The sequence below is a fragment of the Pipistrellus hanaki genome (genome assembly GCF_964339955.1).
Source record: "Pipistrellus hanaki genome assembly, chromosome: 4".
Lineage (NCBI taxonomy): Eukaryota > Metazoa > Chordata > Mammalia > Chiroptera > Vespertilionidae > Pipistrellus > Pipistrellus hanaki.
In genome coordinates, this window is record NC_140506.1 from 60,733,918 (window position 1) to 61,012,286 (window position 278,369).

General features: G+C 39.3%; 3 protein-coding genes across 6 annotated transcripts; all 3 read left to right on the top strand.

The window, feature by feature from the left end:
- Positions 1-12,658: 12,658 nt before the first annotated feature.
- Positions 12,659-71,021, top strand: LVRN (laeverin). Its single transcript, XM_084882818.1, has 20 exons — positions 12,659-13,677; positions 28,961-29,103; positions 29,784-29,920; positions 33,035-33,161; positions 37,867-38,021; positions 40,048-40,161; positions 43,000-43,143; positions 43,680-43,745; positions 43,836-43,901; positions 44,308-44,480; positions 46,358-46,434; positions 46,774-46,913; positions 49,291-49,346; positions 52,892-53,048; positions 54,664-54,758; positions 56,956-57,063; positions 58,014-58,181; positions 58,396-58,533; positions 64,290-64,365; positions 69,403-71,021. Exons 1-20 carry the CDS (start codon positions 13,013-13,015, stop codon positions 69,541-69,543), a joined length of 2,946 nt encoding a protein of 981 aa, XP_084738944.1. The 5' UTR covers positions 12,659-13,012; the 3' UTR covers positions 69,544-71,021.
- A 19,758-nt stretch (positions 71,022-90,779) lies between these two features.
- Positions 90,780-94,457, top strand: ARL14EPL (ARF like GTPase 14 effector protein like). The gene is made up of 3 exons (XM_084883130.1): positions 90,780-90,976; positions 92,808-92,947; positions 93,852-94,457. The coding sequence occupies exons 1-3, from the start codon at positions 90,881-90,883 to the stop codon at positions 94,072-94,074; spliced, it is 459 nt and encodes a 152-aa protein (XP_084739256.1). The 5' UTR covers positions 90,780-90,880; the 3' UTR covers positions 94,075-94,457.
- A 13,281-nt stretch (positions 94,458-107,738) lies between these two features.
- Positions 107,739-212,055, top strand: COMMD10 (COMM domain containing 10). 4 transcript variants are annotated; one of them, XM_084882853.1, is made up of 7 exons: positions 107,739-107,841; positions 109,367-109,457; positions 111,233-111,343; positions 114,433-114,588; positions 120,351-120,461; positions 209,694-209,753; positions 210,826-212,055. In XM_084882853.1, the coding sequence occupies exons 1-7, from the start codon at positions 107,801-107,803 to the stop codon at positions 210,862-210,864; spliced, it is 609 nt and encodes a 202-aa protein (XP_084738979.1). In that variant the 5' UTR covers positions 107,739-107,800; the 3' UTR covers positions 210,865-212,055. The 4 variants fall into 4 exon arrangements, with proteins under 4 accessions (XP_084738979.1, XP_084738980.1, XP_084738981.1 ...); XM_084882854.1 differs by lacking the exons at positions 209,694-209,753; positions 210,826-212,055 and adding an exon at positions 134,617-135,172; XM_084882855.1 differs by lacking the exons at positions 209,694-209,753; positions 210,826-212,055 and adding an exon at positions 123,322-123,342.
- Positions 212,056-278,369: the final 66,314 nt, after the last annotated feature.

The following is a 278,369-nucleotide window of genomic DNA, read 5'->3' on the forward strand; positions in this document are numbered from 1 at the left end:
CTATATATAAAGTAATTCTCTTGAATAGGAATCAAATAAACACAAAGAAAGTATTTTATAATTACTTTATTATGAAATATTAAGTAAACAAAATAGTGAAAAATTATAAAATTCTTGTCTTGTCTGCACCTACGGCACACCAGGCAACATCTCGCGGCACACTAGTGTGCCGCGGAACAGCGGTTGAAAAACGCTGCTCTACACTCATCTGGTTTTCCTCTTACTTTGCTGGCTTCTCCTTTTCTGTGTCCTTGGTTGAATCCTTTCTCTTCCCAAAGCCTAAATATTGGAGTGCACACATATTTCCTACATTATTTTACCAAGTTCTATGCTCATAAAAAGATCACAACTGCTGATAACTCTCATATTTATATGTATAGCCCTAAGGTTTCCCCTGAATTTCAAACAACCTACTCAACATCTCCATTGGAGAATCTAATAGGCATTTCAAAATCAATGATCCAAACATAAATCCAGATTTTCCTCCACACTCCTAATTCTTAACAGGAATTCTAGATGCCAGTAAATGGCACTTCCTTTTATCCTGTTTCTCTTCTCTTTCACTAACATTCCACATTCCTTCACTAGCAAATCCTCTTGACTCCACTTTCAAAATATATCCAAAATCCAACCATTTCTCAACACCTTTCAAATGTTACCACCCTAGTCCAAGCTACCATCATCTGTTGACATGAGATGGTTTCCTAGCAGCAGACAAAGCCTTTCAAAATAAAATCTGACTATATCTTTCCCTGCTCGCAAGCTTCCAGTGGCTTCCTGTAGCAAACAGAAGAGGATTCAAAGTCCTTACCTGGCCTGGGAAGATCCTGTCCTGGCAGAACTCTGTTCCATCGTCCCTCACCTTTCTCTCCATTCCAGCCACACTCATTTCTTTGCTGTTTCATCAACTCAGTAAAGCAAACTCCTTGCTCTTCCTCCTGTCTGGAATTCTGTCCCTCCAGATCTTTGCATGGTTTGCTTCCTCACTTGTTTAAATGTCACTTCTTCAGAGAGATCTTCTCTAACCAGTCTGTCTAAAAGGACACTTGTACCATTCTCTTTCTTTACCAACTTTTTATTTCTTTAAAACATTTATTTTTACCCAGTGTTATTAATTTGTCTGTTTCTCTGACTAGACTGTCATCATTTATATATATTATTGATTTTACACAGAGAGGGATAGAGAGTTAGAAACGTCAATGAGAGAGAAACGTCAACCAGCTGTCTCTTGCACACCCCCGACTGGGGATGTGCCCGCAACCAAGGTACATGACCTTGACCGGAATCGAACCCGGGACCTTTCAGTTCGCAGGCCGACGCTCTGTCCACTGAGCCAAACCGGTTTCAGCTTGACTGTCATCTTCATGAGGGCAGGGACCTGGCTCTTTGTCCACTACTACATCTCCAGCAACTTTTATAGTGCCTGGCATTTAGTAGGAGAGCCACATACATTTGTTAAATGAATTATGAAGATAATGGATTGTTTGCATCTAACTTAATTTGTCTCAGAATGTTTGTGAGCATTATGTTTGATGGTTCTGCAATTTCCTTATTTCCTCCTAGTGTTGCTACCTTCTACTCCTACTCCCACCTTTCCATAATCTGCTGCTTCCTGTGAACTGTGGTTATAACCTACAAAGAATTCCAGTGTTTTCAGGGGATAGGTAGATAAACTTGTTTGGACAGTGAGATTAATTTTATGTCTAATGCTGCATTAGTAAGTTCTGTCTGTGGCAATCTGGAAAAAAGAGACCTACATCGGAACCAACCAGTTGTATGATGGAGGGATTCACTTAGTTTCCTACCCCCTCCTTTATCTTGACGATACCTTCATATAGCTTCTAAAGAGCAGAGTACATATGATTATGATATCTATTTCTATCACTACTGGGAAGATGTGTTTTTCCTTTCTTTTCGATTTTGGAGTGAGTAAAAGATGTGTTTGCTTGGAGTGATATGGTAATAGATGGGAATTCAGGAATCATGTTCAATAATTTTATAAAAAATTTATTTGGTAAAAACTATGCCAAGCAGCCTAATAGAAATTGTAAATAAAGTGATGAATTAGACAGTCCTTATCTTTGCTGTAATGAAGTATACAGTCCAGTGATAAGACAGACTTCAAACAAGCCATCACAGGCCAGGAGACAAGTTAAGAGGCTTTTGTAATGCTTCAGGTCAGAGATGATGTTAGCCTGGTCTGGGGAGTTTACAGGCACTGAAGAGAGAGAAAATTAGAGAGATGTTTTGGAGGCAAAACTGATAAAAGTTGGCAATTGATTGGATGTGAAGGATGCAGAGGCAGGGGATACCTGGGTAACTCCCCAAATTTAGTGACTGATTGGACGTGAGAAATGAGAAAGAGGGAGGAAACATGGCTATCTCCCACTTTCTGGGTTGAGCAACAGAGGGTGGGAATGGTGATGCCATTTCCCAAGACAGGAAATACTAGAAGAGGAGCAGATGTGGGTGTTATGCCCAGATTTCAAGATCCCCAAAGAACACCGGGGAGCAGAGTTCGATTCAAGCTTGAACCTGGGCTCTCTGCATCTTGCCGCTGCGTCGGTAGGGCTCTCTGCCCCTACCGACGCAGCGGCAAGATGCAGAGAGCCCCGAGTTTCAAAAGTATAGCAATTTTATAGGGCTTGGGGTTGGGTGGTGGGGTGATGCTCAGACCACTGAGTTGGCTGATTCTGATTGATTGGGTGAGGGCTAGGGTCCAGTTACATAGTGACAGGAGTGGTTAGCATACTTTTGGCCTTTGGTAATTACCCAATAGGTAATTGCATTCCTATTGGCTGATTTAGGGGGCTGAGTAACTGACACATTCTGTGGTGTGTGTTTTTTTCTCAGAAAGGGGTCATGTCGGGGACATAGTTACACAGGACAGAGGACACAGTACAAAATGGAGTCGGTCTTGTCCTGCCCTTTCATGGGGGCAGAAGAAAGAATAAGTCTAGTTCAGGATGGGGAGCCTGAGATAGTCAGCAAGCATGTCAAGGAGCAGATGAGCACAGAAGTTGAGACTGCAGACACAAATGGAGGATTCATGGACTTTTTATGTGATATTTGGACCTATGACATCACAAAAGAAAGATAGCACAGAGTCAGAATAGGATAGGGACTTTAGGAATTCCTATATTTAATATCCAGGTAGCGGAGAACATTGAGCAAAGGTACCCGCAAAGATGGGCTAGAGAGAAATAAATTAAGGAGAGCTGGGTCCCAGAACTGCCACAACAATCGCAGTGGGGTTCAGGATCTGAAGGAGGGGATGTAAAGTACAGCACAGGGAATATAGTCAATAGTATTGTAATAACTATGTATAGTGCCAGGTGGGTACTGGAAATATGAGGGAGAAAGAACACTTTGCAAAGTATATGATTGTCTAACTATTATCTACATACCTGATACTATTGTAATACAAAGTAGTATTGAATGTAAATTGTAATTAAAATTTTTTAAAGGAGTTTATCAATTTAAATTAAAAAAAAAAAAAAAGAACAAAACCAAAAACAAATCCCATCCCAAGTCTCAGCATTCCATTCCTTTCCAGATAGTGCCCTTACCTTCACATTATAGACCTGGTGGGGTTGTGCGTTTAACTGGCATTGCAACTCTGGGCCCAATTTCAACTATGTTAACTTGAAGCTACATAAAGGGTTTCTTTAAGGTGACAGCAGAGATTTCCTTACTGTTCACTTAAATCTTGAGATGAGAGTTTAAAGCCTTAAATTAATCTTTTTCTTTTAGGTTCTCTCCACGGCAGTCAGAAGATGCCATAATAATCCACAATCCTCATAATCACCATTATCACCATAATCACTAAATTTTACAGTCACTCCATCTCCCAATGCCTTGCTCTCTACCGGAAATCCATCCTATGCCACTAATGATGAGAGTTTGAGTAAGCACTGTTTCAGCAGAGTGGATATGCTTGTGCTCTATAGATAAGTGAGCTGCCCAAGCCCACAGTCACATTTTGGGCATCTATTTCCTGGGACAATTATTGTATCAGGTCCCAACAGAAAACAGTTCACAGAATCTATGGTTTTAACTAGAGAGAGTTTAAGGAAGGGGCTGTTTTTGCTGATAGGATAAAGGGAAACAATAAGGAATTGTTATACACCTAGGAACTACCGGTAGCAATAATGAGAAATCAGTACCACTACGTAGAACTGAATGGGGCAAGAGGAAGAAGTTGTAGTAGAACTTGGAGAAAGCTGCGAAAGAGCCAGTCAACAGCAGCTGTGGCATAGATATGCTCAGCCCTTGCCAGAATCCCAGTGAGGTACAGACAGAGCAAGAGAGAAGAAATACCTCAACTTCTCTCTTTCTGCCTTTTGATCTTTTGACCATACCTTCCATTAATCAAACCCAATGTGACTCAGAGATCAGGAGAAGCTGGTTGATGCAGTTAGTAGAGGTCAACCTCTGAAAAAGGCAAAAATTGAAGTAGGTGATGGGAAACAGAACACTGCTACAGGAGAAAAACAGATCTTTATGAAATCTCTGTTGATCTTGGCATTTGCTACCCATGAATTTATCTTTGGCTACTGATGGAATGCTTCCAGGATATGTGAATTTTAAAAATGTTTTATTATTCTTGGGAAATGCATCTTAGTGAGGTAGTAATATAATATAACCAGGAAGGGAAATGAAACTATCCAACTCTTACTGTTCAGGTCTCTGCCTAAACTCCAGAACTCTCCCTCTTTAGCTTTTGTACAGTGATGGGGAGTCACTTGATGCTGACTAAGGGCCTTCTGACCTCTGAGCAGGCTGAGTAAGATGCTAATTATAGGGAAGTGCTCAGTAAACCCCTACCTCCTCAAGGCATGGGAAATGGGGTAGAGTGGTAATTTTAGGAAAACACTAGAGACATGAAGGTGCAGTTGGCAGGTCTGAGCTCCATTTTTGGGTAAACTTCATTGCTTTTCTGTGACTTATAAACTATGTGACAAAGGATAACCGCGCTCAGAGTCCTGTCTCTGCATTCTTGGATAAATAATGTTTGACACTACACAACACTTTCCCTGAGGCTTAGCTTTGAGCTTCCTCTTTGTATGTGTTTTATTTAAATCCCAAGACAAGATGACTGTATAAACTTTTTCTTCAAGGATAACAAAGATTGCTAATTGTCTTCCAGTGTCTGTTCTTTCCTCCTGTTAGTGTTAGAAATCACCTTATAGAAATTTAGACACAAATCTAGTTTTCCTTAGAGCTGGATATGGCCATATGATTTTCTTACCATTGGAAAATGAACAAAGAAAGACATGTGCAACACATCTGCATCACTTGTTTAAAAGAAAACATTTGCCCTCTTCTTTCTTTCCCTTTCATGGGGCCAGGTTGCAGATGTAGGAGTTGGAGCCAGTGTTGAGCATGTGGAACAGAACTACCCCCCTTGGGGGATGGATGATGTCATTGAAGAGTCACCTGCCCACCTTGGATTCTCCATTTGCCTCTGTACTATTGTGTGAACTAGTGGACTGTTGCACTAAAAAAAATGAACTCTGTCTTGCTGGAGCCACTGCTTTTTCTTTTTTTTTAATCCTTTTTTTATAGCAGTTTAGCTTAAACCTTAAGTACTTCATCAAGGCTAATTTGAAAGTAACATGCCAACTGACCGTTCTGTGCAAATTTGTCTGAGGTTCTCCTATAATTCCTAACTTCCCATCCAAACAGGTGACTAAACAACATATTTTGTTGAAAACTGGGTTTTTAATGGATTCATGTAATTAAATGGAGAGCTGAGCACACGTTTTACTATATGCTTTTAGCACCTTATCTAGAATAGTCTTCTCCATGTGTTTTCTTTCCTCTCCTTTTTTAACAACTGTTTTCCCATACTCATGGTTCCCACGTCAGATTGTGTGCAAGACACTACGGAGAGGAAAACCAGACTTGGTCCTCCTCTTCTCTAATGTGTGTTCTCAATTATTAAACGTGAACTGCCAAAGTCTACAGTGTGCTTTATAATTTAGGAAAGAGGGTTGATTTATACACAAGTTGATCTTCATTTTGAATACATTAACTTAGTGAAAGTGACTAAAATATTATATGCAATATGACGGAGCAGAAAACATAAAGTTTGGAACTGATCATTTGAATCTCATTGTTCATCACACTAACAGTTATTGAACATAACATGCTGGGAGGATGCTGTGCTCAGTGCTTCAATAACGCCGCAACCATGGTTTCTGGGACAAACACCTTTACTATAGAGAAGAGAGCGATTATATAGGAAACTGTAGGTGATGGGTTAGAGATTTCTGTAAATAACACCTTATGAGAGCTCCTGACTCACCCCTCCTCAAACGTATCGCTAAAATATCCAATCTGCTTAGAACCCCAACTATCTACTCCCTGGATCAGAAAGAGGAGTATTGTTCTGACACAAGTCCCCTGCTTTACGAGTGTGGCTTTTGGGTGTAGCCATAGTGCTGTTGCTTCCCAATTGTCTTCTTTCTTCCCCCTCTTTCATTATACCCAGTAAACAATTACAACTCCGAGATAGTTGAGAAGGTAGCCAGGGAATGACATGTTGCATCCAAGGTGGTATTATTCCCTAAAATAAATTATTTTAAGTGGGAATGGAAATAAGAGGCAGCATAAGCCTTTGGGCATTGGAGTTTCCTTATTATTCCACCTATTCGGTGTCAGATGCTGGTAGTAGTGGAGACATCATTTCAACCTCATGGAATACAGCCCTGTATTATACACACTGTCACCATCCGCAGGAGTGCAGGACTCTTGATTTCATTTTCTATCTACTGTACCTGATCAAATGTCTTTGTCAGTACTCAGCCTGGTTACTGTCCTTGTCCAGGTCCCAAAACTGAATAGATTTTTCCTTTTGTGCAGCTATATTGTGGTGAGGAAACACTTGATAAATTCTCCAAGAACTACAGAGAAAAATGACTTAAAATAAGGAGAGAGAGAGCATAGTAGATAATGAAGACAAATGACAGATTCAATCTAAGAATTATGGCTACTTCTGATGAAGGAACTAGAACAATTTAAACAGAAGGAGCAATAATTTAAAACATAAGCCTAAAGAACTTTCTTAAACTGAAAAAAAGAAACCTCATTACCAATCTCAAAAGAAAATGATGTTCTAATAAAAATAAATCATTGAAAGAGGCTTTTAAAAAGACATATCCTAGCAGTAATTTTTGAATTGTGAGGAAAAGAAAAAAAATGACATATGTATCCTGACAGAAGTGTTACTGAATTTTAAACAGAGCTTTTTCTAGAGTATGTTAGTTTGGGTGTTCCAAAAAGTAACTCAAAGAAGGGATTAGATGCGGTAAATGGCAGTGGGAGGAAAAGGGCAGAAAGCAGAGGACTTGGGGAGAGCTATCTCCCTGTGATGCTGGTCTGGCCACTATGTAGGAGGGAGGGGAGAAAGGAGAGCTGGATAAGAAGTCTCAGACCACAGTGCAGTGTTAAGAAAGTTTCCGGGCCAATGTGAAGCCTTCTGGCCAAGGTTGCCTATCAGTGGAATTCTTTCCCAGGACCTTCAAGATCCTTGCCATGCTCAGTCATCCATTGGCTGGGAGCAGCCCAAGGGATGCATGGCCTCAGTGTGAACAGTGGGGAGGATTCAGCAGCAGTGGGGTTGTCAATCAATTATGCTCACTCCAGCAGGAGATCTGATGCATCTAGAAGGTTTCAGGAATCTGGAGAAGGCACTGTGGTGTAAATTAATAAAGAGACTATAAATATAATATAAATTCGTAATCCATGGGGGAATCAGAGGAGCACTTGGCTTCAGTAACCAAGTTCTCTGAATCTCCAAACCCCTTGCTCTTTATTAACACAAATTGACCTAAGGCAAAGTAAATATACATATCAAAAGGTAAGGTTTAGTATACAGCAGGCATTGTTAATTTGGGGGAACTGCCTTCCACTGTTCAGGTGTTTAGCCAGCAGGAGGCAATGACATGTACATTAAAATGCCCTCAGCTGTCTGGTAGCAGGCAATAATATATGCAAATCTTTAGGTGTGGGGAAATGCCCTTAGCTATTCCAGCAGCAGATGATATGTAATATTGTCTACAGCCATACCACCCTTTACGCGCCTGATCTCGTCTGATCTTGAAAGCTAAGCAGGGTCGGGCCTGGTTAGTACTTGGATGGGAGATAATATGTAATATTTATGACATGCTAGAATTAACTTCCGGCAATCTGAATGATATATATATATTTAAATATATTTTATTGATTTTTTTACAGAGAGGAAGGGAGAGGGATAGAGAGCCAGAAACATCAATGAGAGAGAATCATTGATCAGCTGCCTCCTGCACACCCCCCACCAGGGATGTGCCCGCAACCAAGATACATGCCCTTAACCAAATTGTACCTGGGACCCTTCAGTCCGCAGGCCGACGCTCTGAGCCAAACTGGTTTCAGCCTGAATGATATATTTTCATGGCCACCACATTCAGTCAACCAAACCTTAAATCTGAGCACCATAAATGACAAGTATTGACTCACTCTAAAAGTTTATTGGTATTAGTAAAGGACAGAAAAAAATTAATAGTCAAGAGACAGCCTCCCTACCCAAGCTCTAGAAGAGAAGACTACAGTTTGGAATTTCAAAAAAAAAATATTTAAAGGAAAATTTTTCTCTTTCTGGAAGGCTACTCCTATTTTCTCTTTAACTACTGCTATCCTGCTTTTATATCAGAAAAGATATTTCCAACATGTATATTCAACAAAGGACTCATATCTAGGAAATATACAAACAAACAAACAAACAAAATACCCACAGATGATCAGTAGAAAAACGTACAAAACCCTTGAATAAGCCCTTCACAAATGAAGGAATCCAAAGACCTGATGATTATGTGAAAAAGCCCTTAGCTTTATTATAAATCAAGAAAGTGAAAATTAAAATCACAAACATACCAAAATGGCTCAAGTTAAAAATATTGACAATATTGACTATTGGCAAATTTATGGAGCAGTTGGAATTCATACACAGCTGGAAGGAGTTCAAATTGGTACTATCAATAGCTTTGCATCATCTGTTTAAGTTGAAAGAACACACATATCCTATGGTTTAATAATTTAATTCCTAGATATCTATTCAACAAAACTGTATTCCAGAAGAGATATATATATATACAAGAGTATTTATAGCAGCACTTTTCTTTTGTAATTGAATCACTGTTACATCTTTTTTTAATTATTACTTTTATTTTTAAAATTTTATAGAGTATATTGGGGCGACATGGATTAATAAAATTATATAGGTTTCAGATGTACAATTTTTAATACATCATCTGTATATTGCATTGTGTGTTCATTACCCCAAGTCAAGTCTCCTTCCATCAGCATTTATCCTCCCTTTACCCTCTTTTCTCCCCACCCCTCTTTTCTTGGATAATCACCAAACTGTTGTTTGTCATCACATACATTTCTCTCTCTCTCTCTCTCTCTCTCTCTCTCTCTCTCTCTCTCTCTCTCTCAACCTTTCTCTCTCTCTCTCTCTTTCTTTCTCGTTTTGCTTAATTTCTTCACTTTTTTCACCCAGCTCTGTAACCCCTCTTCCATGGCTCTCTTCTTGCCTCCCAGTATTTTCCCTGTGACTCCCATTGGTGAAAAGTATCCTGAAACCAGAGGCAAAGAAGTCTGGAAACTGTCTCCTGAGATACAGAAGAAGGCAGAAGGTGAGTAATAAATGTGACAGCAGATACCCAAGTGATTGGCTCAGCATTTCAAACCCAACCTGACCAAAAGCCACATACTGATGACCCCTCTCCAAGCTTTCTTCACCCAGTAATCTTCCATTTCACAGTTGGTGGGAATTTCAACGTTGCAATTACTCAGTCTAACCTTGTAATCATCTTTGAAGACTCTTTTTCTTTTGCATCCTATATCTAATGTGCCAGGAAATCATGCTGGTTTTACTCTCAGAATCAGGCCCAAGAAATAAAGATGGAAAAACAGTAGACACGCCAAAGCATAAACATAAACAACAAATTGACTAGTGGCACAAGATACAAAGGTGACTTCACTTGGGTAACATATAAAAGGCTTGAATAATCGCTTTAGCTTGGGATTTATAAATAGCAGCACTGATTGCATCTTGGGCAAGGTATTTCTTTGTTGTGGGTGACCTGCGCATGGTAGGATGTTTAGCAGTTTCCTTGGCCTCTAACCAGTAGCAAACGCCCAAAGTTGTGACCACCAAAAATGTCTCCAAACGTTGTCAAATATCCAGGGGAGGAGGACACCAGCAGCTCTCCAATTGAGAATCACTGCTTTAGATGATAGGAATAGTAAGTAGGTTTTCTGAGCAACTAATTACAAACATTTTAAAAAAAATTTTGGTTGGTGTTTTTCTGTCAGCTAATCTGTCCCAGAACTACTCTTCGGTTAAGATGTTAAATGTTTCATATAATAGTCTTTTCCAGTTTTTTTTTTAAATTATTATTATTATTACTAGCAGCATATGCACAACTCAACCAGCAAATATTTTGTAACTTCTTTTGAGTGAAATTAGTGATTTATCAGAAATATTTTTCCCTTTGGCAAGATATTTAAATTGCTGAATCATTTGGGATGATTTTATTACCATGAAACTTTTTGTGTAGTAGCCAATCTTGATTTCTTTGATGATATTAGAGAAATGGAGTTAAATACTAGTGTCCATGTAATCACTTTTCAATAGTTTCTTATATAAAATTGAGGGGAGGCACATATCTAATATGAATTTGAAAATATTTTGTTTAGCACTGACTCCTCTTAAAACAAACAAACAAACAAACAAACAGCCAAAACCGGTTTGGCTCAGTGGATAGAGCTTTGGCCTGTGGACTGAAAGGTCCCGGGTTCGATTCTGGTCAAGGGCATGTACCTTGGTTGTGGGCACATCTCCAGTAGGGGGTGTACAAGAGGCAGCTGGTCGATGACTCTCTGTCCCTCTCTCTTCATCTCTGTACAAAATCAATAAAATATATTTAAAACAAACAAACAAACAAAAAACCACCTTTACATGTTTGTCTGGAATCCTTCAAGGACCTTAAAAAAAATGTCCAGGGGGTTATAAGGACAATAATTAGTGCTGCATCTAACAATCCCATCTGACAATGGCCTAAACCTGTCTCTCCACCCCCCCCCCCCCCCCCCCGCCCCCGATCCCAGCAGCTCACAATGTGGCAGCCTGACTTTGGGCAGGTTTTGCAGAAAGAAAGAGAAGGAGGTCTCTACTCAGGATCTTCTGGGAGTGATGCACGTGGTCATAGTTATTTTAAAATATAATTGTTTTCTTTCTGAAGAAAGCAGATCAAAGCAGATCAAACTTAGAATCAGGAGACTAGTCACAGGTTATAGCACAACCGTCTGTGTGAACTTGGTGTCAAGTCTCCCTTCTTGTGTGTGTGTGTGTGTGTGTGTGTGTGTGTGTGTGCGCGCGCGCGCTGTTGTTGTTGATGTGGTAACTTTCAGCTCCAGGAGCAGGGGAGATTACATTTCCCAGGAGAATCACCTGGGTTTAGCCTGTTTCTAACCTCAGTGGGAGAGTTCATTGGAAAGGAGATACAGTTCAAAGGAGAAAAGTGCAAATGGATTTAAGTTTTATGGCTGCGACAAATTCTCTTGGATCTGAAATAACTGAAGGACAGGATGCACTCAAATAAATCTTTAGCCAACAACAGGATCTTTAGCCGCCCTCTCCTTCCTCTTCCCCAGCGCCTCCTGAGAACGTGCAGCCCATTCCCAATTCATTCCGGAGCGCGCGCAGGTCCCAGGCGCGGACTCTCCCTGGAGCGCGGCTAAATAGCAAACAGATGCCCAACGCCCTAAGCCTCCCGCCCGGGGCACCGCCTGCGGGACGAGTTCCAGCCGCCCGTTTCCCAGTGGGAAGGTTGGGCGCCGGACTGTCTTATTCTCTTTGCTTAAAAAGGCCCGTTTTGCCCTAACTGGTTTTGCTCAGCCTGCAGACTGAAGAGTCCCAGGTGTGATTCTGGTCAGGGGCACACGCCCAGGTAGCGGTCTCGGTCCCCCGTAGGAGGCGTGGAGGTAGCAGCCGACGTTTCTCTCTCTCTCTCCTTCTTCCTCTCCCTTCCTTTCTGAAATAAATTTTAAAAAATACATATTTTTAAAAAGGCCGTTTTGAGAACAGGATTCCCCTTTCCCCAGGCAAGGGAGCGGAGAGCCAGACCCGGCTCCACAACCGGCACCCAGACCCTGGCGTTTGCTTCTCACAGCGCCTCGTTAGGAGGTGAAGCGCCCCTCTCGTTCCTTCACCTGGAGATACTGACGCCCAGGCCCGGTTTTCTTTTCTATTTTGTTTGTTTGTTTGTTGTTTGTTGTTTTTCTCCCCCTCCTCCAACTCTCCTTCCAAAAAAGGACGCCAGTCCTTGATTTTCATCCCAACTGTATTCAGGAGGCGAATTTTGCGCCAGAGATTTGGCTCCGGAAGTCCTCACTTTGCAGCTGTCCCACGCAGGGTCATTTCGGGATGCAGCCGAAGCTCCGGGTCCTGGCGTGCGGTCCGGCTGGCGGCCGCAGGTGTGCGGCCGGCGGCTCCTCCCTGCGGTCCAGGAGCTCCAGGTGCGCTGTACCGTAACTTCCCGGCACCCGAACCGCTCCGTGACACACCCACCAAATCCCGAAAATCCAAATATTCCCGCCAGAGGTGCTACATTCCAGTTTGCTCCGACTGTCCTCGCCTCGCACCGACCCTGGAAGCCTCTTGGGCGCGGTCTCTCCATCGGTCCCAGAGGGGCGCCGAATCAGCCTCTTCCCCAAGTCCCGGCGGGAGGGGGTGTAGGCAGGGACCTGGATCTGATTAGGTGGGAGGGGGAAGCCGAGGTCCCAATCGCGCTCTCCTGTCTCCCAAACCCTCAGGGAGGAGGAGGGGGAGAAAGAGGGGGAGGAGGAGGGACGGTACAAGAGAGGGGGTCCCACCCCTGAGCACCCGGCCCTGGGGTTCTGAGTCCTCGCCGCCGCCACCTCCGGGCTCTCCCCTCATCCCCGCTAGCTAGCGGTCTTGGCCATGGGACCTCGTTCGGGCTCCGGCTTCTTCGTGAGCCGCGCGGCGGCCCTGCTGCTGGCCGGGCTGGCGGCCGCGCTGCTGCTGGCGCTGACCGTGCTGGCCGCCCTGTACGGCCGCTGCGCGCGCGGCGCGCCCTCGGAGCTCGGCCGCTGCGGGGTCCCCGACGCGGGGAAGCCCAACGCCACTCCCGAGCCGGAGGCGGTGACGGTCACCCCGGACGCGCGGCGGCCCTCGGGGCCCTGGGACCGGCTGCGCCTGCCGCCCGGGCTCGTGCCACTGCACTACGAGCTGGAGCTGTGGCCCCGGCTGCGGCCGGACGAGCTCAACCTGCCAGCGCTGCGCTTCTCCGGCCGCGTGAACATCACGGTGCACTGCGCCCAGGCCACGGCGCGGCTGCTGCTGCACAGCCTCCTGCTGGGCTGTGACGGCGCCGAGGTGCGCGGCCCGCTGTCCCCCCCGGGGGCCGGGGGCGCCGCCGCCGGGGGCCGCGTGCCGGTGGACAAGGTGTGGCTCGCGGAGGACACGCAGTACCTGGTGCTGGAGCTCGGCGAGGCCCTGCAGCCCAGGAGCCTCTACGAGCTGCAGCTCAGCTTTTCGGGCCCCGTGTACCAGGACGCGAGGGAGGGACTCTTCGTCAACCTCTACACAGACCAGGGTGAGCGCAGGTAAGGGCAGCACGCGACCCGGGTCCTCCAGGTTCGGTCCGCGCGGACCAGCCGTTTGCTGTGACACTTGGGAGCTTGTTCAAAACGCGGATTCGTCTAAACCGGTTTGGCTCAGTGGATAGAGCGTCTGCCTGAGGACTGAAGGGTCCCGGGTTGATTCCGGTCAGGGGCATCAGGGGCATGTACATTGGTTGCGGGCACATCCCCAGTAGGGGGTGTGCAAAAGGCAGCAGATCGATAATTCTTTCTCATCGATATTTCTGGCTCTCTGTTCCTCTCTGTAAAAAAAATCAATAAAATATTAAAAAAAAAATGAAACGCGGACTCGTCGGCCCCACTCTCAACCTAAGAGCTCAGAACCTGCGCTTTAACGGGGGATCCGCAGGTGATGGAGGAGGAGAAGCCGGGGATGCGGGGCGGAGGGCGCGGTCTCACGGGCAGCCTGGCCACAGCTCCTTTCCCGGAGCCGCTCCGCGCTCAGGTCCCTCCCCGCGTTGCCTCTTTACCTCTGAGATCCGTTGTTTGTTCTTTTTTTCTCTCTTCTTTTTTTGCTAGGGTTCTTGAAACCTTCGGAATGCCCTTTCATCCTCCCCCTCCCACACCCCCCTCCCCCCCCCCCCCCTTGCCTGAGACCCGCGTCTGGCTTTGCAGCCGCATCCCCCTACCCTACGCAGCCCTTTGAACAGCGCTGCCAAGGGCCGGAGCCTGCGCTTTAGGGATTCCTCTGCTGAAAAAAATAAAGAAAAGCGACGACAGGCCGCCCCTCTGAGTTTTGCAAGCCCGCGTAGTGTACATATGTTCTTTGTACAGTCGTTGGAGATAATGTCTCCCACACGGAATGTTTCCGCCTCAAGGAATTGCCTATTGCAAAGGGCCTGCGTCCGCATTACTTGAATGGTTGAGGTGGAAGATACCATATATATTTCAAACTTGCGATCTCCTTCACTCACGCACTGGTGGGGAGCATTTGCGGTTTACACAACTGCATGTAGTTTACCCTTTGTTATTAGAGAAAATGTTCTCAGATGTTCTCTCTGGGAAAGAAACCCACTAGATTGCCCCCTGAAATCATCTCCTGCACTATTTTCAAAACTTCAGGGTTTGTTTTGTTTGTTTTTTTTAAATAAGTTTAGTAAGCCGCCTTAGTGGGTGTGTGACGTTTGTTTTTAAGGACAGCATGCCTGGTTGTTCTCTTTCAAAAATGGAAAGATTGTTTTTGAAAGGTTTCACATGAAGGTGATTAGTATCTGGAGTGTGAGCATTGGGAACGTTTGAATGAACTGTGCGTAGCTCAGGAGGCAAGCTTTTTGAGAGAGAGAAAAAACATAGTGTTTCCTGCTGTCAATAAGTATTTCATCTCTTCGGCCCTTCTCTGTTTCCTCAGTGGGAAGTCTTAATGGGGCTCCGGCCCAGAGGCTCGGCTCTAGCAAATATGGGAAAGTCCCCTTTCTTATTGTGCTGCCAACCAGCCATAACTAGAAACCGTATTTTGAGAACATTAAAATTCAAACAGGCAGAAATCTCAATAAAGTTTTACAAATGTTCAGAGACCAAGGTGGCACTCCAGATTTACTGCATCTTACAGGAGCTGTTGCCTCGAACTTGTCTTCGGGTCTCTGCTTCTGAAACCACAAGGAAATGAAACTTGCAGTTGAGCTTGAAGCCAAGGTAACCAAGAACCTACACCAAGTGATGCCTTATGGGGAGGCAGATGTTGGAAACCCAGCAGGCACAGTTTGAACCCGAGTCTCTGCCTCTCTGAGTGCGCTGCCTCCTTCATGGAATACACATACTAAGTGAGAGTGTTGTGAGAATTTAAGGAGAAAGGGGGAGACTGCAATGGTAGCTACTATCGTTAACTCGGGATACCATTGTTAGGTATCCCTCCTGTTACCTGAACATGGAATCTGCCGTATTCCTGTGACATATGAGTGCAAGAAGATTTTCACATGGGAGAAAACTGCCCACTGATTTCGCATTTTCCTTAGGGTGTGCATAGTTTCGATTGCAGCAGCCAGAGCATGTTTACCTATCTTCTTTGGAGGTCCTTTATCACCAAGGTTAATATTAGAAGGCTAATGTTTTTAAATATTACTTTTACTAAACACTAATGGAGAAGAGAAAAAATCATTCCAGAAAATGATTTTCAAAGAGCACCACTCTCTCTCACGTCTAATGTTTAGAGGTTTCTGGGGATGCTTCCGACTTGTTCTTGGCCTTTTTCCACTTGGCAGGTACCGTCACATTTCTGCCATATAGGAGCCACCCTCTGGATGCCTTGGGTTTGTGCTTCTATGTGTCAGTATCTGGTTTCCTCCTTCCATGTGTAGAAAGTTGAGAGCAAGATCAAAATGTGGATGTCCTGCCTGGCCAGTGTGCCACAGGGATTGAGCATCGACTTATAAACCAGGAGGTCCTGGTTCAATTCCGGGTCAGGGCACATGCCTGTGTTGCAGGCTTGATCCCCAGTAGGGGGCAGCTGATCAATGATTCTCTTTCATCATTGATGTTTCTATCACCTTCTCCCTTTCTCCCTGAAATCAATAAAAAGAAATTTTTAAAAATGTTAATGTCCCTTCAAAGTAGTATTTCCCAAACTTCATTCATTGGCATACTACTATTTAAGGTTATGTCATGTTTACACATCTCTAGCCATATTATTTTCTTTAAAAAGTTACTTGATTTAAACAAAAATATTAACTAGATTTATTAAAAAGCTCTATATCATTGTCATAAATGGAAAGCTATTTGTAATGTATAGACTGCATTGGCACAGATAACATAATAAAAACAATGCTGATAAATTGTACCTATTATTATTGCCTACTGAAGGATCTGAGAGCTGCTTCCTCTTTGTTAAAAATGGAAAATTGGAATTAGATGTTTAAAATAAATAATACCAAACAAAGACTTTCTCTTGATTCAATCAAGATGATTCATAAAATTGGAAAAGGACAGTTATGTGTGAGTCAAATCTATATCATTGTGTATCTGAGGGCTACTGAAAATATTTCTTCATCTTTACTTTGAGAGTTCCTAATTAGAGTAGTGGTTCACAAACATTCAATGTGCACCAGAACCATCAGGGGAGCTTATTAAAATTCAGATTCTTGGGGAATATCCTCAAAATTTCCAGGTCAGTGCAATCAAGTTGATAGCAATATTAAGGTGGAAGCAACCAATGTCCATTGATGAATGAATGTATTATTCAGCTTTTAAAAGGAAGAAAATTCTGAAATATGCTACAACATGAAGGAACCTTGAAGACATCATATAAGGTACTTAAAGTAGTCAAATTCAGAAAGTAAAACTGTGGTTGCTAAGGGCTGGGGAAGTGGGGAGTTGTTTAATGAGGGGCATTTTGGTTTCCAGTTTTGGGCTATTATAAATAAAGAGTCTATGAGCAATTGTGTATAAGTTTTTGTGTGGTCGTGATTTTTTGTTTTCTTGTAATAAAGGCCCAGGAGTGCAATGGCTGAGTCATATGCTGGTTGCATGTTTCATTTTTAGGAAACTGCCAAACTGTTTCCCAAAGTGTCTATGCCACTTCACAGTCCCACCAGCAATGTATGAAGGATAGTTTCTTTGCATCTTGGCCACCATTAGGTATTGTCACTGTAGAGAGAGTGAAAGAGAAAGGGAAACATCAATGTGAGAGAAACACATTGATTGGTTGCCTCCTACAAGGCCCTGACCATGGCCTGGGCCAGGGAAGAGGTACATGGTTGTGGGCACATCCCCAGTTGGGGGTGTGCAAGAGGCAGCTGATCGATGATTCTCTCTCATCGATGTTTCTAACTCTCTGTCTCTCTCTCTTCCTCTATGTTGTTGTTTCCCCCTCCCCCCATAATGAATGAATATTGGTTTTATCCAACATCTTTTTCTGCATCAGTTGATATAGAATCATGTAATTTTTCTTCTTTTGTCAATTATTATAGTGTATGGTTTTAATTGATTTTTTGAATACTGAATCAGTCTTTGTGTCCTCTCAGTTTTCTATAAGAGCAGTTGCTATATAGTAAGAGAGAGTAGTAGAAAGCCCTTCCAATGGGGGAAGAAGACTATGAAGAGAGAGAAAGGAGGAGAAATGGACAAAACAAGTGTCTTTAATTTTCACTCTTTCTTCTGACTGGGTGTGACCCTGAGACAAATTTTTTTGTGAAAGTAATTTCTTATGAAATGTCCCTAGGAAAAACCAATAGGCGAATGGGAAAGTATGACTGGGAAGAGACTGAGGCCAACACAGGATATGAGAGCAATCAAAGTTCCTTGGAGCATAGTTCTGGACCATGTAAGCCACACCTCAAAACTGTCCCTATCAACACAGAGCGGTCATTGTTCTTATGCTGAGATCTCCCTCATGGCAGGGCTGATGGGCAGCCATATATGAACTTCCTTTAGCGTGGATCCCACTGTGGCTCTACCCTGGTGATTCCCTGAGACCATGCCCCACTAAATTTTCAGCCCCACCCAAGCAGTTTGCAGCAGCTTTTCCTAGCTCAGGCTTCAGACTTTCCTAAAATCTCTCAATTAAGCAGCAGCTGGTGTCAGTATGCTCCATACCTATCAGTAACAGGCCCAAGACTCAGCACTAGCACCAGCCTGTCTTGCTTCACAGCTTGGCCTCACCTGGGCATTTCTAAGCTCAATACAAGTAGCAGATATCTGCAGCTAGCTCTGTAGCTCCTGCTGGGTGGCCTCAGGCTATGGCTGACTTTGCATCACCTGGAAGTTCCCAGAGCCAGTGGAACACTTCAGAGAATACCAGATTATAACTCTTCACATCCACTAGTGACACAATTAAGAGGCAGATTGCCAGAAGCCAGTTCCAGCATGTCATAATTGCAAGAATTTCATTGAAAGGTTGATGGAACTTGGGGACTCAACAGGGCTGAGTCACATATGTTATTGCCTGTTGGGAATGACTAAAGGCATTTCCCAAAACCTGAAAAGGATGATTTCTTGCTGCCAGATAGCTCAGGGCATCATAATCTACATGTTATTGCCTCCTGTTGGCCAAACACTGAACAGCCAGAGGCAATTCAGTGTATATCTCTACCTTGCCTTAGGACAAATTGTATTAATAAAAAGCAAGGGGTCCTGAGACAAGGAGAACTTGGTTTCTTCAGCCAAGTTCCTCTCCCCCTCCTCCCCCCATGGTTTTAAAAATTATGTTTCATCTCTGGACTCTAATTTACACACAGCCCCTTCTTCAGGTTTCTTGAACTCTTCTAGATGCTGGATCAAGACCCCCAGCAATAGCAGACTCAGTGAGCACCAAAGCCCCACTGAAGCAAGTCCTTCTCCATAGGAGTGTTTTCTGCACAGCAACTCTTCCACTGTAGTCACAGCCAATTGGCCTGGAGGTCAGTTCCTCCCAGTGATGCCAATAGCTACAAGGCTCAATTATAACAAGACTGTACACACAGCCCACACAGGGGTGCATCTAAGGTGTCCAGCTCAGGTGAGTGGGGAGGTTGAGTCATTGGGCCCTAAAGGACACCTACTACACACAGAGATACTTTACCAATTGCAGGAGACATAGCAGCTCTACCTAATACTGTATTTTCCGGCATATAAGACAACTTTTGAAACAAAAAAAAAGTCAACTGAAAATTGGGGGCAAAAGTCCAAAATTGCACAAAAATTACCTGCAGATCTTGACGGCAAAGTAAGTCTTTTCTTTGAATATAGGCCTAAACCTATGTTTCAACTGTAAAATTAGGGGGTTGTCTATATGCCGGAAAATACGGTACATAGAAACAAACACAGGGAAGTAGCCAAAAGTGGAGATAAAGAAACATGTCACAAATGGAAGAGCAGAAGAAATATCCAGAAAAAGACCTAAATTAAATGGAAGCAAGCAAACTAATAGATACAGAGTTCAAAACAATGTTTATAAGGTTGCTGAAGGATCTTAGTGAGACTTCAAAGGCACTTAGTGAGCCTTTCAAGAATCTTAATGAGAATTTCAAAGCCATGAAAAAGGTTCAGTCAGAAATGAAGGATACACTAACTAAAATGAAGAATAATTTACAAGAAAACAACAGTAGAGTGGAGGATACTAAGAATCAAATAAACAATTTGGAACATTAGGAAACAAAAAACACACAACAGAAGAGAGGAAAAAAAAAAGATGTTGTAAGGACCCTCTGGGACAAGTTCAAATGTACCAACATTTGCATTATGGGGATGCCAGAAGGAGAAGAGAGAGAGCAAGATAATGAAAACTTATTTGAAGAAACAATGACAGAAAACTTCCCTTAACTGGTGAAAGAAATAGACTTACAAGTCCAGGAAGTACAGAGAGTACCAAACAAGAGGAACCCAAAGAGGCACATACCAAGACACATGATAATAAAAATGCCAAGGGTTAGAGACAAAGAGAGTCTTAAAAGCAGTTAGTTGCCCACAAGGGAGTGCCCATATGACTATCAGATGATTTCTCAACAGAAAGTTTGCAGGACAGAAGGGATCAGAAAGAAATATTCGAAGTGATGAATAGCAAGGACCTACAACTAAGATTACTCTACCCAGCAAAGCTATCATTTAGATTTGACGATCAGATAGAGAGCTTCACAAACAAGAAAAAGCTAAAGGAGTTCATCACCACCAAACCAGTATTACATGAAATGTCAAAGGCTATTCTTTTTAAATATATTTTGTTGATTTTTTTTTACAGAGAGGAAGGGAGAGGGATAGAGAGCCAGAAACATCGATGAGAGAGAAACATTGACCAGCTGCCTCCTGCATACTCCCCACTGCAGATGTGCCCACAACCAATGTACATGCCCTTGACTGGAATCGAACCCTTGACCGGGACCCCCAGTCTGCAGACAGACACTCTATCCACTGAGCCAAACTGTTTTTGGTATCAAAGGATATTCTTGAAGAAGAAGGAGGAGGAAGAGGAGGAGAAGAAGAAGAAAAATATGGACAATAAAAATGGCAATAGAAACATATCTATCAACAATTGTATCTAAAAATAAAAATAAACAAGGAAGCTAATGAACAAAATAAACTGATGAATAAAATAGAACCAGAGGCATAAACAAATAAAACAGATTGAAGAATTTCAGAGGGGAGTGTGTGTGTGTGTGTGTGTGGGGGGGGGGGGGATATTAACCAAATATTTTATATGTATACTAGGTGCCCAGTGCACGAATTTGTGCACCTTGTAAGGAACTGTGGGCCCCCAGGCTGTGGTGAACACAGAGGCAGGTCTTGGCTCATCCTCCATGCCCTGCCTGGTCCCTCCCATCATGGCCTCTGATCCCCTATCTGCTGGCAGCCCCACCGCCACTCCCACGTGCTAACAGTGTCAGCCCCACTCGCACCCGCTGATGGCGAGGAGCAATTAGGGTCAGTGCTGGTAGCAGGTATGAGCTAGGCTGGCACTGGCAGCGGGTGTGAGCACTGGACAGAACCACGGCATGCAGGAGCAAAGAATTTTCAGTAATCACCAGAGGCTCACCCAGATGACAGTGACCAGTACCCCACCTTGGTCTGGCGCCCCCGCATACCTGCTCCACCGTCAAACCGCAGCCAACACCCGCCATGTTCCATGCTCTGCTGCCTGCTGCCTGCTGCCTGCCATGTTCTGTGTGCGCCTCCTAGTGGTCAGCACATGTCATAGCAACTGGTTCATCGGTTGTTCCACTGTTCAGTCTATTTGCATATTAGGGTTTTATATAGGTAGATATGCATTTCTTATGGACACAGACAATAGGGTGGTGAGGGCTTGGGGCAGGGCAGACACCAGGTGGAAGGGGACAATGGTGGGGGAAAAGGGGGATATCTGTAATACTCTCAACAATATATATATATATATATATATATATATATATATATATACACACACACACACACACACACACACACACACACTGGAAAAACAAACAAACAATATGTCCCCATCAGGAACAAAGGAGCAAAAACAGCTTACTAGTGTGAAATGGCTGGAGAAAATTTGGATCTTTATTTAGGATGGATTAAGGTGAGAACAGAATGATTAAAATCAATCAATTTGTATAGGTGTAGAAAGAGCATTCTGAAAATGGAAAGACTTCCTTCCAGCCACTGTTTTATCTGAGAATCTGTTACAACCCTCAGGGTATGACACACAAGAGAGAAGTTTGAGTAATATTAGGAAAGAATTGAGAAGTCTCAAAACAAGGTCAATGAACTCAAGTGCCAGGCACATGATGTCATTGGTGTCATGGAGTAAAGAGGTCATTTCATTATCCTATAGAAGTATTGAACCCTTACATTTCATATGGCTAAGCAGTTTTCTCTGAGAGATGGTTTTGCCATCAAAGATTTAGATCCTGCATCCTCTGAAAACCAGTGTTACCAGCATATTGAAAAAAACACACCTCATGGTTCAGTAAAAATACTGCCGTGTTTCTTCCACAGTCCTTACACAATTTAGTCTCTGGGGTAATCTTCCCTGCTCCTGCATGAATATTCTAGTAGTCTAGAATTTCCTACTCATTCTTAGGTGGCAGATGATCTGTGGTCACTAAGTGACAAACACTGTCCAGATGCAGAAAATGGAAAATCAGTCCAGTCCTGCATGATACTCAAAACTTTGAACTTAACTTTCTGTTAAATCTCCTTCTCCCTCCACCCTCAGTTCTCCAAGTTTGGGCTGGCTTCAGGATAGAAACCTGCAGCAAAGTGCCCCTTCCTTTCTCCATCTTCATATTTCTAGCCTTCTTCTTCCATCTTGAGAGCTGCTGCCTTAACCCCACCAGATCCAGTGGGACTGGGGGAGACAGGGAGGGGAGACATACAGGGAAATTTTTACTTGAGCCAGTCCTCTTGTTGTCTCATCTCACTTGGGTCTAGCAGATGCCTTTTTCCTTTGAGATGTCATTTTCCTGGGCTCTTCAGAGTTTTCTCACTGTTTTTCTTTCCCCTGTAATTCCCTTGTCCCTGCAGGATGTTTTTCTTATTTTTCTGTTCTGATGGTCACTTGTGACTCCTTCCCCAGTCCCTAGACATTGAGTATGCATGTCCAAGTTCCTCCAGGTGGCTCTATTGGACAGAACCCAAGACAGTCCCCATACTGGCTCATTTCAAGGAGCATGCATACAGCTTTTGCCTTTGGACTGACATGGGTCCCAAGGAAGCAGCACTCTTCTGATTCTGCCTCCAAAGCAGTCAGTTCTCTTGCTTTTCACATTCCCACCTGGCAGGATTTAGACGCTGGCCAATGCCAATTTCAACCTTATCAAGAATCAGTTGGGCACCAGCCTCTAAGTCTCAGCCTCAGGAAACACATCTACTGCTTTCTGAGGGATCTTCTCTCCTTAGCTCAGGGTGAGAGGGTTGCACCTCCTCCCAACTCCCTGAGAGCAGGAGGGCTTGGCAATAATGCCCTTCCCCCACCCCCAGAAACCTCTTCTCTGACCTTTTTTCATTTTCATTTCCTGACACTTTTTTTTTTCCTGTCCTTATATAGCTGAGAAGTCCCAGGGGGAGCCCTCAGGTTCTTGAGAACATTTACTTTGAAAATCTTTATAACATGGTTTGGCACCTTTCTTTGGAATTTTGTTTTTGTTGTTAATCCTTACCAGAGGTATTTTTCCATCAATTTTTTTAGAGAGTGGAAGGGAGGGGGAGAGACAGAGAGAGCGAGTGAAATATCGACGTGAGAGTGACACATCTATTGGTTGCCTCACACACGAGCCCCTACAAGCACCAGGGATTGAGCCTGCAACTGAGGTACTTGCCCTTGACTGGAATTGTACCTGGACCCTTTGGGCCACAGGTTGACGCTCTCTCCACTGAACCAAACCTGCTAGGGCAGAATTTTACATCTATTATGTATTGTTGCCTGGTGGAAACTTCAGTGAAGATCCTATTACACAAGTAATAAACAGACATGATTCATGGGCCAATCTTTGAACCACAGTCCAGTGGTATAACATCTGTCTCTACTAAATATTTTGAGTGTGTCATGTAAAAAAAAAAAATGGGGACAACTCTCCAAAGAGTCTTATTTCATCTTTGACCACTATGTTATTCAGCACTTGTTAAACAGAGCTCCTGGCATACAAAGTTCATAGAATAATTTGGAATGAAATACCTTACTGAGTGGATATTTTTTATATGGCAGTAGTTTGATCCCCAAGGGCATCAAGTGGTCTTGACAGCTAAGACCTCTTCCAGCACAAGAAAGGGGTAAGCCCACTGGCTGTACAAGAGGGCAGGAAAGAAAGTGGCTTTGCAATATTGAGCTGTTAGGAGACAAACTATCCCAAATTAACTCCTTCACCAGCTGAGCCCTCTAAATCCAGACTTCATAGGCACCATAATAGCATGTTTCAGCGAGGTCTGAAGGGAGAAGGGGGCGGTGGATGCTTCTCTATTTTCTGAGGTCAGGATATCCTTACAGGGTTGCTTGAGTCCAAAGCAGGGAGAAGGGAAATAAATACCAGTCTTTGGTCCCAGATGTAACATAACCAAATCATATGTGTTGCTGGTTAGTTCTGACCTTTGCAATTATGACTGAGAGCCAGAAAGACTCTGTATTGTAGAGGTTTTCTCCATTTTGTTTGTTTGTATAAAACCAGGGTGGGAAATAGTTGAGTAAAATCCAAGAGTGTTTCTCTAATTTCACTTCTTCGGAGACCTGAATATGAAACTGAAAGGCTCTTGTTTGGAGTTTGATTTGTTAAGGTGGTGACTCTTAGCCTTTTTGAACCTGTAGCCTGTTTTGGTTAGAATAAAAGTTTCCCATTTCCTGAAAGAGTCTGATTTTCTCCCTCCTCTCCACTGTGCAACCTCCTTGAGATTGATATGCTTTGTGAAGTTAAGGCATCAGAGAAGATGTTATTAAGCTTTAGTTTCTATAATTTTTGTTGCACAAACAATAGGCATTTGTTAGCCTTCCAAATATATAAGCGTGATTATATAGTTGGATGTGCTTTTTCACTCTACATTACACCTTTTCATGCTAATGTATCACTGTTACCCTGTTTCCCCGAAAATAAGACAGTGTCTTATATTAATTTTTGCTCCCAAAGATGTGCTAGGTCTTATTTTCAGGGGATGTCTTATTTTTCCATGAAGAAGAATACGGTACGCATTTATTGTTAAGTGAAAATAAAGGAAATTTATTACCTGTATACGGTACGGTAGTACGGTAGTTGTCAACACAAACCAGACAAACTGTGAGTCCTACAGTATCAAGAATTTACTCATTTATACATCTTCTGGAACATCATCATAACAATCCAATTCCTGAATTTCCTGGTGAATTTCTTGTGACTCCATTTCTTTCAGAATCAGTGGACCAAATCTCTCATGTTTAGCTTAGGGGGGGCCTTATTTTCGGGGGGGATACCTTATATTTCACTCAGAAGGAAACCTGTAATAGGTCTTATTTTTGGAGGATGTCTTATTTTTGGGGAAACACGGTAGTACAAAATGTCCAGCAATTTCAGAGAGCCCATAGATCTCTTGAGACTCATGAGTGAGCTCTCAAGGGACTGTTTCTCCCAACCCTACGTGACCTCATAGGCTCTTTTCCCATCCTTTTGGATGTCTTTGACACTGTTAGAATAAATTTTAGAGTTGTAACTGGACTTAGTGGTCACCTAGTCCCATCTGTGCATTTTATGGAAATGGATTCCCAAGAAGTTTCAGCAACTTTCCCAAAGTTACACCACTGTGTTTGCACCACAGACCCTGAGCAAGAACCCAGGTCACTGAATTCCCTGCTCAATATTCTTTCTACAAGGTTTTCAATTGCTGCATCTTCCCTACTTTATCCCATCCCTTTTAAAGATAGCAGCCAATGCTACAAAACAAATGCCAGTGTAGTAAAAGCCGCAAAACTACTTTGTAGTATTTATATACTAACTAGAGGCACAGTGCACAAAATTTGTGCAAGGGGGAGGTGTCTCTCAGCCCAGCCTGCACTCTCTCTAATCTGGGATCCCTCTAGGGATCTCCAACTGCCCATTTAGGCCCAATCCCAGTGGACATCCCTCTCATAATCCAGGACTCCTGGCTCCCAACTGCTCACCTGCCTGCCTTCCTGATTGCCCCTAACCACTTCTGCCTGCCAGCCTGATAACCCCCTAACCATTCCCCTGCCAGCCTGTTTGCCCATAACTTCCCTCTTCTGCTGGCCTGGTCACCCCTAACTGCCCTCCCCTTCAGTCTTGATCGCCCCCACTGGCCTCCCTTGCAGGCCTGGTCCCTCTCAACTGCCCTCCCCTGCAGGCCTGGTCCCTCCCAACTTCCCTCCCCTGCTGGCCATCTTGTGGTGGCCATCTTGTGTTCACATGGGGGCAGGATCTTTGACCACATGGGGTAGCCATCTTATGTGTTGGAGTGATGGTCAATCTGCATATTACTCTTTTATTAGATAGGATAGAGGCCTGGTGCATGGGTGGAGGGCAGCTGATTTGCCCTGAAGGGTGTCCTGGATCAGGGTGATCAGGGTGGGGTGTGGGGAAGCCTGAGCCAGGGGCCTGTGATGGTTTGCAGGCTGGCCATGCCCCCCAGTGACCAAGCAGAGGCCCTGGTAGCTGGGATTTATTTATCTTCTACAACTGAAGCTTTGTAGACTGGAACGGAGGCCAAAGCAGGCCAGGGCTGCAGAAGCTTGGCTTCCTCCATTACCAGGGGCAACCCTAGCCTTCTGCTCTCTCCAGCTGCATGGCTACTGCCATTTTTGTTGGGATTTATTTATCTTCTATCACTGAAACTTTGTAGCATTGAGTGGAGACCTGGGCTGGCCAGGGTGTGCAGAAAGCTCGGTTTCCTCCATCTCTGGGGAAACCCAGTGCTCCTCTCCATGGCCACAGCAATCTTGGTTTGGTTAATTTGCAACCTTATTTTCTCCTGATTGGCTTGTGGGTGTGGCTTGTGGGCATGATGTGTGTGTAGTGGAGTGATAGTTAATTTGCATATTACTCTTTTATTAGATAGGATATCAAGCTGCCTTTATATTATAGCATCTACAAAGCTGAGAAAATATTTATTCAATTGACATGAACCCACCATTTTGCCAAGTACTGTAAATGATACAGAAGAAAAAATACTTGACCCTTAACTTCTGGTAGTTTAAAATTTATTGGAGACAGACATGGTTCATATTCAGCTTGTGGTCAACTGTAACCTCTGGAACCTTTTAAAGTACATTTGTAATTAGTGATTTCCAGCCCTCCACCACTACCCTACAACTTATTCCTCCTTAAATTCTTCTGTAGTTCCTTTATAGCCAGAACAATCTATGAGATTGGAAAGAATATAGAATAATTCAAAGATCATTTGTTGGTAAATTTAGTTACTAATACTATGAAAGCTCAAACAACAATAAAAGAAAGGTGGTTTTGTCATTTTTTTAGATGGGGAAACTGAGGCTCAACAAGAATATGGGACTTGTTCAGGACTGCTCAGTTGGATAGTAGATGGAGCATAGTCTTGTAGCTGCAGTTGCTAGTGTCAGAGCCTATAAGCCTAATTCTATTCCATGCTAGCAAGAGAATAATAAAGTGGGGGGGGGGGCAAAATAGGCTTGTTAAAAATTGTTTTTTGGTCCTAACTGGTTTGGCTCAGTGGATAGTACATTGGCCTGTGGACTGCTGGGTCCCAGGTTTGATTCCAATCAAGGGAATGTACCTTGGTTATGGGCACATCCCCAGTGGGGGATGTGCAGGAGGCAGCTGATCAATGTTTCTCTCTCATCCATGTTTCTAACTCTCTATCCCTCTCCCTTCCTCTCTGTAAAAAAATCAAATATATATATATATTAAAAATTGTATTTTGTCCCAGTGAGGTAATGAACACATCAAATTAGTTGACTGTGAGAAGCTTTTGAACATGCCAACTTTTTTTGTATGTCCTTCCTAAAGCTGTGTAAATTTCTATGTGATCAGGGGCCTTACTACTACAGGAGGAATCCACAGAGGTGACGGATAGGACATGCTCTCTCAAGATACCTTTGTTTAATTCATGTTTCATTTACCTAAGAATGGGGGCTGAAGCAAGAGTAAATGCCAGAGACAGCTGGTCTCAGGACCTAAGGAGAGAAAAGGAATATAGTGTCCACAATTGTTATCTAAAAACTAGTGGCCCGGTGCACGGATTTGTGCATATTGAAAGGAAATTAATTAAAAGAAAGATTCATGCGGTTATTACCTTACTGCAAAAATTACATGTCAAAATAGTATATATAATATAGTATCATAAAATTAAAATTATTTTAATAGTAAATCAGACTCAGAGCCAACAGTACCCCAGCAACAACATAACCCACAGCCTAATGTGGAATTGCAGGGGCCCTGGGAGAAATGGGGCTCCCTCCTCTCTGGTTTTGGGGTGCATTACCTGAGAACCACTGCTGCCAAGTCACCGCAGCTCAGCAGCTCCTGTGTTGAGTGTCTGTTCTGGTGGTTAATGTGCATCATAAGTACCAATCAGTTGGATGGTTGGACAGTTGGATGGTCACTTAACCTTTTATATATATAGATAGATAGATTGCCAGGTCAGGAGTCTGGGAAAATGGGACAATGAGACTTCAGATTTATCTGAGGAAAAGGTTATTTGCTAAGACCCACTTATTAGACTCAGGCAGTTTTTACAAGGGTGAACCTTATTTTCTCAGGATTCTTTTGTTCCTAACTTTTTCCCTATAAATCACTAATGCACAGTGAGACAATGTCACTTTTTGGTAGTTTTCCATGGGGATTGGAGGAAGGAGCAGTAAAGGATTTGAATTATCCAGATATAGGATAATTCAAAAAGTAAAATGCCGGTTGTTTGTTTAAGCATTTACTTACATTGTTTACCCCTCAAGAATGTTCAAAGTAAAACATTTTGTATGTTTTCAGCCAGGAAGAAGAAGGAACATGTGAGCAAAAGATAAAAATATAGACATGCTTCAGCTGATTTGCATTTCAATGGAAGATAAATGCAATAGACCATTCTCAAAGCAATAATCCGATTTTAGAAAGTACTTGGTTTTCAAAAGACTGGCATTGCATATTTGTTATTTTTGTTCCGATTTTGTTTGTAGAAGGTTTTAAGGGCATATGATGTAATGAAGTAAATATTATTTTGTGGTTGAAAATTAAATAGTTCTTTTGTATTTTGTTCTTGTGAGAATTGCAGTGTGTGTGTTTTGGGGAGGGCAGCAAGGCAAATGAGGGGAAAACATTCTAACTCCTTCTTGTATATAATTATAAGCCATAATACCTTAGTAGTTTTTTCTCCCACTGGTTTGAGATAAAAATAAATAGATTTCCCCAAAAATGTATTTTAGGGCCCTGATAGCATCTCAGATGGAACCAACATTTGCCAGGAATGTTTTCCCTTGTTTCGATGAACCAGCCCTGAAAGCAACTTTTAATATTACAATTATTCATCATCCGAGTTATGTGGCTCTCTCCAACATGCCAAAGCTACGTAAGTAATGTTTCCTCTCTCTCTCTCTCTCTCTCTCTCTCTCTCTCTCTCTCTCTATATATATATATATATATATATATATATATGTATATGTATATGTATATGTATATGTATATGTATATGTATACACACACACACACACACACATATATATGTGTGTTTGTATCTATTTAACTCTGTAATAGCTTTTAAATCAATAGCTTTTCATGCTTATAGTGTATTATAGTTAGGGAAACCAGTCACATGGGGTATGTGGTGGCACCCACATTTTGGAGATAATAAATCCTGTGTGGTTTTTTTTTTAATTAAATTTATTGGGATAACATTGGTTAATAACATTTAAGTTTCAGGTATACAGTTTTATAATACATCATCTGTTTGCTGCATTGTGTGCTCATTACCCAATGTCTAGTCTGTACATGGGGCCTAACTTAGAGTGCTCATGGATGTGGCCCTCAGTCAAGACCAGTTACTCAACATCCGAATTCAGGACTAAGATGCTGTCCTTAGATCTTCCCAATGTGGTTTTGATAAGTAGGGTTAGAGAGATCCAAACTGCTAGACTGTGGGGCAGAGTTGGGAAGAAGTAGCAAGGTGACAGTCAAGTTCACAAATTAACGTAAAGGTAGGTATTGTTCCTTAGGTTTATGGTGATTTTTGACTAAAATTAATTTCTCCAGGTCAGTCTGAAAAATACATGAATGGAAGCAAATGGACAGTTACCACCTTTCACACCACACCCCACATGCCAACTTATTTAGCTACCTTTGTTATATGCGACTATGGCCATGTCAGCAGGACTGAGAGGGGCAAGGAGGTGAGTAAGGAAGCGTGTCCCCGTCAGGGTATCTTTGTACTGGCTGCCGAGTGTTCACCCGCTCTTTCTGCATCCGGGAGCCTGGCTACACATCCCATCGTCCCCTCCTGCTAGTCACTCCAACTTTTCCCAAGTCCTGTAAAAGTACTTAGTGTGGCTTTGAGGAATGAAACATAACCCTCGCTCTAGTTCTGTGGAGGGGTTTCCATGGAAGGCCACACACTAAGTCCACCGGAGCCCCCTCTTCCCAGGCTGTCGCTGCCTTTCAGAGGACTAGGGAGAAGAGGGAGAACTGATGTACTAGCGCCTTGAAGCTCAGGGTGCTTACCTCCCTGTAGCTTAGCCTTGAAGCTGGGTGATGCTCAGAGCATGACCAGCCGGGAACAGTGCTGGGGCGGGGGTGGAGCGTGCAGGTGAAGTACCATCCCTGCTGAGAAGCAGGGCTGCTGGCTTCCTCGGCTCTGAGGCTCCTAACACTTCCTCAGGTTTGTATAAAATAGGTTCTCTGTCCTGAAATACCTAGTTTTCTCCCAATTATATCCTCATGATGTAATAATCCTTTCGGAAAGTATCCAGTACTTTATAAACTGGTTCACTCTCTATGCTAAAGGGTGGAGGCAAGGAAGGCCACTGCTGTAGTCCTGGTTCTTTCTGGTCAGTCTGACTTCATTGGGCTGAGGGAGATTCGGCCCTACAGCTGGCGGAGGCTCTCTCTTGGGTTTGTACTTTGTCTCCTACAAGGAAGCTGTCGATGAGCCAAGCCATCAGAGGGAGAGAATCATTCATAGTTACTCCTCCAGCACTCCTAACTAATGATGAATTGGAAATACTGTGCTGGATGCAAACAGCGGCTCGTTATCTCCCTCCGCTCTTGGCTCCAGCCTGATTTTCCGGGTTGAATAATCTCTGGTAAATCCTTGATGTTCACAGATGTAACACTGGCCACGCCAGGCCTTCATGACATCTATATTCATCAATATACTCAGGCACGATCTGAAAGCGCACGCTTTGTGTCTAACATGAAGGAGAGGGCCCCTGAGCACACTGACCCAAGGCGCTCTGTCAGCATCCACATCTCAAGTGGCTTGTTGCTCTCACTGCTACTGCACAGGGAAAAATTCTCAGAAAAGCATCAAATCTGTTTCTTAGTGAAAGGTTCCCCCCCCCCTGAAAAGAAAGCCAGCTGCCGTAGAAGCAAAGAGGAAATGGAGCATGCCTAAGACAGTAACGTTGTAAGCCAGAGAGTTGAAATTTGGGATGAGCTTATCAGTGGAATGTTGCATTTGGCTCAGGCTAAGTGCTATAATGAGGGAGTCCTGTATGCTCTACTGGAGAACCAGAATGTACTCTTAGAATGACACCAAGATTGTAAAAAAATTACTCATCGAGTAGGAGAAAATGTAGAGAAATTTAAAATGGGGTTAATGTGTGGCATGAGGGTAAACATAGGAAACACAGAATTAAGGTTGGAAATAACGTATTTTAAGTAAAATTTAGCACACATGGATATGTGCAAAGACATTCATCTCTCTTAGATGCTGAGGTTGGCAGTGTATCAGGAGGGCCACAAGAACACACTGGTGGACTAGCCGTGGTTTTGAAGGAACTTTGTGGCTATGTCTTCAAGTGCTCCTTGCTGCTCCACTGGGGCCGCTCACCCATCGCACCCAACTAGAAATCTCCATTATTTGCCTGTCTCTTGGCTTACAGAAAGGTAGTTTATGAAAGGAGCTCTCTAAACAAAAAAACTAACATAGAGACTTTAATTGTTATTGCCATTATTTTCCAAATAATTAAATGGATTAAAATGCATTCATTATCTTGAATGTGGGGAGAGGAGGTTGTTCTTTCCACTCAGTAGTGTGGGCTTTGGTTTAGTAGTCTTTCTGTTGATGCAAAAATTATAATTAGCGTTGGGGAGGATAAGTTTATTGTGGAAGTAGGGCTCAGTCCAGGGCCCCTTTTCCTGAGGATAATGAGACCTCTGAAGCAAGGGGAGGGCTGGAAGGAGTCAGGGGATCAGTTTTAGAAGGCTTCACAAGCATGTGGTTACATTCTGTTCAGGAGGAGCATTCCTGAATATCTCACATAATTCAAAATTTACGTGCTTCAAGACACATTTTTCTAGCAGCAATTAAAGCAAAGTAAGGCGAATGTGTTCTTAAAGTGCCGTACTTTGCAAATATTGTTGTGCTGTTTTTCATTTCCTTAACATTTTCCCTAATGTTCTGCAGAAAGATCTTTCTCAAATTAACTGTACTCATACCAGGACAATTATTTTAATTCCCCTTCTCCCTCTGCTTTTCGTTTCAGGGTTATGGAGTTTCATACATGTTCTTCAATATTAACACTAGCAACTCCATTAAAAAGTGCTTAGATGGCATTGTTTTGGGGTATAAAATAATTTTGTGTTAAAATAATAATGAATGTTAAAACAACAGCAAATTACTGCAGTCACCAAAATTATGCAAATAAATTCCAAGTGCCCGAACCACGTGGTTACATTAAACTAATAAAACATGCCAGGGATTTCTTTTTACCTACTATACATATAAACAGAGAATATAATTTACTTGCTTCAACAACTATAAAGCCATAAAACTTTTGACAAACGCTTTAAAATCAGGGAAATTAACCGTATTCTAAGTTTTGACAGTAAGATGGGATTATTACTGTTTTAATTAGCAAACCATTTTCAATTGGCACGACTCAAATTTGTTTATTGTGTAACCCTCACTAACTACACAATTCTTTTTTGGAACATTGGAAATATGTCTAGACCAGGAAATAAGGGCCCACGGTGCCCATTTACTCTCTGACAGAGAAGCTACATTTTCCGTGCGGGTAGGCACAGATTGTTTTGGGGTTACAATATAGTTATACATGTTATTGCAAAAGATTGAAATAACACACTTTTGCGGGGAGCCACTGTTCACAACTCAGAGAAGAGCCTTTGGGGCCTTTCTCAGCATGCATATGCATCTAAGTGTTTTGTTATGTAGCTTCTTGTGAAACAGTGAGAGTTTGGCTCTAGAGTATCAGGGGATTGGAGCAAGCCGGCTGCCACTTTCCAAAGCTGCTTTTTCTAATCACTGCTCAATTGTTTTTATTTAGATACGCATCTGGGCCCGGAAAGACGCCATTGCCAATGGAAATGCAGACTTTGCTGTGAACATCTCAGGCCCCATCTTCTCTTTTCTGGAAGATTTATTTAATATTAGTTACCCTCTTCCAAAAACAGGTGAGTTTTCTGCCCTTCCGATGCAGTTGTTTTCCTTTTATGGGGCTCTGGGATGAGGTCGTATCCAGGTGGGCTTCCAAGGACCCACTGTCACCATTTAGCTGCTGTTTTGGAGTGAGTTCCATCCCCTCTGTAAAACATGGAGGCCTGTCTGCTCTTTCTCCCTGTGGTGCCCTGTGCTCTGGAGGTTTGCATGGAGCTCTCAGGCTTTGGATCCCTCGCTAGCAACCTCACATCCTCCAGACCTTGCCTCCTCTCTTGCATCCTGTACTTTTCTCTCATAATGCAAGTGTGCAATGCAATGCTCTGGGTTCTTTTAGCAGGCCTACGTGAATCACTCCTGTTCCCTTTAGTAAGGTTTTGTTGGTTTAAAAACATATTCTTTAGTTTTGAGTCATTGAGTTAGGATTTAAGAGTCCCATCTGTGAATTGTTGCTATATAAAATTGGAATCATGTGTGAATATAATATGATTCTTGAGGAAATATGTAAACATTTTATTTCTCATAGATCTATACAGTATGACTTTAGAGAGCCACTCAGCTTAGAAAGTTGTTCAATGTCTTTTTTTTTTTTCCTCTTTAGAGTGAGGGTATCATGTAGATGTATTTTTTTCCTTTGTCATGCGTTGGCAGGTGGGATGGGAGTGGGTGAAGGAAAGGGAAGGTTAGAAGAATGGGAAACTTAAGACTAAGGCAACTAAGTTTGATCCAAGATAATAGAGCATTATCTGTGGAGGCTATGAAGTGACTTGGGTACACACTTTCCTACACACTGTCCAATTCAACCTTGTGTAAGGCCATCTTAAATTATTGAATTTAGCACAGCATAGAACATTGACTGGACAGATGTAGCATGGATTGTATGAATGAGATTTCTAGTAGTAGTAAAAGAAAAATTTTAAAAAAAACTTTTATTGTTCTTCTAGTTACAAAACTAATAAATGATAACACTGTAGAAAATTTGGAAAAATAGGGAAAAGCACACACACATAAAAAAGAAGAAACATCTCCTGCAGTGCAACCACACAGATGTAACCATGGCCGACATTTGGGTATGTCCCAGTGCCTGTCAGTCTGGATCTCTGTCTTTCTGTTTGCTTCAGTTTTTAACAAAATGGCAACATAGAGTTCTTTGAAAATTGCTTCTTCTTTTTTTAATGTATCAACATGATCCAGATAACTACATATTCTTTTTTTATTGTCATTTAAAAAATATGTATATTATTGATTTCAGAGAGAGAAAGGGAAAGGGAGCAGGAGATAAAAATATTACCTATAAGAGAGTATCATTGATTGGGTGCCTCCTGCATGTTCCCCACTGGGGATCAAGTCCACAACCCTGGCATATAACCTGACTGGAAATCGAACCGTGACTTCCTGGTTCATGGGTCAATACTCAACCACTGAGCCACACCAGCCAGGCTATTTTTATTGTCATTTTAAAGACATAGAATACCTACATATTCAACTTGACAAACTACTTTATTTACTCCTCAGTGATTGAATAAGTGGACTGCTTCTACCACTTTAGGGAGGACCAGTTTCAAGACACTAAAGAAAATCCTTGTAAGAAAATGTTTACAAATATATGAGCTATTTGCCTGAGCATAGATTCCAAAAGTTGAATGATTAGTCAAAGGATAGGAAAATTTCTAAAGATTATGAAGCATTTTGCTGGATTGCTTCCAAAAAACACTTCATCAGCAAGCCATGTGCCAGTTTTCCTATAACTAATTATTAATACTAATGCTAACCACTACTAATTAGTAAGCTTCTCATACATTTAAAAGATTAAGTTATATCATTATTTTAATCTTTGTTTTTGATAAGTAAAGAAGTTGAACATTTTAAATAAGATTATTGGCTGTTTGAATTATTTCTTTAGTGAATTATTCATATTTTTTTTATTTGTCAGAATTTTTTACTAAAAAAATAATGTCTAGTTGTGATATATACTTTTCTCAGCTTGCCTTTCAAATTTGTTTATGGTATCTTTTAGTGAACTAAATGTTTAATTTTAGATAGAGTTTATTTTTTAGAGAGTTCCCATATACCTCTTCTTCCTCTTCTCCACTCTGCCCCAGTTTCTGCTATTAATATCTTGCATTAGTGTGATACATTTATTATAATTGATGAAGCAACATTGATACATTATTATTAACTAAAGTCCACAGTTTACATTAGAGTTCACTTTGTGCTGCACAGTTCTATGAGTTTTGAGAAATGTATAACGTATGTAAACACCATTTTAGTATCAAACTGAATAGTTTTTCTACCATAAAAATCCATTGTGCTCCACCTATTCATCCTGCCTCCTCCCCCCAAGTTCCTGAAAACCACTAATCTTTTTATTATATCTATAGTTTTACCTTTTCAGTAATGATATATAGTTGGAATTATACCATGTGTAGGTTTTTTAGACTGGCTTCCTTAATTAGTGAAATACATTTACAGTTCTCCATGAATTTTCATAGCTTAATAGATAATTTCTTTTTATAACTGAACTAGAGGCCTGGTGCACGAAATTCATGTTGGGGGGTGGGGATGGTCTCAGCCAAGCCTGCACCCTCTCCAATCTGGGACATCCCTCTCACAATCCAGAACTGCTGGCTCCCAAACACTTGCCTGCCTTTGCCTGATTGCCCCTAACTACTTCTGCCTGCCAGTCTGATCACCCCCTAACCACTCCCCTGCCAGCCTGATTGATGCCTAACTGCTCCCTGGCCGGCCTGATTGCTTCTAACTGCCCTCCCTGGCCAACCTGATCACCCCCAACTGCCCTCCCCTGCTGGCCTGGTCTCCTCCAACTGCCCTCCTCTGCTGGCCCAGTCACCCCTAAATGCCCTCCCTGCTTGCCTGATTGCCCACAACTGTCCTCCCCTGTAGGCCATCTTGTGGTGGCCATCTTGTGTCCACTTGGAGGCAGCCATCTTTGTCCACATGGAAGCAGCCATCTTGGGTCTTGGAGTGATAGTCAATTTGCATATTACTCTTTTATTAGATAGGATAATATACTATTGTATGGATGTCCAACAGTTTGTTTATCCATTGGCCTTTGAAGGACATCTTGGTTGCTTCCCATTTGGGGCAATTACGAATAAAGAGGCAATAAACATGTCTGCAAGTTTTTGTATGGGCATAAACTTAGGTATTACTCTTTAGGGTAAATACCTGAAGCTCAGTTGCTAGACTGTATGGTCAGCCTATGTTTAGCTTTATCAGAAATCACCAAACTTTCTTCCAAAGTGGCTTTACCATTTTGCATCCCCCCCAGCAATAATGAGAGTTTCTGTTGTTCCAAATCTTCTCCAGCATTTGGTGTTGTGTTTTGGATTTTAGTCATCCTAATGGTTGTGTAGTGGTATCTCATTGTTTTTGTTTTATTATTGTTTTAATTTGAAATTTCCTAATGACATATGATGTTGAGCTTCTTTTCATATGGTTATATTTCATTTGTATATATTCTTAGTGACATGTCTGTTATGATCTTTGGCCAAATTTATAAAGTTGTTTATTTGCTTATTGTTGACTTTTAAAGAGATCTTTGTATATTTTGGATACAAGTCCTTCATTAAAAGTACAGGCAGTCCTTGGGTTATGTCAAACTCGATGTACATAGCTTTGTGGTTATGTCACCATCTCCCATCCTATCTAATAAAGGGGAATATGCAAATTGACCATCACAACATCAAAAATATGATGGCGCCCACGGTGGGGGGGGGGGGGCGGTTTCCATAACACAAGATGGCTGCACCTACAGTGGAGGCAGAGTTCGCATAATGAGCAATCGGGCCATGGCAGGGGACCTGAGGCTGTGCCCTCTGCCCCAGTGCCAGGCTGGAGAACCTCAGGCTGCTCCTCCTGCCCTGGGCTGAGGGACCTCAGGCCACATCGCCCACCCTGGCACTGGGCCAGGGGACCTGAGGCTGCGCTCCCTGCCCAGCAGGGCTTGACAAGGGTGCGGCTGGTCGGGTCTGGATCTCACCCAATGTGGGTGGAGCCAGCTGGATCTGGGTCACTAGTGATTTTAAGGCACCACGGGTAGGCAGGGACTTAACTCTGGATCCCGTGGCACGCCCTAAATTCTGACAGGAGGAAGATTTTCATATACATTTTACTAATTTTCTTTCATTCTGACACTTCTATTATAGAGAAAGAGTAAATAGCAATATTAAAATATTTCCTCTAGCTAATCCTCTCTTAATGTGCATGAATTTCATGCACCGAGCCACTAGTTTATTAAAAAATTTTTTTCCATCATTTTGACTTATGTACATATGTGCTTTATGTTTTTTATTATTTAAAGTAAAGGTCAGGGATTGTTATCTTTCTTTTAAATTTTTTTTTTTTTTTTTTTTTTACTGTTTTACTTCATTACTGCTATGTGTGTGCTTCATGTGAGTGACACAGTGCTTATGTAGGTGGGGTTCTGATTTACAGCAAAAATTGTGTTACGTGATGCCATAGAAACAGATCTCTGACGTAACCTGAGGACCTACTGTATTTGGTGTTTATATAATCAAAACAATTTATTTTCTGGCTTCTGTCTTTGATTTTTGTCTTTAAAGTCTACTCTCAGATTACACATACTTACTTGTATTTTTTCAGTACTTATATGATTTAACTTTGAGATATTTATAGCTGGAAATCTCAATTTTTTTTAAAGAGATGATTCTATTGTTTCCTCCATTGAATTCCATTTAGATATTATTGCCTTACCTACTTTTGACAGCCGTGCAATGGAAAATTGGGGACTAATTATATTTGATGAGTCATTATTATTGCTGAAACCAGATGATGAACTGACAGAACAAAAGACGGTGATTTCCCAAATTGTCGCGCACGAGATTGGGCATCAGGCACGTGGTAAAATGTTTTCTCTTATTCCACATGAAGGTATTTTCCAGCTGCTCTACCAAAAATAGCAAAAAAAAAAAAAAAAAAAAAAAAAAAAAAAAGTATAAAAGAAAAACAGCAACATTTGCCACACAGCAAATTTTTAAAAATTTATTCAAAAAATGGGACAATGAAAGCCCTGGCCACTATAGATCAGTTGGTTGGGTTGCAGCCTATCCCTGGTAGTGGGCATGCAGAAGGCAATCAATCGATGTCTCACTCTCACATAGATGTTTCTCTCTCCCTTTTCCTTCCCCTCTCTCTGAAAAAGAAAATTAAAAAAATATATTTTATTGATTTTTTACAGAGAGGAAGGGAGAGGGAGAGAGAGTTAGAAACATTGATGAGAGAGAAACATTGATCAGCTGCCTCCTGCACACTCCCCACTGGGGATGTGGCCACAACCAAGGTACATGCCCTTGACCAGAACTGGACCTGGGACCCTCCAGTCCTCAGGCTCTATCCACTGAGCCAAACCAGCTAGGGCATGAAAGAAAATATTTAAAAAATAAAACAGGAGCCATGGCCAGTGTGGTTCAGTTGGTTGAATGTCTTCTCATGCAGCTAGAGGTTTCAGGTTTGATCCCCAGTAGGCGTACATGTCTGGGTCGTGGGCTCAGTCCTCTCTCCTTCTCCTCTCCCTTCTGCCCTCTCTAAAATATATAGATATATATAGTGAGAAAAACAAGGGAGGCTCTATGTAATCATATCCTAGGTAGATCTGAACAGTTATTAAGGAATCACAGTGATGATACCTTACAGTCTTTTGGAGGGTTAGGTATTTACATCCAAGGACTAACTTGCTCCAAAAAGTTCCTTTCAGGAAAAATAAGCCAAGCAGAGCTATGATTATTTGTTTTCATGCCATCTCAAAATAAGGTACATCATGAAAGGTCACGGAAAGATATCCACATTTCATCAGTAGATTGTCACTCTTTTTTGGGGGATGGGAGGGGAGGGAGAGAGGTTAAAGGGATATATACAATATATTAATGTCAGTGAGATGAGTGATAATTAATCCTCGAGCTGCATCCCAAAAATGGTGTAAACAAAGTTCATTTCATTAGAATTTTATACTTTCATGTTGTGGTTGGAGAAGCTTAGTTTGATGGAAATTTGGTTTGATGGAAATTTTCATATGTGTCTTTTGACCTTGGCTCCATTAATACAAGCCAATCAAAGAAAGAAATAACTGAACTATGAAATTATTTTGTTATATGGTTCCCTAAGAAATGTTGGGAAAGCGATTTACTGGGATTGAATAACAAACACCCTGTTACACATTCAACACACACTTCCACAAGTTTTGATTAGTCACCCAAAGTGTCATTTTTTATTATATCCTAAGTGACACATTGTTTTGAAATACAGGCTAACTCTTAGCACATCACAGCTGTTCTAAAAATTTGGTTAAATACTAGGGTGTGGATTTGTTGGTTTTGGAAAGTATTGTGTTTTTCTTTCCTGATTCTATTCATCATCTATTTGACACTTTCTACCACCTCTCTGATGCTTAAGCTCCAATAGAAAATAATTGTAGTGGTACCATTTTGCAGAACATGATTACTTGAGTGATTTGTACAGGGCACAGATCAGATCGTATTTTTAAAACATACCTGCTTACAGCTGAATCCTGCTGTATAAGATGCTGTAATTAGTAGATATTAAGTGATCATTTAGAACTTCTGCTTTATTTAACTTACCGGCAAAGTGGACAGTTTAAGAAATGCTACTCTGGGTTTCATTATTTTTGAATACCACAGTTTTTTAAAAAAATTGCTTTCAAACTTTGAATGTGAAATAATTATTTCAGGGAAATGAATAAATGACTAATATTTTTCATGTTAAAACAATGTGTTTTTTTGAAATCCTGTTTTATTGATAGCAAATAAAGTTTGTCTTTGATTCTACATTTACTTAACCTGCAATTTCAAGAAATATTACCTAAATTAAATTTAAGACAACTCTTTTCTTTTCCATCTTCAAAAGTGGTTTGGAAACTTGGTTACCATGAGTTGGTGGAACAATATCTGGCTCAATGAAGGTTTCGCGACTCACTTTGAGTTTGAAGTAATTAATTATTTCAATCCTAAACTCCCAGGAGTAAGTATGTCTGTCAAATTTATTTATATATTTTTTCTACTTATGAAAGTAATGCATAGTTATTGTTGAAAATGTGTAAAGCATAAAAAAATTCAAGTAATGTTACATTATCTATAATACCAGAGATGATCAGTGTTATCTTTTTAATGTGTTTTTTTCTATGCTTATTTATTGTAAATATTCATAAAAGTGGGAATTACACAGAAATGTGTAATGCCTTTTTTTAACTTCAAACGATAGCAAAAGCATTTCCACAAATCATTAATTATTTTTGAAAACAAGATTTTTAAAGGTTGCCTAACGTGTTATTATATAACCTTATAAGGTATATGTGTACAATCTTTTCTTATTGTTTGATTTTAGGTTATTTTCACTTATTCCTACCTAAGGTCTATGTGTATAATTTTAAAGCAGTTGTAATCAGCGGTCTATGAATTTAATGATAAGTAATATGCTATATTATATATTTAAAATAGTACATATAATTTCACATAGAATATAGTTAATATAATATATAATCTATATAATAAAAGCCTAAGCGACTGTTATGGTAGAACAACCAGAATGACCGGTCGCTATGATGAGCTCTGAACACCAGTGATGTTCAATGCAGGAGCTGCCCCTTGGTGGTCAGTGTGCTCCCACAGGGGGAGCACTGCTCAGCTACAAGCCAGGCTCATGGCTGGCAAGCACAGCAGTGGTGGCAGGAGCTGCTCCCACCTCCGTGGCAGCACTAAGGAGCAGCAGTTAGGAGCCAGAGGTCTCCAATTGCGAGAGGGATGTCCAACTGCCAGAGTAGGTCCAATCCCACAGGCCTAAACTGGGAGCTGGACATCCCTCAAGGGCTCCCGGGTCTTAATTGAATGGAATATATTAACATCAATCAGTACCTCTTAATGCAAATAAAGTGGTTAAGGTATTGTCATATCTGGGAAATTTGATGAAAACATATTATTGGTGTTTGTTTGTTTTTTGAAGTTTAGATGGTAAGACTAGCCTCTATTTGAATCATTTAGTTACTTTTTCATCATTGGTTCTTAATTTCTCTTTTCTGAGTCTACATTTCTCAATTACTGTGCAGCGGAGTGAATACAATCCTTGCTAGAAGAGCATCAGATCCTGGCACTTGAGAAAATTAGCATAAGCTTTAAAAAAAATGTTTAAGCTTAAGGCTTTATTACAATGATCTTTGAGAGATCATGGACTTTTAGTAATTAGATTAAAATTGAGAAAGAAAATCAGAGAACCATATGCAGACGCAGAACTCTTGAGTGTTAAATTAATGAAACCTATACTTAATGAATAAGAATAGACTTATGTAGATGTCTCCCCTAAATTTTTGTGACTAAAAGTGTGATTCTCATATTAGCAATGTCAGGTCATCTGGTTAAAGTATAGGCCCCACCCCAGATCCCAACTGAATTAGAATATGAGTTTGACAAAATCCCCAGGTGACCTTTATTGATGTTGAAGATTGTCATTATTGGCATGCTTTGCCCTAAATGACAGGCTTTCTCAGAGTTTGATAAAAGCCTAATCAATGCTGTTAATGAATCTAAAAATACTGTGCCAATAGGATGATGATTGGAACATAGGCTAATGGAAGTGGGACAGAATTTGAAAGTTTCTGAGACTGTCCAGGAGTGAGAGAGTCAACATGGGGACCTCCAAAAGAGGCTTCATGTGGATTATCAGGGGCTCTTCAGGGTATGCTATTCCTGCAGCTTCTCCACTGTTTCTTCTTTGGCTTGTCCATCCCATGCATCTCTTGGCTGTACTTTGGTTATCCTTTCAGCTTTTCTTCAGAAAGAAATGGCCCTTGTCATGGGTCAGAGAGATTTAGTCTTTTACCAGTATAGAGTTATGTACTTCTTTTTTTAAATTTTTATTAAGCTATTCTATGTGTACATATGAGTTCTGTACTTCTTATTAAAATATAACAAGTGCCTTCTTCTAACGTATGAGTTACATATAAACTGTTATATCCAATCTGTTGATTTATTTCCAATTACAGATTATTATATCAGCATTCTTGTGAATTTATAAATATGGCATGCTTTTGGTTTATGAATGTCCATGAAAGAGATACTGATCAATCTTAAGGGTTTGCTATTATTAATTAGATTAATATTATATTTTAATAATTCTCTATAAAATTATAGACAATTAAAACCACCAAAAGATACTATTTTCTCCCCCCCATCCACCTTCCAGTGATCTCCTTAGGAAAAATGTATATGGAGCTCTTGTAATTGATTTTTTAAGAATTGAAATAAAGAAAGACAACAAATGGGAAGGAAAGTATCCTAGAATTTTATTACTCACTAGAAGCCTGATGCACGAAGATTCATGCTAGAATGAACTTTCCTTTTCCTGGCTGCTGGAAACTCCGGCTGCCTTTCCACTCCGGCTCAGCCTCTTTCAGTCCTGGAGCCACCTCTTTCTGCTCTGGCCCTGCCTTCCCACGCTGCCCAGAGGCCCTGAGAGACCAGAGGTGGGGCGGGGCAGAAAGCCTGTATCGTCGCTATGGTGACGATACAAGTGTCCTGCCCCAGACACTCAGTGCCTGTGTATGCAAATTAATTGTCATCTTTGTTAATTTCCATACCACTCCTGATGGGCTGGTGGCATAGCAGAGGTATAGTCAATTTACATGTTTGTCTATTATTAGGTAGGATGGAATCCTTGCTTATTTGGCATATTGTAGTTCACAGAGCACTTCTTAATTATTGTTTTCCTCCTTCTTCAACATCAGTTTTTTAAAGTATTTTGGGAACATTGAATTTTGTGTTTCTGTGACACCTCAGAACTTAATGTGGCTCAATCATTTCCTTTTAGAATGAAGTATTTTTTTCTAACGTTTTACATGATGTTCTCAGAAAAGATCACTCCATGGTGCCTCGAGCTGTATCCATGAAGGTGGAAAATTTCACAGGAATTAATGAAATAAATGAGCTCTTTGACATATTTACTTACAATAAGGTAAAATCAGTCATATATTTCCCTTTGTTCTGAACTCTTGCAGAAAGTTGCATAAAATGGATTCCAAGGATCATAAGCTAATATGCTATTGTAAAACTTTTAATACAAATAATCCTAATTTTATTCAGTAGATATGTTTCAGAAAATGTGGTTAAATGAATTATTATTGAGTAAGTATTAATCAAGCACATCTTAGGTACTCAATATCATCTACCATTATGAATAGACTTAGATACTTGCTACTTTTAAGGTAAACCCGTCTATTTGGTACAAATTTATTTTTGCCATATGTTATTATAATTTAAAACATTTTGTGTACCCTGAACTCTTTATATGTAGGGCATTAGTTCACCTTGTACCTATTAATTAGTGACAGTCTACTATTTTATTAAAATAATTTAGAATAACTGAAACATTCAACTAAAGTGCACTATGCATTCAGGAGTATAGTCCAGTATAATACTTGTTGAAATGTAATATGTCAGTATTTAGATATTGAGTTTTGTTAAAATCATGGACAACTTCTTATATCTTAGGGAGCGTGTTTGGTCCGGATGCTTTCTAGTTTCCTGAATGACAATTTATTTATCAGCGCCCTTAAGGTGAGTTTACAAAATGTTACCTGGAAGGCAATAAACATAAAATTCTTTGGGATGTGATTTATGCTAACCTTAACTTTTCTTTTTTTACAGTCGTATTTGAGGTCATTTTCGTTCTCAAATGCTAAGCAAGATGATCTCTGGAGGCATTTTCAAATGGTATTGGCCTAATTCCTGAGTTGTTTTTGCCAAGTTGTTCTGTATGATAGAGTTCAGCAAGATGGGGTGGCCGTGCTTCTATGGCAGAGCCACAGGAAAACAGTTTTACCTTGTTTGTGAAACTCCCTTAAGTTGGGCTGATTCTTTAGTCTCCACCACTGTATTTCCAGTGCCCAGAGCAGAGCCTGCACATATTAGAACTAAAAATGTATGTTTAGTGAGTAAATGAATGAATGAATTAAGGAGCCATTCAGGTATAGAGTTGAAGGGAGTTCTGAATTTGGGCCTGCGTATCACCCACTGGTAATTACTATATAGAAGAGCTATGTTGTTTCTTTTAGGAGATTGCTACCTCAAAAGATTTTGAAGATAAATATCTGCTTTTCTGATGACTTTTTTAATACAGGCCATAGATGACCAGAGTAAAATTGTTTTGCCAGCAACAGTAAAAAGTATAATGGACAGTTGGACCTACCAGAGTGGTTTTCCAGTTATCACCTTAAATGTATCTACTGGCCTCATGAAACAGGAACCATTTCATCTTGGAAAGGTTAAAAATCAGACTCTTCTCACCCACAAGTAGGTAGATTTGCTCCTCTGTCTTTACCTTCCTTGGGGTTGAGTTCTAATCAAATGGAAACCAGCCTGCGGGTGAGGAAGCATAACCCCTGCTGGCTACACCATTTTACAGAGTGACTCTGGGATAGTGACTTAGGACTCCATGTAGGACGTTCCTGGGGTGCTAGAATGAGGGAGAGCCCCTGATGTCCTGAGCCAGGCCAGCGACCTGCTTTTAAGGTTTTAAGGCAGTGCCCCTCCTCAACAACATTGACCAAAACTTTGGGTGTTATGTATTTCTTTTTTGTCCTTCAGACAGAGATAACAAATTACTCAATATTCTGGGGGACAAGCAATACACTAGGGCCATAGATGACCTCATGCTATTATAGTTAAGATAAAAGGATATTGTGTTGCAAGGTCATCTTCTTCTCTCTAGATGCAGTAGTGAATGGTAACTATATCTGAGGACTAGTTTTGTGCATGTCCACACATGCATGTATATGTGTATTTGTACCCATACCTATATCATTAGAATTATGGGCTTTCAATACTGTTAGACCTGGGTTCAAATAGGAATTCCAACAAACTTCAAATCCTAGGTAAGTCTTATTTAAAATCTCTGAGTTTAATTGACTTATCTATAAAGTAATCATAATAACAGGTATCCCAGTAGATTGTTTTAAAAATGAAATAATGAGTATAATATTCATCACTTTCCTTTCCCTTTCTTTCCCTCTTTTCCCTTCCCTTCTATTTCTTAATTTGTTAATATTCAACTGTTTTTTTTTAATTTAAAAAAAAAAAATTTAAATTGAAAATTGTAGTATTGCCACAAATGAGTAATTAATTTTCAAATACCACTACCAAAATTTTCAGGTCCTCTTACTCTTTTTTAAAAACCCCAGGGTTTTTTTTTTAAAAAAAAAACAAGAGACCTAAAGAACAAGAGACCTAAAGATCTCTTCTCACTGTGATACTCTGTGTCTTTTGAGAAGAGTTATGCCTTAGTCATCAGGTAAAACAGAAACCCTCAGTTTAATTCCTTTGAGAACCCAGACTTGTGAGTATTTAAGCAAGATTGAAAAATATTGTCCAAATTCCAAGCAGCATGTCCCTTCAGATGACTAATGTCCTCTTTGGGGTCAGCTACTTTATTCAGGTCATGTCCACCAACACAGAAAGAATGTCAGCATTCAGGAACTACGAATAATCTGGCTGAGTCATGCTGAACATTTTTCATTTTAAAAAATTAATTTCAGAGAGGAAAGGAGAAGGAGAAAGAGATGGAAACATCAATGATATGAGAGAATCATTGATTAGCTACCTCCTGCACGCCCCCTATTGGGGATTGAGCCTGAAACCCAGGCATGTGCCCTTGATGGAAATTGAACTCGGAACCTTTCAATTCACAGACCAATGTTCTATCCACTGAGCCAAACCAGCTAGGACCATGTTGAACATTTTTCAGTTGGGAAGAAAGCTTGATGCAGAAAAGTATTTTGAAATATTTGCCAAGATTTTTTCTTCTTAAATTACTCTTTACCTCTCTTGGCAAGGATGGATTTGGGTCTGTCTGCAGCTTTTGAACAACCTCTGAACACCAGGTGGCTATAATTTATTATAAATAGGCCTTTAAAGTTTCAGATACAAGATAGTCCTAGAAGCTACCTTAAGTTATAAGAAGTCAATCGATAAGATACAACAAGAGAGATTAACCAAACAGCTAAAGCAAAACTGGCTTGTAAAATCAACAGTGAATAATAAAAAGTCAAGTCCTACATATCCAGGGGGAATGACCAATTTCTGTCTGTTATTTTATCATCTCATTTAACATTGGCTCAGTGCTTACATTCTTATGTGCTAAAACTAACTGAATTTAAATATTTTTTTCAAAGTGACACATGGATTGTACCTATTCTTTGGATGAAAAATGGAGCTACACAATCTTTAGTCTGGCTAGATAAAAGCAGCAGTAAGTAACAAATTTTTAAAATATCTTCACATATATACATGAATATATATATAATACAAAGGCAAAGGATAAAAAGTTGAAATATTTAGCTTTTGAAAAGCTATCCTGTTTAAAACTAAACTATGATATCATTCTTGTTGAACATAGAGACTTAAAGAAAAGTTTCAAATCAAAAGCTATTAATGTGAAAAAATATATATGGTAAGATATATATATTAGAATTCCTTTAATTTTTGTTTCATTGGCTTTATTGTTTAGAATTAAGAGAACATAGTATAAACATATATTGAAATATTTTTCAAATGTACCATGTCAAACATTTCACATGTTTCTTTGTAGAATTATTCCCTGACATGCAAGTTTCAAATTCTGATCATGACTGGGTGATTTTAAATTTGAATATGACTGGATATTACAGAGTTAACTATGATAAGTTAGGTTGGGAGAAATTAATTCAACAGCTTAAAAACGATCATAAGGTAAGATTATTTTTATACCTTTGTTAAGTCATTAGTATTACACTCTCTAGCCTTTCAGAATTGAGCTTTCATATGTCTGTGTAATGAGAAGAGACCTTCCCATCATTACTTATCCTTAGAAAGGGGAGATTTTGGTTGAGTGTTTTTTTATTTTTGAACATTAATCTCACTTTCCCACAACAATTTTACCTTCCTAGGTAAAAATAAGAATACATTTTCCTATTAAACATTAGTTTTGTGATGTTAGGCAAGTTACTTAAATGTTCTGCTTTCATTTCTTATTTTAAATGGAAATAATCTTATATATTACTTATTTATCATGAGGATTAGAGACAATGTAGGTAAACATATACTTTAAATTTCTAAGCCCATAATAGATATGCAGTATATGCTAGAAAATGTTAATTTTTGTAAAAATTTTATTCTCCCTCTCCCTCAGAGGGGAGAATTTAATCCACAAATATCAATAATAATCCAAAATCACTTTAAATTGTGAAATAATTATAAATCATTATACAATATGTAAATATTAAAGTGTTGGCTAGCTAAAATCAGTAAGATTTTTATTGGTTGAATTAAACCAAATCTCCATTGGTGGAGGTAGATGCTGGCTTACAAGTCTATAGAATTGGCTCAGCTGTGAAATCTTGGGCTCTTCATTGAGATGACATTTGTAAAACTAGAGTATTGAACTAAAAGAAATCTTAGGTGTCTCACTCTGGAAATTCTCTGAGACACATGCAGGAACCTCTCCACCAGAAGATGATATAAAGAACATGGGTCCAGATTTTGGATTTTCAGTCAGGTAGATTTGTGCTTATGTTCATCGTTTGCCAGGTGTGTGGCCTTTGGCCTCTTACATGGCCAATCATGCCTCAGTTTTCTTATCTGTATAATAATGGGTGTAACAGGCCAACCTTAAAGGGTTGTTGCGAAGATTAAATATAGTAGGTCCTGGGTTTACGTCGGAGATCCGTTCCTACGGTGCGATGTCATGTGATTTCGCCGTAAGTCGGAACCCACCTACATAAGCACCTACGTCACTCACCTGGAGCACACACAGCAGTAATGAAGTGACACAGTAAAAAAATTTAAAAGAAAGATAACAATTCCTGACCTTTACTTGTGGTAAATAAATAATAAAAAACATAAAGCACATATGTACGTACGTTGAAATGATGGAACTTTTGTGTGTTTTTTTTTATAAATAAATGGGAGATGGTGACATAACCACAAAACAACGCACGTCCGGTCCGACGTAACCCGAGGATTGCCCGTAAAGTGAGGCATGTGTTATGTCTAACAGAGGCCTGACACAATTCAGGCATTCAGAACGCGTTCAGTAACTTTTAAAAATTATTATGCTTTTGTATAAAGCTACAAAAATGACTTACGATGACATTTTAAAATCTCTCTCTGAGTAGCTAAATTCTTGTTAATTTCTAAGGGCACTCTTGGCTATGGAAGCTTTAGGTCGTGTTATTATAGCAATGATCTAGAAACCACTGCAGATTTACTTAAAGACGGAGGTTAATTATTCCTACAAGATAATTGGTGAGCAAATAAAAAAAAAACACATTTCAGTTATTAATATTAATCTAGAAAATATGTTATTATCACTAGAAGGAAAAAGAGACTACTCCCAAGAAAAGAATTAAGTTTGGTTTGCTCCAATGTAGGTGAAGATAACTTTTCTAGTACCAAATATATGAAAAGGCTGGAGCTATTGAAGGAATACTGTGGGAGGCGTTGGGCATCCTTAGGACGCTACAGCTGAGACAGAGTCCTGTGGCCTGGCCATGCCAAAGAGCTCAAACAGGAGCCTCAGGAGTTAGGCTGGAGATTGACTCCTGTCTTTTTGTGACTCAACAGGCTCTATTGGTGGTATTGTGTCAATGCAGTAAATTCCTGAGAAGAGAGATATCATTTAAAAGAGTACCTCAATGTTACCATAATAGTGCTAAATAAGAGTTATTTAAGCCCCGCCCCCCGCCCCCATGCCAAAAAATTCCTCTGACAATAATTTGGACATTGTCATACAATTTAATGTATGCTTTCTGTTTTGGAGAAGCCTTTTAAACTTGGCTTCCTGTTTTTATTTTCTAACATGCTGTTTTCAGGGAGAATCTTGGCATAATTCTCTGCCTTATTTAAGCCTGGTGATTCATGTCCAGAGGGATTATTTATCAAAAACAGATGTATAATATATAAATTATGGGGACTACCCTTCATATTTATCATTTCTCTGTACATGAAAAAGTCATGTAAAAGTACTTTGTAATTAGCAATGATCTTTAAATGTTATTCTTTTCAAGTTATTTCATTTACTAAAAAAAAATATCATCTTTTTCTGTACATGTTGGGATTTAATTTGCAGGCTATTCCTGTTATTCACAGAATGCAGTTGATTGATGATGCATTTTCCTTGTCTCAGTGAGTATATTTTCTTCTCACATGGTTTTAGAGTTCACCTTGAGAATTTATCATTAAGAACTTCTCACTATGAAATTGGTTCTTTAGCATATCCAGGCCATAACTTCTCAAGATCAGGATCAAATTCTGTAGTGATAGTAGCATTTTATTACATAAAAGTTCTTGGGATGTGCAGCAACATGGATGAAACTTGAGGGCACTATGCTAAGTGAAATAAGCCAGTCACAAAAAGAAAAGTACTGTAACATTCCACTGTACATGAGGTACTTAGAGTAATCAAAATCATAAAGACTTAAAGCAGAATGGTGGTTGCCAGGGGTTGGGGGAAAGGTGAAAAGGAGAGATATTATTTAATGGGTACAGAGTTTCAGTTTTACAAATGAAAAGAGTTAACAAGACAGATGGTGGTGATGTTTGCACAACATTATGAATGTATTTAATACTGCTGAACTGTACAATGACAAATTTTATGTGTATTTTTCCACAATAAAAAAGAAAAAGACAAAGTCCTATAAAGAAAGAGCAATAATGTCTATTACAATTAGAAAGCCATAAATAACAACAATGTTTTGAGAGGAAGAATATGTTCTTCTCAAGTCAAACCTTGACATTCAATTATAATCAAAGTCCTATATATTTTCAATTTAATTAACTTTGGTATAATAAGATTTAAGCTAATTATGGAGAATTTTTAAAGGGTTTTAAAAGAATAGAAAAGATAACTCAATGTTTTTAAAGAAACACCTTAAAAGAAAAGTTTGAAAAGGATGGAATAGAAATGATATAAAGAGAAAAAAGATAATAGTATTTAAATATTTATAGGATTGTGAGAGGCCTGGTGCATGAAATTCATGCATGAGGAGGGAGGTGTCCCTCGGCCCAGCCTGCACCCTCTCCAATCTGAGACCCTTCTCACAATCCAGGACTGCTGGCTCCCAACCACTCACCTGCCTGCCTGATTTCCCCTAACCACTTCTGCCTGCCAGGTTGATCACCCCCTAGCCACTCTGCTGCTAGCCTGATCAACGCTTAACTGCTCCCCTGCCAGCCCGATTGCCCCTAATTGCCCTCCTTGCCAGCCTGGTCACCCCCAACTGCCCTACCCTCCAAGCCTTGTCCTGTAGGCCTGGATGCGCCCAACTGCCCTTCCCTGCCAACCATTTTGTGACAGCCATCTTGTGTCTACAGGGGGCTGCCATCTTTGACCAACTGGGGGCGGCCATCTTGTGTGTTGCAGTGACTGTCAATTTGAATATTACTCTTATTAGATAGGATTATAAAAAGTGTAAGAACCATTATTTTAAAAGTATCAATCAGGAATAAAAATTTAGGTAAATTACAACTGATTCAAGCTTAATTTTGTAAACTCTAGTAAATGTTAAAATGTATAAATTTAGGAAGATTGTGTTCATATTTTTCTATGATATTGAGTGTTAAAATCTAAAAAAGTAGCTGACATCTAAAAAACGAGTTGCTGGAAATAGACTATGTATTAAAATTTTGAAGTGATTTATGATACCTGGTGATGATGGCTGTAGGTGTAATTTTAATGAGATATGGCATGTATTTTAACATATTGCAAAATTAATTGACTTTATTTATATCACCTTTATTCATTATGATATATATAAAATGTAACACATATATAAAAGCAGCTGGTAAGTATTTGACCAGGCAAATTAATATATGTTCAGAATTTATATGTTCAGACAATAAAAGTAAGGAGTGTACATAATAAATTACCTAGTGTGCTCACTCTCTCTTTGGCTTGTCCTATTTCTTGAATGAATGTCTGCTTATTTTCTCTTTATTTCTTTACTGCTTTTCCCCTCTGAAACCTGCAGCATACTTCCTTGCTCACTACTTTGTTGAAACTTGGCTCTGAGATTACCCTGACTTTGGGACTATTGACCACATCCTCCTGGAAACTTCTTTACTGGCTTCCTGAGACCTCGATATGCAAACATAGTCCTCCTCATGTACCTGGCTTCTCTTCTTGCTGCTGTGAGCATCCTAAGACCAGCGATGGTTATGTTATTTTTTTTTCTATCTTTCCTTTGAATAATGCATGCATTTTAAAAATTTCAGTGATTTTATTATGTACTTGTACAGTGCCTAGAAGATATAAGGTACTCAATAAATGTTTGTGGAAGATATGTTGATGACTTCTAAGCCTACATCTCTGCTTGTCTCTTCCTGTCTTCTATTTATCCTGTGGTCATTTAAATTCAGCACTTGAGACACTGAACTTCATTTGTCTCTAAACTGCTCTTGCTATCATTTTTTCTCTCTGTCAAAGGTACCACTATTCTTCCCATCACCCAAACTTGCAACATAAGAGATATCCTGAACTCCTCCACATTTCCCAAATAGTCATCATATCTTATCTATTCATTCTTGGAAAAGTCTTTTGGATTCTTACCTTACTTACTACCTTCACTGCTTCCATACTAAGCCAAGCTTTCATTGTCTTTTGCTTGGCCTATTGCATTAGCTTCTAGCCTTTCATTCCTTTAAATTCCATTCTGTCTTCTCTGCCCACTGCCATAGCTTCCTGTAGCTCCCCTTCCCTCATAGCTTGCTACCCTGCCCTCTCCTTAGCTCTCCACCTCCTGCTTGCTTGCTGTAGCTCTCTGCAGCCTGCTTGTAGTTCGCTGCCCCACCCTCCTGCAGATTCACAGCGTAACAGATAATTAGCATATTCCTCTCTTATTATATAGGATTTTTAGGTATCACTTTCATGATGGTACCCAGGTGTCTAAACATCTTCCCACCACATGTAAATTCTACATCCTGACATTCATGGCTCTTCACAGTTTTGATCCGCCTTTCCTATTAGGCCCCACCTCTCAACTATACACAAAGGAAATTTTCTGCTTTGGTTAGCTTGGTCCGCCCACCACATTAATCCCACTAATCTTCTTCGTCCTAAACTATTTTCCTTTTTTTTTTTTTTTACTATCCATTTCAGTTCTACCCACCTTTCATTGTTCTTCTCAAATTCCTCCACCAGGAGGCCTTTCCTGACTTTTCTATCACGTGCATGTTACCTTCTTTGCTACTTTATTGCATTCATTGCCTTTCTTAGGACCTTTTGTTAACAGCTACTTAAGCATAAATCTCAGCTACTCACTGAAGTAGTAAGATCCCCAATAGTAGGAAAGAGTATTGTCCTATATTCTAGTTTGTGCTGGAAGAACATTAGAGAGAGAATGACTTTTAATTAATACCTGTTGAATGGAAACTATACTCTCATAAGAATGCATACCAGGTGCACAAATATTCTTTTGCCTGATAATTAGGCTAATGTTGGGCCTGGATTTTCTATAATCTCCAGGAATTGGGTGCACATACCAAACTAAAATGGAGGGTTGGTCAGGATTGCTTGATTCCCATACTATCTATGAGATGGGACCTTTGCCCTCTAGCTTCTTGATTTCACATACTTTATAAAGTCAGGCACTGAAGCATGGAACAAATATAGAAAGTGTGCAGATCATTTTTAGCAAGTGAAGGTTTTTAGTGTGTGTTTTTAAACCAAACAGAAACAATTATATTGAGATTGAAACAGCACTTGATTTAACCAAGTACCTTGCTGAAGAAGATGAAATCATAGTGTGGCATACAGTCTTGGTGAACCTGCTACCCAGCAATTTTGTTTCTGATGTGGGCAACTACTATGATACATACACATTATTAAAGGTAATGTCATTCTTTGTTTTGTGGTTTAAAAGAATCCATTCTTCCTCATTCTATATTCTAAAGAGCATCTGTGAAACAGGCCTTTTCAAAAGTATATACATATTCATTTTTTCAAGGAATGATTGATTATTCTTTAAAGAAAATATCTTTGTCATAAACCTGGTCTCAGAGATGAGTATGATAGAAGTTTGGAAAGGTATTTAATTGATGGAAGTGGCAATGTGTCCCAAGAAACCAGAAGTGGATAGATATGGTATGCCTTTTTGCTTACAGAAAAGATTGTTAATCAAATAGAATGACTTTTAACAACCCTATATGCAAAATTGAAATGCTTTTATTTACAGGGCCAGCACTTAAAACCAGAGAGGTGATTTCTAGAAAAAGTAATGATTCAAAGCTGCTCTTGATGTTGTGAAGAGAGTGAGGGAAATTAGACTTAATGAGTAAAGACATAACATACCATCATAACTGAAACAATATAAAAGGAGAAAAGTTCCTTCATTGGGTTTTAAACATTGATCATAAGAAAGACAGCACAGGTAGAATCAAAGCCAAAGTTAGGGAGCAAACCTTTGGAGAATTAAGGGCCACACACAAACTAGAAAGTAAGTTAGGTGATGATTCTAAGTGAGTTGCTGAGGCCGTTGGAGGCTGAGATCACAACTACCTCAGGGTTCCATACTTGCTTGTCTCTACTCTCCAAAGTGCTGATGGAAACTTACTGGACTGTGGGATTGTGACCAACAGAAGGCACTTTATTGTTTGGGGGATCAAGGCGGCTCGTTGATTATATCTGATGAGTGGGTTTGCATAAATAAATAAAAACTAATATTTGTTTTTAAAGAATTTCAATGAATAAATTTAGTATTTCAACACAGGAATGTATTGAAAATGTATAACTTTTATAATCTTATTACTTACCAGCTGAGAGCTCAATTGAAGAAACTTTATTTCAGACTTAAGGCTTAAATTTGTTTGAGATATAAATCAGTTCTTATTTTCTTGGAGATTTATTTATTAAACATGGAATTTTTAAGATAAAAAGTTTAAGTTTTAAATTTTATACTTTTTTCACCAAAACCGGTTTGGCTCAGTGGATAGAGTATCAGCCTGCGGACTGAAAGGTCCCAGGTTCGATTCCGGCTAAAGGCATGTACCTTGGTTGTGGGCACATCCCCAGTAGGGGGTGTGCAGGAGGCAGCTGATCAATGTTTCTAACTTTTTACCTCTCTCCCTTCCTCTCTGTAAAAAATCAACTAAATTTTTTTTTTAATTTTATACTTTTTCATTTTTTATGATAACCAGAAATTAATAGGGTATATTAAGTACAATAATAGTTCATGTTTATTGATTTATTTGCCAGGCAGTATGATTACATACATTATATGGTTCAGTCTTCATAAAACTATAATAATGGTGTTATTTTAAACCCCATTTTGTATGAGAAAACAACCTATGGAAGCTAAAAAATAAACCAGTTACACATTACTAACAGATAAAAATCATTTCTGAAGACATATATGTCATTATTAATGTCTTTTCAGATAAAGAGAAATACAATGCAAATTCAGTGTTGCGAGCCAGACTAACAGTATATTTTCTTTATTGTTTATAGAAGTATCTATTAAAGAGACTTACCTCAATATGGAATCATTATTCAACTATAATTCGTGAAAATGTGGCAGCATTGCGAGATGACTATTTGGCTTTGTAAGTATTTTTGAATAGTAATAATTGCATTAAAATATTCATATTAATACATAGGCTTCCATATTTATATAATAAGATCTGAAGACTTATGATTCACTGAGAGATGTTTATATACTATTTTAGGGCAGTAGCTCTGAGATTGATGAGCTACGGTACATGTATCCTAATAGGAAATAATAGTTTGGGATCTTAATTTACCCACAAAGCACATATCGGTATACTCAGAAATTTAAAAATATATATATTTTTTATTGTTGATATTATTATAGATATATACCATCCCCTTTTTAGCCCCTTCCTAATATAAGACTTGCATACTTATATAGAGTACCTACACCCCCCCAGGTACCTCATTACCTGTGTCCATGGCTATGCATATAAGTATGTAAGTCTTTGGTTTACCTCTTCTCGTTCTCCTAAATCCGCATTGAGGTATGTTAGTCTGTCCCATGCCTCCATGCTTCGGGTCTTATTTTGTTGGTCAATTTATTTTGTTCATTAGATTCCACAAATAAGGGACATCATGTGATATTTTACACAGGAGTTTATAGCTCTGTATTCTCAAATCTTAGGCTACCAGTTGAAATTATAAGTATGTCATACTGATGGTGAAGGGCTGTATGCTAAGCAAAGTCAGCCTATCCCAGTGAATTAAAGGGCATGGGAAAGGGTCCCCTCTGTATAAGATTGGCAACAGAAATTCTATCACTGTGCACATTTTATGAGAGGTTGACAGTGACATATATCAGTCATTGTGTATGTTCATACGTGTTAGAAATGATTTTCACATCATTGATTTGGTGAGAGAAGTAAGCACGTTGTCATAATGATCCAGGAAGGGGATGAAAGGCAAAATATCTGCTGTCGCCAGCCTCCCTGTGATCCAAGGTGTATTCCATGTATGTATGCTTGGCTTCCAGATTTAGGGAGGGAGTTTGTAATCAGCTATGGTACAGGGATTATATTTACAGCACTAGTCAAATCAAGTCTAAATCAATTAGACCAAGAAATACAAAGCATACAACATGTGATTATTATCTCTCATGAGTTTCCTTCTGAGAGAGGAGAAAATTTTAGTGCTAGGACCTATGACTAGAAGGACATAGGGTTAAATGGACAAATAGATTGAAGATGGAGAGGACTAGTTGGGATAGTGAATGTGTAGGCATATGTGAATAAACAGGAAGGCAAAAGTGTGCTCAAAAATGCAGGCAGCACATCTGTTGACTAGCCATAACCTTGGACTAGTTAATTGGACTGAAGTGATGAGTGTGTGTGTGTGTGTGTGTGTGTGTGTGTGTGTGTAGCATCCCAAGACCTTTGGAACAACCTTGCTGCAGCCAGCTTGGGGTGGAGGGGAGGGACAGCGTGTGTATAAATGAGTGCCCAGAGCTGTCTTTCAGAAGGCCTCCACCCTTGGGCATTCCTTATCAGAGAGTCAGGTCAAGCTGAGTTGGAACTAGATGGGGGAGGAATAGAGATTTGGCTCTTGCATTTTCTGGAACTTTATGGCTACTTTGAATTCCTTTACCTTTTACTCCAAACTTGGGGAGAGTAGGGATATACATTCCACACACCGATTATCTGGATTTATCATTGTTCTTCACTGTTTTCTTTTGAACTTATTTGTTTTGAACCATAATGTGTACCCCTTCTCAGCTATAAAAAACAACAACAACAACAACAAAAAACCTCTATCCTTTTTCTGGCCATATATATAATAGTCAGGAGGAGTTGAAGAAGAAACAGAAACTTAAGCAAGGAACAGCACATGGTTCAAAGAGAGAAATAAACCGTCCCTTTCCATGTATAAAGAACTTTCTGGGAGTATTAGATCAAATACTCTAAAGTCATTTTTTATCCACAAGGCAATTATTATAAAAGGGAGGAAAAGTAGATTGATAACAGATGTGGAGTCTGTGTACACCATGTGTGTGATTGAGGGAGATAAAGGATGGCAGTAATTTATTTCTAACTTTTCAAAAAATACCAGGCTTGCAGAAAACATTTCTCTGAATCTTCAACAGGTTTGTTATCCCAAAAGCTTTTTTTTTTTTATTTTTTTTTTTAGTAAACTTGATGTTATTGGAAGGATGTTTTAAAATATCCATCTTTTTATGAAACATATTCTTGGAGGTTGGAAAAAAATAATGTGGTAATGCAAAATAAAATGTTTTTCTTTGACTTTTCCTTCCAGAATATCGCTGAATGAACTCATTGGGAGTGTGTGTTTCTTGGGCCTTGAGGACTGTCTTCAGCTGTCAAGAGAACTCTTCAAAAACTGGATGGACAATCCAGAGAATGAGTAAGATAAATATTGCAATTGCCCTGGTCTTTGTCCTGTTTCAACACCAGCAATCTTTCTACCTTTTTGATGATCTCAGTCTGGGGATGATGGTTTTGTTTTCACTTGATTAATCTCGCCTACTATTTTATTAGAGTATCTTTCTTTAAAAACAACTGTCTAATGTAGGTCTGATCATAACAACAGGTTGGAATTTATACAGTAATTGTCACCCAGAACCTGTCATTGCCAGTGCATTCCCCATAAGCACTTACACTTATTTGGAGTCTTATTAGGTTGTTCTTTAAGCCAAACCAGTTAGGGCTGGAATTTTTAAAAAAATATATATATTTTATTGATTTTTTACAGAGATGAAGGGAGAGAGATACAGAGCTAGAAACATCAATGAGAGAGAAACATCGATCAGCTGCCTCTTGCACACCCCCTTCTGGAGAGGTGCCTGCAACCAATGTACATGCCCCTGATCGGAATCGAATCTGGGACCTTTCAGTCCGCAGACCGACACTCTATCCACTGAGCCAAACCGGTTTCAGCATAGGTTGTTCTTTATTATATACATACATACATCAGAGCAACTCTTTTTTTTATTTGTTTGCAGTCTCTCAGAGAGCTGAGGCTAAGACTCTGTTAATATATCACCTCAGATGGACTGTTAGGAGATATAATAGTAAGATATGAAACCAAACTTACTATCAGCATGTACTTACCATTAGTACTACTCTAAGTTATTTCTCCCCTAAGCCCCTTTCTAAACTAAGGTGACAGTCTCACCTCATCATGGCAACACTACCGATAGCTCCCACAGTTGCCCTACTTTTTCTCTTTATATCTGAGATCTCAACATTTTTTCCTAGCTAATTAGTTCTAAATATATGACAATCTATAAACATAAATAACATGATTATCCCTCAACTGCTATGAGAAATATCACCACATGTTATTCTTTACAGAATACCTAATCCAATTAAAACTGAGATCTTATGTTATGGCATTGCCTTGGGAAGTGATAAAGAATGGGATTTTTTGTTAAATATCTACACTAATAGCACAAACGAAGAAGAAAGGATTCAACTCGCTTCTGCAATGAGCTGCAGTAAAGACCCACGGATACTCACCAGGTGATTATGGGCAACTTACCTTGAAAGTTTCTGGTGAAAGAATGCAATTAATGAGCCAAAGGGAGAAAAATGTAACTGTGCTATGATAACAATTAACGAATATTTGTGCATCATTAACTTAGAATCATATATGATTTTGACCACATTCATTTAAACTAACTTCTTGTATTGGGTAATTTTTACATATTTATTTTCTGCAAATGCATTTTTACAGATACATGGAATATGCCATCACTACAAATTCATTCAATTTTAAAGAAACAAATATAATTGAATTTGTGGCAGCAGTTGATGTTGGCCGATACATCGCAAAAGACTTTTTAGTCAACAATTGGCAAGCTGTGATTGAAAGGTAAGAAAAGATGTGAGGTCACTCTTTCCTTTAGGTTGTGAGTTTGGAGCAAGAAGCACAGATTCAGTCTAGCTAGGTCACAAAAGTCCTTTGCACTGACTAGAAAAGGGATGATTTTTTAAACTGGTTGTGTTATGGAAGAGAAGGTAATTTATCTTCAGTTTTGGCTTTCTGAATATAAATCAATTTGCATGGGATAGTTTCCCTATTGTGCCCTCTAAGTTTGAAACTGAGATTAGAGCAAGTCATGTTTTTGTTTTTGTTTTTGTTTTTGTTTTTGTTTTTGTTTTGGTATGCATGTACATCAGCCATTCGTTTATTTTGTGAAGGACATCACCATATCTTTATGAAACAACAACGCTCATCATTACATCAGCCAGGAAGTTGTTGCTCGTGTGTTTTACTTGCCAGATTCCCTTTTATAAGTCTGGATTTGTTGTGGGGTCGAACCCTGGGTTCAAAATAAGACCACCGGAGGCTGATAATTTATTAAAAAAAGCAAACAAGAATTTATTAACCTGGCCAGGGCAGCCGCAAGGGTAGCACACGCAGGCGGACCCTACACGACTGCGAGGCTTTAGCGGCAGTAGTTATTTTTAAAGGTTCTGAGAAGGAAAACCCCCATTCTACAACAAACTGTTGTTTGGAATTTTCTGCTGTTCTTCCTACATAAAATGTTGCTTTCTAGTTTGCTTTAGCCTGTTTGAAGAATGATGAAGACAAACCTAGCTGTCTGACCTTGCAGGCCAGAGACCAAACATGCCCACAATCTCAATACAATGCCAGGTGCACTTTTCTTAATTGGACAGAACAGTATTGTTTTCGAGGCCAGCATCGAGATAACCACTAAGTGTACATAGGGCTGGCTCTTTAATGAAAAAGAAAGTTTCTGTAACCTTGCCCAGAACTTGAACTCATCCTCCCGAAGCCCATCGCGTGATGAACAAAGTAAGTCTCTCCAAATTCTCCCCTTGCACCATCCGACCTCTCGGGAACTCTGCAACAGTTCAAACCACAGGAATTTTCCTTTGTTCTAAATTCTGAATCCTAAAGACTATATTCTAAAAACTGGGGTCAGCCGTAGGGTCATTTCAGTCACATCCTGCTGGACATTGGAATGTGGCCCTACATTGCAGAAGCAGAACTCAGTGGTTAATCTTCAAAGGTTATGGTCCCAGGTATAGGAAAATTGCCTTAGCAGGGTTTAAAATTCAAACAGCAGTCTTTACATGAGTTGTATATTCTTAATTTCTTATTTCAGGATTCCATATTCTTTTTTTAAAAATCTGTTATTCCATATATATATATATATATATATATATATATATATATATATATATATATATAAATTATTTATTTTTATTTTATTTTTTTTTTACAGAGAGGAAGAGAGAGGGATAGAGAGTTAGAAACATCGATGAGAGAGAAACATCGATCAGTTGCCTCCTGCATACCCCCTACTGGGTATGTGCCCGCAACCAAGGTACATGCCCTTGACTGGAATCGAACCTGGGACCTTTCAGTCTGAGGCCGATGCTCTATCCACTGAGCCAAACCGGTTTCAGCATATTCTTGAATTTTTTAATATTTCTCATAATTTAAGGTTAAACTGCTTGCTTCCTAGCCCATCTATTGGGTAAAATACACATGGACATACAAATATCAGACAGCATGCTCTGGATGGCTGGTTTTTCTAGGACATTACTTAACTGTATATTGCTAATAATCACATACTATAGAGATAGCAGATTCAAAGTAGCCAACAGTTCAGGTACAACACCTGTAAAGTTGAAAGATACATTGTATAAATGTATTTTTAGAATAAAAATGTGAATATGGTTCTTTTAAAGAGCAAAATAATGGAATGAGGTGCATTTTTCGTTTGCTTGTTTGATTGTGTGTGTGTGCGGGTGTTTGTACATTTATTGAGCACCCTCAATATGTAGTTTTACCTAAAATGTAGTTTTAAATCAGAAATAAAATATGTGTAGATAAAAACTCATTTGTACAGTACCATTTACAGCCTCATTAGTGGAATATACATAGCCTACTCCCATATTGAGAAAATTGTCTTCATCTCCTGCTTTAGATTATTTATCACTCTAGGTTTATTGCTTCTGAGGGCCTTATCAACTCCTTACATTTCCTGGGATCCCTAAAGACTTTTGGGATAAATGGTGTTTTCATTTTTGTTTAAGTTGTTAAAGATAATGCCCTCTTTCCTAGGTCCGACTTCTCCCTGGGAATTAGTCTATAAATCAGAATTATGTCCATAGGTCCCTTGTTCCATGAGGTTTCAGAGATGCCCACCTCCGAGGGTTGCATCTCTACTCTTTCCCTGGAGCTTATAATAAAAAATTCACCCCATGTTCACGCTAGGTCTGAAATGTCTGCCTTTCATCTGTAATCCTACTGTGCACTATCTATGTTCATGTAAACCAGTGTCCTTTTGCTAGTAGATCAGTCCTATCAGGATAAACAGATGAGACAGTAACTTACCATTTGACTTCGAGTGGTGAACGCACAATACAGTGTTCAGATAGTGTGTTACGGAATTGTGCTCCTAAAACCTGTATAATTTTATTACCAGGGTCTCCCCAATAAATTTAATACAAAGGAAAGGAAAAAAAATAAGTTCTCTAACCCTCTCATTTTGGAACTGGAACATCTATTTATTGTTTGTCTATGAACATTTAGGCCTTAGTTTCCTCTTCTATAAATTGAAAGACAGACATGTATTTATAAATTCTTAAGTCCTTTCTAGTAATAAGATGTTTTGGTTTTACTATGATAAGACAGTTTCAGCTGTTGTTGGGGATATAAAGTGATTAGAATGTGGAGATGGAGATGGAGAGGGCTTTGGGAATTCAAAGGGAAGAAAGGGAATTGAGGGAGATTTGAACAGGCATGTTTGGAACAAGTCACCTTCCACATGGAAGAACTAAAAGACTGACTTGGAACTAGTCACATCCCTGGCTGGAGCTCGGGGCTCTGGAAAGGGGGAGACAGGAGAGGACATGGGGCTGAATTGAGCACACTGCCAATAGCAGTTCAGGAACATCTGCTCCCCTCGACCACGCCTAGGACTCTTCTCAGGAGGCCCAATCTGAAAGTACATTCTGGAATATTTGCTTGAGTAAAACATCTCCAGCTTGGTCCTGCCCCTCCCTCCCATGTGCAGACACTGCACTGGTCTCTGAGGGGTAATGAGTTAACTGTGGGACCAAGATGATCCTTTGAGCACTGATCTAAATGAAGGAACCTCCACCGACCATAAAGACAGCTTTCGGGTTACAGGAACATCAATATGTGCGTGTAGATGTGTGAGGAATGTGTGAATAGATCACAAAAATCCTGTTGCTTCATCCCTATGGAGGAATGTGTGAATAGGGATGAAGCAACAGGATTTTTTTCATCTTTTATGGCATGTGGTAGAAGTTATATTTGTGCCCTTAGAATCCTTGTTAAGTTGCTTTTAGCTTTCTTAAAACAATGTGATTTCACAGCCAAGAGGAAAACCCTACTTTTGTTTGAATATAGGCTATAAGGTATAATCAGTTTCAAACTCAACTGGTCCAAAATGAATCTTCAACTTTTCCTTATCAAACACTTGATTTCTTCTCCAAATGTTGTTTTATTGCCAAGATTCCTAAGCTTGAAACCTGCACTTACTTTCACTTCCACTCTGTTGTATTTTATGATGGGGAACACAGAGTTGGAAAAGTTAAGTAGGAGTACAAGGGAACTGCGTGAGTTAAGATGTGGTTGGAGTGGACCCATTCCCACCACCTGCCACTGGATTGGGCTAGATGCCTTGGTGCCCCATGCTTGCCTAGTGGCCATGCTTGCCACAGGAAGTCAGACATGGCAGGGGAAGGGAGAAGAGAGAAGGGGAAATGTGAGAAAGGAAAGAGGCAGAATGCAAGCCAGACTAGAGTACCCAAAGCACTGTGTCCACACTAGCATTGAATGTTACCAATAGTTTTTAAAGTGTAACTATGCTGACACCCACTGGCTCTTGTCTTGATATTAATTATAATGCATTTGACTTCGGGGAGATAAACTACTTGTGAAGTATGTATTTTTGTTTAACATTTCAAGGAGATTGCTCTTTCAACAAGAGTGACACATCCTCTCTGTCTCAAAAATATCTCCGCATAAAGCTCGCAAGACCAGGAAGGAATGATGTGAGCTAGGGACTCTGACAGATACCACCACATACGTTATCTCATTTAGTCTCCAGAACAATGCTTCTAACTATACAGTATTTCTCATTTCTCAATTTATGAATTGCCCAAGCTAACTTCAAATTGAGCCCTGCCTGTTGGGGTAACTTTCTTCTGGATCTGGTAGCAAATCCCACATTTAGCACCCTATGTCGTTTTCCATGTAAGCTTTTTTGTTTTTTAAAGCTTGGAACTTAATTTCTTTGCAAATTTTGCCAAGTTTCTTGAGTCATCTCGCAGGCTTTTCATACCTGGCCAATAAAAATGAAGAATAAGAAATATCTCCACTTTCCCACAGAAACAAGTTTGCTTGTCTGAATTACATGTAGACTGTCTCTTGTCCTCTACTCTGCTCAAGTAAACACAGTTTACACTATAGCTAGGGACTTAAAAAGAACAAAAGCACTGTTTTCTCTTTCCCTTGTTTATGTAGTATGCCAACATTAACTCTTACAATTATTAATTTCAAGAATACATTTTTGAAATGAATTGTGTGTATAATTATCAAGCCAGTTCAACCGTTGCTACTCTATATTAATCCTATCTTAATTTTCTTTCTTTTTTAATGCATCCAAAAGTCTTTATTATTTACTTTTTTAACAGCAGCACCACTTTGGGCAGGTATGTATCTGCTCTTTCTCTACAGCAACACTTCATGCTATTTTTTTTTTTTTTAAGATGATTCTCATTGGGTAACAGGGGCACTAAACTAAGGAAGAAGTTTCAGCGGCCATGCTTGTTTGAGGGAATGTAAATAGAGTCTTGAGAATCTCAGATGATATGGATCGTCTTCCCAAAAAAACACATACAAATGCAAAATTTTAAATGAGCTTTCAGTGTATTTTGGTCAGAGTTAAAAAAAAAAAGACACTACTATTTTTAAGGGGCATAATTTGCATATTTATTTACTCCCTTACAAGTTTTCTTAATTTGAGGTATGTGACATCTATTCTCACCATCTCATTTAAAAAGATAAAGACAGTTGACAGTGTTATTGTTATTAAGAAGAGTTTTTTACATTTAAGTGAACTAAAAACTATGTGTTACGCAAATCAGTATTTAATACAAATATTTTTAGTGCTAATAGAATATTTTTTTTATTGATTTTAAAGAGATAGGAAGGGAGAGGGAGAGGGAGAGGGAGAGCGAGAAGGAGAGGCAGAGGCAGAGGCAGAGGGAGAGAGAGAGAGAGAGAGAGAGAGAGAGAGAGAGAGAGAGAGAGAGAGAGAAACATCAATTTGTTCCACTTATTTATGCATTCATTGGTTGCTTCTTGTATGTGCCCTGACCAGAGAATGAACACACAACCTTGGCATATTGGGATGACGCTCTAACCAACTACCTGGCCAGGGCTAGGTTTAATAGATTTTCTATTAAAAGATGAAGTTAAACTAATTCATATGTTTTCTTTTAGATGTTTTAGATATAAATTAAAAGGAGATATATACTTAGCATTTTACTGGCAAATAAGATATAGCTTTGTCTTGCAAAACATTTCCCAACCCTGATTAGCATCTTGTTGCTTTGCAGGTATGGAATGCAGTCATTGGATACTCTAATGGATTTAATAGGGAGAACCATGACTACAGATGCACAGGTCACGGAGGTAAGTACTTTAGATATTATGAGTTATAATAACAAGTTAGAAGCCACTTTTTGTGTCATTTAGATTTGCTAAAATTAAAATGCTTATCTGAATTATAACATTCTGAGTTTCCATTGGTGGTATCATAACTGTACATGAAATGTGTTTTTAATTCTATCTTGCTCTTGAGGGTTGGACATCATTCTTTCTCACCTGAATTACTTCAGTAGTCTCTGGCCCAGGCTCCCTAGCCAGGCTAGGCTTGCCTCCGTCCTTTCTTCACATTGCTACCAGCTGTCACTCTGCTCCCAAAGCTTCAGTAGTTTATCAGTTTTTAGGAAATTTTAAAATATTTTCATTAACACATGAAGCCCTTAATAATCTAGACCCTGCCTTACCCTCTAGCTTCATTTTTGCCCACCTCACCGCCGAGTCTCTGAAAGCAAGAGACAGACGCCCCAAACACTTTTCCTCTGGCTATACTTCACCACTTACAGGTTTTCTGAAATTATCAGATGGTTTTACATTTTCTGGATTTCAGAACCCTGTCCTTGACTGGATAATTTCTAATCATCCTTTAAGACCCTGCTCCAACCACCTGTTCCAGGAATATTTTTATGAATGGATTTATGCCTGTCCCTCCTCCATACTCCAAAATCATCCCATCGATATCTTTATTATAGTGCTTACCACATTATACTGTAATCAGTGTGTGCATACATCTACTCCATGCGGGTAAAATAAGCTCCCTGAGGACGAAGACCCTGTTTTAATTATAACTGTATTCTAGACCTAATGTGGGGCTTGCTGTTTCTAGTGTCTGCTTTCCTTTGGGCTGAATTTCTTCTTAGGCAGGCTTTCTTCACATGGAGGCAAACACAGGTCCAGGCTTCCATGATCCTTAGCATCCTCAGTTGTAGAAAAAGGAATCCCTTTCCACCCAGCTTCAAGTTCCAGCCCTGAAGGCAGAATTCTGATTGGTCCTATTTGGCTCACATGAACCAATCACTGTCTCCAGGGGGAAGGAAATGCTCTGATAGGCCTAACCTGGGTCATTTGCCCACATTTGGAACCAGCCCCAACCCAAACCACAGACACAGATGGGGAAGGAATAGTTCTGGAAAGAAAAGAGAAATCCCATAACCACAAGGTGAACTGAGGGGCAAAAGCAAATGCCTACAAAAAAGCAACACACACACACAAAGTAACACAAGAGTGAAATATAAATACAACCCCTACACACCCAGAAGCATACGTAAAATGAGAAAGACTGACAATACCAAAGGTTGGCAAAGATGTAAAACAACTGGAACTCTTCTCTACTGGTGGAATGTGACATGGAGACTACGTTGGAAAACACACAGTATCTCTAAATGTTAGATACATGTGGCCCAACAATTCCACTTTAAGGTTTTTACTCAAGAGAAATGGAAACCTCACTGAAACTGGTTTGGCTCAGTGGATAGAGTGTCGGTCTGTGAACTGAAGGTCCCAGGTTTGATTCCGGTCAAGGTCATGTGCATTGGTTGTGGGCACATCCCCAGTGGGGGGTGTGCAGGAGGCAGCTGGTTGATGTTTCTCTCTCATGGATGTTTCTAGCTCCTTATCCCTCTCCCTTCCTCTCTGTAAAAAATCAATAAGATATATTTTTTTAAAAAATGGAAACATATGTCTTCACAAATACTTGTACATGAATGTTCGTAGCAGCTCTATTCACATTAACTAAAAACTGGAAACCACCCAAATGTCCATCAGTAGGTGAATGGACAAGGAGCATGTAATATATCCACACAATGGAATTCTACCTCCACAATTTAAAAAAGTAACAATTTGTGTGTCAACATGGAAGAATTTCAAGATGATTGTCCTGAGGGGAAAAAAAAAACACACACACAAAAAAACACAGAGACTTTTTAGGAAATGCAAACTGATCCATAGTAACAGAAGGTGAATCAGTGGTTGCCTGGGACAGAGAGAGGGATGGCCTGAAAAGGGCAGGGAGAAACGTTTATGGGCCATGGAAATGGACTGAATCTTGGTTGTGGCTACAGTTTCACAGGTGTACACAGAGATCCAAACTCAACTTATATACGTTCAAGTTTATGTACATAAATTTGATCTCGATAAAATTGATTACAAATACAAAAATACATAAGTAAAAATTAACTGTGGCCTGGAACTATATTAATAAAAATAGGAAGGGCCTGTGTACATAAGAAAGGAAAATCAACTCCTTGCCCCAGCAAGTAAACAAATAAATGTTTAGGACATAAGGTCTGAAATTTGATCCTGAGCAAGAAAAAAAGCAAAAAAAAAAGCAGTCAGTTACAGTATGTAGTTGCCATAAAGAGAGAGGAAGAACTGCTAAATCCTGAAGGAATTAGCTTTGTTTCAGTTTGGCTTGCCTGAGGCTGAACTGTCAGGACCTGATTTATCAGGGATTCCCTGGATCAGAGAGTGAAGGGCACACCCAGAAATGCTGGAAAGAAGGCTTGGAATTGTGTTGAGTCTTCTAAAGTGTATCAGTTTATCTTTGTGGTTTATCTCTACAGAACCCAGTAAAATTTTATTGTTCTTCATTGTTAATTTTTAATGATTTTTAGAGAGAAAGGGGTGGAGGAAAGGGAGAGAGAGAGAGAGAGAGAGAGAGAGAGAGAGAGAGAGAGAGAGAGAGAGAGAGAGAGACTGGTTGTCCCCTGCACATGCCCAAACTGGGGATGGAACCTGTCACTTTTTGGTGTCTGGGTGATGCTCCAACCAATGGAGCCATACAGGTCAGAGCTTGTTGTTTAATGAATCAAGGTTATATAAATTTAGCAGTCTTCAAAGTTCCAAAATTCTATAGTCACTGATAGTTTATTTAAAACTAGAGACCTGGTGCACAGAATTCTTGCATGGGTAGGATTTCAAAGCTTGGCCAACGATCAGGGCCAATCGGGGATTTTGGCTGCCAGCTGGGGCCTTCCTCTGGCTGCCAGCCAGGGCCACCCTTCCCCAGCTGTCAGTGGAGGCCTTCCTTTGTTTAACACTTCCCCCTGGTGGTCAGTGCACATCATAGCAAGCAATCAAACTCCCCGAGGGGACAGTTTGCATATTAGGCTTTTATATAGAGAGATAATGTAAAAATGGAATTAGTAGTGATTACATTTTTGCAATTTTGAAAACAAGTTAGCTGTTATGAATATCCTTGTCAAAAAACTATTAATGCCCAATAGTCTATATATATAAAAAGGCAGTGACTATAATGACCAAAGGCTTGACCAAACACTGGAAGTCAGTCCTGCAGTCAGTGCTGGGTTGCTGTGGCAATCTAGCATTGACTGCTGCTGGTGTGGGCATGGCAACCCCAGCACTGATGGCTGAGGCGGCGGCAGATGAGGCCTGGAGAGAGAGAGGCAGGGTCTGATCTGTAACCTCCATGGCAGCTGTTGATCAGCCCTTGCCTCTCTCTCTCTCCTGATCTTCACAGGGGCTGCTAATAAGCCCCACTTCTCTGATCAGGCCCAGATATAGGCCCAGAGATTCTGACTGGCATAGAAACTGACCAATCAGAACCAAACCTGGGTGAACTGTGAAAGCAGAACCTAAGGTGGGGACTGAGGAGGAGTTTTAAGGCAGTTGAGGGTGAGATCAGGCAGGCAGGGGAGGGCAGTTAGGGGCAAACAGGCAGGCAGAGGCATTTAGGGGTGATCAGGTAGGCAGGCAGAGAGGTTAGGAGCAATCAGGCAGTCAGGCAGAGGCAGTTAACGGCAATCAGGCAGGCAGACAGGTGAGTGGTTTGGAGCTAGTGATCCCAGATTTTGAGAAGGTGCAGGCTGGGCTGAGGGGACCCCCCTACCCCCACATACACAAATTTCATGCACCGGGCCACTAGTGATAATATAAAAAGTAATTACTAAAAAGAGGATGAAAAGAAAGTCACATGAGTCCCTTCTCCTTCCAGACCAGCATAGTTTCTGTATACTCTTTGTTTCTCTTGCTCTGTTCCTTATACACTGCCCTGTTGGAGTTTGGCCTCACTCATGCTCTCAAGCACACATGAAGCCCGCCCCTACCCTCCCACTCACTTCAGGTGCATGATCATATGGGGCTGTGGGAAGGTGGATTCCACTGCCTGGTAGGTATGGACAAGTGTGGAAGAGGGTGGAAGGTTTGTTCTGGTTCCTTAATCTTTTTCCAGAATGTTCCTTTTCTTTTACATTGTGATCAGACTCGATAACCCTATTACTACTCAGTTTTAAGTGCATGATGGTTTAAATGACATTTGTGAGCACAGGTACACTGTCATCACACATGTGCTGAGTTCTAATTCGTTGATGGAGAAATAGACTAGGTACGTAACTAAGTAGTCAATTGGAGTCTTGCTTGTACATAATATTGCATATGCTCTTATAGCTGAATGCTTGACTTGCCTCAATGAAGGAATTTAGCCAATGGACAAATCCACTAAATCTAAATATTTATAATAATAAAAGGGTAATATGCTAATTATACCAGACGTTCTTCCTGACCAAGCTGGGGCCTGAGGAAAGCCAGCCTGGGTCCCAGGTGCCTGCCGGTGGCTGGAGGAGGGAAGCAGCCCGGGTCCCGGGTGCCATAGGGAAACCAGTGCCAGCAGCTGAGGGAAGGAAGGCCTACTCTTGCATGAATTTGCATGCATCAGGCCTCTAGTTCTTAAATAAAGGATAACGTCTGTAAAGACACAAATTTTGTATGCCAATTTTGAGCTTTGAAAGTTGCAAAGTACCTTTTGAGATAAGAAAAGATCTCATTGTATCTCTGCCCACAAATTTTGTCTAATATCCAGTATGCATTCAGTAAATCTTTATTGAGCACCTACTAGGTGCTAGGGGAGTAGAGCAGTGAATAAAATAGATGAGGTTCCTACATCATAGAGCTTCCAGTCTACATCTGATAATTCAGGGTGGGTGGTCTTCATATATTGCCACCATCCCACACTTTGGCCATTTGCAAAATCATGTTGCAACTTAGAGTGAACTGTCGTGTTTTGTCTAAATGAAGAGTCAGATTGCCCTGACCGTCTCTTTTTCCTTTCAGCTGCAGCAGTTTTTCAGTCCCATGTTGGAGGAGCACCAGAGGTCCGCAGTTCATGCCAAATTACAGGCAATAAAGAACAAAAATCTGGAAAACAAAAACCGAAATGCCAGGATGACTGCATGGCTACGGAAAAACACATAATTTAGTGGCCACTTTTGGCATTTCCCCTTGTATATTAGACTATCATTTGCTGACTGTTTTGCCTTCCAATTTTTTGAGTCTAGAAAACCACATGTTTTGTTATTTGTATTTTAGTCACATTTACTACTCAGCGTCCTGTTCCTCCCTTGTCGTCACGTTGGCTCTGAGCTCACTGATTGCTGAGGAGTTTGCCAGCACTGCAGTGTTTGGGGGGAAGATTTCACTTCAAGTTGGGCTATAAAACCACAGAATTTTCTTTAAATGTCTTGTAAAAACAAATTTACCTTAGAAAGTCTTGCTTATTCTGTTGTGATGGCCAGGGGAATATTAAATCATTGGCTAAACGAGCACATTCTTTTCTGAAGGAAATTCAGATTTGAAACACTCTAGGGTTTATTTAGTTCAATATTTAAAAGAATAACGAGCAAGTAACCCAATAGTGTAAAGAAGGAGAACCAGAGGAATAATACGCCCTAGAAATCAGGAAAGCAAGTTTTAAAGAGAAGGCACAGACAATTTTATGAGCCAGGTGAACTGCTCTAAAAGCAGGAAATGTGTTTTGTGCCTCTTTCTCTCTCTCCCCAGAGTACCTAGGCTTTGTGCCACACTTTGCTTACTGGCTACTGAATGTATGATGTCACAAAAAGACCCAGGATTGCAGGGTACTAAAATACCTTTAGGCTTGCCATGTGGTGGCCAGATTGGAGAGGAAGGCTCTGCCTTAAAGCTCTTGACTGTATTCAACAGTGGGAATGAATACTCTTTTAGCCAAAGTTTATGGGCAAAAATAGTTAAGTCAACAGACAATAGGGGCTAATCTTCAGCACAAAGGGAGATGGTCAAATAAAGAAAAATGAAACTACAAGGCTAACCAGAGTATACTCTTCACAGCTTTGCACTCAGGGGATTAAGTCTGAAATGTGATTTCATTTGGCCAAATTGAACCTACTTCTAGTTTAGAGAACTTTAAACATTTTCATGAGTCACAATGTATGGAATTAGCTTAGCTTTATTACCCCTGATAAAACCAGGACAGCTAAGGCAAATCACCACACTCTAGAATTTGTGTGTATCTGATTTAATACTGTGTTTTAATTTTGATTTTGTAGAAAGGGGATTAAACTACAGATCTCCTTCCCCTATCTACCTCAGAGCATTATTGTAAAAACCAAGGGATATGTCAATAAAAGATCTTTAAATATGTTATATAAACTCAAGACAGTGTGATTTAAGGTTTTACTTCCTATTTTTTATATGTTAATGCAGCCACAAATTAAAATGTTATACAAAAATTCACTTCCATATTTGCTTCACAAGAAGATGCTCTCTGAGTGTGAGTGGGGGCTATGAGACAGCCATGAGGACTAACCAATGAACATTCTACTCAGATTTGACCATGGGTCACAGCTCAGAAAGTTTTTCCTTGAAATTTAGAAATTTGAAATTAAAGCAATAAAATATCCCCATGTTTTCACATCGTTGTGTATGAGATATCTTATGTTTCCTTAAGCATTCTTTCTACATTTCCTTTATTTCCTCTGATCATCAATTTTATCTTTTGGTAACCATATCACATGTCCTTTCAAATGTTTTTCTCCTCCTCCTTCTTCTCTCCTCCCTTCCAGCTCTTCCCTCTCTCCCTCAGACTCCCCTGTCTTCCTTTCCAGTGACCTCGGCCTGTTTGTCATGTCCTCTGTCCTTGGTCTTCCTACCTACTGTGTTCTCCTTCCACCAAGGGCAGCTGGAGGCTGACACTTCAGGCACCAACAGTTGTTGGATGATGCCAAGAAGCACAAGCACTGCCTGATTCAGACCATCTGCCAGCAATTCATATCCCATCTTAGCCTCTGTAGTAATTAAAGTGCTGAAAGTTTTTATCCGAAGTCAAATACTCAAGTATTTGGTTAACAGTCCTTCCTCTAAATTTGAAAAGAATTTTGAATAATGTAAATTGTTTTCTGGCATGAATAAAGCCAGTTACTCCAGATAAGAATTACATTTTATTATATTGTACCTCATATTTAGTATAAAAAGTAATTATGAATTTATTATTGTGACAACAGTAAGTCAGGGAATGAAACAGCCAGATTTGTCTAAATGGTGTAAAAACTTTATTAACTAACTAGTGGCCTGATGCACAAAATTTGTGCACAATAAAGGGGATTAATTAGAGGAAATATTTTAATATTGCTATTTGCCCTTTCTCTATAATAGAAGTGTCAGAGATTAAAGAAAATTAGTAAAATGTATATTAAAATCTTCCTCCTGTCAAAGTCTGGGGTGCACTATGGGACCCAGAGTCAAGTCCACGCCCACCCATATGCACCTTGAAATTGTGCGAGACCCAGATCTGGCCAGCCCCACTCACATTGGGTGAGATCCAGAGCTACCCGCCCCCAACTTCAATAAGCCCTGCTAGGTGGGGGATGCAGCCTGAGGTCCCCAGCCAAGACCCCCTAGGTGGGGAGGGGGAGGTAGGGCGCAGCCTTAGGTCTACTGCCCCGGCCTGGTGCCAGGCAGTCTCAGGTCTCTGCTGATCACTTGTTATGGGAACCCCGCCTCCGCTGTGGGTGCAGCCATCTTTGTGACAGCCTGAGGGTTAATCTGCATATTACCTCTTTATTATATAGGATAAACCATCTTATCTATTAGCACCCCAACTATACTAGTAAACAGTTTCTCTTTATACTGTTCATCCTAAGAAAAATTAACAAGAAGTACAATGTACTCATGATTTTTTTCAATTTGGTAATTAGAAATTAAAGTTTTCCTCACAATCTCATACTTCTTTTCTGCTCAAACACATTCAGTGACTTCAAGTGAAAGAACAAATGCCTTAGTCTTGAAGACTGGAGATCCTCTACAATTCAAACCCTGGGGCCAATCTGTCTGTACGGCAAATCATCCTGAGGAACAAGTGAAAAAGCAAAATAAGATGAGCTTTAAAAGGGAGCTCTACTTGATTACTTTCCTGTTTACCCCAATAAAGGCTATCTTTATTTCATCCAAGCTTTAGCGAATAACTATATCCAAAGCAAAGTCTCAAGGGTGCTTATAACTACATATAACTGGCTCCTCCACAAATAATTGTGTAGCAGTCAGCAGCATTTGAAACCACACATAGCATATCGCTTCCAGCTTGATATTCTCCCTAACTCAACAAAATTCAGCAAAGATATTCATTACAACACATAGCTAGGGGTTTATTTGGACTCTTCCTCTTTCCTTCCTTTCAAAAGAATCAGTCCTAAAGGTGAGGCAGGGCAAGGCAGGCTTCTACAAGCAGTGCTGGCCTGTGGCCTGGAATGAGGTGGAAAAGCTTGAGTGGGGCAAAGAGGAAGCCCACATGTGGGAGCACCTTGGCACAGCATGTCAGAGCCCAAGAAGAGTCAGTGGAGTGACACAGTGCAGAAAGGCAGCTTTTGACATGAAGGGTCAGAGCCAAACAGGGTAAGAAGGACCTCTATGCAGGGAAGCTGCCAGAAAGAGCAGTCAAAGCCCAAATGGTGAGAAGAGAAGATCTAGACCAGGGGTGGGTGGCCCAGCATAAAATATTAGAGACTGAAGAGGGTGAGGGGGGCATCCGTATGGGGGAGGGAGAGGCACGGATGGGAGGTTGGATACCACAGGTTATGAATCAAATAAGGAAATATATGTGATAATAGAATCCCGGTTTTCTCTCTGTGGAGGAGAATTGCAGATATTCAAAAGGGGGAAAAAAACAACAACAAAACAACAACACTAGAACGAACCCTTTGTTTTTGGATTAGAATTGGAGGTATTGATGTGAACAGATCTCACAGTTCTCAATACATGGATAGATTACACATATAGATGTCAATGTGTTTGTAGACTTATCTTGCTCTTTCTCTATATAGATAGATATGTAGTTATAGCTATAAATATTTAGAAATATGGAAAGGAATACAGATATAGATATATAGATATATCAGTATAGATATATAGATAGCTATATCTATAGTTTAGTTTCAAAAACTTCTGAAGTTTTTGAAACTGAACTATGTCTATAGATATAGACCTACCTTTTAAACTGATACAGCCTGGGGGAGCAGCAACATGCTGATAACAATGAGCACCATTAGTCTCCAGATCTTGGCTTCTAAATGCCATGTTCTGCTAAAAGAACCAGGGTTTTCTGAAGAAATGGATGAATTCAGGGCTGAGGACAATTTGAGATGGAATATCATCTTGTACTAAAAGACAAAGAATTGCTAAAAGAATGTTGAGGACATATCAAAGAGCACAAAAGCCAGTTTAAAGGGGCCCTCAATCAAATCTTGAAAAATTTGAGTATTGTAATAAAGACTGTAATGGAATTCATGAATATATACTTATATGTCTTAAGTAATGAATAAATTGAAATGTTGATGAGGAAAAGAATATACACAATTACAAAATACTGATAAATTGTAAAGGGAAAGGAATTTACAGTGGGAAACTGGGAAGATGTACTTTAATCAATAGATCAATGTGAACATTGTCACAGTGGGATAAATAAAATATTTGTTCTACTTAATAGGACAAAATGACACAGATACAGCATTGCTTTTATGTTATATCCCGGATGAATCTGCATACCATGAATCTAATCACGGAGGAAACATAAAACAAACTCAAGTTGAGTTACATGCCACAAAATGTCCTTTAAAAGTGTCAAGGTCATGAAAGTCAAAGGAAGATGGAAGACTATTTTAGAATGAAAGAGATGAAAGATATGTGGCTACAAAATGTAATGTGATTCTGAACTGAATTATTTTGCTATACAAATACAGATATAGATATATAGATATATCAGTATAGATATATAGATAGCTATATCTATAGTTCAGTTTCATTACAACACATAGCTAGGGGTTTATTTGGACTCTTCCTCTTTCCTTCCTTTCAAAAGAATCAGTCCTAAAGGTGAGGCAGGGCAAGGCAGGCTTCTACAAGCAGTGCTGGCCTGTGGCCTGGAATGAGGTGGAAAAGCTTGAGTGGGGCAAAGAGGAAGCCCACATGTGGGAGCATCTTGGCACAGCATGTCAGAGCCCAAGAAGAGCCAGTGGAGTGACACAGTGCAGAAAGGCAGCTTTTGGGACAACTGGAAAAATTTGAATGGATTCTGAGGATTAGGTACTAGAAATGCATTAGTGTTAACTTTCTGGCTTCATGGTTGCGTTGTGTTTATGTAGAAAAAAAAATCTGTTGTAGGAAATACACATCAAGGGGTGAATGGGGCATTAGGTGTGACAACTAAATACTAATGATGCAGAAAAGTATATTTTACTGTAATTCTAACTTCTCTATAAATTTGTAACTATATAATTAAATTTATTTATTTATTTATTTTTAAATATATTTTATTGATTTTTTACAGAGAGGAAGAGAGAGAGATAGAGAGCTAGAAACGTCGATGAGAGAGAAACATCGACCAGCTGCCTCTTGCACACCCCCTACTGGGGATGTGCCCACAACCAATGTACATGCCCTTGACTGGAATCGAACCCGGGACCTTTCAGTCCGCAGACCAACGCTCTACCACTGAGCCAAACCGGTTTTGGCTATATAATTAAATTTAAAAATAAATAAAATATATTTTTAGAACTGGGACGCATCTTTTTCAAATATATATATTTTTAATTTCAAACTTGTTAATGGTCATAGCCATAGACCTGAAGTATCTATTAAGCATTTCAGTAAGCACAAAGTGAAGACACAGGTTGTCCCAAAAGACTTAATTTCTTGTTTCAGCCAATAGTTTCCATCTTAAACCAAAGGAACTAAAATATTAAAATAAAAATGTATTATTCAAAATTAGCAGAGCTACAAAATGTAAAATAAATGTAAATCCTTAAATTTTTCAAATAAAGTTTATTTGAAACTTGTAGCTTTGTAGCATTTATGCTTCTGAAGTTTTTAAAACTGAACTGTATTTTGGAAAAAACAAACAAACTATATACACAAGGATAAATGTAACCTTGAAAAGTCAGTATGGCAACAACTTGACTTAAGCTATGCAGAGTAATAACATAAGACTCAAAGTTGTATAATATGTATTCTTTACTACTATCTTGATTTATTAAAAACTCTTTGCGAAGGCCCTGGCCAGGTGACTGGGTTAGTTGTAGCATAGTAGAGTGGAGAAGAGATGTGGTCAGTAGGAAATCATTATTACCTGTTGAGTACCCTTTACATAGGATGTACTGAGCTATCTGCCAGTTTATCTCATCCTCAAAATAACCTTATAAGACAGTTAATCCATTAAGATCAAGTCAGAAAAATAGAATCTAGGCTTTTTTGTTGGTTTTACCAAAAATATTTTAATGTTAGGGATTTGTTTAACAGCTATTAGAAAAGTGAAAATGCAAAAGAAAAGCCCTAAGTTATAGTGCAGGAAGTAGTTCTTTTTTTTAGGGCTGGAGGATAAAGGGCAAAGGTTGGAGTTATTAGAATGTAGGAGCTTGGATTAGAAAGGACATGATTTTTTTTTTTTAATATAGCAGACTAATTTTTTTTTTTTTTTTTTTTGTGTGTGTGTGTGTGTGTTTTTTTAATATTTTACGGATTTTTTTTACAGAGAGGAAGAGAGAGGGACAGAGAGTTAGAAACATCGATGAGAGGGAAACATTGATCAGCTGCCTCCTGCACACTCCTCACTGGGGATGTGCCTGAAACCCAGGTACATGCCCTTGACCGGAATCGAACCTGGGACCCCTCAGTCTGCAGGCCAATGCTCTATCCACTAAGCCAAACTGGTTTCAGCGACAGGACATGATTTTCTATTTAGTTTGGTCCACCCAGAAATCCACATTCCAAATCTCAGGGTCTCCTTTCCAATCAATGCCCTAACTCTTATGGTGGAACCTTAGCAAGCCTGTGAATTCAACTTGCATTGTAATGATGCATCCTACAGAGCAGCTACAAGAACTATGAGATTTGTTGAGAACTGCCTTTGAAGGTCTTTGGCTCTTTATCACTTGAGTCAGCAATTTCCAACCAGCATCTCTCAGCAGGTAAACTGGTGTGCCACAAGAATTTTTTAAAACATGCAATACTTGATTCTTTATTCTGGGGCACTGACCTCTTTTCCCTTAGGTTGTCAAAAAAAAAAGGCAACACAAAAATAGCTGTCTGGTATGAATAAATCAAAATTATACCTATTCTTTTGTCAGATGGGGGGAAAAAGATATATTTTTGGTGTGCCGCAGAATGTTAGTAATTAGTTTATGTGTGCCGAAGGAAAAGGTTAAAAATCGATGACTTGAGCTAATAATTTTCTTCCTGTAAATTATCCAGCACATTCAGAAACAGCCATTCATTCTATATGCTTGCAGTCAGCTTGATTAAACACAACAGCCACTGGGTCCCAGAAGCCACTTGATTCCGTGGACACCTTATTGTAATCAAACTCAGGTGGTTACCTGATTGGCCGCGGTGGCATTAGGGAGTGAGCACTGAGTTCAAGGACAGGACATGATCAGAATCTGACCATGAGTTTCTTTTTCCTGGAAGTCTGCTGGTACCAGTCAGGAAAACAGAAACGGGATCAGCTTTTATTTTATTTTATTTTTTTAATTTTATTTACAGAACTTACTGTATAGCATTGGTATGTATGGAACTGAAAAAGGCAGAAGAGTTACACTGAGCTAACACCAAGATGGGAACTGCAAGAGATAACCAGCATTCCTAGGGTAGGGGCAACAAAGGGAAGGGAAGGGGTTATCTAGAATCTAGAAGCCGGTGCTGCTGCCTCAGTAGCTCAGAGAAAGGGCCCGGCAGAGCTGGGATCCAGACCTTGAGGAGGGGAACGGCTGGACTGGAACGGATGCTCTCGGAACTCTGATGACAGCCTCGTGGTGCTGCACCCGGACCTCTGAGGCAGTGGCTCTGCCACGTGCTGGTACCTGTGGGTCACACACTAGCCTGGGCCTGGGCGGTGGGGGCGGGGGTGGGAACGGTGAATCCTGAGAACCGGAAGCCAACCGCCACAAGTCAGTAGTTAGAATCTCCGCCCAGTAGAAGCGGAGTAGATACAGAGGGGAACCGGAAGCCCACAGAGAAGAGCCAGCCTCTCCCTCCTCTAGTCCTCCGGGCCCTTCAGCGCCCCCTGGAGCCAAAGCGACGCGCGCTTTGCAGACGCCCAGTCCTTCCTCCTCAGGTGGAGGACAGAAAAGGTGGGTTTGGAACCCAGGGAGCGGCTTACCACCCAACTCAGGTCAGGATAACAGGCCAGACTTAAGACCCAGTCTGTGTACTTTGGATTTTTCTCTTCAATCAGGACATGGGCAAGACACTGTTTTACCTGAGGGATCTCAGCTGGAAGCTTTTGATCTACACACACATCTGTAGACCAGAAATGTTGGGTGTCAAGTAGAATTTATCAGGCAGGGCTTCTTCATGTAGATGTAACGATTCAAACAAAACTTTATAAGAGTGAATTTTAAAAGAGACTTACATTTGGACTTATATTAAAAAAAAAACAAACAAAAAAACCGAGGTGAATTTATTTAAGTAGGTTGTTGTATCTACTTTGCAAACATTATGTAGACAGATTGTATAAAGGTTTGCAACATTATTATTATTTTTTTTTTTTTTGCAAAATTCTGTAACTAGCTTTATGCTGTCAAATCACCATTTGTATAGTTTATAATTGCATTTAAAAGTTATAGACTAGCCCTGGCCAATGTGGCTCAGTGGATAGAGCGATGGCCTGTGGACTCTAGGGTTCCAGTTCAAGTCCCGTCATGCCCAGGAAGCTGGATCCCCAGTGGGAGGCGTGCAGGAGGTGGCTGATCGATGATTCCTTCTCATCACTGATGTTTCTATCTCTCTCTCTCTCTCCCTTTTTTATGAAATCAGTTAAGATATATTTATTTAAAAAAATTATAGATTGTACAGGAACTACAGTCTAAGGATATTTTATTGATATAAGTAAACTTTATTGGTATAAATAAACCCAAGAATATGCTTTTATTACTCTTATACATAAAAAGGATTGAAGTGAATCCAAAGTTTAAGATATCAGAAACTTAATTCAGTATAAATTCTAAGTGCTATAAATGCCAATTTTGTGAAAAGCATTGGTATCAATGTTATTGATGCATTTTAAATGGCCTTATTGAATTGTACTTTAAAATCAATTAGCCATTTTTATTTGCTTTTTATATAGATTTTCATTTCACATGGGAAGCTTTTCTTCTCTGAGCATCTCTTTAATCAATAGTAAAGTGACAGTATTACACTGCATTAGAAGTTTTCTCTAGGGCTTCTTGGAATATTTTATTGATTCTGTCAGTCACCAAGGAAGCAGGGGTGGGAAGTTTGAGTGAAGAGAAGGCCTATCATGGCTCTTGTCCTCAATTCCCACTTCAGTAGGGTGGTTCAGTTTTGTTGCTTTCATATATTGGGATTTATTTAGAGAAAAATACAAAAATCAAATTTGAAAACTGATAGACGAGATGATCCTCAAAGCCCTTTCCTGGTACAACATTACATTGACATCCAGCTTCCATTCCTCACGATTCTTTTACACAAATCATCTTGCTCTGTAGGTCCCACACATTCCTTATTCAAAGACCCCTTATTTACCTCAGGTGACTCACCTTTGACTACAGAAGAGATCAAACAAATTATATTTAACTAGAGGCCCAGTGCGCAAATTCATGCCCGGGTGGGGTTCTACCAGCCTGGCCTCAATCAGGGCGGATCAGGGCCTGGCCTGTCAGGAGGAGGAGAAGGCGGGAGGTTGGCCAGCCTGCCCCGCCCCTGATCTGACTGGTTGGCTGGCCACAGTGGGTGTCATAGAGACTAGTCATTCTGGTTGTTGTGACGTTCTGGTCTTTGGCTTTTTATATATATAGATGGACATGAAAATTCCATTTGGATTGATTCTTGGTCACCTAGAAACATACCATCCATATGGCATTCTTAAAGTAATAAGGGTTATTTTAAAATCTGTTTAATTCTGGATTGGGTTTTTGCACCATCTGCTGGACATATTTGTTTTGTACATACTCTGAGAGAACTATACATTTATTCTCAGATGTATGTTTAAAATATTAATATTTTTAAACATGTAAAGGATATGTTTATTATAGGAAATGGTAAGATAAGAAATAATAAAGGGTCGAAACTGGTTTGGCTCAGTGGATAGAGCGTTGGCCTGTGGACTGAAAGGTCTCAGGTTTGATTCCGGTCAAGGGTATGTACCTTGGTTCCAGGCACATCCCTAGTAGGGGGTGTGCAAGAGGCAGCTGATGGATGATTCTCTCATCAATGTTTCTAACTCTCTATCCCTCTCTCGTTCTCTCTGTAAAAAATCAATAAAATATGTTAAAAAAAAAAAAGAAATAAAAGATAGACAAAAATCCAGAGATACCTATTATTAAAATCTAATGGTTTTATTTTCATGCACACAAGAATATGTTATCTTTCAGCATTGATTTGTGTGTTTTTTTTAATTTTTATTGAATTTCTTGGGGTGACATTGGTTAATAAAATTATGTAGATTTCAGCCTCTGGCTACTATACCTCAGTTGGTTTGAGTATCATCCCTTGCAACACAAGGTTGCAGCTTACATTCCCAGTCAGGGCACATACACAAGTTGCAGGTTTGATCCCCAGTTGGAATAGTTGTCTCTCTTTCACATCTTATGTTTCTCTCTGTCTCTCTTCCTCCCTCTCTAAATTAATAAAAAATTATATAGGTTTCAGGTGTACAATTCCATAATAAATCATCTATATAATGTATTGTGTGTTCACCACCTCAAGTCAAGTATCTTCCAATCACCACTGTTCTCCCCTTTACCCACTTCTACCCTGTTTCCCTCTGGTAATCACCAGACTGTTGTTTGTGTCTATGCGTGTGTGTGTGTGTGTGTGTGTGTGTGTGTGTGTGTGTGGTTTTTTTTTAACTTAATCCCTTCACTTTTTCTATCCAGTCCCCCTAACCCTCCTCCACTCTGATAACTATCAGTTTGTTCTATCTATCTATGAATCTATTTCTATTTTGTTCATTAGTTTCTTTTATTCATTAGATTCCACATTAATCTAGTGAAATCATATGATATTTGACTTTCTCTGTCTGGCTTATTTCATTTAGCATAATACTTTCTGTGTCCAGCCATGCTGTCCTAAAAGAAAATATTTCCTTCTTTTTTATGACTGAGTAGTATTCCATTGTGTAACTGTACCCCAGGTTTTTATCCACTCATCTACTAATGGGCACTTGGGCTGTTTCCAAATCTTGGCTGTTATAAATAATGCTGCAGTGAACATAGGGTGCATATGTTCATTTTAAAAAAAATTTTCTTTATTGATTAAAGGTATTACATATGTGTCCTTATTCTCCATTACCCCTACCCCCTATTCATACCTGCACCCCTCTGTTGTCTATGTCCATTGATTAGGCTTATATGCATGAGTATAAGTCCTTTGGTTGATCTCTTGCCCTTACCCCACCGTCCCCTACCTTATGTTCTTTTGAATTAGTGTTTCAGGTGTCTTTGGATATATACCCAGAAGTGGAATTGCTGGGTCATAGGGCAATTCCATTTTTAATATTGTTTTCCACAGTGGCAACACCAATCTGCATTTCCACCAACAGAAAAACAGGATTCCCTTTTCTCCACAACCTTGCTAATGCTTATTGTTAGTTGATTCATTGATGAGAGCCATTCTGACAGGTGTGATATTTTATTGTGGTTTTAATTTACATTTCTCTAATGATTAGTGATATTGAACATCTTTTCATAAGGCTATTGATTATCTTCTTTCCCCTCTCCCCCCATTGCCCAGGGAGATACATCAGAAAAAAAATATTGCTACAAGAAATATCCAAGATTTTACTGCCTATGTTTTCAAAAATTTTTATGGTTTCAAGTCTACCATTTAAGTCTTTAATCCATTTTGAATTTATTTTTGTATATGGTATAAGAAGGTGGTATATTTTCATTTTTTGCACATATCTGTTAATTTCCCCAATTACATTTATTGAATATTTTAAATTCTTGATCTTTGGTGAATATTAATTGACCCCAGAGGTGGGGTTTATTTTTGGGCTCTTTTCTATTTTGTTGATCTATGTGTTTGTTTTATGCCAGCACCATGTTGTTTTGATTACCATGGCCTTGTTAATAGCATGATTCCTCCAGCATTGTTCTTCTTTCTCAAGATTGTGGTGGCAATTCTGGATATCTTGTGGTTCCATAAAAAGTTTTGGAATATTCCTTCTAGTTCTGTGACATACATACACCATTGGTATCTTTAAATTTTTTTTAAATGTGTTTTTATTGACTGCAGAGAGAGGAAGGGAGAGGGAGAGAGAAAGATATAAACATCAATGATAAAAGAGAATTATCAATTGGCTGCCTCCTGCATGCCCCCTTTTGGAGATCCAGCCCAAAACCCAGGCATGTGCCCTGACTGGGAATCAAACTGTGATCTCTGGTTTATGGGTTGACAGTCAACCGCTGAGCCACACTGGTCAGGCCACCACTGGACTAGTAAATTTAGTGAGGTATTATTAACTTTGAAAAATATTCTTTCATTTTTAAAGATTAAATTGATATCTTTTAAAAACATGATGTAAAGTTCTTGTGAAGATTTTCCAGTTAAACACCAATTCCTTTCAAGAGCTATTAGATTTTGCTTGAGAAACTTGGATATAAAACAAGATAATTATTTTATATGATTTATTTTCTTTTTTAAATTAAAGATTTAAGAGGAAATAACTTTCTATTCTGTGGTTCACTATTATTTCTCAGCGCTTTAATTTTTTAAGTTTTCAGTTGGGACTTCTCTTGGTTTTTAAGAGGATCACTACCCTTGCATTGGACCTTGATATGTTTGTTTTTTTCTATAGCATCTCGTGTGGTTAGATCAGTGAAGAGTACTTTCTTCTGTTGATTGTATAAGAACAAAGCCAGACATGGGACTAAAATGTATTTTTGTAAATTTTGATTTACTGTAGAAAGTGTAGTAAGATTTTTACCTGCTGTGAGGTTTAGCAATCCTTAATGGCAAGATAGAATTGACAGTCCTTAAATGGAAAATTTTTGAGAAGCAAAACATATGGTGTAATCTCACAAATATAGCAATTGCTTAATGGATATAGATTCAGTTTAAATATACTTAATTCTGATATCACCTTAAGGTTTCACATCATCGCCAGATGGGTTGCAAACTCTGTTATTGTTTCCTTTCCTTGGTCTTTGCAGCAAAAGTAATTAGGGATGAAATGGCAGTTTTTGCCCTATAATTCACAAATGAATGGATGGGTATTAACTTGCAGTACAGTGGTTTTAATGACTCACAGCACAATATCTGAGTCCTAGTGCTAGAGGACAATGGTTACAGCATTGTAATTTAGAGATAAATAAGTCTTAGACAATTTATGAACATGGTTTAGTTCTCTCTTGGGACAATAGTTTTTTCTTAAATGTTTAAATATATATTTAAGCAATTTGCCAAGACACACATATATATCCTTTAGACCACATGTGTCAAACACAAGGCCCGCGGGCCAAATCCAGCCCGCCAGGCCTTGCAATGTGGCCCGCACCGCGCTGTCATCACTGCACTCCGCTGTCAGTTTATGACATTGTCAGTTTATGACTGTTCAGTAAACCATTCGGCCCGCGATTTAGGCTGGATTTTAGATTTTGGCCCCTTCTCTGATTGAGTTCAACACGAGTGCTTTAGACTGAAGTATAAAAATAGCCAGGGGCAGTTTGGTGTTAATATTAGTTGAATACTTGCAGTTAATACATGAAACTGAGCAGTAGTGTCAAAACGTAAATTCTAGATTCATTTCTTATTGCAAATGCAAAATGAGTGAGCAGATGAATTATTACTTCCTGATTTCATCTAAGTTTAGAATAGACTCGTGTTGAAAGAGAGAGTTAACAGTGTTTACAACTATACCCTCCCCCCCCAAAAAACTCCTCTGTTTCCTCACCTTTCCTCCTCTTGCCAGTGTTATTAAAGTGTTAAATTATAGAAGCACCTTGGGGGCCTATGACTTTTCCTCTAGAGAGTTCTATAGTTTCTCAGAAAAACAAAGGGAACAAAGCAGTACAGTTCCTCTTTTTTCCAGTGTTCCTTCCTTCTTTTTCATCCAACTTAAAGGTATGTGGACTTTGTCCTTACCACCTATTACTTTAGCTTGACAAGGCAACTCGCCTTGAGAAGTAGGGAGTAATGGAACTGTGGAAGGTCATAATTAGAAAGGTACTTCTCTTTCAATGTTGCATTTAAACTTGATTCCCCCTGAGGCTGATAGAGAAAGAAGAAGCAAAAGCAAGCCACTGAATGTTGACTGTGAATATATATTGCCATATTAATGTGTTGTAGTTAAGAGTGGAAGAAAATTGGTGTTCTTTTGTTGCATTGTGGACTGAATTAAAAATGAAAGGAGGAAAAAAAACAAAACAAAACATAAAAGGGCCTTAGAGACCTGAAAAAAGCCTCCACACTTGAAATTTGGGATGAGTGGTTTTGAAGTATTTTTGTCGAGATAATGCTGACTGTATTTATCATGATAATGCAGAAAATGGCCCAATCTTCTGGCCGAATAGGAGTTTTCTTCCTTCTCTTTGCTTTCCATTGACAGGGCAGAGTAAACAGACAGGTTTCTGCATTTTATGATCTTTAGAATTGCAAGGAAGAATTTTAATGTATAATTCAAGAGATCCAGATGATAAATAAGTCGTGAATAGAGAGGCTCTCGTGGATGCTGAGCTGTAACTGACTCAGATGGGCTCTTCAGGGGGTTTGGTTTCAGAGCAGTAGCGGATTTCAGAATTCCCGCATTAGCAAAACCAACATGTCTCATTGTGCTCCACAGCTTCTCACATCCTCTGCTGAGTGCACTTTCAAGTTATTTTAAAAATATATTTGTATTCACATTATTTTATATTGAGCCACAGAAGTGTGTGTGTGTGTGTGTGTGTGTGTGTGTGTGTGTGTGTGGGAGAGAGAGAGAGAGAGAGAGAGAGAGAGAGAGAGAGAGAGAGAGAGAGAGAGAGAGAGAGAGAGAGAATATACAGCAATAAAAGTGCCTTTAGGAAAATTTATTATTATAAATAATGTTGCTAATCAAGCATTAATATTGTTTATCTAAAACCACTCTCAACTGGCTTAGATCAAAAGTACGTTTCATTCTTAGGACAAATGATGATGGAGATTTTACTAAAGGTTGCTGAGCAGCTTTTTGTGACTTTGAAAACAGCTGAATCAACTGGGAGGGAGCAGCAAGGGAATGACTTAATTGATCACCTGCACAGCGGGTGTTTCTCTCCACCAAATACGATCCTGCTGGGATTTGATGTACCTGTCAGTTATCCCAGTGACCTGTCATTTTTAGCAAGTATAGAAACACAGGCAGAATGAGATTAAAATAGCTGGAGTCTCTACGTGATTGCTTTTAATGAATACTTTTTTATTAAGTTACTACTACACTACCCAGGTGAATGTTCTCTGTCAGTCTCCACGTGTATGTCTTTTACTTTTAAATGTTTCCTGGGGTGTGTGTGTGTGTGTGTGTGTGTGTGTGTGTGTGTGTCTTACAGATAGTGTCTCTGAATAAACCTACTTATCTGCTACTGAGTGAATCTGGAGACCTTTTGAGCTAGAGTCTAAATTAAACACTTTTATTGCTTTGGTAATTTGCCAGAGTCCTTAGGGATAAAAGTAGAAAAATATTTTTTCTACATCTTGCAAGACACAATCAGCTTAACAAAATTCAACTACCTGTCCAGTGCTGGGGCATCCTAAAAGTAAGTGTAAGTGATGCAAGTTTGAGTCATTTGCCTGTGTTTTCCTTGATGACCTGTGCCTCAGAGTGGGGAAAGATGGAGATCTGGACCCGGTGGTATTTCGATGGGACCCAGTTCCTAAGGCCTTCATAGAGTAAGCAACATGCCAGGGTGTGTAGATTCCGAGGTTTAAAGGTATTTACTATAATGGTTCCTAAACCAACTATTTCATCCGATGCTCAATCCATGGAACAGTCATCTATTTCAATACTGGAGAAATGCCTGACTGTATAGGGCTAGTCATTTTCTGGGCATTTTCCAGGATAATTTTGTCTGGATGTGACTTTCCTCTTTTATGGTGACTTTTAGTTCCAGTCCTGAGGTCAGATGTGGTTGTGTCTGAATGGCAGCCTCTTCTGAGCACAGCCTCCATGCTATGTCAGAAGAGCTGGAGGAGGCCAACTCCGGGTGATCTCAAGTGCATCTTCCCCTCCTCCTCCTCCACGCTGCTTTTTGAAAGGTTCTGTGTGGCTGACATTGGTAACATCACATCCCTCAGCAATATCCTGTTGGAGAGATGGTGGTCATCATTAAACAAATCCTGAATCAGTGTAACATCCGGAAAGGAACTTAGTGTGAGGGGCCAGACAAGTCTGGGTTTCAAACCCATACAGCCTACTGGTAACTATGGGGCCTAAATGATCTTTCTGGGTCTCAGTCTCCTCACCTGTAAAATACAGATAAGAATATCTAGTCCGGTGTGTTGTTATGGACTCAAATGAAGTAATAGAGAGAGAGAATGTTTAGCCAAGTGCTTGGCACGTAGTAGGTACCTATTAATTGGTATTAGTGTTATAGGCACCTCTCAGAATTCCTCTGCTGACTATTTTAGTGCAGATTGATTCTCAAGGTCCCTTTTTTTTAAGTTTGTTGTGGCCCTCCCCGAATTCGTGAGAAGCACCTGGCAACTTTATCTTGCCAAGCCGTGAGACTGCTGGCTGCTTTGCTTAGGGAGTAAAATGGCCCCCTTTTCCTTCCCAATTTCCTCCTCCCTTTCAGAATTCTCTCATTAGGGAGGTTTTTTGTTTTTTGTTTTTGAGTTCCCTTCCCCTCCCCCCACCCACCACCCATTTGCTCTGTGTCCTTGGCTGGGGAAGATCACAATGGGTTGTTAGTTACAAACTGGCTACAAATTGCCCCCGCTGTTTGGCCCTCTTGTAACTTTTCTCAGTTTCCCTATTCCTCCTGCCCTGGAATCCTGTAACATCAGCATAATATTCATGAGATGTTTATTGAGCCCTGACTATATGTACTAGACCAGTGTTTTTCAACCTTTTTTGGGCAAAGGCACACTTGTTTCATGAAAAAAATCATGAGGCACACCACCATTAGAAAATGTTAAAAAATTTAACTCTGTGCCTACATTGACTATATATAAAGTAATTCTCTTGAATAGGAATCAAATAAACACAAAGAAAGTATTTTATAATTACTTTATTATGAAATATTAAGTAAACAAAATAGTGAAAAATTATAAAATTCTTGTCTTGTCTGCACCTACGGCACACCAGGCAACATCTCGCGGCACACTAATGTGCCGCGGAACAGCGGTTGAAAAACGCTGTACTAGACTAGGTTTGCTGGGGGGTAAAGAAAGTTGTAAGACTGGTTCCAAAGCTATTGATCTAACAGAAATATGAACTTACACAGGAAAATTGAACTAACCCTAGAAGGAAATTGAGTGTTACAGCGTGTGTGCTCCAGTGCTAGTCAAGGTTCCTGTTCAAGGTGAATCAAGCAGCTTATGCCAGAATGTGAACCAATGATCTCCCTCCTCCGGAAGACAGTCTTGCTATGAAGAAAGACGTCAGCTAAGCTACCCAATGCGCTTAGTGGAGCAGTTGACTTCTATTCTGGCCCAAGTCTGGTACCATTCTTGGTTCGGGCTTTGAGGATCCCTACTCTTGGAACCTGTTACACCTGCCACTTGGGGGAGCCTCATCTCTTTGTGTCTGACTGTATTTTAAATCTTTATAAGCAATCTAGCACAATGTTAGCACAAAATCGAGACTTTGCTAAATTGATGTCATTTACTTTTTGTGTCATTAAATGCAATAATGGCACAAAAAGCAGGAAATACCACATTGCTTCCAGCCTTATGCTTGAAGATGAGCATCTTCTGTAGCTAGAAGCTGTTCTTTTTTCACCACCATGATCAGCGGAGGTGGTGGCAGTCTGTTCTCCCTGTATCTTTGCAGGGTTCTTAATCTTACTTTTTGTGTTATGGACCCCTTTGGCCAACTGTTATATCTGTGGACCATTTCTTAAAATGATGTTTTTAATCATATAAAATACAATTTGTAAGGTTACAAAGGAAACCAATTATATTGAAATATACTTATTGAAAGGTTAAAGCCAGTGGTGCAAGGGCAGGCTAAATAGCCACCTCAGACGGTGATTAAAGAAAAATTGAATTTATTTAAGGAAAAGGGGTTGGGGATGGGGATATCCCAAGGGAAGGGCTGCACAGCCCTGAGCCATAGGGTATTGGGTCCATGATGGCAGCAAAAATATATTAGGACAGTGCAACAAGGAAAGGCCTAGAAGAAGCAGCAGGAGAGCCTAGGCTGGGCTGCTCTGGCTCACTGGGAAGTCAGGAAAAGGGGGCTTTGTAGACAGGTTCAGGGGATCAGCCGGGAGAAGTTGCCACTGCCCATTTCTCCGCTGCGTGCAAGTCTCGTGGGGTTCCTTAGAGGTTGGGGATATGTGACTAAGGGAGAATAGTGGGGGGTGCTCCTCGCTGGGTCCTTTGTTCTGAGCATGTTTATCTCTTTCTTGCAGGTGGAAATCTTAGGGGAGGTATCAGAGGAGGGTCTTAATAGAATATTTATAAGCTTTCCAGGAGTGCTCTTTCAGGGTCGTGGTCTCCACTGATAATTGGTCGGTGCCAAGGCTGGTCCAACCAATGTAGCTGGCTGGTCCTGAGGCAGCCACAGTGTCACTTGTCTGGTTTTGCTGCTTTTCTGGGCCTGGAGCTGAAATACAACTGAGGCCAAGATGTTATCTTTAGGGAGGAAAAGGTCGGGGGTGTGGGAGGTCCAATCCTCAGGACCAGAGATATGCTAGGGGAGGAAAGGTTACCCTAGGGTGAGGTTCTTGTTTTTCCAGTTTTGCCATTTGCCAGGCATCCATTGAGCTTCTGTACCTAGTGAGCTTCCATACCTGGCCCATTGTCTCTGCTCTGGGGTCTAACACTTTTCAAAATGTTAAAAACAATTTGTGACAGTTCTGATTGTGTTTCATTATTAATATATAACCAAATCTAGCATCTAGTTTAAGAACTACCATTATTTTGAAGAAGTGATAGGCACAAATAACATTTTGACCTACCTATAACTACTCTGATGGGTTATGAAACCATCTGTGCTTTCATAAGTAACTTAGTCATACACCTTGCTAACACGGTTGAGTTTTGTTGGTTGCATTATAATAGAAGGAAATGCTAGAATTTCAGTTAGAGATTAGTGAAAATAAGTATATATATATATATATATATATATATATATATATATATATATATATATATATTTTCTTATTTATAATGCCCCCTGCATTCACTCTCTGGTTAAGAACCCCTGCTTTGGGAATACCACGCTGGGAAAAGGGGGAGTTCTGAAACTTTTTATTACTTTTCTTGGGACAGATATTTTGGGCTTGTAATAAATCCAATTATAGTTTCAGTCCCTGCTGTGGTTCTATTATAATTTTCTTTTGCTTTATTTGGAATACAAAGGAGGAAGTTTTTCCTCTAATCTGTTTGTGGAGACCAACATTCTACAAAGACTTAAACAAAGGCATCTCAGGGAGAGTATTTGCATAAAATATTCATTTCTCCCAACGCAGTTAAATGGATACCTCCTCAGGAACAGTTTTTGCTTTCAAAGGTGATCACAAGGTCATATATATTCCTTTGAGGGAGTTTTCTTTCTTTCTTTCTTTCTTCCTTTCTTTCTTTTTATAATATATTTTATTGGTTTTTTACACAGAGGGAGAGAGAGGAAGAGAGTTAGAAACATTGATGAGAGAGAAACATGGATCATCTGCCTCCTGCACACTTTTACAGGGGATGTGCCCGCAACCAAGGTACATGCCCTTGACTGGAATCGAACCTGGGACCTTCCAGTCCGCAGGCTGAAGCTCTAACCACTGGGCCAAACTGGTTTCGGCGGGGGGGGGGGGGGGGGGGGAGTTTTCTTGAGGAAGCTATAAATAGAGCCCAAGAGAGAAAGGGATCTTGGAATTCTAGAGTGATGGAGAGGCTTCTTGGAGCAGAGAAGTAGATCTGAGTTCAAATAGGAAGGCTCAGTTAGGTAAGAGATGGAAGTGTGTTCATGGAAGTGGAGAGGTCAAGTAGCTTTGGCTATTGGTCTGATCAGATGAGAAACTGCATGTGAGATGCCCTGACCGGTTTGGCTCAGTGGACAGAGCATCTGCTTGTGAACTGAAAGGTCCCAGGTTCGATTCCGGTCAAGGGCATGTACCTTGGTTGTGGGCACATCCCCAGTAGGAGGTGTGCAGGAAGCAGCTGATCAATGTTTCTCTCTCATCGATGTTTCTAACTCTTTATCCCTTTCCCTTCCTCTCTGTAAAAAATCATATATATATGTAAAAGAAACTGCATGTGAGAATGTCAAAGCAAAAATTGCACTGGGCTAAGTTAAACAGACAGTGGTGACTTTATTCAAGGCTATTGTAATAGGGGAGAGAAACCAGAACTCAGTCTGAACTAGTCAACTCCACGTAAACGAAAGGGAAAAGGAAAAAACTAAAGTGTTTTCGGAAAGAGATAGGTCAGTGGGATGTGTAGAGCAGTTTGACTTATTCCCCAGTTTGCAAGTGTTTGTCTCTGTGATTTGGCCGCCTGTGTTTGCTAATTGGTGCATTTTAGCCTCTAAGATTTATTCCATTTAGCACAAGATGTATTAGAACATTTTCCTGGGGAATGGTCTCTGGAGAAGAGACAACTGAAACCCTGGGAGCGGATAAGATTTTCACAAACTTACTGGGATGTACAACATTAGTGTGTCTTACCTTTTTTTAAGGAAGGATAAAGGGGCAAAATGGAGATCTAAGAATGCAGATTTGTTAACCAGTAGAGGGTGGTCCTGGTGTTGCCTGCTCCAGGGAGGTCTGCGATAATAAGAACGGTAAGAGGTGCCATTGATTTGTTCGTGGAACACTGGCAAAGGAGAGCATCAGTAAACTGGGCAGGGGAGTCAGATGCAGGATTTGAGAGTGAGTGGTGAGACAAAGGAAGATAAATCCCACATGATTTCACTTATATGTGGAACCTAAAAATCAAGATAAATGCACAAACAAAACAAACAAGAACGAGTGGTAAAAAAATAAAAAAAGAAAAAAAAAAAAAAAAGAAAGAAAAAAAAAAGAAACCAAGTGTGCAGATGGAGATCTGGCTTTGAAAGAAAGATGTAGGAGGAAAGTCACAGGATTAAGTTACTGAGGATGCCTGAAATTAATGTGTTTTACCTTTTTCTCTCTCCTTTTTTTAGTGGTCAGAAATGAATGAACAGCCAGAAAAAAACAATTCCACTGAAGAGGGACACACAGGTCAAAGTACTCCTGAGAAAAACTGTCAAATGGGACAAAAGCAGCTGGTATGGCATGTGGATATTACGATTCCATGGAATTTGAGGAATTTCTAGTATAGGGGTTCCTGAGAGGCCCCACACTTGCAGGGAAAGGTGGGCTCACTCAGGACTCCTTACAAAGGATTTCTGCCTCCTCCCCATAATGATGGGGCTTTTCTTCCTCTTCACTCTACTCACTGCTAAGCTGGTTGCACCTCACGTATCTCCGCTGTACCTCTCAGTTTCAGCATTTTTATTAATTCTTCTATTGAATTTATTAGAATGACATGGATTAATAAAATTATATAGGTTTCATGTATACAACTATAATACATCATCTTCATATTGTATTATGTGTTCACCACCCCAAGTAAAATCTCTTCCATCAACATTTATCCTCCCTGTTACCCACTTTATTGTTGTCTGTGTCTATGAGGTTTTTTTTTTTTTCTTAATCCCTTCACCTTTTTCACCCAGTTCCCACCCCAACACCTTCCCTCTGACAGCTGCTAGCGTATTCTCTGTATCTATAAGTATGTTTTTTATTTTGTTGGTTATTTTGCTCATTAGATTCCACATATGAGCAAAATCATATGGTACTTATCTTTCTCTTACTTGCTTATTTCACTTAGCAAAATACTCTGCAGGTCCATCACAAAAGTTAAGATTTCTTTATTTTTTAAGACTAAGTAATATTACATTGTGTAAATTACCATAGCTTTCTTATTCACTTATTTACTGATGGGCATTTGGGCTTTGTACAAATCTTGGCTATTATAAACAACGCTGCAACAAACATAAGGAAGCACATCTATTTTTCAAGTTGTGTTTCAAGTTTCTTTGGATATATACCCAGAGCAGTTCCATTTTTAACTTTTTGAGGTAAGTCCATACTGTATTTCAGTGGCTATACCAATCTGCATTCCCACCAACAGTCCATCAGGGTTTCCTTTTCTCCACAACCTTGCGAATACTTATTGTTTGTTGATTTATTGATAATAGCCATTCTGAGTGTGAGGTGATACTTTATTGTGGTTTTATTTGCATTTCCCTGATGATTACTGATGTTGAGCATCTTTTCCTATGTCTATTGGCCATCTGTCTGTCCTAAATAGAGAAGGTTATCTTTATAAAATCCTTTAAAAGAGCATTCCCTTCCCTCGTGACATATATAACACATGTTCAAAATAGGACATCAGGACTGCTTAAAGCATCTTTGTTACTTGTGTTCCTGACTAGGCCCCATTTAATTTGGAATTATAAATAAACCCAAACAGAAACTCTTGAAAATTTACGCTAACACTCCAGACATCCATTTTAGAAAGATTTTCCTCTTCAAATCGGGCTTTGACTGAGAGTGTAAACTTCCTTCGGCTGAGGTCTGCATCGGAGCCCTGGTAGAGCACACACTCGCGGGGTGCCAGTCCTTCTGAAAGGTCCCAGAGCACGGGAGGGAGGGCTCTCTGTGAGGTGACACGTTTACCTGGGCTTCTTCGGCGGACACTGTGGAAAGGCCTTTGCCCCTCTGTCCTTCTCTACCATAAAATGCTAATTCTCACTTTCATCCCCACCGTGTTTGAGAAGCCAGCTGGTGTTTTGCAGGAATAAAAAGAATTATGTTCCCATTTGTTTGTTTGTTTTTACACATGTTTTATACTATGGATTTCTTTGTTCAGTAATTTGAGGAAATTTACATCATCTTCTTGAACTTAATTAGGTTTAACTGGCTATTTCTCTAGATAACAGTATCTGTCCTTCATGCCATTATGGTAAACGTTACTGAAAATTCATTTTGATATAAGGTAAATAGATAAAGCTATCCAGTTCTTACTGCTAATACATTTTATTTGTCACATAGCAACAGATAGAGCGGCAGTTAAGATGCTTGGCATTTCAAAACCCTGGACCCCAGGTAGCAGACTTTAATCCTGAAACACGACAGCAGAAAAAGAAAGCCCGGATGTCAAAGATGAATGAGTATTTTTCTGTGAATTACAAGTAAGATCATGATTTATTTTATTTGATCTCTGGGATAATAAAATGCATGAGTTCTACTTGACAAAGCAAAGTAATTAAAGGTTGTCTCTTGTTTATGATTTAAATATATGTTTTCTTAAGTACAGAATCACTCAATGTGTCTGGAAGTTAGTAACTTCAAGAAATAAACTATAATCCCAAGCTAGACTTAAATTTCAAAAAAAAAGGCTTCAGAGAAATTTAATAGGAAAAATGATTAAAAGTAAGTAAGATGCGTCATTTGAAGGAGAAATAATGTAACCATGGGAATAGATTCAGATATCAAATGGGCACGAAGTATCATAAATACAATGATTGCTAATGCATCAGAAGTATAAGCTAAGTAAGCCATAAAGAAATAACTTGATAAATTCTACTACTTTGAAATTAAGGATTTATAACCATTAAAAGACACCCTAAAATAATGAGACACAACTCACAAGGTAGGAAAAGTTATTTATAATTTAAACGATTAGTGCCCCAAATCTATAGAGAATTCTACAAGTTAAGTTTTTTTTAAAAAAGGTAAATTTCCTCTGAGAAAAAAATGAACCAAATAATGAACAGACATTTCATAGAAGAAAAGACTAATAAACACTCAGGATACTGAGCCCCATCCGTAACGTATGGAGAAATGCCCATTCCCAAGACAGCAAAGCGTTTAGTCTGATAATATCAGTGTTGATGAAACTATAGAACACACATTGGCTCCATTTCCCAGAACATCACTGCCATGTCATATTTCGAAGTGTTGCTGGGTAATCTCCAAGGTAGTGTTTCCTATGAGTAAAGGGATCGCATGTGAATGAGGTTGTTGCATAATAATTTGTCCTCAGTGTTGAGGAGCATTGCACTGTTGTGTTAGTGTCATTCTTTTCCCTTGCAGAGTTATGAAGAAGTATGACAAGAGTGGCAGGCTAATCTGTAATGACGCTGACCTGTGCGACTGCCTGGAGAAGAACTGCCTGGGCTGCTTCTACCCCTGCCCCAAGTGCAACTCCAACAAGTGTGGGCCGGAGTGCCGCTGCAGCCGCAAGTGGGTTTACGACGCCATTGTCACCGAGTCCGGAGAGGTCATCAGCACCCTGCCATTCAGTGTTCCTGACTAGGAGCCGCTACACATGAATTGATTTGTTTCTTCTTCTTTACATTTAAACCAACACATTTATCTTGGTGAACTGTAGGGTTTGGGGGGGGGGAGAGGAATGTTGGAAAAACATACTTAAGAGTTGTGTTCTCCAAAGCTGTAATACAGTGTAGAATGGGCAGTCATTCTATAACCTTTTTACTGTGTCTTCTCAAATTCTTTCCCTTGCGTGGGTAGAAGACTGTGATAGTAGATGGATCTCTGTTTCTCTCATCAATACTTCTTTCTCTACTCTGTCCTCAAACTTAAAATCTCATTCCTTTTTGCTAGTACATCTGAGAAAATGTAATTTTAAGGTTTTCAGAATTTTTGGGGTAAAAGGTTTTTGTTTTGTTTTTTAACACAGAATCATACATTTATAATATCTAGTTATCCTTAGAATAGTACACATCACTAATTCTAAATCAGAATTGCTATTTGGACTTTAAAAAAAGGACCCAAACTTGCATTGCATATTCACAGTCTCATTTGTTATTATTACTTTAATAATATTAAAATTAAATTTGGTAATGTTTTTATTAAAATTTATATTTTACTTGTAAAGTTGAGAAATAAGGACTTGCGTATCCTAAAATCCAATGGTTTACATTGTTTTCATTTCAGGCTCAGTATCTCAAAATTTGTTTTCAAAAGAAGAAAACTTAAGTTGTTATACAAATGTGAGTTTGTTGTATGTTTGTTAATTAAGTGTATTGCTATGCAGTTGAATAGATATATGCAGTGTGTTTTTTTCAAATCTGATGCATTGTGGGATGTTTATAGAAAGTTGAGCTGTCTTCTTTGTATTTGGTTTTATAGTCCCATTTACCTTAAGTTGGTAGACTTGTATCATATATTTTTATTATCCTACATCCAGGTCTATAATTCATTAGGTTGAATTTGCATTTCTGAGGTGATATCGGTGCTGCTGGTGTGGGGCCAGCCTTTGAGAACCATTTCCTTAAGTTATATTAGATACGTAATGTATGGAAGGGTTTAAGTAGATAATTGAATAAATGCTTTAAAACATTATTCAGCATTTTAATTTTAAAGTAAACGTTTCAAGGGTTTATTTCCCCTCTATAATCATTTTCAAAAGCATTTATTTCTGCACAATCCACATTTCCCAGGGAAGGGTCCTGAGAATTCTAGGCTTGTTATTTCACAATATGTTTGGAGACGAACATAACAAGAATTTTACAAGTCCTGTTTTGACTACAGTACCTCTGTGTGTGTAGCAGGAGAACTTACTCTGTTTCCTACAGAATTTACTAAGTTTGCCAGATTCAACTCACTTTTACTGAGCCAAACAGTGTGCTAAGTGCTTCCAGTTCATTACAAATGATCATCACGGCAACTGAGGAAGATAGGAACTCAGATCACCGGAATCAGACCCTTTGAAATGCCTACCAGGAGCGTGCAGCCCTGAAACCAGTCAAAAGGATCAGGGCGCTTTCTTGGTTTATGTTTTATTTTGAGAATAGTTGTTATTTTATCAATGGCTAACCAAATGTATTATGTTATTACTTATTTATTTTACAAACACATAATTTTTTACATTGAAAGTAATCTGACAGGTTGTCTAAATAATAAACTAATCAGCAACCATGAACCAAGAGGCTTCTCTGTGCCAAGCCCCAAGCTAGGCACAGGGATGGAACAGTGAGTGAAACCCAGCTGCTTCCTGTCTTCACAGAGTTTGTACACTATAACCAATCTTTTTTGTTTGTTTTGTTTCTACAACGGAGAAAATTTACACCAAAATGACTCTGTTAAGGACACATGGAGGAGCTGGCAACCTTGGTGTTTAGAACCCTAATACTAGGTCAGTGTTCTCTGCGCGACACCAAGCATTTCCCACATTTGCCTGATTGTAAAACGTATCCAAGTGCTTTTAATAATACACATTCCTCAGCCCCATCCCAAACCTCAGGAATCACCGCCTCTAAGGATGAGACCTGGGAATTCATATTTTAAAACAAGCTCCGCAGGTAAGTCTCAGGAGCAGGTAAGTTTGAGAAACACTGCCTTATCACTAGTTGTCCAATTCTCATATTAAAAAAAAAAAAAAGAATCTTAGGCAAAATAACACTAAAGTACCTTTCCCTTTTGTCTCCTCTTGTCATTCAGTCTTAATCATTAGATGAGATAATCTGGTTTAAAATGTGTGTCGGCTAATTATGTTGGTAAATTTCCAAAGCAATAAATAAAATAAGGTAAAATGAATTGAGCAGTTATTAAGCAGATACCTCATACTGCTTTCATGGAGACCTGGTAAGACATTTGATGGAGAACTTTTTTGGGAATCGTGTTATTTCATCCTGACCTAATGCCAATTCTATGCATTTTTAAAAAGCCTCATGCACTAAATGATTATTGCAAAAATAAATTTACGTGAATTGTCAGAAACCTATTTTGCAAGTGTCTAATTTTATCACAGAGTGAACAAAACTCTTTGGTTATTTGAACTAAATTCAGGTTAACAGAGAATATAGCCACACTATCTGATTACATTAACTAAGGAAATTGTCTTGTCATTGTATTAGGATTTTTATCTTTGAATGCTGACAGGGTGTCTAAATGAATATGTATAGATGTGGTAAGGAAAGCTATTTCACAGAAGATCATTTAAATATAAGCTGTTACAAACTGAAGAATTTAGACAAGTCGTCCTGTACCAATTTATACAAATTGGAATGCCATATCACCTCAGCTTGCAGAATGGTTTTATCTGGGTCTAATTTGTAAGAATTAAAGAATAGCCACAGTGTCCAACAATCCTTTTGTACTCCCCCCCCCCCCCCCCCCAAACACACAGTATCCTGGATCCATTTCAGCTATAAACCTTGGGATGGAAAAATCATTTGACCTCTCCTTTATATATTTATTTGCTTTTCTGGAAGGTGAACAAGGCCAATTTGGATATTTGGTGGATATCAAGATTGTGGTTCTATAACGCCTAGGAAACGTGAACATTGACATGAGCAGGGCTGCATGTTTGGCTATGAAGGCTGTTTGTGGCTTACATGCAGGGGCTGCCTTCCACATCATAGACGGCATAGGAAACACTGCCAAGAATGCCCTGTCCTGTCAGGCTGTACAGCCAAGGGCCCCGTGAGCAGGTACCATTCGATGTGTGGATTTCTTGGTTGTCTAGTCTTTATTGACCTTTAGTATGTTCTAGGCATCGAGTGCTTTAGATTAGCTTACATTCTTGTATAAAATAATGGAAAGAAAACCTTTCACTCTTGTTTCTTTCCTTTCTGCCTTTTCCTTCTGCCTTCACTCTCCATGGGGTCTATAACAGTTTTTGATTATTTAGGAAAATGGTACATATATCTGATCTAATCTAAGCAGTTTTCATGCTTTGTTTCCTTTTCAGAATCTATACTTTAATCCCAAATTTGGAATATTCTTTTTCATATTCACATATTTCCTAAACTTCTGCTTTTTCCACAGTATTTGTCTTCACTCTGTGGGAGGAAAATGACTCTCTCATCATCACTATCCTTATATAATAAGGTGTTTGTTTTGTGTTTATATTTTTAGCAGACTTTTCCCTCCCCCCACCCTCACTTTTGTATAAGCTGTCTGTTCTTTTTAAATTGGCCAATGCGTAGGTGGGATAGACTAAATTCAAAGAGATTGGGGACAGAATTTGTTTTTCTTCAATAATGCATTTAATAGCTGTGCATGCTTAATAGATACATCACTTAGTGATCATTTGTTCATTCATTCTTTCAGCAACTGTGTCTGAGGTCTCTATTTAGTCTGCCTGCCTCTCTCCACATTACAAAATTGTCTGATTTGTTTTATTTACAACGTCAAAGCTATTTAGCTATACTTGAAACTGTCTCAACCACTCCTTCCTTTCTGACTATCCCCCCCCCTTCCCCCCCCCCCCCCCCATTCCCTTGCGTAAGTGGTCTTTGGCCATCGCGGCATCTCCGGGGTGGCTGGTTCCCGCAGGTACATTCCACAGCGGTCAGGCCTGTCTGTTCCCGTAGGTCATTCCGCCGAGGTCAGGCTGGTCTGTTCCTGAGAAACAAAACCTACCTCGGGGTCTAGCCTGCCATAAAATGTTATATTCTGGTTTTACTCAACCTTACAACTGGAACTAGAATGAACCAATATGCTCCCAGAAAGGAAAAGTGGAAAAGTGTTGACACAACGCACAGAATGTTTCCGCAGAAACAGAATACAAATTACCTAGCTTTGGAGGAGTGACTCCAAACATGTACCAGAGAGAGGAGAGAATGAGAGAGGAAGGAAACGAGGGAGGAATGTTGCTTCTTTGAACTATTTGAAATTCAGAATCTCATTCTAGCTTTGAACTTTTCTATGCAGTATTTGGTGGCAGAGTAGCATTGTTATATATTTTAATTATTTTTGCATATATTTTTAAAAGACGAGGTTTATTTGCATTTTGTAGTTTTTAATCCATTTTCCTAAAAGCTATGTAGAAAAGAGAAAATGTCCATGCATGGCTTTGGCTCCATCTGCTGGCCATTCATGTGTAATTTAAGTGTTACATACAAGGAAGGGAAGACATTACTATTAGAATAGATTGTTTTTTTCTTTCCTCCCAAAGTTTATTTCAGTTTTTAATTTAATGTTTCCAAACTTATGACAAGATTTACATTTTGGTAAATATATATTTTATGTTGATATTTTTTTTGCTTCAAAATTATAACTGACAACAAAGGATACATTGAGCAAAAAATGAAGTTTAGAAAATACTGCAAATAAAATGCATGCCTCCCACTGTCTCTTTCTCATGTTGTCTATGGGAAAGTGCCAATTTATACAGACTGATGCTCTTACCTAGTCCCATGGCCTTGACTCCCTTGGTTCAATCAGCTCCTCACAGCAGCTACTTAAATCTTTAGCCTTTAAGCCCCCACCTCTTCATCCTCTCAGCAAGGTTTCCTCCTTCTTAGAAATGTTAGAGGTCACCCAACACAGATAATTTTGACATCTTTATGACCTCCCTGCCCCAAATCCTCATACAAATCTTTATCCATGCCTTTCCGTGCCTTCATCCCTCTGGGTTCAGAGAAACACATTTCTCTCCACAATTGGAATTTACCTTTGAATCCTATTTGCCCTGATTCTTCAGGAGTGCTGCTGTGTTTATCACTGTTATTTCTCCTCTGCATTTCCTATATCTTGGAACTATTACTCTTTGGGGACTTTCCATGACCAGGGTATAGACATACTTATGATAGCTACAGCTTTTATCTGCAAATGGCTCTAATTTAAGCCAAAAAGGAAAAGCCCCCTCCCCCCCACGTATGGAAATGTGAACCCACCTTGGGAAAAACAGGTGCCCAAGCAGCTCTGTGGAGCTGGGTAGCATTGCATCATGGGCAGTGTTTTCTAGGTCTAAGATTAGGCCTGAACAATCTTACATAGGTTTTATAACCAGAGCCAGACTCCTCATCATTGTTGGGGTGAATCAACTCTAATGTGTGTTTTTTGTCCTGGTGTTAATCACTCAAGTTTTGAGTCAGGGAACCACCCTCCACCAAGTTAGCAGTCCTACCAAAAGAACATCAAGGGGCAGAAGAGGATTACCCCAAATAAAAATCAGAGGGGGAAAAAAAAAAAAAAAAAAAGGTGGAAGAGAAAGTAGGCAGGTCAACTTAGCACCCATGCGCTATCCATGCTCAAGTCTATCCCTTAGAAAAACCAAAGCAAAACCAGTTGTAGAAAAAGTCTCTTTGGCCTAATATCTATTGCTCGCCCTTATCTGAACAGCTAGGCTTCCAGAAATAATACTCCACACTTACTGTGTTTGTTTCTCTGTCGCTTATTTATTCATTTCCCTAACTCACTGAGAACTGGTATCAGCTCCCCCCAACTCCACTCACCCAAACTTCCCTCAGCAAGATCCCCCAGGACCTCACTGTGGTTAAAGCCCAAGGACCTCCTCTCCCCATGTTGGTGGACCTCCTCTCCCTATTTGATTCTGCTGGCCATGCTCTGCTCTTTGAAACTGTCTCAACCACTCCTCCCTGTCTGACTATTCCTTCCCAGCCTCTTGGGGTGTCATTTTGTTAATCATTCATCACGAAGTTTCACCCTTCAGCCCACTTGCACGCTCCGTGTTATATCAGCCTCTCAGCAGGACAGTGGTTAAGAGTGCTGGGTCTTGAGTTAGCATATGGAGTTCAAATCCTGGCTCTAGCCACCACTCTGGGTGACCGTGGGAAAGCTGCTTAATCGCTCCTGTGAGTTTCCTTATCGGTCAAAGTGGAACTGCTCCCAGGCTGGCTGTGAGATTTAATGAAGTAATGCTTGTAAAGCATTTAAAACAATGCTGGGCACACAGCACGCTTAGCCTGATAAGTGGCTGCTATCACTGTGTATTCAGAGCTCCCGCCCTTCTCGTGCTCACATCAATCACGGCACTTTTTTTTTTTTTTTTTAACTGTGTATTATAGGGGCAGAAATAGAATGTTGGGGAACCAGCTAGAATTGTGAGAAATATCAACCATGCTCCGTTAACTGTGATTGTTTTATTCTGATTTAAAAAGGCGCATTCTAACCCGGCTGGCAGTTACCGAAGGGACCTGGGAGCTCACCTGGAAATGCAGCCCATCCTCTCCATTTGGAGCTGGCTGTTATCGTGGAAAGATTAACAATTTTGTTGCAGAAACCAGAATAGACAGCCCTTTGAAGATCCCCAGCCCTTGCATTTCACTAAGCCCTTTGAAGACCCCAGCTCTTTTGCATATCTGTAAACTGCTCATTTGCCCTTTTTGACTACTTCCCCATGAAATCTTTGTCCTTCTACCCATTATAAGCAGCTGCCTTTTGGTGGGGTGCAGAGCAGATTTTTGTGGATGACCTACTGTTCTCCCCATGCTGCCAGCAGTATTGGAGTAAATGCTCATATATGATTCAACCCTGTCTCCGCTTAATTGGCTTAAGTAGTGACAGGCAGCATGGACTCACTGATTGTCTGGTTATAGTATTACGACCCCCCCCCCCCTTTTTTTTCTTGGCCTCACATTGGTTTGTAAGTTCCTTATTAGGAAGTGCATACTATGTTGTAAAAAAAAAACCCAGGTCCTTGGCACAGAGCTTGGCTCAGAGTAGATTCTCAATAAATACATATTGGCCAGGACCTGTTTGGCTCAGTGGATAGAGCGTCGGCCTGCGGACTGAAAGGTCCCGGGTTCGATTCTGGTTAAGGGCATGTACCTTGGTTGCGGGCACATCCCCAGTGGGGGGTGTGCAAGAGGCAGCTGGTCGATGTTTCTCTCTCATCGACATTTCTAACTCTGTCCCTCTCAATTCCTCTCTGTGTAAAACCAATAAAATATATTTTAAAAATAAATAAATAAATAAATACATAGTGGAGGAAGGTGAGACACATAATGGATCCCATGCTGAGGGGAATATGAGAGTAAAGTGGGCATGATTATGAATGGTCTTATGGGTTTCCTAGGTAGTAACTTTGAGAAGGCTAAAACGGCTAATGTAACCCTGATATTCAGGGCTAGTGACCTGAATCCAAGCCAGCAAGCTCAGTGTACGTTCCTGATAACCTATAATGTAGTCACTACCTCCTTTCCAGATAGTGGTCTTGCAAAACTGGTTACAGAGGCCATTGGGCTGTGGACAGTGCACTGCCCAGAGGGAGGGTTATTAATGCTGGTGCCAGGCCAGACCATCAGATATGGCCTGGAGACCCCCAACACCTGGTGGCTTTATTGCAAGGCCCATGAAAAGGACCGGAAGCATAATCCATGTTTGCGGGACAAAGACCACAGGGAGACATAAAGGAAAGCCCCATGTGTGTTCCTTCACTCAGATTTGGAAGGCTGTTGTTTCCTGAGTCCGTTGATGTATTAAACAGTGTCCCTCCTTTTTCTCAGAAGCGTCCTTGGTTTTCTTTAGTCTTCTGCAACAACTTAAGTTTTTTTTCCACTTAAATATTTGGTTATCATTTTTATGTTTTCATTCCCACTTGACAAATATCCCACTTGAACTCTTGTTCAAATAAAACTTTTGTTCAAATAAATTCAAGAGATTATCAGACTTTTCCTTTCCTTTGTCTTCCCATTACCACCAGCACTGCCGCCATCATCATCATCATCATCATCATCATCATCATCATCTTGGTCTTCAAGTCCCTTTATGATAATTGAATAAAAACCTTTTTGAACAGTTTGTCCAATAAAAAATCCCAGCAGAAACTGAGCTGACATTAGCAGGTAGGAAAGTTAGTTAAGGAGTGCTCTTGAATTAAATACCTAGAAAGGCATTGCCAGGAAGCAGTGTTAGGTAGTTGATTTGTTTTTTAAGTAATATATTTATTTTAAGATAGCTTGAAAGATTAAGAAATTAATACTCAAAACTTTATATCACTTATTTTGTCCATTTTAAAATTAGTTCTCTTAGCATACATTAATTTTACTTTATCAAACGCTAAAATATATATATTTAATTTCACAGACATACTTTCCTTTTTAACTAAATCTTAGTTTTGTATAGATTTAATGTTTGATACATGCCATAGCACCTTCATTTCTGAATTCTTTATTTTCATTAATCTCTTGCTTGACTTGTTTACAATTACCAGTTTTCCTAAAAAGAACTCATAAACATTATGAATGCAATCATGTTTGAGAATATCTGACTTTTGCTCAAAAACTGAATAGTGTCTTGGTGTGACATAATGTATTTTTCTTAAAACTTTGAAGAAATATGAGACTTGTTTTTTTTTTTCTTCTTCTTCTTGTAAGTGACTTACCTTTTTCACCTGCAGGCCTGAAAATTATTTTCTCTATCCTGAAATTTGATAATTTCCCCAGAATTTGTCTCAGCATCATCATTTTATATCAGGGTCTTCCAGAAAACAATATGCTCTTTCAGTCTTTTCCAACACGATAGGGAATTTGTCTTCTAGTACATCTTTGTTGTGATCATCCCATAGAGGTGTGATGACTTCCCACCCCAAGTTTGGTTTGGTGTTGAGAATTATGATGCCACACACATACCAAGATGGTTATTACTCAAATAATAATGGGCTTTCTGGGACAAGTAGCGGAGGCTCCTGGGTAGGTTCAAAAACAGCTTGAGAGAGCAGAGAAGGGAGACTAGCTTGAGATTTCGTGGTGGGTACCGAGTGGGGCCAGGATGAGGATGCTCCCAGGCAGTCAGGGGCATGGGCTTCCTTATCAGTTTGCCTAGATGTGGAGCAGAAGAGGACAGGGAGTGATAAGGACTTGAAAGCTGTCAGAAATCAAACATCAAAAATGAAGTCAGCCTCCTTATTTCAATACTGGAATATATTTTTGTGTCTATTCCTTGGGTTCTTTGCCTTGGGGACAGAGTTATCTTTAGGTTGGCTTTTCTTTGTTCTCAGTATCTACTTTGTGTTTGTCTCTTTCCTTTGCATTCTCTATGAATAGCCCTTCCTTTCTGTCAATAACTCAGTTTGCAATTTTGTCATCTGTGCTTTTTTTTTTTCCCATTTCTAATTTATGCATTACTTAGGAAACAGTGAGTTTTTAGTCTCAGTTTCTTTCTTTGGTCTTGCAGTGGCTTTTACATCTCAATATATTGTTTTATCAAATTGTCTTTTGGCTCTTATTCCACTGAACTTATTAAGTTTTATCTTAAGGAGCAATCACAGGGGATTTTCTTCAGTCTCTTAGGTTATATTTTACTCCAGATTGAATTTTTAATCTTTTATTTTTGCATGCTGTGTACCTCTCACAGATTTTTCTGTAAGGCAATTGCACAGTTGTCATGCCCTTTCTTCTCATCCTTCTGTGTTTAGCATGGGCAGCTCTGCCCAGGCCTCTGTTTTCTCTGATGCGGTGCCAAAGGCTCTTTAGTGCCTTTGCTTTTCATGTGAGATCTGTTTTTCCATCCAGGACGCCAGCTTGATAGCTCAATATAGCATTCTGTCTACTGTTTTACAAAAGTTTCAGAGAAGCTGGGGCTGAGGGTAGCATTTGTTGGTGGATTTAACTTCTACTTTCTCAATTCTGAGACTTAGTTAACCGTCATGTATCAGGATTCACTCCCTGGGTGGGGGCATGTCCAGTCCCTGAAGGGGATAGACACTCCACCCTTCAGCTGAGCCCTTCATTAACTGTGGCACCAGAGCCCCGATTCCTCCTGAGTCAGCCCTGGCCGTTCACTTCCCTATTGCATTCTTTCATTTCCACTTAGTTTGGGGAAGGATTTGACCCCTGTGGTTTTCAGCCAGTGTTCCTTCGTTTAACCATGTGGGAAGGATTTTTTCCCTGTGCCTTCAATGTAACCTTCCCCACTGGCTTTTTGTCTCAGAGTATCTTTTCTTTTGTTTGCTTTTCAAATTTCTAGCTCTTTTTTTAAAAATAATAATTTGGGATATTAAATAGTTTTGTTTTGTTTTTCTGCCTACTGCTCTACTTGTCCCTTATCCCAGAGGCACCAAAAAAAGTGACTCCTGGAGGCTCCTGCACCAAATCCTGCACTGGCCCTCACAGACTCACACCCTCTAGATCTCCGGAGAGGAGATGTCCCTGTCTCTTTTCTCCACACCTCCCTCCCCCGCCCCCTTCCTGACTGTTTACCTCTCGCTCTGCTCCTCTCCAAACTGGGGGCTATTAGAGAATTCTCGTGGCTTTGTGGACAACCTTCTTTCCCTTCTCCAGGAAAGGAAGAGAAGGCGTCTGTTCCAACTGATTGGGAATCACCTTTAGACTCCAGCATAGCCAATACAGATAGATATTCTGTCTGTTTTCTTAGCACACACTTTTTCAAGTATGTGATTAAGTTATGCTTCTTTCCTGGTTTGTGTGTGTGCTATTGATGCATGGATTTTTCTTTTTCTGTAGCCTGTTTGTGTTGGTAGCTAATAGTCATTGGATAAAAGCAGACCTGTTATCATGCCTCTCTTAACCGGTGTCTATGGGGAGCACCATCTCATTCTTTTCAAACTGTGTTCACTGGTGCAAATTACTGAAGAAACCATTCAATCTCTCTCACATCCTATGTGTAAGTATCAGTCCTGTTAATGGGCCAGGCCTCTGGGAGGTAGGATGGAGAAAACTAGGTGCAAATTAAAATGAGGGGGTGATAATTTGAGATGGTTTTTAACTTTAAATTTGAGAGTAGATTAGGCAGGGATCTGTTCATATATCACAAAGTATATTTTTGTTACATTAAAAAACAAACAAACAAACAAACAAAAACTTACCTCTCATATTCTTCCCAGTCCTCCATTTAGTTAAGGGTGGGTGAACATAAATAATGTTTATTTTTATATTTATTTATTTATTTAATGAGCAGAAGTGGCCTGCAGCTTTAATAGTACATTTTCTTTATTTTCTAAGTTTCTTGCTTCCTTTCTACATCGCAGTCTGGTATGCAAATTTCAAAGAATTCATTATATTCATGCATCCCTTATTCTTGATATATCTTACATAAAATTGGAACATTCGCATAACCAACTCATAAATAAAAATATATAATTCCAAAACTTTATTTCCTTGAGAATCTAGAGAGGAAGTGTGAAACAAACAATTACAAGGGTGTGTTCTTCAGTTTATCCCAATTGGTTCTCTCACACCTATGAGGCAAGTGCTGACCACAGAGCTAAAAACAGGCTAAGCGCTCAGCGACAGTGTGGAGGGGGGAGGTGTGTGCTAGCATGATAGGAAGGGGGTGGCTTCTGCAAGCAAATGTGACAAAGCAGCTGAATATGAATATTGTACTTGATTGTCATCTGGGGATAGGACATGGGTAGCGAGTAGTGTTAGTCCTCTGCCAGTGCTTTTAAATTACCTTTGGTAAATGCACCTGAGACACTCAAGGTGAGTTGTAGGAATAAAGGCTTTTCCAATGTGAAGGACCGGCACCAGATACCCCGCTAACCCATTGACAGAACAATCTAGGGTATATAATGTTATGTCACTTATATAATATTTATATAATATAAATAGATAGTATATAGATAGGTAGATAGATATAGATATAGATATATAGGTATAGACAGATATATCTACAGTCAAATAGGGGGGTTCAGGTATTCCATTATGTACGAATACTTCACTAGAGATTACAGAGGGTTTTAGCTGGTTAGTGGCTCTACTTTAGGCAACGGATCAAGACAAATGGAAAATGACTCAAAAGGTGATTGAACTGGGAATCTTTAAAAGTTGTGCCAGGTAGGGTAATGTGTTTATATCAGAACCTATAATTTATGTAGATTCAGATACACCTTTTTTTTTACATATTGCATTAGTTGGGGGAGTATTTGGAGTGCTGTGGAACTAAATGTATTTGTATGTATGTGTTCAGCACACTGTATAATTGACTCAATTATCCATGTGGGGATTATTGACTTTTAATTTGCAAGCTGGCTTTGCCTTTCAGTTAGGATGTTTTTGGGCTGCTGTAGGAGTGCCAACTAATTTAAATAATAATTTAAGTAAAACATAATTAGGTAGGAAAATGAAATTCAACCTCTTGCCAGCTCTCCGGAAGATTCTACAGCTGAAATGTAACTCTAATCCATCTACTCTCTTTTCCTCACCAATGCCATTTTCCTACCATAGGATTTTATTGCTTTCCATAGATTATTGCAAATTTCCAATCTGGCTTTTTTTCCGTTTACCTCTTTCAATCACTATCATTCCGCTGACAGTAATCTTAAAGCAATCCCTCCCCATCCCCCAAACCCAGCTCTCATCACAAGAATTCCTTTGCTTGTAAACATTTTCACCAGATCAAGTGCACCTGCCACAGCCCATCATTCCAGGCTTCTTCATGTCACCTGCTCTGGGAATCTTTCCTGATCCTACCTCCGATGCCTCATCACTGTTCGCACCTTTGAATCCCCTTCATGCAGTACATGATTTTCTGAGATAAACCAAGGTATTTGTGAACACGCGTTGTTGCCCTACTTACTCTCTGGTGAGATCCTTCATAGCATTTTCTGCAGCGTTGCATCGCTCCCACGATGCAGTCCCTAACTCAGTGTGGGACCCCAAAGAGGGAGCAACAAATACCCGTCCATTTGTACTGCGGGGAGAGCAAGAGGGCAGACATTTCTTCTTTTGTATCCCAAGAGCCCAGCACAGCGCCTGGGATTCCTGCTGAGCGACCAAAGGCACTACTGCGCAGCATCACGTGGCGTCCTGCAGAGAGCATAGGTAACATGCATATGTACACACGCCTAATGCATATGCTTATACAAACATACGACATACAGGACACATAAAAACACAAAGGGGAAGAGATCAACCAAAGGACTTGTGTGCATGCATATGGGCCTGGCCAGTGGCCATGGACAATGGCGGGGGGGTGGGGGGGGGGTAAGGGAGGTAAGGATATATGTAGGGAGGGGTTTGGGATGGGATTGGGGGGGGATGAGGACAATTATGTGATACCATAATAAAAAATAAAAAAAATAAAACACAGAAAAAAACCCCCACACACATCTATATGCAGGTATATATAAATAGTACATATGCGAATATAAATAGATGTGTTCGGGTACAGCCCTAACTCCGAACAGGTTGGAGAGGCAGGGAGGACACTGGCACCTCCCTGGCCCTCGGGACCGCAGGACGGGACGCGGCCGGCTGGCGGGAGCCCGCGGGCGGCGCGGCATGGCCCTTCCGGGTTCCCGTCCGCGCGCCGCCATTGGCTGGGCCGCGAGCAGCTGACAGCGAGCGGCGGGCGAGGGAGCTTGGAGGATGGCGGCGTCCGCGGCGCTGATCCTGCGGGAGAGCCCCAGGTAGCCGCCCGGCCCGGCCCTGGCGGCGGCGGCCAGGGTGGTCGTCCTGCGTCTGTCGCCTCGGTGCCCGCGGGGCCGGCCGGGGCGGGGGCGCGGGGCTGTCCGGATCACGGGGCGGCCCGGCACGGCGGGCGCCTCGCCTCCGGTGGGTCCTTTCCGTGGGTCCCGTGCAGAAGCCGGGGCAGGTCCGCTCCGCCCCGTGCTCTCCCGGACCCCGGGCCCCGAGAGAGGCGCCCGCCGGAGCCGGGGGGTCTGCGAGCCTCACCCGTGTCAGCAGCCCCCCACCCGGCTGGTTAGACCCCGGCCGGGTCAGGGCTGCTCAGCTTAGCAGTCAGGATGTGGGAACGTGGCTGTGGCTTTCATTGATTTCTTTTTAGTTAATTTCTGTTTATGGTCGGTGAGCTCGGCTGTCCATGGTGGTGATATAGTTAGGTGAGAATGACTTCATGCAACGAGAAGTCATTAAGTCCTAGTGCAGTGGCGGTGTGTGCATGTGGGAGAAGTGCTGAAATACATGGGCAAGTCGCCGCAGGTGAAAAATAACTTCTTTGTGCCCGAATTGGGCAGGAATGTGAAAGAACACAGTCGTTGCCATTTAAAAGCTTTTCCTTCTTCCTGGAGTCTTTGAATTCTGAGAGCCAGGAACTTGCCTGACACCAACGTCTGGGTAACATGACACCACATCTGTCAACCACAGTAACACAGTGCGACAGGGTTGTTTTTTTATCACATCACTTAAAGTTCTTTATTACTATTTTAAAAAATATATTTTATGATTTTTTTTTTTTTTTTTTTTACAGAGAGGAAGGGGTATAGATAGTTAAAAACATCAATGAGAGAGAAACATCATTGAGAGAGAAAGCCTCCTGCACACTTCCTACTGGGGATGTGCCCGAAACCAAGGTACATGCCCCTCACCTGAACGAACCCGGGACCCTTCAGTCCACAGGCCGGTGCTCTATCCACTGAGCCGAACCGACTTCGGCCTTTATTACTATTGAAGCAGGGTTTTAAAGCACTGTGTACTTAGTGACCCCCCGAATGATTTTTGTATGTAGTATTTTTTTTTTTTAATATCTTCCACACAGCATCCTATTCTTTATATTTATGGTGTACTAGCCACTTCCCTCCTTCCACTCTTTTCATTTTGGAATTGCCTTTTTGGGTTAAATGAATACTGTACTTCTACATTAATGCCATTCCCCACAGAGCGCAAACTTTCCTCGTAGTTTGCCTTGCCCAAAAGAAGGCGAAAACTTGCTAAATAGACCTTTTCAACAATAGTTGAATGGGTGTGTGTGGGGGGGGAGGCCGGTGGGGAGAAGGGGGCATTTGGTAATGCCCTGTCTTTTTTGCTGGCCATCATCTATTTTTTTTTTTGTTTCACTCAGACTTACCTTATAGCAATTAGAGTTGTTGAAATGAAAACTTACAGACAACTGCAGTTATAGACAACTGTACTTATAACAAGTACAATTCCACTTGGAAAGCTCACTTAAAGACTTTGTTTTACTAATTTATTTAGCATGAAAAAAGCAGTGTCGCTGATAAATGCAATAGATATAGGAAGATTTCCACGATTGCTCACCCGAATTCTTCAAAAACTTCACCTGAAGGTTTGTATGTTTGCATTTCTATAACTTAAAATACTTTCTCGTGATTCCACTGAAACTGTTTCTACTTAAAGAACTTTTTGCGAAGGATAATGTTTCGAAGTGTGTCTTTGAGAACATCAGGTCTCTAGAAAAATATTTTCCTGGTTATCATTTTCTTTTTAAAAATCTTTAATGTTGAGCCCAAACCGGTTTGGCTCATTGATAGAGCATCGGCCTGCGGACTCAGGGGTCCCAGGTTCGATTCAGGTCAAGGGCATGTACCTTGGTTGCGGGCACATCCCCAGTAGGAGGTATGCAGGAGGCAGCTGATCAATGTTTTCTCTCTCATCGATGTTTCTAACTCTCTATCCCTCTTTCTTCCTCTCTGTAAAAAAAATCAATAAAATATATTTTAAAAAAATCTTTATTGTTGAAAGTATTACATAGGACTTCCTTTTCCCCCCATTAACCTCTTCCAGCAAGCTCCTGTCCCCTCTCTGCCCCCCTCCTCTCCGCCAGGCCCCCACCGCCCCATTGTCTGTGTCCACTGGTTAAGCATATATGCATACACATTCATTGGTTGATCTCTTCTCACCCAACCTACCTTGTCTTCCCTCTGAGGTTCAACAGTCTGTTCATGAAAATTTGATAATGTTCCATGACCAAAAGTTTTGGAAGCTCTGACTTCATTAACGTTAATTATGGAACTTTTTTTATTATGGAACTTTTCAGAATATATAGTAGTGTTTATAGTAAATATTTAAAGCTGTGCATAATTTTCCAAATGTTTTTGGTCTTGGAACTGTTTTATGATGGCATATATTTTGAGACCAGGGTTCTGTGGAATATGCATTGGGAAAATTCCAATTTTATGACTTAATTCTTCCTTTTAAAAATAATTCTGTGGCATTGCTATCAAATTATATATTTAATCTTTCATTTAAATCATTCACTTTTTTTTTTCCCCCCAAGGGTGTGGTTATTTTTGACATATTGATGTTTAGTATTTTACTGCTTGCTCACCAATCTAAGTTAACTTTTTTATCAGGTTATAAAACATTTAATTCCATCCATCACATGTTTATGGAGTACACTAACTGTTCTGCCTGTTACCAGGCATCCCTGTTAAATAAGAACTTAGACTCATTCCTTCTCTCCCCCCTGCCCTCCCACCAGCCAGGAGCCAGCCCCAAAGCCCTTCCTTCCTCTGAAGTGTCTCAAATCCAAGTTCTTCAGATAGTCCTAGTTCAGATTCTTATCTCTTCTATGGATGCAATGATTACCTTCAAACTGCTATCTTGAGGCCTCTAGTCTTTCCCTCTAGTCTTTCATATTGTTTTTCATTTATCTTTCCAAATATTTCTTTTCCTAAAAAAGAATTGAATATATCAAAACCATCAGTGATTTTTCCATTGTCCTATGGGAAAAAGTTCAAAATCCTTAACATTATATTATAATAATATATTATGGCCACAACCTGTATTCTCCCCACTTTGGAAGTGCTCCAGTCACACTGGATTGTGCTCTAATACTAGAACTTGTGGTTGTGCATAATCCCTAAGCTTTTAAGGCAGAGACTCATAGCAAGATTCAGATATTGAACTGTGTTGATTTTGAGATACTGAACTTTCAAACACGCAAGTTTTTTTGTTTGTTTGTTTGTTTGTTTATTTATTTTTTACCATGGATTTACTCTTTTAATTTCTCATTCCTTATATGACCGAATGGATCTTCCTTTGAGGATCTGAGTTTTGAATACCTGAATATGTGCTAGTAGATTGCTTTTTGTGTTGTAGGCTGAGAACAGTTTCAGTGAAGAAGAGGAAGAAAAACTTCAAGCTGCATTTTCTCTAGAGAAACAAGATCTTCACCTAGTTCTTGAAACAATATCATTCATTTTAGAACAGGTATTTTTATTGTTCCTAATCATTGGTGTCTGGTACATCTTTGTATTGCTATGATAGGTGTAACATTTTTTTTCCTTAAGTGTGCAAAGGGAAGCTGTGAATATATTTTAATTAAGAATTTCAATGTAGTAAAAAAAACACATTTGAATGTATGATTTTTTCCCCCACAGGGTATTGCATTTTGCAAAAACAGTCTTAATGTTTAATAGTGTAAGTATTTGACAATATGAATCAAGACTTTATTGACTTGAGACAGTTATAAAAGATTTTAATTCATTGTTACTTGTTATAATAATTTGGAAAAATTAACACACTTCATTTAAAAATTTTAATAAATGATTTTGGGGAATTTCTTTGACTAAGATGGTAAATAAAATATTTAGAAAAGAAGTATTCGTTAAAGGACTTTTAGTCATATTATTTCTTCCTACTGAGCTGCCCTTCTGCCTGTATATCTTCTCACATCTAATTTCATTGTAGCCTTGACCCCTTATACTTGCACTCTTCCTCTTATTTGGATTCCTTTTATCTTTAGCTTATCATAGTAGACCACTTTGTTAGTCTTTCATTATTTCATGGGTGTCAGTGATATCCTCTTCACTAAGTTTTAAATTTGTGGGAGGCCAAGATCTTGTGGTGCATCTTATATAAACCTAGCACATTCCTAGGCTTAACGTAGATCCTCTATAAATTCCTGTTGATTGATTAAATAGAATGCTATGGAATTAAATTTTAAATAGTACTGTAGCCTCATGAACATTCTAGTAACAGATACCATTAAAAGGACAAGCTGCCAGGCATCTACACATACAGCTTTATACAAATTACAGATCATAACGATGACTATCCTTGGTGAGCCTTCAGTAGATGAAAAGGATAATCAAGTAAGACAGAGCATCAGGGGGCTTATGAGAAAGTTGTTCCAGAATAATGTAAGTAATAGGACAGATATCACTGTTAAAATTTTTACAATATTTTATTATATATTATCTAGGAAGTTGGGAGAGGGAGGGCAGTTTAGAGAAAGTGCTTCTTAGAAATTTTTGTTAGTTGGGAAACAAAACCATTGTACAATTGTTTGAAATAATTAGGTGAAATAAGAAAATGAATTTTTTCCTTTCATAATTGGGATTTAATTGGCTGTTTTGAGGAGAAGTACACAAACATTTCAGTTTGTACAGAATTCTTAACATATATACCAAAAACCTAAAGTCATGTAATTGTGATTATTTTCTAAACAGTTATCCAGTGACTTCCAAGCTTAAAATTTGGAGGCTAATTTTCCTTAATAGAATATTAAGAACCAATATCTTCAAATGTTGATACATCAAAGTCCCATGCTGCAGAATCAAATTTTCAATCTTTCACGGCGCGTTAACACACTTACTGAGAAAACTGGACTTCCACACCAAAGATGTTCCAGAGCACACAAAATTCTGACAGGGAGAGCCAAGATCAAGAAGTGTTTTTCTTTAGGAAACAATTTTACCAGAAATGAAAATGAGAATAAAAGTAATTCAGAACATAGTAAATGTATGACTGACTTCAAATTGCCACTTTAATATGCTTTGTATCAAAGAATAGAAAAACTACCCACATCTATGAAATGTTGACACCCAAGATAATCAAAGCCTCTCATATTTAATATACCACTATGTTTTGGTTGTATCAAAAAACAAGCAATCAGCAAATGATTTCACCTCTTAAAAAATCACTTACACCAAAGCCGGTTGGCTCAGTGGATAGAGTGTTGGTTTGCAGACTGAAAGGTCCCAGATTCAATTCCTGTTAAGGTCATGTACCTTGGTTGCGGGCACATCCCCGGTGGGGGTGTGTGCAGGGGGCAGCTGGTCAATGTTTCTTTCTCATTGTTGTTTCTAGCTCCTTGTCCCTCTCTCTTCCTCTCGGTAGAAAATCAATAAAATATTTTTTTTTTTTTAAATCACTTACATTTAAAAAAATGGGATGTGGTTGAATTCCCTCATTTTAAGAAATGTTTCTAAAGCTACTAAAAAATGGGCATTTATAAAATAGTTGGTAAAATTACTCTCTGGATTGTACAAAAAGGGAGATCAATACCACTGATAAGACATGATATATGATATTAATTAGACTTGGCTTCTTTTTCTCCTGCTTCATTTGAATCTGGCCTGTCCTAATTTTTACTTTTTTTTTTTGTTGTTATTGTTAAACCTCACCCGAGGATATTTTTCCATTGGTTTTTAGAGAGTGTAGAATGGAGGGGGAAGAGAAGAGAGAGAGAAACATCGTTGTGAGAAAGACACATCAATTGGTTGCCTCCTGGCACTTGCCCCAACCAGAGCCAGAAATGGAGCCTGCAACCAAGGTATGTGCTTTTGATCAGAATCGAATCTGGGACCCTTCAGTTTGCTGGCTGACTTTCTATCCAATGAGCCAAACTGACTAGGGCTCTCCTTATTTTTAGTTTCTCCATTTCCACTGGTAGCTCTTATTTAGGTTCCTGTTTAGCCTTTTGATCTATTTCCCCTTTGCTTTCCTTTTCCCTTTCATTTGCACTTTTTTTTTTGTCTGCATATTTATCCTTTCCTGTTGCGATTTTTGGCTTCATTTCCACTTTTACAGAGCAAGTTTAGCTCACAACCTCACTGATCTCCTCTTGGGTTCCTCCTTTGCTTTACCTTCAGTGGAGCTGATCTTCCTCTTGGGCGTCATGGCAATGGGGTGGGAAGCCGAGAGCCTTTGAGAACCTGAACTGCCTGGCCATTGCCTGGCCCAACCTGCTTGGACCATGATGGGATAGTGGAAGAACCCAAGAAATGAATAATTAGGGCACCATTAATTAAGGCAAAGAAGTTTTCCCATTAAATGAAGTACTTAAACCTCAGGCAAAATTGGAAAAGTTTTGCCTGAATAATTTAAGCATTTAATCTTAAATCTTTCAGCCCTTAGAATGGTATATTATTTGTAAAATAAAATAAAAAAATTCTGCAATAAAAATATAAAATATTCTTTTGCTTTACTTTAAATTATTAATTTTGTATTTGATTATAGATCAAGATCTCTGTATGAATATTAGAGATATATGTAATTTATTTTTTCTTTAATAGGCAGTATATCACAATGTGAAGCCTGCAGCTTTGCAGCAGCAGTTAGAGAACATTCATCTTGCACAAGACAAAGCCGAAGCATTTGTCAATACTTGGTCTTCCATGGGTCAAGAAACAGTTGAAAAATTCAGGCAGAGGATTCTCGCTCCTCACAAGGTATAGGTTATGTTACACCAAAGATATTTTTTAGTAATTTATGGCGTAGATTTTTATACTGAAGAGCTTTTTTATCTGTTCAAATGCTTGCCCATTTTTTTGTGTATATTTCTTTGTCTTATTGAGTTATAAGCACTCTTTATATAGCTTAGATATAAGTTCTTTGTCAGGTATAAGTATTGTGAATATTTTATCATTCACTGGCTTACCTTTCCTTTCCTTTTTTTTTTTTTTTTTTAAATATATTTTATTGATTTTCCACAGAGAGGAAGGGAGAGGGACAGATAGCCAGAAACGTTGATGAGAGAGAAACATCGACCAGATGCCTCTTGCATACCCCCTAGTGGGGATGTGCCCACAACCAATGTACATGCCCCCGACCGGAATCGAACCCAGGACCCCTCAGTCCGCAGACCGACGCTCTATCCACTGAGCCAAACTGGTTTCGGCTCCTTTTTTTTAGTAGTGACTTTTGAAGAACAGAATTTTTAATTTTGATGACATCCAATTTATACATTTTTATGGTTTATTATTTTAATATTCTAGCTAATATTATACTTACCTTAAGATCACAAAGATTGTCTTTTGTGTTTTCTGCTAGAAGTTTGAAGATTTTAGTACCTACATTTAGTCTATGTCCATTTTGAGTTCATTTTTGTGTTTGGTGTTAGGTAGGGTTGCTATTCATTTTGTTTCCGTGTAAGCATGTAATTACTAGATGCTAGTAGCTAGCTCCAGCATCATTTTCCTTGGCATCTTCACCAGGAGTCAATTGATGGGTATAAATGTCTATCCTGTCGCCAGTGCCACATTGTCTTCATCGCTGTAGTTTTATAATAAAATCTTAGAGTTAAGTAGTGTAGCTTCTCCAACTTAAAAAAAAATTGCTTTGGCTTTTCTAGGTTATTTGCATTTCCATTTAAATTATTGAACCAGCTTGTCAGTTTCTATAAAAAGTGCCTGCTGGGAATTTAATTGGATTGCCCTAAATGTGTAAGTCACTTTTGAAAGAATTGACATCTTAACAATACTGAGACTTTAAATTCATGAACATGGTATATGTCTCCTCATTTTTTAATATATTATATCACAATTGTTTTATACATGTTTTGTCTTCATTACTAGACTTGGAGCTTTTGGGTCAGAGATGATAAGTTTATTGATTTTGATGTCCCCAGCATCTAAAAAAGTTAGGTCCATACTCTTAATGGTTTTTCTCCTTTCTGGCTGCTGCTTTTAGTCACATTTGCTACTTTGTTCTTGTTTCCACAACCTCTAAATTTTGCATTGTGACATACTCATTTGCCACTTTTTGGTGATCTTAATTTTGATCTTTTGGTGAATATGCTATTTGTTTTTCCCATTGCATCCTTACTTTTTCTTTTATAACTAAAAAACCATTGTGGGTAGATACCTTGTGACTCTGCATTCCACATCAATCCTTCACCACTTATATTTAGTATCCTTTGCTGATTCTTACTTGGATCAGTTTCTTAATAACTTTTTTGATTTTGATATAATTTCAAAATTAGAGAAACGTTGCAATAATAATATAAGGAACTTCCATATATAGAGTGTCCCCAAAATATGTAGGCACACTTCATTTTTTTTTTGTAGCTATAGGATTTTGATTAATTTTCCTGAGTAACAATGATATGAAATGTTTCTATTTACTTTTTAGTTGATACCTGATATTATGTTGTCTTGTTTTCATTTTTTAAAAATTTCTTTATTGATTAAGGTGTTACATATGTGTCCTTATTCCCCCATTACTGCTCCCTCCCCCCATCTCTCCCACTCATGCCCTCACCTCCCTGTAGTCTATGTCCATTGGTTAGGCTTATATGCATTCATACAAGTCCTTTGGTTGATCTCTCCCCCTAACCTCTACCTTTCCCTACCTTCCTTCTGAGGTTTGATGGTCTGATCAATGTTTCTCTGTCTCTGGGTCTGTTTTTGTTCATCAGTTTATGTTGTTCATTATATTCCATAAATGAGTGAGATCACGTGATATTTTCTTTCTCTGACTGGCTTCTTTCACTTAGCATAATGCTCTCCAGTACCATGCTGTTGCAAATGGTAAAAACTGTCTTTTTTTTTTTTAACCACAGTATAGTATTCCATTGTGTAGATGTAACACAGTTTTTTAATTCACTCATCGCTGATGGGCACTTAGGCTGTTTCCAAATCTTAGCAATTGTAAATTGTGCTGCTGTGAACATAGGGGTGCATATATCCCTTCTAATTGGTGTTTCTATTATAGTTTCTTGGGATACATTCCTAGAAGTGGGATCACTGAGTCGAATGGGAGTTCCATTTTTATTTTTTTGAGGAAACTCCATACTGTTCTCCACAGTGGCTGCACCAGTCTGCATTCCCACCAGCTGTGCATGAGGGTTCCTTTTCTCCACATCCTCGCCAGCACTTGTCGTTGTTGATTTGTTGATGATCTCCATTCTGACAGGTGTGAGATGTATCTCGTTGTTTTGATTTGCATCTCTCAGATGATTAGTGATTTTGAGTATGTTTTCATATGTGTAGGCACACTTTGAATAGTTATTAATTTCAATGTTTCTTTTCAGATTTAACCCATTGGAATTAAGAATTAAAGTGTGTATACATTTTTTGGGGGATACCCTGTATTCTTTACTCTAATTCACTAAATTTAATATATATATATATATATATATATATATATATATATATATTGATTTCAGAAAGGAAGGGAGAGGGAGAGAGAGAGAAAAACATCAATACGAGAGAAAATCATTGATCAGCTGCCTCCTGCATGTCCAACGCTGGAGATTGAGCCTGCAACCCTGGAATGTGCCCTGATTGGGAATCGAACCTTGACTTCCTGGTTCATAGGTTGATGCTCAGCACTGAGCCACACTGGCTGGGCCAATTCACTAAGTTTTTATATTTTACCTAATTAATCTGTTAAATGGTGATAATAAGAATAGCTCTCTTGCCGAAACCAGTTTGGCTCAGTAGATAGAGCCAACTGCGGACTGAAAGGTCCCAGGTTCGATTCCGGTCAAGGGCATGTACCTTGGTTGAGGGCACATCCCCGGTGGGGGGTGTGCAGGAGGCAGCTGGCCAGTGTTTTTCTCTCATCGACGTTTCTAGCTCTCTATCTCTCTTCCTTCCTCTGTGTAAAAACTCAATAAAAAAATATTTAAAAAAAATAGCTCTCTTATTGGTTTTGTCTCCTACTTTCACTGAAAAGAGTTTGTTTTGTTTCTCTTACTGTTCTGTATAACCGTAAAGTGTTCTTTCATAACTCTAGTTATTCTTTCTATATTTCTTCACTTACGGTTTCTGAATACTGGTCATTTTCTGTAAATTTTTGTGTGGGTCTGTATATATGCATATACCTATATTTGAGCTTAGCAGTGTTATTTTTCTTTTCAAATGAATCTTTCATGTGATCTTGGGACAATTATTTTTTAAATCATAAAACTCAATAGAAAGGCTATGAAATTAAAGAAAGTCAATCCACAAAACTCTTTTCAGTCATGACTTTTAAAAAATTACCTTTTCTTGTGAGTGTTCTTTGATTCATTTCAATTCAATTCAATCTACATATATAGAAAAGCCTAAGTGACCGTTATGATCTGTTGACCAAACGACCAGTTTACTGGCTGGTAGCTATGATATGCACTGACCACCAGGGGGCAGATGCTCAATGCAGGAGCTGCTCCCTGTGGTCAGTGCGCTTCCACAGCCAACCTTCTGTGGCAGCCAACCTCCTGCAGTCCCTCCCCCTGGCTGGCCAGCCAGACTCCTGTGGTCCCTCCCCTCTGGCTGGCCCAACCTCCCGTGGTCCCTCCTCCCGGACTGGGCAAGATAGCCCCGATAGGCCCCCATCACTGGCCAGGCCAAGGGACCCCATCCATACATGAATTTGTGCATCGGGCCTTTAGTTTATATATAAAGTGCCTATTCTTTTTGAAAGTTACTATAGAAAAAAAATAGTTGATCAAAGTGCCTATATTTACAATACTTTGTAATTTCCAAAACACTTTGGATATGGGAATTTAATGTTTTATTTGATATTATCAATAACTTAAAAAAGTAGATAGTTCGAGTAGATTTATTTCTATTTCATATGAGTAAATAGAGAGTTTATAAGATTGTGATTTAACCAGGGTTAGGTAGCTCGTGAGTGCAGCTTAAGCATGAACCAAAGTATAAGCTTTAAGTTCTTTTTAATTCCCCCATATACCTCTATGCAGTGACTAAGCACATATTAATTTATGCAAAATCTGACCACAGTGGGGTATGCTGTTCACTTAAAGCAATATTTATCTTTGTCATTTATCTTAAGTACTTACGTGACAGGGATAGAGTCAGTTAAATTAGACCAAAGCAGTGTCTTACAGGTTCATATGAATTCCTAGAAGATGACACGTATATATGCTTGTACTGTATATATGAGAGTGGTTATGTCGTGTTTTTCCTCCTGTTTTATTGTAGGCTCTGTTGTATGTAACTATTGAAAACAGTGGTGGGCTGGTATTAGAGACTTATAGTAATCAGTGTTAAAGTTCAATGCATTAAGGATCCTTACTTAACATGCACTATTAAATTGATATTTTACTTGTGGCATTATGGATTATGTTTCTGCAACATCTTTCCCATAACTTCTAAAAGGTTCAGTGCCAGAGAGAACAGAGCTGTATCTTTATTTTCACATCACATCCTCTCTCGAATAGATAATACTTTCATTGCTCTCTTTCCAATTTGGCTTTGAGTCACTGCTGTGATTCTAACTGTTGAACAGACTTTCAAGTTAGCAATTAGTATTCCGGTTAAGTAAAAATTCTTCTGAGGCTGCCATTCTTACCAATGCAGCTAAGGTAGTTGACTGAATTGGAGTCAGGTTGTCAGAGGCATGTGACAATTGCATTTTATAATACTTCCCTAAATAATGATACTTGAGTTTTACTGGAAATTTTATACTCATAGTTCTGAGGTTGGAGAAACCAATAATCTGTCAAGTTCAATAAAGCCACATTTATGCTGCTTTAACCTGTCTTTACTATGTTTGCCTTACTTGATTAACTTTTGCTGTTGTGCTAATTAATAAATTCAAAGGAAATATTCTAATTAGTTTGTGTCATAACTGGGAACCATGCTAAGTTAGAGTACTTTAGAAAGCATGATAGTCTATTGGGAAACACCTGCTCACTAGTAGATAGCAATTCTTTGCCTGGCTCTATTCCAGTCTCACTAACTGTGTCTAAATGTGTGAACTTCTTACCATCTGGGTACTTCAATTTCCCTCTAAATTAAGAAAAAACCCTCTTCCTTGTGTTCTACCTAATACAAGAGTTTTGAAAGATAAAGGAAGGTCATTTAAGTGATTATGACCAGTATATACTATTTACTAGTTAAAATTCATAACTACTTAAAAATCATTGGCTTTGAAATATACTATTTTAAAATAGTAATGCACTATTTAAAAACCACTTACTCTCTTAGTGTGCTTTATTGCTAATCTTGGAATTTTTATTTTTAGAACAGATTGTATTTAAAGACCAGTTTTACTGTTGAATTTGACAGGCATGGCATGAGGCCAATATAATGAGCCCGAAGGAAGAATTTGCAGAGTATGCAGGTTAAAGGCGCTCTGGAGCTGACTTTCCATGAAGTCCAGGCTATCTGTATTCATTCCTGCTAAGTGGAGATTTGCTTAAAGTTGGGTGTTTTTTTTCCTTCTGTATCATCTGATTCTAATCTTCACTTCTCTTTTATAGCTAGAGACGGTTGGATGGCAGCTTAACCTTCAGATGGCTCACTCTGCTCAAGCAAAACTAAAATCTCCTCAAGCTGTGTTACAGCTAGGAGTGAGCAATGAAGATTCAAAGGTAAGAAATGGTAGCACACTGAAATGATTTTTTTTTTTTTTTTTTTTTAACTAGGGCTTGTACTTTAGCACGGTTTTTGTTCTCTGGGTTGAAAATTTAAACACAATTCAATGAAAATTAAACAAGTTTTACCAAGTCAACTGATCCTTATTTGTGACAGGTTTTGATATCATATTTACACATATCACTTTGTTATTTATTTGAAGAAATAGCTTATCTTGTAAGGTGCCTTTCTTGCAAGAACATTTCTTAATGTCTTAAATTCTGCAGTGGAAAAAAATTGGTAGTAACCATATAAAATTATAATTTTAACATCTTGGGTATTTGTGGATATTCCTGGGTGTTTTGTGGTTTAGGCTGAATACATATGATAGAGAGAATGTTGTTCAGCCAATACTGGAATATGAAGATGATCTGCGTTATGTTTGTGTTTTTGTAATAGGTGTGTGCATATGTTTAGATTTCAACTCTTGCAAAATAGAATTTCGGATTAGTTTTGTACTGCATGGTGATTTCTTCTTTAATATTTGTTTCAGAAAACTTGGGTGTGTTTTCAGAGGTTAAAGAGTTTTATGGAATAGTTTTTCTTACTATAGAATAGAGAGAAATGCATATTTCAGATACAATGAGAACTGTTTTTATATTTTTAAATTATAATTATCTTTTTAAAATAGGAAGGAGGAGTGACCTTCACTTTCACCCCCAAACAAATGATATGCTGTCTCATGTTAAGACATAAAATAGAGGTGAGAATGAGGTAGGAAGAACTGAGGAAGGAGAGGTTAATATCGCTGCATGTGATCAGAGAATAACTGAAGAAACGTTATTATTTAGATTCTAAACTTTAGAACATTTGAAAGATATTAAAGGATGGGAATATTTATTTTAGTTTTTTAAATTATTATTTATTGTTGAAAGCATTACAAGTGTCTGCATTTTCCTTCCATTGACCTCCTTCAGCCCGCCCCTAGCCTTCCCTCCCCAGCCCAGGTCTTCAACACCCTATTGTCTGTGTTCATGGGTTATGCATATATACATACAAGGTTTTTGGTTGATTACCTCCCACCTACCCACCCTCTCCAGCCTTCCTTCTGAGATTCTGCACTCTGTTTAATGCTCTGAATCTCTGGATCCAATCCGTTCGTCAGTTTATTTTGTTACTTGGATTCCACATATGAGTGAAATCATATGGTACTTGTCTTTCTCTGACTGGCTTATTTCACTTAGCATAATGCTCTCCAGTCCATCAATGCTGCTGAAAAGGGTAAGATTTCCTTCTTTTTTTTTTTTTTTTTGACATGTATCCCATTATGTAAATGTACCACAGCTTTTTTATCCACTCATCCATTGATGGATACTTGGGCTACTTCCGAATCTTGTCTGTTGTAAATAATACTGCAATGAACATAGGGATGCATAAATTCTTTTGAATTAGTGTTAGAAGTTTTTCATGGTTTCTTTGTCCTTCTTCATGATGTTGAGTATCATTATAACCATTATTTTGAACTGTATCTATGCTAGAGGCCTGGTGCATGGATATGTGCACTAGTGGGGTCCCTCTGCGTGGCCTATGGGGATTGGGCTGAAACTGGCAGTCCTGCGCTACCTGTTGCTCCTGCCTGCTGCTGCCACTCATCCTGGCCCCACTGTGCCTGCCACAGGTTTGCACACAGTCAGTCCCTATTGGGAGAGGCTTGTGCTGCCGCAGCAGCGTTCACTAGCTGTGAGCCCTGTGTCTGGCAACCATTGGTCAGCTGAGCAGCACTCCTGCTGTGGGAGCACACTGACCACTAGGGGGCAGTTCCTGCATTGAGCATCTGCTTTCTGGTAGTCAGTGTGTGTCATAGTGACCGGTCGACTGGTTGTTTGGTCATTTATAAAAGCCTAATATGCTAAGTGTCTGGCTCGACCAGTCGCTATGACCAACAGGGGGGCATATGTTCTGACTGGTAGGTTAGTTTGTGGCTGGGGTCCAGCCAATGGGGATTGGGCAAGATGGACTGGACACGCTCTGGAGCCCTCCTGCGGTCCCCCCCGAGCCGGCCAGCCCCCATTCTCCTCATTTGGGACTGGGCACAATGGCCCTGATTGGCCCTGACTTGACAAGGGACCTCAAGGCACATTCTGAGGCTGCACCCCCCACCCAGCATGCGCCAGGGGACCTGAGGCTGCACCTCCTACCCAGCGGGGCTTGATGGAGGACCTGAGACTGCAACCCCTTTCCAGTGACAAACTGGGGGACCTGAGACTGTGCCCCCCACCTGGTGGTGCTTGGGGCTGGCTGGGTCTGGATCTCACCCAATAGGGGTGGGGCCAGCCTGGTCTGGGTCTCGCGTGATTTTGAGGCGCACGTGAGTGTGTGGGGACTTGACTCTGGGTCCCGCAGCATGCCCCAGACTCTTGATTGGAGGACAATTTTCATATACATTTTACTAATTTTCTTTCATCTCTGATACTTCTATTATAAAGGGCAAGTAGCAATATTAAAATATTTCCTCTAATTTTCTTTTAATGTGCATGAATTTCATGCACTGGGCCACTAGTATCTGATAAATTGCTTGCTTCCATTTTATTTAACTCTTTTTCTGGAGATTTATCCTGTTCTTTAATTTGGAATCTATTTCTTTGTCTCCCTATTTTGACTGCCTTTCTCTGTTTGTTTCTAGGTACTAGGTAGATCTGTTATTATGTTATCAGTCTTGGTAGGATGGCCTTATATAGTAGGTGTCCTGTGGGGTCCAGTGGTGCAGTCTCCTGATTACCTGATCTGGGTGCTTTAGGAAGGTCCCAGATTATGTGGTTTACATAATCCTGCCTTTTGTACTTGAGTCTTGATTTCTGTTGACCCATTTGTGTCTAGGATTGACCCTTAGGCTGGCTGACTGAGGATTGACCCCTACCACAGAGTACAGGCTGCTGTGCAGGTGCTGACCACATGAAGCTTAATTTGCCTCAGGAGGTCTCCCTTTGGATATTCTGAGTTCTCCCTTTGGATATGCCACTTGTGATGCTAATTGGATCCTGTTCTGATGTTATCTGAAGCTGCCCACTTTGTGTGTTTATTCTGGTGCATCTTTGGAGGAACTCAGATGCAGGCTAATGTTGGATGCTGCCTATGACTGACCCTGGGCAACCTATTGTATTTGGAGTGACAAAGCAATCCACGGTTTGTGGCTGCCTCTGCTGGGCCTGGATGTTTATGGGAAGGATAAAACTGTGCACTGAGACCAGTTTTTTACCAGCACCAGGCTCTGGATCAGGTCATCAAAAATCCCAATGCACCCTGAGATCTGCCTCCAACTGACAGCCTGCTGGCTGCCTCATAAGCTTAGTCACTGAAAGAGCCTCTGGCAGTACTCAAATTACATGAGGTAGGTTCTCAGTGAGTTACTATGTAAGGGGGAGTAATACAGGTTCAAACTCAGTGCCATTGCCTGGTCTGAGGCCAATCAGCATTTGTCCCAGGGTATACTAAGTCTGGCTGCTACCTGCCAGATGATCGCAGACTCTTGTGTTGGGGCAGGGTCTTAGGTAGTTATCAGGGTCAGACCACCAGAGTTTAGGCTCAAATAGACCAAGATTTGGCTGTGTGAAGGGAGGGCTCTGCATTTATTGGGTGTGTGAGGGAAAACTGGCCCCTACTCTAGAGCCATACAACTCATTCTGCCCAAGTTTCTGCTAGGAGCTCGAGCTCAACAGGGTGAGATTTCTGGAAATTTGGAGGGTGGACTAGTGGATCATCTATGAAGGAGAAGTGGCAGTCGGCCTTGAGAAAGATGGCAGGAGTGGCCCCTGTCCCAGTCCTATACCACTCAGTCTTTCATGGATTCTGCCCAAACCTAACATGGTGGTGCCGCCAGGAATCAAGAGGGTGGAGCCACCTGTTGCCCAGAGGATGGGACTTGAGAATCTCTTGAAGAAGAGGGGCCAGTCAGTTTCATGAGAAAGTGTTTGTGGCGGGGAATGGCTCCCACCCCAAAGCCATACCGCTCAGTCATTGACACCTGCATTGACTCCTCAGACCTCTGCATTGACTCTCTCAGACCTCTGCATTGACTCCTCAGCAGGGTGCAAGCTCCATGTGGTAGGGTAACAGGGAGTTCAAAGGGTGTGGCTATTACATTTCCCTAGGCTGATGCCGTATGGAGGGGCGTGCTCCACCCAAGATAGATGGCGTCTGCAGTGCTTTAGAGTGACATAGCACAGGGGTCTTGGTGGCTGTTTCCTAGTGCTTTCCCCAGAGCCACAATCCCAGTCTATTCATGAGACTCCAGCTGGCTCTGCCCTTCCTTTGCTGGATGTGTCGCTGCAAATGAGATGGGATTTTGTGCTTTGGTTCTTTAGGACAGCTGTCGCCAACCTTTCGAACCTCATGGACCACTAGTGGTCCGTGGTCCGTGGACCATTGGTTGGTGACTGCTATTCCAAAGGTTTCCTTAAACCAGCAGTTGCCAACCTTTTGGACCTCATGGACCACCAGTGGTCCACAACCACTGTTTGGCGACCACTGCTTTAGGATAGTGCCTGTGTCTCTGGCAGACAGAATCCCTGCTGATTTTCACATCCAGATGTTAAGTGGGCACCTCTTCCTGGCTCTGGCACTCTGGGCTGGGAGCAGGGCCTGTGGTTAAGACCCTGCACTTCTCAGGATGACCGTCGGAATCTCAGCCGCTGCTCGTGGAAGCAGTGCCATCCCTTTTTCTTGTGTCTGACCTTCCTAACAATCTTGATGTGGCTTCTGTAAATCCTTGATTATAAGACTTCTGTTCAGCTGGCCTTCAGGGGGTTATTCAGGTTGATTTTTTAATATTTTGTAATTCTAGTTTGGTACTGGGAGGATGTGAGTATAACATCCACCTAATCTGCCACCATCTTGGATCTCAAATTGAGTTGGGATATACAGTATATTGCAGTGTTTCAAAAGTATCATTTCATTTCATACATTTTCATTGTAAAATAATATAAACTTAGTGGTTAAGAGTCAAACTGACTGGTATCCTGCAATGTAGTAGCAGTGTAACCTTCAGCAAATTATTTAATCTTTTTGAGTGTCTTGTTTCTTCATCTGTAAATGATCATAATATTACCTGTTTCACTGAGTTTTTATGGTAAATACTCAATAAATTCTGGCTTCTGCCATCTCCATCATCATCATCAATAAAATTTTATTGGGCTAATAAATAAATATTTCTGCTTTAAACCAAAGCTGTCATTTCTGATTAAATTAACCTTTTGTTTCTCCCTCTTTTTATTCATTCTTTTTTTTTTTTTTTTTTTTTTTTTTTTTTTTTTTTTACTACTTAATCATATTTTTTTATATTCTTACTGGGAATTGAGACAAAGGACAAGTGGGAAGTCTTTTTTATCTCTCATACATTAGGGAAGGCATTCCTTTAGGTTAGGATAATAATCTGAAACTCACTGGTGTAGACTGGAACTATTTTATGAGTGAAAACACACACATACCGTATTTTCCGGCCTATAAGACGACCCCCTAATTTAACAGTTAAAACATAGGTTTAGGCTTATATTCGCTGTATAAGACTCCCCCCCACTTCCGAGGCAACACCAGTTCTTTCTTTAATAGACCGCCTCTCTGACTCTGGCCAATCCAAGCAGGCTTTTTATGCATGCAAATTATACATGTTCTGTACCCGAAGCTACACTGTGTTCTAGTAAAAAGCCTGCTAGGACGGTGGTATAGTGCCATCCTAGATTTCCAAGTGAGGGGCTTTCTATCCGTCCTCTTTTCTCTGTTCCCTCTGCTGAGACCTGAATTCAGACCACTGAAAAAGCCTGGTTGACTTTTTTTCGTTTCAAAAGTCGTCTTATATGCCGGAAAATACTGTATGTACATACATACATGCATTCATTCTCTGAGTAGCTATATACCTTCACTATTTTAAAAAAAATATATTTTATTGATTTTTTACAGAGAGGAGGAGAGAGGGATAGAGAGCTAGAAATGTCGATGAGAGAGAAACATTGACCAGCTGCCTTCTGCACACCCCCTACCAGGGATGTGCTCGCAACCAATGTACATGCCCCCGACCAGAATTGAACCTGGGACCCTTCAGTCCGCAGACCAACGCTCCACCACTGAGCCAAACCGGTTTCAGCTTACCTTCACTATTGTATTTCTCTTTACTACCATGTGTTAAGTGTAGGTAGCTAAATGCAATTTATAGGTTGGAAGGATACTATTTGACCATATATTGGATGCTTTAAGCATCATGACTTTAGCAATGCTTGACTTTGGGATGCTTAAGTCCTCCCAGCAACTTTTGATGTCTTCAAAATATGTCTACCCGTATTTTCCGATGTATAAGACGACTTTTGAAACGAAAAAAAGCCTGCTCAGATTGGCGGTCTATTAAAAAAAGAACTGGTGTTGCTTCGGAAGTGGGGGGGGGGGGGGGGGGGGAGTAGTCTTATACAGCGAATATAGGCCTAAACCTATGTTTTAACTGTAAAATTAGGGGGTCGTCTTATACACCAGAAAATACTGTATATCTTTGTAATATTTTTAGGCAGAAGGAATAAACGAGTAATGCTTCTAGTCCAAGAGTCATGTTTTTAATTCATATTATTCAGGAAGTCTATACAGATGTGAGATCTAATTCATTTGTGATATACGTAGGTTTGAATACATAGAGGTTTTGTAATTATTTGTATTGCTTTTCTGAAATTTTGAATGGACTCATAACTTGCAGAGATAAAGAAGCATTTTCATTAATAAATGAACTTTCAGGGAAAAAGAGCAGCACGAAATGTAAAGGTTATTTTCATTCTGTGAGTAGATTTAAGTAAACCTCTTTCTTTGTATTGCCTGTGTTCCCTATAGCATTGTGCGGAATTAGTCCCTGTTTCTCACATCTGCTAAACAATATACATGTGAGGGAGTGCACAACCACTATAAACCTGGACAGAAACATGCCATCTCCAGGTGAAGTGGTGTGCCTTGTCATAAAGAACAGTTAACTTCTACACTTCTGTTCTCCTTAGTGAAACCTGCCTGGAATTTTTACTTTTTGTTATTGTTGTTTGTTTAACATTCTCTGTTTTTATGTTCTAGAGTTCTGGTCTTTGTAATCTTATCATATCTGGTAACTGGATGTTAATTGTTATGTAACTCCTGATATTAAGGACCACACACTACTTTTCCCTAAACTCTTGTTCTTTTCTGAAATGAGAATGCCAGAATTCTTGACAAGTTGGAATGTTAGATATAAGGAATATGAGCATGGGTGATGTTTTAAAAAACAACTTTGTTAAAGGAAGGGAAGCTGTTATTAAGAGGAAAATTAAAAGTTAATCCTGGTTAATTTATGTTGCAAAGTACCATAAAGTACAAACTTGTTATACTTATGAAATTGGCATTTATTTAAAACAGGAAGCAGTAAGTAAAGTTATTTTAAAGGTATATTTTATAAGGTAGGTATCTTGAAAATATGCATATACCAAAATTATTCTGAGATGATTATAGTCAATATAAATTTGAGAGAATATTTTGATGGTATTTACTTTTGAGCTGCTTAACTGAAAACTTACTGTTGTAGTTCACTGAAGAGTGTGATTTCTAAGAATCTCTTTCTTCTCATTCACTTCCAACATACACATGAAAAGTGCAGCCTGCAGTGAAACTTTAATTGCTATCACATTTGATAACATTGTTTGTACTGCTCTCCTTTCTCTTAGAACATTTCTGTCTCAAGGCTTTCCTGTTTTGCTACTAATTTTATCATGGAAACTGGGTGATTGTAATTTTTCCTACAGTATTTGATTTATATTCTAGTTGTTTTCAGTTAATTGTCTTAGTGTTTGTCTATTGCATTTAGCAAAGTAGGATTATTTTCCTGTTTCACAGATATCTCAAAAGAAGTTTTCTGGGGTGTTCTTTTGTTTACATTTTGGTTTTGTTTTTTTGTTTTTTATTTTATTTAATTTTTGTCTATTTCATTAGGGGGCAGTAGAGCTCTTTGCCTTCCTAACTTCTGGTAGTCACATTATTATTTGAAATAACATTCAAAATAATTTGTGAAGTCAGTAGTTGTGGGAAATGCGTGTGTTTACATTTCTAAATTGTATATAACAATAGAATTTGCTTGTTTCCATCAACAAAATTAATGCCTATTAATCAGATATTGTACAGAACAAGTAAATTAAATCATCATGATTTCAGTGTTTAATTTGTATGTGATCATTTGTCAAGATGAACTATATTAAAAGCCTTCTACACTCTTGACTTTTTTTGTTACATTCTTTCACTTGTATTAATTTCTTTATGACAAAAGACTCTAAAAACCCACAAGATAGTTCAATGGCTGTATTAAGTTATTGTATAACTAATTCTAGGCTAATCATAGATAATTGAAATTTCCTCATTTATAGAGAATAGCAGTATTATATGTAACAAATATTGGTAATTTTGAATGGCATCAAAATTTTTAACTTTGAATATCCGAAAAACACTGAAATATTTAAATTTTGTATTATTTTTGCTTTATTGCATTTTCCCCAGTAAATTTGCTGTACATAACAATTATGTTTTGTTAATAAGTGATTCTAAATTTTTTATGGTAGATCATTTAAGAAAGTCCTGTGTTATACTTTTTGTTTCTTCAACTGGGATGAAATCATCTTGATAAGAACTTTCATTTTTATTAATGTTAGATTGATTTCTGCTCAGGTTACAGAAAGCACTTTATGGATGGGTAATTATGATGTCAAAATTATGAAGTTAGGACTTTTAAGACCACTTTTTTTTTTTTTTAAAGTTTTTTATTTTTATTTTCAAAATTTATGATAGATTCTATCTGAGTGAGAAGAAGGAGTGAAGGGAAGCCCTTTTTATTTGTGGTTACTTCGTGCTAGACATAGTTTTACCTCCACCATCTCTATCAGATATGAATACTTATTATTCTTGCTTTATAGATAAATGAAAAACATAGAGCTTATTGTATTATGTTATACAGCTAATAAACAGCAGAAGTAGGATTTGTAACTAGACAATTTTACTTTAGAGTTCTCTATGCTATATTCATTGCTAGGACACTGAATATGCTTATTTAATAATTTAGCACTTGATCCTATAATATATGTATATGTTTCAAAGTGTTAAAATTGTTCTAAAATGCAATGATTACCTTATTGTTATTCTTCATTATATGGAATCTATTTTTCTTTATTTGATTAAGTTGAAACAATTTTACATTTTAAGTCAAAGAGAGACATGTGATTGTTGGGTTTGGTAGATTGACTTCTCTAATGACCTTGACAAATAGTAACTTCAGTTACAATTGAGTGAAAGAAGAAACCTGACTGATTAAACTAAATAAAGAATTTAAGTAGATAAAGGAAAAGCAACCATATAGTAAACTCTTTCAAGATGAAAAGAAATAGGATAGTCAATGTAGCAGAATGTGACTTCAGTGACGAGATAGTAGAGGAGGTTTGTATGCTGATACCTCAAATCCATTGGAGGAGAAATTGATGCAGGACAGAGAGAGATTAAGTTTCTTGAGAAAGTGAGAAGATAATGAGATCCAGAGCATAAATGGAAGGGTTGGATTTTTGATGGGAGTGGGAACATATAATTTGTTTTAATAGGAAAAAAGGAAGAATACAGGTTAGGTTAAGTTTTCTCATGAATAAATTGCATTGTTCAGTATTGAATTCAATCTTAAAAATTTGACCAAAGGGAATTGACAAACTTTTCCTTCCTGGCCTAGTTTAAATGAGATTTTGAGCATGTTTGATGCTAGATACCATATAAATGTTTAAATATGTCTTTAACATACTGTGCAAATTATGCTTATTTCACATTTTTTCTTTCCTTTATATGAAAAATATTTAGAGGAAATGAAACATATATGAAGAGGAGGAATCACTTTTACTGTATAACATATTTCTCTTCTTAGAACAGGTTATTGGACACTGTTTGCTGTTTTATAGTATTAGGAAAAGTGAATATTTTGGTAACAAGTTCAACATAAAATCTTTTCTTTATGTCATGTTCTTTTTCTTTTTCCTTTTTTTGAGCTTTTCAACTGTCTTTAATTTTAATGACCCAAAATGATGTATTCTTTTACAAAAATCTTATGTCTCTATATAAAAGGTTTAAAGGGCTTAATCAGATCTTCACATCTTACATCATCTGGCTTATTACAGTAGGTCCTCGGGTTACGTCAGAGATCTGTTCCTATGGCACGATGTAATGTGACTTTCCCCGTAAGTCGGAACCCACCTACATAAGCACCTACATGGAATACATACATAGCAATAATGAAGTGAAACAGTAAAAAAATTTAAGCCCTGACCAGTTTGGCTCAATGGATAGAGCATCAGCGTGCGGATTGAAGGGTCCCAGGTTTGATTCCAGTGAAGGGCATATACCTTAGTTGTGGGCACATCCCCATTGGGGGGTGTGCAAGAGGCAACTGATTGATGTTTCTCTCTCATTGATGTTTCTAACTTTATCCCTCTTTCTTCCTCTCTGTAAAAAATCAATAAAATATATATTTAAAAAACATAAAAGAAGATAACAATTCCTAACCTTTACTTATAGTAAATTAATAATAAAAACCATAAAGCACATATGTACATATGTCATACATACATCAAAATGACAGAACTTTTTAAAAAATAAATAAATGGGAGATCCACTAAATGACGTACATCAAGTCTGACGTAACCCGGGGATTGCCTGTATTTGGAATTGTGGCCATCCTAATATTCCTAAGGATTGTGAATCTGGTTTGGCTATTTTCTTGTTTGTATTTAGCATCAGCTCAGCATTATCACTTCTGTGCTTTTGTTCTGTATTTGGATATATATTTGAGGGTCTGAAGGTAGCTATTTAGTCAGTACAAAGAATAGTGTATTTTAGTCACGTTATCATATAATGGAGAATGATACCCTTAGGCAGTGGGAACATTCATAACTAGGATCATAGATGAACAGAGGGGTAGAAATAGGGTTAGTGAAGCAATATTATTTATCTTACCACTTATCCCACTCCTTGCTACTAACATAATATCAGACATACAGAATTAATATAATCTAATTTTTACAAACCCTGGTAACTTATTGTTCCAAAAAATATTGATCCCAAATCTAATTAATGAAGTAACAAACTATAAACAACTTTTTAAAATGTTATATATTAAGTTTTGAAAAATATTTTCTTGCAGATGATATGATATTGTATGTAGAAAACCCTAAAGATTCCACCAAAAAAACTATTAAAATTGATAAATGAATTCAGTACAAAATAAATATCCAGAAATCAGTTGCATTTATATACATCAATAATGAGCCATCAGAAAGGGAAACTAAGAAAACAACCCCATTTACAATTGCTTCAAAAAACACAATTCCTAGGAATAAATTTGACTAAGGATGTAAAAGACCTGTACTCGGAAAATTAAAAGATACTGAAGAAAGAAATTGAAGAAGATAAAAATAGGTGGCAGTCTATTCTGTGTTCATGGGATAGAAAGTATCAATATTAACATGGTTAAAATGTCCATAATACCCAAAACAATCTTTAGAGTCAATGCAGTTCCTATTTAAGATACCAATGACATATTTCATAGACCTAGAACAAATACTTGAAAAATATACATGGAACCACAAACGATCCAGAATATCCACAGCAATCTTGAGAAAGAACAAATCTTGGAGGAATCATACTACCTGATAACAAACTTTACTACAAGGCCATAGTAATCAACAGCATGGTACTGGCATAAAAACAAGCAGATAGATCAAAGGAACAGAATAGAGAGCCCAGAAATAAACCCATACCTTTATGGTCATTAATATTTGACAAAAGAGACAAGAACATACAATGGGATAAAAATAGTATAGTCTATTCAGTAAATAGTGTTGGGAAAATTGTACAGATATGTGCAAAACACTGAAACCAGACCAACTTCTTAAACCACACACAAGAAAAAATTCAAAATGGATTAAAGACTTAAATGGTATACTTAAAGCCAAAAATATACTAGAAGAAAACATAGGCAGTAAAATCGCAGATATTTCTCATAGCAATATTATTTCTCATCTGTCTGTCTCAGGCAAGGGGAAACAAAGGAAAAAATAAACAAATAGGACTACGTCAATTTAAAAAGTTTTTGCACAACAAAGGAAAACATCAACAAAATGAAAGACAATCCATTGAATGGGAGAACATGTTTGCCTAATAATACATCTGAGAAGGTTTAATATCCACAATTTATAAAGAATTTATACAATTCAATACCAAAAAACCCCTCAAACAATCCAATTACAAAATAGGTAAAGGAACTGAACAGTTTTCCAAAGAGGACATACAGGTGACTAATAGTCATATGAAAAGATGCTCAATGTCACTAATTATCAGAGAAATACCAATTAAAACCACAATGAGATATCACCTTACACCTGTCAGAATGGCTGTTATCAATAAATCAACCATCAAGTGTCCAGGATGTGGAGAAAAGGTGATGCAGATGATGTGATATTGTATATAGTAGCTACCATGCTTTCACAGTGAGTTCTTTGCCATTGGTGTTCATTGAGGTCCATGGCTAGTCCATCATCTGCATTGTGCACTGTTGGTGGTGATGCAGATTGGTGCAGTCACTGTGGAAAACAGTATGAAGCTACCTCAAAAAAATTAAAAATGAAACTGCTTTATGACCCAGCAGTTCCACTTTTGGGGCTATTACTAATTTTGGGGCAACACTAATTTGGAAGAATATATACAACCTTATATTTCAACCCTCTAAGTTTGGAGATGAGAAAATTCAGGCTCGGAGAAGTTAAGTGATTTGTTAGTTGATTATTAATTAGCACAGTCAGAGATACCTTAATTTGACACAGTGAGGGGAACATTGGATTTAAAGAGAGAATACTGATTTTAAATTCATAGATTGTGTTCAAGAATCTGAATCTTTCTGTGGAAAATTTCCTAACTTGACAAAATCCCTGCCTCTTAGGTTTATTGATAGAATTAAATGATATCATGTCTGTAAAATGATTATTACAATTCTCGCATAGTAGACACTTAATTGAATTTGAATTTGTAATGTTGTAATTTAACATTTTGTTAGGAACATAAATTACTCAGGAAGATATTTTTAGGAATGTATTATCTTGGAAGGTAGTTGAATACTGACTTGATGGCTTGTACAATAGTTTGTATTCAGTGTTATAGTATTCTACTTTGTAGCCAGGCTATTAGAATTGAGATTGAATTGTCTTAGTCATCATTTTGAACAAATCATTGTTCATTTTCTCTTAATTAGTAGAGATGATTCCTAAATGAATATGGAGGAAAAATACCACATCCTTAATTACTAGTATTTTATTGTAGGCTGCTTGAACTCTCTGTGTGATTTTTTTCCCTACCCACAGTGACCTTTCGTAGAGTATGTGCTCTGAAAGAACAAATCCACAGGGGTAGTATGGCAGTGTGCCAATTATAAATGTATTTTTCTATTATATTAAACCATATTTCATTTATATCATTATTCTCAATTATAGTACTTAGTATTTACATGATAGCTTTCAGCTACAGAGCCTAAAACTCTTTACAAATATTGAGTCCTTTGAGGCAGGAACACTATAATCATTCTTTTTGTTAAGAGAGGAGGAAAACAGTATTATTTAATTATTAATGCTATAATGTGAGAAGAAATAAGTTGTAATTATAAGAGGGTCTCATTTTAAATTGAGAAACAAAGTTCTGCCTCATGTGAATATTGCTCAAATTTTCAACCCTATTTTAATTTGGTTATTTGCTCTACTTTTCGACTGATTGTAATGTACATTGACTTATTTTGATGCTAAAGTACAAGCAAATATGAAAATTGTAAGCATGCATCTAGACTGGTTTGATTTAAATTTATCAAGCCTTTTTTTGCTATATATAGATACATAAAAGGATTTATAGATTTCTTGGCTTTGAGAATGGATATTGGGTATTCATTTATGCAAAAGTTACATAAAAGTCACCTCCTCCAATATTTTAGGTTGGCATGCTAACGACTATTTAATAATAAGACTGCTGCTACATAATAGTGTATTTATGCTTCTCTTTGATGATTTACATGTCTTTTAAGAATAAAGTACTACCTAATCCTATATATTTTGCTCTTTCTTATAGGTGGTGATCTTTGGAGATGGGGAGACATTGAATAGGTTAAGATACAGAAAAATCTAAGAATACAATTAAAACTGGGGCCTAATTAATAGTAATTCAGAAAAATAGATACCCATTTCTCATAAAATTTTGCTAAGAAGTAAACCTGTAAATTGCCTTTCTATTTGGAGGCTGAGGGAACATCTAAGTCCTTCATAGTATTATATAAAATTTGTAGGTGATTGAGAGATCTCACTGTGTCTATGTAAGTGCTGCCACCTTTTCCTGAATTCTAGTCAGGCTGGATGGGTGGAGCTTATCAAAGCTGAGTTTCTCAATAGTTGCAGTGGACAAACAGTAACCACTATACCTGATAGTATCACATTCAAACCATCAAGAAGATACGATGATATATATATAACATTTATTGACCACTTATTATGTGCCAGGTATTATTTTATGTACTTTTATGCTTTGTCTCATTGGACCCTTGAAATTAATAAGCAGTGAGTCATGTTTTTTATTGTCTCAGAGGGCTGAAAATTAGGTACAACTTAATAAAGTAGCCATGATGCTTTCACAGCGAGTTCTTTGCCATTGGTCTTCATTGAGGTCCATGGCTAGTCCAGTAAACCCTATTCTCACAATCTATATGGTTTTATCTTGCTCTTAAAAATTTTGTTTTTATGGCTGTGAAACTCTCTTGAGAGTAAGTTATTTATTTCAGTTTCCCAGATGTGAGGAGTGAGAGCATGAGCTTGATAGAAGATTGGACTGAGAATTGTTCTTGTTTGTTTGTTTATTTTTCCTGGTGCGGCTAAGTGTTGAAGTACTTATAGTCCTGCAGAATCAGAGAATTTCTAGTAGTAGAATAGAGTCTATACTGTATTTTTTAAGAGAGTACTCAACTGAAGTGTGAATATGCAATAGGTCAGCTGAGATATTGGTTGACCTCTTAAGCCCTTGGGGCAAACAAACTGTGTTGGGGGAACTGGAGTCCCCAGTCAGTCACCTATCCTCAAGGTCTCCCATGGTTGTCATTCTTGTAGGCTCTACTTATACTGTTTTATATGGTAGGAGCTTGCCTTTATTTATATCAGCAGTATTACTCATCTATTAATTTTTCTCCATTTTAGGTTATTAAAACATTCATTAATATAAGAGAAGTTATAAAAATTATCTTAACAAATTAAGGCTCTAAATTTTTTTAGAACAACTCTAACATTTAATTTATTATACTTTAAAAGATCTGGCTGAAGATTAGCATGGTTTTCTTTTTCCCCCTCCATATTAATATTGTTGTAGAAAGGGTTTAGACTTTGTTACTAAGTAGTTATGTATCCTGGGACAAAGCATTTCATCTTTCTGATCTTAGTGCTTTCGTGTACAAAATAAAGGGATTGAGTTAAGTGATTTCAATTTTTAACCAAAGTTACTTTTAGGAATATATCTACTTACCAAAAATAGTCACTGACTTTATTTTTAAATATTTGGACTAAGTTCTGTAGAAATTTCCTCTGGATTGTTTTATCAGCATGCAGAATCAATAATTTCAATATAAAGTCAGCATGATATCATGATCTAAAAGCAGTTCATGAAATTTGCTTACTGCAATTTTATCCAAATGTGTAAGTGACCTTGAAAACATTAAAAAAAGTAATACCAGTCACAGTGGGGTCTTGTGAAAGAAGTGTCAGTAAACTGAACTTAATTTGAAATTACAATTGTCACTTGGTCAAGAAAAGCATTTAATGTGGCATTTACCTCAGTTGAAAATAACATAAGCAACTAATTGGATTTTTAAAACATTATTGATGACTTTGCTTTCATTAAAGCCAGGTAAGTAAAATTATAACAAGTTCTATTGTAGATTTAATAAATATTTAAACTTAAAGTGTTGTGAGTTTTAAATTTTCAATGTATGTTCTGAAAAATATTAACCACTAAATATACATGAAACATGTGAACAGGGGCACCCATTTTTCCTTTTGCCTCCAGGTCCAGGAACTGATAAAAGCTTTACAATAATGTATTTCAGTTTCTCTCCTCCATGCCTTTTGCTGTTGTTTTTATACATTGTCTTATATATTTTATAAATGCCACACTATATCATTATTTTTGCTTAAGCAGATAATTATCATTTAAAGAGATAAAATTAAAGTCCCAAGTCAGTTGGCTTAAACTATGGAGAGTTATCTGGGTGGGCCAGGCTCAATCAGGTGTGATCTTTAAAAACAAAAAGTATTCCCTGATGGTAGCGGAAGAAAAAGTGAGAAAGATTCAAAATGTGCCAAGGACTCCATATGCTTCTGGTTTGAAGATGGAGAAACTGGTGAGAAAGAATGAGGGCAACCCCCAGGAACAGAGCGTGGCTCATGTTGACAGCAAGGAAACAGATCATCAGAGGCAGGAATCAGAATCTGCCACCAACCTCCTAGCAGCTCTTTCCCAGAGCCTGCATGTAAGAGCCCAGCCTGACTGACACCTGATTGTACCCCTGTGAGTCCCACAGCAGAGAGGCCAGCCAGGCCTGTTGGAACTCCTGACTTACAGAACTCTGAATTAATAATTGGATGTTGTAAGGCACCAAGTTTGTGGTAATTGTTTATGTAGCAGTTGAGAACTAATATACTTTATAAGACCTTTTGTTAATCTAAACATTTCTATGAAGTTCTGTTAGATTTTTTAAAGTCTTAACATATGTTCTTAAGATCTCTGGATTTGATTTTTTACCTGGAAGCCACTTGTTATTTGAGAATAATTTTGTCATCTGGAGGTGCTTGTTACTTCACATTGTTATTGTTTAACCCAGCAAGTCCTTAGTTCTTGAGATTTAACAGTTCGTCCTTTAGCTCATATGTTTCCTCTCATGTTATCTTACGCAGCCAGAAGAAATCCAATGACACTTTTGGTCAATGATTTCATTGGGAACATTTTCTATTTAAAATTTTTCTGCTAGTATCAGTGTTTCCAAGTGTCCTCCCAAAATAAAACAAGGATCCCCTTTCCTGCAGCTTCCAATCACATTTCCTTACTTTCTTTTAAACCCTCACCAACAACTCCTTCCTGAGCCTCATAGGCTTCTACCAACACTATCCTCAATGCCCTTAGGGTTTTAACTAATAGTCTACACCTGGTTCTAATGCCAATGGCATCTAAATTCTAAGAATGAGCATCCTAAGACAGAAGTGCATGGAGTTTTATGACCTAGCCTCGGAAGTCCCACAGCATACTTTTTGTTGTTTTCTATTGGGTGGCGCAATCACAAAGGCCTGCCAGGTTCAAGGGGGAAGGTTCTTGATCCCACTTTTCAATGGAGAAATGTTAAATTCATATTGTAAGAGGGGTGTGTGGGATAAAAGATATTGTCTATACTTGGAGAATTACCTATGCCACAGTCTTCAACATTTTGGCTTGTATTTTAAAATTGCATTTTGTCTGATTTGTAATCCCTTTCAAAATATAATGCTGCTAATCTGTAGCTCATTTTCACAGTTATAGATTCATAGGAAAATTTATAGTTTTATTTATATCTAGAGGCCCAGTGCACGAAAATTCATGCAAGAGTAGGCCTTCTTTCCCCTGGCTGCCGGCGCCGGCTTCTCTCTGGCACCCAGACCTGGGCTTCGCTCTGGCCGCTGCTGGCAGACACCTAGGACTCGAGCTGCTTCCCTCCGGCCCCTGCCTACAGGCACTTGGGACCGGGGCTGCTTCGCTCTGGCCCCGGCTTCATCCGGAAGGACATCTGGAATGATGCCTGGAAGGATCTTTGGTCTAATTAGCATATTACTCTTTTATTATTATAGTCTTATAGTATATCCAGTACTAACATCTGCTCACTGGTACATTCTAAATTCAAGTGAAGTTGTTATGTGCTAATTCAAGCTGAATTTTTTTTCCTTATTTAATATGTTTACAGTTTTATTATTATGTTTTTAAAAATTGATTTTTAGAGAAAGGAAGGGAGAGGGAGAGAGAGAGAAATGTTTATGTGAGAGAGAAACATCAGTCGCCTCCCACTCTCACCTCTACCCAGGATTAAGCCCACAACCTGGGCACTTGTCCTGATCAGGAATCAAACTGGCGACCTTTTGGTGCATGGGATGACACTCAACCACTGAGCCACACTGGCCTGGGCAAATGAGTTTACAGATTTAAAGAAAAGTGTTCTCTTAACTGAATCAATCTGTAACTCTTTTATGCTTTGTGTTATAGATTGCAAAACCTGTAGCAGTAGAATATGAAAAAATGGACAAATACGGGTTATATTAATGATGATTTTTCAGCATTTATTTTATAGTGGTATCTTTTCTTAAAAGAGAAAGTTCTAAAGGAAGCTAGGTAGTATAGCATATTGTCACCTTGTGTATACATGTCTCTTACCACATATATCAAGTTGATAGTCAGCTGGGATACAGCACTGAAGCCTTGAGAGAGGTCAGATCTGTGAGCTCTTCATTTTGGGGTTTCTCTGGCAGAAAGGGACTAGGTCTTCTGCTGTCAGCTATAGTGGGGCCAGGAGGGAATTCTACTTAAATATTTCCCATCACAGTAAAATTTTGATTTCTGAAGAGCAACTAGATAAATGATGGAGGAATATTTTATCAGGACTTTTTGAATGCTATTGAACACACACCTTAATTTTTATTGCCCCTAATGAGAGACAGTGGCAGTTCATTTCATAATATAGTACCTGCTACATTTTATTGAATGGCTAAACAAAAAGGAAATTATTTTTCTCTCTCTTAAACAGGCTAACAGAATAAATCAGTGTTGTTTTGATTACATGCTTTGAACAAAATCTCAGCACAGCATATCATTTTAAAGAAAAATATTTTGAATCTGGACATATTTAGTTCTTTGTCTGACCTGTGGTCTCACTTATTCACATCTCTTTCACATGCTAAATTATGTATATACAGAAAAGTACAGAAAACACAGATCAGTTAATCACAAAACCAATATCTGTGTAACTACCACCCAGCTCAAGATGTAAAATATTACCAGAATGCCAGAAGTCTCCATGGCGTCTTCTAAATAACTTTCCCATCTCTTCCCTTTCACGTAATCTGCTTTCTATGGTAATATTTTCTTGTTTTTCTTATATTTTTACCCCAAGTCTTACATTGCTAATCACTACATTTTAGTTTTGATTTTTATTTTTAACTGTATTTTAAAAGGAATCCTATTGATTATGTTCTTAGGTTTCTGGTTTCTTCAAAATTTTATTTGTGACACTCATCCTTATTATGTTTAACTATGGTTTGTCCATTTTTATGGCTCTGTAGTATTTTATTATATAATCAGATCACATTTTATTCATAATAATGTTGATAGGCATTGGAATTGTTTCCAGTTTTTAACTAACATGAGCACATTCTTCTACATGCGTCTTGCTACAGATGATTACCTATTCCTTTTGGGTGTCTGCCTGAGAGTGGAATTACTGGGTATCACATTATGCCAAATGCCATGCTTAAATCATTTTGAGATGTACCTCTTTCTCTAGACTGACTTTGTGTGTGTCAGATTACTGTGAAGCAATTCCTTTAAGGCTGTAAAAGGCCTTTTATTTAAATGAGAAGGTCTAACAGGTCCCTCCATGTTTCTTTTAGTGGCATTATCTAAGAGTTTTCATATACTCCCTTTACATGCCCTTGACAGGACCCGGGTTCGAGTCCTGTCAAGGGCATGTACCTTGGTTGCAGGCATATCCCCAGTAGGGGGTGTGCAAGAGGCAGCTGATTGATGACTCTCTCTCATCGATGTTTCTAGCTCTCTATCTCTCTCCCTTCCTCTCTGTACAAAAATCAATAAAATATATATTAAAAAAAAAAAATGAACAGGCCACACGACACAGGTGTCAAGAAGATAAGGACCTGAAGTCGCTGGGGCCGTGAAGATGTTTTGCTCAGACGTTGGGGGTGGGGGAGGGGGGTGGAGGGTAAGAATGTAGTTTAGTGATAAGTTCTAGAACAATGTTTGCTGTGAATTTAAACGTGGGTTCTGTAAATAATGCTCTCCGGGTGCTTAAGGGAAGAAAACTTTAAAAATTAAAAAAAAAAAAGAATAGGCCAGATTCAAGGAGTATGGAAATAGCTCCTAATTATTGATGGAAGATGCTACTGAGTCATTTCAGAGGTAATGTCTTTAATAAAAGGTGGAGAATTGAAGTCACTTATACCTTCTATTAAAAAATATATATATAAACCTATATTATGTATACGTTTAATTTTAAAGCAGTTGTATAGTTTACACACACCAAGTATATAAAAGTTGATTGTTTCACGCTGTTACCAGAACTTAGTAATGTCTTTTTAGTTTTAGCTATTTTGATGAGTGTCCAGTGGTATTTTATTGCAGTTTTAATATTTATTTTCTTAATTGCTAATAAGATGAATTATTTTATCTTAAAAAAAAAAAAAGACCATTTAAATATTTACTGTTTTTAAGGAGGAAGTCAGGAATGCCTCCAAAGGCCAAGTTTCTCAAAAGCTGCTCCTGGATCCTGAACTACAAATCATTACTTTGTTGTGAGCCTGTGAGAGCCTACATGACCCCAGTGCCTTCAAACAAATATGTTTTCATGTTTGTTTTTAATTATTGTCAAGTTTTTCTAGTTGATCTTTAGTAGAAGAGTTTGTGTTAGTGTGCTATTCCTGGAAGTGGAATAATTTATCTCTATGTTTGTAGTTTGATTTTCATGAATCTGACAGATTTAGGGATAACCATTTAAAGCTTTAAGAATTAATGTACATTATGAAAAGACTTTTGTAAATGAGTTTCATTTATTATGCAGACAGTGTTGTTTTTCCTGAGGTCTGATTATTTGTTGGCAAACAAATTTGTTGTGTTTGACAGGTAACAGGTGCTAACATCTTTGCAATCTTGTCACAGGGAATAGAGGGTCTAGGTCACCATGTTCATTAATTAAGTCCAGGAAATTTTATTTCTCTTGTGGCTAATCATTTACATGAAATTTTCATCTGTGCTTTTAATCTCCCTGCTTCTACCTTTGTTCTCTGTAGCTTACACAATAGTCATAGTTTTAGACATAATTCAGATTATGTTATTTCTCTACTCAGTATCCTTTAAGGGTTTCCCTTATAATTCAAACTGAAACCCAAAGGCCTTAACATAGCATATGAGATCCTATGAGATATAAAACCTGTGCTGCCTGTTTAACTCATCTGTTTCCTGACCTCACCCTCCACCCCCACCAAGCTCCCACCTTCCCTGACCCTCATCCCCGCTCACTGTTCTTTAACCATGGAATTCACCTTGTTATTCCTGGAAACATGCTTCTTCTTCATGGCCTTTGCATCCTCTTCTCGAATGCATCTTCCCTTCATATCCACATGAATTGCTACTTTCTCTCCATTAGGTCAAATAACTCATCAAAGAAAAGCTTTCCCTGAATACATTATAAATAACTGCCACAAACACTTTGACTTCTTATCCGTCTTAACTTATTTTATTTTTCTCCAGAGAAATATCATCCTTTAACATACTATGTATTAGTATGTTTACTTGTTTAATTTTTGTTTCCCTCTCCTAGAATGTAAACTCCAGGAGAATGGGATATACCTAAAACAGTTCCTGGCAAATGGTAGACCTTCAATTGTTATTATATTTTTAATGAACGTGTCTGTGGCTACTGCAATATTTTTATTTCACACTTACTGACTGTTCTAAAATGCTGAGTCAAATAGCTAAGTTGAACAACAGTAGAACATAGGAACTTTCACTAGAACGCAGGACTGAGACCTTTCTGACATAGTAGAAGAACAGCTTTGAGCCCTGAGCATGACTGGCCATAGTGATAATGTTACAGAGTTCTCTTCATGCAGTGACAACGATTTTAAAAACTAATAAACCCCAAATTAGGAATAGATTATAGAGGGAAGAGGTTTTTTTCTAGATCTTAATCTTTATAAGGATTTAAAAATAATACATGATTTTAATTTAGTATTGATAAGAAAACTGGCTGTAAAGACAAATATATTATTGAATAAAATGTCTACTTAATGGAAATACTCAAATTTGGCATCTTGACAAATCCAACATGTTGACTGTTAATAAATGGATTTGGGGATAAATATAAGGTTTAATAAATTTAATACTTAAAATAGTAATATCAAAATTATAGAGGATAGTTTTCTAATTCTCTTTTCCTGTACCTTATTTCCCTTGTCCTTCCACCAATACAAAAATCTCAGAATGAGGTGGTAGATATCAGTTGTAATTTTTAAAAATATAGTATATTGATTTCAGAGAGGAAGGGAGAGGAAGAGAGAGACAAAAATATCAATGATGAGAATCATTGATTGGCTGCCTATTGCACGACCCCCACTGGCGATGGAGCCCACAACTCTGGGCATTTGCCCTTGACCAGAATCGAACCTGGGACCCCTTGGTCCGCAGGCCAATGCTCTAACCACTGAGCCAAACCAGCCAAGGCTATGAGTTGTATTTTTATGAGTTACACCAAACTTTTTGTATTCTTTGTTACATATCTATTTGAGTACCAGTGGTACAAAGGAAGACCATAATAATCATTGCTAGAATAGGGCCAAATATATATCTCAGAGACAACAGCTGCTGTCTACTGACTGTTTAATGTGTGCCAGTGCCTAAAATATGTTATCTAATTTATTCTTCACAATAGCTCTGTGAAATAGATAGTATTTATTATCTCCATTCTATAAATGAAGAGACTGAGCAAAACCATATGGCTAGTGAGTAACTTGAACACAAGTCTGTTTGACTCCAATGTAATAAAGCATTCAAAGAATAACTCTCCTGATTTAGAGATAAAATTATTTCAGCAATTGATTTTCTATGTAAAATAAGAGAAAATTTCTGTTTTGTTCACCAAGAAATAATCATACTTATTAAAGCACAGTGCCAGACACATAATAGCATTTAGTAAGTACTTATTGAATAATGAATGAATGAATGAGTGAATATGGACTTTACATTCAGTTTTGGATTTCTAGAAAGCTGATAGTCTAGAGAGCAGTTCATTTATGGTGCCTGAAGAGATTTCTCTGCCATCATTGTGTTCAGGTATTGTACAGAAGCAGAGCTATACCTAAAAAGTATTAGTGCCAGTCAAAAATGGTGTTAAACATTTTTGAGATTATGTGTTTCCATGCATTACAGAGGTTGCTGACATCATTTTAAGGGAAATATAAATTTCTTTTAGAATTTGTGTGGATTTTAATTATTTTGTTTAGTTTCCTGTGTTGTTCTTAAATTCCTTATATTAAAGAGGATTGAGTTTATGATGCTTTTGAAATAAGTACTATCAATGACTATCGAAAGAAATTTTATGGATGATAGATGAGTTATCTCACGACATCTTTTTACTTGGTTTTATTTCTGGAAATGTAGTAGATATAATTATTACTGTAGTCAGATGTCAAAAAATGGCAGTCATTTCTATTTGATTCAGAGTTCTATATTTTTCAACTCTCTATATTTTTCAAATCTAGCATGTCAGTTCTTTTGTATTCACTCCCTAATTATAAACCCACCAGAGGCCTGATGCACAGGCACTAGTGGGGTCCCTTGTTCTAGCCTGTGGGGATCAGGACAAAGCCGGCTTTCCGACATACTCCAAGGGGTCCCGGATTGCTAGAGGGCACAGGCTAGGCTGAGGGAACCACCTGTGTGCGAATCCATGCCCCAGGGCTCTAGTATGCATATAAAATCTTTGGTTAATCTCTTCCTGCCATCCTCTCACTCCCTTTTCCTTTGCGATTCATCAGTTTGTTCCATGTTTCCATGCCTGTGGTTTTCACTCTTGCATTGAGCGTCTGCCCCCAGGTGGTCAGTGCACATCATAGCTACCAGTCTGCTCGTCGCTTAGGCTTTTATATATATAGATATTTCTTTATTGTTCTTAATTCTTTTTTTGAAGCTTTTGATTAAAATAAACTTTTCTCTAAAATAATTTGATTTAACTTGAGCTCTTTTTTTTTCATGATCCTGTTATTTGGTGATTATTTTTTCAAATATTTATTTTCTATACCTTTATTACTTTATGTAGATACATTCTAGTGGTTGCAGTTTCATCTCCAGCCAACCTCTCTGGGTTAATAAAACTGGTTTTTACTAATTCCTAGGATAGAATCTCATGAATCAGGTAGATATGGAATTAGGACATTGTGAACACTAAAGAAGTAACATTGGCTTTTACTCTAGCAGCAGTTGCAAGCATTATTATTTACCCCTATCCCATCCAATAAAAAACAACAACTCAGACTGAGCAGAGAGATCTGTTAGAGTACTTTGTTATGCACTATTACAGCAAAACAGTTACAATTCTTGAGAGTTAAGCTATTTTTAATGTTATGTATGAGACAACATTTTATGGGAGTTTACCCAGAGAATTTTGTATATAAATGGTAAAAGAGGAACAATATAACATTTATGAACTTGGAGGCAATGGAATATAATGGACTTTTGGGCTTTGGTGTATGGCAGTGTTCGGCAAACTCATTAGTCAACAAAGCCAAATATCAACAGTACAACAATTGAAATTTCTTTTGAGATCTGAAAACCGACTTCTGTGTATAGGTCACGAAGTTTCATTCACACTGTATGTAACTGTAGACTTGACCTCTCTGGACCCCAGCTTCCTGTTTTGCAAAATAGAAATGTGATTTCTTGACAAGAATTTTGAGAGAATTTAATGAAATTATATACAAAATGTCTAATCAGACTTTTGATCCATATAGATTTTTCTCCAAAAATGAGTAAATTCTATTTCTAAGTATAGAAAGGGAGCCCTAACTGGTGTGGCTCATTGGACGCTTATAGACGGAAGGGTCCCAAGTTCTATTCCAGTCAAGGGCATGTATTTTGGTTGAGGGCATATCCCCAGTGGGGAGTGTGCAGGAGGCAGCTGATCCGTTGTTTCTAACTATCACTCTCCCTTATTCTCTATAAAAAAAAAAAAAAAAAAAATCAATTTTTTTTTTTTTTTTTTTTTTAAGTATAGAAAGGGAGGTGTGAGAAATTTCTTCATAAATTGCTAGAGCTTTGGGTGCATAGGTCTCTGTATTGCCTCATCCTAAGTGATCTGTATTGATTCCAACAAGGATATGTGTTTTAAGGAGGTGTGAAATTTTCACTTTTTTGTATACTTAGAACAAAAGGTTACTTTTGACTCTGTGTTCCTAGGTGGCTACTAAATATAAGGGTATGGAAGGCAGAAGGTGAGCAAAGGGAGTTTAACAGACCCCTTTCTGGTCCTACGTCCAGCAGAGCAGTATACTTTTCTGTTTTATCTTTTGTTTTTCCATGGAGTATATTCATTGAACAAAAGAGTCTGTATCTTTTAAAAAGGTTTGAAAAACTAAAAGCAAGCTTATCCACTCTATTTCTTGACTTCCTTTTCTCTTTTCTCTCTTTTTAAATTATTTTAAAAAATTTTTTTTTATTGATTTCAGAGAGAGGAAGAGAGAGGGAAAGAGAGAAAAATCAATGATGAAAGATAATTACCCATTGGCTGCCTCCTACACACCCCCTACTGGGCATGTGACTGGGAATTGAACAGTGACCTTCTGGTTCATGGGTCATCTGAGCCACATGGCCAGACTTCTTTCTTTTTAAAAAGTTAAATATTTTGGGTGACATTGATTAATAACATGTAAGTTTCAGGCATACAATTCAATAATGCACCTCTTATATACTGTATCATGTACTTACCACGCAAAGTCTAGTTTCCTTCTGTCACTATATGTTCAGCCTCCTTTACTCTCTTAGTCCTCCTCCACCTCCCTTCCCCTTTGGTAACCACCATACTGTTGTCTATGTCTATGAGTTTATTTATTTGGTTGTTTTGGCCATTTGTTCTCATGTTTCACTCTGCTTTTTCCTTGGCCTTTCAAGTCTGTGGGGATGATTGGGAGCACTGGGAATGGAGGAGTTCCGTGCCCTCTTGTTGATAAGAGTTCTTGGCCAATAGAGCATCATAAAAGGATAAGGGTCTTATACAAAAAGAATACTCATGGTGGAAAAATTCCTTGACCTGCTTAGCCCTAGCACTGATCTCTATCTACAAAAAGGCACATATTGAACCATCATCAAAAAGTTTCCAACTTTGGAATAATAAACAGGCATCTTTCCTCTGATTATGTTCTTCTATTTTGTTTTATTGAGATCTCTTTAGTTGACCCTGTTTTCATTTTCTCCTATATTATTCCTAGACTCTGATTCATCATTTGATGAATCTTTTCAGTGTCTTGAGGCATTTTCCCCATTAGTCTACCCTAATTCACCAGCAAGAACTCTTGCTCTGAATGAATCTGCCTGACTTCATCTGTTATGAAGTATTGTTGGAGAAAATAACACACTGGGCTTATTAGTTGTCCATAATTTCCTGAGCTCTGAGTTCCATTCCTTTCAGTTTATCAGTGATTTTTCTCTCCTCCATCTTCACTAGGCCTCTCTCTAGGCCTAGGAAAATCTCTCTCTAGGCCTCTTGCTATCAGCATTTAAACATGCTCAAATAAATCCAAGCATCAAATCAAAGTAGCCAACCAATTCATCTGTCATTTGAGGTATAATTCTCTCTCTCATCTTCTTACAAACTTTTAAACAAATTGTTTATTTCATGGTCTGCAGACTGTAATATGGTTTCTCCTATAACTCAGACTGCCTTTGTAAATTTGTTTCACTTCCTTGCTTAATGTTTAACAACTTTCTTGCATCCTTGGCCTTTTATTCGTACTATTGTACTGTTCCGCAATATTCATACACACTCCCATCATTTTAGAAAATATACTTTTTTTTTTTTTGCCTTTTTGGGTTTTGACAAATTCTGTTTCTTATACTTGGAAAACACTCTCCTCGAAGTCCCCACTCTTCTGTCAATTTATCTATGTCATCCCTTGAGAGAGATTTCCCTTCACCTGACCTGACTTGGCTTAGTCTTCCTACTTTACACCCCCCTCATAGCACTTACCACATTTGTAATAATTTAATGTCTTTCTTCTCATGTCTTTTAATGTTAATTTCCAGAGAGTAGAGATCTCATTGTCCATACGACCTGATATTTTTAAAAAGCTCAATAAATATTTGTTGAAGAAATGACTGAATAAGTGAGCAACTTTATTCTCTCTAGTTCAGTTATATCTTTAACCTTATAAGAACTTCTTTTCGTTGAAAGTATAATAAATTTTAAGTGGAGGTGAAATTATGAGTTCCTCTGCTAGAGTTATTATTGTTAATACTGAATAATAGCTGCATAGCATATTAAGTTTTTTCTTACTGTCTCTGCTTTTTACTTTTAAAAAAATCTGTAAAATATAATATGTAATAATCCTAAATTTTTTCTTAGGAAGTTGAGTATTTTATTTCTTATGGCATTTTGAATTAAATCACATTTTTATTGAGTGTATGCCCGTAAATGAAAAATTTAAATGTAGATAAATGACTCAAATTTCTTTTTAAAATATACTTTAAAAATAGTGTAGGAATACATATATTTAAAACAGGCTCCATAAATTATATTTTCACTTTTCTACCTAATAAATATATTAGGTATCAGTTCCTAATGATATAGTAAATAAAATATTATAAAACCTTTTTTTAAATATATTTTATTGATTTTTTTACAGAGAGGAAGGGAGAGAGAGAGAGATGAGAGGGAAACATTGACCAGCTGCCTCTTGCACACCCCCTACCGGGGATGTACCCGCAACCAATGGACATGCCCTTGACCGGAATCGAACCTGGGACCTTTCAGTCTGCAGACCGATGCTCTACCACTGAGCCAAACTGGCTTCAGCATAAAATATTATAAAACCTTTATAATAAAAGTTTAATAACTAAAACTACAGCTAAAAATAAGATAAATTAATGAATCTATAAAGGAGCAGATACCAGTGACAGTGTACTTGTTCTGTGAAATTTTCATTTATACATAAAATAATAATAATATGTTCATTTAAATACAGTCTAATGCTGCACATATGCACAGAGATTGCTACCATATTTTGTGGCTTGCTAAATAATGTTGGATGAATTCTGAAAATATTTTAGTGTTTAAAAGTAACCTTACTTTATTTGTAAGCTACATTATTAATGTAAAAACAATCTCCATAAACTGATTTAACATATGGATATGACAAAGAAGAGTGACAGAATATGGGCTAGCACTGCAAATAGATTAGATTAAAGGCTCTCTTAATTACTTCATGTATTAACATTTACATGTAAATGTATTCCAACATGTTCTAATTCATGCTCCCAACGGAAATGTAGAAATGAATGTAGTTTGTATTTAACTGGGTCAAGAAAACGTATTGTAATAATTAAATTTTGTCTTTTAAAAAACACAAACTTTTTAATAAATAAAATTGCTGGCTTATAAGTACTTGTACTTTAATTAAAACAATAACTGTATGTTTTAAGGCAAATTTTCATCTTAAATACTTCCTTTTATTTTTTTACTTTATTTTCTTTAGACTATTGCTCTGTGACTTGGGCAAAATTCTAAGAGAATAATAATGGACCTTTGCCTTGCAGTCACTGAAGCACTTTGGTAATGTAGGAGCCAAATAACAGCTTTTTCCTTCCACGAATATAGATCCATAGCTTGGACAAAATCTTGAGGACTAAGCTAACACATCATTCTGTTAGTTTGTAGTAAAAGATTGACGCTATTAATTTCCAATAGCTATAATGGAAACTAACCTAGATAGATATTGGTATATACTTTGCAGTAAGTGACTGAATTTACTTGACCAATTATCCAACAAATTACTTCATGGTGAAAGAAGTAATTTGTTCATGACCTGACATAATCTACCACAGAATGTCAAATTTGGATTGCCTCCCAGGATTATTTATTGCCTTATTAAATCCACTTGACTTCAAGTATGTTGTACAGGCAGGATACATTTGGGGATAGGGAATGGAGTTTATGTATTTATTTTTATTATTATTTATAGTCCTCATACAAGGATATGTTTATATTGATTTTTAGAGAGGGATAAAGGAAGAGAGAGAGAGAGAGAGAGAGAGAGAGAGAGAGAGAGAGAGAGAGAGAACATTTATGTGAGAGAGAAACATCCATCAGTTGCCCCCCATAAATGCCCCAACCAGGGATTGAACCTGCAGCTGTTTGTTTGTTTGTTTGTTTGTTTGTTTGTTTTGTATATGGGATGATGCCCCAACCTACCAAGCCACCTGTCCAGTGCAGAATGAAATTTATTTTTTATTTTTAGAATAGAGTTTATTTTTAAGGAATTCTGTCTGTTGGAATTAGAGCCAAAATAGTTGATTCATAGTAATCAGTTTTTGCCTGTTTTCTACCAATAATTGTGTGATTTTGGAACTATTTTTATTGTATTTATTTTTCTTTTACCCTCACCTAATGACATGTTTATTCATTTTAGAGATAGAGAAAGGGAAAGAGAAAGAGAAAAAGAGAAACATAGATGTGAGAGAAAAACATCGATTGGCTGCCTTCCTCACGTGCCCCCATTGGATACCCACAACCTAGATATGTGCCCTGACTGGAATCGAACCCACTACCTTTTGGTACACAGGATAATGATCCAACCCACCTAGCTACCTGGCCAGGACTGTTGTGTTTCTTTTTAATGATGATGATGCTATCATCATTATAGTGTCATGGTGCAACAGTATTTGCCATATAATTCCTTAAGCTATGCTTTTATGAGAATAATAAATTATATTTAGTAAGGCCTCATTATATGTTAGGGTTTATTCTAAGTGCTTGAGGCCTCCTGCTGTGAAAGCCAAAGTGGGCAGATAGTCCCTCATGGCTCTTGATATAGCTAGAGTTTGGGACACATGACTTATACTCAACTTTTTAGAAATCTCTGCATGAAGCTTCACATCTGAAAGAAAAATGATGCAAAGAAATGGGAACAGTGAAGAATCCACTCATCTAGCTGCTGTAGGAGCATGCAGTGAAAGTATTGGTGCCAGTATGGTTGGGATGCCAGCATTCTCAGTAGAGGCTGCCTAAGCTGATTTTTTTTTTTCTCCAGCGTGGTTTCCGTTGCAATTCTAGCTTCCTAGACTTCTTTAATTCCAGCTTGTTTGACAAGTCTGTTTCTTCAGCATCATTTTTGTGTGTTACCCAAGTTCTTTTCTGCCTAGAGAGATTGCTTCTGCTCTTTGCAACCAAGAACTCTGATTAGTGCAATTATGTTTGGCAAAAAAAATGTATTAATCTCTAGCTATTTGAAAATATATTCCGTTTTTTGATAGCTACAGCTGTCAAAACCTCAGTTTCAGTTACATAACAGGAATTTGAAAGAAAATTATTATCAATACTTAAGTAATTAATTATTGCTATCAGAAAGAAACAATAAAAATCTAATGACGAGTACTATTTTTAAGAGATTGTTTATATTTTTCAGCAAACTGAAAAACTTAAAGCAGTTTTTGTAGAAGTTGTTGTTTATTTACATAGTCTTTATTATAAAAGAATATAATTTGTATTGGCCTTGTATTCCTATATTCTGAAAAACATCCCTTTGAAGAATCCATCTCTTTCCTTTTCTTAGGGTAAAGTCATACCCTCCAACTCAGATATGGTGTATGTCCCCTACACCTAAGCAGTCTGCATATTGTATCTCCATAGATGCACTGATTGGTTTATATTGGGCAAGTATATCTTAGTATACTTTGAAAGATGGCTCTAGCAGCTTCACGTATCACATGGAGCCCAAGAAGGAGACCAACATGTCAGACAGTAGAACTGAGAGGAGGGTGGAGAGAGAGAAACTGAGACCTGATTATATATTTTGATGCCAAAATACAACTATGTCAGAAGTTATCCCTATTCTTACACTTTTTAATCCTATGAGACAATATATTACCTTTGTGTGTATGCCAGTTTGGGTTAGGTTTTCTGTCACTGGCAACCAAGAGCTCTAGTTTCTTCAGACTGTAAGTGCCAAATCATCTTGAATTGGCATAATGATATATTGCTACCACATATTTTAGGATTAACTTACTATATTTTCTAAGTTATTGTAACTTTTGTATTTGAAATATTAAAAAGGAAAAGCAACTAATACTTGCAAGTGAAGTATACTAATCCAAAAAGAGAAAAGCATGAAAATGCAAACTTAAATTTTATAAAACTTTCAGATAAACTATATTTTTACTTTCTATATGATTTAAATATACAAAATACAAGTTGGGAAACAAAAACTTAAAAATATTTAAATCATGTAAAAATGTGTTTAAAAAGTAAAAAAAAAACAAAAAAAACAAACATATTACAAATACTCATTGGATATATTTGATTTATAATAAGCACAATCCTACATTTTATACTCTATTGTTGCCTTATTATATAACTTCCTACAATATTGACATTGTAAAATTGTGCTTTTTTAAAATTAAATACCATGACTGAAAATGAATTTATAAGTGAGAATCATTTTATTTCCAGATTTTTTTATATAGATATTTTAAGTAGGAAAATATTCTTACTAATATTGCTTTTAACTGCCCCAACCTCATTCTATATTTCTATATTTACTGGTACCTTCTACTAGTCACCCTTGATTTGAAATTGATTTGCATTTTCTTCTTACCATATTCTTGGGTATTTAACTGGATGAAGAAAGGAACTAATGAAAATTCTCCTGAGGGAAGATGACCTCAAGAGCAAACTCTCTGGAACCAATGTAAGGATTCTTTTGGGTGCTAGTGTCAGAGACCTAACAAATTAACTTAGTCATGATTTACTGGTCCAAAAGGTACTACGAAATGAGGTGAATCTCTAGCTTTAGTCACGGCAGGATTCAAGGGGTCAAGCACTTTCACTACAGCTTTGGCTCCTCATCCTTCAATTCTGCTTTCCTCTGACTGTGTTGAGTTTATTTTCTGATAGGTTCTCTCCATGGCCTGCTTATCTCCAGATATACATCATTCTCATAGTACCAGATAAGTGTACTTTATTTTTCCAGTGAGTTGAAAATCTCAAGGAGGAAAAGGGAATATTGGTCCTACTTGGTTCTCATGGCCACCAGGGATTGGAGTAGGAAGACCACATGATTGATAGCTATATCAGATTCACACTGAATGGAGTAGAGATATTTCCAAAAAAGAAAAGATGCCAGACAAGTATAGATGTCTTTTTTGGTAGGGCTGATCTACTTTGCTTTACAAGCTGTTCTGCTTACTTTTGTTTCACCACGTTAATATACCATTCTTGGATTCAGTTGAGTTAAGTTTTTGCCTTTTTATTTTATTTTTTCGTATTTATTTATTCATTCATTCATTCATTGTTTAAAGTATTACATATGTCTCCTTTTTCCCCGATTGAAGTTATTGCCTTTTTAAAAGTCATAATCCTACTACTTTTGCTGGGATTTAGTTATTTATATCCAGTCTAAATTAGATCAAAAAAAATTTTTTTTTCTTCTAATATGTAGCTGGGATCACCTGTATTGAAGAATTGGGAATTTGGGCTATGAAAAGGAAAGTAGTAAGTATTTTGAAGGTTGGCAATTTAGTAGTGATAGAGAGCATAACTTTGGAAGTCATATGAACTGGATATGCCTTAACCACTTCCCAGCTACATGACCTTAGAAAGTCACTTAATTTTTCAAAGTGATTTTATAACCTGTAAGATTAAAATAATACCTACCTCGTAAAGTGGTTATGAAAATTAAATGAGGTAAAACATGTAAAGCATTTATCACAATGCCTAGCACATAGTGGGTGCTCAGTAAGCGATAGCTGATATTATTCCCACCTTAATAACAGTAATAATGAACACTACTCCTTGCCACCGCTGTTCCCAAATGGTCCCCAGTACCTGAGATTAGAAGTTTGAAAACAGTTATGTAGTTCAACTAAATTAAGGCTCATATCAACTTTTGCAAATGAGCCAGGAAGTCTAATTGCTGTTCATAACATTGGTTCTATTTGGGAAATTGTTTTCAACTTGAATAAAATATATTTTTGTAACATAACTCATTCCTTAATGGAATTTGTCTCTCTTTGCTTTTCTATTGTATATCTAGTTCCTTTAATGAGGGCCAGGCAATCAAGTAAGTAACAATCAGAACTCATTTAATAAAATGATAGAAGTCTTTTCTAACAGAATAAAATACTGTATATTCTCAGGCTGCTGACTGTTATAAGTTGTACCATGATCATTGGCTTGTTTTGGGAACTGTTTAACTTGAAGCCTAATTAAACTACAAATTAAATTTCAAGCTTTTTCATTTTGTTTTTATTTTTAAGAAAAGCAAATGTTTAAGATTTCACTCTAAAAGTCCTGTTACAACTTGCAGCCTTTTACAGTGGTGAGCTGATTGATTCAATATGAGGAAATGTGGTTATGGTAAGCAGACAAAGAATTCTCCTGAACTTGAGACTATTCATTTTATGAAAACTGATCTCAATGTAAATTATACAAATATGCCAGGATGGATGTACACAGATACACAGTGGGTGGTCAAGTGAGTCTGTTGCCCATTGCTTTATCAATAATATATATTGTAGTACAGATGAATATTTTAAAGCCTTTTCATATTCAGAGAATTAGAATAATTGTACTTAACATAGTAGCAAAAATTATTTCCTCTTTAACTTTTTTTTTCATTGATTTGATATCAATGAGAATTAGTTCATGAATGAACAGTCTTAGACATACAAAGCTATAATGATGACTTTCTACTATAAAAAAATGTAATGGCCAAATCTGTCAACACTCATGCCTTCTTTGGTTAATGTAGGTAATTATTACATGATATTAAGGAGTCAGTGTTTTGGCGTTGTTATCGGACTGGCTTACTTTTAAGAAAGAAAGTTTACTATTTATGACTGTTATGTGTGGCATGCTTACATGCAAGCATTCCCATGCTATGATTAGTCACAGGAATATTAAATATGTGCATATGGATGATGACATGATATAATACAATTGGAAAAATAGCTAATATAATATATATATTCTGCATGATGGATTTATATCTTCATATATAAAGGATAGCATATTACTAATTTTCACATTTATCAAAAAAAATCGCACTAAACAAAACCTCAAAAATAATGGATATTGTTTTAGTGTGACAGATGATCTTCTAAATAAAGCCTGGGAACATTGCTATACCTGTGTCCCTGTCTCTCATTATGTGCTTACTTAAAAATAACATCTAGATCAGTGTTTCCCAAACTTCTCTCATGATGAGAATCACCTGGTGGAGTTGTTAAAACACAGATTCCTGAATCCCAACTAAGAAGTGCTAAACTAGAATTTTTGAGAACATATAGGTAAAATTGCATACCTAACTTAGTGCTCTGTATATAAAATCTGTCTTAGAGCACTAGTTAAGTATACAATTTTACCTATATGTTCCCAAAAATTCTAGTTTAGCACTTCTTAGTTGGGATTCAGGAATCTGTGTTTTAACAACTCCACCAGGTGATTCTCATCATGAGAGAAGTTTGGGAAACACTGATCTAGATGATGTTTTCTTTTTATATACTGTCAGTAATTTACATAAGAATACAGGGGTAAAGTAGATTTAGAGTTGTGAGTACATGAAACAGTTTATGTTTATATTATTATTTACTAATTATATTATTTTCCACGTGAACAACTGTAAACCTACTTCTGTCCCACCCCTATATCAAGAAAGGATTATTGTTTTTGGCAAACAAATATCTATCTTTTTCATTTTTTATATTTCATGCAATAAACACTTGGCATTTTTAAATGTTGGGGTTCTTTCACATTTCTCAGGCTAGTTCACAATCATAGAATCTTTAGTTTTGGAAGACTGTGAAGGTTACTTCATTCATTCCCCCTCCCCGCCCTCATCCATCTGATGGTAATGTGCTTTGCAGATTTAATATGAAAGTAACACCCTGGGCAACATTTTTTAATTGCTAAAATGTCATTGTATTTCAAGTAAACAGTTTTTTTAAAATCTTTCTTGCCAATAAGAATTATAGGAGAGTTTTACAAAATATATGGAAGGACCTGCTACTTTTTCTCTCTGAAAGTGCAATGAAATGTAAATTACTATATGGGTTTCCGTGGAATCACCAGTTACCCTTTGAGTAGAATCAGTTCAGATACAGAAGCACAGAGAGATTACATGACCTACCTAGGTTAAATAGAGAGTTAGTAGTAGAGGTAGAAATGAAGTGCAAGACCCTGATTCTCAGGTCAATTCAGTATAAAGCCAGGGATGCTTTCCTTGTGATTGTTAAGGGAAGCTTGACAACCAAAGGTATAGTTACCTCACGTCATATCTTATTTATCTCCTTTCCTCTTCTCCTTTCCTCTTATATCCTGTACACATAGTATTGGTTGTTTTGATATTTTTCTATCACATATACACACACTTCACACACATTTTTAAAAACTTCATTTTTATAGCCTTGAGTGAAGTTATCCTCAGAAATGTCCTTTGTTACCCTTAAAGAGAAAAGTTTAATATTACTCACAGCTGGAGAGAGAAAAGAAAACCTAGAAGGAGCAGTTTAATTTTCAATTACATTTTGGTTTTCTCCTTCCTGTATATTATAGGTAGATGCTTTTACTAGATTTTCACCTTTAAAAGCTAGTCTCTTGCCTCTGACTGATACAGTGAAGAATTCCTAAAACTGTATTATATCAGTTAGTTGCTGTGGAAATAATTTTAATTTCATAAAGGAACCCTGATTACACTGCTGCATTAAATGAAGAGAATAAGAAATTGCTCTTTGTTTTTAAGTCTATAAAGCAAATTCCAGGAAGATTTTTTATTTACCCAAAGTTACACAGTTGTAAATAACACAGGGGGGAACTAGAACATAATATTTGGACTCTCAATCAAATTCTCTTTCTATTGCACTAAGTTCCACTTTTCTGAAAAGTATTGTGGATGGCTCATATAGAGAAATGTTACAACGAGGTTTAAGTTATTATTTCTGTTATATCATATTAATTTAGGTGTTTTTCTCTTCCGCCCTTTTCAGTAATTCTTTATTAACTTCCTTTTTGGATCCTGTTCCTGATTGTGCTGAATATTTAGAACTCTTGCCATTTTTTAAGAGAAAATATCTACTAATGTAACCTTCTTTCTCTATACTGTAGGCAGAAGGAGAACTGCAGCACAAATCTGTCTTCTCTTTTATTCACTTGAGTTTACAGAATATGTTAAAATCAATTCTATGCAAACAAATATCATATGATCAATCTACTTAAGAATTCAGCACCATGATTAAATTACAAAGTTTAATATCATTGTACCCCATTTTAATGTTAATATTTGATTTTTCTAATAATGGGTGTCTGCACATAAACTTTTTATTTACTCTGAAGGTTGTAGTATAGGATATTAAAGAAGACATTCAACTAAAACTCGAATTTCCTCATGAGCTCCCAGGTTCCCATAGCAATTTTAGACAACACATGCTGTTTACTGGAAGAGTAACTAGAGGATATAGTCTGATCACTCTCTGCCTCCCATGATAAGCCTTCTGTTTGTTTTGTGAATTTAGTAGTTAAAGGTGCATGATAAAACTTTCCATCTCTGTTAGATGCTGTTAAATCAGACAGTAATAAAATGATTGCCATGCTCCAGCAGCCTTTCTTTTTATTCCAAATTAAACATTGATTTCCTAGATGGACATACATTTGCTGTATCCAAAACCTTCTTACACTGAATGCTCTATAAAATACAACATAAATTTTAAATTCCAACTGAAAGGGAGGAGTCTTCCTCATAAGTGAAAACATTGTTTTAACAAGTGAAAGAAAACATAAATTTTCATGGACATTTGCTTTTCATTTTTCTGACCATATATAATTTCCTAGCAATATAGAACAGTTCCCTGCAGTCTTTCCCATTTAATTTTTGAAGCAGTAAAGTACATTAAATCTTAATTAGCCATACTATCTATAGTAGCATCTGGTGTTACTGAATTTTTTTCTGGCATTTAAAAGCAGTGCAATAATCATTCCTTACCTGGGAGAAAAAATTCCAGCATTCTGTTTCATTAGGTAATTTTTCTAGTCTTTCTTTCAGTTACATGATTTGTTGAAGAAAAGTATATGTATTCAGTTACATGATTAAGTTTTAAATATATATACGTATTATATACATACATACATATGTGAATATATGTGTATTCATATATGCAAATATGTGTTTATATTCATATATGTTCCTTTCTATTCCAGACCTTGGAAAAATATAAAATCAAGAAAAAATAAGGTCAAGAAAGCTTCTTTTAAGAAATTAAGTTGTTAAGCCATTTTTACATCTTTATATCATAGATATTAAGAAAACTTAAGGACTTAATTTGTTTAGACATTTAAAAAATACTTATTTGATTTTTACTTAGTTTTCTTTGTATTCTCAGTTATATGTTTGCTTCCTATTATTCTCAGTGTTTTTTATTTCACTACAACACTGAATTCCACCTCACTAGAATATGAGAATCATGAGGGTGAGGATTTTGTCTTTCTGATTAATCTGATGGTCTCTAATTGTAGAACAATGCCTGGTACACCTTGGGTATTTGGAAAAATGAAAGTAGAAAGACATGTTTGCTGTGACTATAAAGGAATTCTGGGCTGGCTGTTTTCACCAATGTCAACCATTTTCACCAATGTTACACATTTTTGCTTAACAAATTTTTTAGAAAATAAATGAACACAAAAATTAGGCTTTAATACCCTACTTTGGAAAACTTTAGTCAATATCTACTAAAACTGAACATGCATATACCATATAATCCAGAAATTATACTTCCAGAAATATACCGACCTGAAATGCAGATATCTTTGTTTACCAAAAGACATGGACAAAAATGATTATAGAAATACTATTTATGGATGCCCCCAATGTAGAAACTACATGCCCATGGACAGTAGAATGGATAAATTGTAATATTGTCATAAATGAAATAATACGTAGTGAGAATATAAGAACTACAGTTATATTTAACACTGGATGAATCAGGACAGGCTCCTGCCACTGCTGCTGTGCTTACCAGCCATGAGCTTGGCTTCTGGTTGAGCGGCACTCCCCCTGTGGGAGTGCACCAGCCACCAGAGGGCAGCTCCTGCATTGAGTGTCTGCCTCCAGTGGTCAGTGCATATCATAGCAACCAGTCGTTCCACTATTCGGTCATTTTGCATATTAGCCTTTTATTATATAGGACTTGAGGCCCTACTTGTGCAAGAGTAGGCCTTCCTTCCCCTGGCTGCTGGCACTGGCTTTTCTCCAGCACCTGGGACCCAGGCTGGCTTCCCTCCGGCCCCGGCTTCATCAGGAAGGACATCCGGTCTAATTAGCATATTTACCTTTTATTATTACAGATACCTGACACATAACTACTTTTTGAAGAGTGACTTTAATAAAACTTTGGTCATGTATTTTTTTGGAGTCAATATTTTCAGAAATAAACTTGGTGCATAATAATATTGAATGTTTTAAGAAAAATGAGTGTATCTTTTATCTCTGTGAACTACACAATGGCTAGGAAGTACCTTCTATAAAATAAGGACTTAATATGTTAATAAATGACTATTTATAGAAATAATGTACTTTATTTCTCTTATTATTTTTTATAAGCCTACTTTCTTTTAGAGAATCATCATGATATAACTTGCCAAGGAGCCTTAGTCTATGCAAGCAGTAGACCCTTTTCATTATGAGAAGTTCAAAGACCTGAATATACTAATGATTACCACTAAAGCATGTCTTGATAATTATTCTACTAAATGATGAATTACAAAGATACCAAAGTCAAACTGAGATGTGAACGCCAGGCTCCCTCACTAGCTGGGTGATTTGCTAGTTTATATTAGTCTTTCAGCTTTATTTTAGTATGATTCCAATGTGTGCCTCAACAAAATAAATTATCACCGGCCTTAAACCTGGGGTCACAGTGAAAATAGTCACTCAATATTGAGGGTCTACATAAAGATTCTTAACCTGTGTGGGTTCTGTCTTCAGAAGGCTATGAAGATTTTAAGATTGTCTGCTACATTTTATATGTATGTGCATACATATGTTTTTCCTAATGTCTACTCTACCATTTATGAGTAAAATCAAGTCTGTAACCCAAAAAAGTTAAGGACCAATATATTCATAACCTCCTTAGAAGTCTTTTTATATTGACTAAACATTTGCCATCTTATTTTCTTGATATACAGTATATACCTCTAGAGTAGGGGTGTCGAACTCAATCAGAGAAGGGGCCAAAATCTAAAATCCAGCCTAAATCGCGGGCTGAATGGTTTACTGAACAGTCATAAACTGACAATGTCATAAACTGACAGCGGAGTGCAGTGATGACAGCGCGGTGCGGCCCACATTGCAAGGCCTGGCGGGCTGGATTTGGCCCGCGGGCCTTGTGTTTGACACATGTGCTCTACAAGATGACCAGCAGGGGAGGACAGTTGGGAGTGACCAGGCCTATATTAGGGGTCACCAGGCTGGCAGGGGAGGGCAGTTAGGGGCAATCGGGCCAGCAGGGGAGCATGTTTATCAGTCTTATTTTAATTTTACAGTCTAGAAAATTTGTGGCCTTTTCATAATACAGTGGTATTTTTTATGTGAATTAATATTTTATTGCAGTGCAGTGCCACTGAATGAATATGATTGATAAGACATGAATGATGCTTTAGGTAGTTTTATTATTTATATACCTGAATTCATTATTAAAGAGGCAAAGAACCAATTTCTCATATTTTACATGCATCTCTTTTCATTAAATAGATTATTTTAAAGCAAATTTTGGATTGAATTTAAAGTTTTCATATTCAGAAAATACCTGCTTTTATGGAAATACATAACCTTAACTCATTCTGTAGAAATAAGACCTTATCATACAGAAAATAACAGTACAGAACAGACTAAACGGTGGTTATTGTGAGTGTATGTGAATATTCTGTTTGAACTAATAGAATCACACTTCATCTTTAAAGTTTTAGATATTGCTTCCTGGACCTTTGTGTTGCCTAAGGAAAGCAAATTTCATAGAAAGCAGATCTATAGAGAGAGTTGAAAATGAGCAAGAGAAGAATTAGAAGTATTTATAATCTAACATTAATATTTTGGGATTAGAAATGAATAATTCTAAAACTTCAGTACCCACAGTTATTAAATTTACCATTTACATTAATGAACAAATGTGTTGCTATTTAGCTGATTTAGGAATTAAATTTTGAAGACAAGAAAAATTGTTGTCACTAAAGAAAGGAAGCACATTGGTTATATTAATAAAGAGACTAGAATTAACAGCCATTTGTTGGGTATTTACCCTGTTACAGGCACTTTTACTATCACTCATTTGATTTTTGCATATGTACGAGATAAACAATACTGCCATTTTGATATCATATATAGTAAAGAGGTAATATGCAAATTGACCATCACTCCAACACACAAGATGGCCCTCTCCATGTGGTCAAAGATGGCCGCCTCCATATTGACACAAGATGACTACCACAAGATGACCAGCAGGGGAGGACAGTTGGGAGTGACCAGGCCTATAGAGGAGGGCAGTTGGGAGGGACCAGGCCTGCAGGGGAAGGCAGTTGGTAGGGACCAGGCCTGCAGGGGAGGGCAGTTAGGGGTGACCGGGCCAGCAGTAAGGGCAGTTGGGGGTGATGAGGTCTGCAGAGGAGAACAGAGGCAACCAGGCTGGCAGGGGAGGATATTAGGGGTCACCAGGCTGGCAGGGGAGGGCAGTTAGGGGCAATCGGGCCAGCAGGGGAGCAGTTAGGCATGGATCAGGTTGGCAGGGAAGTGGTTAGGGGGTGATCAGACTGATAGGCAGAAGCAGTTAGGGGCAATCAGGTAGGAAGGCAGGCAGGCAGGCAGTTGGGAACCAACAGTACTGGATTGGAGAGGGTGCAAGCTGGGCTGAGGGACACCCCCACCCCCTGTGCACGAATTTCTTGCACCAGGCCTCTAGTAGATACTTGTAACACAGAATCCTTTGTTCAAGGTATTCTTGGACCTTTAAAAGCAAGCTATAATAGGTCTTCAGTATTCTTCAGTATTTGTTAAATTGAATTGTACTATCTATGAATCTCTAATTCTTTTCTTTTTTTTTTTAGTATTTTCATGTCCCCATAATTTTCCTATGGTTAAATTATAGCCTCAAGACCCCAGACCTTAATCCATGTAACATGGAAATGCAAATATGTGCCACCTTGTTAGCAAGCTTTTATCATAATGTTTAGAAGAAATATGATTATATTTTATAATCCTATGAAAAAGTAAGTGAAGTAGATTTCCTAAACCTCCCTTTGTGCTTATTAAACAGCAGTTATTGGGCTAGAGCAGTGATTGGCAAACTCATTAGTCAACAGAGCCAAATATCAACAGTACAATGATTGAAATTTCTTTTGAGAGCCAAATATTTTAAACTTAAACTTCTTCTAATGCCACTTCTTCAAAATAGACTCACCCAGACCGTGGTATTTTGTGGAAGAGCCACACTCAAGAGGCCAAAGAGCCACATGTGGCTTGAGAGCCGCAGTTTGCTGACCATAGGGCTAGAGTTTGATTGAAATACAGTCACACACTAGATGGCATTGTTTTGGTCAATAACATACCTCATATACCATGGTGGTCACATAAGATTACAATAGAACTAAAAAATTATTTTTGCCTAGTGACATTGTAGCTATCATAATATCATAACTCATCAAGTAACAATCACCTATAGTGTTCAGTACAGTAATATGCTGTACAAGTTTATAGCCTAGGATCAATAGACTATATCATATAGCCTATATGTATGGTAGGCTATACAACTAAATTATTGGTGTTTAACTTTGACAAAGTAGAGATAACTGCATCACTTGACTATGGGCCCTGCATAGATTGAAAATTATATTGCTTTTTGAAAGTCATAAGATAGCTCCTATTTTTATAAAATTGTTTTTGAATTAAATTTTTTGTACTTTCAGTTTAGTGATCTATTTTTGAGGTGACACCACTGATTGTTTTTGGATGTTATGTTTTGGTTCTAGTCACCATTCTTTGTTTAAACAGGTAGTAAGTCAGGAAGAAAATAAGGGTGGTTTGGAGTCCTTGTTTCTTTTCTTTAAAAAAAAAATATATTCTTATTGACTTCAGAGAGGAAGAGAGAGGGATAGAGAGTTAGAAACATCAATGATGAGAGAGAATCATTGATAGACTGCCCCTCGGCATGCCCCACACTGGGGATCGAGACTGCAACCCAGGTATGTGCCCTGACAGAGAATCGAACCATGATCTCCTGGCTCATAGGTCAATGCTCAACCGTTGAGCCATGCTAGCTGGGCCTTTATTTTTTCAGATTTTTTTTTTCTTACCAGAGTAAGGATAACTAGATAGATAGATAGATAGATAGATAGATAGATAGATAGATAGGAAAAGAGACAGATAATTCCACCAGAAAAATAAAATAAAACCTATGTGGCAGCTGGGGACTGCATATATCGATCTGTACGCCTCAGTGCACCAGCATTGATACTATTTGTGCTGTAGTCCAAGTAAAGAGGTGATGAAAGGAGGGAAAATGCTAATGTTAATGCTCCCTGTGGTATTAAAGAGTAGAGTAGAGGGAGGACACAGCACAATTAAGAAGAATTTACAATGTCTTCCTCTCTAGTTTTAGTTAAATCGGATTTAATCCTGTTACTCTAATTTCCTGAAAATATTACCAAAGTTGAAAAGGATAAATAGTAAGACACTTCATGTGGATCTTAAGAAAAGTTAGTTTTGGGATTAAATTTTAATAGTTTAATTTGGAAATCTACTCATCCTGAAATCACTCTTTGTAAAAATGTAGAAACTTATAGTAATATGGGTTAGAATTATTTTGGCTAATTATAGTTTCTATACCCATTAGGTTATCAAACTCTTATATTCCAAATAATATTAAGTTGACTCATTGATTCATCTAGTTAAATGGAAATGTGCTTTTAGAAGGAGGATAGAATCTCTTTGTAGACACAAAGTTCACACAATATTTTTTGAGTGAATTTAATATTCTATTCAGGAACATGAGGCTGGTCAGAAAGATAATCTTACAAGAAATTATCTCAGTTATTGATTTTGACCTTTTGTTCACAAAAGAAACTAGAATTCAAAAGAAAATAACATTTAGACTTTTTTTTTTACATTATGGTTATTTTAATTTATTGATATCTGCAGATTGCTGTTGATTAGACTATATAAAATATTTAATAGTATTTTGTGTTATTTTAGTTTTATTTTTCTGTGTTTATTTCTTTCAAGTTGACATCTTTCACATATTTTTGCTGTCCATCTATGCATTGCAAGTCTATACAGGAATCAGGTATATTCTATATTAAGTGATATTTTTCTTAAAAAGAAAAAAGACAGGAAAAAATATGAGGAAATTAAGTCTTAGAACTACTTCAGAAACATCAGTGGATTTTTACTTATTCAGTGATGAGAGGTGTAATATATATATATATATATATATATATATATATATATATATATATATGCTAGAGAAAAGTACAAAGCCTGGTGGACTGGAGGTAGGGGGTGGTCCCTCAGCTCGGCCTGCGCCCACTCGCAATCTGGGACCTCTTGGGGGATGTCCATCTTCCTCCTGTTGGACAGTGCATGTCATAGCAACTGGTCATTCCCATTTGGTTGATTTGCATATTATGCATTTATTATATAGGATATAAGCTAGATAAAAGATTTTCTTTTAAATGTCACAAATTAATGGATGTACCTAGAGAACATTATGCTAAGTGAAATAAGCCAGTCAGAAAAATACAAGTACCATATAATTTCACTCATACGTGGAATTTAATGAACTGAACTAACAAGCAGAATAGAGACAGACTCATAGTAGGCAGACAGCTCTGGTGGGAAGGACTGGTGTTGGTATTGGGTGGAGGAATTGAGCAAAAAAGAAAGAGAAAACTCATGGACATAGATAAATAGTGTGGTGATTGCAGGGTGGGGTTGGAAGAAGGTATGGAGGGGATAAATGGTAATAGGAAAATAAAGAAAAAAAGTCAAAAATTAATTTTTTTAGCCATAATATGAAGATATTCAGTCTTTCAAAGGCAAAAACAAAAAGAAAAATTTCAAAACATGGACATTTTTGACGTAGATATGTGAACTACTGCCAGATTCTCCTTAAAATGTCAGATTAACCCAGAGAATTGTTAGCTGGGTGTTTCAGGTCACTCGTATGCAAGGCACATTCTTCTCTGCAGTATCAGACTTAAGTCTTCATTCAGTTCTTGGGAAAACAAAAATAACAGGACGTTTCACAGCAATCAGGGCAGACAAAATGACAGCATGATTTCCTGCTCTTTAATTAGAGAAAAGATTTTTCACTGCACTGTAATATGTGTAGCAAGAAATAATAAGTATGTTTATTCATATTTTACCTGAACATCATTTATTCAACAAATATTTATTGAGTTTCAAACTAGGTGCTCCAGGAAGATAGTACTTACAAACATATTGTTGAATCAGACATTACATTTATAATTAGAAATTTTAGAAATTCGAGGAAGGGGAAGCTCACGGTGTATTCAGAGCACGGACCAGGGAGCTTTAGCCTGTTCTAGGGGACCTTAGGAAAGATCTAAGCTGAGACATGAGCAGAAAGGTAAGCCCAGTCAGAGCCAGAGAGAAGCCGTGTTATTTAGGCAGTGGGAATAGTATGTTCAAGAATCCTGATGAGACTGTAACATATTGTGGGGATCTCTGAAAGATGTTCCTAATGATTGGAACGGAGGCAGTGAGGTGAGGGGAAGCCAGACTGGAATGATTTAAAAGGCAACACTTGAAATCAGCTGATTAAAATAAGTAGTCAATCTATCCTTAAGAATGAAGATATTCTAATTGATGCTCCTTGACTAATTGCTTAAAAGCATTTTTATGTTTCTAAGTGCTGAATTTATTTTACATAGTTTTAAAAGGAAATCATAGAAGCAACATTACAAGAACATGAAATGGTTTTATCTATTACTCTTTTCTTTTGTAGTATATATTTTTTTAAGAACAAAGCATTTTAAACTTCAATTTCTAGGTTTGTTCACTTAATTATGATAGTTTCTGTTCTCTAAGATAGTTTGGAAGTTTAACTCTTTTTTTGTAAGTTAAACCAATATGTTTTCATTGAGAAATAGTTCATAAATCTTGCTGCTCAAATAGATGACTTTGTTAGGGAAATTGCTTTATGTTTGTTTATTAGGTTAGGAAACCTACATGTAGGGGGGAACCATCTCTGTTTTCACTCATCATTGTATCTCCAGTGCCCAGCTAATGCCAGATATATAATTGATGTTCTATAAATATTTGTTGATTAAATTAATACTAAATTTTATTTTTTAAGTCCTGTTGCGTATTTGGTAATTCCATGGTCTATGGTAAAATCTAGGGCTAAGGTTGAATAAGTATTACAGTATGATTTGAGTAACCTTTTAAATTTAAATATAAGATAGATGAGAATATTATTTTAACATTTTATATATCAATTAAGAATCTAGTATATGCGAGTCCTGCTGGAGTTTCTTAGTTATTTGGGCATCGTCCTGTGCGCAGAAAGGTTGCAGGTTCAATTCCCGGTCAGGGCACATAACTGAGTTGCAGGTTCAGTTTCCAATCAGGGTTTGTAAGGATTCACATGGATCTCTCTCTGTCTCTCTCTGTCTCTCTCTGTTTCTCTCTTCCTTTCTCCTCCTGCCCTCCTCCCTCCCTCTCTCCCACTAAGCACATTCTTGGGTGAGGATTAGAAAAGAAAAAAAAAGGAATCTAAATGTGAATCTTTAGTTTCTGAGACTCCTTTTGAAATTAGTATGAGTTTGATATTAAGGAGACATGTACTGAAGAATAAAAGGAATAAGAATTGGATTGTTCATGAAGTTTTATACTTATACTAGTGGCCCAGTGTACAAAATTCGTGCACAGGGGTGTGTACATCTCTCAGCGTGGACTGCATCCTCTCCAATCTGAGACCCCTGTGGAATCAGGCCTAAACTGGCAGTTGGACAACCCCCTCGCAATCTGGGACTGCTGGCTCCTAACCGCTCGCCTGCCTGCCTGCTTGATCACCCCTAACCACTCTGCCTGCTGGCCTGATTGCCCCCAACTGCACCCCTGTGCAGTCCTGCTCATCACCAACTGGTCCTCTCTGATGGCCTGCTCACCCCCAACTCCCGCACCCCCTCCCTCCCCCCCCCTCCCCCCCCCCCCCCCCCCGCCAGCATGAACATCCCCAACTTCCCTCCCCTCCTGGCCTGATCATCTCCAACTGCCTTCCCCTCCTGGCCTGATCACCCCTAACCGCCTCTGCCTCGGCCTCGCCACAATGGCTTTGTCCAGAAGGACTTCTGGAAGGTCTCATGGTCTTATTAGAATTTTACCCTTTTATTAATATAGATTGGGAATCAGATAAAGCAGTTATATGCTGAATCATGTATTATATGGTCTTTTGTGTTTGAACACTTTTACTTAGCATACTATTTTTGAGGTTCCTTAATGTTGAAGAATATATCAACGGTTGGTTACTTTTTATTGTTTAAGAGTCTCATGCTCTACTGACTGAGCTAGCCGGGCACTCGCGAAGGCAGTACTTTTTATTGTTTAATAATATTCCATTATATAAGTATATCCTATTTTGTTTATTCATTTAACAATCAGGGGGCATTCAGATTTTTTTCCAGTCTAATACTGTAACATTCATGCACAAATCCTTGTATGGGCACATGTTTTCATTTCTCTTATGGTAACACATAAGAGTAGAATTGGTGGGACATATGGTAAATTTATTTTTAACTTTTTAAGAAATTGCTGATCTCTTTCAGTGTGGCTATGCCATTTTACCTTCCCTCCAGCAAAGTAGGAAAGTAGGTTTTTCTTCCTCAGTAACAGTTTTTAATATTATATCCATTCTAATAGATGTGTTGTGGTATCTTATTATGCTTCTAAATTTTCATTTCCTTAATGATATTGGGTGTATTTTCATGTGATTAGTTCTCTTATATCTTCTGTGGTGAAATCAGATTTGCAAATGTTTTCTCTGAGCCAGTGGCATATCTTTATTTTCTTATGCTGTCTTCAAGAATAAAAGATTTAATTTTTATGTTCCAGTTGATCAAATTTTTCTTTTTCGATTATGCTTTTAGTGTCATAGATAGAAAATCTTTGCTAGCCCAAGATTTTTTCCTTTATTTTCTTCTAGAAGTTTTACAATTTTATAGAGGAAAGATTAGTCTTTCAACACACTGTACTGGGCAATTGGATAGCCACATGGGCTATACTTACTTCCATATAATTCCATAGTGGCACCTTTGTCTAAAATTAATTTTTCATAAATGGAAATATTTATTTTTTGGGTTTCTATTCTGCTACATTGATATGGATGGCCATTTTTAGACCAATACTATACTGTCTTGATTATTACACCTTTATAACAGGGTTTTTATCTTGAGTTTTATAATTTCTTCTAGCTTTTTCTTTCTCAAAATTATTTTGTCTACTTTGCATTCTTAATATTAGTATTATATAAAAATTAGGATTAGCTTATCAATTTTCACAAAATACTGGGATTTTTATGCAAATTACATTTTATCTTTACATGAAGTTAGAAAATTTTTTATCTTAATAATAGTCAAATAATTTATAAACATGGAATGTGGCACCATTTGCTTACATTTTCTTTAAATTCTCTTAGTGATATTTGATAGTTTTCAGTAATTAGGTTTTGTACTTTGTTGCTAAGGATTTTATTATTTTTAAAACTCTTATGAATAGAATTATTTTCTTAATTTCACTTTCAAATTGTTGGTAATAACCTTTAATTTTACTAAGTATATTTAGTAGTTTTAGTAGTTTTTCTTTTAATTTCTTAAAATTTTTTGTATACAGTATCCTGCTGTCTAAGAATATATTTTACTTCTATATTTCAAATATGTTTGTTTTTTATTGTTTTTTTTTTTATATATATATATACCTTATTATACACTAGAGGCCCAGTGCATGAATTCATCCACCAGGGGGTCCCTCAGCCTGGCCTGTGGGACCGGGCCAAAATCGGCTCTCTTTAAGGGACCCCATCGGTGCATGATCAGGGCCAGGGATGGACGCAGGAAGTTGGCCATTTGGGAAGGGACTGCAGAAGGGCTCCAGGGCATGCCTGCTCCATCTTGCTCAGTCCTGGTTGGCTGAATCCAGCAGCAAGCTAATCTACCAGTCAGAGTGTCTGCCCCCTGGTGGTCAGTGCACATCATAGTGAGGAGTTGAGTGGCCTTAGCATATCATTAGCATATTACACTTTGATTGGTTGAACAGATGACTAGACGCGTAGCATATTAGGTTTTTAATGGGTAGGATTTTAAAATTACTCATACAATGTAGAATAGAAATTATTGGAAGGTACATTCTTTCTTTGTTCCTAAACTTAGTTTACCTACACAAACCTATATAGTAGTATAGCCAATTACTAAATTATATGTGCTATACTTTTATATGACTGGTAATGCAATAGGTTTGTTACCACCAACACATGAGAAATACATTGCACTACAATGTCATTAGGCAATAGAAAAATTTCAGCTCTGTTATAATCTTACTGGAGGCCCATTGCACGAAATTTGTGCTCAGGGGCAAAGGGGTGTCCCTCAGCCCAGACTGCACCCTCTCTAATCCGGGACCCCTCTAGGGATGTCTGACTGTCTATTTAGGCCTGACCCCAGTAGGATTGGGCCTAAACGGGCAGTCAGATGTCCCTCACAATTCAGGACTGCTGGCTCCCAACTGCTCACTTGCCTGCCTTCCTGATTGCCCCTAACCGCTTCTGCCTGCTGGCCTGATCACTCCCTAACCACTCCCCTGCCAGCCTGGTTGATGCCACTATCCTTGGCATAAGTTTGAGTTGATCACTTTAAAAAATATCACTACTTAAGTACTGGATTCTGCCTGTTGAGAGAAATTATTTCTCTTTATTTCAGGACCCTGAGCCTCTTACCTAGTATTTTCGTTAATGAAGCTTTAGATTTTCAATCAACGTGGATTTATTTGAGAAGACATTTTTATTGCTACCAATAATTTCAATAACTTTCTGGTAAATTCTCCATCAGTTCATTTGTAGGTATTTTTTTTCTATCTCACACTACCTTGAAAGATCCTTTATTTTATATCTTTAATCTACCTGCAATTTTTAAAATTTAGTTCATACTTCCTGATCATTTAACATGGAATGGTATTAACTTTGAAATTCTACTTTTATGTTTTGTCTCATATGCCTTCCAAGTGCCAGTCCACTACTACCTGTGGGAAATAGAGAACATGGCCAGAAATACTGAGACCACCAATTTAGGTGATTTATTTCTATTATCTTCACTTCCCAAGATATCAACTTCAGGGTATTTTCTTTAGCTCGTGTTGTGACAAAGTTTAGTTTTCTTACTTGATTGGTGAAGCCTAGCATTCACAGCTTTTCAGTTTCTCAGTTTAGAAGCAAGGAATTTTCAAAAAGTCACTATCGATGCCTTTTATCATGAAAAAGACAAGTAGAAGGAATTAATCTCTCTCACCCAGGGATGTCAGCATGTGTATACCAGTGGGAACCAGACAGCATGTCTCGGTAAAATCACTTATCAGAGTGCAGCTACTTTTTTACTATGGTAATTTTAGCTGAACTGGGTCATGTTATAAATGTCAACAAGGCAAGAGAGGGAATAAAATGTCATCAGAATAATGCACATATGCTTACATTACAATGGAGCTTAAATTTTTTTTATAGGAATCAGGATTAGCAGGGTGTTGTTTTTTTTTTTTTTATTGTGGTTAATATAGTTACTGTCATTATAACTCTCTTAGGTGTTCATTTTGGCCTTTTCCCTGCTTTTCTTAAATTAGAAAAAAAATTTCAATTTTGCCTTTGGAGGTTGGTACAAATAAGAGTTTTTCAACCAAAAGATAAAAGCCATTGTAGTGGTTTGATTTTAAAATACACTTCTAATTCACCTTTAAAACATGAGGTTAGGAGAAATGAAAAAAGTGTAGTGTGAACCACAAAACCACAATTTTGATACTAACATCATTTATATTTTTGGCCAAGTTATAAAATTAAAAATTTTTTTCATTATTTTTTATTTTGCATGACACAAAGTTTTAATTTTAATTCATATAGCAAAGTAATTAAAGAAAGAAAAATAGCTTATTATGTTCATATATGGTAATTTTTATATCAAGAAAAATAAAGATATAAAATTTGTAATAAAATAGATTTATCAAAGAACCTTTGATAGGTCATTGCTTTTTTTTCCCTTCAAAGTTTCAATTAAAACTGAAGAGATAATATAGTCCTGCTATGATTTTAAATAAATGTTTTAATGGTTGCATGAGTTGTAGTTTTTCATGAATTTCTGTTGTGACAATTTAGTCAGAATTCTGATCCTTTTCCTTTCAAGCTTATTAAAATAGGACCTTTTAGGATCACTGTGACTCTCTATTAGCTTCATGTTAAAACTTAGCCCTGATTAAGGAACTTTTAACTACATCTTAATTCAGTTAAATATTTCTGTATTGAAAAAGAAAAGAAAATTTCATTAAATAAGCATTGAGACATAGTTTTATAATTGGAAAATTAACTTACTATGATAATTATAGTTTTTATTTTGACTCCCAGCTTGTGATAGGATTAAGATAGATTATTTTATCTTCTTATAAAGTAGTGTAAAATAAATATCTGCCTATAGACATTACAATTTAAAGTAGAAGAATTTCACTTTAGAAGAAATTAATTTGCCTTCACATTTGGGCATATTAATGCCAGTATATAGAGAACATTTACAACTTATCTACTTTCAAAGTAATTTTGACTTCAATCAGGACTGGCAACCAAGGTACATGACCTTGACCAGAATTGAATCCAGGACCCTTCAGTCTGCAGGCTGACACTCTATCCACTGAGCCAAATTGGCTAGTCTTTCTTTTTTAAAATTTTATTGAATGTATTTGGGTGACATTGATTAATAAATTAATAGGTTTCTGTAATTAAAAATGTAATTTTTTTTTTACTATTTTCCATTTTGATGTATTTTTTTAAATTTTCACTTATAGAATGAAAGATTCAGGCAGTGAACTTATATTTAAGATTGATCATTTGTTTTGAGTCAAGTGAAGATAAAAATGATTAAGTCTGATATAGATATTTTGGGTGCAATCTCTAGGTGACAGGTATTAGTATATAATAAAACTTACCACTTGAACTGGCATTGGGGGATTGTCATCATTGTTGATAGTCTTGGCAGGAGCAGCGTTGAATGAATATAAAGATTTGCCTTCTAGCAGTGTGGTCACAGAAACAGGATGAAGTATAAAAGCTGACAGTGCTACAGCATTAAATCTATTCAACTGTACTTCAGAGAAAAGAAATGGCAATGACTAAGGGTACTGCTCAATTCAGTATGCATTTATTGAGTAGATCTATAGTTCAACATTGTGTTAGCTACTAATGATGAAAGGGATAAGACTTATTATTTGCCCTAAAGAAGCTTATCATCTAATTGAGGAGGCAAATGACTCATATGTGAAACAACTGGAAAACAAAATATGACAATATATAATCAAGTATGGGTTTGTTTTGCAACAAAATGTAAGCAGTTATTTGTCCATCAAGTGAAAAGACATATGTGAATGATGTAAAATTCTGTGTGGTGACATAAAGTAACATTCTGTGAGGGTTATTCAAGATTTGGGGTTATATTAAATGAAAAAGCACACAAAGTAGTTTAAAAGATGTTTATTTAAAATATCCTTTAGCCTATTCTAAATCCAATTAAATACATTATCACTTCAGTATCTGAGACACCAAATTAATTCAAGAATACCTTTATGGCTCAGTCCATTGAGTATATATTTCTGTCCATTGAGTATATATTTTATTAAATTTTATCCAATATTCTTTCCTTGCCTTTAATATCCTAGAGTCATTAACTGGATTTTGCAGACAGTCTCCTATGTATTCTAAGTACAGTTTGTTTTCCCCATGTCTAGGTATTCTGAACTGCATTTATTAGAAAGTGGATTTCAAAGAGCATAGTTATCTACTTAGCTTTGTGAGAAGAAGCCATGTAGTACAACAGTCTCAGTACATCTGTTGTTTGTTTTGTTATTTGTTTCTCCATTGCTTGCTAAGTGGTAATGGTCCAGGAGTTTCTTCTCTCCTTTTTTTTAATTGTACTAAGAACAATTAGCATGATTTCTACTCTCTAAATAAAATACTGTCAACTGTAGGGACAGTGTTGTACAGCATATCTCAAGAATTTCGTTATCTTGCATAACTAAAACTTTATACTTACATTTCTCCTCTTCCTAACTCCTGGTAGCCACCATTCTATTCTCCGCATCTATGTGTTTGACTATTTCAGAGAAGAAGAGTAAGAAGAATGTAAGAAGAATCATGTAGTGTCTGAGATTCTTCTGTGACTGACTCAGGTCACTTAACATAATGTCCTCAAAGCTCATCCATATTATTGAATATGGCAGGATTTCCTTCTCTATTTTTAAAGGATGAATAATATTCATTATATATGCATATCACATTTTCGTTATCCATTCTTCTGTTGATGGACACTTTAGGTTGCTTCTAAATCGTGGCTATTGTGAATGATGATGCACTGAACATTAATGCAAATATCACTTCAAGATCCTGATTTCAAATCTTTTATTGATAGATAAAAGCCCAGAAGTGTGATTACATAATCATATGGTATTTTATTTTTAAATTAATTTTAGAGAGCGAGAGAATAAGGGAGAGAGAGAAAAGAGAGAGATATTGATTTGTTGTTCCATTTATTTATGCATTATTGGCAGATTCTTTTTAAAATATATGTTTTTATTGATTTTTGAGTGAGAGGAAAGGAGAGGGAGAGAAAGAGATAGAAACATCCATGAGAGAGAAGCATCAATTGACTGCCTTCTGCACGCCCCATATTTGGGGATCAAGCCCCAAACCTGGGCATGTGCCATGATGGGGAATCGAATTGGCAACCTCTTGGTGCATGAGACGATACTCATCCATTGAACCACACCACCCAGAGCTATTTTTAGACGAGATCGGGCGCGTTCATGGTGGTATGGCCGTAGACCACCCAGAGCTATTTTTAATATTTTGAGGAGCCTCCATACGGATTTCCAAAGCAGTTACACCATTTTATATTCCCACCAACAATGTACAAAATTCTAATTTTTCCACATCCTCCTCAACACTTATCTTCTTTTTGTGTGTGTGTGTGTGTGTGTGTGTGTGTGTGTGACAAAAAAAATAAAAAATAAAAATAAATAGCCATCCCAACATTAACCCAGTTAATAAATTAATCTGGAATTTTTGGTGTTGCTGGTTTCCGTAGTAGAGCTTTGTAATTTCAGCTAGTTTATTTTGGGCCAAACTATATTTTTTATGTGCTGAAACATCAGGATATTTGGAGAATCATGCTCTATCTACAAGTAGGAATTCTTACAGTTTATTATTTTGAACTATTTTTTTCAAAGTAATTCAGTAATTAAGGTATTAGTTTTTACTTCTATAGGGTAGTATTTTCTGGCAGTGAATCCAAGAAATTCTTCAGCTCAATTTAAAAGAGTGAAGTTTGAAGTTTTTGTTTTTGATAGCTATGCTTTCCCTGAACATCTGTTTTAGTTGCAAATTGAGATGGTCTGGTTTTGGCTTTTTTCTAACTATAGTCTGATAGCCTTAAAAGTACTGAAATCATATCTAGGATGTTTTATGTTGCAAAATGTAGTAACTTACAACTGCACTTTTCTGTAGTCACAGTGGGGTCAGTATTTACCATAATTTAAAAATATGGTAAGTTTTTTTTTTTTTTTTCCTATTTTTCCATTAGGAATATTTCTTGGGCCATACATCACTTCAGTTTGTGTCCTTAGTTCTTGTTCAGAGCATTATTTTATAAACTTAAATATGAAAATTAAAGGAAACATTTTAATTATTTAAAATTTAAGCTATTTTATTAATGTGGCTCCAGAGAAATTCCTCCAACTTAATCAGAATTTAAAAAATTTTATTAAATGTATTGGGGTGCCATTAGTTAATAAAGCTATATAGGTTTCAAGTGTACACTTCTATAATACATCACCTGTATATTGCATTGTGTTTCACCACCCAAGTCAGATCTCCTTCCGACGCCATGTGTTTGACCCCCTTTATACTTTTCTACCCATCTATCCCACTTTCCTTCTGGCAACCACCATACATTGTCAGTGTCTATGTATTATCTGTTTGTCTTGTTTGTTATTTGTTGCTTTATATCCCACATATGAGTGAAATCAAATGGTTCTTAACTTTTTCTGTCTTATTTCACTTAGCATGATATTCTCAGGATCCATCTATTTTATGTTTGTCAAGGTCTGTCTCAAATGTACTTCTTTGAAAGCTTTTCATTTTTTTCTCTTCTCCATTCTGTTTTAATTTGCCCTCCTAATGTTTCCCTTTTTCCCCCTTATTTCTTTCTCCACTTATCTGTCTTCCTTTCCCCATGTTAACCTCTTCCATTTCTTTTCATATTTTCTGCATTTACCTGTATTCACTTCTGTGCTCATAATTATGTACCCTTTTCACTTGCTATTCTGTCTTCCCTTTATTGAATCTAAAAGAAGACATACCTCTAGCGTCATATAGTGGTCTCCAGTTATCTTCCTATTCTTCTTTGTACTCATTTCTATGAAAAATAAAATAAAAGGGAATAAGACTTTAATGGGAGAAATGGGGATTCTTTTAAAAATATTTTTATTGATTTCAGAGAGGAATGGAGAGGGAGAGATAGAAACATCAGTGATGATAGAGGATAATTTATCAGCTGCCTTCTGCACGCCCCCGACTGGAGTCGAGCCTGAAAACTAGGCATGTGCCCTGACTGGGAATCGAACCATGAGCTCCTGGTTCATAAGTCAACACTCAAACACTGAGACACTCTGGCCAGGCGAGGTTTATTTTTTTAAAAAGTTGTTCTTAAATCTTGTTAGGATTGTTAGTTAACTGAGAGTGCGTAAAAAATCTAAGATCCTTCTGTGAAAAGAGTTATGTTAATATAGCATTCTTGGTTGAAATCCATAATTTAAATTGAGTATAAATTTGTGATTGACACTTAACAAGCTTTGCTGTTCACTTTAATTAAACAGATAACAGTTAAAAACATTCATATGTTTAATAGAAGATATTTTAAAATAATCAACTTGTTGATGCACTATGTTGCTGCTAAAGGATGCTAGAATTACTTTAAGCTTAAAGCAAAACAAAAGCTTGGAAAGCTAAATGCAAAGGCTTCAAAGCAGTTTAGCATCATCAACTGGTTAGTCTAAACAATTGAAGACATTAAACTGATCTATGTTGATAAGTGACAGAAATGATTAATGGTATAAGTACAGTGGTACTTTATCAAACTTAGTCCTCCTCACAGTCCAGTGCTTTGTTGGGCTCATTCCCTGGAGATTTGCCCCATTTAAGGGATATAGGTGTGAGTGTTCATAGTATAGCCAGTAGAAATGGGTTTTTATGACTCATGTAGAATTGTTGTTCAATTAAAGGTGAATTCCTGGGGAGCTTACACATTAAAAAAATTTTTCAAAACCAACTGTTAGATTAATGCTGAATACACTATTAATCCTGTTATAGCATAGAGGGTACATGCTTATGAGGTTCTCAGAGCCAAACCTTGAGGTTTGTTGAATAAAACTTAATGTGAATTTAAGATGGTTCCTAACTATTAACAGATGCAACATTTAGGGAAACATTTTAAAGCTACATTAAACCCATTGAAAGTGGTCAGGACAGTCATCGAACATTTGAAAGTTGCTCAATCTAGGTTCATTGGAAACTCCTGCCTTTTAACCTATTAATAATAAAAATGTCCTATTACTTTCGGTCCAGTAAATATGAGCAGTTGTTCCATGTCATCAATGCTGTGAATAATCAGGCTGATTATTTCCTGATAATGCTTTATTAGAGTGGTAACAAGTAATTCTGGAAATAGTATTTTAAGACGTGTCTTGCTCAGAATCATCATTTCTTCCAGGAAATAGCCTTTCGTATTGGTCTTAAAAGTTCAAGGATATGGCATCCTGTTGGAGCTCTGGGTGCTGCTATTTTCAGACTTGTTTGTATGCAACATGAGCCTTATTGATTTCCTGATAACATGAATTTATTCAAAACAGGAGATTGTAACATTCTAGGAGCCGATTTTTTTTTTTAGTCTTATTAAATTTGCTTTGATTACAACTAACAAAATTGCTTTGAAGCAACTATGATATTATATTCTGACCCTTTAGCTTAGCTGTCATTTAATCTTTTCCAAGGTTTCTATTGTAATCCTAACTCTGCTCAAAAGGAGTTGATGGTATCAGTACAAATCTGGAGATCTAAGACTTACAACATTGTTGGCTTGCAAGAAATGTAAGAAGTGTTTATTACATTTTTTCTTTAATAAATGTAACCAATTGAAATATTTTCTAAGAATATTTCAACTTACCAATCTTGTATGTAATTTTTTTCAGTAACACAAACATTTTACCTGCATGTTGTAGTATTGTCCAATTGAAATATTTTCTAAGAATATTTCAACTTACCAATCTTGTATATAATTTTTTTCAGTAACACAAACATTTTACCTGATGTTGTAGTATTGTGGTTTTTCCTACAATTTCTGAGCATATGATGAAAATAAATTATGTAATTTTCATAACTAGAACATTAAGTCTATTTTATTATTATTTTTTCTTTATTAATTAAGGTATTACCTTTGTATTCTTATCCCTTCAATTGCCCCCCTCCCCCAACTCATGCCCTCATCCCCTGGTGTCTGTGTTCATTGGTTAGGCTTATATGTATGCAAACAAGTTCTTTGGTTGATCTCTCCCCTTACTCCCACCCTTCCCTACCTTCCCTCTGAGGTTTGATGGTCTCATCAATGCTTTTCTGTCTCAGAATCTGTTTTTGTTCATCAGTTTATGTTGTTCATTATATTCCACAAATTAGTGAGATCATGTGATATTTATCTTTCTCTGACTGGCTTATTTCACTTAGCATAATGCTCTCCAGGTCCATCCATGCTGCTGCAAATGGTAAGAATTCCTTCTTTTTTACCACAGCATAGTATTTCATTGTGGATCTATAATAATAAAAGTGTAATTTGCTCATTAGATTGGACGTCCTTCTAGACGACTTTCTGGATAAAGCCGGGGCTGCGAAGGAAGCCCAGGTCCCGGTGCTGGAGGGAAGCTTGGTTCTCAGGTGCCAGAGGGAAGCCAGTGCCAGCAGCTAGGGGAAGGAAGGCCTACTCTTGCACAAAATTCAGTCATTGGTCCTCTAGTAATCAAATAAAGTAGATGGGTAGATTCTGGCACATTTCACAAATGGAAAAATAAATGACAAAATATGTAGAAAAACACGAATCTGAAATGATAGCATACAAATGATTGATTTCTATGTCCTCTTACAAATAACACCCTGATGGTTGAAATTCATTGGTAGGATAGAGGAGGTGAGAGTTTTCCGGCGAAGGAAAAGCCTCAGACCCTTCAGCGACTGCTCTGACTCCAACACTTTTTTGAGTGGCTGGTTAGTGGAGCTGTTGCCCTCCCCTCCCCCTCCTCTCCAGCTCTGCGAAGGGGCTTCAAGTCAGTTGCTCCCTGTGCTTTGCCAGCCATTTATATTTTAAGGGATCTCTTCACAAAAGGGACTCTGAGACCCTTTTAAAATCAGCACTCTTTAGGCTTAGACTCAAAATTATTCCATTGGGTATGTTTTTAGAGCCCAGACTATTTTTTAGCTAGTTCATAACTCTGTGTAAATTATTTACAGATAAATGTAGTTCTAGCCAAATTGCCTTATTTAAATACACCATTACTGGATACTTCAATAGCCTCTCCAGTTAAACACTGAATTTTACTTCATTTAAAATATATTTGTATAAGCAATTATATCATCCCTTTTACTGTCACACATTTTACGGTATTAAATTAATAATTTTACCCATCCCAAAGCAATATGCATTGAATTATTACTACCCTGAGGATTTATATGTAAACTATGGATCTCTTACCTGTTCTTGTGACCTTGTTTTAACAATTATTACAAAATTGAAATTGTTTCCCTTTCAGTGCTATCCAGTACTTTTTCTTTGTTTCTAAAACAGGCAGTGTTTCAGATGTCTGCCGTAAATGTTTATTGGTTAGCAAAGCTATCCTAATTGATTGGCAAGCTGTCCAATGACAATCTCTGTCTTTCCCTGTGAGTATTGTTTGAGCAATTCATTATATTACTGTGATTCTGCTGCACTTTTTCCTACCTTCCTTGGTTACTTCTGCCTCACTGTCACCTGGCTTCCATAGTAGAAGTTGATTCAGACTCCAGTCTTTCCAACCACAATACCAGTGAAAAGTATAGCTGCTTCTTAGTACCTTTTACACTGCCAAATAGAGACCCTGCTGTTAACTTTATTGATTGTGATCCTAGTTTTGTTTATTACTCTTTGCCTCTTCTGTTTATGCAAAACTTCACTTTTCCAGTCACCAAAGATTCTGCTAGAACCCTTAAAGCCCAAAATACTTTGAAGTTTTGATTTTCTGTGCAAATCCCTCAAATGGCTTCCTATCCAAAAGGCTTCCTATAAAATCCCCCCTAATACCTTTCTGTTCCACTCACGGTCTTCTTGTTGTTTCTTGAAAAATACCCTGTACACTTTCTCCTCAGGGACTTTGCACTTGCTGGTTTCTCTGTCTGGAATATTTTCAGATATTTGTATGGTTTATTCCTTTACTTCTTTCCAATCTTTACTCAAATGTCACCTTATCAGTGAGACATTTTCTGTCCAGTTTAGGAAATAACAATTCACTGTATTTTCAGCCTGCTCCATAACTTCAGACAAACTATATATTTTAACTTGCACGTCTACAATATTATATATATCTACTTTGGGTCCCCACTTGTAACGTCTCAAAGCCATCCATTTCTGATCAACTGGTTTGATTCAAACCAGAATGCCAAGGGATAGATCACAAAAGGCAGGTTACTTACTGCTGGTGACAAAGCAAATATGCAAATATAACCTAGATTTCTGAAATAAATACACTTGCAATTCTGACATGTTGCTGGTTAGTGTCAGAAACAAGGTTTTGACCTTCAGAATTTGGCAGTGAAGTTTGATGCTTTTTAGCTCCCATATAAAATTCAGTTAATTATGAAGTGGTTCTTTATCTTGACAGTAATACAACTGATTCTAGACAACCTCTCTGCCTTGCATGTAGTACAAAGTAGTGTTGTTCAGTTCAGAAGAAGTGACTTTCATATGTATCTTAAACAATTCTTTAAATGTACACTATAGCCGAGACCGGTTTGGCTCAATGGATAGAGCATCGGCCTGGGGACTGAAGGGTCCCGGGTTCGATTCCAGTCAAGGGCATGTACCTTGGTTGCGGGCATATCCCCAGTAGGGGGTGTGCAAGAGGCAGCTGATCGATGACTCTCTCCCATTGGTGTTTCTAACTCTCTATCTCTCTCCCTTCCTCTCTGTACAAAATCAATAAAATATATTTTAAAAATAAATAAATAAATAAATAAATAAATGTACATTATATATTTGTCTAAAGAGTTTCTTTTATAAGATTAGCTTAGTCAAAAGGCTTGGGCTAACTATGGAAAATTAAGAAAAAAAATTGCACATTTCTCTCTTCCTTTTTTAATAGCTGAGCAAAGACTTCTTTAAAAAAAGAATCATTCTTTTTTTCAATACATAATTTGTGGTTTATGATAACTTTAGTAACTAAGCCAACTCTTTCTCTCCCTGTCATAAAGCTTCTTATATATGGGATTAGCAGTCCCCATCTTAGACCATTTACAAATGATATTTTGAAATAAAAGCACATTTATATAATCTACTTTCTCCAGGAATTGACATATTTTAAAAGAAATATTCTCTTAGCTTAAAACAAACTCAAATTTGTCTGTTTATTTGACTTTCTAATCTATTCAGATCTCAGACAATTTAATTTAGATCTTTAGCAAAAAAAATAGAAAATAATTTTTTTCTGGTTCTTAAGTTATTATTCCTTTAATGTTATAGTATTCCTCCTGCATCAAAAATAAAATCCTATGAACTTTTAAAAAATCTGTATATGAAGTAAGATAAAAAGAAAAAAAAATGAAAGACTATTATAGTATTAATTAGGTTTCAAAACAATCAAGAAGGAGATAGGTTTCCTGGAATTATTTAAGTATTTTGTCTTCCAATAACTTCTACTGTGTAGTTATTAGTTTTTTAAAGGTGATCACATAGTTATCAGAAAAATGAATTTCTGATGAGATGCTATTTTGATGCTTTTGAGCTAGTATAAAAAGTTTCAGATTTATATATGAAGAGTGAAAAACAAAGGCAAATGTCAGATATACAATTTATTGTAATCAAAGCAATTTCTAAAGTATAAAGAATTTCATTAATATGCATATGTAGTTTGAAGGTTGGTAAATTACTTATGTTAGCATCATAAGACCAGTAGTAATTATTGTGATATGCATATGAGCTTACTAATTGATATGGAAATTAGAAATTATTAAAGTAAAATAAAGTCTGTTGGAAAGCATTATAAGTATTTTTTTAAATGTTCAAAATGTAAAAGCGATTGGAGACATGAATTTCAAACTGAACCACAACACAGCTAACAAATTCTAGGTCACATAATCAAATAAATCCAAAGGAGGGGATAGCTTGTGAGGCCACTATGATAGATCCCTGTAATAACAGATAAAGTCTTCCTTATCACTGAGATTGCTTTTGACCAAGAGATAGATCATCAAAGTATTTTTCCCTCAGATTCCTGAGTTAAAAACCAACATATCTTTGGTATTGAAGTCCACCAGGTATACTGTGTGTGATATGCCTTTAATTCACTTGCACTGCTTTTCACCAGAAACCCATGCTGTTAGTTGTGTATTGTTTTTCTTAAATGCATAAAGGATCAAAACTTAAGTATTTTTTTTTCTTGTACTTTCTACCATCTCTTTCTGGCATTAGAATATTTATTAAATAGTAATCTGTCCTGGCCTAAAGATTTTTAGAATATTTGGGAGTGGCCCTGATCGTAGAAAAATTTTAATAGAAGTTTCTATTGGTTCTGTTAGAGCCAAAGTTGAAAACTACTGTGGACTGGCTGTGCAGATAATCTTATTTTTCTTTACTTTCCTACCCATGTTTAAAAACAACACTAAACTAAAAACACAAAATAGTACAATACCCATTATTACAATTTTATGTTGTACTAAATATCGTTAATATTGTTTTAGCAATTTTTATTGTTTATAGTGAAAGAAAAAATATTATTTTGTTAATTCACTTCAAAGCATGGTTATCAGTTATACTCTTCCTTTAAAATCAAAACTTAGTTACATATTCTTTTTACCTTGGTATATATTTAGAACCCCATGTGGTTAGGGCTATTTCAAATATATAAATGATTGCAAGAATTTTTTTATTTTAAAATTATTTTTTGCCTTATGACAAATTAGGGAGGTTCCCAAACATTATTCCAGTTATTATAGTGGATTATCATTTGGATCTCTCCTCTGTCAGATATCTGGATAAATCAGATGATCTGAGCATGGGAGACCACATACTCTGATTTTCTGGTATACATTTGTCTTAATGTAGGATTTTAATTCTAAACACAGTTGTCTAATATCTGATTTTGAAATCACAGTGATATTAAATTAAAAGTAATGTATTTGTAACAGCAATAAAGTATTAAATTATTAATAAATAAAGAATCGATGCCCTGGCCAGTATGGTTCCATTGGTTGGCATGCCATCCTATAAACCAAAAGGTGGCAGGTTTAGTTTCTGGTCGAGGCACATACCTGCATTGCCTGTTCAGTGTCGGTCAGGGTGTGTGTGGGAAGCAACCAGTTGCTATTTCTCTCTCTCTCTCTTTCTCTCTCTAAAAATCAGTTTTTTAAAAAAAGAATCTTAGCCTGTTTGGTTCAGTGGATAGTGTCAGCCTGTGAAGGGTCATGGGTTCAATTCTGGTCAAGGAATGCTTCTCTCTCCATCTCCCTCCTTTTTACTCTCTCTGAAAATCAATGGAAAAATATCCTCATATGAGGGCTAACAACAACAAAAAAGAATTGAGAATGTGTAGTTGACTAGAGAATTTAGAAATGAGAAGAGATAGTTGAGGTCAATTTAAATCCTCTCCCTGCTCCTACCATGGCCCTCCTCCTCCAGTACATAAAATTCTCAAAGATTAAAAGATGATGCCAATATGGCTGAGATGTTCAATGGGTTTATATAAAATAATATTATTTTATAATTTAAAAAGTGTTTTTCTATTTTATGGCTAATTTAAATATTAAAAAGAGTATATAATTAAGCTATCTTTATATAGCTTGTGCTTCTTGTTATATTTCTGTATCTTTGGAAATTCTTGCTAGAGATCTGTTCCACATCTGATTTTATGAACCAAGAGTGAGACAATGACAGTAAAGTAAAAAATTGACGTAATTATCTCATTAATTATGATTCACAGAAACCACTTTAACAGTCATATTTGTAAGTCAGTGGTATATTTGTCATAAAATTGACATCTGTTTTCTAATTTTAAGGGTTATATTGTTATTTTTCAAATTTGATTTTATGAATAATGGTAATTTATAATCTTTCAAACTTCCATATACTATTTTAGTTGATTCTTTTCACTCATTGCCTTCTTTGGGGAAAATAAGAAAAAAAATTACTTTCAAACATCTAGCTTTCATTATCTTGCAACTAATTGATAATTATTCAATTACTGAAATCATTGGAAAAAGCATTTTATCTTTTAGTTTGTGAGGAAATCTTTGAACTGGAAACAGAAACCGAACTAGTTGGATTAGGTTTTCTTAATGAAGCATTGGATATAGATAGTAATAAGAATTTGCTATCCTTCAGATGTGAAAATAACTGATTTCCCATCCATAGACAATTTATATTACCTTGAAATGCTATGGAGTTTTAAAATTTGTTTAGATCTTAGAAAGGTTAGCTGTTCTACAAATTAGCAGATATGATTTTTTTATACAGTTACAGGGACTAAATAGATGTAGTCTGATTAAATTTTTAATAATAGTCTTACTTGGTAAAAGATGGAGGCCTGAGCATACATGTTCCCTGAGACGTCATGAAAATAGAAGCATAGGACCACAGTAAAAAATAATCTACGCAGCAAAGAAAATCAGAGAGATTCATTAGTATTTGGAAGTTGTCAAGAAATTACTGGGAGAAGGAAAGATGGGAATGAGCTGACTGATGAAGCAGGCTGCAAGGAAGCTGCAGAAGAAGTAAGAGGAAATGGATCAGCCTGCCTGAACCAAAAAGAGCTTCTGTGCTGAGATCCGCAAGTATTAAGGGCAGGAAAAAGATGTAGAGCTGAAAACAGGAGGATGAATTAAATTTCTTACATGAAACTAGGACAATTGGCTCCCTTACCTCCTTCTACACCCCCAGCCTAGAAACCAGAGCCTCGTCTCAGAAGAAAAGGAATGAACCATATGGGAAAAGGTAAGGTTTCTGTTGTACATCTTGGCACTCACAAATAAGCCTACGTTATTCTGGCCTTTGAGGGGTTGCAGCCTGACAGCTGGCTTCCTACCTGCTTGCTACAGCTGCTGCCTAAATTGAAGCTTGCCTGTGTCCAAGCCTTCCTGTGTGCACAGAGCTCCTAGTTAATGCTACCAAGCAGGCAAGAAGACAGATGAAACCTATTTTCATTATTATGCTTGTGCATTATTTTTAAAGCCCTTATATTACTACAAATGCTCATATTTTTAGAGTTTTAATTCTTATTTTTATTGTACCTTAAGTATTTGCTCCCCATTGTACAGGTTTTTCACAAATTGAAAACTATATTTTCAAGAGTAATTCACTATTGGCAGTCCAGTCTTAGAAATCTACCAGAAACTACTTTTTTTTTTTTAAAGATATTTTCATTTGCTAATATATTGGTGGGATATGATTTAGGAACAAATAGTATTTGCATTTTATAATCTTAGTTTGAATTTAATAATGGTATAAGATAATATTGATATTTAAAATAGTATACATATATGCTAACAGCAAAGTCAGATTTATTTAGTCTCTTGAGTTGTATCTTTTGTGCCCATAAGAGTTGTTATGCTTTATTAAAACATTGAGAAAGGTTGATCTCATTAAGTGGAAGAACATATTTCTTGTTTTAAAAATATTTAGTAAAGTGATTATAATAGTCAGAAAAATTGTAATTAGAACTCAATATTTTTTTTTCTCCATTTCCTTAATTTATCATGGATATGTATATGGAGCTATTTTGTGTTTATTCTCAGCTAAATAAATTAGCTCAAATATTCATGACTGGAATTACCTCCTATAAAATTTCCAAAAGCATTTGAAAAATATCCCAAGGGTGGCAAGTCCAGATTTTACTTCATTCAACTGCTGTGCCTGGCTTCTGACCACAGAAACATGTCTGGCTTCTGTGGTCAGAAGAAAGAATCTAAATGTAATGAAATTAACTACACTGTAGTGAAGTCCAAAATGATCTTGTATCACTGAATGAGACTGACCTTATAGACTAGTAGAAATTTTAAGTAGTAAAATTTCCAACTTTCATTTGTTTGGGAGTTAATGTGTAGGTGAAGACCAGTTCCTAAAGGTCATTATGCACGGACATAATTATGCTGAAGTAACTTTGGGTATTGTTGGTTTTAATCTGTAATAGATTCTATATTTCATATTTGGGGTACTATAGAAATTGCCATTCCCATGCATTCATGTGAGATATGAATATATATCTCACATGATATATATATATATATATATATATATATATATATATATATATATATATATATCTTTATTGATTTCAGAAAGAAAGGGAGAGGGAAAGAAAGATAGAAACATCAATGATGAGAGAGAACCATTGATTGGCTGTCTCCTGCACATCCCCTACTGGGCATCAAACCCGCAACCCAGGCATGTGCCCTTGACTGGAATCAAACCTGGAACCCTTCAGTCCACAGGCTGATGCTTTGTACAGAGCCAAACCAGCTAAGGCCAAAGAGTCTTGATTAGTGGTTCTTGGATTTATATTTCATAAAGCTGTGTTTTTTTCCCTTTCACTTTGATATTTCAAGCAAGATACAAACATGTCTTTCTAGATCTTGCAAAGATCCTTTATAGACATTTAAAATATGTAGCCTGTTGTTGTTTATTGAGTAAAAAGATAAACTTTTCTTTTTCATCTGTTTAATACTTGAAACTTCTATCCATTTCCACATACCCTATGCTATAGAAACATTTATTTTTATCTGAAATTTATACAAGGAAAATGCACCAGAAGGCATTTTTAGCAAAACAGTGAGGACAAAGCAGCTTAGCCCCTTGGTTTGCTCTTAATGAGTACATTATAAATTGAAGGCTCCATTTAGACCCTCAAAATTAATTTCTGTGAGCATTCTTAGCAGTGGGTCCTCTACCTGAAATCATGGAGCTGGTTTAGAATTTTGTGTTCTTTTTTGTGACTACAGCTCTTTTCAAAATTAGGTAAATTTCTCATCAAGAAAAATAAGACATCAAACTTATTTACTGAACAAAAAGATTATTGTGGATCAAGATAATTCAATTAGAACATTAGCAGTATATACTTTGAAGATTCTCAAATATGGACTGTTTTTATATAATTTAAATTCAATATAAAGTTCTCTAAGAATTAACACTGAAGCTTTTGAGGCACAGTTTTGTATACCTGATGTCATTATTTGGTTCTCTGCCATATAGGACATTCAAGGCGATGTATAATAATTTTTGTCCAATTCGTTTTAAAAAGTGTTGAGCAGCTCCAGGAACAGTATAATGGTGATGTTTACACACCAGTAAGGAGTTATTGGTATACAAATATGGGTACATATAGAGAAAAACAAATTTATTTAAAAGGGATTGAACCCACAATCCAGGCATGTGCCCTGACTGGGAATAGAACCATGAGCTCCTGGTTCATAAGTTAGCGCTCAACCACTCAGGTAGGCTGGCCAGACAGCATTGACCTACGGTATTTTTTTTTTCTTTCAAAAAGTAACATGACATGTCAACATTTTGATTGTTCAGTTTTATCATCAATATTAAAAGAAGTAAACAAGGATTATAAGAACTTCACTGTCTTATTATAGACAAGATTCAATAAGAAGAGAAAATCAGGTATCATATTAATAGTCATGCAAAGCAATAGACATTTGTACAAGTAAATTAGTATCTGCTAAAGTGGACAGATTGATTTGCTTATAATCTCATTTTAATTAATTACATTTTTGGGAAATGAATTAATTTAAAATTGACCTCAGGCTTGAATTTGTCATATTTTTCATAATTTTATTTATTTTATTTTTCATAATTTTTTTTCAACAAAGCTTACTAATAAATATTTAGAAGAGAATAAGGAAATAGTATACATAGTTCTGGTTTATTTATTATGTAAGTATTATGGATTACTCATTAAATTATTAAAAAATAGGAAGATGTGAAACAACGTATTCTCTTTATAAAAGTTAGAAATTATTAACAAATCAGTATAATTGTTTTGCACATGAACTGCCTCATGGAGACTTACAAAAACTTTTAAAAATATATTTTTATTGCTGAAACCGGTTTGGCTCAATGGATAGAGCACATGTGTCAAACACAAGACCCGCGGGCCAAATCCAGCCTGCCAGGCCTTGCAATGTGGCCCGCACCGCGCTGTCATCACTGCACTCCGCTGTCAGTTTATGACATTGTCAGTTTATGACTGTTCAGTAAACCATTCGGCCCGCGATTTAGGCTGGATTTCAGATTTTCGCCCCTTCTCTGATTGAGTTCAACACCCCTAGGATAGAGCGTCGGCTTGGGGACTGAAGGGTCCCGGGTTCGATTCCGGTCAAGGGCATGTACCTTGGTTGCGGGCACATCCCCAGTGGGGCTGTGCAGGAGGCAGTTGATCGATGACTCTCTCTCTCTCATCGATGTTTCTATCTCTTTCCCTTCCTCTCTGTACAAATCAATAAAATATATTAAAAATATATAAATATATATATTGATTTCAGAGAGGAAGGGAAAGGGAGAGATAGAAATATCAATAGTGAGAGAGAATCATAGATGGTCTGCCTCCTGTACTCCCCTGCCCTCTCATCCCCCCAGGGATTGAGCCTGCAACTTGAGCATGTGTCCTGATTGGGAATAAATCATGACCTCCAGGTTCATAGGTTGATGTTCAACATTGAGCCACACAGGCCAGGCGAGACTTACAAAATTTGATTTCATTTTTGTTTTTTACTTTCTTCTGGCAAAACCAGTTCCTACTTTAGAGACATTAGTATCCCATGGAAATTTGTTGCTTTTCTTTTCAGATGCACCTGCATCCAAAACTGATTAAAAACATACTTAAGAAGAAAACTACCATAATGAAATACATTTCTCAGTACTACCTAATTTTCCAGTATGACTAGTTTTGATTAAAAAGAAGTTGATTATAATGTTCAAAACTGTTTATTGAACAGAAAAGTTGGGTGCAATCAGAAATCAAAGGTGTACCCATGGAGATAGTGAATATGAAAAATCTTGATGTGACAATTGCTTTTTCCTTTTAAGGTTTCACTAATTTTGGCAGGATAATAGTAAGTAGTTCTTCTACAAGTATTTGGAGGATTTCCTTGATTTGCACTGGGGAGGGTGGGAGTGGGGCGATTTTCCTTTTCCTTTTCTTTTTCTTTTAAGTAAGGGTGTTGGGAGGGTCACTCAGCCCAGATTGGGAGAGGGCATAGGCCAGGCCGAAGAATCCCACGGTGCACTATTGGGGACGGGAGGGACGGGATGCAGGAGGCCAGCCGGGGAGGGACCTCAGGAGGGCTCCAGGGCATGTATGGCCGCTCTGGTTCTGATGGCAGTCCCCAGCAGCCCAACAGCAAGCTAACCTACTTGTTGTCTGCCCCCTGGTGGTAAGTGCATGTCTCAGCAACTGGTCAACGGGGACTGAGGGCAATGCCGCATGGGCGCCCTCAGGAGAGCCCGGCATGTGAGAGAGGCGCCACTGAGCAGAGATTTATTTGCCAGGGGGGATGCGATGGCCCCTGGGAGGGGCCATCTTATTGGTTCGCAATAAGAAAGGTACTGTGCTGAGCTGTTTTCCAACTAGACCTTATTCTTCCTTCCCCAGCACACTCCAAACCTACCCCGGCCGACCACCGCACCCCTACAAACCCTTAACACCTTCCCCCATCAAATGTGCACCCTATCGTATCCCCACACTCTGGGAGCCGATGCTGCGCTGTCGTGGAGGAGGGACGGGAGGGAGGCACCTTGGGGTGTCTCCGCCCAGAGCCAGCACCACCAGGATCCCTGGCTGGTTGGCCGAGAGGTGGGTCCATTTGCCCAGAGCCTGGGGCTGGATGCTGAGATGGGAGCAGAGGGCGGTTTGCAGGAGCCCGGCCGTGGGTCCTGCTCGGGCGTGGCGCGGAGTTGTGTGTTGTCACCGCGCATTGGGCGTCTGGGCAGGTGAAGGGGGTGGGGGCGCGCTCGGGTAATTCTGATGTCACCCACTTGGTTTTAAGTGCAAACCCTCCGTGGGGCGCTGACAGGCCTTGCTTGGTCTTTTTTCCTTCTGTCGGCTCACATTCAAGTGCCTAACGCTATGTAAGTGGACGTGGTGCGCCTGGCGTTTGGTTGTCCCTCTGGTCGCTTGGTCATCGGTTTTTATTTTTTTACTACATTCCTTTTGTGTGCAGTGATCACACTTCATCTGGAGCGGGGTGGGCTCGAGTGACCTGGAGGAAGCATGGAGAAGACTAGTCACCGCTGGTCACCCCTGGCGCTGCTGGCAATTAATCATCTTTTCTTCCTTGTGGAGCATCTAGGGAGGGGAAGCGGCCACAGGGCCTGAGGCCGAGGTCCAGGAGGCCGGCAGCACTGTTGGGATCATGCCGGCTGGCAGCCCTGGTCTGTTGGTGCCTGGCCTGTCCTCTTGAGATTGTCCCTGCAGGACTACTAAGGGAGCCAGTCCTCAGTTCCGCCCCACCTCTGCCACCAATTGATTAGAGTCTGAGGGCCAGGATGGGGGATCAAGAGATGTGTCTTCCGGCCGCTCACCAGTCACCGCTGCCACTGATTGTTCACCTGCTGCTCCCTCAGCTCCCGAGCCTGGCATACAGTTAAGCCTTCGGTAGTTTTTTATTTTTTTAATTTTTTTATTTTATTGATTTTTTACAGAGAGGAAGGGAGAGGAGAGAGAGAGAGACATCGACCAGCTGCCTCTTGCACACCCCCTACTGGGGATGTGCCCGCAACCAAGGTACATGCCCTTGACCAGAATCGATCCTGGGACCTTTCAGTCCGCAGGCCGACGCTCTATCCACTGAGCCAAACCGGTTTCGGCCTTCGGTAGTTTTGGATGTTATGGACCCTGGGTTTTTATATATTAGGACTTGGCCCACATTTTCCTATTACATTAAAATTTTTACATTCCTAAAACCTGTCCAGGTGTCAGTTAATGTAATTCTCAACAGAGTGGGAGTTTAATAAATGTTATGAACAAATTTATTCTTGTTGCCCTTTAAAATTACATTTAAGTAGAGCAATCATTACCAGGTTCAAATTTAGACCTAAGAGAATTTAGAGGTGACATACATACCCATATATTTTTTATTTTATCCGTAATTCTCAATTTTTTAATCACTAATAATGAAATCCTATATAATAAAAGCCCAGTGACCAAATGGCAGAATGACCAGAACGACCCGTCGACCACTCGCTATGATGCTCACTGACCACCAGGGGGCAGACGCTAAATCCAAGAGCTGCCCCCTGGTGGTCAGTGCGCTCCCACAGATCAGCTCACAGCAGGAGCAACCACTCAGAGGGCGGGTCCACAGCCGCTTGGCTGACTGGGATGAGTGGTGCTCCCACAGTGGGCTGATCTCCACAGGCCACCCCTCTGGCCTCTAGTAAGATACAGTGCCTGGATTTCATCATGATCAGAGATTTGATTTTCTTAGAGTTGAAGACTGAACTCAGGGCCAGTGTTTTCAAATGTTAATTATTTGAAAATGTATAACTTTACATATTATAAAATGGATTATTATATAAGTATTAGTGCCAAGTTCTAGTCTCTGCATTTTATTTAAAAAAATTTATTGGATTTACTGAGGTAACATTGGTTACCAAAATTATTATGATTTCAAGTGTACAATTCTGTGTTTTATAACACATTATTTGTATATTCTATTGTGTGTATTGACCATTCCAAAGTCAAGTCTCCTTTCATCACCACTTATTTCCCCTTTACTCTCTGATGATCACCATACTGGTTATCTGTGTCTATAAGTTGTTTTTTTTTTTTTGTTGTTGTTTTTATCTTGTTTAATTTCCTTTGCCTTTCTCACCCAGTTTTCCAAGCCTCCTCTCCTCTGATAGCTGTCAGCCTGTTTTCTGTATCTATGAGTCTGTTCGCATTTTGTTTATTAGTTTACTTTATTCATTAGCTTCCACATGTAAGTAAAATCAAATATTATTTGTCTTTCTCTGGCTGGCTTGTTTCACTTAGCACAATACTCTCCAGGTCCATTCATGCTACAATGGCTGCACCAATCTGCATTTGCACCAACAGTGCACAAGGGTTCCCTTTTTCTTCACTTCCTCACCAACATTTGTTGTTTGTTGATTTACTAATGATGGCCATTCTGACATATGTGAGCTAATAGATCATTGTGGATTTATCTTTTCATGTCTGTTGGCTATCTGTATGTCCTCTCTGGAAAAGTGTCTATTCATGTCCTTTGCCCATTTTTAATGGGATTGTTTGTTTTTGAGGGTGTAAGTTCTTTATAAATTTTGGATATATACCCCTTATTGGATGTGTCATTGGCAAATATGTTTTCTCATTCAGTGAGTTTTCTTTTCATATTTTTGATGGTTTTCTTTGCTGTGCAAATATTTTTAAGTTTGATATAGTCCTATTTGCTTGTTTTTATTTTATTTCCCTTGCTGGAGAAATACAACAGAAAAAATATTGCTATGAGAAATGTCTGAGATTTTACTGCCTATGTGTGTTTTTTTTTTTCTAGGATTTTTATAGTTTGGAGTCTTAACACTTAAGTCTTTAATCCATTTTAAGTTTATTGTTTGTATACTGTAAGAAGGTGCTCTAGTTTCATTTTTTTCCAAGTAGCTGTCCAATTTTCTCAACACCATTTATTAATATAGACTGTTTTTACCCATTGTATGTTCTTGCCTCCTTTGTCAAATATTAATTGACCATAAAGATATGGGTTTATTTCTGGGCTCTCTATTCTGTCCCATTGACCTATGTATCTGTTTTTATGCCAGCACCATACTGTTTTGATTTCTATGGCCTTGTAGAATAGTTTGATATCAGGTAGCGGATTCCTTCAGCTTTGTTCTCCTGCATTTTCAAGTCTTTTACTCTGAAGTGAACTAAGGAATAAATGCCTATGTATTTGTTTTTTATATTTTGTACTAGCAAAACGAAAATTTTATTATTAACATTGTTATTCATTTTCAAAATAATTTAATATAGTTTGGCTCATTTTTACAATATTTGACCACATTTCTACATTAAATATTTTTAAATCCTGCATTTTAAAATGGACATTGTATTATCAGGCACCATTGTTTCCTTTTTAAAAATGAGTATAAAATTTGAAAACAGTCCTTTGGAAATGGTCTCTTTAGTCTTTGCAATAGAACAGTTAATCTAGTAATGAAAAAACTTCAAATGAGGTAAGATAATTAGTTGTCATGACTAAAAATTCTATGGTTTTATAGCAGTTTTATTTATACACTCACACACATTTTTTTTTTCAATAAATGGTTTTTATTTTGCTCTTCAAGAACTTGTTTCTTAAACATGTTAAACATTAAGATGTATTTAAATTGCAGCAAACCATACTTCCTAGGAAGGTAAGAGTTAGAGAAAGCTGGCATTTAAAAATGCCAGAGCTTCAGAACTACCTAATAGTGTGGCCCCTAAATCAAGTCTGTTCCAGGTTTCAACTACATTTTGCCATATAGGATCCATCTAGCTCTGCTTTCTCAGAGAGGTATACATTTTCTTTCAATGAATCCTAAAGTGCAGAACATAGTGTTGGGAGAAGAAAAAGATTTTATTTGACAGGTTTGTTCAACTATAATTCATGTCTAATTTTGAATGTATGTATGCAGCCACAGTTCTGTTTAATATTCTAGTTCATTCCCTTCAATAGGTACAAAAATTACTGCTTAGTGAAAGTTCAGCTATTCAGGATATCCTTCCACTAAAATCTAGCTCTGTCATTTTACAATTCATTTCACAGCATTTAATATCACTGTTACCTCTACCTTCGCATTCTCAGTCCCCTCTCTTATCAGAAGATGGGGGCATTAACTACAGTGCAGTGTCACAGACAAATCAAAGCTTAATTTGAAAATAGAAGCCTATAGTTTTGAGGCCCAACTGTTGACATAACAGATACACATTATAACTCCCTTTATGATTGTTGGGCATGACTTCTGCATCATATTGCTAATTTCTCAATTGCTCTTCTTAGCATGGATTTTTCCTAGTTTGGAGCTTGGTGGAAGAAGATACCATTTCTGTCAGGTTTTGCAAAATGTCTTGAGCCCCTTTTAATATTAGGTGTCATTTAAATGCAATGTTTGGTCAGTTCTTTTAGTTTTTGCCTTGATAATATGTACTTCTTTAAAGGAAATCTATATTATGTAAATGAAATGTAATGCTTACCATGAATAAGTTCATGTCCTGAAAATCTGATACTGACTATATTCAGAGTAGTTGGCATTTCATTTTGTTTTCACATGTTCATGCAAAAGAGTAGTGAAAATATTTCTGATAAAAATATTAAGGCTTAATCTCTAGATTAAGTCACAATTGAAAATAAACTTCAAAGACTTATTCTATTAAAGACATTTTATCTGCTTCACAAAACAGTTGCATTATTTGGTGGTCTGTCTTCAAAAGTCAGTACATCTAAAAATATCTGGGAGTTGCTGTTTTAATAAAAAGCAATGTCATGTGAGAAAGGAATCCAGCCCTCTGCATGCTCTCTGCCTAGAACCATGGTCAGCAAACTGCAGCTTGCGAGCCACATGCAGCTCTTTGGCCCCTTGAGTGTGGCTCTTCCACAAAATACCACGGTCTGGGAGAGTCTATGGCATTAGAAGAAGTTTAAGTTTAAAAAATTTAGCTCTCAAAAGAAATTTCAATCATTGTACTATTGATATTTGGCTCTGTTGACTAATGTTTGCTGACCACTGGCCTAGAACATAATATTCTGCATACTGGTTTTTTTATTTTACTCTTCCTGAAAGTCAGGGTTTTTCAGGCTGTTCTGATACAATTGAAATCCACCTTCATTATACATATAAAGGGCCTCTCATACTATCTATATCAGTATGAAAATAGCTTTCAGAATTGTAGTCATATTTAAGCTATATCCAAACAATAATGTTATATCCTTTCCAGAAAGCAATTTATTTAGACAACATTTACATAATTCCATGGATATAATTGTTTATCTACTTACTAGGTGCCTGGTGCATGAAATTCACCTGCCCCCTCTCACATACTGGGAGCTCTCAGGGCATGTCCTACTGATGGCTTAGGCCTGCTCCCTTTGTGGGCGGTGACCGGGCTGATTAGGGGAAGGCACCAGCCCCATCACCCTGCTGCTGCAGCCACTGCCAGGCACCGCAACCACCAAGGTGTTTCCATCAACACGGACTCCAGTTCCTTCACCATGAATAAATGACAACTTTCTTTAGGCATTTTCAAGATGTGTCTTTCATAGGATATGACATTTTTTTTTTTTTATCCTCACCTGAGGATATGTTTCCATTGACTTTTAGAGAATGTGGAAGAAGAAAAAGGGAGAGACAGAGAGAAATATCAGAGTGAGAGGAACACTTTGATTGGTTGTCTTTTGCATGAGCCCTGAGCTGGACCCTGGCCAGGGAGGAGCCTGCAACCTAAGTTCATGCCCTTGATCAGAATTGAACCCAAACCCTGCTGTCGGCAGGCCGAGGCATTATCCACTGAGCCAAACCGGCCAGGGCAGGATATGACATTTCTTAGCCCTCCAGCAGCAGACCTTAGTTTTTTTCTCCAGGAGTGTGGTGGAAAAACCCTAGATCACCTTTTTGGATTCTTGTTACCCAAGTTACTAAGAATATTACCAGTGGCATACAGGGAGTTTAGCCAATGAGTGGTTAGAAAAGGTATTTCCTCTCTTTCACACCTATCTCGGACTCTGCCCCTGCCCAGGCCCAAAGCCTGGGCTTTAGGCCTGGTCAGGGGCGCCCCAGCTCCCTCCTATTGCTGGCTCCCTCTCCCTCCAATGGTTTGCTCCCTCTTCCCCCCATCACTGGCTCCCTCTCCCTCTAATTGCTGGCTCCTGCTCCCTCCGATCGCTGGCTCCCTCTGATCTCTGTCTCCCTCTGATCGCTGGCCCCCCAGCTCCCTCCAATGGCCAGCTCTGCTCCTGCCCAGACCTAAAGCCTCTAACCAAGGCTTTAGGTCTGGGCAGGGGCCCCCTCAGCTCCAATAGCAGGCTCGGCTCTGCCCAGGAACCCCCTGGCTCAGGCCCTTCCCTGGCTGCTCAGGGGCCACGCGGGGCCTACCTTGGAGTGACCTGGGTATGAGGACATTCCCAGATGGAGGCCGCTGGGTGCCTACATATGCAAATTAACCGCCATCTTTGTTGGGTTGATTTGCATACTTTCTATGATTGGCTGTGTGTGTAGTGGAGGTATGGTCAATTTACAGTTTGTATATTATTAGGTAAGATTGTTTATTTAAAACATTACATTGGAGAGCGTTTTTATTTTCACTCTCAGCATTATATATGTGGCTTTATTTTCCATTCAATTTGAAAAGCCAAAAAACATCTATTCTACTTAGCAAGCATTTATTAAACATTTATTATAGTCGGATATCTAGGCTACATACATGTGGAGCATTAAAATGATGATGATAATGATTGCAAATGCTTGCAGTCATTGGTTACTTACTGAATACTAGACCAGGCCACTAGTCTAAGTGTTTCTACATGCAACATTTATTTAATCCTCATGTTCCTGTCAAGTAGGTGCTGTTATTATCCCTACGATACAAATGAGGAAACTGAGGCTGGCACATTTCAATTTACTCAAGACAGTGACTTGTGAAAAGTTTAAAACACAAGCAGTTTGACACCAGAGTTCACAGTCTTAATAACACTGTGCTAAACTAAAATGAAGACAAGATTTTACCCTATAGAAAATTTCATCCTACTGGATAGCTATTTTTAACAAGAATTTTTAAAACATGCAATACTTGATTATGTATTCAGGGGCAATGACCTCTTTTCCTTAGATTTTCAAATTAAAAAATGACAACAGCCAACACAACAATAGCCATCTCTTGTGAATGAATTAAAATTATATCTATTTTTTTGTCAGATTAGCAAGTCCTGTGTGTGTGTGTGTGTGTGTGTGTGTGTGTGTGTGTGTACGCGCGCCACAGAATTTTAGTAATTAGTTTAGTAACTAATTAGTACCATGAGATGAAAAGGTTGAAAATTGCTGTTCTAAAAAAGTGATGATATATTCAGGGGGAAAATACAACACAAGGTAGGTTGTGTTAGATGTTGCACTACTGGCTCAGGAGAGATGCATTCCTGCTGGGAGATGGGGGAAGGCCTCACGGAAGAAGGTTTTAGCTGAGCCCTTGAAGAATGGCAGAATTTTGCCATGTGGAAGTTAGAGGAGTATATTCTCATTGAAGGAGGCCGTGGGAACAAAGGCACTGTTTTGAGAGAATACATACTAGTAAGTGCTCAAGAGTAGAAATTGGCAAAATTAGAAATTTGTATAGCATAGCATCCTTGGAGAAGTAGTAGGGAGAAGAGAATTCAACTTGAATTGTAGAAGGATTGAAGTGGCAACCTAGGGTATGTGAATTTCTGCCAGACATGAAGAACCCTTGAAAGGCCTAAATTCTAAACATCCATAAGAGTTGGATGGATTAAAGAGGGAAGAGAAGAGTGACCCTAAGACTTTGAAAAGCTTTGGGCAGAACATATTTAGGAATTGCATCAAATATTTAAAATATATTTTACTCTAAATGAAACTAGGATGGCCAAAGTTAATTTGAATACATGGAAAAGAAAAATCTTTGTGCCAGGTGGTTCAGTTAGTTGGAGTATCATCCTATTCATTGAAAGGTTGCAATTCGATCCCTGGCCGGGTCACATACAGGGAGCAGCTGATCAATGTTTCTCTCTCTCCTCGTCCCTCTCTCAAAAAAAAATTTTTTTTGTGCTTACACAGATCCTTCAATGTAATGCATATGTTTTCATTTAAAATTGGAAACTTTCCATCATTTTTGTGGTATTAGTAAATTATATATCCAAATCATATATTATTTTAAAATTGAGTTGTTACATTTTTCTTTCTTTTTTTACTGTAGGAGAAAAATTCAATGGAAAGCAATTACTGGAATTTGGTCAAGGTCCTAAGAATTAATATTGCTTTCTTATAAAGATATAAAATATTTTACAGATTTTGATGTTGTTTTATATCTAATCTTAGAAGACATTATCTATAAATAGGTCTTAGTTCATACAACAAAATAAACCTACCTTCTAAAGAACTACCTCTATTACAATCTTTAATTTAAATTTCTTGATGTATATAACCTGTCAATATTTAAAGTAGAACGTTAAAGAGAGTGTACTGACAACAAAAGTTTATTTTTACTGTGATGTAAATGGTTACATATGAATATCTTGAAGCACTGAAATAGTCTTCTCTGAACATAGTATTGCTAGAGGAAAGATTTCTTACCAAGTCTGTTGGAGGAAAGCTAATGCACTTGGAGAAACCTTGGGCCATGCACCAAACCTGTGATTCGCTGACCCAATTTGTGAACCAAATTATACTGAAGTCATTATGCAGACTATGATTTCTCCTTCTAACTTTCACATTTAATTCATAGACTATGTTAACCTTTGGATTTCAGGCAGTAAATAAAATTTTTAGAATCTTACTCAGTTTAAGTTAGAAAAATTTGGATTAGTCTAAGCCATATTTTTGCCTCATACCTTTTTTCAGGTATTTTCATGGTTTTATATACTAAATTACGGTATATATTTTCAGTTTTTAGGGTTATTTCATATCTTTTTCTAAAAATACCATTTAAGTACTATACTGTTTTTTTACAGAGAGGAAGGGAGAGAGACAGAGAGCTAGAAACGTCGATGAGAGAGAAACATCGACCAGCTGCCTCCTGCACACCCCCCACCGGGGATGTGCCCGCAACCAATGTACATGCCCCTGACCAGAATTGAACCTGGGTCCTTTCAGTCCGCAGACCGACGCTCTACCATTGAGCCAAACCGGTTTCGGCTATATTTTTACATTTTTAAGTCTTTTGTTCATTGTCTCTGATTTCCTGCGTTGAGCATCTGCCCTCTGGTGGTCAGTATGCATCATAGCGACCGGTCAACCTGTCATTTGGTCGCTGAGGCTATATATTAGAGGCTAGGTTCATGAAATTCGTGCATGGGAACAGGGGGTCTCTCAGCCCGGCCTGCACCTTCTCTCAGTCTGTGACCCCTTGGGGGATGTCCGACTGCAAAAGCTGAACAGTCCAGTTTTAATGTTTCTGACTCAAACCTTTGGCTTCTTCTTAACGTTAATAAAATGTAGTTTTAAAACTGACCAACAAAATTTTTATGAATTTTATATGAATACATGACTGATTAAAATAAAATAATTGGGACCAATCCTTTTGAAAGCACTTATTAATGAACGTTAGAAAGAGATAAAGCTTGAGACAAAATTTATGTTTTAATATCAATTTTTAAATCACATTTGTGTTCTCTTAAGGAGATTTGCATGATGTAAGACTTCACTAATGTTTGAAAATTTATAAAAATAAGAGCTGCTAAGTTATGCTTCCTGTTTATTGTAAAAATATGGTCTAACAGCCTCTGTAGCTGTCACCAGCCTTTCCTATAAAATAAGAGTGCATCACATGGTGGTGAAGAGGGCCTGAAATTTCAGTCTTGAGATGAGTAATTATGCTGTATTCAACACAGCCTATTTTACTTACTTCCACTTACATATAGACAGGTCTTTTTTAATTGGCAGTAGTGAACATAATGTGGAATATGGTCGTTTATTAGGTCACTTTTGGTAAATAGAACTAATAATTTAAGACATTTGTCTACAGTAGGGGCTGGCAAACATTTTTCTACAAAGGGGCAAATAGTAACTATTTTAAGCTTGCACGCAATACAACACTGCTATGGTAACAGGAAAGCAGCCATCCCATATAATAAAGAGGTAAAATGCAAATTGACTATCACTCCAACACACAAGATGGCTGCCCTTATGTGGACACAACATTGGCTGCCACAAGATGGCCAGCAGGGGAGGGAAGTTTGGGGTGACCAGGCCTGCAGGGGAGGACAGTTGTGGGTGATCAGGCCTGCAGAGGAGGGCAGTTGGGGGCAACCAGGCTGGCAGGGGAGGGCAGTTAGGGACAAGCAAGCCAGCAAGGGAGAGCAGTTAGGGGCGACTAGGCCAGCAGGGGAGGGCACTTAGGGGCAAGCAAGCCAGCAAGGTAGGGCAGTTAGGGGTGACTGGGCCAGCAGGGGAGGACAGTTGGAGATGACCAGGCCTGCAGGGGAGGGCAGTAAGGGTTGACCAGGCCTGCAGGGGAGGGCATTTAGGGGCAATTGGGCCAGCAGGGGAGCAGTTAGGCATCAATCAGGCTGGCAGGGAAGTCGTTAGGGGATGATCAGGCTGGCAGGGAGAAGCAATTATGGGCAATCAGGTAGGCAAGTGGTTGGGAGCCAACAGTCCTGGATTGTGAGAGGGATGTCCAGACATCCCTCAAGGGGTCCCAGATTGGAGAGGGTGCAGGCTGAGCTGAGGGACAGCCCTCCCCATGCACGAATTTTGTGCTCTGGGCCTCTAGTCTATATATATATATATATATATATATATATATATATATATATATATATGAGGTTAGTATGCAGAGTGTCTCCACAGGAGTTCGACTGGGAGACCAGGAGTTCTGTTGCTCACTATGATGTACAGGAGGCGGTGTGGAACAAAGGAAAGCTCTGGCTGGCAGCCGGGGAAGGAAGGCCCCAGCTGGAAGTTGGAAGGCCTCGATAGGCCCTGATCACCGGCAAGGCCTAGGGACCCTACTTGTGCACAAATTTTGTGCACTGGTCCTCTAGTAGACAACAAATATACAAACCAATGAGTATGTCTGTGTTCCAATGAACCTTTATTTACAAAAGCTGACAGCTAGCCAGAATTTGCCTGTGGACTAGAGTTGACCAACTCCCGGTCTACATTTAATTGACTTCCTCACTAACCTCTAGTCAACTGGGGTTAGCTTCTCCTCACCAATCCACCAAAAATTCTTCTGCCAGTGTCAGTAACATTCTCCTTGTCATTGAATCTAAAATGTATTAGTTCTTTTCTCTGTTGATTCTTGGGAGCCTTTCATACTTAAATAACGCTTTCCTATTTAAAACCCTGTCTTTCCTTAGGGTCCATAATAGCATGTTTCTAGTTTTTATCCTACCTCTCAAGGCATTCCTCAATTTTTGTGTTTTCAGAGCTCCACTTTTTTATAGCTCCTTCCTTAAATAATGGGGTACTTCAGGGATCTGTTTAAAATTTATATTGTTTCTAGAAGAGACAAATTTATAGGCACAAAAAGTATATTGCTGGTTGCCTAGAACAGCAGGGAGTGGAGGGGGGAGGCAAGGATAGTTAGGAGTGTTGGTAGGTGATAGCTAAAGGGTATGGGGTTTCTTTTTGGGCCGATAAAAATGCTCTAAAATTAATTGTAGTGATAGTTGTATAATTCTATAAATATACTAAAAACTGCTGAATTATTTACTTAAAATGGGTAAACTGTATGATGAATCAGTATTTCCATAAATATGTTTTAAAAATTATAAGTTAAATTCTCTCTCCAATCTTATTATTTTCCAAAAATTAAAAATGAAACCCATGCTCCACCATTTACTCAAGTACAGACTGAACTATCTGCCAATAATTCTATTTGTGTTGAATTCATAGTAATATTCTCCAAACACTATATATCAAATGTAAAATAGAAACTTAATTTATGAGCGCCTGATACACTCAGTATTATAAAAAATATCAATGTATTTAGAACCATTTCGGTTTTTAGAAAATGCATTGTTAGTTCATTTGATGATTCCAGGAGAGTTTTGCAAATTGTAATGTGTTAATTAGGTTAGCAGGAAATTAATTTGGATGAAAAAATGAGCTTAGTCTTCATCTGTCACCATTACCAGTTAAACATCTGTAATGGAACAACATGATTATAAGTTAACAATTTCTTCTAAACAGTTACTGCCTTTATTGATCCCATAATTGAATGAGTTACTGTGTGTGCCTGTTTTTCAGACTTTGGGCCCTGTGTGTTGAGGGTAAGATAGGGGGTGTCTCATTATTATGTTAAGGTTAACAGTGGATTTTCAGGTGTCCTCCTATATGATAAATTCAGTACCTTTCATAACAGGAAGCAAATGCTGAAATTATCCTTTTGATTTTGCAGAAATAGAGCTTTCAGTTAGCTTAGAAGAGACGTAAATTATAACTAAAATGAAATTAATACTCATTTAGGTGCACATATTGGTTCTCTTTTCCTTGAACACTGACCATGAAAGCACAAAATAGAAAAAAATTAAACCAACATATGTTTTTAATTACCTTTTATTAACACTGCAAATTATATTAGGTTATTTAATTTAGGATGCAAAATACACACTGTAGCTCTTGAAAGTACACACACCTCATCTAAATTTATGTGTATGAAGACAATAAAGTGATTTGATGAACAAATGGCATTGAACTCATAGTCTTTAAAACTATATACTGGCAACATAATATGGTTTCTGTTTTGTATCTGGAATTCCTCAGCTAGGATACTAATACACATTTTGAAAAGTTAAGTAATGCAGCTCTTCTAAATCTGTAATGACAATACTTCAGTAATCAGATAAGTACTTATAATTAGAATAAAGTATAATTTCCCAAAAAAAGATAGCATCACCTATAATATTTATTATAGGAAAAAGCTCCATTTCATAGTTCTCAGTGCTAATCTTAATATAATTTCTCACTATATATAAAGAGCTTCATGTAATCATATTCAAAACCTCTTATCTTGCTGATTATATTCAGCAACCATAGCTAAATATTTCAGTGCCAAAGCTGAAAATCATAATGACATATCAGCATACACAGAATAAATTACAATTAATGAGTACTATATGAGGTGCATTTTTATTGGCTCCAAGTTTGCGATCTACTCATGCATAGGGCATTGTAATTTTTAAGAGGACAGAAAATGGTGATGATATGACTGCCAAACACATTGTATTGTCTATACAAAAACAAAGTAATATTTTAGCAAGAATGAAAAGGGCATATACTGATAATGGGTTAAATGTTTTAACAGCTGAAATAGATACTCTGATTACACACTTAGTGAGTGTATTTCATGCAAAGTTTTACATAATTTTTTTTTCACAGTAGAAAATCCTCAGGGAGATTCTTTATTTCATTCACTTCCTACTTGTAAGGTAGTAGTGTTTTTTCTTTTACTAGTATCCTCCGCTCATGATTTTCTAGGTGAAAAGATAATTGTTTCATTTCTAATCCTGATATCCAATTTAAGTTTAAAAGCTAAGCAGTGTAAATTTGCTTTAATTCTTATCTGGTTTATATCTGTATTATTTAGAGGCTATTTCGGCTTAGATAATTTATGGAGAGACTAATACATTTCTCTCTTGGAAAATGTGTATGTGTTCTTAATTCCTAACTAATGGGAAAGCAAAGGACATTTTTACTGTCAGCTTTCATCAAGTTAGACCTCTCTGAAGACCTCACTAGATTGTTTCCATGGAAATTTTGCTAATGGCTATGTGCAACATTATCCAGGTACTTGTAGACAGGATTACAAATTAAAGATGAAAAGGAATGGGTGAACAATACATCTTCTCTTTTAAGAAATTGGCAGGATGTTAATCTTTGCATTTTCATTTTTACTTCGCAGTGTTTTCAGATAGGGTGCAGAAGTTTAAGTTTGGTATTATTATTATTAATGCATGAGACCAGCTTAGACAATTTAAGTAATTAATTTCCTAAATGGCTTCTGAGTTGTAATCTTATATGTATAAGGCAGAAGAAAGAGAGTAAGTCTTCTAGTCTGTGTATGTTTAGTTAACAGTGTTAGTGATTATAATGGGTTTTACTGGAATATGGAAGACTGAAGGCATATTTAAAAATAAGCCACCAGTTTTGTTGCCTGTATACTAACATACTAAACTACTTTGATCCATGTAATAAATGCCCACCATATATTACCACATATCAGATAGAAAACACATGATAATCTAGTGATACTCGTCATTTATGGAACATATACCTACCCTAAATATTGGCGTTCCTAAAGAGGGTTCAGCTCCAGGTTACACTCTCTTCTCATACTGCATTCTTTTCTAAGGCAATTTCATCCACGATTACAATTTTAAATATCAATTTGTCATTAACCCTCAAATGTTTATCTCCTACCTAAGTCTCTTTCCTGGCTTTTCAGAATTATTTAACGTTTTCAGAGAAATCTCATAGACACCAAGCTAATTATGCGGTCTGAAACTGCACTTTTGATTCCCCCTTCCAATCTTCTCTTCTAGAGTTTCCTGTCTTAGTTACATCTATCTAATTTCTCTTGCCAGAAACCTGAGAGTCATTCTTGACTTTTTATATTCCTTCTACCCCTCCACCCCACCTCAAGTCTGTTACTAAGTGCTATCTCTTCTACCTCTAAATCAAATCTGAAGTTTCCACACTTCTCTATCACTACTGGCATTACATTGGCAGGGAAAGTCATTGTTCTAATAGTATCGTAGTTGCTTTACTCTATAGTTTTAACACCTAAGTATTTTTCTCTAAAAGTTTTTGTTGTTGTTTTTAAACTTTATATAAACAAAATCAATTGGTATGCGTTCTTCAGTTCCTGTCTCTAACACTATGTTTGCGAGAGTCATACAAGAACTAGTATTTAGCTATAGTTTATTTTAATGTCTATAATATTTCATTGTATTACTGTACTACAATTTGTTTATATAGTCTTCTGTTAAAAGAAAGTTTTGTTACTTCCGTTTTTTGGTTCTTTTGAATAATGGTACTATCAATTTTCTTTTACCGATCTCATGGTGCCCAAATGGGTACAATTCTGTTGAGTACAGTATTATACTTAGGAATGAATTTCTGGGTGTAGGTTGTGCATATATTTATATATTTAGTAAATATTGCCAAACAAGTTTCCAGAATGGTTATACAAATTTCCATCCCTCCCAGCAGTATGGTTTCTAATATATTTTCGTATGTTTTTGCTATTTGGGCATCCTCCTCTGTGAAGTGTCTGTTCAAGTCTCTTGTCTTTTTTCTTTTTTTCCTTTAACCAGAGAATACCTGTCAATCCAAGGCATTCTTGGATACCTTTCTCACCCGGGGAAACTGCCTGGAAGTCTACCAGGAGAAAGCCTGTGTTCCTAATTATTAATTCCTCCACCTCTTGCATTACACCACTAGCCAGGCCTCCAAATCATTCATATTAGCTAGAGTGTAGTCTCTTTGGACAATCCATTTGGCATCACAAGAATTTTCTGATAGTTTCTTCCTTCTCCCAAGTCAAACACTACCACCCAGGTGGCTTTTTAAAAATTTGGGATATAATTGACATAACATTGTGTTAGTTTTTGATGTATAATATAATGATTTTACATATATTTTTGTCCATTTTTAAACTGAGTTTTGTCTCTTTTATTGGTTTGTAGGGATTTTTATGTATTTTAGATGTGAGTCTTGGCAGCTAACCTTTTGACTCTTTCGATGATGTGTTTTGATGAAATCTAATGTATTCTAACTTACCAATTATTTTCTTTATAGTTAGTATATTATTTACTAACAGCTTACATGCAACTAAAGATTACATAGTTAGTATATTTTCATGTCTTTTTGAAGAAGTCTTTATATACCCCAAAGTAATGGAGATATTCACTTATACTTTCTTTTAGTTTTTTGTTTTACCTTACCTATTTAGAACCACAGTTCATCTGAAAGTAGGAGACCACATGAGCAAAAACAGGGAAGAAAGTATGGGATATGTGGGAGATAGTGAGTACATCAGTTTGGTTGGAATATGGGTTTTTGGAAGGTCTTGTGGGAAATAAAACTAGTAAGTTAGATCAAGGAAGATTGCTTAGAACAAAGGAGACTAAAAAAATGTTACCCTGCTCTATACTGGAGGTATCATTAGCAGTGGCTTCCATCTTACTTTTGTCTCAAGAGGGACCGTGCAATTGTGTGGATGACACAGTACAAATCAACCACCCTCTTTAGCTCCAATAAAACAATAACAAGAACAAAGTGAAATAAAACAAAACTATCTTATTTAAGTACTTTATTTTTATGTTTAAAAGGTATTCATTTATGTGGAGGGCATGTATAACAATATCTTGGCCTAGTTAGATATTATAAAATTACTTCTTTTTTTAAACACACACACAAATCTAGCCCTAACTGGTTTGGTTCAGTGGATAGAGCATCGGCATGTGGACTGAAGGGTCCCAGGTTCGATTCCAGTGAGGGGCATGCACCTCGGTTGTAGATACATCCCCAGTGGGGTTGTGCAGAAGGCAGCTGATTGATGTTTCTCTCTCACCAATGTTTCTAATTCTCTATCCCTCTCCCTTCCTCTCTGTTAAAAAAACCAAATAAAATATATTTTTTAAAAAACAAATAAATAAATAAATAACCCACAAATCTAGTAAGTTTTTAACGACAAGTGTTGGCGAGGTTGCGGAGAAAAAGGAACCCTCGTGCACTGCTGGTGGGAATGCAGACTGGTGCAACCACTGTGGAGAAAAGTGTGGAGTTTCCTCAAAAAACTGAAAATGGAACTCCCATTTGACCCAGTAATCCCACTTCTAGGAATATATCCCAAGAAACTAGAAACACCAATCAGAAAGGATATATGCACCCCTATGTTCATAGCAGCACAATCTATTGTACAATAGCCAGAATTTGGAAACAGCCTAGGTGCCCGTCAGCAGATGATTGGATCCAAAAACTATGGTACATCTACACAATGGAATACTATGCTGCCATAAAAAAGAAGGAATTCTCAACATTTGCAGCAACCTGGATGGAATTGGAGAACATCATGCTGAGTGAAATAAGCCAATCAATGAAAGAGAAACACCACATGACCTCACTCATTTGTGGATGATAAAGAACATTATAAACTGATGAACCAAAAGATAGATATAGAGACAGTATATCAATAAGTAGACTGTCAAATTATAGCAGGGAGGAAGATGTGGGGGAGATAATAGATCAACCGAAGGACTTTTATACATGCATATAAGTACAACCAATGGACACAAAACTCTGGGGAGGGAGGAGATGTGTGGGAGGGAGGGAGGGGGGCAAAAAAAAATCAATAAAATATATTTTTTTTAAAAAATCTAGTAAGTTTTTAAATAATAGCAGTATCCACTGATAATTCTGTTGAATAAACAAGCAACTAAAAGCCCTCCCAGAAATACTTTTTATGAATTATCTAGTCATTATATTCCTTTGGAAGACATTATAAACTCTTTGTTCTTTCTCTAACATGTTTTTACTTAAAATACAATTTTCCTTGTATGAACATATCCTTTTACCTGGTTACTGGAAGAATGAGGATGTAATGTTCTTGTAAACTTTTTTCTTAAACACTTGACTATGTAAAAAAGTGAAGTACTGCCCAGCTGGCATAGCTCAGTGGTTGAGTGTCATGGTTCGATTACTGGGTAGTAGATCATGGTTTGATTCCCTGTCAGGGCACAATCTTCAGTGTGGAACCTGCAGGAGGCAGCCAATCAATGATTCTTTCTCATCATTGATGTTTCTATCTCTCTTCCTTTCCCTTCCTCTCTGAAATCAATAAAAATATATTAACAAAAAAATAAAAATATATTTTTAAAAAAATGAACCATATTATCTAAAGGTGTGTATGTACATATATCTAGATATATATGTTATATGTACATATATTAAAATAAGTAAGATTAGAGTTGTTTAGTTTAAAAGTGGTTTTATATGGTTGACAAATTGATGATATATTTGATAACTTTCAAATGTAGTTTTATGCCACTAAGATATTTCTCTTAGTATTATATAATTACAGGCCCAGTGCACGAAATTTGTGCACTTGGGGTTGGGGGTGGGGTTCCTTAGCCCAGCCTGCACCCTCTCGAAGTCCACGAGTCCTTGAGGGATGTCCAACTGATAGCTTAGGCCTGCTCCCCGCAGAAGCTGGCAGTCGGACATCCTTAGTGCTGTCGCCACCACTGCTGCACTCGCCAGCCATGATCCCAGCTTCTGGCTGATCAGCACTACCCCTGAGGGAGTACAGTAACCACCAGGGGGTAGCTCCTGCATTGAGCGTCTACCCCCTGGTGGTCAGTGTGCATCATAGTGACCGGTTGTTCTGCTGTTCAGTTGATTTGCATATTAGCCTTTTTTATATAAGATAGGCTACATCTTATTATCCAGATGATCTTTCTGACTTTTTTGAGGTGGGAAGATGGGGTAGGACCAACTAGTCAAGTCTCATTATCTAATGACAGTGATAGACAGGAAGCAAGTGAATAATTAAATCCATTGTCAAATTCAGCCTATAAAATGATTTCATCCAGGATTGTCTACATCTTCCTCCAGAAAACCTGCTATTAGAGTTGTTACTGATAGCTGAGATATGGAGGGTTTGGATTCTAATATATTTACTCCTCTTCTTCCCTTAACAAAGATACTAATGAACCCGAATTTGGTTTAAAGTCCAGGGCATTATAAAGTGTTGGAAGATATATGTAGAGCTAGACAATCCAAAGAGACGCACTCCTTAAATACAAACAATTGAACTCTCATCAAACATAATGCTTTTCTTACATTCTTGTTGGGTCTAGATTACCATTGCTTTGTGTCCTGACAGTAAACTGAAAAGAAGTTGTTTGAAAACATAACTTCCTTAATGGACAGACCCTTCCAAAAATTTTTGAAGGAATAAACAATAAAATTAGAGACTTGATTCTGGTTTGCTAATAAGCAAATTTGTGACTTTCTAATTATATTCTCAAGGATTGAAAAGTTGGTAAAATATCACAGATTTTATAAAAGGGATGCTAGGAGTATTTTCCTCCTTAAAATGTCATGGAAAAGTTTTTTATCAGGACCATTCCTAATATTTTCAGGCCTGAAGCAAAAGTAAAAATGGAGCCATGGACTATACAGATAGTCCTTGGGTTACGACATACATCCTTCCATGGTTACACCACCATCTCCCATTTATTTATTTAAAAAAGTTTCATCATTTCGACGTATATACATATGAGCTTTATGTTTTTTATTATTTATTTACCACAAGTAAAGGTCAGGAATTTATCTTTCTTTTAAATTTTTTTTTTTTTTTTTTTTTTTTTTTTTTTTTTTTTTTTTTTTTACTGTTTCACTTCATTACTGCTGTGTGTGTGCTCCAGGTGAGTGACGTAGGTGCTTATGTAGGTGGGTTCCGACTTACGGTGAAAATTGTTACATCATGCTGTAGGAACAGATCTCTGATATAACCCGAGGACCTACTGTATGTCTAAATTTAGAATCATAAATAAAGCTACCAACCTGTTAAATGAAATTGGTCTTACTCCTTTCTTGATAATATACCTTAATAGTGTCCTAAAAGGCCAGATTTGAATTTAAAATTTTAGACTCTTTGGAGTTTTGTGCCAGAACATGGCAATGTGGGACACAGGCCAGCTCCCCTTTCATTTTTAGCCTTTCATTTTTAGCCTTAACTTAGGCTCCATTGCCACCTTCCTAAAGAACAATTGCTCTTGGCCACTCCAAGGATAAACATAAATTCTCATATTCTAAAGATAATCTCTTTGCATATAGACATGAAACACTTAAAACCACTTTTATATTCTCCCTTATTCTTTTTTTAGAATTTTAACTTTTTAAAAAATATATATTTTATTGATATTTTTACAGAGAGGTGGAAGGGAGAGAGATAGAGAGCTAGAAACGTCGGTGAGAGAGAAACATCGACCAGCTGCCTCTTGCACACCCCTTACCGGGGATGTGCCCGCAACCAAGGTACATGCCCTTGACCGGAATCAAACCTGGGACCTTTCAGTCCGCAGACCGACGCTCTACCACTGAGCCAAACCGGTTTCGGCGAATTTTAACATGTTTTTATTGATTTCAGGGAGAGGGAGAGCAAATAGAAACACCAATGGTGAGAGAAAGTCATTGGTTGGCTGCCTCCTCCCTTATTCTTAAGGACTTCTCTAAGTCATTGTGGGTTAAAAGGAAGGAACGTGTTTAAATCCCAGCTCTGTAGCTGTTGTGTTAATTGTTAACTTTTGCTGAGTCTGTACATTGAAAAAGGTAGCAATCTCAGCATGTTAAGATCATAACTGTTAGCTGCTTAGAGACAGCAGCAGTGCTGATGTGAGGCATTAATGGCTGGATGGATCCAATCAGATATGCCGCCCCCGGTGTCTTTATGTAATGGCATTTACCAGATTTCAAATGGACTGCTGAGAAAGATGAAATATAATCTCATGTATTATCTCTGTCTTGAAAAGATAGATAATGAAATTGTTCTCTTGCTGGCATCTATTTTATTAAACTTTGCCGTTTCAACTAAAGAACAGATGTCTCTATAGAGTTGAAACCTCTTGCTAATGTGGAGTGTTATTAAGTGCATTTTGAGTTCTAGGAACAATGATATTAAGTAGAGCAGGTAACATTTATGTTGTATTTCTTTTAAACCTCCTCAGAATAAGATGGCATATTTGGGGACTAGCTGGATAGGAAAAAACTATAAATTGTGTACAACTAAATTCTTTTTTCTTTTTCTTTCTTATAGAGTCTGGAGAAAGTTCTTGTGGAATTCAATCACAAGGAGTTGTTTGATTTCTATAACAAGGTTAGTATTTTAAAAGTAATTTCTAAGAAGTGGGGTTTTTTCCCCCCTAATGTTTCCTTTATTTATGAATTCTTATTTTTATATTCCCTATTATGGAACTAAGTTCTTTAACTTGACTTGTAAACACCTTATGTTTCACAGTAGGAAGCATTGCTGAGATGAGAATCTGACAAACTAAATCAGGAAGAAAATGGAAATGGTTTTAATTAAAGCAATAGGAGTATTGCTGTAAACAATAAGTAATGACTTGTGTGGTAACTAGCCACACTGGCACATTAGATATAAAGTAATGTTAAATATTTTAATTTCTGTTTGCAAAAGAAAAGGAAGTTGCCAGGCCTTAAAGATTTATCTTTGAGTATTTTTGATGATTCTTTCCAAATACTGATTTTGTAATCCAGGAAATTCCTCCACACACACACCTTTAAAAATCATATATAATGAGCATTTAAATGAAACAGCTGGGTGTACTTAAAACAGTAGTATTTAGAAATCCTCTTTTACAAATTTGAAAATTTAGCAAGCACTAATTCTGATATCACCACAAAAAAAGAAAAAAAAGTACCGTATTTTTCGGACCATAAGACGCACCGGACCATAAGACGCACCAGTTTTTAGAGAAGGGAAATGAAGAAAAAAAGATTCTGAAACAAATAGTGTCCTAAAATATTTTATGTGCATTAAAACCCAACATCACAGTCATAAACACATGTAATCAATCCTGTAAAGTAAACAGCAGCATTTAGAACCATTTTAGAGCTGGGCAAGCACACAGAGACTACACAGAGCCGGGCAAGTAAAAAAAATTTTTTTTACAGTATATGTGTAGGCTATATTTGGACCATAAGACGCAGGGACTTTTTCCCCCCACTTCTGGGGGGAAAAAAGTGCGTCTTATGGTCCGAAAAATACGGGTAAGTGGTGTATTTATTGCTGTGAATGGATTTAATAAGCATAATTTCCAGTGTCATCTTTTCCCTTCTACTTGCATGTTTCTAAACAGCACTTTATATAAATTTCTCTTTCTTTACCAGCTCTCTCTCTCTCTCTCTCTTTTTGTCTTTGTAAATAGCTAGAGACCATCCAGGCACAGCTGGATTCTCTTACCTGATGTTCCTGAAGACCACTTTCTGCATCACACACCTGCCACCTCATCATTTTGCTTTGAAGACAGACTGCCAGGTTGTGTTTTCTGAAGGATTCAGTAGTTTTCTTCTTGTAAACTATATGGTTTACCACTTCTAAAACAAATAATAGCTAAGGAAAATATTTTCTGAGGACTAAGATTCTCATATACATTCTCTAGTTCCGTGAGCCAACGGCAAGCAAGCAATTGTTAAGAATACTTTTGCTTTCAAAAAAACAAAAGTGAACACCATATTGCTTTCACTGTCATATTTTTGCTTTATTGCCTAGATGCATTTTTTACATATTATACTTGATGATACCTTCAGGTATCAAGGAAAGTCCATGGATATAAGGTACACTGAGTACCGTAGAATACAGAACTTAACAATTACATTGATAAAAATAAGAAAGCAGCCCCATGCATTCAAACACATTACAGTATATTTTCCTGAATGAGTATACTTAGCTTTGGAAATAATATAGGAAAGAAATTAAAAATAGAGCTGGTAGTAGCTATTCAGTGATTCCAGTGTGAGCTTCTCTGCACATTTTTACTTTTTTCTGAGTTTATTGATTTAATAACAGTTCAGGGTTTGGTATGCTTTTCTTTCTACTACAGATTAATAATGATTCATTTCATAATATGGGAGACAGATATAAATCATGAAGAAAAAGAATTGTAATGAGTGCTGTAGGATTATCCTTAAAATTTCAAAACATAGCTTTTACATTCTCTTTTTGTAAATGTGTTAATTCATTTCATTCAATAAAATGTTTGTCTCAGAAGTAGTTGAACTAAAGTGCACAATACTTTATGCTATGAATATATATAAATATGAGCATGTCTGTCTGTAAAAAAATATCGATTGAATTTATTGTTTTCAGAAAGTCAGAGAGGGATGGGGAGAAAGAAAGAGGGAGAGATTCAAAATGCCTTTTCTTCACATGAAGGAATTTTATTTCAGAAATGTCCTAAACAAAGAGCCATTGATATTAAATTACATTCTTTATATGAGGTATCTGAGTAATATAAGTGTTAAATGTCTCCCAAATAAATATTCAATAGATATAATTTATTCCCTGATTTATATTTGTGCTTTTATGTTGTTGCTTATAAGAATTGGCAGTTTGGATTATTTCAGTATTTCAGAAAATAAATGTTGTAGTTGCTGTCCATAGTTGATTGATTTTAAAAGTTTTTAAACTTAAACTTCCATTGACAGGATATCTGGAAGACATATTTTTAATATAATGAGATTGGTCTCCATAGGTATTTTGTGGGATAGATCTGTCTTATTTGTTTATACGCTGTTCTGCCAGACCATAGAGAGAACTTCCTACTATAAATATTTTGATAAATATATTTTTAGACTTCTTATGTACAAATAAACATATATCATCTCAAGTTGAATTTGTTAGGCTTTCCTGACCATATGGATAGGTAGAAGTTTTCGTTGGTTTCATGGCCAACTTAACTCCTAATGTAGGTATCTAGATTGAATGTGACAGTTCAAAATGAATTTTCTAATGGTAGCTCATTTTATGCCCCCTAAAAGAGCTGGTTTTATAGTTTCAAAGTGTATATCTAAACCTAAACAAATATGTAGTAAATAGTTCAAGGAAGTCTGATCACAGGCATTGAAGACAGGACAAGTAGAAGGTCTAATTCCAACTAAGAACATATGTTTTCTTGAAATATATTTAATTGCAGGTCATTTTCTTCCATAAGGCACCACTTTTGTTTTGATACACAAGTCAAAGAAGATATCATTCCCCAAAAGTATTATCTACATGTTATTTTTTAATAGAAATAATATGGGTGAGAGGATAAGTAGGGACTTGAACATACTATCTTAACAAATAAATATGCCTTGCATGAGTGTTTGACATGAGGAATAAAAGTAGAATTACTTGTTAAAAAGGAACTAATGTACTATTTCTATACCTATTACAGATAATACATATAATTCTTCAATTATAAAATATGTTTATTTTTAATTAGGAGATACCAAAAATTATACGTAACCTAAATTTATAGAATCACATAATTCAGAAATGGCCATTAGTGAAATTTCAATAGATTTTATGGAAGTTTTTTTTCTATCCATATATCCATATATGTGGTATTTATTTCTGTAGCATCACTTTTACTTTAATTTTTGCCAGCCACATGGAAACTGGAAATTATGTTTCCCATCCTTTGCAGCTACTGCAGCCATATGACTAGGTCTCACCCATGAAATGTAAGTGGAAATGATACTCATCTTCACTTTTCTGTATCTCCAAATCTGAAACATAGATTTGGAGATGAGTGAGCTTTGACTGAGCAGATTATTCCTTAAAGGTAGGGAGCAACAACATGGAAGGAAGCTGGGTCCATGATGTCCTTATGGAGCAATCTTGATAAACTTAACACACTATCTCCAGCCTGTTAACATGATAAATAAAATATCTTGTTCTAACAAGTATATTTGGAATCTTAATATAGCAGGTTAGCGCATAGCCTAACTAATACGGGGGTAACATGATTTTAAGTGGCCAGTAATTTAGAGCATTTATATTTTTACAGTGAGATAAATATTTTATGTCATACAGTTCAAATATATATGAATGTTAAAGAGAAATGGGCAACTTTAGGCTAAATTCACAGCTACTGGGAGGATATATTCACCCTACTTCCCCAGTGTGTTTCCATGGAAGGAAAACTTTGAGAAATTATAGGTTACATTGTAAATTTCTCAGAAAAAAAAATCTTTACATAATCCCTTTTCCACTGTTGAAGAAGAGACTTGTTCAGACTCATTACTCAGAAGCTGCTCAGGAATTAGAATTTAAGTTTAGTTGAGTCTATTTTGCTTCCCTGAAACTTTGTCATTATTATGCAAATAGTTCTACTCAATACACCAGCTTCCTTTAATGCTAATATTAGAAACACATTTATTTGAGAGGTTTTATAGTAAAGTTTAATGGCCTATATAAATTTGGAGAATTTCAAGATTTTATCATTGCTTCCTTGCCACTGTGCACTCCCCCCCTTCTCGAATCTTTAAAAATGTCTCTTGCTTTTCTCTGAATTGTAAGGTTGTGCTAGCTGACTGGTAGCCCATGATTCAGATTGAAATGCTGGTAGTTTTCATAGCCTGCTTTGTTTGTTTTATTGGAAATGGAAAGTCGTTAGTTTTTGTTTCAAAAGAAATAGTCTGCAAAGACAAGAAAGTTGAAGTGGGGCCAGTCTATCAATATGTGAGGAAAGGATGCTACAGGATTAGAGAAAAGGTTTTAAATCTCTAAGGCAGAACAAATAATGAATATATAATAATGTCCCCTTTGTAAAACCAGAGTTCAGTCATTTTTAGCATCTTTTAATGAGAATTTGTGAATCTCATTTTATAAAATACTTGTATTTTTTTTTAATATTTCTTCAAAGGAATCTAAGTAAGGGAAAGAAGGGAAAAGCAGTTAATAGTAAATTTAATAGTTGCATTTATTTCTGAAACTGCATTTTAAAGAATACAATACATCCTACCTGAATTGTTTGAGGAAAAGCCAGTAAGGTTTTTCTCATCTATAATAAATGTAGATGTGCTGTGAGGCATGGAGCTCAGTGATTTCTCAAGGTCTTTTCCCATGTCTCCTTTCTTCTGAGATTCCAAGATTTCTTTTGTGCTATTTCTAATTCATATTTCAGATTCTTCCTACAGGTTCAGCCAGGATACTCATTAACAAAGCAGAAAACTGACCCCAAAACAGGCTGCTCTAACACTTTAGCATTGGAGGCTTCAGCATCCCTTCCTGTCCAGGAATGTGGTTATGTTTTGGCAGCAGAGCACAGTAATTTTCCAAATGATCAGAGAAAGTAGTGACTCACACAGCCCAAACCATGTGCTCAACTTTGTAATCCAGCCTCTCACTCTATTGCAGTGGCTCTCAACCTTTCTAATGCCGTGACCCTTTAATACAGTTCCTCATGTTGTGGTGATCCCCTACCATAAAATTATTTTCATTGCTATTTCATGACTATAATTTTCTACTGTTATGAATCATAATATAAATATCTGTGTTTTTTTTATTTACATTACGTTACAATTCATTAACAGTAGCAAAATTACAGTCATGAAGTAGCAACAAAAATAATTTTGTGGGGGTCACCAGAACATGAGGAAGTGTATTAAAGGGTCACGACATTAGAAAAGTTGAGAACCACTGCTCTATTGCATGCTGATGTAAGTAGTCCTATGAACATCAAGGTTCTTAAGAAATACTGCCTAAGTGAACTAGTGGAGTACATAAGTAGTTTTTCCTCTCTTATTTGCACAGTAACATCTGAATTCTAGAAAACAGACCATGCCATCATAAACCTCAGATTTACAAGAGTAGTTTTCATACTGCTTTAGTTAAATACATTGGTAATTCCACTAGGGAGTAGCCATATCTGTGGAGTATCTCCTGAAGTTGTTGATATTTTCATTCATGGAGCAAGAGATATACAGGAGGAGAATGAAAGTCTGGTAACAAAGTATGTTCTGTACTTTACTTGTCCAGAATGCTAGAGCAAGTTCTCACTGCTGTGAGATTTACCATAGTCATGAAGTTGACCTAGGCATGTTCTGGTGCTAATGTTAAAAGACTGCAAAACAGCTGCGTTCCTACCAAACTCAGGTGACTTATGTGATAGGGTCAATTGAAGTGCTCCAGAAATACGTCTCAGTATGTCCTTATATTGTGATTATGTTAAATATATATAGATTTTGTGAACTCATTACCCAGATTTTAATTTCCTGTAGAAAGCAGTATGTCTTGACTAAAAGCACTCACATATATACACTGATTACAAAGAGGCTTTCCTCACTGGATGTGGGCAATTCAATGACAAAGTTTTAGAAAGAAGTCTTCCCTTACAAGATAGTTCCAAGGTATCAAAAACATCTAGGCTGGAGAAGAATCTGAACAAGCTTACACAGATAATGCAGAATGTGAGCAAAATGCAGAGAGCCAGGCAGACAGCTGTTCAGTGTCATTTTACTTAAAATGTTCCCTATGCCAGTGTTTCCCAACCTTCTCTCATGATGAGAATCACCTGGTGGAGTTGTTAAAACACAGATTCCTGAATCCCAACTAAGAAGTGCTAAACTAGAATTTTTGGGAACATATAGGTAAAATTGCATACCTAACTTAGTGCTCTGTATATAAAATCTGTCTTAGAGCACTAGTTAAGTATACAATTTTACCTATATGTTCCCAAAAATTCTAGTTTAGCACTTCTTAGTTGGGATTCAGGAATCTGTGTTTTAACAACTCCACCAGGTGATTCTCATCATGAGAGAAGGTTGGGAAACACTGCCCTATGCAACCAAGTTCACGCCTTTAAATCAGGGGTGGGAGCCCTTTTTCTGCCAAGGGCGATTTTGGATGTTTATAACATCTTTCTTTGGCCATACAAAATTATCAACTTAAAAACTAGCCTGCTATATTGGTCAAACATTTAACTAACTCACCCCTCATGCTAGGGCCAGACCAAATGATTTATTGGGCTTACACGGCCCTTGGGCAGGCGTTCCTTGCACCTGCAGTATAGAGTCCAATACGAGGGATCAGTTTCTTCTTGATAGAATGACTATAACACCTTTCTACCTTGTGGGAGAAAAGGCCCTCTTTGTCAGAGTTTTGGTGTTTCATATTGAAAGTATGTTCTGTACTTTACCTGTGTGATCTAAACTGACTGGAGTAGTAATAAAAAGTCAGCAAGTTTGTGTACATTGGCTTTCTGGACTTGCAAATTACCCAGAGCATGCTTGAGGGACTCTGGGAGTGGCCATCATTGCCATTAGCCTCCCTCGTAAAGGGAGGTCTTATAAAGTTCTTCTGGGTGGGCTCAGATGTGTCAGTAGTTTCCCTGACCTGCCAGACCCATGGAGTGTGACCACCATCTATCTGCAGGGTTATCCCTTCAGCACTAAATGAGAATTTGCCTAAACATGCTGATTTCATAGTACTTTGGTTCTCCTCTACTGGCTTCTGGAAACCATCCTTCAGCTCTGCGTCTTCCTGGGTCATTTTCCTTGGTTAATGCTATTCCCCCAACTGCATATGCTGAGGGTTCCAGGACTTAAAAGTGTTTGCCTGAAAAGGTAAGACCTCACAAAGTCAAATTTTCTTTCTATAGAATCATATCTTGGGAAGTAAAAAAAAAAAAAAAAATCTCTTATGATTAAATAATTACTACTTATCTCATCAGCTTTCTAAGACTAAATAAGTATTTTAAGTTTTACTATAGAAGCCATCTCTGTTTCATAAGCTTATCTGTATAGGGTTTTGAAACAGAACATTTTTTGTGGGGAGAGGGTAAATGTTTTATAGAGAAAGGGATTCTTCTGGTTTTTGCCTACTTTCCTCTTTCTCTTTATCTTAAGGGATAATGACTTGCTATTCTGTTTGGTAAGTTATAAAATATTGATTGGCCATGTTTACTGATAGAGGGAGTACTCTAAAAAGACCATGTCTGTCTTGGTGATCCTCTGTGACACTTCATGGTTTGGAATTGCCAATAGAACTAGGGATCTCATGGGGCCTAGCCATCTTTCTCTGCTGCAATATTGTATCATTGTTTAGTTTTGGGCCCTGTGGCTGGAGGGAACTAGTTAATTTGAGCTGAAGCTGAGGTATGGAGGGGAGGAGGGGAGAAGGGTCTGTCATTGGCCCCGAGAGTGAACCATGTGCTCTAAACCTAGCTTTAAGTAAAGTTTCAAGCTCTGAAAGTGTCACTTTGTTTCTCATTTGCTATTAATCTTTCTGTGTGCAGCTCCTTTGGGAATATCAAGGGTTGAAGAATGATTGGCAGGACAGAATTTGGGCATTTGGAGGTTCTCTAGTCAAGTGCCATTAAATGCAATCACAATTTCCCTCGTGTCCCTTATAGCTCTTCTTAGCAAATCTGTCTTATTTTTTCAGTGGTAAGCGTGCAGTGGGCTATGGACAAAAATATCAAAGGCATCATTCATACCTTTTAACTCTCAAGTGGGCATTGAATAAGAAAAGAGAACTTTAAAATCAATGAGTCCCACTCCCTCTGAAGAAGATCAACTTGACACTTCTAAACATCCTTTCTAAATAAGCAAAATATCCACTTCTCTGAGAACAGAGGGGAGACACAGTTGAGTCAATTTCAAAGGCTCATTGGCTACTCACCTGCTACAATAGACCAGTGAGACCAGTTTTTTGCCAGGATGGAAAGTGACCTCATTCATCTTCCTGTACATTTCTGAGCAGGAACTTGAACTTTTCCCTCTAGCTCTCTAGCACTCTAAGGAGGTATGAATGTGCCTTCTGGTAGTTTGACAGGATTCTGTCGACCATTAGCTGAATTTGTGGAAGGAAGCTCCTCCCTTTTCAGACTCAGCATTTACCAGGCAAATACAGCTACATAGGAATCAGAAAAAGGAGGATGAGATTAACTGGCTGATCAAGTTACCCTTAAATGCTCCAGTAACAGATGTCCAAGCCACTTTAGGGCTACTTTTGTGCCTCCTTTTCTAAGTGTGTTGTGTGATCTTCAAGTGGGGCTGACACATCAAATGAAACCCACAGGATTTGTTTCAGATGGAAATGAATGAAAGAAAGACTTCTTCCATGTGTTGGTTTCATCTCTGAAATAGCTAACCCATCCCAGTGTGTATCAAAAGCAGAGCAAACAGTTCTGCAATGCCAAGTTGTTTCTGCCTCAAACAATTAACCACAACCATGCCCAAATCTGTGTGCTTGTTGGCTGAACTTCACCACAAAATGTGTTATAGGCTGGACAAAGCTATTTTCTCTAATTATATGTGATGTTTAGCTTTAAAGAGCTGTTCAGCCCCCTGCAGGGAGCTCTGAAATATCCCAGGATATGCTTCAGAGTAAATTTGCTTGTCTTTTCCTGCTTCTCCTTCGCCACTGCTGTTGTGGGGGAAGAGAGCTATGTGGCAGAGGTTCCTCTCCCAGACCCAGCAGCATGTCTCCAGCTTTGCCCCTCCAGCCACAGCAGGTTTACAGCTTCCTCCCTACGTCAATCAGCAGCATTCCCAGGATGGTCACAGTGAGAGCCCAGACCACCAGGAACTTGCCCTTCATGCTAAGACAGATTCTTCAGAAATCAGACAGCTTGAGACCTTCAACAGTAGTGCCCAAGATGCCCAGACAGAGCCCTGCTGTATTCTGTGAGGTTTCAGTTGTAGAAATACAATAAATGAGTTAATTAATCAGCAGTTGCTTTGCATATATACCTTGATTTCTTAATTTTATTAAAGAAAAAGAAAGGGAATAGTAGAGAAAGAAATTTACAAAGGGGTGTGTGTGTGTGTGTGTGTGTGTGTAGTGATTATAGTATTATAGTTAAGAGAAATGCATTTTGGTAGTCTTATGATTATCATACCCAGACAGGATGCTAGGCAAGACCTTAATTTGACAATTCTGCTTATTCATTCACTTATTTATTTATTTATTTATTTATTTATTCACTAGAGGCCCATTGCATGAAGATTTGTACAATAGGCCTTCCTTCCCCTGGCTGCCAGCACTGGTTTTCCTCTGGCACCTGGAACACAGGCCTTTGTTTCAGCCACAGTGGAGAAGCCAGGCCTTTTCGGTCTTCAGTTGTTTTCAGTCTTCAGTCTTCACTTGGGCAGAGCCTTCAGTCTTTGCTCCATGCCTGTGTATGCAAATTAACCTGCTAGCTTTATTGTGTTAATTTGCATACCCACTCCTGATTGTCTGGTGGGTGTCACAGAGGTACGGTCAATTTGCATATTTCTATCTTTTATTAATGTAGATTAACTATCTAATAGACCAACAAGTGAGCTTTTTTATTCTGCTTGAGTATCAGGATCTGCAATAAAGGTATTGCCCCAGGACCTCAGGAGGAGGCTGATCAGGGGGCAGAGAGGCTCACCCTGGTGACTCTTCAAGCAGCTAGGTGGTGGTAAGGAAGATGGGCCACCTTGGTGTGGGCCACCTCTGAGGCGCTATGGTTGTCCCTGTTCAGGCATAGCATTACCTTTAGCTTCAGTGCCTCAGTTAATAAGACTATCAATAAATGAGTAAAACAGCATAATTCTGGTAACATACTGTCTGCTTCATGCCAGCTAATGTTTTAGGTGCCAGGAATTGAAAAGAAAAAGACAGGGTCTCATCTCTGTGGCCTTAATACTAGGTAGAACATCACCCAGCTTGACTAACAGCAGGTGTAATATACTGAATACAACTAACATAGCAATGACCCATTGGAAATGTACAGCACTTTACAGTTTACAAAGTCCTTTCATACTCCTAATAGTATTTGATCCTCACAATATTCTTGTTTGGTAAACTGGACAAGTGTTATTTCTATTTTATAAATGAATAAACAAACTGAGACAAGTCACTTGCCAAGATCACACAGATATACTCAGAATTTCTGAGCCTTAGTCTAGGGTTCTTAAAAAAAAAAAAAAAGTAATGCTTTAATACAATACAGAATTATTAAGTTATGATAAAATACTAACTGTAAGACATAAGAGAATTTAATAGGGGTCCATAGGGCTGAGAGAGTGTCCACAGAGGAATAAAATTGGAAAAGGATCCCCCTCCTCCTTAGAGAGAGCCTCTTTGTTTATTTTTTTAAATATTTTTTTAAATTAATTTTTAGAGAGAGAGGAAAGGAGAGGGATAGAGAGACAGAAACATCTATAAGAGAGAAACATCATTAATCGGCTACCTCCATCACTCCCCTACTGGGGATCGAGCCTGAAACCTGGACGTGTGCCCTGACTGGGAATCAAACCAGTGACCTTTTATTTCATGGTCGTTGTTCAACTACTGAGCCACACTGGCTGGGCTAGGGCTCTTTTAATATCAACTTTTTGCCTCAGCTCTGAATGTCACCTTTAATACCTGCTCTGTAATAATGATTGGAATTCCTTTAAGTTCTTCTTTATGGTGAGCACCATGGTAAGCTTTCTCAGTAGAGGGCACTGGAAAGAAAATGTCAGTCACCACTGTGAATGTGAGGCCATCTGGTGGTGCTCTGCCCCAGCCTTGGTTCCAGAACACATAGTCCTTTGTCTACTTGGCAGCCTTGGCCTAGTTTGGTGAGCTCTTTCCTGTGGCCCTCTCCACAGATACTGCATACTCTAGACCTCTTGCCCAGGGCAATATCTCCAGCCCCTCTGGTGCACACTTTCCTTCTCACCAATTGTGACTCACCTGTGCCCTGCTTCCCTCTGCTCACTTTCCCTGCCCCTCAGGTTTGCAATCCTGACAATGGACACTGAGTGTGCCAAGCGTTCTACAAACAGTGGCATTCTCTGGTTACCAACTGTGACTTGCCTACTTCCCAGAGGGTTGGTTCCTGTTCTCCCAGAGACTGTAGACCAGCTCTGGTCTGGGCAAACCAACCGACCTGTCTTCCATTCAGTATATTAGTATTTCAACTATACCTTTTCCAATGAGGTATGAACCCCAGCTTTGAGGAGGGGGTACCTTTTCCAAGTTTATTCCTCTTTGGGCACTCTCTCAGCCCCATGGGACCGTATGAAGTTCTCTTATGTATTATAGTGTTTTATCATCTACACTAATAAAAGAGAAACATGCAAATTAATCATCACTCTGCTATGCCAAACCACACCTACCAGCCAATCAGGAGCAAGTATACAAATCAACCCAACCAAGATGGTGGCCGGCCTTGGAACTGGAGCAAGTAGGAGGCTTGGGTTGCCCTGGCAATGGAGGAAGCCAAGCTTCCTATCCACCCTGACCGGCCCTGGCCTCTGCTCAAGGCTACAAAGTTTCAATTATAGAAGATAAATAAATCCTAACAAAAATGGCAGCAGTTATGGAGCTGGAGTAAGCAGGAGACTTGGGTTGCCCCCGGTGATGAAGGAAGCCAAGCTTCCTGCTCCCCCTGGCGGGCCCTGGCCTCCACTCAAGGCTACAAAGTTTCAATTATAGAAGATAAATAAAGCCTAGATACTTGTTTCCAGCCAGCCTTGGCCTCTGCTCAAGGAGATGCTGAAGAAAAAAAAAAAAAAAAAGAAAAAAGGAGGGGCTGGGACCTTGGGTCACTGGGGGGTGATCAGGCCAGGATGAAATGGCAGGGTTCCGCTGGGGGTAAACAGACCAGCAGGGGGGCCAGTTGGGGGTGAGCAGGTTATCAATGAGAGAGTGTCCACAGAGGAATAAAATTGGAAAAGGATCCCCCTCCTCCTTAGAGAGAGCCTCTTTGTTTATTTTTTTAAATATTTTTTAAATATTTAAGTTTGGAGTGATCAGGTCAGCAGGGGGACAGTTGAGGGCGAGCAGGCCAGCAGGGGGGGCAGTTGGGGGCAATCAGTCTGGTGGGAGGGGGGGCAGCTTTTGGAGGGTGAGCAGGCCAGCAGGCAGAATGGTTAGGGGCAATCAGGCAGGCAGGCAGGCAGGCAGGTAGGCAGGTGAGCAGCTATAGGCAGCAGTCCCAGATTGTGAGAGGGATGTCTGACTGCCAGTTTAGGCCTGATACCTGTAAACTAGCAGTAGGACATCCTTTGAGGGGTCCCAGATTGGAGAGGGTACAGGCCAGGCTGAGGAGCAACCTCCCCCCACCCTGCAGTGCATGAATTTTGTGCACCCGGCCACTAGTAACTTAATAATTCTTTATGTTAAACTTATCTTACTTAAATCTCTGTATAGTCACAGGCTATATTAAGGAAACAGTTAAAGTTTCTTATGGGAAGGGATGTTGTCATATGTCTTTGATCATTGCATGTATCTGCCTTCTTTGATGCCTGCTACATAGAGGTTCTGAGTAAACTGGTTGACTGAGCAAGTTTAAGTTAATTTTAACATTCCTGTTTGATGGGAAGCAATAGCAGCCCACAGAAAGAACTGGCATGTAGGAAGAAGTTAGAAATTTATCTATGCATAGGGTAATCTGTTCATTTATTTATTAAAATTAATCAAATGCCAAATGGGATCAGCAGCATTTGCCCCACCAGCAGGTCAAACGGCAGCATTAGTCCTCCATTGGGGACAAGGTAAATGAATAGTGCTAGAGGACAAGTTAAAGGAACATTCTGGAAGACAAAATTAAAATAACCTGGAAAGACCCAGAAGGAACTAGGGTAATATAAATGATCTAACCACAAGTGAGGCTCAGAAAAGATATGAGTTATCTAAGATCATGTGGCCCCTCCTTGGTAGAGCCAGGAGTAGAAGACAGGTCTCCTGACCCTCAATCCAAATCTTACCAGTGATTCTTCAAGTGGGATGAGAAGGGGTGGTGATTCAAACTGCCATCAAGTGGGAGGAACACCCCAAACCATGGTTATTCCTTACCTAGTAGTTCAAAAGTCTTTCTTTGGAGGATCCAGGAAATTCCCCTGCCAGTACTATTACCTTTGGGAAAGCAACTAGCAGTCTGTCAGATATTAGTAAATACATCCCTCAAGGTAATTGGCCACCTGTTAGTCCACAGCATCGCTTTCCTACCCTCCTCAAAGCATTACTGGTTTCTCTGAGGTGGTCCTACACCCCCACATAAGGTCTCCTCATAAGCCTTCCAACATCTGCAGCTTAATCGTACTAATGAATTTCCTTTATTATGTAGGTTTACTTGGTAGGACATTTTGTGATGTCCGATCAGATGTTTTTCCTGGGAGCCAAAAGCATGGAACCTTTTAAGAGGGGAGAGCCAACAGAGCCTGCTCCACACACTCTTCTGAAGCTTCCCCAAAGCATGACTTCTAGCTTGCATTCTACAATGAACATATGGGCATATGTGACATACAGTGTGTCATTACTTTTCATCAACAGATGGGAGGCATATGAGCCAAGGGCTGCGCTAGCTACGTCAGACCATGTTTAGAATGCCTTTGTTGGCTGTCATTGAGAAGGAACTCATGCTGATTAATTGACTCAGGATGTGCACACACCTCTGTGGTGGGAAGCAAGAGACACATGGGTCCAGAGAAAAGAGGCTGCCTGAGAGCATCCTGGGAGAGGCCAGATGCTCCACAAGGAATGTTAGTGAAATCAGAGTTACACTTCACAGGCTGGCCCTGGCTGAAGGTGCATCTTTCGGGAGGTGCAGGTGCATGGGAAGTAAGATTTCCCTCAGTAGGAAAGCTGCTCTATTCACCTGGCCCACTGAAATCAGTGAGGAATGACGCTGCCAGGATTTGCAAATGCACTTCAGACCCTGGGCTTGCTCTGAGAGCCAGTACTGAGGCACTTCCTGGCCTGATGGTTTTCTTCAAAGCCACTGCTTTTCTCCCTTTCCACCCGGACTCTCTCAGTCCTTGCATATGTGGTATTCTAGAGATCTAAGGTTTCCCCTGGGGATATTCTTCTTTTACTTTTGTCTTATTCACTGTGCCAAACTCTGGGAATTCAACAGGTCTTCCCGGGACTTCTTTGTTAGCCAAGACCTCACCATTGTCTCCTAACATCTAGGAGAGAATTTTGTAAATAGAAACATTCAGAATAGTGGGCTTTTAGTCCTGGGATGTCATTGAGTTCAAGAGGAAGTCAGTTCCAAGGCTCTAGTCCAGCCACTGGCAAGAGCTCAGGCCTTAGAATGGCATAGCTTGCTCCACTGTGGTACATCATCCTGGACTTGAGATCAGCTGACAGTCTGAAAATTAAATGTAAACACTAGAAATTATTTATATATTTTTTTTTTGGTCAATTTTGTTGAGATTCAATTTGCATACAATAAAATGTACTCATTTTAATTTTGCAATTTAATACGTTTTCACAGATGTATACACAGATCCATAAAATCTCCATTACAGTCACGATATAGAACATTGCCCTTTCTGTTTGGCTCAATGGATAGAATGTGGACTGAAGGGTCCCCGGTTAGATTTCCATCAAGGGCACATGCCTGGGTTGCAGGCTCCTGGGTGCAGGAGGCTACAGATCAATGATTTTCTCTCCTCATTGATGTTTCTATCTCTCTCCTCCCTTCCTCTCTGAAATCAATAAAAATACATTTTAAAAAAGGATATAGCAAAGTTTCGTCATCCCAAAAGCTCCCATTTACTCATTGGCAGCCAATTTCTTCTATCCCTGATTTGTTTTCTGCCATTACAGGTTAGTTTTGCCTAACCATAGAATTTCATGTAAATGAAAAGTATATGATATGTATTCTTTTGTGTCTGGTTTCCTTTGTTTAGCATATTTTTTTTCTATCTATTTTGTTATATCTATTCAAAGTTTGATCCTTTTTATTGCTGAAGAGTATTCCATTGTATGGATGTGCCACAAAATGTTTATCTGTTGATATGATTTTGGTTTATTTTCACTTTGGGGCAATTAAGAGTAAAACTACTGTGAACAATTGTATATGTCTTTGGGAGGGCACATGCTTTCATTTCTCTTGGGGAAATGCCTAGAAACTAATGAGTTGTAGGGAAAGTATTTGTTCAGCAGTGGTTATGGTGTATGATGATTCCAGAGATACAATGTATAATGATTCCAGTGGGAATTTAAATCTTGCACAAGGATTAAAAACAATTAGAGCTCCTACTTTATATGTGTAAAGTATATAAAGGCCCTTTAGCCACATAGCCACTGTCCATCTACATAAGCCTGATGGACTTCCAACCAGTAATGACAGGTTTTACCCATTACAGGTGATAGGTAGCAGGAAAAGTATGTTTTTGGAGGATTGGCGTAACATTACTGAATTTTTCTCCAAAGGCTTCAAATAAATTTAACTCAGTTCAACAAATATTTATTAAGCAACCACTTACTTTGGGCCAGGCACTGTGCTAGCTACTGAGAACATGGCAGCACATGAAGCTTGGTGCCTGTCCCAAGACTCTGGGATATCTACCCCCCACAGTCCAGAAACTAGAATGCAAATAGTTTTCTCTAGGACCCCAGGCCAGCACATGTATATACTGCTAAGGTAAGTGACTGGCATGTTGGTAAGGACAGAGAACCAGATTGTTGTGAAACGTAGTAGGGGTTTGGGAAATGATAGATGATTTAACAACTAAAAATATATTTGAGCCCATTCTGACCTCAAAAGCTGGGACATGGAGGATCATACCTATTAATAACTAGAGGCCCAGATTCATGCACTAGTGGGGTCCCTCGGGCAGGCCTGTGCCCTCTTGCAATCTGGGACCCCACCCTGGCTGGGGAAGGACTGAGGGAGGGCTCCAGGCCATGTCCAGCTCATCCCAGTCCTGATCAGCTTACCCCAGCAGCAAACTAACTACTAGTCGGAGTGTCTGCCCCCTGGTGGTCAGTGCACATCATAGTGACTGGTTGAATGGTCTGAGGGACAATTAGCATATTAGATTTTTATATTAATAATTACTCAGACTGCATACTGTCATGCCTGAGGTGGGTGGCAGCTTGGTTCTCAATTTAGTTCTCTATTTTAGCTTCAAGTTCATTCTAATTCTACCCAGAATGCATGATGCATTGATGAGTTATAAACCTGGGCTATGTTTACATGCAGAATTAGGGTATAATTCTTTCTGGCTCGCTCCTTTCCAAGGTTGTCCCATGCTCCTGTCCCTGCTAACTCTGGACAATAAGTTAATGGGTTTTCTTATTGGAGTTTTAGGAACTTTACATTGTTGCCACCACATTTATTTACCTTGGGGTAAAGGACAAGAACAGGGAATTTATTTTGTGCTGATCCTTTTTCTAAGTTTCAATTTCTTTCTATAACCAGCTGTGTTTTTCAGTTTCCAGAATCTTCAGATAGATTTTCCCCCCTTTGTTTTATATTTTTTCAGGGTTTATAGCTATTATTTGAAGAATATGTTCATTAGTCCTTCTAAAACTGAAGATAGAGCCTCTGTGATACTTATGTTGCAATTTTAGAATATCAATATGACTCTTTAAAATATGAATTCAAGCCCTGGCTAGTACATCTCAGTGGTTAGAGCATTGGTCCATACACTGAAGGGTCATGGATTTGATTCCCACTCAAGGGCACTTATCTGGGTTTCAGGTTTCATCTCCAACCCCAGCCAGAGTTGTACGGGAGGCAACCAATCCATGTGTCTCTCTCACATCAATGTCTCTCTCTCTCTCTCTTTCTCACTCTCACTCTCACTCTCTCTCTCCACTCCTTTCCACTCTCTCTAAAAAAATAATCAATGGAAAAAATGCCCCTTGGTTGAGGATTAACAACTATCTATATGTATATTCAAGTTATTTGTTATAATGTTTCATTTTTTTTATTCAGTAGTTTCTTTTCTTTTCTTTTATTTGTATATTAATCTTATTTATTTTGAAATGCTTACCTGTAAACCTGAGCATATGGTTCGTTTCTCATCCGCTTCTATTAACCATTTTATCTCTTGATTATCAGTCACTTTCCTGTTTCTTAACTCTAGTTTTGTTTTATTATATGCTAAACATTGTAGATTTAAAAATTTTGAAGATGTTATCTTTCACCAGAATTGATTCACCATTTTCTTTATCAGGCTTACAGAGTAGGAGCTGATTGCTTAATCCAATCAGGATCTGGGCTAAGAAAATGCTTATATGTCACTTTTGTACTAGGTGACCAGTTGATAATGCAGATTTTTTTTTCAATAGATGGAATTACATATATATGTTGATATATTTGCGATTTGATATTTATGCTATTTTGTTGTATTGATAGCAAGTTTCAAAACTTCATGTCAAATTTGATCAAGGTGATAACATCATAGATATTTTTATGCTTAAAAATCTCGAATTTCATGCCAAAAAAGAACATTTGCAGAAAGTTTTAATTCATTACTTTATTTTGAAAAAAAAGTTATTGTTTACTTCGGGAAGCTTATGGTGAACATGCTCCATCTCAAGATACTTGTAAATGCCGGCTTAAACACTTAAAAATGATGATTTCCATGTGAAAGACAAAGAACGTCCAGGTCAACCGAAAAAGTTTGAAGACCAACAATTACAAACATTATTGGATGAAGATGCATGTCAAACTAAAAAGTAACTTGCAGAAAGATTAAATGTTGCTCAGCAAACAATTTTCGATCGTTTACAAGCAATAGGAAAGATTTTAAAGGAAGAAAAATGGGTGCCACATCAACTGAACAAAAGACAAATGGAAAACTGAAAAGTCATCAGTAAAATTTTGCTTCAATGGCATGAAAGTCTTTTTTGCACTGAATTGTGACTGTTGATGAAAAGTGGATTTATTTTGAGAATCCCATATGCACAAAATCATGGGTTGATCCAGGTCAACCATCAAGATCGACTGCAAGGCCAAATTGCTTCAGAAAGAAGACAATGCTCTGCATTTGATGGAATCAGGAAGGTGTGGTATATTATGAACTTCTAAAACCAGGTGAAACCGTTAATACTGATGGCTACCAACAACAAGTAATCAATTTGAACCATGGTTTGATCGTGAAATTACCAGAATGTGCCAAAAGACACGCGCAAAGTAATTTTGCTTCATGATAACGCACCATCACACACTTAAAAACCAGTTAAAGACACATTAAAAGATCTTGCCTGGGAAGTATTAACCCTCCCGCCATATTCATCAGACCTTGCTTCTTCAAATAACCACTTGTTCTGATCTATGGCACACGCACATTCTGAGCAGCACTTCAACACATATGAAGAAGTGGGATATTGGGTCTCTGAATGGTTTGCCTCAAAACAAGAAAAGTTCTATAGGGACAGTATCCACAAATTACCTGAAAGATGGGGGAACTGTGTAGCTAGCAATGGACATTACTTTGAATAAAGCACTTTTGATGTCTCTCTTGAAATTATCGCGTTTTCTTTTATTACAAAATCCACCATTATTAACCGGTACACATGTTAAGTCCAGTCTACCTCTGGATCAGTTATAGACTTGGGCTAAGTTTACATTCATTCCTGCTCTTAGGGGATTGTCTTCCAAATCTTCCTGGCATGGGCCTTGGGTCCCCCATCATGGTAAGCCCTGAACTCTATTCTTTGTTTCATCATTTCTGTGAGACTACTCCAAAGGCCTTTCTGCTTTTCAACAGCTTTCTACATATCTTTTTACAATTTTTATAGCTCCAGAAATGGACAGGTGTCTCTGGGGAAAATGAGGTGCATTGTCGCCAATCAGGTTTCCATCCCTGTGAGACTGCCAGAAACATCTTCTGGTTTCTTTTGCTGTGCTCAGACAGAATGCCTGATTCTCAGGTTTTTGCACTTTGGGCAAAATAACAAATGCCTGCAGAGAAGACACAGCTACAGAGGGTCAGTTCACTTCTCTTAACTCTCTCCAGAATCTCAGCCTTTGTTATCCCCTCAGATGTCTTCATATAAAGGATTTTTTTTATAAAGAAAAATTTATTACAGATGCTATCTGTTATCAATGGGAACCTTAGTGGGTCACAAGCTATGAGAAAAAGTAATAGACGTGTAAATAAAACAAAGAAACCTGAGCAGACCCATTATGATAATATGCCATGGATAAAGGAACATGATCCACTCTAGCCTCTGAACTCACTCTGGACAGCTTAAGGAAGGAAGAAAGAAAAACACGGAGAGAGAACCATTTCTAAACACACTATTCAATCTTATGCCTCCTTACTATTCCCTCTGCTGGAAATACCCTGATTCTCAAACAAGATACCAGAATGGGGAAACACAATAAGACTTCACATTTTGGCCATAAAGATAAAGGATGAGTCCATCAGGGAACACATGTCTTTGAGAAGAGGAGGCGTGAGCTCCATCTGGTCCATTTCCTTTGCTCCCCCACATCAGCAAGAACCTTCTCAGAATGGGACCCCTGGGCTCTCCCACTGGCATGTATCACATTTTGAGCTTCTGCTCTGTCCAGCAGGACGTTAAGCCCTGAGGACATAGGAATAAAATGGAGCACACAGCTCTGTCCCAGAGGAGCTCCCAACCCCCCACCACAGCTTCTTCCACATTTCTGAGGACCTCACAGGCATTTTGTAAGGGAAGAGTTTTAGTGATGTGTTCAATGAGCTGTCTTTTGTTTCTCCTTCCTGTCTGTGTCTTCTGCCAAATTTACACCAACCAGGCAGGAAGTTGTAAGCAAGAGAAATGAGAAAGTTTTGTGCTTCTCATAGCTTGAAACTGACCTGACAGGCCACTGCTAAACGCAGTATCATTCTGAGAGATTGGCCACTGTGTTGAAAATGGGAAAGGAAATCTTTTGTAGGAATTATTATACCATCCAGGTCCAATCATGCCTGGGTCCTTTTTTGATAAGGTAAATAGGGAGATTACTATCTAATGGCTTTCAGACAGTAATAGTTGAACTGTGAATTTGTATCTGAATAAAATGTTAACACTACTGGCATGCAGAGATTATGGAAATATAAATTGTATCAGAAGAAACAGTTCCAATTGTGTAGCTTAAAAAATACCAAGTTCTATTTGCAATTATTGCCAGAGACTTAAACATTAAGTTTCCTTCCCTGGAGCAGTTTAACTGTCAGAATAGTTACTTCTATTATCTGCCCATCCAAAATCATTCAGTTGACTTAATCCCCTCAAAATTAGCGGCTTTTCACGGTGGGATTTAGCCCGGGGATTTTTCCAGCTCTGCTGATACCAACATTTAAAGTGATTATGTATAATCTATTTCCTTTCCACCATTTCATCTCAGAAAATGCTGTTTTCCCAATTTTTGCATCTTCAGCAGAAAGGAAATCAGGACCAGGTATGCTATCAGGATTCAGCTCTGTGCTGTTTTTTGGAGGAAAGAACTCTAAGAATTGCTGTGTAAGTCTCTTTGGCAGTGGATTCTCTTTCCAAAGAGAGAGAGAGAGAGAGAGAGAGAGAGAGAGAGAGAGAGAGAGAGAGAGAGCCAGCCCTAACCAGAGCTGTTCACAAATCAGAGAAGAGTGTTGGGTTGTTGACATAAGAAGCATTGGATAACACTGGCAGCATTTGGAGATATGGTCTGAGGTCTTTGTAGTAATATATTCCCTGTGAGCATTTTTGTTCAGAGTGATAAGAGACAAGAGGAGGGAATGAACGGTGTTGTTTTGTTACCCCTAAATTTTTTCTGTGTCATTGATTAGTGGCAACTGTCCCAACTGCCTTATAGTGATTTAAGTCTAAGCTCTATTTACAAAGGCATAGAGTGCACAATGGGTTTTACATCAGTTTAAGAAGCTGGGCCATTTATTGTGCTCAAGTACTAACCCCATGCACCATGTATTCCCTGCTTTACATAAAGCAAAGGACAGAAAACTTATGTTGGGTATAAAGCAATTTAGATATGGTCCCACATGCCTTATTTTTAGGAACAAGTTCTAAATCCTTAAGACAAATGTGTTGGTTTTGGGAAATGTAAAGAACATGATACAACATTTTTGCATCTCCTTCCATCTCCATTAAACATAAATAGAGCTGCTTCTGCTTCTGTCTGCAGGGGATTAACTGCTACAGACGTGTGCATGGGCGGTCCTTGAGTCTCTGATTGGTTACCAATCTGTGCATGCTCTGTTCAAAGAATTCAATGGAGGCATGAATATAAGGAGTAGAGCAATGGAAAAACATCCTGCAAAGTTGGGCAAAAACAACTTCCAAAGCAAAATAATTATAGGGAAACTGTAAAATAAATAATTTCCACACCTCATAAAGGACTGGAAATTGCTTTGACTGAGTGAAGAGATTTTGTTAAGTTGAAGAACATTCAGTAGAGATCTCAGAAGAGCCAAGTCTTGAAAGTGGGGCAAAATAGTTCTGACCAAGAGCTCCTCGAGGCCTTCCTAAAAAGAACTTTAAAAAATATTTTAAAAGGTTCAAATTAATGTTGAAAGCAATTTCACTACCTTCCAGAAAATGTTTAACACTATTTAAAAGAATGCAATAAAATTGAATACCCAACAATGTTAAACAATGTCTGGGTAACCAGTAAAAATTATTACCTTTACAAAGAATCAGAAAAATGCAATTCATAACAGGGAGAAAAAACATCAATAAAGATAATGCTGCAAGTGAGATGATGAAATTAACAGTGTTTTAAAAACAGCTACTATAAATATATTCTGTTTGTTAAAGTAATTAAAAAAACATGGACGTAATGAAGAGGGAAATGGAAGAAATCTGTATTAAATAGAATTTCAGATAATGAGAAATACAGTATCTGAAATAAAAATATACTGAGTAAGTTTAAAAGCAGATTAGGCACTGCAAAAGAAAAAAAAATCAGTCACTATAAGTTATAGAAATATAAATCCAAATATAGAAAAACCCAAAAATGAAACAGAGAAAACAGACTTTAAAATAATGAACAGAGCATCTGTGAGCTGTGGGGCAATACGAAGCAGGCAAATACCCATATAATTGGAATCCCAGAGGAAGAGTGGGGTGAAGCAGACAAAAATTAAGAAATGGCCAAAATTTTCTCAAATTTAACAGAAATATTAAACCCCACAGTTCCAAGAAGCTCAGTAAACTTCAAGCAGAAGAAACATCCCCCAAACCACACCACAACACATCATAATCAAATTGCTACAAACCAGTGATAAAGAGATGTATGGAGCTTGGGACTCATCTTTCAGTCCTAAATATAATTTAAAAACAAACAACAACAACAACAAATTGAATGAACAAGTTTTTAGATCTGTCAGAGAAGTGAGGTCCAGGGCAAATAACAGTTCCCCAAATTGGGTATAAAAAAATAAAAATTTACAAGTATGAGAAAAAAAATCACATGAGGATTATGTTTTTAATCTTTGAAAAGAGAAGACCTAACTAATATGTGACTCAAGTAGCTTAAAGAATGATGAATACAATTATAAAAGTAAAAATTTTCTTCATGGCAAAACTTTCATAAGCAGATTAAAATATAAATAAACCAAGGAAAATATTTGTTATTTCAATCATATAAGAAACAGACAACCAAGTGCTTCTACAAATAAGAAAAGGACCCCTACCGCAATAGAAAATGAACAAGGGACATGAACAGCGCCTAGGAAAAGAAATGTTCTTAAATAGAGGAAAGTATACTCAATCTCGGGCACTTCATTTTTCAGTCAGGTGACGATTAAAATGCTTGCCAGCACTCTGTGTGGGCAGTGTAAGAGTCAATTGCGGACATCTCTTCCCCACACCAAATAAAGTGACTTCATGTTGATAGCTTGAAATCAGACATGATGAAAGTGTTTATATCATGAAAATTGGCAAACACTGCAAATCAAGTTTTTCACTCCCCTGAAAGCTGGTTAATCATTTGCCAGTACACAGGCAGGCGAGAGTGTGCAGAGGCAGGCCCCTCACAGGAGTGCTTTGAATATAAAGCAGCACAGACTCCACAGAGCACTTGTTAATATCTAGCCAGGCTACTGACTGACACACTTTGTAAAGCAACGATTCTACTTCTAGGAAAATGGCCTAGATATTTTTTGCATACATGTGAAATAGTATGTATTTTTTTCTGGCAATATTATAATAAATGTCTGTTAATAGAGAATTGGTTTAAAAATTACACATTTTATACAATGGGATGCCAACCAACTGTTAAAATAGATGAGGACATCTTTTATGTCCTAACAGGGAATGGATCCATGTAATATTTTCAACTGAAGTAAGCAGGATTGTGAAAAAGAGAATATATTTACATATATTTGCTACCATGTAAACAAAATGTCTTTAAAGTATTCACAAGTATTGGTTGCCTCTGGGGAGAGGGGGTGTCTCTGGAAGATAGGGGTGAAAGAAATTTCACTGCATTTAAATGTTTTTAAATTTTGCATTACCTACAGTAGTACTTAATAAATAAATTAAATTTAATTTAAATGTCATAAAAATTCATACCAATCTGTTGTGAGATAGGCTATTTTATACAATGCTGATGATACAATCAGAATAATCTTCCTTGAAAGCAATTTGGTGATATCTAAAGAGAATCTCTAAATAGTTCTACTCTTTTTTTAAAAATATATTTTTATTGATTTCAGAGAGAAGGGAGAGGGAGAGAAAGCTAGAAATGAATGATGAGAAAGAATCATTGATTGGCTGTCTCCTGCACTCCCCACACTGGAGATCAAGCCTGCAACCTGGGGAATATGCCCTGACCAGGAATTGAACTGTGACCTCTTGATTTATAATCAGTGCTCAATCACTGTGCTACACCAACCAGGCTGTCAGTATCTTCTTGATCATTACCTATATTTTACAAATTTTCTAGAATGAGCATATATTTTTTTAAGTCAGCTTTAAGATTATTTAGAAAAATTGAATTCTAATGTTGACAATATCTATAATAAAAGTGTAATATGCTAATCAGACAAGACAGCCGAACAACCTTCTGGACGAAGCTGCAGCAGCGGGGGCTGAGACAGAGACGATTAGGGGCCATCAGAGAGAGGCTGAGTGGTTAGCGGTGATCAGGCAGGTAGGCAAGTAGTTAGGAGCATCAGGCAGGCAGGCAAGCGGTTAGGAGCCAGCAGTCCCAGATTGCAAGAGGGATGTCCAACTGCCGGTTTAGGCCTGATCCCTGTGGGACATCCCTGAGGGGACTGGCAGTTGGACATCCCCTGAGGGGTCCCAGATTGCGAGTGGGTGCAAGCCAGGCCAAGAGACCCCCTACCCCCATGCACACATTTCGTGCACCAGGCCTGTAGTGTAGTCTTAAACATAAAGAAATACCTTGCATCCTATTGTAGTTTCCTCAAAACCACACTATACATTGTTACCAAATAAAACATGTAGAGCTGCAAAACCTCTAGAAAAATAAAGGCAAAAATATAAATATATTCACTCATTAAATTACTAGTGGCCCAGTGCACAAAATTTGTACATGGGGGGTTGTCCCTCAGCCCAGCCTGTATCCTCAGGACATCCCTCTCACAATCCATGACCGCTGGCTCCAAACTACTCATCTGCCTGCCTGCCTGCTCGCCCCCAACTGGCCCCCCCTGCCAGCCTGTTTGCCCCAAACTACCCCCCCAGCCAGCCTGCTTGCCCCTAACTGCCCCCCTTTGCCAGCCTGATTACCCCAAACTGCCCCCTCTGTCGGCCTGCTCACCCCCAACTGCCCCCCCCCTGCCAGCCTGCTTGCCCCGAACTGCCTCCCCCCACCAGCCTGATCACCCCCAACTGCCCTCCCCTCCTGGCCTGATCGCTTCTAACCACCTCTGCCTCAGCCCTGCCACCATGGCTTTGTCTGGAAGGTCTCCCGGTCTAATTAGCAATTACCCTTTTATTAGTATAGATGTTGTACAAAATATGGGTTCCAGAAAGAGAAGAGTTCCATGATCAAATACATTAAAGAAACATTTTATGGTCTCTTCCTCTTAGGGATATGTAAATTATGTTACTATATTAAAGTTTCTGAGTGATCCTGCAGTAAAGAAAATTATTTAACATACAGTTTCTTTCCCTTCCTCACCCACCCACCCCTCCCCTCCCCCCACCCTCAAATATAATATTAGAGGTCTGATTTGCAAAATTCATGCCCTGGCTCTGACATCAGCAGCAACCCTGGCTTTGAAGGTTGTCCAGTGTTCCAAAGAGTATAATTTAAAACATGATGAGCCCAGGCCAACAAAATACACTGGATCCCTTCATTGTCCTCATCACCTGCAGCCCCAGCAGCAGGGTCTACTGCACATTATCACTCCTGCCCACTGGCAGAGTAGAGGAAAGGTACTGGGGAGCACCTGGACCATATTAAAACCCTGTGCGCTTGGGTTTGTGACAGGACAAAAGCCAAGATGAGCAGAGGAACGGCAGCAAGTAGGAGTCCGCATAGCTCGTTAGACAGCAGCAGCTCAATACGCGCAGCTTGAGAAAATATTTTGCGTTTATTTTTTTCTATTTCCCAACATTTCCATTTCCTTTAAAAGAAGAACCTGTTTTTTTAGTTTCCTCTGCTCCATTTTCTTCTCCCTTGTCCTCCGAGGAAGTCTCTGCTATTTTTTGAGGTGTTCTTTGAGCTTTAGAAGAGGCAGGTGAGCCATAGAGTGGAATTTGGGAAGCTTAATTCAAGGAGAAGGGATAATAGAATATCTGAGAGAAATCGAAGGAAGAGAAAGTGGAATTTTAAGAATTGTTCCTGCGAATGTGTATTGTCTTCGAGATGTTCAAGAAGCGGTAAAGAAAGAAATGTGTGAGAAAGGAAGGAAAGCAAGCAGGGACAGTGAGTTATTTTGAAAATTCTGCTTTGGTTGCTAGACTGTAGTTCTTTGATCATAACAGCTCTTAAATGGACCATGTGAGTCACCTTCAATAGTATAACAGGTTTAAAAACCCATGCAGCATAAGTGGAAGATTGTACGGGCTTGGAAAAAACTGCTGGGATCCTGCCAATCACTCAGCCTCTTTGGTTATAAAGAGGAAGTTGAACAGATTCGGGAGCATAAAGAGGGAAAAGAATAGCAGCTCTGAAATTAGTATCTCAGTCACGCAGGTAACTGCATCCTAATCAGAAAACACAGTTTAGGGGGGACTGAGTGCTCCGGCATCCTAAGACTGCTTTCTCCCCTGAAAGGGACACACAACCAAACAGCTGAACTTTCCATGGGACAGACTGACGAAGGGAAAGGCAGGATCAAAGCCAAGCTGAACAGAGGAGTCCACACACACAGCTCATTAGACAGCAACAGCTCAATAAGCACAGCTTGAAAAGAAATAATAATAATGAGATGCCTGTTTTTCAATGCTCAGAGCATCAAAGAAGGAAAATATTGACAAAAGTCAGTGCTTAAAAGGATGCCAATGGAGGGGCACTTTTATAAACTGAAAAGCAAACGAGAGCACCATGTCTGAGGGGAAGGATGGCGATTAAAACTAAGCTGCACAAACAGATCAGAAGCCAGGGAATGGGAGCAGGTGACACTCACTGCGGGGAGAGGGCGGGGCCCGGAGCGGCTGAACCACAGCTACATAGAACTTTCAATACCGAAGCCACAAGTTACTGTGGATGACTATGGAGAAACAAGAGACCTGGGTTTTAAAATAAAGGTTTTCTGAGATGATAGGGAAAATAGGAGTTAAGAGCAGTTTATGTTAGTCAGAAAGCATTTATTTGTACCAATGGGTTATTACTAAAATCTCAATAGGTATCCATGTTCACTCACTTCTTAACGATTAAAATTAGCACTAATGTATGCTGTTACACTGGTTAGAAAAAGTTAGGTATGTATAGAAAATGTCACGCTGTTGGAGTAAGGGTGCGATAAATTGCATTTTAGCCCCATGGGGGCAGCTGTGCACTCTGCAGGAATGTGGGGGATTTGAGAGGGACTTTTCCTGTAGCATTTATTGCCAAAATATGGTCTTCATGTCTTGGCTTTTGACACCTAAGTGCTTCTTCCCTCAGCACCTGCCCTCTGCTTTTACCTTCCAAGTTCAGGTGGTGATATTTTGTAGCTTTCAAGAGCAAAGAATTCCGCCTTCCAATCAGGTTTAGTTGGGGTGCATTTCCCTGAAGCATGTCCTAGCGCAGGTCATTCTCTCTAAGAGGTAGGCAGCCCAGCTAACGGGTTCAGCAGAGAATTCCTTGGGAAGCTGGCTGTGAGCCTGGCCTCAGGCCTCGGAGCTCAGCTTTCTCTCTGACACAGGGGCCGGGAAGCCGCACACCCCGTGGGATGGGAGTGTCTGGTATCCTGCCTTGCTGGTGCCAAGCGGGTACATCTGGGCAATATTGGGGTGGCAAGCAGCTGTTCTTTGTTGTTAGCTTCTGGATTAGAATGGCAGGGATAGGCGAGGTTGAGAAGTAATTTTACTACAAATTCCAAAATTTGAAATCACTCTTTCATTCTTCCCTCCCTCTCTCTCTCTGTCTCTCTCTCTGTCATATCTGGGAAAAAGCTAATACCCATTGTCTGAAGCTTGACTATTTTTTTTTTTAATTGATTTCAGAGAGGAAGGGAGAGGGAGAGAGAGTAGAAACACCAATGATAAGAATCATTGCTTGGCTGCCTCCTGCATGACCCCTATTCGGGGCCGGGGAGTCGATCCCACAACCAGGACATGTGCCCTGACTGAGCATTGAATTGTGACCTCCTGGTTCATAGGTGGAGCTCAACCACAGCCACGCCAGCAGGGCTGAAGCATGACTATTTTTGTTTTTCTAAAGCTTCCAGGTGTCTCTCCTTTCCTAAACAAGTGAGCTCCCTCCCCCTCTCCACTCCTCGCACCTTACACTCCATCAGTTCCCCGTTCCTTCCTGTGCACAGCTCTGCGCGCGAAGCCCCACAGAACCGGGTTGGAAACATCTGCCTGTGCTACAGATCTCTTTTCTTGGAGCTGTGTGACTCACAGTCAAGTCCACAGCAGGCCAGAGGAGCTCAGTCTCCCTGGGCACCTAGTAGGTGCCAGGCATTGGGGCAGATACTGGAGAAATAATCCCGGACGAGACAGTTCCCTGCCGCCCTGGCGCTCGGCTTCCTCGGCTGTTTTCTGGGGCAGGCGGCAGGCTTTGGGAGAGGTTTGGCAGAAGTCTGCCTTGAGCACTGGAGTAACATACGGACTTAGAAGGATGTGCCAGCCCCAAATACAAATGTGACCGTGCTTCATCCAGGCACGGGCGAGTGACCTGGGATCAGAGGCCGAAGTGCTTTGGGGTCTGAGTGTCATCCTGGCCCAGCGCGTGCCCGACGCAGGGCTCTTCCGCCTGGGAGGGTGTGAGCTCGCCGCGGCCTCAGGGAGGGACATGCAAAAGTAGAAAACAAGTAAGAGCTTCAGGGTTATTGTTCATTAGAAAAGCCAGCTTATATTTCCTTGCAGATTTATCTCATCATCATCATCATCACCCCCCTCCCCCCCCCGCCGTGAATCCAAGCTGCCGTCTAGTAAATCTGACGTCAAATTGGGTCTCAGAGCACTTTGATCCTCTGTGTGCCCTGAAAAACAGACATGCTCCCCCTTCATACTGTCCTGCCCAGTTTCTCACAGGAAAAGAGTTTAGCTCTGACCTTTCTACTGCTGCCCAGACGACATTCTTTTGATCCTAACTCCTCAGTAGCTGCTTTGGGGTGAGTCAAGATGAGATGAAGAAGAAAAACACGCTGTCAGACTGAACACTGGACTGGTTTGGGCATCCCATTGCTGTGGAGACTGAGGAGCCAGAGACAGGCATTTGCGGGCAGAAGCAGGGGCTGTGTGGGGTGGGAATGGGGCAGTCAGGGGCTGTCTGTGAGCATGGGGGCATGGGAGATGAAGGTACAGCCCAGTAAGTCTGGCCAAAACCAGCAAGCTTCGTCTGTGAACCCAAACCAAAGGGAAGGGGAATTTGCTAGCCAGACCCTGTATGTACTTAGTTTATAGCACGTAATCCTCACAGAAACCCTGCTACTTGAGCTGTGGGGAACAGGTCAAAGAGATTAAATCCCATTTCTGCGGCCACACAGCACTGCTAGCCTCACATCCAGACTCAGGCTTGCTGGTTCTCCGTGGAGAAGGGCCCTGCTCACAGGCCATTCAAAACGGGCCAGAGATGTGTCCTTGGACACAGAGGACAAAGGCTGGACTTCTTGCTGCCTTTCTGCCCTTCAGAGGCTGCTCTCTGGTGTCCTTCGGCAGCTCACCTAGCCAGCCCACTCATTCCCTTGCCCAGGGACCCCCACAGGACCCTATAGCTGCACAGAGACTGGTGAGGAGCGACAGAATGAAGTTCATTGTTACACTGTTGAATTAAATCATGGAGCTTGTCTTCATCAGCTATTGTTCTGAAACAGGTGGCAGACTTTATAAGATGTTTGGCAGCATTCTGCCTTGAGCAATGGCATAACTTAAGGACGTGCCAGCCCAAAATGCAGCCCACGATGCTTTCTGCAGTCACTTAGGGTGAGTGATACAAAACACAAGCACGGGGCCAGGTTTGCCCAGGTTTCAGCCACATGCCCCTCCAGCTCTCCCTGAGCGCTCTGCGGTCCTCAGCCCTGGTCAGCTCCAAGGAAGGGTTCCCAGCAGACACCAGCTGCACTCCAGGCGTGTGGGGCTGTCAGACCCGTGACAGAGGCTGCGGCCGTGGAGGTCAGCCAGACCTCTGTGTTGTCATGACCAGCTCCTGGGACTGAGCCATGACACCGAGCCGCTGCAGGACCCTGGGAACCTTCCTTTCCAGGTGGAATCCACCACTCGGATCTGGTGTCATTTCTGTAACAAAGGGAGGGAGGAGGAAAGGCCGCTCTGGGGGTGAGAGGCTTGGGAAAGGGGTGGGGAGCCAGCTCCGGCCTCACGCAAGGTTGTGGATGGAAAAGACACAGAGCTGGTGATAATTCCCACCATGTTTGAGGCAGGGGAGTTGATGTCTGCTTGGGGTGGGGTGGTTTTTAAAATAGAACACTTTCCCTGCTAATAAGCTGGCAGAGTCCGCTCCTCTTTTTACAAGAGGGTGTGGGTGACGCAGTTCTATCAACACTTTCTGTGTTTTCAGCTGTAGCTCTTTCATCTCCTCACACCTCTCGGCCAGATCTCTTCTTCATATCCCCTCTTCTCTCTCCCACCTCCTGTTCCTGTAGGTGTGCAGGTCCTCCTCATGAGCTCAGCACCAAGCTGTTGCCATTTATGGGGTGTTGCGGTGTGCCAGGTATGTGGTCAGCACCGTGGATGCACATATCTCACTTAATCTGCCTAGTAACGTGAGGCGTACACCTCCACTTTACAAGAGGAAAAGCAAGCCCAGAGAGGTTCCGGAACTTGCTAAAAGTTGTACAGTTTCTTGTGAGCGGCAGAACTGAGAATTGAGGTGATGCCTGTCTGATCAGAAAGGCTGTGCTCCGTGAGGTATACGAGGCATCTCTTCACCTCTCACTTTAAAGTCTGTGACGTTGGCAGAGGGTGATGAGCACTGTGTTCAGTGGCAGGGCCATGGGATCTGTTGCTCCTGGCATGCGCTGTAGGCAGAAGCCCCTCCAGGCCTGCCTGATGCTCCAGGCAAGACCTCAGGGAGCGCCCCCTTCCCGTTCCCCCAGGGAGGCAGCTGCTATTTCTACCTCAGTGATTGGGGCCGGCCTCCCAGAGAAAGGCCCTTTACCCCTCCTTTTCCAGTGATTGCAACTCCTGGCTCCGGCTGGCGGTCTAGATTGTAATATAAGGAAGGAGCTGAGCCAATGTTCTGGTCACTTCTTGGCACCGCTCTCTCATGTTTTTACAGCAGCCACAGACCCTACATCCTTCCTGGAGACTAGAGGGTGGAGCACAAGCAAACTCACCTCGTCCCACCCTGCAGCCCCTGGCAGGGCGGCTGTCTGATTGGCTGTGCTCAGATCCTCCCTGTGCCCGGCAGAGGCGTCCATGTGGCCCGCATTAGCCGGGGGATGGCTCTGGAGGGCCCTGGGAATGTGCTGCAGGTGGGCTCCCGGACGCTCGGCTGGCCTGCCGCCTCTTCAGCTCTGTTTGCTTTACCTAATTGTGTTTTCTCTGCTGGTTTGTCTGAGGAAAGTTTTTCTTCCCCACTTTGTCCAAGGTCCTCACGGTGCATCTGGTACCCATTTGGCTGGGAAGGAGGCAGAAGCAGCGTGGTTAATTGAATGCTTGGCACGGGGCTGCCAGAAGTAAACTGAGGAGAAAGGCGAGGACTGGGAGAGCTTGGAGAATGGGGTTGGTTGGAGCCTTTGCCCAGAGCACATCCTCCACGGCTTCCATCCTCTCACTTGGTTTCTGTCCAGAAACAGAGCCCCGAGAAGGCCAAGGGAAGGGCTTCGATGGGATTCTGAACCAGACTGATTCCTGCCTCAGTGGAGGCTCCACAGAAGCCCTCCTTCCTTTCAGGAGCCCAGGGCTTATTGGCAGGTGGTCAGGGCACCACAGGCCCTGCCTGCAGGAGGGGGGTGGGGCTGGAGAGATCACCTTACCTCTGTTCCTGCGCTCGCTCGTCTGGTTTGGAGGCAGGCCTGTCACTCTGCAGAGGAATCTTGGCTCTGCACCCTGGTCTGCTTCCAGGAGGCAGAGGAGAAGTAAAAACCAAGTAGCACCACTTGGAATCCCCATTTCTGGCCAGGGCCCAGGGCCGGCCCAGCCATGACTGGGGTTCCCTTTGCCTGTTTACCTGCCTGCCTGTCTGTGCCTCTGGCGGAGACCAAAAGGACTATGGGCCTTCGAGTCACAACATTTGGGTTTCAAATTGTAGCTCCTGCTCCATGCATGCTATCCAGTAAGAGCCTCAAATTCCCCATCTGTAAAATGTGACAAGTTGCATTGTTCTGAAGAGTAAATGAGTGAATCAAAACACACCCCACTCTGCAACTCTTGAGAAACTCCACACATATTGCTCTTTCAATCCACACAACCCTGGGAGGAAGGTCATATCACCCTCACCCTCACACCCCCTTTTTGTGGAGGAGGAAACTGAGGCAGAGAGATGCTAAATGACTTGTCTCACAGCCAGGAAGTGGGAAAGGTGGCAGAGCCAAGACTCCAGGCAGGGGATCCACAAAGGGTGGCACACCTAGGCTGTGCTCTCCAGCCCCTTGTAAAACAGGGGGGCTTCTGGGCCACACCTGGCCGGAAAAGGCACACATGGAGCCTGAGCCTTTATTCCCATACCTCCCGGCAGCCGGAGCCGCTCAGGGTGTGTTCTGGCTGCCAGCATGTGGGGGCCAGCACAGTGCAGCAGTGACACGTGAGGAGAGGCGCTGGTCAGGCAGGACAAGCAAGGTCAGTGGGGACCCTGAAGGGCGCTGAGGTCAGCCCACCTGCTCCAGGATGCTTCTCTCAGACCACAGCTTCCCTCCCAGGCACTCTGGAAACCTAGGCGCTGAGTTCTGACTGGCTGAGTTCTGACCAGTGAGCAGTGGTCAGACCTGCCTGCCTGCCCTGCACTGTGCTGCTGTCTCCCCACACATCCCAGGGTTAGGGATTCCCCCACTGATTGCTTGTCCCCTGGCGCCCAGAACTTTTGAGTAGGACTGGCACACTCTGGACTTGGCTGCAGTCCCTGCCTCTCCTTGGAGAGAGAGAGAGTCTCTAGTTTGGGTCCGGCCTGCACGCCGCCCGCTCCTAGCCACAGGCTGTCAGCTGTCATCACTGCAGTGTTGCTGCTCCCAGCACAGACCCGGGCTCCTACAGAAAGAGGCACAGCACTCGCTGACCGCCCCGCGGACTTCATCCAACCTGCTGAGGGTGACACACGTGGCTGTTGAGGACAGGGAAGCTCGTGGGAAGAGAGTGACTTGAGGAAGGAGAAAGTGGCATTTAGTAGATGGATTTGAAGAAATCACATTATTGCTCTTCCCAGCACACCCCACTCTGAAAGAAGAGTGAGAAAGAAGCCAAAAGCCACAGTGGAGGAAGGCTGGGGGAGAGAGGCCTCAGGGAGTGTGCTGTTACACATGTCTAATCAGGCCTAATCAGGTTGAGTCTCCAGGCAGCCGGCTGTGAAAGGAATGTTCTTAGGTGTCACCTCTCAGAGTGGAGGTGTCCGCTGATAGGAGGGGCTTTGCAGTCAGTCCTGGGGTGTGCTCTGGCTCAGCAAGTTAGTTCCCTGATCTGAGCTTCAGTTTCTCCTTATGAGAACAGGGAATGTTTTTGTAACAATGCCATTCTTACATGAAATCAAGTCACCTAAACTGCCCGCACAGAGTAGGTACTTAAGAAAAGACAGGCCCTTCTTATGAAGTTGGTGGAGAGAGTCTTTGGCATCTCCTCTCAATCCTATTAAAACTTTTGAGACTTCTTACCTTCTAAGCTCTTTAATCTTTTTATCTCTTACCATCCACTCAGGCCAATGTCCTCATACCCCATGCTATACCAGGCCCCCATCAAATGAGGACTGGACTGTGCGAGGCCTCCATGGCCTTGAGGGCAGGGGTCTGTGTCTGAACCCAGGGGATCTATAGTGAAATTTCTTTTCCAATGACTCTGCTAAATGGGCAATTTAGCAACCATGACCTAATAAGGGCAAGACATTAAGGATCAGACCTCTTGAGGAATAAAATGTCTTTGTCGCTGCATAAAGCAATCAACTTACACCAGCTAAGAGCTGGCTGAGGGGGAGGAAAATGGAGACTGGGTGATAGAAATAGACGATGAATATCAATTATGGCCTCCAGGTCTCCTGGGCGGGGGGGACCTGAGCTTGTTTCATTCACTCTCTTGCTTTAAGTCCTGGCAGAGGTTGCAGCCTTGAATAAAAATTCAGTTGGACTTAACGGGTCCATGACAGATAGGAAGGCACAAGGGCCCTCTCAGCCTCACTCCCTACTTTATGGCTGTTGCAGGAACCCATTCAGTACCGGCTTCAAAACAGCCCTGCTCAGCAACAACGTCCCAGTGCCTGCCCAGGGCCTCCCTGAGCCAGTGTGCAGATGCCCTCAGAACCCATGGGGCCCTCCAGGGACACAGCCTGGAGGTGTAAGGGAGTTAGCACCAGGCGACACCCTTGACCAATGGAAGACAGAAATCTATGGATAAAGGCCCACCCGTTTCATTCCTGGGGCAGAAAAATCTGAGCAGCATCCCATCAAATTCCTTAGACGATCCTGTGGGATTGACCCCCTGTTGCTCATAGGAGCAGCCAACACAGTCATGCATCTTTGCCTTTCCCACTTTTCCCATTTCACTCCTCAGGTTCTCTCTCTGGACCCCTGGGATCACATCCCATATAAACTACCTGCAGGTAAGCACAGCTTTTAGGGAACTCAGGCTAAGACGGCCATGTATAAAGTTTAAGGGGGTGGGGTCACAGAGTGTAAAAGTGAGCACATTCGGAAAGTATCATAAACCTGCCAAACGTGCTGGGTTCCTATTTGGGATGTACAGCGATGGGTTTAAGGTAAACCTCCAGTACCTTTGCAGCATCTACCACACCTTTGAAGATCTCAGGACTAATCACAAAATATGTGGATATAGACTTATAGCTAAATCCACATGTTTTCACCAGATGAAGCTGATGGAAGGGAAAAGACAAGAAAAGAGAGCTCACAAAACAGTAATTGTAATGTTGAACCAAGCAGAAAAGGAAGCAAGTGGGTATAAAAGGAGAAGAAAATATATATATATATATATATATATATATATATATATATATATATATAATCTATCTCTTTTGTGTCTTTATAAAGATGTGAAGGTGGTAGGATCAGTGGACTAATATCAGAAAGTGGTGGTGACAGGGTTAGGAACACAAGCATGAGAGGGTGGCTGAGATGGAGGTGAGGTGGTCAGAACTCAGAGAACAAGGTGTTGAATGGGTTACTCTTCTACAAGGCTAAGACACTAAGAGTGGTGACAGGAATATAGGTGCTCAAGTCATTAATGAATGAGAGAAAGTCGGTTAGTAGATATCAGTAGCAAGTACAGGTGGCAGGTGGTAAAATCTGGCATGATTTTCAAAGGATCTGGGAAGTTTGAAGGAGGAGGGAAGATAATTGAATTGCAAATTTAATGAGACACCTACCTACCCCACCCTCAAGCCCTCTAATATAAAGAGAATGGAGTTGGGGCCAGATGAGCTTTAACTAGAGAGGCTGCATATGAGGTGGTATTTGCAAATAAATCAGGACAGATAAATCAGGGCAAGAGGTGAAGAAACAAAAAAGGACAAAAGATATAAAGGCATTTGCTGATGATAGATACCCAAATGTCAAGGTATACAGTATGTAAAGGTTATGAACATGATCAGAATATGAGAAATTGAGATAATATTGTACTTGCCTTGTAGGATAACTGCAAAATTGAGAGATAGTATAAACTAATAAAAGCCTAAATGGTGTCTCGCTCTCACATCATCACAAGATGGCTGCCCCCATGTTGTCACAAGATCAGGGGAGGGGAGTTGGGGGAGACCAGGCCAACAGAGGAGGGCAGTTGGGGGCAATTGAGCTGGCAGGGGAGGGCAGTTAGGCTTTAATCAAGGCCAGCAGGGGAGCAGTTAGGGGGTGATCAGGCTGGCAGGCAGAAGTGGTTAGGGGCAATCAGGCAGGCAGGCAGGCAGGCAGGCAAGCGGTTAGGAGCCCACAGTACTGGATTGTGAGAGGGATGTTCCTGTGGGATCGGGCCTAAATCAGCAGTTGGACATCCCCTGAAGGGTCCCAGATTGGAGAGGGTGCAGGCTGGGCTGGGCTGATATAGTTTTATATAAAGTGGTCAGTAGTGTCTGGTGACCATTATGATGATGAAGATGATGATGATGGTGGTGGTGGTGGTAATGGGGATAATTGCCAGAAGAGCAAGGATTAAAGGTGAATTGTGGGTAATGTCAGAAGAAGCGCTGATCTAGGAATCAAGTGTTCTTGAGTCTCATCCTGGCTCCACTATTAACTAGCTGTGTGGCTTTAGATTAATCCATCGCCTATCCTCAGGGACCACATTCTCCATCTATAAAACAGCAGGGTTAGATAACATCAGTGGTTGTCAACAATAAGGTGGCAGAGTGGTCATACATAAAATGCAGATGATAATTTCCTGAAAGACTTTTTCAAAATGTGTGTATTTGCTCCCCGCTCTTCCACCCACGATCCCCAAGAAGTCAAGTCCTGTCCTCTGGGGTAAGGACCCAGAATGTGCATTTGGAAAAAGCACCCCTGGTGATTTAATAAATACTCCCCCCAGTCACAGCCCTATTTCCTTTCTTCAGGGAATCATTTTACCAAGAAGCTAGCCTTTCCTCTCCCAAATGTCATCGCTCAGAAAGTGATAGTGAGAAACCTGTGGCTTGACAGTCAGAGCTGTGTCAGAGAATTTATCAGAGGGACCAGAAGCACTGTGCTCTGCCCTTGGTAGGCAGATGGCCAAGAAGTAGGCAGCGTTATTTTTACAGCTTCATTCTCTGGGCATTTCCCCATTCAAATGCATAAGAATTGGAACGGAATCAGCACAGCTCAGTTTTGTTGCTGTTGTTTATTGTGTGTTTTTTTATTGTTGTTGTTTAATATCAGACTATGTTGACCAGCCGAGGCATTGGTAGCCCCCTCGACCAGTCACTGGGGAAAGAACAGGTGCATGTTGGGGAGTGAAATCAGGCCTACGTCTTAGTCACCCCAGCACCTAGGAATGTACTCAGCACAATGTGGGACTCAACAAATACTTATTAAACTGAAACCTAAAGAAGAATAGCAGTAGACCAAAACGATAGCCACTGACGGGAACTGGCTGGTTTCCAATTGCAGGAAAGAGAATGGCTGCAGAGAACTACTATTTTATGCTAAGCCATAGCAGCATTAACATCGAAGGACAAAACAGAAATCACTGGCATGCAAGGAATTGAATGATTGCCGCTTACAGGCCTTCTTGGAGCAGAGATACTCAAATGTTTCTTGTAAGAAGAAAAAGGAACCTAAGAAAGTGACCAATAAGTAATAAGAAAGTGGTACACCAATAATGCAGCAAAGTTAGTAGTTAGATATAAAAAGGTTTCGATAGCACAGTATAAAAAATAATTAATAGAATTAACTTAGGGAGGAGGTAAGATGGCGGAAGAATAGATGGGCGGATTCTGAGCCCTCTCCCGAAGCAGAAAGAGAGAGCAACTGAGGGTCTTGTGCTGTGAGTGTTTATTGGCAAGCTGGGAGACAGCGAACACCAGAAGAAACTGCTGGGGGGCTGCTGACAGAGGTGCCCCTCACAGGGAAGCACCCACGAGGGCTGTGTCCCTGCCCGGAGCTACCTATCGGCTTGGACGGGGAAACCTCGCCATCTTGAGAGGAAGATAGGATCGTGTCAGAGGCCTGAATATCCACAGCCGCAGCAACCACCAAGCATCTGTGACCCCCAGAACGCGGATCCCAAGCGGCGCGAACACTTGCCCTCACAGGATTGCCCCACTGCTCAGCGAAAAGGTCAGATTTCGCGGGGAGAGGGTGGAGAGCGCTCGCGGCGAAAACAAAAAGCCTGTGCGCACAGAGCGTGCTCCCGGAAGCTGGAGGACAGGGGTGGTGATTACAAGTAGAAGCCCCCGCTGTTGGGCGGTTGTCACCCTTGAAAGTGGACGGGGCTCCTAACAGGGGATATATCTAAAGAGCAACACATTTGGATCCGGCTCGGAGGGATATCGGAGAGTTGCGGGAGATTGCAGTTGCTCGGACCTGCCCCCTCCCCCCCTCCATAGTTCCAGCTTCAGAGAGGACAGAAAAAAAAAAAAAGCTGGAGAGGCTTTAGAGTCTGGGAAGTCAACCTAGAAACACTGCCCCCAGAGGCTAATTCACAAATTGACTCTAGTGTAATAAAAACAAAGCAAAACCTGCCTAAAAATCAGGACTGGATCATAACAATAGAGGAAGCGAATGACCTTCATTACTGCTAATTTTAATTAAATTTTTAAAATTTTATTATTATTTTTTTTTAATTTTTAAATTTTTGTTTTTTACTTTTGTTTTCATTATTTGCAACGTTTACTCAAGAAACTATTTTTTTTCTTTTTCCTCACTTGATTTTATCTTGATAATTATTACATTGTATATGTAATCAACATTATTACTACTACTAATTTACCTTTTTCATCTTATTTTCTTTTGTTTATTTTTATTATTTTTATTCCATTTGATTATATATATATATATATATATATATATATATATATATATATATATTTTTTTTTTTAATTTCAGGATTACTGTTCTACAGTCTTTATCTATCCTTCTTTCTCCAACGCTTTATTCTATCTCAACCCTACCTTTATGCCCTCACCCTCTTTCCAATCTTTTCCTTTGATACCCTGTTTATCTTAACCCTTTCCTGCTCTAGATTTCCCCCATTCCATCTGTCTACCCCCTCCTAAAATTTCACCCTACTTGTATATATCTAATTTCCAACTACCTGCTCCAAACCCATTCACACCTCCCTCGCAGTTGTCCTAAAAACAAAAAAAAAAACAAAAAAAACAAAACAGTCTTACTCTCTAACTCTGAAGTTGTATGTTGAATGTTAACTTTACTGAAGTTGTATGCTTTTCTTTTATAAGATTGATTTGCCTATGCTTTTTGTTTGATTGCATGTTTTTGTTAGCTGGGTTCTAGTCACCCTTATTGGTGGTTATTAATATCGCAAACACATTTCGATTCAGTGCCTTGTGTGTTGTACCTGGTTGTGTTGTATTTTGTGCCTTTAAATCAAAGCAGGAGAGAGAGAACTACACAACCAGACATCATAGATCATGGGGAGACCAAAAAACAGCCCGCATATGAAAGAAAAGCAGGCTTCACCAGAAAAGGAAGTAAACGATATAGAGGCAAGCAACCTACCAGAGCAAGAATTCAGAGTAACGATCTTAAGATGGCTAAAAAGAATGGAAGACAAATTTGACAATTTGAGTAAGACCCAAGAGGAAATGAAAAAAACCCAAGAGGAAATGAAGATGACTCAAGATGAAATGAAAAATGACATCGCTACTATGAAGAACTCAATAGATAGCATCAAGAGCAGACTAGAAGAAGCAGAGGATCGCATCAGTGAGCTAGAAGACAAGATGGAAAAAAATACCCAATTAGAGCAGCTTCTAGAAAAAAAAATTAAAAAGCAGGAGGAGAGCCTACGGGAGCGTTGGGACAATGCAAAACAAAACAATATTCGAATAATAGGGGTTCCGGAAGGAAAGAAAACCGAGGTAGACATGGAAAATGTATTTCAAGAAATAATGACAGAAAATTTTCCTGAGATAGAGAAGAAAAAACCCACACAAATCCAAGATGCTCGCAGAGTCCCAAGCAAAATGGATCCCAGAAGACCGACGCCAAGACATATTATAATTAAATTGGCAAACACCAATGACAAAGTTAGAATCTTAAAAGCAGCCAGAGAGAGACAGAAAGTTACATATAAAGGAACCCCCATCAGACTAACAACTGATTTCTCAACAGAAACTTATCAGGCCAGAAGGGAATGGGATGAAATATACAAAGTCATGCAAAGAAAGGGTCTGAATCCAAGAATACTGTACCCAGCAAGACTATCAATCAAAATTGAAGGGGAAATCAGGAGCTTCACAGACAAAAAAAGACTAAAGGAATTTATCTCCACCAAACCAGCAATGCAAGAAATGCTCAAAGGTCTACTGTAAAAATAAATAAATAGGAAGCGAAGAAGGAACACAGGGGTATAGAATAAAAATGGCATCAAATGAGTACCTATCATTAATAACATTAAATGTAAATGGTTTAAATGCTCCAATCAAAAGACATAGGGTAACAGATTGGATAAGAAAACAAGACCCATACATCTGCTGTCTACAAGAAACCCACCTCAGAAAAAGAGATGCACACAGACTGAGGGTGAAGGGATGGAAAAAGGTTTTCCAGGCAAATGGAAATGAAAAGAAAGCTGGGGTAGCAATACTTATATCTGACAAATTAGATCTCAGAGTGAAGGACATAACAAGAGACAATGAAGGCCACTTCATAATACTAAAGGGAGCAATCAAACAAGAAGAAATAACCCTGGTAAATATATATGCACCCAATACGGGAGCACCCAAATACATAAAAAAACTGCTGGAGGACATTAAGGGAGAGATTAACAGCAATACAATCATAGTAGGAGATTTTAATACCCCACTGTCACCCTTCGACAAATCATCCAAACAAAAAATCAGCAAAGAAATATCAATCCTAAATGACTCACTAGACCAGATGGAATTAATTGACATCTTCAGAACATTCCACCCCAAAGCCACAGAATATACATTCTTCTCAAATGCACATGGGACATTCTCAAAGATAGACCACATTTTGGGACATAGGCAAAGTCTCTTCAAATTCAAGAAGATAGAAATCATATCAAGCATCTTCTCAGACCATAATGGCATAAAACTGGAAATTAACTACAATAAAAATAATCCAAAGAAATCAAACACATGGAGACTAAACAGCATGCTATTAAACAAGGACTGGGTTACCAGAGAAATCAAGGAAGAAATTAAAAACATCCTGGAAACAAATGACAATGAAAGCACAACAATCCAAAATCTATGGGACACAGCAAAAGCAGTTTTGAGAGGGAAGTTCATATCCTTACAAGCCTATTGCAAAAAACTAGAAAAAAGTGTAACAAATGATCTAACTCTACAACTCAAAGAGTTAGAAAAAGAGCAACAAGAAAAGCCCAGTGTAAGTAGAAGGAAGGAAATAACAAAAATCAGAGCACAGATAAACGACATAGAGACCAAAGAAACAATACATAAGATCAACAAAACCAAGAGCTGGTTCTTTGAAAGGATAAACAAGATAGATGGACCTCTAGCCAGACTAACCAAGAAACAAAGAGAGAGGACCCAAATAAACAAAATCAGAAATGAAAGAGGTGAAATAACAACAGACCCCACCGAAATACAACGGATTGTTACAAAATACTATGAACAACTCTACTCCAACAAACTGAACAACCTGGAGGAAATGGACATATTCCTAGAAAAATATAATCTTCCAAAACTCAATCAGGAAGAATCTAAAAATCTCAATAAACCGGTGACTTGGGAAGAAATTGAAACAGTCATCAAAAAGCTTCCAGCAAACAAAAGCCCAGGGCCAGATGGCTTCACAGGAGAGTTTTACCAAACATTCAAGGAAGAACTAAAAACTATCCTCCTCAGACTATTCCAAAAAATCCAAGAGGAAGGAACACTTCCAAATTCCTTCTATGAAGCCAGCATCACCCTAATACCAAAACCAGATAAAGACAACTCAATGAAAGAGAATTACAGACCAATATCCCTCATGAACATAGATGCTAAAATCCTCAACAAAATTCTAGCAAATCGACTCCAGAAGAGCATCACAAAGATCATACACCACGACCAAGTAGGATTTATTCCAGGAATGCAAGGATGGTACAATATCCGCAAATCAATAAACGTGATACATCACATAAACAAATTGAAAGATAAAAATCATATAGTCATATCAATTGATGCAGAAAAAGCATTCGATAAAATCCAACACCCTTTTCTGATAAAAACTCTTAACAAGGTGGGAGTACAAGGATCATACCTCAACATAATAAAAGCTATATATGATAAACCCACAGCCAACATTATACTCAATGGGCAAAAACTAAAACCATTCCCTCTAAGAACAGGAACAAGACAGGGATGCCCACTCTCGCCACTCCTGTTTGACATAGTACTGGAAGTACTAGCCATTGCAATTAGACAAGAGGAGGAAATAAAAGGCATCCAAATTGGAAAAGAAGAAGTAAAGTTATCCTTATTTGCCGATGACATGATATTGTACATAAAAAACCCAAAAGACTCCATTAAAAAACTAATTGACTTAATAAATGAATTTGGTAATGTAGCAGGATACAAAATTAATGCCAAGAAATCCATGGCTTTTCTATACACCAACAGAGAAACTGCAGAAACAGAGACTAAAAAAGCAATTCCATTTACCATCGCACCAAAAAAATTAAGATACCTAGGAATAACTTTAACTAAGGAAGTAAAGGACCTATATGGGGAAAACTACACGACACTGAAAAAAGAGATAGAGGAAGATGTAAGGAGATGGAAGAACATACCATGTTCATGGATTGGTAGGATCAACATCATCAAAATGTCCATACTTCCTAAAGCAATCTATAGGTTCAATGCACTCCCCATTAAAATACCAACGACATATTTCACCGACCTAGAAAGAACTCTCCAAAAGTTCATTTGGAACAATAAAAGACCCCGAATAGCCACAGCAATCCTGAGAAAGAAGAGTAAAGTAGGAGGGATCTCAATACCAGACTTCAAACTATATTACAAAGCCACTGTTCTCAAAACAGCCTGGTACTGGCACAAGAACAGACATATAGATCAATGGAATCGAATTGAGAACCCAGATATCAACCCAAATCACTATGCTCAACTAATATTTGACAAAGGAGGCACGAATATACAATGGAGTCAAGACAGTTTCTTCAATAAATGGTGTTGGGAAAATTGGACAGACACATGCAAAAGAATGAAACTAGATCACCAACTTACACCATTCACAAAAATAAACTCAAAATGGATACAGGACTTAAACATCAGATGGGAAACCATAAAAATACTAGAAGCATCCACAGGCAGCAAAATCTCAGACGTATGCCAAAAGAACTTCTTCACTGATACTACCCCTAGGGCAATGGAAGCTAAAGAGAAAATAAACAAATGGGACTACATCAAAATAAAAAGCTTTTTTACAGCAAAAGAAACCATCAACAAAACAACAAGAAAGCCCACAGTGTGGGAGAACATATTTGCAAATGATACCACTGATAAAGGTTTAATCTCCAACATCTACAAACAGCTTATACAACTAAATAAAAGGAAGATAAATAATCCAATTAAAAAATGGGCAATGGACCTAAATAGAACATTTTCAAAAGAAGACAGAAGGAAGGCCAAAAGGCACATGAAAACATGCTCAAAGTCACTAATTGTCCGAGAGATGCAAATCAAAACAACAATGCGGTACCATCTCACACCTGTCAGAATGGCCAACATCAACAAATCAACAAACGACAAGTGTTGGCGAGGTTGCGGAGAAAAAGGAACCCTCGTGCACTGCTGGTGGGAATGTAGACTGGTGCAACCACTGTGGAGAACAGTGTGGAGTTTCCTCAAAAAACTGAAAATGGAACTCCCATTTGACCCAGTAATCCCACTTCTAGGAATATATCCCAAGAAACTAGAAACACCAATCAGAAAGGATATATGCACCCCTATGTTCATAGCAGCACAATCTACAATAGCCAGAATTTGGAAACAGCCTAAGTGTCCGTCAGCAGATGATTGGATCCAAAAACTTTGGTACATCTACACAATGGAATACTATGCGGCCATAAAAAATAAGGAATTCTCATCATTTGCAGCAAACTGGATGGAACTGGAGAACATCATGCTGAGTGAAATAAGCCAATCAATGAAAGAGAAACACCACATGACCTCACTCATTTGTGGATAACAAAGAGCATTATAAACTGATGAACCAAAAGATAGATATAGAGACAGTAAATCAACAAGTAGACTGTCAAATTACAGCGGGGAGGGGAGGAAGATCTGGGGGAGATAATAGATCAACCGAAGGACTTTTATACATGCATATAAGTATAACCAATGGACACAAAACTCTGGGGAGGGAGGGGATGTGTGGGAGGGAGGGTGGGGGGCAAAAAAAAAAAAATCAATAAAATATATTAAAAAAAAAAAATAGAATTAACTTAGAATGAAAATTTCAAATGATTTGGGATGAAGAAGAAAGTGAACGTAATGGAATTGTATCAAATCAATAAATAGACTTTCAGGGAAAATGTAGAAATGTTGATAAGTATCAGAGAAAAAATATAATTAAATGTGTGTTAAAATGTAAGGATAATCACAGAGAAAAAAGAAAAGAAAAGAAAAGAAAAGAAAAGGAAAGAAAAGAAAAGAAAAGAAAAGAAAAGAAATTGGCCATATAATGTCCAAACTACTGAAGCAAAAAAATTCAAAGAACTAAAAATCAATTTTAAAAGATGGGGAACAAGAAGCAAATATCTATCTATCTATCTATCTATCTATCTATCTATCTATATCTATATCTATATCTATATCTATATCTATATATATATATATATATATCTATATATATATTTTATAAAATGGGATACATGGGAAGCAAAATAAGATTGTGCAAACATATCCAGTCATTAGTAATTACAATATATATAAGTGGATTAAGTGTTCCATATTGAAAGATAAATTCTTAAAAATGAGCTAAACTTATAAATCAGAAAGCTAAATAATAAAGTATAAGGTAAACCCAAAATAGGTAAAAAAATAAAAATAAAAATAAAAAAATAAAAATAAATTAAAAAAAAAGAATTGATAAACATGTGAAAATGAAGGGTTAATGGAATAAAAGCAAAAAGGAAAATTGACCAAGGCTTTGCAACTCCAATTATGAACAAGGAAGAAATTAATGAAACATCCTATATAATAAAAGGCTATATTTAAATCGACCAAATGATGGAATGACCAGTTGCTATGATGTGCACTGACCACCAGAGGGCAGACACTCAATGCAGGAGCTGCCCCCTGGTGGTCAGTGTGCTCCCACAGGTGGAGTGCCAGACGAGCACAGTAGCGGTGGTGGGAGCCTCTCCAGCCTCCACTGCAACACTAAGGATGTCTGGCTGATGACCTAAGCTATCAGTCAGACATCCCCCTAAGGTTCCTGGATTGTGAAAGAGAACAGTCTGGGCTGAGGGGACCCATTCCCCGTCCCCGGAGTGCATGAATGTCATGCACCAGGCCTCTAATTAGAAATAAGAAAGGACATATATACTTTTTAAATTTTATTTTCTTTCTATTCTTATTTATATTAGTTTTAATGTATGCTACTATTTATTATTACTATCATTATATTGTATTTTATTTGAAAAATTAAATTTACTGGGGCATATAATCTGTTAGGGCATTTTTTTTGTATATTATTTTCATTTTTAATATAATTTACTTGTAAGTTTATAGATGGGGGACAGAAGTTTGTCTTGAGCCCACAGGGTCTCAGTTGCCTTTAGCTCAAAATAATGTGCATACCACAGAGGCGCATCTTGGGGACTGTTAGGGTGTTTAAAACATAAAAACATACCATGCTCAACTTTATTAAATAAATTTGAAAATCTAGATTTAAAAATGGGTGGTGTCCTGGTATAATGTCTAAAGTTCACTAAAGAGAGATAAATAATTGCACAAACATTTAAAACTTAGAGTTAGTCATAAAGCTCCATTCACCAAGGAATAGATAATGTTGGGGTTCTGTAACTTAAAATAAACTTGGAGGCCTCCCAGCTCATCTATGAGGTATGCATAACCATACACCAAGCCTAAGCAAAGATATCATGGGAAAAGAAAACTATAGATCAATCATATTTATGAACAAAGATACAAAAATCCTAAATAAAACATTAGCAAATAAATCCATTTATATAAAGAAATAATACAGCTTAACTAAGTGGGGCTTATTCTTAGAATGCCAGGTAATTGAACATTAGGAAATCTATTAATGTAGTTCATTTGATCAAGAATTAAGAAGGAAAGATCATAACATCATCTTAATAAATTTAGGAAAAAAAGGTAATGAATTCAACAAAGGCCCATTTATCATTTAAAAAACCACTTAAAATAGAAATGAAAATGAAAACAGCCTCATTTTAATAAAAGAAAGAAACATCCTATCAATGGTGAATCACTAGTTTGAAATCACAAAGACAAGACACTGGCACTACTATCATTCAGCATCCTAGCTAATGGAATAAAACATGTAAATATGGAAAAAGAAGAGATGAAACTGTTTTTACTTGCAAATAATATGTCAACTCAAAGAATTCATGCAAATCAACTGAAAAATGTTTTGAACTAATAAGAGAATTGAGCAAGTTGGCCAGATACTTTACTCATTACTAAACAATTGCAAAAATGCCATGAGAAAACAAAGGTGACATGAAGCTCTAAGCTACCCAGGAATAAATTACATAAATAAAAAATGTGCATGGAAAAGAAATCTGAAATAATTTCCTAAAGATTTAAGGAGACACCTACCCCACCCCCTGCCCCCAACCCTGAGAAATTGCTAAGATATATGTGTAAAGGAAGTTAGACTGGGACCTGGCTAGGGAAGATGGGTCCACATTGTAATATCTGACCAGTAACTTCTCATGACTTCCCAATGACTAATTTTTGCTCATATAGGTTTTCCAAAATTTAGAGTAACCATTCCACCCACCTGTCAAAATCAGTTATTATTTTAGCCCCTAAGGGAGTTAAATGACTCCACTATATTGTATTTTTTTTAAAACTTGATTTATAGGTTTTGCAGAACTAAAAGCTAATCCTCAAAATGACCTCCTATATTCATTGGTTGATTCAAGGTGTCATATTGTTGTGGTTTCTAGAGAAATTGGGTTGGAGGGGGTGAAGACAGCTCGTGGCTGACCTTCATGCAGCCTGGAAAGACGGGTTGGCTGCAACATGATTTGGTAACACCGAGGATCAGAGCGGGAGAGGTTCTAGTACTGAAGAGTAAGGGTGATAGAGGAATGTGTCTTCTGGCTGTGCTGAGACATTTTCTCAGCGTCTGCTGAGGACTGAGCGGACGCGCCACTTTCCTCAGGACAGAGGCAGCCAGCACCCAGGGTGGCAAGCTCTCCTGGGTTTATGTGGTGCCACCCTTTTGAAACTGGCCTTGCCTACTAGCCAAGGTCCACTCTTCCTGTCCGACCTGGGAACTCCAAGACATCAGGACAGCCCTGGGAGTCAGTTTTTACATGGTTTTTGAAGTGAGGAGGGAAGACAGTGAAATAAACTCTTACACTGATGGTTCTTGGAGCACTGAGCCTCAAGCAGCCTGAGAGAAGAGATGAATGCGGCCACCCCCATGCTTTGCAGGTGCTGGTGTCAGGACAGAGGAGTTTCCCAAGAAGATGGTAGCTTGTCTTGAGATAAGAGGGAGTCATCATCACATGCTTTTCTAGGACTGGGGTGACCTGAAAAAAATCAGGGTAAAATAAATATTCTACAATGTAACTCCTGGTTCCCAGGGGATAGGACTCGACATGTGGTTGCAGGATTGCTCCTTCACACTGTTTCTTCATTTGTGAGCTTGTCAGCGAATGTTGATGGCGTTCCTGCGGGTCCTGGGAGCACAGTCCAGGCTGATGAGTCTAGAAATAACGTTCCATCAAGGGGAACAGTTACAACTGTGTGGGGGTCACCCTGCTGTGTAACTACCTTTCCCTACATGGGCAATGGAGTTGAGGTGTAGTGGGGACAGGAGCGCAGGAGAGCATTGCTGACCTCTCCGAGAGGAGAGCCGAGCAGGAAACCACCTGCCCGCTGCTGTCTGGCTGTGTGACCTCCGGCAGGTGCAGGCGGCAGAGGCAGTGGCAGCAGCCACCTCGGAGAGCAACACAACATCCTGTCTGACTAAACTTGAGGGAAGCTGGCCAGCTCTGGAACAGGTGGGCTGTTAACAGTTTTTCTCCTTCACAACAATGAGCGGATTATTTTTGTGTGTTCCATTCTGCAACCCCCACCTCTCCTGCCTGGTCGGGTGCAGACCACAGCCCTGTCTGGCACCAGGCAGAGTTCTTCTGGGACGCCAGCGAGCCAGGCACGGTCTCTGCTCCACATCAGGTTTTGCGTCTGATTTTGAGTTCATTGCTTGGTTCTTCCTTCAGTTGAGTTAGGATAATGAGATGCATTGTCTCTGCCTGAAGGTGCTCGCATCCTGTGGGGAAGAAGGCTGAATAAGTTAGTTTCCAAATCTGATGAGCAGCTTCACACAACAAAAGGATGAGCCCATTATTCAGCTGTCCGCATTCCTGGTAGGTGAAAGGGAAACCACAGCCACAGCCTCTCAATGGGAGACATTATAGCAATAACATCTGAGCACCCAGGATTTTAAAGTCAGCTTAAAATGTTTTAATCACATCAAAAAACAAAAAACAGGTTTGGCAGTAATGAGATTTCCCCCCCACTTCAGAATTCCCATTTTGCATATGATCCTTAATATGCCTGCTTCGCCTTCTCCTTGGGATAGAAATTGTCAGATTGTTTGTGGGGTTTGACATAGAGTTTGCTTGGCACCAGCCACTTTGGAAAGGGAGATTTTTCAACTGGTTGGTTTGGCTTTTTTCATTATTATTGTTATTATTAATTCTGCATTCTTTCTGGGGTGTTTGGAAAGGGTACTCGAGTGAATTCATTACATTTATAAGACTTTTAAAAATCAAATATCATAGGATGAAAAGGAAGGCCACAAAAAGGAAATACTGTTTGCATAAAACTGACGCTCCTTGACTTTGCCAAATTTGGTTCCAGAGGTTAGTAACCTTCTGTTTCAAAACAGGAAAGAAGCCGAATCACAGGGAGTCACCTACACATAAGCTTCGCTAGATAATTATTCAGCTGACAGTCAGAGAGCTTAACAAACCCTGCTCTGTGGTCTCCGAAGACTGAATTCATTATGTCTTAAACCAGAAAAAGAAAATTCCCGTTGGGATTTTCAGACCTTTCTTAGTACTTTCTTTAAATATGTGGTTTACCTGTTTAAAGACTTGGCAAAGAGGATAAAAATGCCTTTCTTAACAGTTACATCTCAGGCTTTAATTATTCCTATTTTTGATCTTCTAGCTGTAGATCTAGAATTAAACAGGCTTCCTTTAATGTGGGTAGCTGCATTTAAAAAAAGCCTTTTTCAACTTGTAGACTTTAAATATTTTTTTCTGCACGAACAGCGTGGGTGGAGAGAGAAAAGAAAGTGCCAACTATGGCCTTTTTGTTTTCCTGGGAAGCTGATGGGCACTTATTTGGGAATGACTGAAGTGCCAGCAGATCGGGAAGAGCCATGAGGAATGACCCAGGTCACCGTGGGAGAGAGACGTAGGCCGCAGCCAAGCAGCTTTCTCCACCATGTTTTTCACCGAGGCTCTTCCTGAAGACGGGCTCTGCTCCCAAGCTGCCTGTGGGCTTTGGGGCCTGGGGCATTGGGTGGGGAGAAGATGTTGTCTGGGGATTGGGAAAAGTATTTTCATAACGCTTTACCTTAGAGAATTCTCTTCTGAGTTTACTCCTCTGTTGTTGTAGTTTTTAATGAGATAGGTATCGCCCCTGCCGGGTGGCTCAGTTGGTTGGAGAGTCATTCCATGCACCAAAAAAGTTGTGGGTTCAATTCCAGATCAGGGCACATACCTAGGTTGTGGGTTCAATCCCCAGTTGGGGAGGGTATGAGAGACAACCAATCTATGTTTCTCTCTCCTCCCACCCCCTCCCTTCTTCTCTTTCTAAAATCAATAAACATATCCTTGGATGAGGATTTTAAAAATGAGATAGCTATTGAGGGAAAATATTAAGAGAAACCAAGTCTTCTGTGTGCCTCCCACATTTAGAGAGAGTTAGGGACACAGCATAGCTGCCTTTTTCTCCCATCTTGGGCCTTGATGTGGGCTCATGCCTGGTGGTGGTGGTGGTCATGTGGTTGACATTTTTGGGTATTTTGACTTTAAAAATTAAGTATATTTCTGTTTATAAAATATAGATATATATATTTCTCTCTGTGTAAGTGGGGAAGGGTGGATATACAGAGATGTGCGTAAACAGATAGTTCCGGAAAAAGAGGAACCGTCCCAAGAACAGGATGGACTGGGTTGTTCTGGGATCACAGTAAACAGGCAGCAAGAGGCCAACCGTGTTGCAACATGACGGATTAACTCAATGTTCTGAGTGGATTGCTGACTGGGCAGTCTCTAGTCCCTCTTTCCTGAAAGATAAAACCTCTGAAGAACCCGCTAATTATGAGTTATTACTGAGGCATATTATGGGAGCAACAATAAAGCAGTCAATGGTAATATGGTGTTTAGCATGTTACAGACAGTGCACTGACTGCTTTATCTGCATAAATTCTCTTAATCCTCACAACAACCCTGTAAAGCAGGAGCTATATAATAATACTAGAGACCCAGTGCACAAAATGTGTGCATGCGGGGGCAAGGGGTGTCCTTCAGCCCAGCCTGCACCCTCTCCCAATCCGGGAGCCCTCAGGGGATGTCTGACTATTGGACATTTTTAAAAATATATATTTTATTGATTTTTTATTTATTTATTTATTTTTATAGAGAGGAAGGGAGAGGGATAGAGAGTTAGAAACATCGATGAAAGAGAAACATTGATCAGTTGCCTCCTGCACCCCTACTGAGGATGTGCCCACAACCAAGGTACATGCTCTTGACTGGAATTGAACCTGGGACCCTTCAGTCTGCAGGCTGACGCTCTATCCACTGAGCCAAACTGGTTAGGGCTGTTGGACATTCTTAGCACTGCACCCACCAGCTGTGAGCCTGTCTTCTGGCTGAGTGGTGCTCCCCCAGAGGGAGTGCACTGACCACCAGGGGGCAGCTCCTGCATTGAGCATCTGCCTCCTGGTGGTCAGTGCACATAGCAACCTGTCATTCCACTGTTCGGTTGATTTGCATATTAGCCTTTTATTATATAGAATTTTAAAGTTGCAGAAACTGAGACAGCGAGATTAAGTCACTTGGCTAAAGTTGCATAAATAGCAAGTGATAGAACAGCACTTCAACTCAGAGAGTCTGAGACAGAGTCCATGCTATTAATTGCTAAAAGTTTACTAGTGAGAAGAAATGAACAGTACAACGAGGTAGGAAATGCTGTGACCCAGACTTGAGGGACAAGGGATGGGAAGTTCCCCTGGAGGAGCAGGAGGAGTCATTGAGGGAAGGAGGGAAGGAAGGGGCTTTTCTGTGTGTCCTGTCAAAGCCACAGTCCCTGACTCAAGTTCCCACCGCAGGCCAGCAGGAGTGGACCCTCTCAGGGGTGAGAGAGTTTTAATGGAACCAAGTGGAAGTGGTCCTGGCTCTGTGGCTGCAGCTCATCTCAGACTGACAGGTGGATGACAAGGAGACATGCTGTCTTCCGTGTTGATCTGGAATCTCAGGGCCATACTGCCTTAGTGTTCGTTGGAGATGGGCCCCGAGGGAGGATGGGCTGTGGTTGCTGTTGATGAGGAGATGCCAAATGGTGACAGAATCGCCTACCAGCCACCAGTGTCTTGGAGAGAGAAGTCCAGGGGATTCAGCAGTAACAAAATTTAACTACACGACACCGTCTCTGCATCACCCTGGGAAGGGGCTATTACTAGGCCTTTACCTACTCCTCAGAAAGGAGCGGCGGGGCCTTGGACAGGTTCAGCGACTTGCCCACAGCTATGCAGCTGGCAGGTGGCAGAGGCAGGAGAGTGATCCTCGATTCCATTGGTTCAGCTGCAGGTTCCACAGGTGACTATTCCTCTTTGTGGGCAATTATATAACCTTTTTTTTTTTTCCTAATTAAGCGTGGGTGCATTTGAGTGCCCAAACCTCAACTAAAAGTTATTTTATGTCTCCCATGGAACACTAATGAACATAGGTGTGACTGAAATTATCAGGGTTTGAGCAGGGTGGCAAAAATGACTCATTTCTCACCTCCATCTACAAATGGCAGAGGAGGTGCTCTGGGCCTGGGTGCAGTGAAGTCAAAGGTGCAAAATCAGGGAACTGCCTCGTGCCCACCCCAACCACCGCCTTCTCCCAGAGGAGGCATGTAGGTCACACCCAATGTAGCTCCTGCCATACCCTGTCCTCAGGAGAGACTTTTGGGGGACAAAGACGAGTATTTGCATACTCGAGATGCAACAAAAACAAGAGCTACGTAGTACTAAACAATTTCTATATGCCAGATACTTAACATGAATTATCTCATTGAATAAGTTTTTATTATTTGCAATTACAGTTGACACTCAGCATTATTTTATATTAATTTCAGGTGTATAGCACAGTGGTTAGACATTTATATAATCTATAAAGGGATCCCTCAATAATTCTAGTACCCACCGAGCACTACACATACACCATAACTGGGGACTGTTTCTAAACCAGTTTTACGGATGAGGAAACTAAAGGTTAAGCAGATGAAGTCTCTTATGCAAGTTAAGTGACCTGAGAGCCGAAGCGGATAACCATTAGTAACACTATCTCTCACACTTTGATTACATGAGATTACACTCAAATGTTGCAATGGATTGAGTAATGGATGTAAAAGTGCTGTCTGTGGTCCAAAAGGAAACCTGATTCTGCCCTATTTCTGAGGCCCCTGACCCTTGACCCCTGAGGCCGTGGGAGTCCTGAAGAGGGAGCTCGCTCAGCTCAAAAAGGAAGGAAGCACCCTGTCATTTTCCCAAATGAAGCCTCCCACTTCCTCACCTCCCTGTGGATTTGGAAGAACTCCCCAGTTTGGCCTGAGGTTAGGGCCTCAGAGATAGAAAGGAGTCTTCAGAGCCACATAATTTCAGGCTGGTCAGGGGTTCCCCGCTATGGAAAAATATATATCTTTAAATACCAAATCTGACTGGTGGATTGGAACCTTCAAGGTCTTTCTGAATCAAGAAAACAGGTTTGTGAACTAGAACTAGCATTGGATGTGCAGTATTATCCCAGGTAGAGTTTCCCTAAAGGGCTAACTTACAATGCAAAGCATGGGATTCAGTCAATCTCCCTCTACACCTCATCTCAAGTTGAGTTTAGGGCTAAAATTAAGATAAGCATCCTCTAAGTTCTCTCTCTCAGAATGATGATTCAGATTTTGAAAGTGAGATCATCTTTGGAGATAGATCATTTGATACATTAATACAATCCCTCCATGTTACAGCTGAAGAAAATTAGCTTTGGACTTTCCCAAGACCATTCTTGACTAGCAAGGCTGGGACTTGAACCCATGTCTTTTGATCCCTTGTCCAAACCCCAAGTCTTGATTATGTCCAATGGCTCACTCAGGCCTTTGAGTGTAGGAGGTCCTGATCTAGTGCAGAGGCTTTTGGACAAATCTCTCCTCAGGATCCCTCTTCTCAGAAAAGGATGTGATGCTTGGGCTGTTATAATATAGTCTTAAAAACGATGGTTAGCCTGCTTCCATGTGAACAAAATAGAAATTTCTCTTGTTGCAAATATTTCAAAATATTTGCAGCTGCTTAGTGGGTTTAATGAGCATACAAACATTTCACATGATTCAAGATGCTACAATGTCTCAAGGTCATCATGCTACAGATCTCTATGACTACCTTCTAATACATAATCTAGTTGGACATTTTAATTGATTTTTTGTCATTTGACTTTTTATATTTATAAAAATAGAAAGTAAAATGTCTAGTTAATTGACAAACTTGGACTAATTAGATTCTGGTTGAGGCCTTTTTATATTATATGGCCTGTTCTACCTTTGTCCTCCCAGCCTCCTTAAACAAGTTGTGAAGAATAATGGTATAAAAACGTCATGATATTTATGAAAGCACTGTGCACTCTCCCCAGCCTGGAGCATATTCATTGTCAGTCAAACGGAAAAAATATCAAACACCGAAGTGGTTGACACCCAAACTAGAATATGAATCTATTCAGCCCTCCGGTAGGTCTCATCTTTTGTCAGGTTCTGAGAGGCAGAGCAGGGTTTAACCTCTTCTCAGGCCTCGTCTGCGGCCGTGCCAGTGCTGCTGTCCCTGCACAAAGAGAGACCTGAGAGCTGCCTGCCATGACTTCAGCTTCTCAAATCCCCAAACAGACAGCTGCTCTGACCGGAGAGATCAGACACCTGTCTTTCTCCCTCTGAGGCAATCAGATTACTCAGTCGGTATAAATGGCATTGCCTTCGGCTGCTGGGATCATCCTCCTTGGATCTGGTGATTGCCTCGTAAATCAGGGCTTTTGTCCTCTTTCCTTTAATCAATTAGCAACAATTAAATGTGTTCTTAATATAATTTCTCTTTTTTTCATTGGGCCGTGAGAAACAACTCTCCCCAAGACATCTGTTGTTGTTTTTCCAGGCTTGTTTTTAAGAAAGGAATAGAGACTTCTTGAAGCTAGCCCCAGGAAAGGGGATTTAATGGTAGGGGACATATGGGTCAGTGAGGAAGGGCGGAAACCAAGGCATAGGGGTCATCTGGAAATGGAACACAAGGGCTCAGGGGGCGCTAGCAGGGTCCTCACTGAAGCACTCCACCGCTAGGGCCAAATGCCTGCATTCTGTGTGGTGGCCTTTCTCTTTCAGGCCCAACCATCAGAGGCTCCATGTGCTTGCCCGTAGCCCCAGCTCACCCTCAATTGTGGCTTTTTTTCAGTTGTGAGTTTCCTTAGGACTAATTTATCATGCCAATAGGAAATTCTTCTTTGATTCATGGTTCATATGAGAGGGAGGTAAGGAGGGAGGAAGGAAGAGGGAAAAGGAAAGGGAAAGGGGGAGGGAGAAGGAGAGGGAGGGAAAGGATGTGGGTGAAGAATGGTGTTTTCCTTGGAATAAAGTGTGGTCCGAGCAGGCATCAAGGACCTGCCAATACAGACAGCATATATGGGCATATGAGTTTTTTTTTTTTAAAGCAGTTATAAGCTCTCCATACACTGTCACTTCCATGGAAGACGTGGTTCTATAGGACACTGGGAAAAGCTGGGAGATGAAAAACGTGTCTTTGGCTCTAACAGTCCAGCACATATTTTTTTTTTTAATTCAAAGATGATCTGGCTATTTCAGAGTGAAATGAGACACACCTGGTCTTGGGACCTGCAGGTTGCTCCCAGCTTCAAACCCTGCTCTGAAATCAAAACAAGGTGCATCCCTAGCGCATGCTTGTGCGCACTCCTGCGTGTGTGTGTGTGTGTGTGTGTGTGTGTGTGTGTGTATGCGCGCGCGCGCGCCTTGTGCAACAGGAGGCCAGGGCAGGGGCACAGGTGACGGTGGAGGAGATGGGCAGCTGCCCTGCAGCCTGGACGGGCAGTCTCCTGAAACCCTCTCTTGTTGGCCTGAACCCAGGAAGCTGGCTACAGCGCTGCCCTTTGGACAGAAATGCCTACAGAGCCGCTATTGTTTCCTCAGGTAACAAATGCCACGGGCCTGGCCAGCGGCTGAGCCGCCCTGGAGCCCAGCTGCTTCCCCGGCCAGCACATGAGCAGGGTGCTTTGTTTTCATCATCACATTTGTTGTTTGGAAAGATGCTCTTTGACTAAGGAGCTTTCTGGGTGACCTTTCCATAAGAATTGCATGCAAATGTCTCAGCAAAGCGGTGATTGGTCTGGAAAGGTTATCTCCGTTTGTCTAGACTGCAGTCTTCACAAAAGGAGAAAGTTCGGGCCGGGTGCCCAGGGTTGGGGTGCCACAGAGGAGAAAGGTCATTTGTTCCACACCCCTCCGTTCCCTGGGCCCACCTGCAGGTGGCTGCTTCCGTTTGCTCCTGGCCTCCCATGGTTTGCCCCGGCCAGTAGCCCTGCTGGCTGAGTGTTTCCTGTGGACAGGCTCTCTGAGCAGAGGGGGTATGTCCTCCAATTGCCCTGAGACAGGGAGGGCGGAGGAATCCTCCCCCCAACTCCCCCCCCCCTTCCCATCTGAACAACCGAGGCCGTTGACAGGTTTTTAAAAGGTTTGTTGAGGGAACAACATGTTAATGGTTCATCCTCCAAAAATCCCATTTAAATAAACACCCATTCTGAACCTAAAAAAAAAAAATTAAATTTTTTTTCCCTTTGGAAACTGATGAGATTAATGTATCTCTTATTACCCCAGAGCAGTGTGGCAACCCTCATCCCCAATCCCAGGCTGGCCATGGGAGAAATGGCTTTTCAATGACACATCCTCCAATTTAAAGGGCTGAAGGAGAGGGCCTATGTGATTTATGGGCGTGTGGTGGGGAGTGGATTTCTTTTCCCTCTGCTGTCCCTCCCGGTGAGATCAGACTGCTTCTTTTCCTTCTGGGTGGAAGCCGGTGGCAGGATCCTCTTTTTTTTTTTTTTTTTTTAAATATATTTTATTGATTTTTGTACGGAGAGGAAGGGAGAGAGATAGTTAGAAACATCAATGAGAGAGAGTCATCGATCAGCTGCCTCTTGCACACCCCCTACTGGGGATATGCCCGCAACCAAGGTACATGCCCTTGACAGGAATCGAACCCGGGACCTTTCAGTTCCCAAGCCGACGCTCTATCCATTGAGCCAAACAGGTCCCGGCATGGTGGCAGCATCCTTAACCCAAGAGGTCGCCTGGGGCCAGGATGGGAGAGAAGGAAGGCAGGGATCATGGAGCCCGAGGCCTGGGCTATGCATGAGGGATAGCAGAGAAGGTGAGAGAGGCGTGAGGGGACTTCAGTGGAGTGTGAACTTCGAATGAATCATGTCAGCTGTTGACTTGGGATTCACAACAAGCAGCTGCAAGCGCCCGCCTCAGCCCTGTCCGCAGGAAAGCAGGTGGTGGTGCTGCGGTGGCCGGCCTGCCCCAGCCTGCCTCCATTAGCTGTAATTACGCTCCTGACTTGTGCTCGGGGCCAGCGAGGAGCCATCGAGGCCTGCTGAGACTACGGAAGACCCACGGTTTTAGCCGGTGGTCATTCAGCTGTAAAAATGGGCCACAGTTGGCAACTGCAGAAGGAGTTGGAAGCCTGAAGCAATTTTTTTTTTGAAATCAGCTTCTAAATTGCAGGGAGTCCAAATAATGGGCACATTCACTATCTTTCTATTCCTGCTTCACTGCCTCAGCTAGGCCTCTCTTTGCAGGAGCCGCTCCGGGTGTGGGGATCGGAGAGTGGCTGCCCCCAGCACCGGCCCGACAGGGCTGGGATCTGTTTGGTCACAGGCTGGGCGCTTAGGTGATGATTTCTCTGCGCAGACACAGTTCCATTTCTGACATTAATGAGCGCATTTCAACTTACCAACTGAAAACATTTTATTTATCTATGTATTTTTACAAAAGTACCTATAATCTATAGGGATAAACCCCCGGTAAAATAAGAAGCAAAAGCGGGACCAAGTGCTTACTGTAAGGTACCGTAAGTGTGCGTTTGCCACAGTGTGTGCTCTCTCCCCGATCCACCTCCTGGATAGAGAAAGTCACCTTCGAGGCAACAGAATTCCTTTATAATATAGCTGGCTTACATTATGGGATGTTTCTTTCCAACGTTAAAACTGACACGAAGTGACAGAAGAAGGCCCTTGTGTGCTTAATATTTGATCGGTCACTTAGCTTTTACAGCAACACCTTCCTCAGTAGGATTATGAACTGCAGGCCCAACTGGGAGCCTTGAAGTGGTCGGGAGGGGATTACCATTGAGAGTAGACATGTCAATGTTGGTGGAAGCCTAGGGACAGAACTGCAGGCTCAGGCATCAGTTCGGATCGGCTGGGTGAACTTGGATGAGGAACTTCATCCTTCTAAGCCTCAGTTTCCTTATCCGTCAATGGGGATGATAGTAACAACCCAATGATTATTTTAGTATTAAGGAATGGATGGATGTAACTGGCATGTACTAAGTGCTTAGTGAGTGTCGGCTATTTTTGATCATCATTGAAGATCCATGTGATGGCATTTTTCATTCTCAACGCTGGGAAAACTGGGCAGTGGGAGAGCAGCAGCCTTGGTGTGAGCCCCAACTTCTATCCTCCCATCCTCTACACAAATTAAAAGTGATCCAGATTGGGGCCTAATGCTGCTCTAAGCGGGCTTTTTGAACTTTGACCTCTGTGCCTATGCTGTCCTCTTCCTCATCCTCCCTCTCCTCTTCATCTATCTTCACACACTGCTGAAGCCCATCCTCCGCTAGCAGCCTTCCCTGATGTGTTACCCATAGGATGCCTGGAGTATTCATTTTTACGTCCTGCCTCTTTCCAGATGTAACACTGACACTCACTTTAGATGAATTGTGTCACCTCTTAAGCCAAATGGCTACAATTTTGAGGCATGAGGGCCTTATTGTGTTTCTTTGCATTTTCCTCAGTACTAGTCCAATGTCTGGTTCAAACCAGGTGCTCAGTAAATGCTTGTTAATCCATTTGAACTGGTGTAAACGTGCAAAGTGGGCTGAAGACTTGTGCAAAGACCAGGGTTTGTTCTGATTGTCTCTGGTAGCAAGTTATTCAACCAAAATTGACCTCCTTATCAGCACAGGAAGAGGGCAGTGAGCAAACACACAATGTCTCCATTTCCCTGGTCCTTACAGCCTTGGGATGGGTGTCCAGAAGGATGAATGCGAAGCATTGGGATTCGTATTCCTTCCACAGGTGGGGGTGGGAGGTCACAGATCCTTAAGTATTTTGGTGGTGTGACTGTAGCAATTTAACTAAACTGCAGCTACAGTGCCCTGAATCACCTTCTCAGATGGTTCTAGTATGCACTGGTTGCACAAGATAATTTGAATAAAATGGGAAAAGTGCCCTGGCCAGGTGGCTTAGTTGGTTAGTGTCATCCTGATATACCAAGGATGCAGGTTCAATCCCCAGGCAGGGAACATATAAGAATTAGCCAATTTATGTATAAATTATGCATAAATAAGTGGAACAACAAATTGATCTCTCTCCCTCTCATCAGTAAATAAAAATATTTTTAATGTGGAGAATGGAGGTAAAGCAGGTTCCAGTTTTCTCTCCAGTTTCCATGTAAGCCTCAGTTCATTGTTGCAGGTTCCAGTTTGTCTTTTCTTCCATCCATATCCCACTTCCTTCTGGCTGGTCTGCAGTAACTGCAGGTTCCGTGCTAGGTGCAGAAGCAACAGCCTGCGTAGACTGCATCACTGGTGATTTTCAACCTCTGTTGCAGAGGGCCCAACTCCTGCAAACTCTGGAAAGTCCTTCCCCAATCATCCACAGTAGTTTTGCTTCTCCGATCCAATGAGTATAGAGCTAATAGTTGTGGGGCCTCATTCTGTGCAGGCACACACAGTTGTCTAAGAGGGCTCACAGGCTAAGGATGCGGTGTTGGCGGGCCGGGGCGGGGGGGGTGTTAAAGTCCCCATTTCAGAGGGAGGGACTGAGCCATCCACCACTCCCGCCCTTTCCGGGGTGCTCAGGTTGGGGGTGGGCTTCAGGGAGAGGAGGCAGGATGGTGCACTTGACCACAATGGGGGGAACAGCCTGTTCATCACAAGACCGGTGCGATGGTGCTGCGTCAGTTCACGTTGCAGTAAGTGTCCTTTCAGTCCAACAGCTGTCCCTGCCTGGCTTCCGTGAGCCAGCGGCGGGAGGAGACCAGGGAATCCCGTTTCCCAGATTCAGGGGATGCATTTGCCTTCCAAGAGGCAGTTCACACATTACCTTTCCTTTTTTGTTTTTAATTATTTCAATTACTGCTTATATTCAGTGTTCTATTAGTTTCAGGTGTACAGCATGATGGTTAGACAATCATATACTTTACCAGGAGTTACCCCCTTATTTCCAGATGTGTGCATGGTTATTACAACACGATTGACTATATTTTCTGTGCTATACTTTACATCCCCGGGACTGTTTTGTGGCTGCCAATCTGTACTTCTCGGTCCCTCCGTGCCTGACCTTTGCATGAGGCGGCTCCAGCCGGCCCCGGCTGCGGACGTGTGTCTGGGGGCGGCGCCTTAAGACACAGAGCCGGGGAGCCACTCCTGGGCTGTGGGGACAGACACAGCCACCACTGAGCAGCGAGGCTGCGTGGGTCTGAGGTGGGAGGAGATGAGGAGAAACATCCAACATCGAAGTAAAACATGAGACAATGTGTGGAAAACATGGGGACAAGGAGGAAGAAGAAAAAAAAAAAGTAATGGAAACAGCAAATCTCCCAAGTGCACTTTTACAGAGCAGTGAAATGAAACCAGTGTCTGTCACCATGCAAAGTGCCATAATTTCATCATCCTTTCCACACAGTGCTGTGCTATTTTGGGTTCTGTTATTTCCCCTTCTCACCTCAATATGCCCAAGATGCCTGACAAACACACACATAGGTAAGCACTTCATTTTCACAAGCACGGATGGAGACTTTAACTCCGTGTCGTCACGCTCTGCCCTGGGAAGGATTTCAGCTGCGCAGGAGCCCGGCTGACTTGCCAGCTATGGTCTGCGCCCGGGAACTGAACCCTGCTGCTCTTTGCTAGAACGATGCCTTTCCTCAGTCACAGATCCTCACAGAGCAGAAGAGAACGGCAGCCACCCTTTTGCAGAGACAGCCTCCTTCCCTTGTCCCTTGCATGGTGTGCCAAAGATTTCTATGTTCTGCTTTGTCTAGTTTCCTTTGTTAAAAAACAAAACAAGACAAGACGGAAAGAAAAAAAACAACACACACACAGAATAAAAAAAAAAAAAAAAAAAAAAAGCACAAAACTTGGAGCTCTTGAGGACAAGGAAGGAGAAGCCAGAGGAAATGGAAGCATCTGATGTTATCTTAATGCCATCTGTTCACCTAAGGAAGATATTTAATCAAATGAACAATTGAGAGCGTGTATGAGCCCGGAGACTGAGGATCGCCCCGGCATCCCACTGCTTCCCTCCCTGCCCTGCTGGCCGGGCCTCCTCCTCTGCAGGCTGGCTGAGCCCTCGGTCCCGATCACTGTGCACACCTTCCCCTCCGGGAGGCTGGGCCCATGCGGGCTCTGGTGTGGTGTCGCCTGTAGACCTGTGCTGTCTGGGCTGGTGAGGGGTAAGCCTGCAATCCTGTCACCCTGGGCCGAGGGCAGCCCTGAGCAGAGCGCAAAGGGCCACATTGACTTGCAAATGGTATTTTCAGGAAGGGGAGAGGTCATTACACTTAAGGAAAGGAGCTGCCAGCTGCATCCAGCAGGGCTGGTATTGACCAAGACACTCAGGCTATGGTTGTAGACTGGTCACCTGTCAGCTCAAGTGGCCATCGCTGAGACTGAGTCTTTTCTCTTTGGAACTTGATGACACTTCACCTCAAAAAGGGAACTGAGCCAACTCAGGGCATCCGTTCGGGCCTGTTCTAACAATGACAACGAACCACGTGTTTCCCAAGGAGGAGAGCTGGGCAGCAATAGCACAGAGGCCACTACGGTTTTCATACTCCTCTGCCAGGTGGCCCGGGCCCCTAAGTCTCCCCAGCACCTCAGTCTCCCAGCACCTCCAGGCAGATGGGCCTGTATCCTGCCATTCATATGCTTCTCTGTCAGGGACCCAGGCCTAAATGAGCCTTGCAATGCTCGGAAGATTTATTTTACAATATGATATGCATGACTTCCTCTCTCTCAACCATTTCCAACCTATGTCACATGACTCCTTCAGTTCTTTAGCTGGTCAGTTTACTGTTCTTGTGCAAGCCTGTGTTTCACTGTTGAGCTTCTAAGATGGCACCAGTTCTACCCACAAAGAAAGCGTCTCCAGTAGTTCAGTTTCCCAAACTCATCTGTGCCTGGGGAAGGCAACTGAGCTATATTGAGGCCCTTTCTTGATGAAAAATTTGCAATTCTTACACTGTGGCAGAGCGAATGGGACTGTGGCTCATGGTTCACAGTCTATGAAGCTTGACAGTTCTAGAATGTTTCTCACCAACACAAGCTTTACTGCATGCAGCGCCATGGAAAGCAGCCTGCTGAGCTGCAGTCTCCACCAGGGTCTGAATGCAGCCACAGCCACCCTGGGCTTCCTGTAGTCCCTGCTTTCAGACCCGTGAGCAGGGAGATTTCTGTTGAAAGCAAATATGATGATTATACTGGTGTAAATCATTTAAGGACCAAGCAACACCTCACAGAGTTGGTTGGGGTGTTAAGCACCAGTGTCTCTCAAGCTGCCAATTAATTGCGACGCAGATGAAAGTGGGAGTCAGACCGCACGGAAGGCGCCTTGCCTGCCGCGCCTGTCCTGCTGGTGTGCGCCGTGGAAAGGCGCACCCCCAAGGTTTCCGGGGAAGATGAGGCCATGGCGACTTCACTTCCCAGCCTGTGCAGCTCAGTGGGAGGGACACGGTGCTAGGCGCTGAGCTCTGAGGCAGCCAACACTCTGCAGAAATTGCCTCCCTGGCCAGGCCCGTGGCTCCCAGGGTAGAAGGTCAAGGTTGGATGCTGCTCAGCTGGTCCTGGGAACTGCCTTCTTCTCACAAACTGGAGGTTCCAGATTATGGGGGAGGGGTGCCAACTCCCACACTGTGGCTGAGGTCACCCCAAGCAGCATTCCTTCTAATGGCCTGAACTCCTCCTCTGAGAGCAGGGTCCCCTTCCTCGCCTGAAGTGCTGTCACGAAGGGCCATCCTCTGCTCAACCAGGGGCACACTGGCCCTGTCAGGGCTGGGCACACCCTGGTCACAGCTCAACCAAGAGAAGACCCAGACCCCAGTGATGGCCTTGCAACCAGTCACATGACCCTTGGGAGGTGTCAGACTAAGCAACCAGTCACATAACCCTCAGGAGGTGTCAGACTAAGCCAATTAAAGAGTGGCTAACCTGTTTCTTATTTACTGGATGACAGACTTGGTTGGGAGTGCAAAATGAAGGGGCAACTGGCATGTCTCTGTACATTTTATTTATTTTTAATCCTCACCCCAGGATATGTTTTTATTTATTTTTAGAGAGAGAGAGGGAGAGAGAGAGAGAGAGAGAGAGAGAGAAATGTGAGAAACATAAGCATCAATTGGTTACCTCTGGTACGTGCCCCAACTGGGGATAGAACCTGCGACTTTCCAGTGTACAGGATGATGCTCCACTCAACTGAGCCACCTGATATTACAGTAGCCATAGATCAGAACCAATCCAAGTATTCATTAATAGAGGACTAGGTAAACAAATAATGGTTCATCTACCATGGAATATTATACCCCTACACCAAATAGGAAAGTACATCCATGTGAACTGATTTGGAAAGATCTCTAGGTTATATTGTACAATGGGTGTATATTGTATACTACGTTGTATAATTGTGTTTCTCAACCTTTTTTAAATTATCACCCCTCTAAGAAGCCTTTTTGCAACATGTGTTTCTCAATTGCTAACCCCATGAAATTTCAATACCATGTGTATCTGTTTATATTCTGTATGTATAATGTCCAACTGTGATTTACACATAAAAAGATTAAGTATTTTTCACTTCTAAAAACCAATTTTCACCCCCTTGGGGATGATATCACTCCCTGTTGAGAATGCCTGTTCAATAAGAAAGGGAGACAATAAGGATATTACATATCAAACTGGAAGGAGATATAAGAAACTAATAAGAACAGTTGTCTATGAGGGAGAGAATGAGTTGATGAGGGCAAGATTTCTCCATGACTTTTTTAAAAAATATATATATTTATTGATTTCAGGGAGGAAAGGAGAGGGAGAAAGAGAGAGAGAAACATTAATGATGAGAATCATTGATCAGCTGCCTCTTGCACAGCCCACACTGGGGATTGAGCCAGGAACCCAGGTGTGTGCCCTGACCAGGAATCCAACCTTGACCTCCTGGCTCATCAGTCAATGCTCCACCTCTGATCCATACAGGCTGGGCTTCATTTTTATATTATTTTTTATTTTGAAACATGCAAATGCGTTGGCTGTTCAAAAAAAAAAAAATGAGTGGAAAGATATATAAATTCATTTTTTTCTATAATCAAACAAACAAATAAAGGAGATCAGAAGAACCATGAACCAAAACAAGCAAGCAAAGCCTGCAGCTCTGTGAACACGGGTCCTAACCACACAGAGAGCCCGTGCAGCCTGGAGCACCCCCTTCCCTGCAGAGCAACGCTTCCTGCCGCGCCGCCTGGGACTCCGCTCCTCAAGAGTCTTTTGTCCTCTCAGGTTTATTTTTCAGCACAAAAGACAGCCGAGGGTATATTCTGCTCCCTAATAAGGGCTGTTTGGGCATGCGTTCGCTTTGAAGATTGTAGCTTCCACTTTAAAAGCACCAGGGTGTTTCACAGCTGGAGGAAGAGGCCTCGTAGGAGCTGTGAGGAAGCACAGCCAGCCCTTCCCAGAGACGGTGAAATGAAGGAGGAAATTACTCCTGCCCTCTCTTCCTCCCACGGCACACGCAGGCTCTCGCCAGGAAGGGACCGGGAAGGGGCCACACAGCTCTGGCGGTGAAGGGTAAAGGGCAGAGCTCCTGGCTCACTCAGGTTCCCGTCCGCTGGAGCCGGCCAGGTCAGCTCCCTGAAGCTGAGTGTGTTTCCTCCTGCCAGAGAGAGCTCTGGCCCTGGGGGAGGAAAGGCCAGGCCTCAGGTTGATTAGTGGACCAGAAATTCCATTGTGGGATTAACCAAACAAAACAAAAAATTGGATTCACACTTCAGTGTATCAGCAACTTTAATTTGACTGTGTAATGAGGCAATGAGATAAATAAGATTTGCATGATTGTGCCCTTGCCTTCGCTTAAATATCAAGCATTGCAATGTGTGTTTGGAATAAATGGCTGCCTTTGATTGAGTTTCATTAAAAAAATATGCTCCAGCTGAAACCGGTTTGGCTCAGTGGATAGAGCATAGAACCTTTCAGTCCCCAGGTTCGATTCCAGTCAAGGGCATGTACATTGGCTGCGGGCACATCCCCGGTGAGGGGTGTGCAGGAGGCAGCTGGTCGATGATTCTCTCTCATCGATGTTTCTCTCTATCCCTCTCCCTTCCTTTCTGTAAAAAATCAATAAAATATATATATCTTTAAAAAATGCTCCAATAAGTTATCTAGGGAAGAGAGAGCCAGTACCTTTAGATCAAGTGCTGGTTGTTCCCCCTACACCTGTTGGGATGGGGGTAATAATACCCACATATCCACATGACAGGGCTGTTGTAAAGAGTGAATGATTCGAGTTAAGAAATGTTTCATCAGAGTAAGACACTGTCCTCCTCTTTCTCGTTGACATTGTTATTTCTAGAAGAGGGAGGGAGTCCTGCTTTTTTAGATCTCAGTAGGGGACACTCAACAAACGTGTTGAGCTAAATTGAAATGTCTCTGCTCCATTGGAAGGCGACTCTAGAGCAAACACTGCCCTTCTGTAATGTGGATTCACTTCTCAACTTTCTCAGAAACAGGGAAGCCACTTACGAGTGGTCGTTCAGATATCCAGGGTGTTGTGTGCGCAGTGGCAGCTTTCGGTGGACTTGATGCCCTCTTGCCATTCTCTTCCTGTGGAGCCTCAAGCTTGTCCCTTAACTTTCCAGTGTTCTCTCTTTTTCCCGTCTCTGCCTTTTGTTCTTTGAAATACACACTGGGACATTCAACATGTCCCGGGAAGCCGAGCAGCGTTTCTTTCTGCTGGGCCGCACCCGTGCGGAGGTCTAGTCTGTGAGCATCAGGACACGCCCCTCAGAGCTGCTGCCCCTCAGCGTCACTTTCTGTCACAGGGAGTGTCCACCTACTAACGTGGCTTCCTGGCAGAGGGAGCTGAGCCCTCTTGTTTTAAGTTAAAGAAAAAAAGTTAGATGTGTGTGGTTTAGCTCCTCCATATTGTATAGGCTTCTCAGGAACCATATGAAAGTGGGTAACACTTTGATTTTTTTCTGTGCTACTTGGGAGGAGATGGGGGTACAGTTCATTGCCAGAAAGTTTGTGTCTTCATCAATTATGAGTACCCATAGGCACTGTCTCCCTCCCTTCTTCTCTTCCTTCCTCTCTCTCTCTTTCTCTCTCTCAAATCAATAAGAAAGGAAAGAGAAAACAGCCTATCTGATGACATGGGTACACATTTTCTCATGGCAACAGGCTATTGGGGCTGAGGGAGCTCTCCGTTTGCTCCAGCCCCCATTTACCCCACCCCAGTCACCTCCCTGCCCTCAGAGCCCGCAGACTGAAGGGACGATAAAAGAGGGTCCTCAAAGTCAGAAGTGCCCACTGCTGCCCCACGCCTAGAGCCGTGGTCAGCAAACTGCAGCTCTCGAGCCACATGTGGCTCTTTGGCCCCTTGAGTGTGGTTCTTCCACAAAATACCACGGCCTGGGCGAGTCTATTTTGAAGAAGTGGTGTTAGAAGAAGTTTATGTTTAAAAAATCATTGTCCTGTTGATATTTGGCTCTGTTGACTAATGAGGTTGCCGACCACTGCCCCAGAGAAACAGCCAGATGCAGAATTTACTGATAGGGACTGTGGGAAAAGCTGTTTTCCACACTCTGCTTCCTCCAAGGAAGCAGATGACTGAGGTGAGGACACTTGACCTGCTGAGAAGAGAGATCTGGAGGATCGGCCATGAGTATCATGGGAATGACATAGGCCTGAAGCCTTTCTCAATGGCAAAGCCTTCCCGGTCTGCATCCCCGGGTGGGATAGCAGTACAGCTGGGGTGCGCTGGGCGCCTGGCTCTTCCTGGAGCACAGCATCCAGCCACCCAGCCTCTGTGTGAGCCCTAAAGATTCCAGGACCCTTGGACATTTCTTCTGGAGAGACGGCGGAGAGGCACTGTCCATGCCCCTTTGTGCTTCTAGTTACCCGAATCTCCCTGGCTTCTGAAATGGACTTTGTTGTTTTTTTGCACTGGACATATTTTGCATTTAGACACATCTTCGCCCTGTTTTCCACCACCCTTTTAGGATTCTGCTGTTGCCATGTCCCTCCTGGCCAGGGCTGCTGATAGTTCTTGTGTACCTCTAGGGGTATGTTCTTTCTTTTAAAATAGATTATGTAGCACACTCAACTCAGTCAACTGCTACATCCCTTGCCTGGGGCTAGTCAGCGCCGGCCTAGCACAGAGGCTCAGGAGTCTGCAGGTTGCTCTCCGTCCTGAGCAGCTCCTGCAGCTCTCTGGTGGGTACCTACTGGGGGGCCGGGGGGGGGGGGAGGGGGTGTGGAGGTGGCCGGGTGTCTGTTACCACTGTTTAAGAAACCTGCTTTATGAGGGTGAAGGGCCAGAGGATGAGACTGGGGGGGCTAACGGCATCCCTTGTAAGACTCAGGAAGAAAGTGCTGCCAGTTTCTGAAAAGCTACACATCAATCCCAGAGCTAGCGGCCCTGCCTGCAGCTCACAGGGATAATCCCGCCTTCACCTTCATCCACACCCGAAGGGGTGGGGTCACTTCGGCAGCCCACACCCCCACTCTAACCTTTCCCCCCCTCCCCCCCGCACACACACACTGTGTGGGACAGACAGAGCCCCCCCCCCCCCCCGCCCCCTGCAGCTCAGCTCACTGCCCACCGCCCGCCCCGCGTCCGCTGCTGCCACAGGCAAAGGTCAGAGGCTCCCAAGCCTTCCCACGAGGCAATTTTAGGTTAAATCATGTGAAATTGCTAAGAGTCAATGTTTTGTATCTAAAAACGGTAATTTCATATGTTCCCACTCAGCACTTCTCCTTTGGCCTCTGAGAACCTGCATTTGGGGTGAGGGCTGGAGAAAGCAGAAGAACTGTCCCATTTGGGCCCCTGTCACTCCACCTCTCTGACCATCTCTGGCTCTTCCTCCTTTGACCCTCAAGTGGGAGTGTTCCCCATAGCTCCGACCTCAACCGTGGGTTACCTCTTACTACCCAGAGCTCATCATTCACAGCTGCAAGCAGCTGCTTTCTGGACAGACCCCACGCTCTGTCCTGAGATACAGCCCTCCATATCCCACTGCTGGAGAGGTTCCCTCATGGAGGAAAATGAATGCCATGGCTGCGTTCCACCCACAATGTCCCCTCCCCCCAGAGCAAGAATAGGCACAGGAGTGTGCGTGGACCCGCATGCCCTGCCCATCCTATTTCTCAAAGGCTCCGTCTGTATGCTGCTACAACTGCCCGAAGCAATGACTGTCAGCAGTGACCGAGGGCACCTCTACTTGCAAAGATGGGAAACTGAGGCCCCGAGAAGGAAAACACCCATCCAGCAGAGCGGACAAGAGCCCTGCTCAAAGCCAGAGCTCAGAAATAGTGTCAGGCTGGATTTTAAAAACTAAGACCAGAGAAGGGGTTAAAACCAGATCACCCCCTGGGAATGGTTCAATGGCCGTGTGCCTGGGTGTCCACTGCGTGCAATGCGATGTGTGGGTCCTGGGGCGGGAAGGGAGACTCGGGCTCCTCACCCAGCGGAGGGGATGCGTTCCATAGCCGTGGGTGAAGTCACGGTGGACACATCGGGATACACCATGGCTTCCGTGGCCTGAGGAGTGAAATGTTCTCAAGTGTGTCCTGGTCACATTTTATGCAACACATGATTTTTTGAAGAGCTTGCATAATTCAGTACAAATATCCCCACAGCAATAAATGTAGAGTCGGGCATGTGTTCCAGGAGAGCATAAATCTGTAATTACTCTGTTGTCTTTTGCTTTAAAGCTGTTCCCCCCACTAGCATTATCTTTAATATTTTGCAGAGCCCTTTGCTACATAGAGAGCACATCAGAGCGTGAGGACCAGTTTCACTGCAGAATTTTACCACATCTGACTTCCCTTTGCAAAGATTTCGACTTGGTGTTGCTTTTGACCAGCCTTAGCATGAGCATCCACATTTAGATCTTATAGATACAAG

Bases quoted from the DNA above. Each gene is read 5' to 3' on its own strand.
- COMMD10 (XM_084882853.1), top strand. From the start codon at position 107,801: ATGGCGGCGTCCGCGGCGCTGATCCTGCGGGAGAGCCCCAG. The intron at 120,462-209,693 runs GTAAGAAATGGT...TCTTTCTTATAG, and splicing joins TGAGCAATGAAGATTCAAAG to AGTCTGGAGAAAGTTCTTGT. The intron at 209,754-210,825 runs GTTAGTATTTTA...CTTTGTAAATAG, and splicing joins TGTTTGATTTCTATAACAAG to CTAGAGACCATCCAGGCACA.
- ARL14EPL (XM_084883130.1), top strand. From the start codon at position 90,881: ATGAATGAACAGCCAGAAAAAAACAATTCCACTGAAGAGGGACACACA. The intron at 90,977-92,807 runs GTATGGCATGTG...TTTGTCACATAG, and splicing joins AAATGGGACAAAAGCAGCTG to CAACAGATAGAGCGGCAGTT. The intron at 92,948-93,851 runs GTAAGATCATGA...TTTCCCTTGCAG, and splicing joins TATTTTTCTGTGAATTACAA to AGTTATGAAGAAGTATGACA.
- LVRN (XM_084882818.1), top strand. From the start codon at position 13,013: ATGGGACCTCGTTCGGGCTCCGGCTTCTTCGTGAGCCGCGCGGCGGCC. The intron at 43,144-43,679 runs GTAAAATCAGTC...CTTATATCTTAG, and splicing joins ACATATTTACTTACAATAAG to GGAGCGTGTTTGGTCCGGAT. The intron at 43,902-44,307 runs GTATTGGCCTAA...TTTTTAATACAG, and splicing joins TCTGGAGGCATTTTCAAATG to GCCATAGATGACCAGAGTAA.